Source organism: Thermobia domestica, chromosome 11, assembly GCF_964235325.1.
Source record: "Thermobia domestica chromosome 11, izTheDome1.hap1.1, whole genome shotgun sequence".
NCBI classification, from domain to species: Eukaryota; Metazoa; Arthropoda; class Insecta; order Zygentoma; family Lepismatidae; genus Thermobia; species Thermobia domestica.
In genome coordinates this window covers 37,296,530-37,584,887 of record NC_137464.1, presented here as the reverse complement: position 1 = coordinate 37,584,887, position 288,358 = coordinate 37,296,530, and the positions used below count along the sequence as shown (strand labels likewise).

The 288,358-nt window shown below is 35.4% G+C and overlaps 3 protein-coding genes across 8 annotated transcripts; 1 reads left to right on the top strand and 2 right to left on the bottom strand.

The window, feature by feature from the left end:
- The first annotated feature begins 138,753 nt into the window (after positions 1 to 138,753).
- Positions 138,754 to 176,622, top strand: LOC145664060 (cyclin-dependent kinase 20-like). Of its 2 annotated transcripts, none has more exons than XM_081730395.1 (6): positions 138,754 to 138,885; positions 146,332 to 146,548; positions 154,528 to 154,716; positions 161,382 to 161,618; positions 171,860 to 172,087; positions 174,067 to 176,622. In XM_081730395.1, the coding sequence occupies exons 2-6, from the start codon at positions 146,363 to 146,365 to the stop codon at positions 174,226 to 174,228; spliced, it is 1,002 nt and encodes a 333-aa protein (XP_081586521.1). In that variant the 5' UTR covers positions 138,754 to 138,885; positions 146,332 to 146,362; the 3' UTR covers positions 174,229 to 176,622. The 2 variants fall into 2 exon arrangements, with proteins under 2 accessions (XP_081586521.1, XP_081586522.1); XM_081730396.1 differs by lacking the exon at positions 138,754 to 138,885 and adding an exon at positions 138,892 to 139,037.
- On the bottom strand, positions 147,054 to 218,390 carry LOC145664061 (uncharacterized). Of its 3 annotated transcripts, none has more exons than XM_081730399.1 (7): positions 217,597 to 218,390; positions 206,413 to 206,436; positions 200,174 to 200,382; positions 198,831 to 198,954; positions 188,752 to 188,919; positions 166,430 to 166,452; positions 147,054 to 147,456 (listed from the first exon to the last, which is right to left on the bottom strand). In XM_081730399.1, the coding sequence occupies exons 1-7, from the start codon at positions 217,667 to 217,669 to the stop codon at positions 147,439 to 147,441; spliced, it is 639 nt and encodes a 212-aa protein (XP_081586525.1). In that variant the 5' UTR covers positions 217,670 to 218,390; the 3' UTR covers positions 147,054 to 147,438. The 3 variants fall into 3 exon arrangements, with proteins under 3 accessions (XP_081586525.1, XP_081586523.1, XP_081586524.1); XM_081730397.1 differs by lacking the exons at positions 147,054 to 147,456; positions 166,430 to 166,452 and adding exons at positions 177,937 to 178,294; positions 184,112 to 184,272 and having other exon boundaries at positions 217,597 to 218,374; XM_081730398.1 differs by lacking the exons at positions 147,054 to 147,456; positions 166,430 to 166,452; positions 206,413 to 206,436 and adding exons at positions 177,937 to 178,294; positions 184,112 to 184,272 and having other exon boundaries at positions 217,597 to 218,387.
- Positions 218,391 to 227,716: 9,326 nt separating this feature from the next.
- On the bottom strand, positions 227,717 to 288,136 carry Hph (HIF prolyl hydroxylase). Of its 3 annotated transcripts, XR_014127314.1 has the most exons (7): positions 287,128 to 288,136; positions 249,427 to 249,546; positions 246,652 to 246,791; positions 245,211 to 245,281; positions 240,163 to 240,411; positions 238,252 to 238,677; positions 227,717 to 229,172 (listed from the first exon to the last, which is right to left on the bottom strand). XR_014127314.1 is itself a non-coding variant. In XM_081730393.1 (6 exons), the coding sequence occupies exons 1-6, from the start codon at positions 288,079 to 288,081 to the stop codon at positions 238,562 to 238,564; spliced, it is 1,650 nt and encodes a 549-aa protein (XP_081586519.1). In that variant the 5' UTR covers positions 288,082 to 288,136; the 3' UTR covers positions 238,179 to 238,561. The 3 variants fall into 3 exon arrangements, 2 of the variants coding, with proteins under 2 accessions (XP_081586520.1, XP_081586519.1); XM_081730393.1 differs by lacking the exon at positions 227,717 to 229,172 and having other exon boundaries at positions 238,179 to 238,677; XM_081730394.1 differs by lacking the exons at positions 238,252 to 238,677; positions 240,163 to 240,411.
- Positions 288,137 to 288,358: the final 222 nt, after the last annotated feature.

Genomic DNA, 288,358 nt, shown 5'->3' with positions numbered 1-288,358 from the left:
TCAACACAATATTTCTATTACAATTTGTGAAAATTTTCCATACATTATTTTCCTACTAACGTTCTAAACATGCACATCCTGTTCAGTGGCATATTTACGATTTTGTTTTGTGGAGGGAATCTTTGCTAACTTTATTCCTGAAAATGTGAAAATTGTGCAGGATATTTCATTTACTTTAATATAGTAAAACAATTTCGGGGGAGGATTAAGCCCGGAAAGCTTATTTAACGCCAATGCTTCCCGTAGTTAATTAAATGTTCTCCAAACACATTTTAAAAAATAGTTCCGGCATATAGTTGGGATACTTCTCAGATATAACAAGGAATATGTTTTCTCCAGTAACGGAAGAGTATATTCTGAAAACATGTAAAAATGTTTCTATAATAGACCTATATCAGAAAATGTTGTTCACTAAAGACACAAAATATCTTCCAAAACACAATGGAAAACATTTTCTATTCATTTTTAATGTTTTCTTTTAACTGTTTTAAAGTTTTATATTCAAAATTCCATAAAATATTCTGGAAATAATACTAAAATATCATACGAAAATACTTAATTTAAGTTATAGGAGAAGATTACCAAAATACTTTTGTAAAAAATTAAGTAAACCTTTTTAAAACATTTCTGAAAAATATTTCTTATATTACGAAATAATTTATTTTTAAAATATTCTAAATGTTTTTAAAAATATATATTTAATACGTTTTCTCGTAAAAATAGAAAATATTACAAATAACGAATTAGAAAACATTTTTTAAATATGTGGAATATATTTCGTTTGATTGCTTTCCGTATCATATATGGAAAACATTTTTAGTATCATTTCGAAAATATTTCCCTTCTCAACAGTGAAAACATATTAAATTAGATCCAAAACAATATTTCTAATATATTTTGTGAATATTTTCCTGGTTTTACTTTCCGGCAAGCATTCTCAAAATGTACTCCAGGTAATTTCTAAAATGTTTTACAAACATTTTTGGGAAAATATTTTTGGGAAATATTCGGAATACATTGGGGAAACCAGCATGGAAATCTTCAGAGAAGGAAAACCTTTTGAAAACCAAGGAAAATATTTTCTTTTGATTGAGGAAATATTCCTTGCTGTGTGGGTGTAAACACATCTCCAATCAGGGGCGGATCCAGGGGGGCAATCGGGGCGATCGCCCCCCCCCCTAGAAGAGGAAACTTTCTTATTTTATATATATAAATAAAACCCATCCCAAAGTTTGGAGCCCTTAAAAGTAGCAGTATGACAACCAACCGCCCCCCCAGAAGTCGGGCCTGGATCCGCCCCTGTCTCCAATAGAGGTATGAAGACGAACACAGGTAAACAGTTGCGATTCAGCGAAGTTAAGTTGCTTACAAAATTTAGTGGCGTGCCAGAAGATATACCCGCTAGGGCATTTCTCGAAAAATTTCAGGATGAAAGTGAGCTCATGGGTGTAGATGAGTCTCAGTTTTTAAAACTATTGCCGCACATCTTGTTACCACCCTGCTTAACATGGTTTAAAGCTATTAGAGGTAGTCTTCATACATATTCAGATTTTAAGAATGCTCTTCTATCAAATTATGAAAACGATTTTATGGTAGCGAATAGAGATGCCGTATTGCGAACGAAGCATTACAATCCAAAATTACACCGGAGTATTACTGAATTTGTAGTATCTACATATAATGAGTTAAGATCACTAAATCCAAACCATCCGGAATCCCGAATTATAGCTTCTATTAGAATCTTATTGCCATTTAGACTACAACAGTTGTTAATGTCGGCGCAGTGCATTAACTTCAACCATTTAATTATGCTCATTCAGAGTTATGAGAGCCAATCGGCAATACAGAATAACAATAAAATGCAGGATAGAGGTGAGGGTAATTATGCACGTAATCAGACACAATATGCTTCTGTTCGTAATGTAAATATACAACATGAAAATGATTCTAATGTTCGTAGTTTCAATAATAGAATGAGTAGTTATAATGGTACCGGAAATCAAACGCAACCTAATTATAGAAATGGAGCTAGGAATTTTAGAAATAACAACAGGAATTTCAGTAGAAGTAATAGTTACCGCCGATCTTCACAAAATCAATTTGCAGATGACAGGAATTTTGTAAATAGAAGTCAAAATATGGTGTCATCCTATGAAAGACAAGAACGTATACAAGATTGTGCCATACAATGTTGCTTAAATGAGGCCTTCGAACGTATAACTTAAACTGTTAAAAAGGCGTCCGATGGATTTGTATTAAATTGACCTTTGCTTACGTCTATGGTTAATATGTTCTTCAGTCTATTTATTATTAAAAGGTATATTGAAAACCTATGCAATTATAAAATCAGTTAAGAAAGTGATAAAATTCATCATCATCATAGGTATTCTGCCTTTATTGGCAGGTCACTTGCCGCAGCTGAGAAGCTTCCATGCTCCACGATCCTGCGCTAACCTTTTCGTTTTCGCGTATGATCTTTCTGTTTTAATATCATCCATTAATTGTAGTCTCTTTCGCCCCCTCCCTCTCTTTCCCGCCACCATACCCTCTAGGACGTCCCTCATGATACAATCTCTTCTTAGGCAATGTCCTAACCAGTTTCTCTTCCTCTTCCTAATAATATCTAAAAGTGTTCTTTTCTCACCCACCATTTCTAACACTCTCTCATTCGTTTTCCGCTCGACCCAACTAACTCTTTCCATTCTTCTCCACACCCACATTTCGAAGGCTTCCAGTCGATTTTCGTCACCCTTACGCAATGTCCACGTTTCCGCCCCATACAGCACAACACTCCACACGAAGCATTTTATGAGTCTTTTTCTCAACTCTTTGTTCAAGGTCCCACAAAACAGACTTTTCTTTCTTTTAAAGGCTTCTTTCGCCATTCCTATCCTTGCTTTTATTTCACGTTCGCATTTCATGTCATTACTAAGAACACTACCCAGGTATCGAAAACTATTCACTTGTTCTATTTTCTCCCCTCCTACTTTTATATTTGACACAGACCCCTTCGTTCCAATCACCATGGCTTTTGTCTTTCTAACATTTATTTTCATCCCATATTCTTCAAAGCCCCTTCTCATTTTTTCTAACATTTTATTGATTTTCTTTTCAGATTCTGCAACAAGGGCCACATCGTCTGCAAATCTTATGCATCTAATCATTCTACCTCCTACCGAAATGCCATCATCATCATGTAGGCTCTTTTTTACTATCTCTTCTAGATAGACATTAAATAGTGTTGGCGAGAGGCAGCATCCTTGTCGAACGCCCCTTCCAATTGTACTCTCTTCCGTCAGTTCTTCCCCTATTCTAACACTTACTTGTTGGTTCATGTATAAGTTTGTTATGAGTCTTCTATCTTTCCATTCCAACCCTATCTTTGTTAGAACTCCCAACAACAATTTCCAATTCACGCGGTCAAAAGCCTTTTCTAGATCAATAAATACAACATACACCTCTTTCCCTTTTTCTATAAATCTTTCACCGATCACCCTTAATAATCCAATAGCATCTCTTGTGCCCTTGCCTCTTCTGAACCCGAACTGCTCTTCCTCAACATCTTTATTTGTTCTTCCATATAACCTTCTGTTCAGTATTCGGAGCAGAATTTTAGCTGCATGAGATATGAGACTAATAGTTCTATAATCCTCACATCTCTTTGGGTTCGATTTCTTAGCCATCGGTATCATGATCGTTTTCAGAAAGTCTCTTGGCCATTCTCCTGTTTCATATATTTCATTGCATAGTCGCCACAATTCTTTCTTTCCCTTGTCTCCTATATTTTTTATGAATTCAATTGGTATGTTATCTATTCCTGTTGCCTTTCCATTCCTAATCTCAGATATAGCCTTTTCAAACTCATCCCGAAGAATACTAGATCCTTTATCATCCTCGCCTACTTCATTTTCCACTTCAACATTTAGGCTACACGGTCTATCCCTACTCTCATATAAGTCTTCAACGTATTCTTTCCACCTTCCTATGACCTCATTTCTCTCGCTGACTACCTTCCCATTCTTATTTTCTACTGCCATCATGATACTCCCTTGTTTCCTCCGAAATTCCATAGATTTCACCTCCTTGTACATTTCCTCATATTTCCCAACTCTTTCTAATTCTTCTATGTCCTCGCATTTTCTTTTGTAAAACTCTTCCCTCGCTTTGTCTGTTTCTCTTCGTAATTCATTATTTAACTTTCTGTACATCTTTCTGCCCTCTTCTGTATCAACCTGTTTCCACATCTTCCTCTCCCTCATTTTCTGCAACATCTGCTCTGTAACCCATGGTTTCTTAGCAGTTTTGTGTTCGCGGTAACCTACTGCTTCTTCTGCAGCTTGCTGTAAGCAACGTTTAATATGTTCCCACCGTGCGTTACTACCTGCGCCTATCCTTTCCTCGTTTGAACATTTTTCTTCGAATTTTTCATCGAAACGATTTCTAATTTCCTCGTTTTTCAACTTTTCAGTATTCAACACTTTGTTACCTACTTTTCTTCTGCCTACATCTTTCAGTTGAATATCTACTTCGGCCAGCACAAGATTATGATCAGAGAAAATATCAGCCCCGGGAAGGGTCTTCGCGTTCTTTAAGCTATTCCGATACCTGTCCTGAATTATAACGTAGTCTATCTGATATCTTCCGCCGTCTATTGGCGATTTCCATGTATATCTTCTTCTCTTGTGCTGATTGAACCACGTGTTCCCAATTACTAGTGAATTCTGTCTACAGAAATTCACCAGTCCCTCTCCCCTTTCATTTCTTTCGCCTAAACCATATTTGTCTACGATACTACCTTCCTGTTTTTCTCCCACAACTGCATTGAAATCTCCCATTAGAATTATGCATGCACCCTTCTTCTCCCTATCTATAATTTCTTCTATTTTCTCATAATTTTCCTCTACTTCTTCATTTGCATGCGAAGTCGTCGGTGCATATGTCTGTATCACCACTAGATCCTTCGTTTTCCCTTTAAGTCTTAACATCATAACTCTATCATCAATAAATTCTACTTTCACTACCTTCTCTTTTAAGCGCTTTCCAAGAATTATTCCTACGCCATTATGACCGCCCTTTTCATTACCTGAGTAAAACATTCTATATCCTTCGCTGTTCAATACCCCATTACCTTCCCATCTAACTTCACAAACTCCTACCAAATCTAAATTATTTTGTTTCATTTCTTCTTTAAGATTTTCTAATTTTCCTCCCTGTAACATAGTACGTACGTTCCATGTCCCTATCCTAAATCTTTTGCTCTTCCTTGTCTTTCTTTCTCTGTTTGTCTTCCCCCCATTATTACTTTCTCGTCCAATAGTCCTTCCCAAGCCATCCCCCTCCCGGAGATCCGAATGGGGGGATATTTTACCTCCGGAACTACATTTTGACCTGCGAAAGACCATTGTTCATATGTTCTCTTTTCGCTGCTAGCAAACTAGGGAAAATAGAGTGGTGGTTTCCCGTTGCCTTCCACCCCGCAGTATCCCAGCCGTTAAAGTCATTCTGACCACGCCTGGGACTAATGTCCAAGTTGCCGTACCAATCACTATGATTTCCGCCAACTTGGCTACTGGAGAACTGCTGCCTTCTCCCAGAACACTCTTCGTCTGGCTACTCCATTTAGACCAATTCGGTAGGGGTGATAAAATTAATTTATGGCAATTAACTGAAAATACTATTGATTTGTTCCTTATAGTTTTGTTGCAATTTCCTTTTATAGCATTAATTTGACGAATTGTTAATTTGTGTTTCATGCTAAGAAATTATTTAAAAGCTTTATTGTAATATGAGAATATACTGAGTTTGACAATTTATGTTTTCTCCAGGAAACATATATTTAAGCTATTCCTGTTTTCGTGTTTTTATTCAATTCGAATTTCATGCGAATATTATAAATATTTAAAAATAAAAGATCATAATTTTAATGTAAACATATGAAGGTAATGACAGACATATAAAATAGATGCAATTTATTATATGGAAAGAATAAGAATAATGGATATCGAATCTCTTAATTTTTCAAAGTTTATTAATGTATTAAATGATAATCAATGTGTTTATATGTTCTAATTTTGTTGCCTTCTGGCCCTGCTAATATTTAATATTACAAAGATCTTTGTTTGTAAATAATGTTGTTTGTGTATGAAGGAATAGTTAATTTGTACCCTAGAAGGAAACTATCAGTTAGGTTTAATTTTTGAATAGCCTCATTCATGATAATTGTAATTCGTCGTTATTAGTATTGAGATATATTGACAAATATAAAAATGTGTAATGTTATAATATAGTATATATAAATGGAAAAGTAGAATATTTGTATTAAAGGTGATATTAAATATACGAGGGCTATTCAAAAAGTAGGTGTTTCATGATATTTAACCCAGGGTTCTTTCCTTCATAGTAGAACTATTATGGAAGTCCCGTCCGAGCGACATCTACAACGATAACGTTGTATATAATATTAGCAATCTGTGCCAGCTTACAAGAAAAGGGATCAGAGGCGAATTATTTGAGCAATATTATGTATAAAGAAAAGAAAGACACATAGAGATTTCGAGATACTATTTTGTAATCGTTAATTTAAAAAAAGAGAGTTGTTACTATAGCAACGTCGTAAATAAATGTACATGTACGTAGACATCTTGTCGAGAAAATAAGTGTGTGTGTATAAAGGTGTAGACATCTTGTTCTATATGCAGAAAGTTGATTATGTACGCTTCTCATGGTTAAGTATTAGAAAAAAACAGCTAAGAAAGTGTTAAAACGTTTGAATTATTTTGAAGATTACTAAATACGAACCAGGACAGACCCTTACATAGTTTTCGAGAAAATCGAGATTTTAAAATTTGATTTTGTGCAACAATCATGACACTTAATAAAAGAATACTCATACTGAAGTATACCATCATAAAATTCTGCAATATGACACTCACAAAATGACAGTACATATCATGGTTAATGATATATAGCTAAAATGATGATTGATAGCCCAAAATGATATATAGCTCAAATGCTGAGAAATAGCTCAAAATGTCATATAGCTCAAGTGATTATATATAGCCCAAAATGACATATAGCTCAATTGATGATATATATAGCCCAAAATGGCATATAGCTCAAATGATGGTATAAGCCCAAAATGATATATAGCCCAAACTGACGTATAGCTCAAATGATTATATATAGTCCAAAATGCAACATAGCTCAAATAATAATATATAGCCGTAAGCTCAAATGATGATATGTAGCCAAAAATGACATAGTTCAAATGATGATATATAGCACAAATGGCATATATTTCAATGGTGATACATAGCCTAAATCCATATACAGCCCAAAATGACATATAGCTCAAATGATGATATATAGCCCAAGTGATTATATATAGCCCAAATGATTATATAAAGCCCAAACTTAAAACTAAACATTTTATTTCTGTTTAACTATAACATCCGAAGATACACGTGCGAAGGTGGTTCAGCATACTCCAACAATGAGCCCCTTCTAGTTTTCACAGAAACTTGTAATATTAGGCATAACACCATACATCCTTTAGACTGGTGTCTATAACTTATTTTTGTCTTTGTAGGTTGTTGATCAGGAAGAAGTGCAGCCTCATTGGAAAGAAGAATGGAAAAGCAGAGCTCCGAGCAGCGTTAAAATATTTAATTAACCAACTTCTAACACAAAAAGATTCTATGCTGAGATAGTAGGACCTTTTGGGGTCTCTAGCCAATCATATGCCCTACTGAAACAAATCCAAATGTGCTCTTAATCCAAATGTTATCGACAGTCTTGTGAAGATGCGAGTGATGCTGGTGCATCTGCAACTTTCACCAACCCAGAAATTATTACATTTGTGTGCATTGTTTTTCTGGTTTTGAATATTCTGAAAATCCATTAGATTAGAATAAATATGATACAAAATATATATAAATGAGTGAGTAGGTATATTTTTTAATTTTGTTTCTTTCAGCACGTGGCATTCTCTTTTCCTTTGTTGTCAGTATTTCATGTTCTACCCTAATAAAGTGCTGAAACGAAGTGTTGACCAAACTTTCATTTGACAAACTGAACAGTAACTAGTGTGCACTCCAACTGTATACTTCGAGCTTGCATACTCAAAGTACTGTATGCACTTCTCACTTTTGGACACAGCCTATATTTCGCATTAATTTTGAACTCCCTACACCTTTAGAATAAGTTCTCTAATGATACTAATTAAGTTCCAAAATGCATTTCGAAGTTCTCTGCAGTTTTCAAGTGATGAGATCCGAAACAACAGACAATGTCGGAAAAATTTTTAGAAAATGTCCCATTTCTGTTAAAATGTAGATTTTCAAAAGATCTAAGACACGTGTTCGCATATTTTTTTAATGAGTTCTTATCCCGAGTTTCATCTTCCTAACTTCAAACATTCATGTTGTACTCTATGCTTGACAAAACATGCTTGAATCTTGAATCTCTGTTACCTGTATTAGAACACATACTTCAGAGAATTAGTTACAGATTTCCTCCTTTATTTTTTTTACTTAAGTTTACATAATCTAATTTCACATCTTCAATCTAAGTGAATCCTTACATTGGACACTTTTTCAATAAAATAAGGTAAATTTGGATATTTAGGAGCGAAGTTTTCAAAAATGCTAAGTCTCACTTTCCATCATTTTTAATTAAGACATTTCTTTTTACCGAATTTCATACTTACAAGTAGCTTGCCAACTTACCGGTTTTTTTACCGGGTGACTGATATTTTGTAAGGCTTAACTACATATTTCAAGATTTAAAATAGAATTATTCTTAATCTAATCAGGATTATGAACAGTAGTGGTAATTTTAGTTTTCAGAGTTGGCAAACCATACCTTCCAACTTAAGCAAATCCTCACACATTCGACATTTTGTGAATAAATGAAGAGGGAAGTTTATTATTATAAAACCCTTATTATTATTATAAAACCCTTTTTCAGGCCAGCCACCTTGAATGAGGTTTTCCTGAGTTCTCCTTATTCACACCAGGCAAATGCCGGGATGGTACGTCATTTATAGGTCTCAGGCCGCTTCCTTCCCTTTCCCCGGATAATGTGCTCGCCAAGGGGCGTTATCTCTCAACCGTGACGGGCTATTTGGCCATAGATGCCGAAAGCCCAGAAATCTAAATCCTAAATCTTATTTCTAGTGAAGGGTTATGTGCTGAGTTTTATTTCTGTAACTTCAGACATTCGTGAATACAGTACACTATTCTTAACTAACTAGCTCTATGGTCTATGGAAGTCGGATGTTCAATGCCGCGCTCACAAAAGCTTTCCATTGACTTCTATTCTTAGCCAACCGGATTCAGTTTCTATTTTGTATTTCTATTTATGCAATATCCATCTTAATATTGTCCTCCCATCTGCGCCTAGGCCTTCCTAATGGTCGTTTTCCGATTGATCTTCCAGTTAAGATTTTGAAAGCGTCCTTACTTACCAGGCCAGTAGCCAGCCCAAAAATGTAGGGGGGGCCCGGCTGAAGTTAGGGGGGCCCGATCCAACCATATGATAGTTCATCACCGTATTATAGTTCTTTTGCAAGCCTACTGTAAAAATTTAAGGGGGCCAGCAAAAATTTAGGGGGTCGCCCCCCCTAGACACCCCTGGATACGGGCCTGTTACTTACTTCCATTATGGTTACATGACCTGCCCACCTGAGCCTCCTACACTTGATTATCCTAACAATGTTTGGGAAACCGTATAAGTTATGTAGTTGCTCGTTATGAAGTTTCCGCTTTCCCCATTCCCGTTCCTCTTGGGTCCGTATATTCGTCTCAGGATTTTTTCTCAAATATTTTCAGTCTACGTTCTTCCCTCAAAGTAAGTGACCATGTTTCGCAACCATACAGAACAACAGGCATGATTATCATTTTATATATTTTAAGCTTCAAATTTCTTGACACAATTCGCGACGACAAAAGATTTTAAATCGAATAATAACACAATAACTCAGCAAAATAAAATGGGCATGAGATTTGGAATACAATCTTTTTTTTTTTTTTTTAATGAATTTATTACCTCTTCCCGCCTTAGGATACGTATTTCTAAAAATTCTTCCTCATTCTTCGCCTTCGTGACAATAGGAATATTCTGTTCATTTTTCATGTTTATGCCTTTATTAGTATGGCCTGAAAGATGAGGAATCACTCACTTCTACTATTTTATATAATACTATTTTGAACGTAATAGTAATTTTTGTAACTTGAAATGATAAATTAAGATCCATATTTTAAGACTCCATATATAAAAGATTTTTATAATTGTAAATTAAGACATTTATGGATTCATTTAACATGTCAGGTGGCATGTTTTGAAAATGAATTTAAATGAAATGGAGTTTAAAGGCCCTTTACGCCAAGAGAGATCGGTGGTGAGTGAAGTGAAGGATTGTGAAAGGATCAGGCACGCACATAGAAATTTTTGTTATTAGGGGTCCAAGCTTTGGGTGGAGATTGGGTCCAATACTACAAGTCACTACGGCTATGTAGTATGAACGGGTATTATTATGCACCCGAAAACACTGTAAGTAATTGTAAAATACTTCCAACTATATTTTCAGAAAAAAAAGGATAGAACTAGATTGTTTTTATAAGAGAAAGAGTACGGATGAAGTGTAAGATCAAATTTTCATGCTACATCAATCATATCTCTGTTAAACAAGTACAACAGAAAGTCTACAAATCTAGTTGAGTTAGGAGGTTTTTTCGAGGGGGTCCGGACCCAATGGACCTCCCGTAGGTGTGCCACTGGGAAGGATTATGAGAATGAGAAAGTAGGGGGAAACGGGAGAACCCCGAGATAACCTCATGGCTGACATGTTGCCCATTAAAAGCTTTGCTTAGTCTAGCATCGAACTAGGATCTCTTATAGAAAAGATGAACGCACTGCCATTCACAAACTGTGTCCCTTTAAAAGAAAACAACTATGAATGGAAATGACTATTATTCTTACAAGAGGAGCAGAAGCAAGCTTGAGCTCATAGAAGCTTGCTTTACTAAAATAAACTGTCTCAACACTGTTACTTGTACCCTTGATGCAAATGAAATGAAATCTTTAGTTTTAAGTCCCACGGTTATGCCGGCTAGGCTAAAGGAGACGGTAATGTTGAGAAATGAATAAAATGATGAAATGATGTAAGTGGGAGGAAACTGGAGAGCTCCGAGAAAACCCACGCACACGGTGTTTGTCCAACACAAAGCTCACTTAGAGCGCACTGGGATCAGCCCAAGGACCCCGTGCACCAGAGGTGAACGATCTACCATTGAGCCACCGCGGGCACTATATCCCTGTTCCGTGGACAACAGAAAATGGATGTCAAAGGATATCGACCTCGAGGTCAGGAATACCAGTATTCTGTTCACAATTCGAGTCATGGGAACAACACGGATTTACTGTCGAGTCCTGTAATCTATTTAAATAGATAGAATAAGTGCTCTATCATTGGATAACCCTATCATCCCCTTCGTCCTCTTTCCCAATTTTACTTCGTAAATTTATATATTTATATATATAACATTACAGAAATCACGTTTCTCTTAATATGAATATTAGTGAGTATGCTGATATTGTAAACATGGACATAAATTATTATTTTTTTTTTTTCGCTTCATCTCTTTCCTGAGAAGAGTAAAGTCATAATAAATTGACTTCAATAAACCAGTTGAGAAATCTAACCGAGTGTTCCATCGTTGAAATATGGAGCTAATTCTCCCAAGTATTGCTTCGCAAGGAAATCGATCACAACAATACAATTTGATGCACACAATCCCTCGTTGCTTGGTTAAATGTCAAATGCGCATGGTGCGTACAAATCATTTCCCATAAGTCTCTCCTTCCGTGTAATTGTTTCGAATGGAATCAATCCTACGCTAGCTGGACGCGTTTTAATTCTGCTATCATTTATATCACTCAACGTTTATTGATGACGGTGATCTGTAATTTCATAGTAGTCCTGGTCGCGCTTACTGTTTTCCATGGCGTTGAAACTTTAACCGCTCTGGGAAATTGGGACGGTGTGGACATCAGATTTAGTAGGCAGTGCGAATCGGTCCCCAGGAGGTGAACATTATAGCAGCAATTAAGGTGGGGGGTGGAACTAGTTAACAGTTGAATAACAAGGAAGGATGCAACTTCGTCACAAACGTAATGCTTTGGAGCTTAAACTGAAAATGTGTTAGATTAGGATGAGTGCATTGAGATATTTCTTTATACATCGTGGTTGACAAAAGCTGAGATAGGTTACGATTTTAAATGTTTAATAATAATAATAATAATAATAATAATAATAATAATAATAATAATAATAATAATAATAATAATAATAATAATAATAATAATAATAATAATAATACTTTTCTCTTGTTAAAATTCGTTTGTTAAATTTATTCAGATGCAAATCGTATCGGCTATTTTTTTTATTTATGTATTTTCTTTTATTTATTTATTTTATGGCAACTCAATCCGGCCGGAACATCATTTAAAATCCCTTAGGGTTTCTACGAGATTATACATGCCCCTTTGGAATTCGATTAGGATTTAGGATTTAGATTTCTGGGCTTTCGGCATCTATGACCATTAAACCCGTCACGTTTAAGAGATGACGTCTCTTGGCGAGTACACTATCCGGAGAAAGGATTGGGAAAGGAAGGAAGCAGGCTGGAACCTATAAGTGAGGTACCACCCCGGCATTTGCGTCGTGTGAATAAGGAAAAGCCAGGAAAACCTATGTCCTGGAAAAGCTTTTTTCACATTTTTTCGACCGTGTGAACCCACAGGGAATCGAACCCGGGACCGCTAGCACCGAAGGCGATTTTAGTGGAATTCGATTTGGTTGGTTGAAGTTAATCTTTTCACAACCGTGACTGTATGAGATGTGGACCTATGGTTTAAGGTGGGTATCTGAACCGCTATAATGCGTCCAAATTTTAAGGCTCTCCAAGAGGAAATCGAACCCGGGAGCTCGTGTGCACCAAAGGCTCATGCTGTAGTTACTAGTCCAGCGGAAAAGCCTTGGTGAAACTCAATACTAGATAGGAGATAAGAGAAGAAACGTCACGTAAGAAATATTATCTCGACTAGAATGCATCGAAAACATGAAGATTATTTTTATATATATATAATTCATTATTTTTAATTACACAGCTACACACAAAAAATAAAAGTTCTGTGCGTCGTATCCCAGGATATGGATTTCTTGTATTTTGTTACTCAGAATCCAAATTTCGAAACCACAAGACATTCGACCGTGTCATTTTTTATGGTCGAAAAACTTCAGCGAATTTTGGTACGTAAGACAGCACATACGTGTTTCGCCCATAAAACAAAATTGACACGGTCAATCGTATTGAGGTTTCGAGATTTGGATTCTGTGTGCCAAAACACATAGAATCCATATCCTGGAGTGCACTGCACAGAATTTTTATTTTATTGTGTGTGTGTGCGCCTGTGTTACCGGAACTAATCTGCCAGAGCAGAACCCCAACTCAACAACTCGAGTTCACTTTTCATCCTTTTTCTTGAGTTTACTGCTAGTCGGGGCCGTACTGCCCAGGCGGGAAACCGGGAAATTTCCCGGTGGGCCCTGGACGGTGAATTTGTAGTGGGTCCTCCGTCTTGTATCGTAAGTAGCGGTAGACCTACAGTATATGTACAAAATGGCACACATCACGCACTCTTCCCATGCGGGAGTAATGGAACGGAGGACGATGACACGTCGAGTACCGGTAATACAGTCAGCTAATCCCAGATCAGCGTTGCCAGACAATGATGTTGCGGAAACAGCCTTTCACATTTTTCGTAATTGAACCTTTGAAAGGTTCCTGATTTCCCACTCTGCTTTATAATTTTGAAGTATTCAGCTAAATTGAAATCTCAAATGTTGCCTTAACTTGAAACTAAATAATAATTTACATTTTGCAGCACCGTTATTTTCCATATGGAAAATATACAGGGCCAGATTAAGATCATTGGGGGGAACTGAAGCGGAAAAATACAAGGTGCCCATCAAAATCTCTCTCAATATGTTCGAAAGGGCCCATGAATTACACAGGAGAGATTCGTGTCATATTTTTTAAAACTTTTATGGTGAAAATGTTTTCAGTAATTTTTAAAATTTTGGGAGCTCTTTAGACCATGGAGTTGTGGAGCAAAAATTGAAAGCTCATTTATTTTCTTTTTTAAAAAAAAGAGGAAAATATTTATATCTTTAGAGGAAAATTACAGAAGCAATCAGTATGTTGCAGGTAAGTAGCTTTTCAAATAGTTTTTTTTTTTTTTTTTTAACGTGTGTTAAGGGCATCTTAAGGAGCCTTGTACTTATGTAAATTTAAGTGAGTTTTCTTTCCATTCCGCGAAAAATGCTTATGGAAAATAAATAAAATTCATTCATTCGTACCTTACTTTAAAACGATTTACCTACGTATGGTTTTCCTAAGGACTGTGGTTCAGTGTGAAATAAGCTCTTTGTGAGTCCATGGTCTTGACTTGTGCGAAATAAGTACAATACACTATACATTTGCTTTGTGTTGTGCGTACCGCCAGTAACCAATGCGTACACTCATGTCCAAAATGATTGTTGCATATCTATAACTGTCTTCTTGTAAGCATATAATTGGTTAATGATTTTGCAGGGTACTTTTAACACTGATACTATGTGTATAATCGGGAAATGTATATTTGTGGTAAATTTCATGGGAAAAGAATTATAAATACGAAAATTAGAATGAGTAAAACAAAATTTTGCTAAATGGACAAGAAAGTTTTATTTTCGTTTTATTGTTCTTATTTACTGCTCTTTTGACATGAAATTTTTCACATATATGTCTTTGCCAATTGTACAGATACTAACATTATAAGAAATACCGGGAAAATTCGTTATCAAATTATATTCCTACAACAACATATTTATAGACATGCAACATAATTTTGGACATGAGTGTACATGTTGGGGAGGGGCACTGCATACATATGCATGGGCTTCCTAGAAAGTATCATCCGGTGGGCCCTTGGGTTGCAGTACGGCCCTGCTTCTAGTGATTAATATGGTTTCTGAAATCGTCGAGTGGTCCATGCTCAAAAGAATATAAATTGCAACAAGAACCATAAATGATAAGTTCAAATGACTTCGTAATTTTAACGTCTGTCATATTCCTTATTTATGTTAGGTTGGCGTGAAATTTAACAAAGAGTCATAGTTGCTATAATTTCAAAAGGATTTAGCAATATAGTTTCCCTTCGTTTTACTAGCGTGAGTTAAGTTCGAGCCAAGGTGTTGCTTTATGTGTCACATTGAAACGAGAGGTGCTTATCCCTTAAAATAGAGTACATCGTGTTCCACACGCTAAAGCCATCTTTCGCTTAGCTTTCTGATCGCTCACCTGCACTTGTTCTTTGTCCTTCGACAAAGATTCCACCTTCTATTGATTGTTGAAGCATTGCGAGCGTAACAAATCTGTCGTGGACCAGAACTAGTAGCCCTAATAATCTGAGGCTGAGGTCCGGACTATACTCTGGGTATAGAATCAGCTTAATTTCCTCAAGTTCCCGAGCACGCCCGTAGCCAGCCCAAAAATGTAGGGGGGGGGGGCTAAAGTTAGGGGGCCGATCCAACCATATTATAGTTCATCACCATATTATAGTTCATTTGCTACCATGAAAATTTTAGGGGGGCCAGCAAAAAGTTAGAGGTGCCGGCCCTCCCTAGACCCCCTGAATACGGGCCTGTTCCCGAGTTTTTCAAGGTTATTCAAGAGATATGAGGTCTCTTGCAGAAGAGTTTAATTTCTGTTTATCAATGCAGGTTTCTGATAGTTGAGATCCCTGTTTCGATCTCAACTCGAACAAAATGAGCTTTGTGATGCACAAATACGTTGTGTGTATTTTTTCTAGGGGTTCTTCCGTCTCCTACCAGTTTTTTCATTCCACTATTTCATTCATTGTATAATCACTACGGTACCGTCTCACTTAACCTCGGTGCATAATCGTGGAACGTTAAACTAAAAGAAAAATCAAAGCAAGGTATTTATAAACATAGTACTATACATGCATTCCAACTATTCGGAACAAAGGTTGGCACTGTTGGTTCAATCGTAGGAACAAACACGTTGTGAATGATCCCTAAGAACAAAGCAGACTCATATAATCGTCTTCTGTTTGAAACACGTGTTTGGTGACAGATTCCGCCACGTGATCCTTGTTTAACCGCCTCTTCTGTTTAGGATTTTGGAATGGTATCCCCTTTCCATTTACGTTACTCTTCGCTTCGAGAAACTAAATCATGCGAGTTTTCCATAGGGACATGTTCATTGCACATATGCAGTTGCACCTAAGTTTGAGCTGGAGTCAATTCCTAAGCACAATTTGGAAATCGGGATGCTTTTGCCAAGGTTGTAAAGCAGTGGCGTATTTACGATTTTGTTTCGGGGGGGCTTTGCTAATTTTCGGGGAGGGCTTTGCCTGAAAATGTGAAAATTCTGCAAGATATTTCATATACTTTACTATCGTAAGTAAGATTTCGGGGGGGGGGCTTAAGCCCGGAAGCCCCCCCCCTAAATACGCCACTGTTGTAAAGAGAGGAACCACATTAGACTGTGAGATATTGAACTTACCTGATAACCACGGAGTACTAGTAATCCGTTTTCCTCCATAACCTGGCGCACAACATCGTGTTCTACAGTTTTAAATCCAGCTGACAAAGGATGTTTATTCAGATTCTTGCGACCTAAGTAATATGCGAGGATATTTCCAAAAGCTTTCGGCCTGATACTGAAATATCGCGCAACTGCTGAATAAGCATGGCATGGCATATAGTGACATCTAGAAATGAAATAATGTATCAGTTTCAACTGTCTAACTGACTCATTTGAGTACCTTACAGCGCGTTGAGCTCGCATAATGCATGACAATGCCCCAGATCATGCGGCTATTTTTGTTAAAGCTACAGTACTTCGAGGAAATGCAGTGCAGATTTAGCACGGCAGCCTTAGCAACAAGAGCCGCGTTAACTGGTGAATTGTCATGAAAGATACGGACTTACCGCACAGCTACTCATTACCGCCTGCAGCGAACTGACGCAGCTAGACAGTTGAAGCTAATACATCATTACTTTAATAGATGGCACTGTGTGTTGTGAACGACTTACCATCAGTGACGCGATTTTTGAGTGTCAGGCCGGATAGTTTTGGAAATACTCTCGTACTTTTTTACTTTTAGTTCATTTTATAATATCATTATTTTAAATATACAAGAAACAGTCAAAAGGTTCCCAGAATTTCGTTGTAACTATTTGTTCAACGATATAGGTACACATTCACACATTCACTATAGGTACACATTCACTATAGGCACACATTCACTATAGGTACACATTCACTATAGGTACATATTCACTATAGGTACACATTCACTATAGGTACATATTCACTATAGGCACACAATATAGGTACACATTCACTTAATAGCCTTCAAAATTGTCTCCAGAACACACACAGTTGTTTCACTGCTTCTGTCATTACTGGAAACAACACTGAAAGTCCTGTTTTGGTATGTTCCAAAGTTCAGCCATCGCATTGGTTTGGATGTCTTCCACGGTGGCAAAACAGCTCGCAGAAAGGAAACATTTCCCTCGTCTAGCAGTCTCCCTACTCACCAGATTTCTGGCTCCCCAAAATCAAAACCGTAACCGTTTTGCCACCGTAGGAGACATCCAAACCAACGCGACGGCTTAACTTCGGAACACACCAAAACAGGACTTTCAGCGTTGTTTCCAGCAATGGTAGGAGCGGTGAAACAAATGTGTGCCTTCTCAACGAGCCTATTTTGTAGGCGATTAAGTGAATGTATATCTATATTGTGGTAATAAATAGTTACAACGAAATTCCTGGAGTTTTTTTATTGTCCCTCGTATTCTTTACGATTATTATTTCAAAGATATAATTTAATTTCAGTAATAATAGTTTTTTTTATTATTACGTTAAGAAATTATCAATTTAGTGCCCTGCGCGGGATTCAGATCCATCTCCCAGAGTTGAATCTACACTGTACCGTATTATACTACTCTATACCGTAAAATCCTAGCAAAATTACCAAGAAAGACAACTAAAAATGTTTGTGAATTTTCTTCTATTTATTTAGGACAAGAAATGATTTCCTCTCCGGGAAGAAGGAAGCACATTAACTAGCGCTATCTATCCCTTTTGTCTTACGAGAAAGCCGCCATGTTTTTCCTTGGCCTCCCTAGATGTTGGTCAGTTGTATTTGCAATGTTTGCTTTTAATTTTTTTTTTCTTTTCCCATGTTCCGTCCCTTCTGAACCCCGTCATCAATTACAATGTGAAACGAGAAGCGTTGTTTGTTTGCATCATCGACTCTTCAGGGATTTCATTTTAGCCAACAACAGAAAACGGGCTGCTTCCTCCGTTGGTAACAAAACACCAATTAAACCTAGCAGATCGAAATCACCAAAGCAGACAAAATTATCCTTTTCCTCGTTAGTTTGTGTAAAAGTAGAAAATTCAGGATCTTTCCTTCTTTTTCTTCTTCTTCCTTCTTCTCGTAATTTTCCTTGAATATTGTGGAATCACAAATTACTCTTTAATTAATCCACGCTGATAAAATTCTTCGTTTTCTTCTTATCCTTGAGATGTATCTACAATGCACCGAATTTGAGCACAAAAAGAAAAGAGGAAAAGAAGAATGTTTAGTTGTGCTGCTATGTGTAATTGTTACGAGAACATTATTCTCTTAATTTTGACTCAAATTTACAATAAATTCAGTAGTAACATTCAGTGGCGGATCTAACCTGGGGCAGGGGGTCCTACCAGTTTTTTGAATGATAGAAATAATGTAATCTATTGTTTATATACTTTTGAAAGTTTGCAGTAAACTTATGATTTATCTATCTTAGTCTGTGTTCTGGCTGCACCCCAGCTTTTACCTTGTAGGGGTAGCCACTCCGCCACTAGTAGCATTTATAGAGAAGAAAGCAAACTAAATATTAGGAATTTAGAATGTACAGTACTTTAGTTTGGTGATCAAGTTGTTTTTGTGTAACTCTATTTTTATTGAAATATTCAAGTACGTAGACTATGTGATTCAAACAGAGGGCAACAATCGATCATGAGGTGCAATTTTACTAATAATCAAATCTTAATCTTGTGTCGTCTGGCAGGCCCGTATCCAAGGGGCCTAGGGGAGGCCGCCCCCTAAATTTTTCCTGCCCCCTAAAATTCTCACGGTAGGCTTGCAAATTAACTATAATATGGTGATGAACTATAATATTGTTGGATCGGGCCCCCTCCTAACTTCAGCCGGGCCCCCCTACACTTTTAGGCTGGCTACCGGCCTGTCGTTTGGTCTAACCTCATTTCACCTTACCAATTATCTCGTAGAGCCAGAGTTGCCAGATCTACACATAGATCTACATAATTTTCAAAGTAATATAAAAAAAATTGTTTGGTGTGATCTATAGGTTATATTTATTCTGTATTATTTTCTAATTTTGCATTGATGTATATAACAAACAAAGAGCTATATGAACTCTCAGATAGATAAAAACATTGATTTTTGCACATCTTACAAGTAACACTTTCCAAGTGAACACTCCGATTTTGATAAACTTTGGCAGGTAGATACTACAAATAAAATAAACGAACACGTGGTTGTTATTTTCTGCGGAGAAACGGTTTTAATGAGCAAAAGCTCCCACCCAAAATTTTGAAAGTTGACGCCCGAAAGCCAGAAATGAACGAAATTGTGTACAGATATTGCAGATGTAAAATGAGGGAATACGTGTTTCGTATTGTTTGAAAAAAAAAAAAAAAAACTGTTAGGTAGGGCACGGACCCCTCCAAACCTTTGATCATGAAATATCAAAAGTGCTAGTAACACTGTCAGAAGTGCCTAAAGGACATAAAGAATTGCAACGGAACTTTGTGTAGTGACAATAAGCAAGAAAACAAACGAATACGATTTTTTATTTTCTGCGGAAAAACGGTTTTGTACAGATAGTTCGGGATTTTCGACCTGGTAACGCTACATGATAAGATTGTGTAACATAAAAATTTTAAATGTGAAGATGGCGTGCATGTGGAATTGGAGTATTTCTTTTCTGTGATTTGTTTCTGGATTCCTTTACAAGTACTTTACACTCTACTGTAAAAAAAAAAAAAAAAAAAAATGGTGAGGCGAGTTGGGCTCATTTTAAACGTCTTAATGTACTATTGAAATATATATAATAACCTAAATACAGTGATTTAAAAAAATGCCTATTTTTGTATGGGAAGGAATCGTACTTTCCCCATAGACGATAGTGTGAATTCCAAATTCAATTTTCGCGCCTCTGTTTGTCCTTTACCAAAACTAATATGGCTTTTCGTATTAACTGATGTAGTACTTTCACATATCTAAGTTTCATTGGATTATCTGGTGGGAATACGGCCTATGGGAAATGAGCCTCATCCTTCGTCACGAAAGTAACTGAATTAAGGGGACAAATTCCTACCTCTTGGTAAACAAAAACATATATAATCACAACAACTGCATGATGTAATTTGTGTCCCATATCGCTTCTACCATGCTACTAAACTAACTGCATAATAACCACAATGCAATTTTCATGTGATGAGTTTAGACAGCCTAAAAGCACTTTTATTTAAAAAAAAAATATGGAAAAAATAGTCAAAAATATGGATAACATGGATACATAAAAACAAACGTGGAAAGAGAGAAAAGTTATTAAACATAAACACTTCCAGTGACAATCCAACAAATTCATTTAGCGCAAAATATTTCCGCATTTTTTGGAATGTTTGTGTCCCATCTTTGATCTTTATTTCATATATTCTTTTAATAAAAATATATAATTACAAGTTGTATGGCTTGCAAATATGTTGTGGTGAGATTGAGAAGTTCAGTTAAACAAAAACACAGAATAAAAATACGTTCATGACATAAAATGCTTTCGTGGAACTAACAGGTTCGCGTTAATTTGATTTTTTTTTTTTCAGTTATATACAAAGTGATGTGGTGCTCACTTTCACATCAATGATAAACCAGATTGGTTTGGCTTTGTGATGAAATGCCATTACACTGCTCTCATTTCATGCATTATCTTGCTTTGTATCAAATATAGGATGTGGTGGCAATGGACGTTAGTTTTACAAAGCGGCTTCATCAAAAAAAGAAACAAAAAGTATATCTTTTTTGCAACATAATATCCATGTAGTCTAGAAAAATATATTTCAAAATATTTGATTATACTGAACCTCAGACACTTGTAATTGGTAACGCACTATTTTTTGTAGCGCACGGAGCAACAATTTAAATCCCTTTGCCTGAGTGGAGACATGTTAACACATTTAAAATATACCAACACCACGACTTCCATGGCGTTTAATGTTTCGGCAGATGTATTTATTTTGCACTCCCTTATGATGCAATTACAGTACACTTACAAGGAACCATTCTGATTTGGTGAATTCAATTGCTGAAAATGGTTACTAGCACTGGACTCAGCACCAAAAGAAACAGAGAAAAAGACGGTGTTTATTAGCAGACCGTATACGTTGTACAAGATAAATTAGGGCAAAGTGAGAAGATAGAATCTAGAAAATGTCTAGAAATGTCATGTTAATTTTGAAACGAGTAGAGGAATTTAAGTCAAATCTTGGATATGAGGAATGAATATGGAGCTCCACTGAATAGACATAATGTGAACAGTTTTTTAACTGCAAATTGTATGTAACTGGTTTTGAGAAGAGTCACCAGTGTTTTGCACAACCGGCACGTTTTTGCTGGAGGGGTCATAATAATACCAGAACCTTGAATGGGACAGGTATCTTTGTGCAAGGTACCACGCCAACATTCACCCAGTGGAACTACTTCATTCCGTTACATGTTGCAAACATTCTTCTTGATGTTCCAGGATTCGATTCTATCTATTTCTACTCCTCGTGCATACTACGTGCTCATGGACCGTACTACAGGGTCCCTAGTTCCTCATTTACGCCACCTTTACGACAGTATTGATACATTGAACTAGCATGGAGCACCTCCTGTTAAAGAGGTCTCAAACTACATTGACCATTATTGATTTCAATAGACGGTGTGCGTCAAGAGCCATATCACACATAACTCCTTTCCCGTATATTCTTCTTTTGCAAAGTCCAACATGGCAGCTTTCCAGATGTTCCTCATGATTCGCGTTACGCTTATTCAGTGGATCTCTACATACATTTCCCATATCCAAGATTTGACCTCAATCCTTTTCCTTTTTCTAAAATTAATATATCATTTCAAGTCATTTTCTACATTCTATCTTCGCAATTTGTCCTCATTTATCTCCCACCCTGTATACGGTCTGCCACTAAACACCCTCTTTTTTCTGTTTCTTTTGGTGTTGAATCCAGTGCTTAGCAATCATTTTCAGCAATTGAATTTACCAAATTGGAATGGTTCCTCCCCCTTGTTAGGTATGCAAACTCAAAACTTTCAATAAATACTACGTAAAACATATAGTATATCCAGAACAGGGTGAACATTTAAATACTCCTTATGGCTAAGAATGAGCGTGAAAAAAAAAATATATATAGTCTCGTCGAAAACCGAAATCGAGTTCCTGCATGAAAGAACACTTAATGTTTATTCCCATTAGTACTCTCATATTTGTAACATGGTCTACTTAATGTATTATATAATACTGTACAGGATATCCGAAATGGGACTGACGGCTTTTAAAAGTGTATAGTTTTAATATGGTCAGAGATACAGAAGAAAAAAAAAAAAAACATTCATATTAAAGGAAAACTCAAAAAAGTTTTGTTCAGCAAATTTTCATACTTGAACAACTGCCGGTGACGGCGCTAGTATCGCCGATAAACAGAAATGGCGTCGGCAGTTGAAAAGGCGCAATATGTGTGGTGGTTTCCAGAGACAACAAGTGTCGTTCAAGTTCAACGAAACTTTCGACGTGTTTACCACAAGAATCCTCCATCGCGCAACAGAATCCAGGCGTGGAAGGATCAATTTTTATTAACGGGAAGTATAGTGAAACAACACAGCGGTGGTAAATCGCGTGTGTCAGAAGAAAATGAGGAAGCAATAAGAGAGTGTTTCTCACATAGCCCGAGGAAGTCAATTCGCGCAGCGAGCAGGCAAGTGGCAATTCCAAAGTCAACAGTGCACGATGTGATACACAAACGATTACGTTTACACGCGTATAAGGTGCAATTGTTGCAAGAAATTAAGCCCAACGATAAGCCACAGAGAGCGCCATTTGTTTCTGAAATTCTGGACAGGATTGATTATGACCATAATTTCCTATTGAACGTTGTTTTCTCTGATGGGGCAACTTTTCACTTGTCTGGCTGTGTTAACAGGCACAATGTTAGGATATGGGAATCTGAGAATCCGCATGCGTACATAGAACATTCTAGAGACAGTCCCAAATTGAATGTTTGGTGTGCTTTAACACATAATGCAGTTATAGACCCCTTCTTTTCATAGAGCAAACCATAACAGGAAATGTGTTATGGTTCAACACATTACTGTTCCCGAGTTACAACATTTGCAATCTCAACTGATATTCCAATTGGATGGTGCCCCGCCATATTGGAGCCTACAAGTGAGGGAGTATCTTGATACTGAATTTCCTGGCCTTTGGATGGACCGTGATGAGTCAATTAGGTGGCCTCCACGCTCTCCTGATATTTCCCCTCTGGACTTCTTTCTGTGGGGGCATGTGAAAGACCTTGTGTATTCTGATGAAAAGGTGCGTAACCTTAATGAACTGAAGAACCGTATTAGAAATGCGATTGCTTCAGTAACACCCCAGATGTTACAGAATACGTGGAGAAAGATTGAGTTCAGGCTAGATATTGTAAGAGTTACAAATGGAGCTCACGTGGAATTACACTGAGTTAGAATAACTTGTAAGTAAAACCAAACAAACTTTTTGAGTTCTCCTCTAAAATGCATTTTTTTTCTTCTGTATCTCTGACCATATTAAAACTATACACTTTTAAAAACCGTCAGTCCCATTCCGGACACCCTGTAGAACATTATTCTCTATATTAGCAAAAGCTTAGCTTCTTTATGGCAGCTTTTATATATAGGTGTTCCTTTACATCTGGGTACATAGGAGTTATTTGTGATTAAAGTGTTATTTTTTAACGGAAAATTGGGAATGATAGGTTTTTGCTACTTTCGATTTTAATAGAGGGAGATAAGGTCGGAGGTCGTCTTTGGATTCTGAATCCATATGAGAAAATCATTTTTCAGTACCTCTTACGGCTTTTGCTGTTGTATCTGACAATAAATGAATGATCAGTAGGACAAATATTGTTCTTCTATAAGACTTCAAACCCTTACATTGGGAGAAATAATAAAATGTTGATGTGCCTGAAGCAAAGACTTCTGAATAAACACATTCTATCTGTTTTGACGTATGAATCGAAGACAATTTAGATCGAAATTCGTCGTCTGTCGACTGCACAACGAAGCTTGGAGAGATGTAATACAAGGAATCTCTCTTAAAGATAAGAAAGAATTAGATGGAACTGGAAGATGGAAAAGGTAACATATTACCATAAAAAAAAATAATGGTACTGAACTAGAAGTGGGCCGAATATATTGTAAAGTAATGAAACCATTAAGGTCCATGAAAACGTCGTGCTATTTATTTCCTGGACGCCCTCTAGCCACAGGTATAGATATTGATGAACCCAAAACACATTGTAAAAACAAATTTAATAATCAGGATTTAAAAAAAAAAAAAAAACAGCACGCAATTTCTTTGTTGCCGATGCAAGCCCATTCAAACCTTTCACTTTCTCCAGTCTAATAACTCTCTTGTAACCTCTTCTGTTTAGATTTCCTGGTCAGTTTAAAATCCTGACGGAATGATGGAGACTAATGGCAAAAAAGAGGCTGAAACAAGACAAAAAGACTTAGTAAGATCCAGGGAACATCAACCTGAGGATTGACAATTAGTGCCGTTCATTCCGAAAGCTGTTTGACTCATCTAGGCTGATCCAAGTATGAAGATCTGGGAGATGAGAAGATTTTACCGTGAGTTTAACAAGTTACCATCGAAAGATCTGGTCCGGACCGTTATCCCCTTTCCCCCCCAAAAAAAAATCTGATTGAGAATCCAGACCACTGACGGCAAAAAGTCAATATGCCACCTAAGAAAATCTATTCAGTCTGCCCGATTTTCCTAGCAATCTGCCCAATCGTAGCCCACCGAGATGATCTGAAACGAAAACCAGAACTAGTTGTCTGCATGAAAACACAACCAGAGAGGAACTTCAGACTACAAAGTTACTGTACCTGAAGTTCCTGTTAGATCCCAATTTTCATTCCCTTCTTTATTTTCTTTCCACCATTAGTCTTTTTTTTTTACTTTCTTATGTCTTTTGTTTCATTTGCATACTATTTAAGAAATCCCTATATTCTTTGTTAGTTGTAAATCCTGGTATTCAGGATGTCGATTCGTTATCCCTAAAAGTCCCTTAAATAATTCACATACTTTGTTTATATATACATTTATTAATTATTCAGTTTATGAGCAGTTAGTTAAGACTAGTGATGGACAAATTCCCGGGAAGATATTTTTCGGAAATATTCCCTGGGAATTTTCGCGGGAAGATTCCCCAAAAATGGGAATTTTCCGGGAATTTATGTACAATCACAACAAAATTGCATTCTATTACTAAATTACGATTTCAAAGTCACATTTGTTTTTACTATCACAGTATATTGCTACTTTTGTCTCCAGAGGATTCTTTAAAATGTATATTCTCAACGGTGTTATTTTATTAATATTTTATTATATTTAGAGAGAACGCACAAATGTATATTTACTTACAATGTGTTCTATGCAAGTACGTAAATATGTGGAAAAAGTGGTAGTGGAAGGAAGTCCACATACTTTTACATCGCTAAACACTTTAATTTAGATGTAAGTGGATTTTCTAAACTTGACTTTACTGTTGGTATTATAATCATATTGAATTTTTAAATCTTATAAACAAATTAGGTTGGGTAACTGCCAGAAGACACATTTCTCACCATTTTATAAACATTTGGGCATACATATTTATGTTCACAATATTTGCAAGATAGTGACTTATCTGTATAATTTTGCACGTAACATTGCCACACACGACCTTTCTTCCTACGTATTTCTACAAATTTCATACGTTTATTCGACAGTATTTATTCCTACGTATTTCTCGTAATAGACGACAGACCGACGTCTATTACTAACGGTGGTTCGGGGTGTATGAATAGTAGTTCATCTCTATTTCTACATATTTTTTACATTACTTTACAGACTGGTTCCTTTTCATCATTTGTAAATTAGTACTTTGCTACTTTTAGTGTAAATAGAAATAGAACTTTAAAAAATCATATTATTAGTTAGACCTATATAAAGTATACAGTCAACGAATTTTAATCTTTTTAACCTCCAAATTATTAAAACCTAGAAGTAAATCATAATAAATGAAAATAAAGTAGTCATATGGTTCTTATAATTTGTAAGATAAAGTAAAGAAATGGAAATAAATTCCTTCCCGGGAATTTATGTCAGGGAAAAAACCGGAAATATTTCCATTTGTATTTTCCTTCCTACCGGGAATATTCCCACTGCCCATCACTAGTTAAGACGATGGTGAAGCTTGGGAAATGATTGACAAGCAAGACATTTTGGTCATATCTCTACCACTTCTGAAGAACAAATACGTGTATGACTTCTGTTGGTAACACCCCATTAGGGTTGACCTGTCCAAAATTAGGCTTAATATCCCAAATTTTAAGAAAATTTAAATGTCCCGTACTACGCCTAAGAGGGCACATTATTTGGCGGGACTCCAAATTATCGAAAATACTTATAATATATGCGACGGAAAGTCTTACTGACGCTTGAAAATTTCAACCCCACAATGTATAGCTATGACTTTCCAGATATCCACATGCTGCTATCGTTAAAATTTTTCGTATTGGCAGATATTGAAATCATCACCACTATCGAAGATATTTATATACTTCTATCATTTTTTTTTTCTTTTTGTATTGGCAGCAGTGAAATCACTACCACTATCCAGATATTGAGATGCTTCTATCGCTAAAAATTTTTGTATTGGTAGTAGTGAAATCACTACTAATGATGTAATTCTTTGTTTGTACTGGTTCAATGGTTAATAACGTCTATTGAACTAATTGGGAACAACAAGCTGAAGCTACGACTTTCTGTTCCGAATGTTTCTGATTTAAATTTTCATGCACAAAGATAAGTATTTCTTTCTTTTATTCTTAGTAAATTACTTCGTGTACAAACTTGGGTCTAAGGAACCAACGACCTACATACGTATGTTCTCTAGATTTACCAAAAGGTGGTAACCTTATGTTCCATTCGTCATCAACTTACATACTAATGTAACACATCGATCTGCATAACGGTTTCAAAAGAGATTTTAAGGTGGATCACCACCCGGAAGTCAGTAAATATTTTAGCTCATTCCCTTAACTACTGAACAATGAAATGTTACATATTATAAATATTGTACTATAAGACAAAGTTATGTTTCTGCTACAACACAAGACACTGATACATTTGGTTGTGTCTTCTGATATTGAAGAAGGTAACAAATAAAAGAAAATACGAGATGGTTCGTATTTGATTCGTTTTATAATGAGCACACAAGATGGCACTTGATGGTAGATCTTACTAGCAGAGTTCAATTTTATGAAATGTTTATTTGAATGTGTAAAGTATTTTAAAGTAATGATCTTATTACAAAATAGAAATATTGTTTCACCGTTTTTCGTGTTATGTTTCACATTTTATTTAAATATTAATTTACATTTAAGGAAATAGATTTTGATAAGAAACTTGCGCAGAACGCCATAATGCGTTGTTGCCAAATTTGTACGTTTAATTCCTGGATTCTAGCGTTGCAGTTCGAGAAGCGGAACTTAGCTGTGAATTGCGGTATGGGCCGAAAACTAATTTCTCCAGTATGTATCCAAGCAGAATTCCATGATTACTTCCTTTATTATATTTCACCAGTAACCACTCAACACTACCTGGCAACGCCGCATTATTCAAGCAGCGTTTAGCATAGCACCGAGAACACCTAGTGATCCACCTTAAATGTACTTTCAAGAGTCATAGATAACTAATATTAACATCAATCAGTCCGTGACCTAGGCTGTGTTATATAGCTACTACGTCCGTGTTAGTATCTACTACACTAGTCACTGAGCAATAAGTAGACTGTTAGGGCCTTATGCAGAAACGTTTTGACGTTTATCTAAAGCCTGTAAAGACCTGAGTACTGCAGGAAATATGTGTTAGTCGAACTCCTTGGTATGGCACTAATTACGTGTCAGAATAACTCTGTATAAGGCCCTTAATGTTCCCGTTAACCCCTTGCCTGTGTAATTTTCGGAACAAGACTTGTCCTTACTTGTGTAATTTTTTAAGAGCTCTTCCGAATTGTGTGAAGAAATGTTTCAGAATAACTCTGGAACTCCTGAAACAATTTCACTCAAACTTTGCACGCTGATGACCTAAAGCCTGTAAATGAAACCTATGTGGGTTGAACAACACATGTTCTCAGGAATGAGGGGCGGGGATGAGAAGGGCTGACATTAAAAATAATCACCGATATTAGTATTGAATCTATGGTTTTCGAGGTCGCTGAGGTGAATAGAAACACAGGAGTACTATTGCGTGTTCAAGTTGCTCCATCAGTACTATTTGGCTGTTTGTTTTCAGAAGTTACTATATCAGATTATGATACATCAGAGAATGAACAATCTGAATCAATATCGGTAGAATTCAAGGGCGCCCATGTTGTGGTTTCCAAGGGGGGCAATTATAAGCGAGGTTTCAAATATAGTTTCAAATTTTGCTATAACTAATGTAAAAATTCTATTGGGCTTTCGATATTCCCAAGTACGATTTTCTCTTAGGGGGGGCGAGCGCCCCACCTTACCCCTTCCTAGTGGGCGCCCTTGCTAGAATTCATCAGGTAAGAATCAATATATTTTAGTTTGTGTTTACTTGCCATCGTTACTTAGTTTTGTCGCCATAAAAGAATAATCGCGAAAGCGAGCAACTAATTTCTCCAGAAAAATGTACAAAAATATTTCTGCAGTGACACTTTCTCAATGATTTTTTCTTTCTTTCTTCTTCTTCTTTTAATACAACATCTACCACAGAATAACTAGTCCTGAGCATTAAAATCTTTACCTTAATTTTTTTTTTTAAAAAAATCATGCTTTTGGCAAATGGATTATTCAGACAAACACAGGCCCGAATACACATACATTTCTCAGAACGTAATATTATGTCAAACAGAATACGCAACAAGTACTCCTGACGAATTATTCCGACGAACAAAGGGAAGAGGTTCAGTTGCTGCTACCCTAGTCAGTGAAGGATAACCAAACTACTAGTGTTTAGTTAAGCAAGGTTTTTCTAATTGTCTTTTTTATAATATTAAAAAATAATTTTGTATCATACTAAATGTAACGTAAAAAATATGAAAGTGATCGGGGATAAAGAAAGATGTGGATGATTCTCATTTTCTCAATGCATGCTTATCTCAGCGTATTATGAAATCTTGCATCTAGACAGAAGAAAATAATACCATATCATCAATAAGGTATAGTGATCCATATTTAACCATTTTCTACCTCACTATTTGAGTCTATACCAACTCCCAATCCATCACCCAATAAGTATATTCATTAATAATTTTTTTTAATGAACTCTGAGTAGATTTAAAAAAAAATAATATTTAATACAGTTTTACTTGTTTACTCCTTTCAAAAACATATATTTTCTTTGCTGACTATGTGTTTGTAAACAAACAATCACATGTGTTACATAGTAGCATTTAATAAATGTGTATAACAACATTTTTTTTAAATGTAGAACATGACATCATTTGTGTTGAAGAGATGATACGCTCTCGTGATCTGCCATCATATACCCAAATGCTAATGAGGCATAGCCAAGCCGTTGATTGTCACGCGCTTGATAAATGATGAGGGGGCAGCCGGGAGATCATTTCAAAGGGCAGCGACATGTTGTACAGTCAGTCTAAATGTCAATCAACGGTAAAACGTTTTATCTAACTACAATGTCTAATGCATACAGGATGCTGGCACAAAATTCCCTATGGATCTCCAGAATTTTAGACACAAACTCTTTTTTTTTTTTTAATTTTTTCAGAATTAAGAGTCATCGTAAGTAAGGACGGAATTCTAATTAGATATAAAAAAAAACAGAATTCATTTTATTAACTAAGTTCATTTAAGTTCTCTTGTCAAAAATGAAATAAATGGGCTTCTCCAATAAAAATAAATAAATAGGTACAAACACTAATAATTAAAAAAAAAATTGAAGGAAAAATAAATCTTTGGTGCATACTTGTAAATCTCTTAAAAGCTATTGCAGGCAAAATTATTTCTGTTTTACACTTTTCAGAATAAAGTAAAAGATAATGTAAAATTTTGAAAATGCACGCAACATAGGAAGTCCTATGAAATTGAATAGTAAGAATTTGGACATGATATTTTCACCTAAAGCATTCGTCATACATCACAACATGATTACATTTTTAATAACTAGTAGAATGCCTTATCTTCCCAAAAAAAGAATACGGCTTACAGATAATATTGTAAAGCTATATATAGTCTTTTCTAGTTTCAACTATTATCTCTGACGCCTTGGATCCCTGATTCGATCCCCGACCAATTAAACTTGTGGTAAAGAACATCGTGTTCATGAGCTTTTTCGAGGTACTCCGACATTGATTGCAGGGCCGTGGAGGCTCAGTGGTAGACCGTTCACCTCTGGTACTTGGGGTCCCGGGTTTGATCCCAGCCCTGCCACGTGAACTTTGTGGTGGACAAACACCGTGTGCGTGGGTTTCCTCGGGGTTCTCCCATTTTCTTTATTCCACCATTTCATTCATTTCTCATCATCACTGTCTTCTTTAGCCTAACCGGCATAACCGTGGGACGTAAAACTCAAAGATTTCATTTCATTTCCGACATTGATTGCACCAATTCTTCCATCATCATTCACTTGCCTTAATCATCCGTCTCCCTTAGCCTAAAGGGCATAATTGTGGGACTTAAACTGAAAGACTTCATTTCATTTCATTTGTTGTTTCAACAAATTGATGCTCACCTCCGTTTTACCACCGTAGGAGTCACATTTCGTAAAACTTTATCATACCATCAGCACAGAAAACGTGTGGAACATTTCTACAAAATTTCAAGATTCCATGGCTACTTGGAGAACGGTACAAAGTTTTCAGCTCACCTTTTAGCCCCTCCAGGAGTTGCATCTCACAAAATTTCGTCTTATTTGCAGCGTACGGTACAAGGAAATCATCTCACCAAAATTTCAAAGTTCTCCAGCTAACAAATTCGGAAATCGTAGGCAGAGGACTTCAAACCCCTCCTTTTGCCTCTTAAAAATCACATTTTGCAAAACGTTTCCTGTCTTATCTACATCTTAGCGTGTAAGAACATTTCTACAAATTTTCACACTTCTATGTCTCATAGTTTCGATCTCATGATAAGTGATTAGTGAATGAATCAATAATTTGATTTTTGTACGCTGTATTTAGAGAGATTAAGGATGGAAAACATTACACTCGGTAAGCCAAAACAAAACAATTAAAATATCTAAAGTAATTTTATCAAACTGTATCAACTTCTGAAAGTGAGTGTGCATCGATGGTTTAATTTTTAGTCTTTCAAATTATGCTATGTTTAAGAATCATGTCCATCTGTCCGTTTGTCTGTCAATTGATAGATATCAGAACCAAAACGTATATATTGAGAGGCGCTTTTTACGAATCGATTTACAGTTCCTAGAACAGAATTCGTCTTACAGGTTAACCCTTTACTAAATGGAAGTGGTTGAAATTAGCCATTTTCGGTTTCAACGTTGAACGCCATAGAACGAAAACAATAACAGAAATCAGATGCTGTCAGCATCTGAAGAAAGAATATCACCTTCAACCATATCCTGCTACTAAAACCGGAAGTAGTAAAAGTTAACTACTACTTCCTGTTTCGATAAAGATCTCCTGAGAGCAAAAACGCTAAGAAATATCGACAAGCGGTTTCCTGGAGTCAATTCAGTGTAGCACGAATACACACTGTCAACTCCTTTAACTCTCTATTTAAACCGGAAGTAGTAGAAATCAACCATTTCCGGTTTTAAGGTTGATCGCCACAAAGCAAAAACAAGAACAGACAGCGAGAGACAGTTTCGTGATGGGACATATTCAGTACTACAAGAATATGTTCCACCTGCAACTTTATTCCTCGAGTGCAATAGGAAATTCAGTGGCGGGTTTAGGAGGTAAAAACTGGGGGGCACCCAGAATCTGGACTATGATAGGTACCTCATGAGTTTATGCAAATCATTATAATTTGAAATCCGTTTACGCACTTCGTTAACAGGAACTAGGAATAACATCTAGTTTAAAAACTTACAGTTATAGACATAAAGTACGAACTACCAATTAATAAGTGGTAGGCATTTACGAGTACGGTAGTTAAACAGATTAGTCACAAGGCATTGTGCTTTATATGGCAAAAAAAATGCAATTAATATTCAAGTTAGAAATTGTCGGAGAAAATAAATGTTGAATATAAATACAAAACTTACCACTATTAGTGATACCCTAGAAGTGTCTAATAAACAATAACAAAGTAACAATGAAATATTATAATGTCATCTGATTTTCGTGGGTCCATTTAGTTGTAGTGCGACATCTTTCAATTCGAATTTTAACTAGCTCTAAGGTCAGATCGGCTATCTTTATCTGTGACTGAACAAAAAATTGTTGCAGTACGAAAAATGCTTGAGACCGATAGACGGGTTACATACCATCAAATAGCATGGGCATTAATGCACCATCAGTTGTTCTCCGTGATCACCTTCAATAGGGTTATCACTCATCCGGGTTTGACCCGGACATTCCGGGAATTAAACAATTCTTTCGGAGTCCGGGAACAACTTCTACTCAGGATGCCAAAATGTCCGGGAATATGAAAATTTATAAATTTACATGTTATATAGCTAGAAGCAGTGACTAAATTAAATTAAACCGAACACATAAATGTGGAAGCACTCTACTCTGTGTTTGTTTCGGTTTTAAAAAGGTCTTGCTAATATCATCTACAGGGGAAAAGGCAGTCCATGTGAAACGAAGTGAAATCTCTTGTTTTAGAAATGTGGAAATGAAAATCTGCCAAACTTGCACAAGCTGGTTCAGTTTGTATTATGTATTCCCGTAAGTAATGTTTTTTACCGGACGTGTCTTTTCTATTATAAGAAATATTTGGTCCGATAGCTTGCAAGCGACTAGATGTTAGTGTTGTGAAAGCAGAGATACCGTGTAAAGTTATTTTTCCTCAGAACTGCTCAGAATTTTATGACTATTTAATGACACAATCCTAGCTGCTTGAAACTGCGAAAAGTAACAAAAAGTATTCATTTAAGTATAAGCAAACTTAAATGCCAGTTAACTTTATAAGTACTAATATGAGCGTTGACATCATGTTTCAAGTTACTTGGTAAGCATTTTAGTAATGTTCCATATAATGTGTATGTCTAACGTAACTGAACTATGTACACTCATGTCCAAAATTATTGTCGCATGTCTATAAATGTGTTGTTGTAGGGATATAATTTGATAACGAATTCACCCGGTATTTCTTATAATGTTAGTATGTGTATAATCGGCAAAGACATGTATGTGGCAAAAATTTCAAGTCAAAAGAGCAGCAAATAAGAACAATAAAACGAAAATAAAACTTTCTTGTTCATTTAGCAACATATTGTTTCACTCATTCTAATTTTCGTGTTTATAATTCTTTTCGTATGATATTTACCACAAATATACATTTGCCGATTATACATGTAGTATCAGTATTAAAAGTGCTCTGCAAAATCATTATCAAATTATATTCTTACAGGAAGACAGTTATAGATATGCGACAATCATTGTGTACATGTTTAATTTTGATAAACTGGAGTCACAAAGAATAATACGTAAAGACTTTTAAAGTAAATGTAGAGGATTGCTCTTTTTAAAAGTACAATTTCTCATTTATTCTCTTTTACCTTGTTATGCTAATAACAAATAAAAACACGTTTTTAATATTGAGAGTCTACCTTTGCGTGTGGGTGTGTAAAAGGGATGCATTATGACCAGTTTTGCATGACTATCTTTTAACTTGGCTTCAATTCTCGATATGTCCGGTATTTCTTCAGATGAAAGGCTGTAACCCTAACCTTCGAATTAGAAAATTTTGTACCCTTTGGGTACCACATGACGACCGACGAGCAGATGGCACACAGTGTTTCATAGTGCCGTGAAGTGTTGAAAAATTTAAAAATAGAAAATCTTCCTCTCTAAACAGTATTGTGACAGATGACGAAACTTAGCTCTATTACTATGACGTCCCAACAAAGGCTCAAAACAAAGTGTAAGTGTTCGAAGATGAGGAGACCCCCGTGGCTGTTGAAAAGTCCACATCAATGAAGAAGAGAAAGGTAGCAGTATTTTTTAGTGTGCGAGAAATTGTCGAGAGAGTTGTCTTAGAAACACAGAAGACAGTCACAGAAAGCAGTATACCAAGGAATGTCTGCCTAAAGTTCTTACAGCTCTCAAACAGTTGCGCCCAAACTCAAGTATAGGCACATAGTGTTTTCACCACGATAACGCTCCAGCGTACCGTTCAAAAGTTTGCTACAGAGTATTTGGCCAGCACTGGACTAAAACTGTTAGAGCACCCTTCATACAGTCCTGCTCTCGCTCCCTGTGACTTCGCGCTGTCCTCTCATGTGAAAACCAGACATAAAGGAATGCGTTTTACAAGCGATAACGTCCTACTAAGGGCTTGGGACGATGAATGTGCCCAGATTTCTGCCAAAAGATGGGCAGTTTCTTCGACGACTGGTTTCGAAGAATGGAAAAGTGTGTAATGTGTGGTGGAAAGTACCTTAAAAAAGTATAAGAGATAAGATCGTATTGCAAAACTTCCCTAGTGCCCTATATATATATATATATATATATATTGTAAGGATCCACACATCACGACAAAAGCACATGTCAATACAACACGTATTATTGATTGTAAACAGTATAGCAGACGAGAAGCCGACACGAAAAACACCGAGGGAAGCGGAAAGAAGACGGACTCACGAAAGGACCCGAAGAGGACAAACAAAAGCCCAACCACCGAGGGACCTGGCATTAGTCGACCAACTGATCGTAACCTATCCTAAACCCTGGAGGCTGCTATGAAGCTAAGGGGTTACCCATACGAAACATTATAAGCTGCAAACCTTGGTCATTATAGAAACACTTTGTTGTTACAGCTTTTGTAAACACAAAAGACTTAATTTTTTTAAAAAAATTGGTGAAGGGACAAAATCTTGGTCCATTATTAACTCTACCTATAACTCATTAATATATAACTGAGATTTAGTACCTATATATTGGTCACATAACCATTTCTTTCCATACTATTCTTCCACTATCAACTCCTATATCAGTCTTCGCCAATGATCGTACATTAAAATGATTAAGTTAATTATTCAAGCTCCGTGTACTTCTATAATAAATATTAATCAAAATTATCCATTTTGCGTGGCTTAAATTTGTAACTCCATGTTACATGCCTCGATATGTCTGTTAAAAGCCAGGAATCGAGTAACATGAATATACATAATAGTCTATCTTTAAAATGTTCATATACTTGGAATTATCCAGATTTCGAGCTGGAAGCATTTCACTGAAAATTTATCATTATTAAACTAATTATATAATAATTATATAAATATCAGTTTCATGTTGTCTGTCTATAACATCAAGTCAATTTCATTTCTCAGCTTGTTTGTTTATGCTGAAATTGAAGCTTAACAGTACAAATTGAAGTGATTTGCTACCTCACATTACGAATTAATCTTCTGTTACGCTGTTAAAAGGATTTACCTAAAATTATTTTTTTAATTCTTATTATCTCTTATTTTAAAACTAGAATTTTTTGTTGCTTATGTTAATTTTAAAATGAATAAATCTGGACTAAATAAGCATACTCTTATTTCGTAATAAACATATTCGTGTCAGCCATTGAGGTAACGAGGTATTGGATATTGAAAATGAAAATTCACACTTAGTAAAATACTGTATGAGCCGGTATAAGGATAATATTTTAAAAGTGAACTAAGGCAAGGATGTATTCCGGTAGAGGCGTCGTAGTGTAGTGGAGCTGTCGAAATAGTAAAAAAAAAAAAAAAAAAGGCGAGAATCCAGTAGTGTTTGTAGTTTGAGAGAAATTTCCCTAATCTAGGGAAATTTTATAGGTAAATTTAGGAAAAAAGGAAAAGTGAGAATTTTTCGATAAAACGTGAAAAATTCAGAGAAATTCTAGCGCTGAATGATTTACCAATATAAATGCTTAAATTTTACTTTGTTCTTTAGAAATAAATCAATACAATAACAATAGTTTGTGCGTGTGTGTGTCCGTACAAAGTAGCATAATTTGCACCCATTCTTGGCTGTGTGAATTTGTATGTATTTTTTTGTAAAAAAAAAAAAAAAAAAAAAAAAAAAGTGAGGAGAAAGAAAAAATAAAAGCAAAAACCAAATGAATAAAATAAATATGGTTCGCATTTATTTTTATATAGTCAAATTAATCTTATCACAGCTTCTATCGTAGGAACTGGACATTAAACAAACTAGGAAAAGTTTCATGAGAAAAAGGGAAAATTTTATGTCAGTCGAGGGAAATTTTCTTAACGAAACCTATGAACATTAGAACCTATGAACCAGTAGTTACTCCCTCATTGACACAGAGTGCCGGACTCATCGTTTTCATAATTTATTTTTGTGTAGTGTGATAATCGTCAAAAGAGAGAGAATGCGGGGGCCACCCATTGGTCCTGTTGGATCGAAAAGGTCGAGAGCAAATTATTACTGGACTTTGTCTAATGGTACTAGTGGATAATTTCTGGCTTAATCACATGTTTTGAAATCCGTGAGTTTCTTGGCAATATGGCCGCCAAGGTCAAAGGTCGCCGAAAAATTACACTATATCAGAAATCTTTAAATATATTTAAAACGGTTATTTAAAAAAAATAGCCTTCTACAAAAATTGTTCAGAATTAAATTTTCAGCAAATTCACTACTTTTACTATTTTGTCCAGTGGCGTAGCGTGATCAACAATTTAAGGGAGAACTAAACTATCTTACAGATATATTGACCATACAAATATCCATATTATAAAGGGGTAAGTATATATTTCAGGGGAGAATATTGGAGGTGTGTATCTTTCTGTTCGACCCTCCCCTTCCCCCGAAGCGATGCCCTTGCCTAAAACCTACCTTTATCCCAAAAATGTTGATATATAACGTAAACGTATACGCTACATTTTATTTTATTTACTTTTACGGTATTTAGTTAAACGTAAGTGACTAATTTTTCAGAGGTTTCATTTCATTTAGTAGCGGGAGTCATACTATATTTACTAAAGCTAGTATTAATTAGTTCTTTTTGTATATAACCTACATTGTTTTATATCTTCGTTATCTGAGTTCTGAATATAAATCTTATTTACTTACAAGAAAATAAATTATTCTGCAAAGATACTTAAAGTACATTCTCGCTTATTACCATATTGAGTTTGAAGTTATGTATATACTGATATTTGTTTATTATTTTTTAATTGTAAGAATTGTTTTCTCTCCCATCACTTCAAATACTGATTACGCTGAACGTACAAACAAAGACCTTATTTCAATTTTTCTTTACAAGATACAACACTAAGTTTGAATATAATTTCAATCGATAAACAAATAAAGTGATATTGAGGTGTTATTTAGTTTAGAATATATATATTTTTTACACGACTAGGTGCACATAAATGTGATTTATAAAAATACACGTGACTTGATAAATCAAAATTACGTGAACGGATTTTTATGTTCGCTGCTTTCACTATTGCAGAATTGACAATGAGAGATTACATTAATGCGACATTTACAAGATGTGTTTCTTGTCCGTTTTGTACAAGTGCAGAGGAATGGGAAGTCGATACGAAGAGTTCCAGGTATAATTTCTGCGATCCATTCGCCATCATTGTCTGTGTAGCCATACTGAGATGGGTCGAGTTCTGGGGCTTCATCAAGTATGTGGTACCAGTTGTAGCACTGAAAGTAAACTTTTCTGATATGATGATGTATCGAAGATGAGGTTGGCGGTAATTTGGAGGAATCCAGACATTTAAAGCGATGATATTGGTGAATTCTATAATTATCCATCAAGGAGAACTTGCTTGACATCATCTAGAAAGGTTTCCGCAGACACTATCATGGGTTTTGACAACTCTTCTATGTCGAATTCAGTCAAATATTGTGCCATGTTTATTGCAATGTTAACAGCAGAACGCTTAGTGCCAACTTTGCTTGTAGTGTCACATCCAGTTAGAGCGCGGACTGCTGGTAAGATATCAATCACGGAACTTCGCGAACATTCAGCAAGAATATGGATGAGGCTATATCGTGAAGTGATCCCACCCCTCATAATACCCATAGTTCTACTAATAAGTGACTTCTGAAGTCTTTCTGGTAACAATACAAGGCACAAATGAAGTCATCAATATCAGAGGATGCAAGAGGTGCTTAATGTTCGAGTTGGAGACTGAATGCTTAATGTGAAAAAAATATCCTGTCATCAGCTTCATCTAGCTGACATTGCAAATCAAGAACATCGTATATTTCTAATTTAATATGCGAATTCTTCTTTCCCCACAAACTTCTAACCCGACAACATACACATCCATCCCTCGTAATTCATGACTCCGTTTCATCAAATAGTCAGAGAAAAACATTTGTAGTCTGTAATTATTTTGGGAAGATGCCCAGAATGCATGCATATATTTTGGCATTGGAGTTTTTGCGCCATTGATAATAATTTCAATGGGTTGACTCTTACATCTTCTGAAACATTCGTGTGATTTTACACTATCCTCTTTATACACATCGTATGTATTATCTATTCTGCTTGATCCTTGTACTATCGATAGAATTGTACACAAGATATGATGTGCAAAATCCCCCAACGTCATCAATGACTTTCCCGCCGACTCAGCAACAACACGGCATGATGCCAAATGCAGCTGAAGCTGCTAAAGAAGACACAGAGAGAGTTGAAGTAGGAATTTCAGGCAATTCTTTTTCCAGTTCCTGTTTCATTTCAGATTTGTTTGATTTGGATTGTTGTTAGCAAAAACGAAGTTGAAGTTATTTCGTAGCACAATAAGCAATCAAGTGGGAATTCTCTCTCCATAGTTATGTCAATAATCTTCATACTATTTGAGGTTTCCCTTATAATGTCAAATTTCTCGTTTTCTTGTTGAGTCTTCGTTTCTTTTATTTGTGCCAAGGGACTGAATAACTTATTGTGTTTTTTTTAATAAATCTGTCGTCGCGAATTGAAGTTCTCCTCGGTTTACGTATAATGTTTTCCAGTTACTAGATTCTGCAAACTGCAATGATTGAAATCAAACGGGTTCAGTCTTTCACAGATAAAATTCACAATTTTTTTCACAGAATCAGCATCTGATTGCGTGATACTTAATAAGAATTCGTGGTGATGTGTGTACACATTTTCTTGGAACCCGCACATCCTACGATGGAAGTGTTTCATGCTGGTCTTTTCATGTTGAATTAGATCGCGTTGGGCAACAGCTTCCTTCAGTCTTGTGATACCAATGATTCCTTCTGGACATTTTCCGGATTTGTTCTACAGCTACTCCAGTGCCTGGTCCATTGCAACTCCACTAAAGTTTCAATCTGTTTGTTGAACAAGAAAGTGACCTCTCATGAACTCCTTACGGATATTTTTATATTTCTCTTGAAGCTTCAAGCAGTCTTCCAAATAAACTGAACTTCATCTAGAATAATTATTTTTTCAGAACGCAAAGAACAGTGGAAGGAAACGTTAGAGAACATACACAAGATGCCCCCAATTGCCCTTTCTGTCAGCTCGAATCATATCTCTTAAGACTTGAAACACAACACTGATGAATGTATTCAAATAACTGAACATTTTTTTTTACTTATTGCATCCATTTTGCACAAAGGAATTGAAATTATCGATTATGGGTTGCATAATGTTGGAAACTTCAATATGCGAACGTATTTTCAACTTCACATGCATCTTGAAGACATTTTACTGACTGAATGACATCCATATATTTTCTGGGATATGACCTCAGAAAGAATTGTTGCCACTGTAAAATTTGAATTGCTTCTGCGAATAGAAATAGACCTCGAATTCCACGAGAGTAGTGGCTACCACTAAGCACGCTCTCAGTCACTTTTGTTCCAAATATTTCTACATCTGTCAGCACTTCTTTTGCTCCACTTTCATTCAGATAGTCACCAATGTAGTTGATGATAACTTTACAAGTGTAGAACAAACCCAGACCCAAGAAAATGTTAACATTGACTTTGCTAAATACAGCAAGATTACTTCTACTTAATGGAATAAAACCTCTGAGAAATTACAATGACTTACCAGTGGCGTATTTAGGGGGGTGGCTTCCGGGCTTAAGCCCCCCCGAAATCTTACTTAGTACAGTAAAGTAAATGAAATACCTTGCAGAATTTTCACATTTCCAGGCAAAGCCCCCCCCCCCCGAAAGTTAGCAAAGTCCCTCCCGAAACAAAATCGTAAATACGCCACTGTGACTTACATTTAACTAAATACCGTAAAAGTAAATAAAATAAAATGTATCGTATACGTTTACGTTATATATTAGCATTTTTGTGATAAAGGAAGGTTTTCAGGCAAGGACATCGCTTCGGGGGAGGGGGAAGATAGAACAGGAAGGTACATACCTCAACATTCTTCCCTGAAATATCTACTTACCTCTTTATCATATGAATATTCATATGGTCTAGAGATTTGTGAGAGTTTAGTGCCTCCTTAAATTTTTGATCACGCTACGCCACTGAACAAAATGGTAAAAGTAGTGAATTTGCTGAAAATTTAATTCTGAACAACTTTTGTAGAAGGCTATTTTTCGAAAAACTAAACCGTTTTAAATATATTTAAAGATTTCTGATATAGTGTAATTTTTGGGCGACCTTTGACCTTGGCGGCCATATTGCCAAGAAACTCACAGTTTTCAGAACATGTGACCAAGCCAGAAATCATCCACCAGTACCATTAGACAAAGTCCAGTAATAATTTGCTCTCGACCTTTTCGATCCAACAGGACCTATGGGTGGCCCCTAGACTAAGAAGTAAAAAAGGTTTTCGTTTTCGTAAGAGTGCTATTATGTGATGACCAAGGAGATGCTCAAATAAAAACTTTTCGGCAGTAATTTGAATGTTGAGAGAGAGAAAGAATGAAGCCAAATTACGAACTAATTAATCGATTGATGTAAGGTGGGATTTATGAAAATGGACAGTATTGCTTGAATAGGTAGTAGTGAAAGTGTCATGATAGTTAGTTTCTGCCGCAAGTATTATTAGTTGAAGAATATGAGGTGTGATTAATGGATAGATGTTCTGTAAGGCCAGTGTTAGAAAAGTAAAAAGTTGATAAAAATTAATAGGGGAATCGAACAGTTGTAGTGTTGTGCGATTGGGCCAGAGGCCGTATTGGAACGATCAACTCAAGACGTTCCTGAGGAGATTTTGATTTTACTTTTCACTTGTATCTGTACAGTAGATGTTCTTTACAAGTAGCACATTTAGGAGGTTACTGAAGATTTGTACAAACATGTGTATTGTGGACCCCCACACAGTATCCAGACTTACTGTTATTCTTGCAGTCTGTCGCGTGATGTGAATTGTATGCCTGGTAATGTTTGCAGCGTACCGGTGTAACGGGATAGACGTACCTCCCGTAAAACATACCCCCCGGTAAAAAAGTACTAGGATAGATATACCCCCCGGTAAAACAGTCCTGGGACAAACGTACCCCGGTAAAAAAATCCTAGGACAAACGTACCTCCTCGGTAAAATAGTCCCACAGATAAACATACTCCCCGGTAAAACTGTCCTAGGACAGATATACCCCCCGGTAAATCTATCCCAGGATAGATATACCCCCCGGTAAAACTACCTAGAACAGATATACCCCCCGGTAAAACATCGACAAAAGAGACAACAATCAAATTTTTCGATGAATTTTATTCACAAAAAGAAATATTGTTCACTCACAATAGGGGGTAAATCTATCCTAGTATATTCTTACCCCCCTGTCGGTTTTCCTTAAACTCAAAGAAAATGAAGACAAATGATATAATATTAATACCATATTGAAGTGTACATCTACACCAGTGAACATATACCGGGGGGTAAATCTATCCTAGGATATTCTTACCCCCCTGTCGGTTTTCCTTAAACTCAAAGAAAATGAAGACAAAAGATATAATATTAATACCATATTTAAGTGTACATGTACATCAGTGAACATATACCGGGGGGTAAATATATCCTAGGATATTCTTACCCCCCTGTCGGTTTTCCTTAAAGTCAAAGAAAATGAAGACAAAAGGTATAATATTAATACCATATTGAAGTGTACATCTACATCAGTGAACATATACCGGGGGTAAATCTATCCTAGGATATTCTTACCCCCCTGTCGGTTTTCCTTAAACTCAAAGAAAATGAAGACAAAAGATATAATATTAATACCATATTGAAGTGTACATGTACATCAGTGAACATATACCGGGGGGTAAATCTATCCTAGGATATTCTTACCCCCCTGTCGGTTTTCCTTAAAGTCAAAGAAAATGAAGACAAAAGATATAATATTAATACCATATTGAAGTGTACATGTACATCAGTGAACATATACCGGGGGGTAAATCTATCCTAGGATATTCTTACCCCCCTGTCGGTTTTCCTTAAACTCAAAGAAAATGAAGACAAAAGATATAATATTAATACCATATTGAAGTGTACATCTACATCAGTGAACATATACCGGGGGGTAAATCTATCCTAGGATATTCTTACCCCCCTGTCGGTTTTTCTTAAACTCAATGAAAATGAAGACAAATGATATAATATTAATACCATATTGAAGTGTACATCTACATCAGTGAACATATACCGGGGGGTAAATCTATCCTAGGATATTCTTACCCCCCTGTCGGTTTTCCTTAAACTCAAAGAAAATGAAGACAAAAGATATAATATTAATACCATATTGAAGTGTACATCTACATCAGTGAACATATACCGGGGGGTAAATCTATCCTAGGATATTCTTACCCCCCTGTCGGTTTTCCTTAACTCAAAGAAAATGAAGACAAAAGATATAATATTAATACCATATTGAAGTGTACATCTACATCAGTGAACATATACCGGGGGGTAAATCTATCCTAGGATATTCTTACCCCCTGTCGGTTTTCCTTAAACTCAAAGAAAATGAAGACAAAAGATATAATATTAATACCATATTGAAGTGTACATGTACATCAGTGAACATATACCGGGGGATAAATCTATCCTAGGATATTCTTACCCCCTGTCGGTTTTTCTTAAACTCAAAGAAAATGAAGATAAAAGATATAATATTAATACCATATTGAAGTGTACATCTACATCAGTGAACATATACCGGGGGGTAAATCTATCCTAGGATATTCTTACCCCCTGTCGGTTTTCCTTAAACTCAAAGAAAATGAAGACAAAAGATATAATATTAATACCATATTGAAGTGTACATCTACATCAGTGAACATATACCGGGGGGTAAATCTATCCTAGGATATTCTTACCCCCCTGTCGGTTTTCCTTAAACTCAAAGAAAATGAAGACAAAAGATATAATATTAATACCATATTGAAGTGTACATGTACATCAGTGAACATATACTGGGGGGTAAACCTATTCTAGGATATTCTTACCCCCCCTGTCGGTTTTTCTTAAACTCAAAGAAAATGAAGACAAAAGATATAATATTAATACCATATTGAAGTGTACATCTACATCAGTGAACATATACCGGGGGGTAAATCTATCCTAGGATATTCTTACCCCCCTGTCGGTTTTTCTTAAACTCAAAGAAAATGAAGACAAAAGATATAATATTAATACCATATTGAAGTGTACATCTACATCAGTGAACATATACCAGGGGGTAAATCTATCCTAGGATATTCTTACCCCCCTGTCGGTTTTCCTTAAACTCAAAGAAAATGAAGACAAAAGATATAATATTAATACCATATTGAAGTGTACATTTACATCAGTGAACATATACCGGGGGGTAAATCTATCCTAGGATATTCTTACCCCCCTGTCGGTTTTCCTTAGACTCAAAGAAAATGAGGACAAAAGATATAATATTAATACCATATTGAAGTGTACATCTACATCAGTGAACATATACCGGGGGGTAAATCTATCCTAGGATATTCTTACCCCCCTGTCGGTTTTTCTTCAGCTCAAAGAAAATGAATACAAAACATATAATATTAATAGCATAGTAAGGTACCAGCCCAATTGGAAATATTTATTGCCATTTAATTTTGCGGCTAAACAACGTTGTTCGAATAAATAGATATTTTTTTTATAAATCGTTAAATATTGATCACTTTAATAAATTTAAATTTTAAATAATAGAGCGTGATATTTGTACTCTACGAACTCGGTGTGTTTTCCCTGCACTTTACACACACACGCACAAACACACTCACACACACATACACAGAGGGAGAGAGAGAGGAAGACGAGAGAGAGAGAGAGAGAGAAAATGAGAAACACTATGTAAATTTTTCCTTCCCAACTTGAAATTTTAGAACATGTTCCGGTTCCCGAAATCTTATTGGAGAGTTATAATTTCTTGCTAACTAACTTTACTGTACAAAAATTCAAATTTCTAGCTGAATGTGCAGTTAAATATAGTTGAAAATTTTCTACCTAACATCACTGTACAAAATGTCCAAAATTGTTCAGCTTGTGAAGACTTTTTTCAGTTGTTTGTATATCAGAATTAAAATTTTCCGATCTATGAAAATTCCTTTCACTTGTTACTTCAAAGTAATAAAACTTTTCGATTTACTTTTTGCTTCAAAATGATGACAATTTTCCGACTCATAAAAGGTTTTACAATTTTTTCATACAGGCTACCAATTTTTCTATTCATGAAAAATTGTTTCACTTGTTCCTACATAGTACTGAATATTCTCTGAGCCATGAAAATTTTCAGATTCTTTAAACGATCTTTCACTTTTTACCATTTCTACTCATGAATTCTGTCAATTTTATGATTACTGAGGAATCGTTACTTGATCACTGCTACTTTTTAGAACGGAAAATTTTCCGGAAAAATATGGAAGAAAGCTTTTCAGCTCACATTACGGCTAAACAACGATGTAGGAATAAGTGCAGTATGTTTTTTATGAATCGGAAAATTTTCATCACTGTTCATAACATTAAAACTTTAGATGTCATATTAGCACTTATTGCAGCAACATACTTCACACTCCAACCTTTTCCTCATTTCTGTTGTTCGGACATTTGTTCTCAGGCGTTTACGTTTTTGTGAATATCTCAGATTATATTTTTTCTATCGAAATGAAAATTGCGGGATAAATCTCTATTTCAAATTTCCTTTAGAAATAAGAAGCTACTGAGTCATAATGTTATAGGCATCACTTTTTTACTTTTCTAATAGAAAGAAACCCCAGACCCCCAAGCGTTACCGGACCAAATGTCCTTTGGACGAAATGTGCTTTGAACTAAACATCTCTGGACGAAATGTCCCTTGGACCAATTATCTTTTGGACGAAATATCCTTTGGAGCAAATGTTTTTGGACGAATTGGCCTTTGGAGCAATTACCAATTGTCCTTTGGACGAAATGTTCTTTGGACCAATTGCCTTTTGGGCGAAATGTCATTTGGACCAATTGCCTTTTGGAGCAAATGTCTTTGGTTGAAATGTCCTTTGGACCAATTGTCTTTGGGCGAAATGGTCTTTGGACGAATTGTTTTTTGGACGAAATGTCATTTGGACCAAATGTCTTTTGGACCAAATGTCTTTGGACGAAATGTCCTTTGAACCAATTGTCCTTTGGATAAAATTTCCTTTGGACCAATTGTCTTTTCGACGAAATGTCCTTTGGACCAATTGTCTTTTGTACGAAATATCCTTTGTACCAATTGTCTTTTGGACAACTCTAAGCGGCAAAATACTTTTTATATCTCGAATTTGTCTTTAAATCTTGATATATATATCTTCTACATCTGAATGCCCCCCAAATTTACAGAGAAATCGGCGCTTTTTTATGGGGGGCTGAGCCCCCCTAGGATATCAATACACGTGCATTGAATTATTTGCTTTCTCTGTTTATTTTTCGGAAATAAAAGTCTTAAGAGCAAAGATTTTTGATTTTCGAAGAAAATTTGTTTTTTTCATTTGCTCAACCTAATTGTTCTAATTAATTAACCGCGTTCTCGTGATATTTTTGTGGCATAATTATTAATGACGTATTTTCTCTCCATATCGTACCCATTCTTTCCTTATTCTGTGATTTTATTTTCGTATATATAGCACGAAGAGAGAAAGGAGCGCTGGGATTGGTATAAAATGTTGATATAAAAAGGTTGGGAGGTGAAGCACTATAGTAAGGACTTGGTAAACAAAATAAAAGAGCCCCGAATAAGATTCAAATCAGCCGTCATCCTCTTGACTCATTCTTCACATAGTGTCTTATTAATAATGTTATGTACAGGGAAAGTCAAAATGATGGATTTTGTTTCAGAAATTTATAATGTATTTATATATATATATATATATATATATATATATATATATATATATATATATATATATATTAGGTTCATAAATAACCATATAGCATATATTCAAAGTCCCCAACATGGCGATATTTATCGCTGAAAAAGAAAGACTAGATATACCTGTATAAAGGGCCTCATTACTTTCAACAGCTTAGGGCCCCATGAATCCTAAATCCGGCACTGAGCACACTTGAGATTAGTTTGTATTTCTAAACGGTTGAAGTGGTTTAATTTTATTGTGGACAGAGTTGGACCATTTCCACGGAAAGGGAGATAGCACAGGTATTTTGAGTGAGCCATATCAGTTGGTCAGAGGGGGTGTATTGCGCCATTCATAGACATTTGCTGCTATAGACATCTCATATTATGTCTGCAACTACTTTTGATTTTACTAGTAGTAACTATAGCATAAGAACTCTTCCATCCGTACGTAGATATAAAAGAGGACAATTGAATGACCCATTATCGTCCAGGCAAAATTACTATAAGTACAGTAGAATTTACCACTCTTTATTCAGATAATGTAAACTGTAAGGATTCGTGTGGTCCCGCGTAGCGTAGTTACTAACTCTCTCGCCTTTGGTGCGAAGGTCACGGGTTTGATGTTCATAGGGTTGGTTTATAACAGCTTTGTCGGGCCAGCCATCATGGTGGACGTTTTTCCTGGTTTTTCCTCATTTACACAAGGCAAATAGCTGGATAATACCTAACATTCAGGTCCCTGGCTGCTTCCTTCCTTCCTCAATCCTTTCTTCCTTTCCCCCGGATATTGAGCTCGCCTAGAGGCGTCCTCTCTCATACTTGACGGGCTTAAGGCCGTAGATGAGAGTAATGCTCATAAATATGTATAAATAAATAAATAATGTAAGGATTCATTTAAGTTGGAGATGTGAAATTAGGCATTTACTCTCTTACCTAAAATTATAGTTTCAACATTTTTTAAGGTGTCGCACCTAAAATTATAAAGCATATATTTTCTTGAATATTAAAATTAGCCACTATTTATTCAGAAAACATCAAACGTAAGGATTCGTGAAAATTGTGGATGAAAAAGTTCGAATTTAATCTCTTAACTGAAAATAATGAAATCCGTGTTTCAGCGTTTTAAAAAGTTTCGCTCCTAAAAGAAGGGTCAATTTCTTGAATATTAAAGTTTCTCATTATTTAATCAGAAAATACCAAATGTGAGAATTCGTTTAATTTGGAAGTATTAAATTTGGTATTTGAACTATCTAAAAATTGTGGCATACGTATTTAAGCATTTATGGAAATTTCGAGCCTATGGGAAGAAAGGGAATATTTTTTTGAATATTAAAATTACCCACTATGTATTCAAAAAATATCAAGTAATAGCATTTATTAAAGTTGGACATGTGAATGTTTGCATTTAAGCTCAGTAAAAATAACATATTACGTGTTTCAGAAAGTTACGTTCCTAAGTAGTGAAAGAGAGTATCTTCATGGATATTCAAGTTACCCTCTATCCGCTCAGAAAATAACAAATATAAGGATTTACTTAAGCTGGAGGTGTGTAATTCGTTTGAACTCTTACCAAAAAGAAAAAAATGGAATATGTGTGCAGCGTTTTCGTAATTCCACTCCTAAGGGGAAAAGGTGTACAATTCCTATCATATTAACTCTAGGAGGACCAAGGTGGGTCAAATTTGCCCGCACTTCCTATTTCTCTTTGCTCTGAACAAATCAATTTTTGAACATGTTTGATTATTTTTTGTGTTTTCTTCTGTTAGTCCTAACTTAAATTTAGTTGTACAGCGGGGGACACTTCTAAATGGTACAGCCATATGGAGATTTACGGCTAAGGTGTACCATTTAGAAGTGTCCCCCGCTGTACTAGAATGTATACTATCATGGTAATTTACGAAAAAAAATGTAGCGCGGGTGATTGGTCAATACATTTGTAAGCAACATAGAATTGATTAGAGAACTACGGTATTACTCCAGTAATATCTTTGTAATCTTGTATGTTCATTGAATTCATGATTAAGCTAATAAAATCTACTTTCAGATATTGATCAAACATAACACTGGCAGATTTAGTATTGTAATTTGTCCACAAATGATAATGTATTTAATGGCACTTCATATCTGCTAAACAAATGTCTGTAGCCTGTACTAAGATATATATTTGAAATATTTCGTATTAAAATAAAACTTCAGAAGATTCAATATAATCTTAAAACTCATACTTATTAGTAGGTCATTAAACAACTTGAAATTATATTAGTAATGGTTAAAATGGTTTTTACAACCTCGGGCAAAAAATTGACCCTCTTGGTCTTCCATGTGTCAGATTACACCTCGGTCTTTCTATGGTAACGTTCCCATTATGTATCGAGAAAAATGTAAAAATGTAAAAATTTCCTTAAAGCGTAAGTGCGAAATTTGGCAACTAAAAAGTTAGCTAAAAAAAATGTAATATGTATTTTGGCATTTTTGATACTTCGGCTCGTAAGTGGAGGAAAGTGAGCAGTATTTATAATATTAAAATTTCCCTGTATTTATTCACAGATTAACAAATATATGGATTTGCTTAAAAACTATTTTCTAAATATTGGTTAACTCATTCGAAGTATTCGGTAATTATGTTTCGAAAGGGGAAAACTGGACAATTTCTAATATATTCTCATTTTATACATACGAAATGGCTAAAGCGAGGAAGTGATTTAACCGTTTAAAATAAAGTTTTGACCAAAGTACTTGGGTCGACCTGGGATTTTTTCGGCTCTTTTTGACTGAAATGTGTATCCTAAGCGAGAAAGACAGAACAATTTTTTTCAAGGAATATTCGCTGCACCGGTTGTTACATTTGTATCATATGGGTCAATTAATAAAGTTGATTTTTTTTTACATTTCACCTTGATTCAAATACTGGGAGAAAAGTTTTCATAATACCTTCCAAATATTTTTCTGTAAACGTATTCTTCCCGTGTGAGGAACGGTATTTTACATACTTTGCATGTTTGAAATAAAGATACTTGAAAGAAAAGTGCTATTTCGTTTTGATGCTCGATTAAGAACGCACTAAAGCTTTTAATACATTTGTAACTTCAGATCAGTTAATCTTTCTCGCGCGGCATAACCGTGGGACGTAAAACTCAAAGATTTCATGGCGCGGAAGACCCGGGTTCGATTCCCGGCGGGAGCTCATGTGGTTCGGATTCCACGTTAATCAGTAGGTCCACGTCTCATATAGCCTCGCTGCTGAAAAGGGACGTTAAACTCAAAATCAACTCAACTCAAAGATTTCATTTCATTTTTTCTCGCGCCTTGAAAAGTTATTATCAACAGATTCACAAGATACGCGAATTATTTTGTTTTAGTACAGAAAAATAGTTTAAATATATCAGGAAAATTTATTCATTAGGTTTTCATTATTAAACATTTTTCGTGGGAAATGGGTACCATAAAGTGGAAAGCGAAAAGGGCATTTGCCCGGTTGCCCGGCGGACAAGTCCACCTCTGATTCAGGACATTGAAAATCATCATTCACGGAGATAAGTTTACAAGAACTGAATAAGTATCACGTAGCTACATTACACAGAAGAACATTTAAATGTATTATAATTGTAATATGCACTGCTCGTCATTACAAACGTTACATTAAGAAGAAGACAAGATAGCAGCCCAAACTTAGAAGTCAGATAAATTAAGGTATCATTAAAATATTACAGTATCCGCTTAGTATAATTAGTACAAGATAACCACAGTGAAGCAGAATTGCTAAAAGTTAATAACGTGTGAGCAAAGCATTTGCTTTCAGAAAACCTGCAACACGACGAATGCGTAGAGGAGGCAATCAAATGACAAGAAACGACAACACATCTCATAAGCAATAAATTTAGGAGTTCACTAGCGTGAGAGGAAACATAAGATAATATATTAGACTTGTTCAAACGGCGAGAGAACTGTTGAAGGAATCGTCCAAACAATCGGATACATTACTCTAGCTGGACAGTGTACGTATGACCCTGCTGGAATGACGTCCACTTGACTATGCACCTGAAATAAAGAAACCAAAATCAAGGAAAAAAAAACACCTAGTTGGATGTCAAATTTTCCAGTGTATAGGAAATACAAACGTCCAAGGATTCAAACAACACCACATGATACTGAAAGAAAAACTGAGATTTGTTTTATTTTCTTTGAGTTCATGAAAAACCGACAGGGCGGTAAGAATATCTTAGGACAGATTTCCCCCCGGTATATGTTCACTGACGTAGATGTACACTTCAATATGGTATTAATATTATATATTTTGTCCTCATTTTCTTTGAGTTTAAGGAAAACCGACAGGGGAGTAAGAATATCCTAAGATAAATTTACCCCCCGGTATATGTTCACTGATGTAAATGTACACTTCAATATGGTATTAATATTATATCTTTTGTCTTCATTTTCTTTGAGTTTAAGGAAAACCGACTGGGGGGTAAAAATATCCTAGGATAGATTTACCCCCAGGTATATGTTCACTGATGTAGATGTACACTTCAATATGGTATTAATATTATATCTTTTGTCTTCATTTTCTTTGAGTTTAAGGAAAACCGACAGGGGGGTAAGAATATCCTAGGATAGATTTACTCCCCGGTATATGTTCACTGATGTAGATGTACACTTCAATATGGTATTAATATTATATCTTTTGTCTTCATTTTCTTTGAGTTTAAGGAAAACCGACAGGGGGGTAAGAATATCCTAGGATAGATTTACCCCCCGGAATATGTTCACTGATGTACATGTACACTTCAATATGGTATTAATATTATATCTTTTGTCTTCATTTTCTTTGAGTTTAAGGAAAACCGACAGGGGGGTAAGAATATCCTAGGATAGATTTACCCCCCGGTATATGTTCACTCATGTAGATGTACACTTCAATATGGTATTAATATTATATCTTTTGTCTTCATTTTCTTTGAGTTTAAGGAAAACCAACAGGGGGGTAAGAATATCCTAGGATAGATTTACCCCCCGGTATATGTTCACTGATGTACATGTACACTTCAATATGGTATTAATATTATATCTTTTGTCTTCATTTTCTTTGAGTTTAAGGAAAACCGACAGGGGGGTAAGAATATCCTAGGATAGATATACCTCCCGGTATATGTTCACTGATGTACATGTACACTTCAATATGGTATTAATATTATATCTTTTGTCTTCATTTTCTTTGAGTTTAAGGAAAACCGACAGGGGGGTAAGAAAATCCTAGGATAGATTTACCCCCCGGAATATGTTCACTGATGTAAATGTACACTTCAATATGTTATTAATATTATATCTTTTGTCTTCATTTTCTTTGAGTTTAAGAAAAACCGACAGGGGGGTAAGAATATCCTAGGATAGATTTACCCCCCGGTATATGTTCACTGATGTAGATGTACACTTCAATATGTTATTAATATTATATCTTTTGTCTTCATTTTCTTTGAGTTTAAGAAAAACCGACAGGGGGGTAAGAATATCCTAGGATAGATTTACCCCCCGGTATATGTTCACTGATGTAGATGTACACTTCAATATGGTATTAATATTATATCTTTTGTCTTCATTTTCTTTGAGTTAAGGAAAACCGACAGGGGGGTAAGAATATCCTAGGATAGATTTACCCCCCGGTATATGTTCACTCATGTAGATGTACACTTCAATATGGTATTAATATTATATCTTTTGTCTTCATTTTCTTTGAGTTTAAGGAAAACCGACAGGGGGGTAAGAATATCCTAGGATAGATATACCTCCCGGTATATGTTCACTGATGTAGATGTACACTTCAATATGTTATTAATATTATATCTTTTGTCTTCATTTTCTTTGAGTTTAAGAAAAACCGACAGGGGGGTAAGAATATCCTAGGATAGATTTACCCCCCGGTATATGTTCACTGATGTAGATGTACACTTCAATATGTTATTAATATTATATCTTTTGTCTTCATTTTCTTTGAGTTTAAGAAAAACCGACAGGGGGGTAAGAATATCCTAGGATAGATTTACCCCCCGGTATATGTTCACTGATGTAGATGTACACTTCAATATGGTATTAATATTATATCTTTTGTCTTCATTTTCTTTGAGTTAAGGAAAACCGACAGGGGGGTAAGAATATCCTAGGATAGATTTACCCCCCGGTATATGTTCACTCATGTAGATGTACACTTCAATATGGTATTAATATTATATCTTTTGTCTTCATTTTCTTTGAGTTAAGGAAAACCGACAGGGGGGTAAGAATATCCTAGGATAGATTTACCCCCCGGTATATGTTCACTGATGTAGATGTACACTTCAATATGTTATTAATATTATATCTTTTGTCTTCATTTTCTTTGAGTTTAAGGAAAACCGACAGGGGGGTAAGAATATCCTAGGATAGATATACCTCCCGGTATATGTTCACTGATGTACATGTACACTTCAATATGGTATTAATATTATATCTTTTGTCTTCATTTTCTTTGAGTTTAAGGAAAACCGACAGGGGGGTAAGAAAATCCTAGGATAGATTTACCCCCCGGAATATGTTCACTGATGTAAATGTACACTTCAATATGTTATTAATATTATATCTTTTGTCTTCATTTTCTTTGAGTTTAAGAAAAACCGACAGGGGGGTAAGAATATCCTAGGATAGATTTACCCCCCGGTATATGTTCACTGATGTAGATGTACACTTCAATATGTTATTAATATTATATCTTTTGTCTTCATTTTCTTTGAGTTTAAGAAAAACCGACAGGGGGGTAAGAATATCCTAGGATAGATTTACCCCCCGGTATATGTTCACTGATGTAGATGTACACTTCAATATGGTATTAATATTATATCTTTTGTCTTCATTTTCTTTGAGTTAAGGAAAACCGACAGGGGGGTAAGAATATCCTAGGATAGATTTACCCCCCGGTATATGTTCACTCATGTAGATGTACACTTCAATATGGTATTAATATTATATCTTTTGTCTTCATTTTCTTTGAGTTTAAGGAAAACCGACAGGGGGGTAAGAATATCCTAGGATAGATTTACCCCCCGGTATATGTTCACTGATGTACATGTACACTTCAATATGGTATTAATATTATATTTTTTGTCTTCATTTTCTTTGAGTTTAAGGAAAACCGACAGGGGGGTAAGAATATCCTAGGATAGATTTACCCCCCGGTATATGTTCACTGATGTACATGTACACTTCAATATGGTATTAATATTATATCTTTTGTCTTCATTTTCTTTGAGTTTAAGGAAAACCGACAGGGGGGTAAGAATATCCTAGGATAGATTTACCCCCCGGTATATGTTCACTGATGTACATGTACACTTCAATATGGTATTAATATTATATCTTTTGTCTTATTTTCTTTGAGTTTAAGGAAAACCGACAGGGGGGTAAGAATATCCTAGGATAGATTTACCCCCCGGTATATGTTCACTGATGTACATGTACACTTCAATATGGTATTAATATTATATCATTTGTCTTCATTTTCTTTGAGTTTAAGGAAAACCGACAGGGGGGTAAGAATATACTAGGATAGATTTACCCCCTATTGTGAGTGAACAATTTTTCTTTTTGTGAATAAAATTCATCGAAAAATTTGATTGTTGTCTCTTTTGGCGATGTTTTGCCGGGGGGTATATCTGTCCTAGGATAGTTTTACCGGGGGGTATATCTATCCTAGGATAGATTTACCGGGGGGTATATCTGTCCTAGGACAGTTTTACCGGGGAGTATGTTTATCTGTGGGACTCTTTTACCGGGGAGGTACGTTTGTCCTAGGATTTTTTTACCGGGGGTACGTTTGTCCCAGGACTGTTTTACCGGGGGGTATATCTATCCTAGTACTTTTTTACCGGGGGTATGTTTTACGGGAGGTACGTCTATCCCGTTACACCGGCATAGCAACGGAAGACTTGAAGGCTTTACTCGATGCTTGTGGTTATAGATGGGGACTCAGGAATCTAACAGTTCATCAATCGTATCTTCAAGTAAGGTGAGGACACGTACCATATAACTAGAGACCGGTCACTGCGAACCCGTAGTACTTTGGTGATTGTGTGTCCTTCGAGGGTGAGCTCTTCTTGAATCTCCTCATCGTTATAAAATAAGTCTACTCCATGTATGGCCACAGGAAGTGGCACCGGGTGTTTCCGACTAAGCATATTCCGTTGCATAATGTGTTTGCAAAAGTGTCCTTCTGCTCTTGATAGTGCTGTAAAGTGTCGGATCCATTGACTTAAAAATAATGCCATTCTTGGTATGGATTATGTGAGTTGTGGATCCCCGTAGTACGTATTTTCGAAGTTGCACTGCAATCATATTTGGAGAGTGAATTTCGAATCGAAGTTAGTAAGAAGCATTGAGTGAGTTGCAGCTGGGTACTGGTTCTAGGTGCGAGATACGGAGTCTCCGATGTCCATTAGATCAGTACTTAATTCTGTAGGTGAATCAAGGTGATCCTTCTTCGCAAGAGTATATTGCTGCAGACGGTAGACAAACTCTTGTCTACTGTTTGTGTTGGCCTTGATGGAGGCAAGGAAGACTGTCGGTGTTTATTCAATGGATCCTACAGAATCTGTCCATTGAATTCTCTTGCCAAACCTGTAGTACAGTTTCCCCTTTGCAGGATAAGTCTGACTAAACGGTACTGTACCGAATAACTAAGAGATAAACTCGGTGATTAAGAGCAAGAAATAAAATATAAAACTTGTCATTTTCCCCTAGGTGGCATTTGAAAGCTCTGGAAAGTATGGAAAACTCGTTAGAAAATGGGATTTAATACGTTAGGTTCTCAATAGGTATTCTCAGCGTTTACTCAATAATATCACAGATATAGACTGATTTTTCATTATTTGCAGGTTACTATGAAAGGAATGAAACGGTTATTTTATTCCAACGTAATGTGTAAAACAATTTATTATATACCTAAGTTGGGATTTAAATTATTTGCATTTACTGCGGCAGTTTATACGCTGCCATTTCCGTTGCAAAATATTGTTAAAATGTGTTTACTTCTATATGATCCATTTTTCTTACATAAGTGATAATTTGGACCTCAGGGCGCATTTGAAAGAGCAAAATTCTGGGGACTGAAACGTTAATACTCCCCCTTGGCTATCATCATAATATGGATTTGGATCAGGCCCGTGCTGGCTCACTGAGACACCGGGACGTGTCCCGGTGCGCCCTCCGAAATATCACAGTATAAATAAAGGTACAAGTTTTCAGTAATAAACTCTAACAGTTTTATTGGTAAAGAACCCGTGAAAGGTGCAGTACCCCGTGCCCCTTTTACATTAGACGCCCTTGCGAAACCCCATCAAAGATAAACGATATTATTCGCTCTTACGTATACCATAGTCCTGTTCAATAAATACGTATAGTTACTGTTGGTAAAGAACCCGTGAAAGGTATAGTGCGCCCTTTACATAAGGCGCCCTACGAAACATCATATTATAGATACGTGGTTTTAGTTATTCTGTATACTAGATTTGTATAATAAATTCAAATAGTGATTGTTAATAAAGAACCTGTGAAGGATACAAGACACCCTCTACATAAGATGCCCTGCGAAATATCACATTATATATATTTTTAAATTTTATTCTTCTGTATTTCAGTTTTGTATTATAAATTCATACAGTTGCTATTGGCAGAGAACAGGTAAAGAGTATAATCACTTACAAAAATATTATAAAGTTATGTAGCTGTAAAACAAAACAATGTGATACAATAATGGTTTCTAATTTACGATTTTTACGCATCGAAACTTTCACAGTCTTATTACGCATCCATATATCCAAGCACATTGATTGTTCCTGTGTGTTTTAAAGTAGTATTCGGATAATCACTACCTATTGTATATATAAAATATAGCTATATTAATTTCTGTGAAATGTGTCTTCCTGTCACCACGACATGGCGCGTCCTCAAGTTGTGGGTCGAGGAGAACGCCTCTAGATATAGAGGTTAGCTGCGAATATACTGAATAAGCAGTCGCGAACAGACAAAGGGTGATCCTCCAGCTTGGGGATTTGATGTGGGGTTAACAACCTCATACTGTAAAAGAAGGGTTGTTCAGATATACACTGAGAAAAAAAATTGTAGGTGGCGTACTTAAAAAGATAGGTTACATGCGTAATTCCTGTAGTTTTTGGACTTAACGTACAGCAGACGTATAACTGAAAATGCATGTTTTATAATACTTTCTGTATAAGTGTCCCATCTATATGTACTTTCTGTATGAAACAATGTAGGCGGTCAGGATCTCACATACAAATGGACCTATACAACATATAGCTGACGAAGGTAACGTAAGTATATGCATGTGATATACGGAAAACTGTTAGATGTCAGACATCCTGCAACGGCATGATGTAACATCTAAAGGCAGTGCCTATGTAGCATACGGATATCGTATGTTCCGTACTGATTTCTATAGTGAGCAAGAGGATACTGTATATTTGTACAATATACCGCTGTCCGGAGAACGGATTTTTCTCTGTGTATTCGCATAATCCTCGGATTAGAACTGATAACTTGGCACGAACTCAGCAGAGTAAAATCGACATGAGATTTGGAACATGGAATATAAGAAGTCTCTTTAGGGCAGGCGCGTTAAAATTTGTAACGAATGAGTTTATAAATAGAGGATGAACCTAGTGGGATATTAGGATGTTAGATGAGATAGTTGTTTTACGGGGAGCGAATTAAAAATTACCAACTAGGAACAGGGCTTTCCGTTCACAAACGACATATCAGCAATTATATGGGTTGAATTTGTTAATGATAGATTTTCTTTTACTTCTCTTAAGGGTCGGTAGTGTAATATTATTGTTTTAAATGCACTTGCCCCAACATAAAATAAGGATGACGATTAAAAAAAGACACTTTTTATGAAATAATAGAACGCGTATTTGATCATCTCCCGCATTACCATATGAAAATTCTGTTAGGCTGTTCCAATGCAAAGGTAGAACGAGAGGGTATTTTCAAACCGATCATAGGGAATAAAGCTCTGCATAAGGAAGATTGTGACAACGGCATTAGACTCTTGAACTTTGCAACATCCAGAAACCTTATAATGAAGATTACAAAATTTCCACATCGTGACATTCATAAATATACTTGAACTTCATCAAATGAAAAACACATAATCAAACTGATCACGTTTTAGTAGACAGAAGAAGACAGTCTAGCAGAACTGATGTTCGGTTGTTCAGAGGAGCTGATTTTGATACTGATTACCACCTGCTAGCAGCGATAATAAGGGAGAGACTATCGATCAATAAAGGAAATATTCAATATCTGAAAACGGAGAGGTTTAATTTAAAGATATCAGAGGAGAGTCAGATGAGAGGGGTGCCAGATTGAAGCGTCGAATAGATTCTCGGTTTGAGAAGGTTCGGAGTGCATTAGTGTTCAGGATACTTGGTTGAAATTAGAGATAACATTAAAATTTCAGCAAAAGAAATATTGGGGCACGCAGAAATACATAGGAACAAACCATGGTTCAAGCAGGAATGCACTAAAGTAGTAGAGAAGAGAAAATAGAAGAAACAGCTTTAGCTACAAAATCCGAGCAAAATAACTAGACACTACATAAAATTTCATTGTCATCTGGCGGAAAACTTCCAAAACGTTTAGAACAAAGAAACGCGATTTTTGAACGCTAAAATTAATTAACTTAAAGATAATAGTAAAAACAAAAACATTCGGGACATTTATAAGTGCATCAACGAACTTAAGAAAGGCTATCAACCTCGTGCTTATATATTAAAGAAAACCAACGCAAGAGTACTCACTGATCAGAATAGCATCTTAAATAGATGGAAAGACTTCTTTGACGATTTGCTTAACACATAGCCAGAAACTAATGTTCGTGGAGAAAGTGAAATGCCCACAGCATAACCGTATATTCCAGAACCTAACTAGACGGAAATAGAAATCGCTATTAAAAAATTAAAGAAACACAAGTCTCAGGGTGTAGATGAAATTCCGATTGAGTTAAGTTTAGCTGGAGGCGAAAAATTGTAGAGCAAGATACACAAACTCATTCTTCTTATCTGGAACAAGGAGGAATTACCACAAAAGTGAAAATAATCAATCATTGTTCCAGTTCAGAAGAAAAGCAACAAAACTGATCGTAATAATTATTGAGACATTTCTCTTCTGTCAATATCCAATAAATCATCTTAAACATTCTATTAGCAAGATTGTCTCCATACTCAGATGAACTAATTGGAGATTAGGTAAAATCGATCAACTATCGACCAGATATTTACCATTCAACTAATACTTGAAAAGAAATGGGAATATAATATCCTGGAACATCAGTTATTGACTTTAGACTCGGATAGGGGGGAAACATTTACAACATGTTTACAGAATTTCGAATACCGAAAAAGGTAAATTAATTAAGATATGTTTAAATGAATCCCAAAGTAAGATTCGAGTAGAGAAATTCTTGTTCACGACCTTCCACGTTGAGAAGGCCTGAAACAAGGAGATGCGTTGTCGCCATTATTATTTAATTTTGTTCTGGAAAACACTGTATGGAAAATCAAAGAGCAATCAGGTCCTAGAACTGAATTTATTTACCAGGTTATGGCATATGCTGATGATGTAAATTTAATAGGGAATGAGAACAATAGAAAGGAATGCAGAAATCTTAATTAACGCTTGCAGAGATATGGGCTTAGAAGTAAATGCAGAGAAAACTAAATACATGGAAATTTGTGGGGATCGTAATACTGCATTATATGGATGCGTTAAAATACCAAATAATATTTACTTTCGACAAATTGGATACTTTCAAATATCTAGGATCATTATTAACAGACCAAAACCATAATGACTATTAAATTCGATGTCAACTGAAAGCAGGGATTTCGTATTATTATTCAGTTAAAAATCTTTTGCTGTCGCGAATTCTGTTCAGGAATTTGCAGCTTAAAATATAAAACGATAATCATATCTGTTGTGCTGTATGGTTGCGAAATATGGTCACTGCCTCTGAGGGAAAATCGCAGACTGAAAGTACTTGAAAACAAAATTCTTGGACGAATATTCGGACTCCAAAAGGAACGAGAATGGGGAATGGGGGAAACTTCATAACGAGGAAGTGCATAATTTATATGTTCACCAAAAATTGTTAGGGTTATCAAGTCTAGGAGGCTTAGGTGGGCAGGTCATATAGCTAGAATGGAAGAAATTAGAAACGCTTTCAAAGTTCTAACTGGACATCCAATTAGGAAAACGACCATTAGGAAGACCGGGCTCAGATGTGAGGACAATATAAAATGCTTCTCGCAGAGATTGGAATATAAAGGAGAAACTGGGTCCAGTTGGCTAAGGACAGAAATCAATGGCGAGCTTTTGTAAACGCGGTATTGAACCTCCTGTGTCCATAGGTCATAGAGCTATATTAAGTTGTTGATATATTTAGCTCCTTTTTATTTGACAGAAATGTTATTAAGGGACTAAAAAGTTTTCTCTAGTAAAGAGGATTTCGATTCGAGGTTTCCACAAATTAGCTATTTACGTTAATACTAAAACAAATTTGGTGGTAATTTTGATATAAAATAACACCCATACTTTCTTTCAAAGTATATATATATTGGTATATATATATATATATATATATATATATATATATATATATATATATATCCGTTTGTATGGGCGCCCTTTTAGTGGACTTGTCCACCGCCCTCATGAGTATCCCAGCACGGGCCTGATTTGGATATTATATATATATATATATATATATATATATATATATATATATATATATATCAGGCACGTAGCCAAGGGTAGTGTCCGGGCCCACCTTCGAGATCAGAAATGAAAAAAATAAGGAAGGATGGAACAAAATGAAATGAGAAAAAGAAGGATCAGCTTTAAAAATTAAAAAAAAAACTACAGGAAGCTTTTGGTTACTTTTTCTTATGAGATTTGTATTACTTGCAATAAATGGTGGCGAGGTGAGCTAGATATCCTGGAAGAGTCAGGGAATTTGAAATTTCTAGGAAAGCTATGGAATTCTCAGAATTTCTGCTATTAGTCAGGAAGATTTCAAGCTTCCGAAAGTATAGTGCCGTTGTGTAACAGCGTGGACCTTTTTCTATCATAAATTTTCGTCATCGCATCATTTCAGTATCAAATACGTTATTTTAAAAATAATTTTCTACTGTTCCTTTAACCCGTCATTTGGAATAGACAGTAGTTGACGGAATAATGAAAACAACAATTTATGCGGAAAGAAAGTTCTGTTTATATTTGATTCAACAGAGAAAGGAACGCAGATATTGTAAAATATTTTACAAGACATTATTGAGTAGCTAGGCCTATGTACTTTTTATAATACTTGAGGTTATAATAAAAGGAAAATTGGTATTTTTAAATGAACAGAGGAAGGACATAGATATTGTCAAATCTTTTTCAATACGATTTTTTATTATTTTACTCGAGGTTTCTTCATAGTTTGTTATTAAAATACTTACCAACATATTCTCATTTTATTGTCCTACCTGACAAACCAATATATGTTGATAGTAAAGTAGTTTAGATTGATCGAGCTCCTGGGCATTCAGACGAACAAAGATATGTTCCAGCAAAATAGTTTGTAATGATCCAGCCCATGCTGTGATGACAATAGTATTTCATGTCACGGACCTCCCCCCCCCCCCTCTTTCATCCTGGCTACGTGCCTGATATATAGGGCCGGATTTAGGAGGTGCAAAGGTGCACATGCAAACGGAAGGGCAGACAGTTCGTTGTAAATATACACTATCTAAAATGAGAAGACAGCAGTGAGAATAGCAACACTGTCCGAAACTCTCTGCCCTTCCGTTTGGAGTTTAAAAGAAAGCAGAGCTTTGCAAAAGCAATAGTTTAAGTCGATTTTCTGAAGGTTGAAGGAAAAGGATTCCTCAAGCAAAACAATATAACATTTGTCAGGTAGGGTAAAAAGACATGCCAGGAGGAAAGAACATTTTTTCTTGCATAACACTTGCGACTCCTCCGTTCTATGCATCAGTGTTGTCCGGGGTAAAGGATATTGTCACATGTCACTTTGAAGAGTTTCGGTGCGATTGGTTATTTTGGTAGATATTGGTGCACCCCCCTCAGACAATGCTGGATCCGGCCCTATATATATATAAGGGCGCCCATGTTATGGTTTGCAAGGGGGCAAGTATAAGCGACGTTTCAAAAATAGTTTCAAATTTTGCTGTAACTAATGTAAAAATTCTATTGGATTTTCGATATTCTGAAGTACAATTTCATCTAGGGGGCAAGCGCCCCCCCTTGCCCCCATGATGGACGCCCTTGTATATATATATATATATATATATATATATATATATTCGAATTAGTACCGTGTTTTGGTCACTCAGTAGCATCATTTGAAGTTTCAACGGTGGGTAGAGAGGGCAAGATTGTTTACCAACATAAGATTTTCAGTTTTTCATTAGTATATAATTATACCATTTATGAATTTCTCAAACTCTGGAAGTGGGGAGTAATTGCCTACCTTCTCTTCCCAAGTGATGCTTCTGTGCCCACTATTATTAGCATTCAATGGGAAAACATGTCAAGAAATGAGACAAATATTTTATATAAAGGTAACCAAGAAAGTTCTGTGTTTTTTGTGGTGGTCTTGGTCTATTTAATTGGTCTTCACACCGTGAGTTGAATGCGAATGGAGACACGGCGAAGGTCAGTTGTTGGTGTGGGTATATCCAACATACTACCTGGTTGAGGCAGTTCAGTTACACCGTGAACTTGTGTAAGGACAGAGTGAACAAGGGACCTATACAGAGCGTCATAAAGGTGTGTATGCTGTACGAGTTCAAACTGGCCGAATAGTGGCCAGACATATGAAGAACTGGGACTACAATTCAGTGTGAGGGGAGAAAGCATTCGGCAGCATCTCCATCAACTTGGAAATCACTACAAGTTGAGTCGATGGATCCCACATGATTTGACTCCGGGTCAGAAGGCAATGCGAGCATAGGGCTGTTCCGATAATCGAGTAATTGATAACAAATTGATAAAATTTCAAAACCGTTTCGTCGATAAAGAATTTTAATTTTATCGAATTATCGAACTTTCAAGACTTTCGAATTGTTCGAGACACTCGAAGTGTTCGAGACTCTCGAAACGTTTGAGACACTCGAAATGTTCCAGACATTCGAAATGTTAAAAAAAAACATTGGATGAGTTTGAGACACTCAAACTGTTCATGAGTCTCGAATTGTTTGAAAGCAGCAAATACTGAAAGATCTCAGTATGATCGCAATTTATCGAGTTAATTGAATATTTTGAAAAGTTCTGGATTATCCGATTGTTGGAAGAAATAATGCAATCGAGGTTATCATGATGTACAGCGGGGGACACTTCTAAATGGTACACCTTAGCCGTAAATCTCCATATGGCTGCACCATTTAGAAGTGTCCCCCGCTGTACATAATATCGCCCTTCTAGAGAAAAAAGGGCGTATCTCATTTTCTTAATTTTTCCAGGAGACAAGCTTAAACCTTTTCTAAATATTTATTCTTCCGCCTTCTTTTAAAATTCTGTTTAATATCCTTCGTATCAGGTTTACGTATCAACTTACGAGATCAAATTAAATTTTGACAGAATACCATAAAGTAAACTTATGATAACATCATTAAACTTGTCTCCCGGAAAAATTGCATAAATGAGGTACGTTCCTTTGTCTCGAGAGGGACTATATGTATTACGTATATGTAGGGTGTTCATTTTAAAAGTTGCTCCTTGAAACGAAGGGAAAGAAGAGTTTCTTCCCACATGTCTTCAAGACCAATTTCGAAGTACGTGTAAGGTTTAAGTAGTCTACCAGAGAAGGGAGAGAGAGAGAGAAAGGAAGAAAAAACATGCATCACTCGGACAGGATTGGAATCCAAGACACCATTAGTCTACAAACTGTCACTTTACCGATTGCGCCAACTACAAGGCAGGCACAAAAAGGAAAATTTTTCATCTGGTTTCGAGGAATTAAATCAAAATTCTGGATGGAGACAGCTTCTGGTATAGGTAGAGGTAAGAAAGTTCGAAAAAGCTGAAGACTTATGGAACTTTGGTTTTGACAATTTATTATCCGGCACTCGAAACCCTTCGACTATTTGAGATTGTCGAAATTTCTTGTAATATCATATCTAAACTTTGAGTATCATTGAAACAAACTTTGGGAATTTTGGAAGCGAAGTTCCCTGTAGATCGTTTGTCTATTTGTACGTGACATCTTACGACAACTTTCACACAGATTGTACCATTTTGACTTTAAAATGTTCCTCTTTGCTTTCATCATACACCTATTGTTTTTGATTGCCTTATGACAAGAGGAACTCCCTTGAATCCGAGTACTTGTTCCTTCTTTGAGCGTATTCGTGACGTTACGATCATTATTAACATTGTTGTTTTCTCACTATTAATATTACTACTACTTCTATTACTACTACTACTTAGAGACCTGCACGGGCCGGGCTTGGGCGGGCCGACTCTGCTATTTCTTTGGGGCGGGCCGACACTTTTATTTCTTTGGGCCGGGCCGGGCTTGGGCTGGCCGACACTGATTTCTCTTCAGGTCAGCCCGGGTTGGGGCCGATTAATTGCAATTCTTTAATAATTATTGACTTTCGTTAAACGATAATTGGAATAAAGCCAAACGTTGAAGAAGTGTCTCCGTGAAAAATGTTACAAAGAATGCAATAGCTATTTACAGTTTGTGTTGCTTAGCGGCTCCACTTTCACTATAGAGGATTGCAGGCATTATGCGGTAAATTGAGCTCTGACCTTGACGTTCACTGAACTCAAAATAGAACAAGAAGGGGTGGGAATGTTTTGCCTGTCGCTAACCAATATTGCCATCTTCACTTTATGCTAAAAATCAATTAAGTTAGATTTTTGTTACAGGGAATGGAGTTTTTGTTCTCTCGATGACAGGCAAAGTTCTAGGAGGCAATGGTACCATTCGGGAGGCAAGCGTCAGGTTGTGAACCAGAGTTTAGAAAATGTTTCTGAGGGTTAGGACAAATTTAGTACTAAATTTTGAGAAAGATTGGGGCTCGAGCTAATTTTTTAAAAAAATTTATCGGGCCGGGGTCGGGCCAAAAACTTTTAAAATTTATTGGGCCCGGGCCGGGCTTGGACCAAGAATTTTAAAAAACTTATCGGGCCGGGCCGGGCTCGGGCCGAAAATCTCCAAAACTTTTCGGGCCCGGGCTGGGCCGGGCCTAGGTAAGTTCGGGCTGGATTGGGCTCGGGCCGAAACATTCGGCCCGTGCAGGTCTCTACTACTACTATAATATTTTACTATAATTTTGCATCTGACTTTTAATATGTTTTTGTAGTATATTTCAGCCCTTTATCTTTCTTCTTTGTAGACTTATGGTATTATGTAGGTTATGTGAAGTAGTTAGATTTAGAATAGTTTAAAGTTATACAACCAAACTAAATTTTAGCTACAATAAAAAAGTGAATACTGCGATGGTAACAGAAAACTAAATTTCATTACATTACTAAAGATCTCTTTTCATCAAATACTACTTGCATGTGAGTGAAAAACAAGCTAAACTCACCGTTCCGCCAGTGTCTGCGTTTTCTTTTTACCACCATTTTGTTATCCTTCATTTCCTTCTCTGCTGCCATTATGAAATGCCTATGATTATGTACCATTTCCCCCTCCGGTAAGAACATTCGCAGAAAAACCCTTATTTTTGCCGTTTTTGAACATTCCTTTTGGCATCCGTCGGAGTCCGCACCCCTCATGAAATTATAAGCCTGTAACCTGTAGGTGACTAAGGTAAGTAATCGTGCAAAGAATCGCACGATTCGGTTCACCAGTTTAGAATATTAGCGCGATTATACTTCGTCACTTTCCCGTTGCCTCCATTTTCTTTTGGCCACCATCTTGAAATGAAATGGTGCGACTGACAACTTTTGCCGTGTCAGTTCTTTTGTCAGTGTCACTAACTTACAATGTTAGAGCGATGCGCTTTTGCACACATTCTATCTGGTGCCCTTTGCATGGCATAGATACACACAGTGGCGTATTTAGGAGGGTGGGTATCGGACTTAACCCCCCCCCCAAATTCAACGTACAACAATAATCTTTTTTACCATTTCTAAGGGAAAATATAAGTGCTTGTTCACATGTTGTGAAAATCCCCCCCGAAACCAAATCCTAAATACGCCACTGGATACACACATATACGGTGTGAGCCGTTACATTAGCCTCTCCCTTCTTATAAGGCGGGCTGAGTCAGAGTGGACAGTTGGACGGCTATAAGGTTTGAGTCTGAACCACCCAATTTTTTTGGAAAGACATGTTAACATCTAGCGTCTACTCCCTCTCCTATGAGGCGACATTGATAAATTCTAATCTTTTCAAATTATTAGTAGTGGGAGACTCGGGTTCGATTCCCGGCAGAAGCTTATGTGGTTCGGATTCCACGTTAATCAGTAGGTCCACGTCTCATATAGTCTCGCTGCTGAAATTGACATTAAACTCAAACTCAACTCAAGTTACTAGTAAAATATCAAGCATTAATAACACTTTTTTTCTTTATACCTGACATATTATTAATTTTCGCATTGTCATCAGCACTTAAAATTTCATGCTTATCTTGGTGGCAAAGGGGATTACCTTGCTGCACTCCGAAGCTAGGGGTCCATGATTCGAATCTTACTCAGGCATTTACATTTTTTGGCCCCATTAGTCTCACGCATAAGAGGTAGGCCTAAAACCACTTCAAAGAAAGACATCATGGTCGACAAAATTTGGTGATATTCGAAAACTTTTGAATCCTCGGCCAATGAAATTTCGTAATGGTTCGACAATAACCGAAATGTCAGTAATACTGAAAGTTTGGATAATACTCGAAATTTCGATAGCACCCGAAGATTCGAGGATTCCAGAAAGTCTGTTAATATTTGGAGTTCCGAATATACCCGAAATCTCTGTATTAATCATATTTTCAAAAACCTGAAATTTTGATAACACTAGAACATTCAAATACTCGAAACTTCGATAATATTCGAAATTTCGATAATACACGAAACTTCGACAATATTCGGAACTTTAATAATACTCGAAATTTCGATAATACCCGAAACTTCGATAATTTCAAGTACTCGAACGGTTTCCAGTAACCGATGACTACTCGATAAATTTTCACTCCCGAAATAGCATAGGTACTCAGCCTTATCGAACACCCCTACGCGAGCAGACACCTGTGTTTCTTTGCTATCTCGTCTGAGGAAGGAGCCATTTCTGGACAGGATGTTGACATGTGATAAAAAGTGGGTCCTGTATGAAGCTCCACGGCGCCGTCATCATTGGTTAGCATCCCATGAACCAGTTCCAAAACAGCCGATACCAGCACTGCACCCATAGGCGCCGACTTGAAGAAAATATTGGGGAGGCCACTGGCGCAAATCCCGGGAGGATGAGAGGGACATGTCCCCCCAATCTTGGACCTGGGGGGACAGTCCCCCCAATATTCCAATTTGAAAAGTGCCTTTTGCAGATAAGTGTGATGATTTGTGTCCGACTGCCTCAAAGGAAAGTGAGATAAACTGATTTCTCTTGACTTTTCCATTTTTAATGAAAATGAAGGTGTGCAACTGTGCGTGACGTAACCTGATATGAAATCTTATCTAGGCTACACACATACAGTACTCGTACAACCAGTGATTAGGGCTGTCCTCGAAACAAAGACAAAACTGTAGCAACGAGATATATGAGACGAGACATATTTCTTCGAATAGAAATACATTTTCCGAGACAAGACATTTCTTCCAATATATATAGATTCACTTTCCGGAACGAAATAAATGTTTTACAATAGGAATAAATACTGTTTCCGAGACGAGACACATTTCTTCCAATGGAAATAGATCCACTTTCCGAGACAAAACACATCTCTTCCAATAGAAGCAGATATACTTTTCGAGACGAGACACATTTCTTCCAATACAAATTGATACACTTTCCGAGACAAGATAGATTTTTCCAATAGAAATAGATACACTTTCCGAGACAAGATAAATTTCTTCCAATACAAATAGACACACTTTCCGAGACAAGATAAATTTCTTCCAATACAAATAGACACACTTTCCGAGACAAGATAAATTTCTTCCAATACACTTTCCGACATGAGAAACATTTCTTATGATAGAAATAGATACTTTCCGAAACCAGATATCAACTTTATGATACTTTTTTTTTCGAGACGAGTCAGTTTCAACTTCTTTCTCATAGGCAACTTTATTAGTGATATATATATATATATATATATATATATATATACATCACTAATAAAGTTGCCTACGAGAAAGAAGTTGAAACTGATGTGTGTGTGTGTGTGTGTGTGTGTGTGTGTGTGTGTGTGTGTGTGTGTGTGTGTGTGTAATTGTAGCGCCTAAATGTTTTAATTAAGATACACTTTCCGAGAATATTTGAATTCGACAATATCTACTCTAGAAAGAAGATTTTGAGAACATTTGATTACACCTCTGGAGTGAAAAACAAGTGATAGTAAAACCTTCAAACTATACGAATCAAATATTGGAACCGGAAGTGGTTGTTCTACTTCTGGTCTGTGAGTATCACTAATATGAAAACATTTACAAATTGCATAAGCATATAGGGGAAAATATTTAGATATTCTTATTTATTATAAAAGTAAGAGGCATCAGTCTTGTCAGTAACACTAATTTCTAATGCTTCACAGTCACACTAATAGATGTCGCTAAACGCGATGCCTCCTATTTGACATCAACAGATGTGGCTAGTGTACAGGCAATTTCCAGAATCCAAATGCCTGGGGGGGGGTAACTACTAGTTTTTACCCCCTCAAAAAAAAAAGAACTGGATATATCTTACCCTTCTTTCACTGATATCTGCCGACAGATATAATTCTTTAAGACTTCCGATAGTTATGCATAAAGCATTTTCGAACTCTAAATAATAACGATTTCTTCCTAGTTTTTACCATACGTTTTAGGGGAAAGTTTAGATATTGTATTGAGTTATGAGAGAATAATGTGTGTATATTAACTGTAATAGAGGAACAAGATTACAAGTGTTCTCAATTTTCAACTCTCTGTGTGTGTAAGATGGCCAGAATTAATTCTAATAAATTCGATTTGAAAATTCTCATCGCTGAATCCGATGAGCTTCCAAAACGAAAGAAATAAAGACAAAAAAAAAATCCTATCTTTCGCCCGTCTAATTACACTGAACGATGATCAAACTTTATTTCCATTCATCTAATTCTCCCTGAATATGGTTGCAAAATAAATTTTAAAACCAAATCACACGAAGTACCTCATAAACTTAATACTACGTACTTCCCTCCACCACTTTGATCAGGAGAACCCGGAATCTCTACTTTTATGCGTCCATAATGGATTGACTTGTTAAGCCTGAAGCCATTGGATAGAAAACGGGAGGGAGTAACTGAATGAACAATGTCCACTGCTGATTACTACCCTCTTTTGCCCCTCTCAAACCCTTCACTGGCCCCAATTTGCGTTCCCAGTATCCATCTGACTTTGATTGCTGGACGAGGTTCAGAGGAGCTAAACCAATCCATCGATCTACAGAACATTTTTATTTTTTTTTTTTTTTGTTTTAACAAAAAAGGGACAAAAACTGTGCTTTTTTGTCTAGCCATGGAGATAGCTCTGCCGTGCAGTCTGTCACAACCTCACGCAAACCAGTGATGCATTGAGTGTAATGCAATAGTAGCAGCAACATTAAACTACACAATTTTAAAAACGTCGTTAGAGTTTTTTTTCTTTTTGTCTTTCCTTTAAAAAAAAGAAAGAAAAGAAATTTCCAATGCCAATGTAGTATGTTCCAAACAAAATGTGTTCCATTTTATGGAAATCAGTTGGGAAATATCACTTTTCTTCTTTTTTGGATTCATGTGTTCCATTCCCTTTGAATATTCACATATTCAAAATGTGATTCAATTATCGGAACAAAAGATTCCTCCTCTTATGTTTTAAATTTTCTTCAAGGTATTTGTCAACATCTTGTAACATTTCCAATACTGTACTGTAGCGTTTCTCAAACTTTTCTCAAGTGAGGGTCAAGCTTCTTCGGACCACCCTAAGTTTCTTATCCCCTTGGTGTCCATTTGCACTACTCTAATCTCAATCCCAGATGTCCCTCAAATCAGGAGTTTACACGTATGTTTCCATGGTAACGTTACATTAAAACATATGAGTACGTAACATATTCTATATCAGACTACAAATATAATCCGCCTCTTTCTAATAAGATATACGATAATACTAAATACGAATACGATAGAATACGATAGATAGTATTATCGTTAGAATACGATAAAATTAAAATAACATAAATTAAAATAATTTAGAAAACTTTTCCTAAATGTATGTATTTCAATGGGTAACACATTTGATCATTAAGGGGGGCGCGGTGGCTCAGTGGTAGAGCGTTCACCTCTGGTGCTTGGGGTCCCGGGTTCGATCCCAGCCCCCGCCAAGTGAACTTTGTGGTGGACAAACACCGTGCTCGTGGGTTTTCTCGGGGTTCTCCCGTTTCCTCCCACTATCTTCATTCCACCATTTCACTCATCTCTCATTATCACCGTCTCCTTTAGCCTAACCGGCATAACCGTGGGACGTAAAACTCAAAGATTTCATTTCATTTCATTTCACATTTGATCATTAGTATCACTAAGCCCACATAATATAAGCTAGTCAAATCAAGACATGACTAATTAACTAATATCAATGAAAAATTGGAAAGATTGAATAAATATTATTAATTCACAAAATTTGCAGCAAATTATAATAATATTATAAAATTTAATACTTAGGAAAGTTAAATATGAGATTCCTATAAGAGTATTTCAAAAATCTGGACCAAGACATTAAATTTCAAAAATGGTGATTTAAGACAGAAATTACCGATACGGGTGAGGGAAATGTTATTGGTACACACAAAAACACAGCCGCTGTCTTGATAATCGCCATTTTTTTTAATCGCTTCAAACACTGCAAACGAGAACAACTCATATGTTTCATGTTTAGGCCTGGAATTTTGCAGAAAACCCATTAGTTAACTCAGTTGATCAAAATCCCTCATACATGCATCAAGTTATCGTTTATGTAGTTCTGTAATAGATTTTACAAAACTGGTTGTTTTTCTTATAAAGCATAACGCTAAAACATGCTGATTATTTGGCTTAGAGTTTAGTGTCCCTGTTAGTATCGAGGCTATACGAGACGTGGGCCTACAGCTTAACCTTGGGATCCGAACTGTATGAGCCCCCGTCGGGAATCGAATCTTCACCTTCCGCGCCGAAGACGCGTATGCTAACTATATCCTATAATATGTATCACATGACTTGCTCCCGTGAAAACAAAGTAGTGGACATGATGGCGGACAGTGTTGAATGTGTTTCCACAATCGCTCCCATTTATATCGATGATTTCTACTATTGACTACTTTTGCACTTAGTTTTCCAATTCTTCAACCCAGATCCTGGAACACCTCGTGTAGTTTCTTACTTTCAATTCTGCGATTCGTAAGCTGCAGTATTCTATATCAAAAAAAACGAGATGAATATATTCTAATCACGCTCGACTCTAGCCATAGGAGCTAAATACACAGTTCTGATTGGTTGGAGTTATCCTTTTTCCGCCATGTAGCATACATATAGCACAAATCAAATGCCAGATGCTGTCTGTCCTCGTAGCCGAGCGTGCTAGTATTGGAAATCGCGTTTAGCGTGGGTTTAAACCCGGTTCAAGGAAAGATTTTTTAATATTTTCTTTTAAATTTTCGTAACACTTTTATCATTAAAATAATATGAAAATCATAGTCATTTGTCCTTGTATGTATTGGGTTGGCAACTAAGTTCCCGCCGTTTTTAGTGTTAGGCGCACATGCTCCACACTTCTGAATTTTGCTCATCCAGTGAAGATGCTTTTCTACAGTAGTGTGGGAGCAATCCATTGTCTCTTGCAGTGACCTTGTTGTTTGACGCGGATTTTCATGCAAAAGATGGTTCAATCGTTCTTCATCGAACTCAACTGGATGGCCAGAACTAGGGGCGTTTTTGAGGTCAAAATTTCCTTTTTTTTTGAACTTTGCATACTAATCACGGGCGTTTCTTTCAGCTATAGCAAACACTCCATACACAGCACAAATGTTGCGAGTAGCATCTGCGGTCTTAGAACCTTTATTAAAGGCAAAAAGGAGGAGGTGTCAAAATTGCGCACTCTTCTCAACTTGACATTCTATGTTAATGATCTGTAAATGACAAAAAAATGTATCTTAGTAACAACGAAACATATATTTAGGTAAAACAATATATTCTCTTTCGAATGATGTACAACTTCGTGCCAACAGTATTTAATGTCATACAGATATTTCCAATTTAAAAAACTGCGGGAACTTAGTTGCCAACCCAATAATATATAACTCATAAATTGTGCTCTTTCCACCATTTACCTAGAGATTTCTGATAGCCCCTGTAGGTGGTAAACAATAACATTATAAATCACAGAAGAGTAAGAAGTGGTGGTAGTGGGGAGTTAGAGAGGGGGAGGTGCCGGAAGCATCAGGAGGGGGAAGATAGGCATATGCTTCCTTACCTTCCTTGAGATGTAGTTAACTTTACATTCCAATTGCACCATCCAGTCGTGACGTAATATCACATGATAATTAGTTCACTTTGCGTACACAGCTTTGTTGACCAAATAAAGTGATTTACTTACGTTAAGAAACATAGCTAAGCAAGCGTCAGCGAGCGAAGAGAGTTAGAAGCCCCGCAGGGCTCGTTTTATTCCACTTTTGCCCCCATGATAGTATCACGTGACATTACGTCACACTCGGGTGGTGCAACTTCGATTAATAAGTGTACTGTGGGGGAGCGGGCCAACAGGATAACTGCATCCAATCAGAAATATATATTTAATTCCTATTGCTAGGGTCGGGCGTGAAAAAATATGCATACGAGATGAGGAATCTCCTCCCAAAGTTTGTCCGTAACCTTTTACAACCCACAGTAAACTTTTAACCATGATTGTATACAACTGGAATGAACTCCATAACCATATTTATTCGTTAAACCTTGTTTGACCGCAACAAAAGGTTCACGAAAATGTTTTCTGTGTTTCAATTATTCACAACAATTGTGTCGTTGTAACTGGAACACGAGAATTGTCATCTAGCGTCAATTTAGGAAACAAGTCACCGAAAGCAAAACAGGGTTCGGGTAGCAGCGACAACAGCAGTCAGTATGTTTTACAGGTGTTTTCTCTCTCTTTTTTTTTTTCAAATGGAAATTATTGATTATTACTGTTCGATATACACTTTGAAGTAAATTAGTGTAAGCCAAATCAAGTATTCGTTTATTTTGTCAGTAAGGAAGTCAATTTTAGAGCATGAATTCGACTATTTTGAAAACAAATGCAAGGGTTGGATAAAAATAATGGCAACATTCTTATAATTCGTACCTGGCTGTATGTACAGAAGAAATTAATTTGATGAATAATTGCTTCTAGTGCTGTTTCCTTAGCAACAATATTCCTGTAAAGAGCATATGTTTGTATTCCAAAAGCATTCATTTTTCTCATGTAATTCTAAAAGTAATATCATCTGAGCTGTACCGAAGCGGGCCATTTCGAAGACACTTTTCCTTTCAGATGAAAACTTTTTGGAATCAGGTGTTTACAGTAGGCAACCCAGTCGTCTTCTCTGGACAATCTGATCGAATCGACCCCAGAAAATAAAACGTCTCTCAACTCAGTTGCTAGTCGATTAATCGCTTTCGACTAGTTACTGTTTGACATGCGGACTGGCCATAGACACGTTAGCGTAAAAGGCAGTAACTTCATTCACTTATGTTGTGGGTCCAGGTAAATGGCAACGTTGCATTTTCATTTAACATTGGGCGCATAAAGAGTGTACAGCTCGAAAGGCTGGTCCGATTTTTAAAAAAATCCTTCACTTTAGATTGAAAACATCATATTTGGAGACGGTTTCCCCTTTTACGTTTTGTTATAACTCTGATAATAGCAAAGTTACCCTGTTAGGGGACTTTTGAGACATCCTTTATATATATATATATATATATATATATATATATATATATATATTCATTTTTGGATGTGGACATGCATTCTTGATATTAAAGATAAAGTAAACGTTGAACTTAATCTTTGAAGAGTCACAATTCAATCGTTTGAAGCAAATGGAACTTTTGGAGTTTAAAATCCGACCTAGCGTAAAGGTTGGACCAGTGACTTCATCCATCATTTGCAGGGAGAAGAGCTCGGTTCAAGAAGAGTGTAAGTAAACACATGATACCGTTAGGTTGTTAAAAGTAATAGGTAAAAAGGTTTATAGGCAAGAAAAGGAGATTGTATATGGTGTTTATTGATCTACAAAAGGCTTTTGATCAGATGAACTGGGAATTGTAGATAGGAACTCTAAAGTTAGCATGGAAACTCGAAGACTCATAAGAAACATATACGTATAAACTAACAAGTAAACGTTAAAATAGGGAGAAAATAAACGAAGAGAATGGAACTGGAAGGAGTAGTTAATAGGAATATTATTTGAAATCTTTGTAAAAGATACAGTGTAGAAACATCTGTATAAGGAAGACGGTTCCTTTGATAGAAATCAGTAGAAGGATTAAGTGTATACAGTTTTTCAGATGATATGGTGCTTGCTGAGGAATCTTGGAAAGAAAATTAATAAGATTGAGAGCTTGACGAAAGATTGAAAAGAATACAGGGTGTAATATAAATGCATGGCCAAAAGTGACGAGGTGATTGCGGACATCCAAATGAGTAAAAATGTTCCTATAAACATGGATCCGATGCCGCTTTGTTTCCGAGATAGAGGATGTTCAAATGTAGACTTCCTCCAATGGCTCACTACGAGAAAGTGAATGGAAATGTTCAATATTACAGAATAATACAATTAAGTGGATTTATGCCTGTGCAAATACATTTACACTAACATAGAGAATGGAACTGATCAACATTTGAGGTTATTGGGTGGTCCGTGTTGCCAACCTAGTACAACGTGTTATCTTTTCAAGTAGCACTAGACGTTCACACATTAGCTTATGATTGCTGACCTCAAAACGTTCCTAAACATGGGGCACCGTCTTCCGAAGTTTAAGTGTGGTATAAACGAACGCTGTGACCTCCATTGAATACCTTCCTAAGTTACTTACCTTTGGAAACATGCAACCGTTGTTTACTATTGTGAGCCTTTAATTGACTGCATACTTAATGTCCTGTCTTTCGAAAAAACAAGCGGAATCTACCTCATGTTTAAGAACGTTTTTGACATCAGCAATCATATGCTAATGTGTGGACGTCTAGTGCCGTTTGAAAACATAACACTTTGTACCAGGTTGACAACACTGATAACCCAACAACCTTCGAAGAGAAGGAAGGAAAATACCTTGAACCTTGAACCTCAAATGTTGATTGGTTTCATTCTTTATGTTAGTGTAAATGTATTTGCACAGATATAATTCCACTTAATTGTATTATACCTGTAATATTGAACATTTCCATTCACTTTCCCATAGTGAGCCATTGGAGGGACTCGACATTTGAACACCCTGTATCTCGGAAACGAAGCTGCATTGGATCCATATTTATAGGAACATTTTTACTTATTTGGACGTCCACAATTACCTCATCACTTTTGAACATACATTTATGTTACACCCTGTATATAGGCCGAAAAGGAACGTTAGGAAGACAAGAACAATGCTGATTGTAACCTGTCGTCCTTTCAGAAAAATGTTCCGGGGGGCACTCTTAATATTCTGGGGGCACTTCTGGTACTATTCTATTTATTATTATATTATAGACGTATTATTTTGGTGTCCTTCGGGTTCGCACTCTCAGAACTCCGGGGGGGTACTGCCCTCCAAAAAAAAACATGTCTGGAAGACACATTGATTATAACGGGCGGTCGATATCAAGTTTGACCCCGGAGGGGAAAAAGTAGGTGGGGTGACTAGTTTGCAATACCTGGGTAGTATTATTAGTGAGAACATGGAGTGTGGACCTGAAATAAAATCAAGGTTAGGAATGGTGAAATTAACATCTCGGAAGATGAAAAGTTTATTTTGGGGGATTCTTGAATAAAGCGTTAAGGATGTTGAGCATTAAACTCTATGTGTGTGTTAAGCAAATGTAATATGAAAGACTGAAGGCTTTCGAAATGTGGGTGTGGAGAAGAATAGAGTAAATTAGCTGGGTTGAACTGAGAACGGATGTAGAATTGTTATGAATAACGGCGGAGAAAAGAAGAAATTGAGATGTAATTAAAAGAAGGAAGAGAAACTGGTTGCTTGGGTCATTCGCTAAAAACAATCCACATAATAGAAGGTACCGGTACGGTTAAAGGATAAAGAGGCTAAAATAGATGAACATAGCTACCCAGTTCTTTCATTTTTCATGTTTTATGTACGCAGGGCCGTATTCATGAGAGCCGGGATCCCCTATATTTTTACTGCCCCATCCAAAAATTTTCACGGTAGGCTTGTAAATGAACTATAATATAATCATGAACTATGAATTGATTCCACCTTAACTTCTACCGGGTCCCCCTACATATTTAGGCTGGCTACGGGCCTGAATCTACGTATATACTATGATATCGAATTTTATATTATGCCTGGTTTTGAATTCTGGTGTTGTGAAAGATTAATATAAAATATCTTAAGCGAACTAAAACTTGTTATGAGTTAGGGTTCGCATTTTAAAATTACAAAAAGGATTTTAAAAAGGGAAAAAAAGGAAAATGAAATATTGAGGGCATACCCAAGTAGATTTATTAAATATTTGTTATTTTAAAATATAAAATAATCTATCGCAAATGTTAATATTACAATATTACAATTGGTATTAAAGAAAATGTCACTACAATTGCATTACATATTTTATTCTATTGAAGCTTTCATAATTTGAATACCATAAATATATTAAAATTCAGTTTCCACGCACTCTGTACTCAATGTAATGACTATCAGTGTCAAAAACGCTGAAATATTACTGTCATTGTATTCGTTCAATTTTGAGTTTCCTGTCCGGGAGAGGAAGCTAAGCAGTTGATGCTCCTGCCATCTCTTGTCAAAAGGCTGAACTCTATACTGTTGGTGAATTCTCAACCGACTGACCATCGAAAACCTTTGCAAGAACACTAGCTCGTTTTCTTTGCAGCATTATCTATAAAATTCCTTTCGCTACCAAATTTTGTCGGAATATAGAATGTCAAAAATTGCGAACCAAGCAGTGGCGGATCTAGAAGGTAAAAACTGGGGGGCAGCCAGAATCCAGACTATGATAGGCAGGGCCGGCTTTGACCCGATTTGACTGATTGCTCCCAATTGGGCCCCGCGCTAGTGTCATTTATTCTACTCTTTAGTGACGTTTTAACAGCATATTAGGCCCCAGAGCAAACAAGTGTTGTGTGGTTCCTATGATCAAATTTTTCTCCTAATACATATAATTAATACATGCCATTCTGCTCGCGGGGCCCCCGGCCAAGTGGCTTTGATAAGTTTAAGATGGCTCTTCTGCTCTCCGTTGTCAAGTACACACAACATATTCCAATGCAGGTACATCACCTAAGGCCGGTCCTGATGATAGGTATATCATGATTTTAGTATAAACTTTCGAAACTATGTAAATAATATTTTAAATTACTTTTGTCACCCAAAAAACTGGAGAGGCCTAGGCATTCCCGAGTCCAGGAACCAAGTCTGTTTTTGAAGCCTTTATCCATAACAAAAGTGGTAGAAATCAACCATTTCCAGTTTTAAGGTTGATCCCTACGGCGCAAGAACAATAATAGAGAGAGAAGAGGCTTTTGCAATGGATTAAGCGTCCCGAGCAGGCCCGCAACCAGAGGGGAGCTAGGGGACCTGGCTCCCCCTGAACTATTCGTGCCCCCCCAGACCTCAATACAAAATGCTATTTTTAGTACAAAAAACACAATTTAGGTATTTGTAAGAGAATTTTTAATGACTTGGCCCCCCCTAAAATATTCGTGGTCTGTGGCTGGTCTGGGTCTGGTCCCGAGTATACATTTTATTTCCATCTTTAACTCTCTACTGAAACTGGAATTTGCAGAAATCTACTACAACATCCGGTTTCAAAAACAATGATCTACAGAACAAAGAAGGTAAGAAATAACGAGACATGCTTTATTAGAATCTATTTAGTATTCTAAGAATAAGTACCGTCTTTTTTTCAACACCCTATTCAAATCGGAAGTGACAAAAGTTAGCCACTTCCTGTTGTAACGTTGATCACCATAGAATAAAACCGTAGTAGATAGCGAGAAGTTGTTTACTACGATCAATTAAGCGTCCCAACAATATATGATGACCCATCTCCACTCTAACCTCTGTACTAAAATCAGAAGTACCGGTACTTTTATAAACATACTACCATTTCAGGTTTCAATATTAATTGAGAATCACACTACACAAATCAAATCCCTTTATGAAGTATATACGTGGCACGCTTTAAAAAGTGATTTCATATCTGAAGTTCTTTCAGATATATTTTGCTGAAATGTACTGAGACAGTCTCTATACATTTCCTGTTGTTTCCCTTGTTACATTAAGAAAAATAATGAATAGACGCAATTATCCATTACCAAACATATTTATTAAAAAATTAGTAATAATTGTAATGATCCCAAAATATGGTCCCAGAACATAGTTGGATTAGTATAGATGTTTCCCATAAGTGTTTCTTCCTTCGTAAATAGCTGACTTTACATAAAGTATTCGTATTTAGTTGGCTGATTCAAACTAGATCTGCGCCACGTCAACAAACTGCTGAATACAAGTTTGTTGTAAATAAGTAACATCTTTTGTTGACATAATATGTAATAACGTTATAAAATTTATTACGAAAATGTGTATTCATTTCATGTGATTTTGTCCACAAAATGGTACACAGTATTATTGATACAACTAGCTATGCACTAGTAGATTGAAGGAATTCTAGAATTCGAATTTTCTAACAACTGTGAACTACCGAAAAATTATATCACGAGACGCCATTGGTATGTGGGGGAGAGGGTGTATGGGCGCCGGGAGAAGAGGTCACATCTAATCAATATCGTGGAATGGCACACCGGTGTTACTTCTGGGATCATGGTATGGAAAGCCATCGCACATAACTTTCGGTCACCTCAGTAATTCGCAGCTCCTTGGCGGCATAGCGTTACGTGGGTGAGATTCTGCGTCCATATATTACGCCTTCTCCAAGATGATGCTGGTACAATCTTTCCACATGAAAACACTCACCTACATACAGCATAAATGTCTATGGACTGTATATGTCATGTTGAGGTTGTCATTTGGCACAAATGTCTATGGACTGTGTATGTCACCAGATTATTACCTAACATGTTTGGGGTCAGCTCGGATGCTAGTCAGTCTGCATCACTGCCAATCTGCAAGCTCTCTAGGCGCAGTTATAGTTGCTATGGACTGACTTGCCTCAGGCTATGATACGACGACTCTACGACTCACTTCTAAACCCCATCTACATATGTATCTATGTCCGAGAGGGTGCAATAACCAACTGATACTCAACACTATCACGCTCGTACAATCAAATCAGCCGTTTTCGGACTATTATGATATTGAAATCATTACAATAAAGTTGTATGGTATTGTAACCCACGAAGTTTCATTTCATACCCTCCATGCCGTTTTTTCAGTGCATTTTATTATGTTCGTTCTAGTCTTTTATTTAGAATAGTCAGTGTTTGAGCAGTCGTGTTGATCATGACAGGGACAGATACGAGATGCTGCTATCATCCCAATTCTTTCCCCCAGTCAATTTGCCAATTATCGGTGGTCCATTTCTCATGTTCTTGCTATCGTCTGCTACACGCTGAAACATTGTTGGTGGTGATCAACAGTTTGGAAATTACAATCCGATATCTGATGTCGATATTATGCTAATCGCGCCGGACTGTGATTACCACAAGAGGCTTTTTCAGATATTCATTGAGCTCCGCAGTCATTTTTATCGTGTTCGTTTTACAGTCTTTGATAACAAGTCTCTTTACTGATCGGCGATCCGTGTCACTGACGAATCTCTTCCGTTCATTACTTATTTTTGCAATTGCTCTTTTGCCATGATTCTTATAAGTTATGACAATGGCAAAGGGGCCGAAGCTATGTCATCCCCTAGACATGTAGTGTAGGCGAGGCAATATCCTATAAAACTATCTTTTTTGGTATACAAAAATATACATTTGCCCCCAAAATTTTGTCTTTTCCTTAGTTTACCCCTGTTCCCCGAAGATATTAAAGGAGTCGTCGTCATTGTCATCATCACCTTTGGCATTGTTTCTCACAGCATACCGTATTTTACATACTGACCACCTTGGATATACTTTACGTCAACTAACTGCGCACGAAACTATTATTTTCGGTATACAAAAGTATATATATCTCTATTTTTTCTCTGCCCCTTCGTTTACCCTCCAAGTAATTAAAACTGGCTTGTAGACCATACAACACACTGAACATACTCGACCCTTAAATATACTTTGCGCCAACTAACCCCATATTTTGCATTGCCTTTGTCTGCCCGCTTTAACACACACGTTCGTTCTGTATTCCTTACGTCCTACAGACGGTTGGTTATCTAAGGCACAACTAAAAACGTCCTGGTGCTGCACACACATTCTCATTATAATCTTTCATATCTTAAATGAGATTTTTATAGTTCATTATACCCTATTTCTCACATCCTAGAGATTTCTCTAGAAAATTTTGTATTATCTTTCTATGTTTTAACGTTGTTTTTCTCTGACTTCCATAAGGATACTATCACCTGTAGTTCCTTCTTTCCCCCTATTGAAAGAATGATTAATTAAAAGAGCTATCAGTTTACTAGGATATTTCAATACATAATCCATCTCTGTCCCTTTGGTCAAAATACTTTTACGTTATCCATCAGTATAGATAGAAGTGACGACCAAAAACCAAACAGCATGTTTGATAAAAGCTTACTGCATTGTTCCCGTTTTTAAAGCATTAAGTAAACATTCATAAACACGTTTGAGATCTATCAGAGCGGAAGTTGAAAGGTCCAAAGTAAAAAAATAAAATAAAATAAAAAAGAAACATCAAAACAAGAACACTGAAAGCAGAAAACTTTTATGAAAATGAAAACATTGTCTCTCTTGTATCATTACCAAATGGAAATGTACTCCAGTCAGAGCTAGAGGGGGAGAGAGTATCATTTTGTTCTTCAGGCTTTTGATGTTATTGCTTGCCACTTTTCTGCCACCTATTTGTGCTTGACTACCGAATCGAACGCAAAGGAAAATAGTATGTGTTACATACATATGCGGTAAAACAAGCTGTTCACATTTCCAGTATTAATTTGTGAATTTCGCAATAATTTATACTTGAAATTTTTCCTCGAAATGAAATACCGGGTGTCCATCATGTGACTCCAATATTTAAAATATCTCATTTCTGTTTTGCAGATATACAGCTGTGAACATGAACGAAACGAAAGCTGGGACACAAGATTGGTGTATTGTAGTTACCAGCGGACCCAGAAGGATTGTTTGAAGGGAGTGGATCACTTCTTGAATAATAAATGTAGGAAAGAAGTCAGTTTGATAAATGAGGACTTTATTATTTTCACATCAAAATGGAATAGAGTAGTGCAAAATTTTTGCATATATACAATATAAATATGCCAAACAATATCCCCCTGCCGATATTTGCATAGTACAAAATTTCAACTTTTTTGGAGGGGGCGGGGGCTTAGTTTAAGAGTTATATCAAGATAAATTGTCCATCCTGTATATAAAGAGTAATACAAATCTTCAATAATATAATAAATTATACATCAGTATATGATTAATTATATTTTAGTTGGAACCTTTTATAGAAAATATATGATATTCTATAATATTTAATTGTAATGCTATGATAAATTTTATAGCGCACAGTGTTCGAAGTGCTCCAAGAAACTACAGCAACAATTTTTAGGTCTCTCTCTCTCTCTCTCTCTCTCTCCCTCTCTCTCTAATTTATACGAATCCATGTGGATTGCCACAGCTCGATTTTAATGCAATTTTCTATAACATTGGTATTGATCTTATTTCATTATCGTGAAAATTGACACATAACTGATGCAGTAGCTAAGCGTTACCAGACTGCTAGAAGCTCAATGTTATTGGGTGCGATTTCAGCGTTCATGTAACCACAGACGTAAACAACTTTTTTTTCTGTCGTTATTATTATTATTACTCAATTTTGGGAACTCCTTCGTGGCTAAGCGGTTAGCGTACACGCCTTTGGCGCGGGAGACCCGGGTTCGATTCCCAGCGGAAGCTCATGTGATTCGGATTCCATGTTAATCAATAGGTCCCGTCTCTTATTGCGTCGCTGCTGAAAGGGACGTTAAACTCAAAATCAATTCATTATTCAATTTTGAGAAATATATCAATATTCTCTCATCTCTGAAGAGAAAAGTTCTACTTTTACTCAAATACTGTTCTAGTTCTACAGAAACATTCGTTGAGGTTGAAGAATGGGTGGTTGCACAATCTTGCAAACTATTGTAGCATCCACGCTTGATATTTACACCATACATAAGAACATATCCTCTTATATCATTTTTTACGCTCGTTAAATTTCAGCAGCAATATTTTGCGTGCATAAATGAGCGCTTGGTATGAAATATCGGTGCAACAAAACTTCGGCACAGCTTTTTAGTTATCAGTATTAAACTTACTCCGCCTTATGCAGTCATTTTGACGTATGATTAACGTCATACTAAAAGCCTGACTACTGACAGAAACATGTGTTAGTCGAACACTTCAGTATTGCACTAATAACGCGTCAGAACGACTCTGCATAAAACCCTCTTTTACTTTCGAGTCCTTAACGTTCTTCTTATTCTTATATTTTTCTCTTGCATCATTCTTTTTTCCGAACTTGAATGCAAGCATCAAGTTTGTAGTCGTTATACTGTTTAATTATGCCAAGCAGATTACTTAAGGAGGCCAGGGAGGGCAATTTCCTCAATGAGTTTCAGACATATACACATTTTAATCAATAGTATAGTAATATATTAATAAAAAACGTGAAACTACTTATGTCGTTGGGCCAGTGTTCTTTCCCATCCCCTTCCCGCCCCAACCCAAAAGCTAAACCTGAAATGACGCTACAAAATTTTATTACCTCATTTGCGTCATAAGTAAATTTGCATTAAAGATAAAATGGAGCAAAGATCCATAGGTGAATAAAAGATGCAAATACTGTCTACTGAGTATTTAATGAAAAACGTCAATTTTCGAATTTTATCAGTTAAGTACATGTAAGAAAGTAACTTGTGCTTAAGTCATATCTATAAGCAGGGGTAAAATTGCGGGGAAACGAGAGGGAACACCATCCCCCCACTTCCAGAAAATATGTACTGCGTCCCCCAGTCCCTAAAAAATACAATGGGCAAAGATAGGCAGGGGACGGCGTGACGTCATGCCGCTACCTACCATCCCCCTACCTTTTCAGACCCACTTTTGCCCCTGCCTATAAGGGAAAAGCAATACTAGTTTCTTCGAAAATAACATTGAGGTCCTCATTCCAAATCACTCTTCACAAGATTTGCAGATCACAACACAACGCAAAATTAGCGTTTAGAACATTTTGTGGCGACTGTGAGAAAAATAGTGTTGAGCTTCCGGTTACGAACAAAGATTTTTGTATCAATATAAAATGGCCAAGATGATCTCAAATATTTGAGTTACTTACGTCATTACGATATTGCAAAAGCAAATCATAAAGAAAAAGCACATTTTTGCATTGTATTAATGCATACTTCTATAAGGCTAGTTTTAGACGGGAGCATTTATCGTATCATTTCTTGTAGCAGATGTGCTGTCAAAATTCTCATATAATATTCTATGTCATCAAAAGTATATGGTTCTTTTACATGGTAACATTTTGATAAGCATCTTGTCGTGACGTAGTAAACAAATCACTGGAGAAGAGCGCAATTAAGGCTCCGAAACTAAAGCGTGAGGTAGCTAAAGCTATAGTGATTTTAACAACAGTTCTCGCAGGTTATATTAGAAAACGAAAACCACAAAGAAGTATGTGGGAAAAGAGCATCCCTACCAAGGATGTTATAAAATAGAGGATCTTGTCCATAGGTATCATTATCATATGAACTCAATGAAGCCAAAAAACAACCGAGCATCGTCTAAACCTGCACGTTTGATTGGCTGCTCTCGATTCCGCCATGATTGTTGGTTCGAAACATTGCAATCTTAGTGACGCGGAGTGGGCAAAGTAGGTGTGACGAAGCTGTGACGTATGGCTTCACGATTTTGTTGTATGGGCAGATCCTCTATTTTATAACTTCCTTGATCCCTACTCCAACTCGTTTTCCTTTACTGCAATTCAATTTCCCACACAAAACAAAGAGCATGGATATTTGGCACAAAATCTTTCGCTTCCTTTTAACACACCACGGTGCTGCAATCGGACCAGAAATGCTGAGGAAAATGCTACGAAATAGAGCAGGCTCTATCGATAAGAAATGCCATAGAATATGCCATGGCATGGGAAATGCTATAGCATTTGTTACTTTACACGGTAGGATATCGATGATCCGATTTTTGCTACGAGAAATACTACGATAAATGTTTCCTATAAAACTAGCCTAAGGTCCCGGTCTTTTAAAATATTTACCCAAAAGACGTATGTATTAATCCAGATCGACTAGTGTTATTCATTTATTATTATTATTATTATTATTATTATTATTATTATTATTATTATTATTATTATTATTAGTATTATTATTATTAGTATTAGTATTAGTATTATTATTATTATTAAATAATTTAGCATTGCAAAGAACATTTTTGAATAAATTTGTGAAGAACTCACATTGATGTAGGAATGGCAGACAACCTATATGTAGGGATTATGGACTTATTTTCTGGTTATGTCTATATTTTGAAACACGGTACCCTACTTTACGCGTTACTACTTCACTCTGCGCTACTTGGTTGATAGAAATTTAAAATCTAGTTCAACTGAGACAGAATTTACTGCTTAAAATGGAATTGTACCCGGATTTGTACCATCGGATTTGTACCCGAGAGAAAACCCACCACTGACGATCAAATTTGGAACTACGCGCATAGTCTGCGCTACTGTTCTATCGCTAGGTCCTCATATTCTACTCAGTTATAGAGAACATTCAATAAAAACTATATTATACTTATATCCAGTGCTCTTTCTCTTTACATGAGCTCCCACGTGGCTGTATGGTTACCGTACGAGCCTTTGATGCAGGAGACCCGATTTCCTACGGTAGCTCATATGGTTCTGATTCCACGTTAAGTTGTAGATCCAAGTCTCATGTACATTCGGTGCTGAAAGAGACGCTACACTAAATCAACCAATCGTGTTTCAGTCTTAAAATTAATTAAAATTGAAGTGTTCATTTCATAAATACATTTTTAAAAAATGCCAAAAAAAAACTTCAGAAAAATGTGCCGGTAGTAAATACCTTTAGAAAATGCACTGGTTATATGGACAGGAGAAAGCTAAAGTGATGCATATCTTCTTGTCTGACTAATAGCACTCTTCTGATAAACAAAACATCTGCTTCCTTTAACACTAGAAATTTCACAGTGATCTCTTGTAATCTGTCATCTTTCAGAAAAAAGCTCTGACTTCACATTTTCTGTTAACAGATTAATTTACCTATATTTGGTTTTTGTGTCTAAATCTTTTTTTAAAAAATTTATTTTGTTTTGTATTTATTTATTGGACAAAATGACTGACCAAGTCGATATCTACACAGATTTAGGGGATAATTAAATATCGTGTCTTCTCAGTTTTTGCGATCGTAGCACATCAGGCCTTTGGTGAGGGTGTCGTGACTATGCGGACAGTGCAGCGATGGTCTAACAGATTTAAGAACCGTAACGAAACACGCGAAGACGCACCACGTGCCGGAAGACCAACACATGTACAAATCTTCAGGCAGCAATTGAGGCGAACAGTGGCCAGACATGTTAGGAACTGGGACCACAATTCAGTGTGTGGAGAAATCATTCGGCAACACCTCCAACAACTTGGGAAGCACTACAAGTTAGGTCGATGGGTCCCATATGATTCTTTTCCGGGCCACAAGGCAACACGAGCAGACACCTGTGTTTCTTCACACAGAACCACAGACGCGTTAGTTGACACACAAAAAAAAAAAAAAAAAATCCATAACTTTTGTGATTTCAGCAAAACGTTTCGATGCATAGTTTTTAAGCATGCTACTAAATGCATAATGAAAACTGTTAATTGATGCACTTGTGTGCATGAAATTCATTATGCAGGTAAACGTTTTGCTGAAATCACAAAATGTTATGCATTTTTTGTCTCCTACTGAAACATATGCATGCATTAATTGAAACTGGTTTGTATCGCTGGTTGCATATTCCTTAATATATACAGGATTTCCAAGGTTGTGGAAACGATTAAATAAATTTAGAATACTACTAAAAATATGTAATCGAGGCTTTTTGATGTGATGCAGGACAGAGTGCAAATATTCCATATTACATCAGAGCCTCTACGGCCATTTTGGATGTTGCTATACTGAATTTGAGTCATTTCAGTGAAATATGGCCTTTACAATATGCTACTATTTTTGAAATAAAGTGTGATTTCCTAAAGGCATTAATAAGATTGTTTTCTATATGCTTTGCTAACGAAATTTTGACAACATAGGTCTAGAACAGCGTTTCCCAACCTTTTTCAACTTGCGGCACACTACGTGTGTAACTTGAATTCTCGCGGCACGCTCATAGATATTATTATTTGTAAATATAAAATACCGTGGTATTTTTTTCTGTGATTACTCATCTCCTTCCCTAAGAGAAGAAAGCTTGATCACTGGTTTTTCCCCGTGGTATATCATTATGCTTATCTTTCATTCTAATTTAAAAATAGAAAACAATTGCAATTAAATATTGGACTCAGGTTTTTAAAACTAAGTTTTCTTTTTCGAAAACTATCCAACCTTTCACTAAGGAGAAAGTTCACTAAATAACGAACGAACAAACAAATCTCTTTTAGTTTTAAAACACAAACGTAGGTAATTTGTATGCATGTTTGCTTTGTGGAAAGGATTGAATGATATTTTAAAATTTCAAGTTACGAAATAGTTTGCAGCAGTAAGGAAGTAATAATAGTCATAACAATGATAACAAATACTTTTATCAACATTAGAAATGTACAGAAAAGTAACACGGTATGAAACTTAAAGTTGTAGATTCATAGTAGAGGTTCACAGTAATGTGAAATACAAATATACATTTTTCCTTTGTCTTGCAATTTGATTGCTATAGAATTAATAATTTGTTTCGATTTCCTCGCGGCACACCAGCGGCCCATTCACGGCACACCAGTGTGCCGCGGCACACCGGTTGGGAAACGCTGGTCTAGAACATATACAAAAACTTGTCATTGTAAATTTATGATCATAATTTCGTTCAGGATGCAAACAAGGAGAGGAAACTACCATACTGTCGTTACGAAATCACACCCTATTTCAAAAATAGTATCGGATCGTAAAGTTCCCATTTCACTGAATTAATTAAAATCCAGTATGATACTTTCCAAAATGGTTGCAGAGGCTCTCATGTAAAGTTGAATATTTTCACTCTGTCATGCATCACACCAGTAAACCTCGATTTCATAGTTTTGGTAGTGTTCTAAGTGTATTCCATCGGTTTCACATCCTTGACAATTCTGTATAGCAGATGTGCAATATACAATTTAGGCCACTCAATTTATGAGACCCATCTAAACTACGTCCCAACAATTATGAAAAAATAGTTATAAACATAAGGTCTTCAAATAGTATATCTTACAAGTCAAAAAAGGAAAAGAACTCAATTTATTATAGTTTTTTTTCTTTTTTTTTACAGCTTGCTCTAATCATGGAACTCCTCCTTACGTAGAATGTCAGGCGCATCTTCTTGCAAACGTACAAACACTACATCTAAATGGAAAATTGGTATACCAGAGGCAGCGCTGCTGCATGTCGAATCCATCTTTTCACTTCAGTGTTCTCTTTGTACAATTCAGAAAGTCCTAACTGCTGAACCTTCCTCCATACAGATTGAAAGAAGTGCAACACCCTCTGATTTTAACCAGGAAATACTTTATTTACAGCATTGATTGCTACTTTCTCAAGATCAATAGAAACTTCTTTCAATTTGAAACTCAGTCCAAATTTCTCAGCTTCTTCCCTGATTACCTCCAGTAATCTTACATATGTGTCTTGCTTTTTACTGAGAAATATGCAGAAGAGGAGAAATATGCAGAAGAAATATACCTGGCCGAAATATTTTCCGTGCAGAGTGTACAATTGGAAGAAAAGGCGAGGTACAGTCTTAAGTGTCCCGTCCATTACAATCCTGTCGCACTGACACAGAAGCTCCAAAGTTCCAGCAGTGCCGAAAACCTGTTGAAGATAGGAAGACTAGAATAAATAACACAGACATTCTAAAGAAAATGCTTTAATATCAATATTCTTACTTCTATTACTCTCATATCAGATTTCCACGATTTAAAAAAAACGCAAGAAGAAGAAAGTAGGAAATGATAAACTATTTTCTTGACTACTAAAATATAACTTACAAGAATTCTACTAGTGTCCTTCTTCCACCTTCATCTACCAATAAAAGTTTTTGCCGTTGTGTGTTTCGCTCCACGATTCTTCCATCTTCAATTTACTCAATCTTTGCGGTAGTGGTGGCCAGTTCATGCTCGTACGTTATATAGAGAATGCTTGAAGGCACCAAAAATAGGGACAACAGATGCAGTTTCACTACAGTAATTTTCCTTAGCAACCTCCTTCCTGCAGAGAAGAAATTAAATTAATTTTGAACATCAACAGAAAAAATGCCATACTTTCCCTCGAGAAAGTAAGGACAAACGAAATATTGCTTAACTACTACCTAATTGTGTTACACTATAAGTAAAAAATGGATTATACATTTGTGTGCTAGCTAGAATGACATTAAAAAAAGTTCCACATCTAAAGTTCTAACATAACTTTTGGAGAAGTTGCAAGAATAAGTATTAGAAACATGCAGAGAAGCTTCAGTGTCAAAATTACTTATACCTTATTACAAATATTATATATACTTACCTATATGTCTTAGTAATTGTTGATGTTTGTTCTTCCGCCGCTCTCTTCTTCATATGTGAGGTACAGATACAAGGCTACATGAGCAATTTTTTAAACAGTGACGCAAATAACACAGTATTCTGAATACTTACTTTGATTATACTCTGCTGTATTCCTTCAAACGTAAATACTACTAGCCTTACAAATGTTTTGGAAAATTATACTAAATTTCCCTATCATAATCTGAAAATTTCCTTCCTTGATGTAAGAGGAAGTGGAAAGGGCAAACGGGAATTCCTGTTTCGCCTTACAATCAAATTAGCATACACTATCTTAGCATCATAACCTGAAGTAATGAAAACAGGCACAAGGCGAAACGGGGAAAGGCCAAACTGGAAGACAGTTTCATTTTAAAATCATCTGAAAGAATTGTTCACTTAGAAGTCTACATTTTTCTGTGTTTAATTATTAAAGATATTTCGCAAACAGACAAATATGTGGACGTTTAGAATTAGGTACACTCCGCATCAAAAATTGCGACAGCTAACGCCGTGCAGTTAGGCCACCCAATATACACATTCTTATCTCATAATCGTGTCAGGTAAAGATACCCCCTCTCTCTCTCCTTCTTTCTTCTCTCCAATACTAAAATTAGCTAACAACATGAGTGCAATTCTTATTTCAAACTACACATGTATTAGTTTCGATAAAATGAAATAAAACCGAAACGAAACAAGATTCATAAGTTGATGTAGGGAGAAACTGAAACACATACAATGAAAATTGAAACCAATGAATGCCTATTACACAGAGATTCAGAAATGAGGCAGAGAGAGAGAGAGAGAGAAGAAAAAGAAAAGGGAGAACAGATAAAAGTGTGGAATACAAACATAGTAAGAAACAAACTAACATTATAAAGTTCCGTTTCCAGAAATCCAACAGTAATATAGAAATAATGTTTGTTTCTACATATTTTTCAGAACTATTGGAATATATAGAGGATGCTTTAAACATTTATTATGTCACTTTCTTAATGGATAGCATATTCAATTTCAAGTAGAACTGTAGATCTCCGAGACACATCTAGGATCATGTCAAAAGTTCAACACACATGCTTTGTTTCCGCGTGGTTCGATTGCAAATTCGGTAGTATTCATTGGACGTAGTGATCAAAATACATTCTAATATACCCAGTAGATAGCGTTGGTCATATCCTCCATTTTATATAGACTACTAATACAAACAGAACAAAAAACAAAAAGAAAAGAAAAGAGAAAGAAAGAAAGATAAAATTGAAGAGTGCTATTTTACTGCTAAATTTCTATCAGATATACCCTATATTAAAAGTCCAAACTGTATCGTAATAAAAAGTTACAAATGTTGGAAAGGGAAAGTTTATGTTCCTCATAGATGTAGCATGTTTCAATTTTCAACGTGAATAAAACACATTGAATTATAGGATGGGAACACATTTTGTGTCGAACTAGTATAAATAAAATTTTGTTTTCAAATAACCAAAGAGGTTATCATTTTCTAGTCTTTTCCTCAGATTTATCTGTTCCGAACATTCAACATTGATTTCCTCTCTTCCGGATTTCCGGATATAACATAATTTGCACAGATAGAATTAACACGCTAAGAGCTGAAACGGATCATCGTGTCAGTCGGATGATGTTGGTTAGATTATAGACCACCACTGGGTCGAGGATTCAAATCCGTAGTGACCCGGTAATTCGACTGAGACTCGTAACCCAGAGGATAAAAAAGATATTTTACTTATTTAAACAGTATTTCTGTCAGAGATGACCAGAACTGGAGATATTATCCCCAGAGCACGAAAAACACGACACCGAAGTTAACAGTTAATTAGATCCTCCAGACCAGGCATTTCAAGCTTATCACTATTATTATTATTATTATTATTATTATTATTATTATTATTATTATTATTATTATTATTATTATTATTATTATTATTATTTGTGTGCTTTTGAACTTGCACGACGAAATTACTTCAAAATATGTTTTATTTCACTATTTTTCCTCGGTTGTATGTTTTTCCTTTACCAGTGGGTACTAATTTCTCTCTAGGCCGTCGAATAAATCGATTTCGTTGTGCACTTTTGTGCAAATAACGTTACAGGAATAAGCCGGTTCATTCCAAAGATCAGGACTAAAGTAAGTAATATTTGGCTTATAATTTTACATGGCATGATAATGTAGGGGTAATGCAATGGCCTTATGAATAATACAGCTATCTAACACAGGTTCAAATCCTGTTCACGTCAAAGTTATTGTTTTTTTTACAAAGTGATTGTGAAGAATCGACTTATCATACTGGACAAGCAATACGTAAGAATGTGGAAGCAAACACCTGTATCATGATAGAAACGATTTATGAATGTTGGTTGGGAAAGGGCAAGGGAATTACCAGGACATTCCAAAGACATTATTGATCTGCAGTATACACTTTTCGTGTTATCGTTCTCAGAAAAAAACACTACACTATTTGTTAAACAAAGTTTGGCTAAAACAATCGGTGGTGTAATGGTAACGTGCTAGACTTGGTTCGATTCCCCATCAGGTAGAATGATTTTTTCGAATAAAATAATGGCTGCAAACACAAATTCATCTTGTGATGGAGAACTTACAAGGCATCACTGGCGATAGTTCAAGTAAACAGTGTGTGCGTTCTACATCATATACTGCAATGATAAGTATGTTTCATATTTATATTCTTCCCGTCCCTCTCTCTCTTTCTTGATGTTTCTCTATCTTGTCTTTCACTTCTCCTCCTCTTTCCCTCTCACACACACAGGCACTCTATGTTCCAAAGTTTAAACGGAGCAAAAGCCCGATATACCTGGTCTGCAGAATCTAATTAACTGTTAATTTCGGCGTTGTGCTTTTCGTGCTCTGGGGATAACTCCAGTCCTGATCATCTCTGACAGAAATACTGTTTAAATAAGTAAAATCTCTTTTTTATCCTCTGGGTAACCGAGTCTCAGTCGGGTCACTACGGATTTGAATCCTCGACCCAGTGGTGGTCTATAATCTAACAACATCATCCGACTGACACGATGATCCGTTTCAGCTCTTAGCATGTTCATTCTATCTCTGCAAATTGTTATATCCGGAAGAGAGGAAATCAATGCCGAATGTTCGGAACAGATAAATCTGAGGAAAAGACTAGAAAATGATAACCTCTTTGGTTATTTGAAATCAAAATTTTATTTATACTAGTTCGACACAAAATGTGTTCCCATCCTATAAGTCAATGTGTTTTGTTCACGTTGAAATTTGAAACATGCTACAACTATAAGAAACATAAACTTTTCCTTTCCAACATTTGTAACTTTTCATCCCCATAGCAGAACTTACCGCGATCTGAAATGTGCTTGCAGAAAATTTGCCGCTCCTGTGCAGAAAAAATGTCAGAGAAAAATAAAATAGCCAACAGAAAAGTATAAAAACATGCCTGCTATGTGTAGATGTCTTAAATGCACGGATGACTTGCATAAATATAGTTAGAACTGTTTTTCACGTCGGGTAAACCGTATTTTTAACAATCACATGTGTTTCTTCTGCAGAAAATTTTGACTTCAAAAGCTCATCGCAGACAGACAAAGAATGTTCTTCATCGGGCTTTTTATTACGATACAGTTTGGACTTTTAACAAAGGGTATATTTGATATGAATTTAGCAGTAAAATAGCACTCTTCAATTTTATCTTTCTTTCTCTTTTCTTTCCTTTTTCCCTTTTTTTTGGGGGGGGGTTCAGTTTGCATTAGTAGTCTGAATGGAGGATATGGCCAACGCTATCTACTGAGTATATTAGAATGTATTTTGGATCACTACAAACACTAACGAATTTGCAATCGAACCACGCGGAAACAAAGTATGTGTATTAAACTTTTGAAATTATCCTAGGTGTGTCTCGGAGATCTACAGTTCTACTTGAAATTGAATATGCTATCCATTATGAAAGTGACATAATAAATGTTTAAAGCATCCTCTATATAAGCCAACTAGCAGCGTTCACCCCGCTTCGCTGCGGTCACCCTGGAACGCAATAAACTTTGTTACTTAGATAATTTTTACTTTTTCGCTTTCAAGTGATATGATAAAAACCATAGAAGAATGTTAACATTATATCGCCTGTCATTTATGTTAACCCGCCGAGTGACACGGTCATGTGGGTTGCATATAAATACGGTTAGATTTAGCTATGATGAGCTAACAAAGGATTTGTACGTTATGGACACTTGAATGGTCAATTATCTCAAGACACTGGTAATTAAAAATTAAAGTGATATGATAAAAACCATCTAGGGTCCAAATCCTAATAACCCCCCAAAAATAAAAGAAATTGGTTCAGCCGTATTAGCGTGATGAGGTAACAAAGGATTTGTGCGTTCTCTTTTATATATATAGATAGTTCTGAAAAATATGTAAAAACAAACGTTATTTCTATATTACTGTTGGATTTCTGGAAACGAAACTTTTTAATGTTAGGTTCGTTTCTTACTACGTTTGAATTCCACACTTTTATCTGTTCTCCCTTTTCTTTTCCTCTCTCTCTCTCTCTTTCTCTCTCCGCCTCATTTCTGAATCTCTGTGTAATAGGTATTCATTGGTTTCAATTTTCATTGTATGTGTTTCAGTTTCTCCCTACATCAACTTATGAATTTTGTTTCGTCTCGGTTTTGTTATTTCATTTTATCGAAACTAATACATGTGTAGTTTGAAATAAGAATTGCGCTCATGTTGTTCGCTAACTTTAGTATTGGAGAGAAGAAAGGAGGAGAGAGAGGAGGTATCTTTACCTGACACGATTATGGGATAAGAAGGTGTATATTGGGTGGCCTAACTGCACGGTGTTATCTGTCGCAATTTATTTGATGCGGAGTGTACAGAAATATGAAAACTGTTTTTGTGATGTGGTATAATTACAATGTTCTTAAAAAAAGTTATATTTCTGGGATAAAAGTACGTAGTTCTATAGTAATTCACCATGTTAAATTCAAATTTGAAATCAGAATTTCGCTATCAGGGTTACTTTCTCAGTAATATTGTAATATCTCAGTAATATCGTGTTACATAAGTACACGACGCATGTTCTAAAAAAAAAAAAACCTCTGAGAATGAAACAGTGACTAAGACGTTACTGGTTTTACCTGTAGTATGTTTTGTGGTGGGTGTGTCTCTTGTCTCTACTGATACATCATCAGTAGCCTTCTGACATGCTTTCATGGAACTCTAAATTTTAATTAAAAAGAAGTAACAGTCAGTTTAAATCTCATAATCAAATTGAATTCATTGGAAGAACATAACACTAATGGAAAATCCTGTTAACCTCCGAAAAGTTAACCTGATAGTGTTGCCAGAAATTACATTTGAAATTTCCTTTTCTTATTATACGTCGTGTTCAAACGGTGCCATTCACATTTACCTATCATGTCCCTAAGATGGCAAGTTTGAGGAAAAATAAGGCTTTTGGTGAAAAAAATCCTTTTTTTCTATTTTTGACTCTCTGGAACACCCTGTGTTAACATAGAGATCTCAAAATAAACTGAAAAATACTGAAAAATAAGTGGTGTACGAAACGTGTGTATAAAATTTCAAGCTTTTATCTTGAATATTAAGGGCGAGAGAAAATATTTACCAATGAGCTAAGAACATCCCCATAGTGGCCCAGATGACTCCAAACCATTCGGATCAGGCACGTAGCCAAGGGGGGGTCCGGACCCCCCCTTCGAGACCAGGAATGAAAAAAATTAAGGAAGGATGAAACAAAATGAAATGAGAAAAAGAAGGATCGCGTTTAAAAAAATCAGAAAGTTTTTGATTTTTCTTTTGTTTTGAGGAATTTGTACTACTTGCAATACATGGTGGCAAGGTAAGCGAGATATCCTGGAAGAGTCAGGGAATTTGAAATTTCTAGAAAAGTTACGGAATTCTCAGAATTTCTGCTATTAGATAGGGAAATTTCAAGCTCCCGAAAATATAGTACTCTATTGTAACAGCGTGGACATTTTTTATCATAATTTTTCATCACATCCTTGCAGTATCAAACACGTTATTTCAAAAACAATTTTCTACTGCTCCTTTAACATGTCATTTGGAACTGGCAGTAGTTGACGCAATAAAAAGAATATGTGGAAAGAAAGTTCTTTCATCATTTGATTCAACAGAGAAAGGAACGCAGTTATTGTAAAATACTTTACAAGACATTACTGAGTATGTACTTTTTATAATAGTGAATGAGTCCTTTTTATAATAGTTGAGATCATAATGAAAGGAAAATTGTTATATTTGAATGAACAGAGGAAGGGCATAACATTGTAAAATCTTTTTCAACACTTTTTTTTATTATTATTTTACTCGAGATTTCTTCATAGTTTATTAAAATACTTACCAATATATCCTTATTTTATTGTTCTAACAAACCCATATATGTTGAAAGTAAAATAGTTTAGATTGATCAAGCTCCTGGGCATTCAGATTTTAATGTCACGTCTTCCTCCCCCCCCCCCTCCCGTTACGAAATCCTAGCTAAACGAACCAATATATGTTCCAGTAAAATAGTTTAGAATGGTCGAACCCCTGGTGTGATGACCATAATAGTTCATGTCACGGACCCCCCCCCTTCATCAAATCCTGGCTACGTGCCTGTTCGGATGTAATATAAAAAATTTCTGAGTCATCCTATGGTCATGTTTTGTACCTCATTCTCTTCAGAATAGAACAGTCTTTCAAACGTTACCATTCATATGTCTCCATCATGTATCTGAAGCGAAAAATCGCAAAATGGGATTTTTGTTTTAAAAATATCCCTTTCCTTCTTAGCACCTTTGGACCCTCTGTTAAGACATAGATCTCAAAATCAACTGAAAAATATTAAGGGCATAGTGAATATGTCTACAAAATTTCAAGCCTCTATTTAGAAAAGTAAGGTAAAAAAGATATTAACCTATATATGCTAAGAATATACCTACAATACCCCAAATTCGCGCATAAACCGGAAAATTTTCTAAGACATCTCCATTTACTCTTGATCATGGTACGTACCTCATTCTCTTCAGAATGGAAAATACTTTCTAATGGTACCATTCACATGTCTTCATCATGTATGTGAGGCGGGAAAATCGCGAAAAAGGGATTTATTAAAAATATCCTTTTTTTACCTTTTTTACCCCTTTGAACACCCCTTGTGGCAACGCAGAGATCTGTAAAATACTAAGGAGTGCACTGAATGTATGTGCAAAACTTCAATCTTTTAGGTGCAAAAGTAAGCCCGCCAAAAAATAATATGCCCCCAGTAACATAAATTTCCGTTTAAAACAGGATCTCAAGTAAAAATTTCCTCAGATATCCTTACTTATACTAGGATCATGGTTCGTATCTCATTCTCTCCAGACTAGAACAGCCTTAGAAACGGTACCATTCGCATGTCTCCGTCGAGTATCTGAGGGGGGAAAATCGAAAGCAAGGGAATTTTCGTTAAAGTATTATTATTATTATTATTATTATTATTATTATTATTATTATTATTATTATTATTATTATTATTACATTTCTGCACCTCTGGACCAAGGGCGGAGATTTCTCTGTAATTTGAGGGGCATTCATAAAAAATACATATAACAATATAACAATACATATAACAACATAAAACACATATTCATAAGAATACAAGGGGGCCCACATGAGTTTTTTGGGGGACCCGGGCCCCCCAGGGCGGCGCCCTTGCTCTGGACTGCCCCCGTGTTAATGCAGAGATCTGAAAAATACTAACGGGTGCACTGAATGTATGCAAATTTTCAATCTTAATAGGTGCAAAAGTAAGCAAAAGTAAAAATAATAAAATTATCCTTTTGTTTTCAGTTGTAACACCATCACACCCCTATGTCTCGACACAGAAAGGCGTTAAACCGTACGTAACGTGTTCGACAATGCTTCTACGCTTGAGAAAAAAAAAAGAAGGAAAATGCTTTATTAGTACTTTTTTAATCGAATAATGAAGATACTACCCTACCGTATACAATATACAGTATGAGTTAATGCTGTGCTACTGTTGTTAACCTTCAATTTATTCCCTGCTCAATAGCAGGCTTACCTGTGTTTTGTTAATACTTATTTCAATATCATGAAATCGGGACTCTAACCAAAACATCACAAAGTGACCATGAGTGACCTTAGGTACTCTACTATTGGTATGTGCAAGACAAAGGTTTGTATATTTTGTATATTTATATAACTAAGGCTACTGATATATCAAAATCCATTTTACACACTGCATCAAGATATTGCCTTTTTATTGTAGTACGAAACAAGTTAATGATTTACACTCTAAAAATTGTACATGTAGATTTCACGAGATGGATCATTTCTTATATATTATTTATTTTTCGTTACTATGACAACTAAAACTCATAACGTCGAATCACTATTATAACAAATAACAACCAGAAAAGAAATTACATCTATTTTTCTTTTCATATTCTTCTTCCTTTCTTGAACAGCTTGTGCATAATTTAAAGGTACATTTTGCCCACAAATACAAGTAAAGATATAATAAAGATGTTAGAATACAAGTATCGTTGTATGTGGCGCCTGAACAATAGGAACTTTTTTTTTAAAAAAAAAAAGCTAAGTTCTGGACCATTAACTATTACATACTAATTACTTAAGTTTTTGAATGACCCTCGTATATGTAAAAATTACAATTCATATAATCATATATCATATTTTACTTTTATATCAATATTATTTTCATATTTTACTTTAATCCTCTTAATTAATTTCATTTCAAATATTTATATACTTCAACGTCGATAATAGAAGGTACATTCAGATAACGGCATAGAAGTTGTTTAATTTTAAGTCGTTTTGGGGCCATTGATAGGATCTACGTATTATAAGTTGAATGTTAACAAAATCTATTTTATTTTATCGGGCAAAAGACTGTGAAAAGGATATCATTATGACATTTACATAATTAGTCTTGAAAGCAAGAAAGGATCAAGTATATGATATATTCAAACAAAAATACACATTAAAATTGAAATATCCACAATATCCAGAGCAAAACAAGATAATTAATATCACAACAAAATTTAGTATTATGGTTTGAACAAAAGAAGTTCTTATCAAGATCATGAATGCAGTGTTGCCAGACCGATCAGTTGAAAAAGCAGGATTCGAATATAAAAAACAGGAGAAAGCAGTAGACACATAAAGCGGCGGTATTTGAGTGCAAATGCAGGGGACCAAAAATGGCCATTATTAAGGGGACAGCGGTCAAAATAAGAGGTCCAGAATTCATTATTACTTTAATTTCAAAATAAAACAATACATACACAACATAAATTTGAATTTTAATTACTTCAAAATAAGAGCTGTCGATTGTGGAGAAGTGATCTAAGCTACTCTTCCAACCACGGGTAAAATGGTTCTGAAATAGTAGGGTGACGCATGATAGGACGTAGGCCGTCCTCCTTGCCTATGTTTATCTATTGTAATTTTTTAGGAAGTGAGGGACACCATAGATATTTTTGGAAGTGGGGTAACGACGTCCCCCCAGCATACACCTCACTTTTACCCTGCTTCCAACCCAAGTCGCAATCTAAACAACACTTACTCGTAAATCTTACAGTAAGTCATAAAGATCGTCAACCATCATGCATATACAAAATGACATATAGTTGTATCATTGTATTCATATTATATACATCAAAACTCCATAACTATTTGCGCTACAGAACTTTGTGTATAGATACAGAGAAATTTCCTCTTTTTATGTAAGAAAAAATGAAAATTCAATATTAACAATAACATATTTCTTTAACTTCTCGAAGTAAGGAAAAAGCAGGAGATTATTCACTTTTCATTTTCATTCACAGTAGATCAGTAGAACGTAGAAAAAGCAGGAGATCTCCTGCAAAATCAGTAGCTATGGCAACACTGCATGAATGGACGAATTGTTCCATTTATTGATTCATTGAATTATCTTTATAGAATTCAAATGAAATTCAAATAACAAACGAAATCATAACGGTATTTACAGTGAAGTGCAACAAAAATCAATTGAATATATTCTTCTCGGACGCCTTAGCTTTAGCTTAAGTTATGTTACAATAGGATTGAGTTACGTTACATTGTGTAGCGCAATCTTGTGTACAGTCTTGTCTATTATGTACTTCATCGGTATTCCGATTTCTATATTGCGAATTCCTGCCACCTGTGAATCTATTAGGAAATCGATTTCGTGAAAACCTGTTACGATTACTATTTCTATTGCTATGCCTATAATTAGGTTCGGTTCGAGTACCGGTAAAATTTAATTCATTTGTTCTCCCATTAGAATGAAATCTATTATTATTTCGTACATTTGAAATACCCTCTTGTTGAACATTGATATTACGGACAGAGGCATAATTAACATGGCTACGATTAGAGTTAGCCTACGCTCTATTGTTATTTTGCATCATAGATTAGCTTTCAAAATTATGAACAATCATAATGAGATGATTGAAGTTGACGCACTGAGCCGAATTTGTTGTAGCTTAAAAGATAAGATACGTATGGATGCTATTATCCTAGATTCAGGTTGAAAAGGATTAATTGATTTCAACTCATTATAAGCTGATATTACAAAGTCAGTAATGCTCCGGTCCAGTTTAGGATGATAATGCTTATTACGAGTTAATGCATCCCCATCAGCTAACATAAAGTAATTTTCAAAGTTGGATAATAACGCATTCTTAAAATCAGAGTAACTACGCAGGTTAACTTTGATAGTCTTAAACCAAGTTGAACAGGGAGGTAATAAAATGTGGCAGAATTTTTAAGAATTTAGATTCATCCACCCCCATTGGATCACACTCATCTTCGAATTTCTCTATAAATGTACTAGTTGGTATATCATCAGATCTTCCACTAAACTTTGTAAGTGATTTGATTTCACTTGCACGTAAAAATTTACCTCTGTTCCTATCCTTCATCTATCGGGAATTCACAGGATTTCTTCCACGCTGCGAAGAACGATTGGTTCTCCGACGCTGGCCCACACTAGCCTCACTATCACTCCTTATTGATGATTCAGATGAATCACTTTCTTTCACGTTCCTTCGATGATGATACTGGGATGCCTGCATAATGTCACTGAGAACTTAATCGCCGTTCGCATGAGCATTGACATGATTCTTATTAACAGCAACAATACTTTCTTTGATAGAGTTCACTTCTTGCAACTCTCTAATCTGGTTATTATGTTCACTTATTTGGGCAGTGTGATCATTAACTATAGTTTCTATTACTTCAACGGAATTTTGCACTTCAGTAAATCTACGTATAATCTGTTCCATTTTAAGGTTACTTTGTTCAATTCGTTGATTTGTCTGATCGATTTTACTGTCGAGTTGTTTCATTTGTCCACCAAGATCTTCCTTTAATTGTCCCATCTGCGGTTTAATTAGATTGGCTATGTCAGAGTAGTTCATCTCCCTATTACCGTTTGATTCAGTTGTATTTTCAATATCAGGAAGACTCATTTTGATATTTCTGAATTTTTTTTTCTGCCACTCCTTAATAAAGTATACTCCGTTTTGATGTTTTAGCAAAATCACTATGTAGCCTTAAAATCAATCTGTAATCCTGGAGTTTATTATCTAGGAGATTGTTTACTTAACTTCACACAAATCTCCTAAAATCCTGAGGCGGTAAAACATCAATTTATAACGACCACTAAATGTGTATTACTATGAAAATCACCAGTTTGTAATGAGCTTAATGCTTGTTTTGCATATTTTATATGTCGTTATAGCCCACAGTCCATATATTTATATAATCTAGGTTACTGTTATATCAAAATCTATTTTACACACTGCATCAAGATATTACCTTTTTATTGTAGTACGAAACAAGTTAATCATTTACACTCTTTAAAAATTGTGCATATAGATTTCACGAGATGAATCTTCAATTATGCATTATTTATTTTTCGTTGCTATGACAACTAAAACTCACATCGTCAAATCACTACCATAACAAAATATAATCGCATAAAAACAGAAAAGAAATTACATCTCTATCTCTTTTCATATTTTTTTTCTTCCTTTCTTGAACAGCTTGTGCATAATTTAAAAGTACATTTTGCCCACAAATACAAATAAAGACATAATAAAGATGTTAGAATACAAGTATCGTTGTAACTTTGAGTGCCCCAGGACACTAACCCCCCCCAGGATCGGCGCCCTTGGTGCAGGACTACAAACTTATGCGAGCAAAATGAAGCTTTTTTTCTAAATAACCAACCTTCACCTATTAAGAATTATTATTATTATTATTATTATTATTATTAATAATAATAATAATAATAATAATAATAATAATAGCGCTCCGGAGTTCACGCATGCATTGGATATTTTTAATGAGAACCTAGCAGCCAGCACCATTTTTGTTTTAAAGCTGAAATTATTTTCGAAATTATACGTACTTTTATGTAAATTGGTAGCAAGAGTCACTAGCATGCACTCATCACGAATTGCTAGTGTGTTGATACGATGATTTTGGTCAAGTGATTTTTTTCATCTCTTGGAAATGAATCACAAGCAAGTGAGTTTCTTTTGAACGTATATACTGTAGTTAACCTAAATATTTGTTCACTCCTTTGTGGACTTGTGCAGGAAACGAGTTTCTTGTGAGGATCCCTTATGGCTTCATCTCTTTTCTTGTTGCTATTTTTGTTTTGATAACGGTACTTATCTTAATAACTACATACTTCCACTACCTGACACTAGCTCATCATTATAAACAGAAATTCTAAATTTCAAATCAGAATCAAAGTAGGTAGTACAGTAATATCGTATTGTAATATACTTACCTCCGTTTTTCTTGCAGTTAGCACTAAATAAACGAGCATAGACAATAACAAGTCAGAATTCGCTCCATAACAACACGAAAACCAGTCGAGCATGCGCAGCAAGTGCTGGAGACTAGCCTCAAACAAAACACGACAAGTGACTCTCTCATCAAGAAGAAATGCATTGGGAAGTTGCAGAAATCTGCATCAATCGAGTAATCTTAAAGCACAATGCATTTACATGTCTCAAATGACCCGTTTTCATTTTCGATCGTTCTCTCGGGTTGAAAATGCTGCATATCAGTGACAAAAAAGAATTTTTATATTAACGTGCCTTTTGATGCACGTAAATGTTTCAGATTTCGTATGATGCACTTGTAGTTCTGTGTGTTTGCTGTCTCCTCTGAGGAAAGAGCCATTTCTGGACAGAGTGTTAACGTATGATGAGAAGTGGGTCCTATACTAAGCTGCACGGCGTCGTCATTATTGGTTAGCATCCCATCAACCGGTTCCAAAACAGCTGAAACCAATACTGCAACCACTGACGCAAACTCCGGGAGGATGAAGGGGACATGTCCCCTCCAATTTTGAAACTGAGGGGGACTGTCCCCCCAACAATCCGATTTTAAATGTGTTTTGGGGCAGAAATTCGATTATTTTTGTCCGATTGCCACAAAGGAACGTGAGATGAAATTTATGTCTCCCAGAATAAGCCTCAAATCTGTCCGCCTCCCAACGTTGAAGACAACTCTGCTCCTCTGATCCTCTACAACATTGTTTTTCAACATCATAAATATTTTGGACATCGAAAAAAAAAATGAGATTATGAGAACGGTCTATCCTCCCCCCCCCCCCCTCATGTTGAAGACAGATTTGCGCCGCTGACTGCATCAGAAGGTCCTGCTGTGTGTTTTTTGGACTGCTCTCGGCTACCAGCTGGTCAGAGCATCAATGCAACTATGCACTGTCAACAGTTGAGCCTTTGATCTCAAGGGCCAGCACTTCTGTATCGTAAAGGGGTCCTCCTGCTACAGGACAACGCTAAGCCTCACGTGGCTAGATGACCCGCGACACCATTCTGCTCCTTGAATGGGAAACACTATTGCATCTGCCATACTCCCGTCTGGTTATCACCTGTTCCATTCCTTGGACAATCACCTTAGAGGAAGCCAGTTCATATTGCTAGTAAAAGTGCTAAATGTAGTTGATACTTTCTTCGCTTCACGGCAAACCAATTTCTATCGCGATGGAATTCATGGCCATCCAGAATGTTGGCAGAAGGCCGTCGATCTGATGGGGAGTATTTTTGATCTTCCAGGTATGTCTTACATATCGATGTTCGAAGCTGATGTATGAAAAAACTGCAGAACTTTCTTGGTTACTATATACATGTAAAAAGTAAGTTCCCGATATTTTTTGATTAGTGGTCAATCCCATTGTGAAATCAAGTAACATATTTCTTCTCTAGATTTTACAAACTTATGCTCCCATAAAATGGGATAGTACCAAAAATGTTGCCCTATTTCACCTTATTTGGATAAAATGCACCTCTTTTCTCATTAATTTCCGCTCTAGATTTGTGTATTTCCCTCCATTACTGTAGCATACGGGTCCTAGGTTAGTTAATAAGGTAGTGGGTTTGACTTCCATACTATGCTCTGCTACCTGTTTACCTAGTATTGCATCAATATACGAATTCATTTAGTCCACAACTTAACTTAGGTAATCCCTAATTAATCACTCTACAGTGATGACCTTTACTACTTTTTTTGATACTGTCATACTGACATTTCATCTGATTCTGTTTATTTCTCCGTAAATCATATTTCGGGGCCACCATCTCCGACTTCTTGCTTCCACTATGTGGGCGCAGGAAAATAATATGAATGTCATAATACTATGCTATTTAAAGTAATAAAATTTACTAATATACACACGTAGATAAGTACTATTGATCTACTTCATGTCTTCATCATAATAAATCTCCGATTCCAATATCGTAATGAGTCTGGATGTATATAAGGCCTCTCCAAGGATATTTTTTTTAATTCAATCTTTCTTAATCCTTTCCCTACCTTACCTCCTTCTTTCTATCCTGTTGTGCTTTGCTTCATACGTTCTTAAAATAAAGTCCGTGAAGTTTAATAAAGTATATCACAAAAACAGGAACTTTTGAACTGTTTCTGAATTTATCTCTGGTTCTAGCACTCAGGTGACAAAGAATTATATTTTTACTAACTGTTTTCACATACAGTGTAATTTTGAAGCTTGAGAGTCTAGTGGAATCTTTGTGTCTGTCTTTCTAGACATAAGAATAACACGTTTTTCTATTAAATATCATTAATAGCATTTGCCTATTGAGTTGAAAGGACTGAGAGTAGTAGGGGCCGACGTATATTGCGCCGAGTCAGCAAAAATTTTTGTGACGTCATAGGTCAAAGGTCAATGACCTTGGCCCGGGGTCAATGACCGAGGGGTACCTAGGACCACCCCCTCTAAATTTTGGCAGGGGTACCTTGGCCCACCCCTTAAATTTTGGCAGGGGTACATAGGACCACCCCCCTTAAATTTTGGAAATTGCCAAATTTAAAAATTGGGTATGGTAGCCTAGGACCATAGTATGTACCTCTATTAGTATTGGGGGTCTATGTCGTTCCCTTTCATGGGTAAAAAATTGCCAAAAAGTCAAATTTCGGGGTTTTTTGACCTAATTTATCCCCTTGGATGAGGTGTTATTACCTTATATAGTTATATGGGCGTATACAGGGGTTCATTACCTTTCATAAGACATGGGTACATTAATGCACCCCTTGAAAAATTTGGGAGGGGTACCTTGGCCCACCCCTTAAATTTTGGAAATTGCCCAATTTAAACATTGGGTATTTTAGTACTGGACCCTAATATGTATTAAATAAATTTGGATGGTCCACCTCGTTCCCTTCTAGGGGTACAAAATTGCCAAAATATAAACGTAAGCAATACGTAGTACCACGTGTTTGGTTTTTGGTCGATTTTATCTCCTTGGATGAGGTCCTATTACCTTATATGGTTATATGGTCATGTATAGGGGTCCATTACCTTTCATAAGATATGGGTATATTTGTGCATTCCTTTAAAAATTTGGGAGGGGTACTTTGGCCCACCCCTTAAATTTTGGAAATTGCTCATTTTATATATTTGGTATTATAGTACTGGACCCTAACATGTATTATAATAAATTTGGGTGGTCCACTTCGTTCCCTTTTAGGGGTACAAAATTGCCAAAATATAAACGTAAGCAATACGTTGTACCACGTGTTTGGTTTCGACCCAAGTTATCCCCTTGGATGAGGTCCTATTACCTTATATGGTTATATAGTCATGTATAGGGGTCCATTCCCTTTCATAACATATGGGTATATTGGTGCACCCCTTTAAAAATTTGGGAGGGGTACATTGGCCCACCCCTTAAATTTTAGAAATTGACCATTTTACATATTTGGTATAATAGTATAGGACCCTAATATATATATATATATTACTATAAATTTGGGTGGTCCACCTCGTTCCCTTTCATGGGTACGAAATTGCCAAATTGTTAGTACAACCACGTGTTTCGTTTTTGACCTAATTTATTCCCTTGGATGAGGTTCTATTACCTTATATGGTTATATGGTCATGTATAGGGGTCTATTACCTATCATAAGACATAGGTACATTTGTGCACCCCTTTAAATTTTTGGGAGGGGTACCTTGGCCCACCCCTTTAATTTTGGAAATTACCCATTTAATATATTTGGTATTATAGTATAGGACCCTAATAGAGATTACTATAAATTTGGTTGGTCCACCTCGTTCCCTTCTAGGGGTACAAAATTGCCAAAATATAAACGTAAGCAATACGTTATACCACGTGTTTGGTTTTTGGTTGATTTTATTCTCTTTGATGAGGTGTTATTACCTTATATGTTCACATGAGCGTATACAGGAGTCTATTACCTTTCATAAGACATGGGTATATTGATGCACCCCTTTAAATTTTTGGGAGGGGTACCTTGGCCCACCCTTTAATTTTGGAAATTACCCATTTAATATATTTGGTATTATAGTATAGGACCCTAATAGAGATTACTATAAATTTGGTTAATCCACCTCGTTCCCTTCTAGGGGTACAAAATTGCCTAAATATAAACGTAAGCAATACGTTATACCACGTGTTTGGTTTTTGGTTGATTTTATTCTCTTTGATGAGGTGTTATTACCTTATATGTTCACATGAGCGTATACAGGAGTCTATTACCTTTCATAAGACATGGGTATATTGATGCACCCCTTTAAATTTTTGGGAGGGGTACCTTGGCCCAACCCTTTAATTTTGGAAATTGCTTAATTTCATCATGTGGTGTCATAGTACTGGATCCTAATATGTATCATGATAAATTTGGATGGTCCACCTCGTTCCCTTTTAGGGGTACAAAATTGTCAAAATATAAACGTAAGCAATACGTTATACCACGTGTTTGATTTTTGACCTAATTTATCTCCTTGATGAGGTCCTATTACATCATATAGTTATATGGTCATGTATAGGGGTCCATTCCCTATCATAAGACATAGGTACATTTGTGCACCCCCGGGAGGGGTACAATGGCCCACCTCTTTAATTTGGAAATTGCTCAATTAAACATTTGGTATTACAGTATAGGACCCTAATATGGATCACTATAAATTTGGGTGGTCCACCTCGTTCCCTTTTAGGTGTACAAAATTGACAAAATATAAACGTAAGCATTACGTTGTACCACGTGTTTGGTTTTGACCTAATTTATTTCTTTGGATGAGGTCCTATTACCTTATATGGTTATATGGTAATGTATAGGTGTTCATTCCCTATCATAAGACATAGGTACATTGATGCACCCCGGGAGGGGATTCGGTATCATAGTACAGGCCTCAACATGTATCATGATAAATTTGGGTGGTCCATCTTGTTCCCTTTCATGGGTAAAAATTGCTAAAATATAAACATAAGCAATATGTTGTACCATGTGTTTGGTTTTTGGCCCAATTTCTTCCCTTTGATGAGGTTCTATTACCTTATATGGTTATATGGTCATGTATATAGGTTCATTTCCTATCATAAGATATGGGTACGTTGATGCATCCTTTAAAAATTTGGGAGGGGTATCTTGACACATCCACTCGGTTTTAGAAATTGTTTAATATAAGCATTTGGTATCATAGTACAGGTCTTCAATATGTACCACTATAAATTTGGATGGTCCACATCGTTCCCTTTTCATAGGTAAAGAACTACCAAAAATCAAATTTCGGAGGTTATTGACCCCTATTTAGCACGTTATATGGTTTATTACCTTTATATGTTTATGTTCCCTTTTAAATTTGGGAATTATCGAATAACAAAATTCGGTAAACGTTTTCTAGGACCCGTTGGTATTCCTCTTATGGCCAAATATTCAAAATTTAAAGGTTATTGACCGGCTTTATTATTGAATAAGTACAGGATTTATTACTTTTTTCATAAGACACAGGTGTATTTGTGTACCAATCTTAAATTTTGGGAGGGGGTACATTTCTTATTGTCATATCAATAATTGGTAAATGTTCTTTGGGTAAATCATTGTGATCATGTGATCAGTTATTGACCTATGATGGGATTAGGAGTTCAGGACATTGGTACATTGAAACTTTGTAGGATAATTTGAGAATGCGTCATTGGTATTGATTATTACAGCCAAATATAAACGTAAGCAAGACGTTGTACCACGTGATTGACCTTGATGAGGTAGTGTACAGGGATACATAGCTAACCTTATTGAAACTTATGACTCATAGTCTTAAGGGAATACATGCTACAACACTGGCAAAGTTATTGTTGATGCAATTTGATTGGCTGATCACTATCTTTCGTGCAATCTGATTGGTTGATCACTATCTTTCGTGCAATCTGATTGGTTGATGAGTTTTAAATCTTTGCTGTATTCAGTTTTTAAGTTTTGTTTTACATTTAAAAATCTTGTTTTTGTTCAACATTTTGCACTCAATGATAAATATGATCAAAACCGTTTATTTGTTAATCGAATAGTTAAAAACCGGATAAAGTTTGACGGTTAACCGTGAAACGTAAAAATTTTTTAGTTTGAAATTTTTTTTGCTTGAAACATTTTGTTTGAAAATTCTTGCTTTCAAATTTTTTGTTTGAATTTTTTGTTTGAGAATTTTGTTTGAAATTTTTTTTGACAACTTTTGTTTCAAAATTTTTTGTTTAAAATTTTTTTGTTTGAATTTTTTTCGTTTCAAAATTTTGTTTAAAATTTTTGTTTGAAATTTTTTCGTTTCCAAATTTTTTGTTTGAAAAAATTTTTGTTTGAATTTTTTTTTGTTTCAAAATTTTGTTTCAAAATTTTGTTTGAATTTTTTCGTTTGAAATTTTTTGTTTAAAAATTTTTCGTTTGAAATTTTTTCGTTTCAAAATTTTGTTTAAAATTTTTTTCGTTTCAAAATTTTGTTTGGAAAATTTTGTTTGAATTTTTTCGTTTGAATTTTTTTTTTCGTTTCAAAATTTTGTTTCAAAGATTTTTGTTTGAAATTTTTGTTTCAAAGTTTGAGTTGACATTTTTAAAAGTTTGTGCACCTATTAGTAAAGAACCGGAACTGTTTAGAACAAAAACCTTTGACAACATTGTGGTGCAATAGTACACGTCAGAACCTGGGGTTGTACTTGAAATGAAAAAACACAATTCATTGAAATGGATCATTTTATTACACTCCACATACATCCATACCAGATAGTGGTTCTGGATATTGTCGATACAATGTATTTTGAACTTCTTGCACTAGTTTGTCTTTAGCATATAATTTTAATTCCAGTTGAAGTCTTTTAAGGTCTAATGCAATATCAATTGGTGGAAACTCAATGTCCATTTGATCACAAATAAACTGTTTATCAATACAGGTATGCACCCAAGAACGATGTTGACAACCATCACAATATCTAGATACATGTTGTACAATATGCATAACACATTTTTCAAAATAGTACTTTTTCAGGAATATACTTGTTTTGTTGCACATTTCCACTGCATGTTTAACACACTGAAATACGCTGATAAATTTGTTCCATTCAGTTTGTGTTAGATACACCATGTTACGAGGGACATGGAATGTACTCTTTTTACGTAACAGCACCATCTTCTCTTCGAGGACTGTACGCAGCACCACTTCATGATTTGAGCCTAATGATTTGACTATGGTCACATTTAGCTCATCATGAAAATAATCGTTCATTTGGTCGATTCGTGAACATAATATTTGCCATTCTTCACAGGTCAGTTGTACACCAAATTGTTCTGCTTTGCCCAATCGAATTACTGGTTCAAATGTTCTAGCACTGATACCAATCATCACATGTTTTGTTTGAAATATATTTATTGGATAATAGCTTGCGAAGATGAACTCTTTATCGTTAGAAGTACACATCTTTCCTCCTGAAAAGCACTTGCTCAAATGATTTCGTGGGATGACACTGTATTTGCTGGTTTATAGTTATTGCTGACGTCATTGGTAAGGAATGTGCTGATTCATGATTTCATCACAGTTGCTGACGTCATGCCGACCAACCACATTCATACAACTACAGCTGACGTCATTGGAAAGAAATGTGCTGATTCATGATTTCATCACAATGGCTGACGAATCTGGCTGTGTACTAAATTCAAGTTGATGACTTCGACCCAAGAATCCTTTGTAACATAAAGATACAGATCCAGTATTTAAGAAACGCAGCAGTTCTTCTTGTTTTGATGCCTCCATGGGTAAATATCTTGCTGGTAAAATTATATTCTTATCATTTTCAAGCTTCACTACGATTCTTAATCCAAACTTTGTTGGGATCATTTGTCTAGCTAAGATTCTATAAGGTACATTCTGTTGTAAATTAGTAATCTTGGTAAATGATTTCATCACATCACGTGTGTTTAGAAACTGCAGACAAGTAGCCATGATGACGTTATCATGAATACTAACTCGAACGATGATGCAAAACTGATGACGTTGCATTATCATGTTCTGACGTGCACCACAACGTTGCCAGATGTTTTTGTTCTAAACAGTTCCGGCTAGTGCATACCTGTATTGATAAACAGTTTATTTGTGATCAAATGGACATTGAGTTTCCACCAATTGATATTGCATTAGACCTTAAAAGACTTCAACTGGAATTAAAATTATATGCTAAAGACAAACTAGTGCAAGAAGTTCAAAATACATTGTATCGACAATATCCAGAACCACTATCTGGTATGGATGTATGTGGAGTGTAATAAAATGATCCATTTCAATGAATTGTGTTTTTTCATTTCAAGTACAACCCCAGGTTCTGACGTGTACTATTGCACCACAATGTTGTCAAAGGTTTTTGTTCTAAACAGTTCCGGTTCTTTACTAATAGGTGCACAAACTTTTAAAAATGTCAACTCAAACTTTGAAACAAAAATTTCAAACAAAAATCTTTGAAACAAAATTTTGAAACGAAAAAAAAAATTCAAACGAAAAAATTCAAACAAAATTTTCCAAACAAAATTTTGAAACGAAAAAAATTTTAAACAAAATTTTGAAACGAAAAAATTTCAAACGAAAAATTTTTAAACAAAAAAAGATTTCAAACGAAAAAATTCAAACAAAATTTTGAAACAAAATTTTGAAACAAAAAAAAATTCAAACAAAAATTTTTTCAAACAAAAAATTTGGAAACGAAAAAATTTCAAACAAAAATTTTAAACAAAATTTTGAAACGAAAAAAATTCAAACAAAAAAATTTTAAACAAAAAATTTTGAAACAAAAGTTGTCAAAAAAAATTTCAAACAAAATTCTCAAACAAAAAATTCAAACAAAAAATTTGAAAGCAAGAATTTTCAAACAAAATGTTTCAAGCAAAAAAAATTTCAAACTAAAAAATTTTTACGTTTCACGGTTAACCGTCAAACTTTATCCGGTTTTTAACTATTCGATTAACAAATAAACGGTTTTGATCATATTTATCATTGAGTGCAAAATGTTGAACAAAAACAAGATTTTTAAATGTAAAACAAAACTTAAAAACTGAATACAGCAAAGATTTAAAACTCATCAACCAATCAGATTGCACGAAAGATAGTGATCAACCAATCAGATTGCACGAAAGATAGTGATCAGCCAATCAAATTGCATCAACAATAACTTTGCCAGTGTTGTAGCATGTATTCCCTTAAGACTATGAGTCATAAGTTTCAATAAGGTTAGCTATGTATCCCTGTACACTACCTCATCAAGGTCAATCACGTGGTACAACGTCTTGCTTACGTTTATATTTGGCTGTAATAATCAATACCAATGACGCATTCTCAAATTATCCTACAAAGTTTCAATGTACCAATGTCCTGGACTCCTAATCCCATCATAGGTCAATAACTGATCACATGATCACAATGATTTACCCAAAGAACATTTACCAATTATTGATATGACAATAAGAAATGTACCCCCTCCCAAAATTTAAGATTGGTACACAAATACACCTGTGTCTTATGAAAAAAGTAATAAATCCTGTACTTATTCAATAATAAAGCCGGTCAATAACCTTTAAATTTTGAATATTTGGCCATAAGAGGAATACCAACGGGTCCTAGAAAACGTTTACCGAATTTTGTTATTCGATAATTCCCAAATTTAAAAGGGAACATAAACATATAAAGGTAATAAACCATATAACGTGCTAAATAGGGGTCAATAACCTCCGAAATTTGATTTTTGGTAGTTCTTTACCTATGAAAAGGGAACGATGTGGACCATCCAAATTTATAGTGGTACATATTGAAGACCTGTACTATGATACCAAATGCTTATATTAAACAATTTCTAAAACCGAGTGGATGTGTCAAGATACCCCTCCCAAATTTTTAAAGGATGCATCAACGTACCCATATCTTATGATAGGAAATGAACCTATATACATGACCATATAACCATATAAGGTAATAGAACCTCATCAAAGGGAAGAAATTGGGCCAAAAACCAAACACATGGTACAACATATTGCTTATGTTTATATTTTAGCAATTTTTACCCATGAAAGGGAACAAGATGGACCACCCAAATTTATCATGATACATGTTGAGGCCTGTACTATGATACCGAATCCCCTCCCGGGGTGCATCAATGTACCTATGTCTTATGATAGGGAATGAACACCTATACATTACCATATAACCATATAAGGTAATAGGACCTCATCCAAAGAAATAAATTAGGTCAAAACCAAACACGTGGTACAACGTAATGCTTACGTTTATATTTTGTCAATTTTGTACACCTAAAAGGGAACGAGGTGGACCACCCAAATTTATAGTGATCCATATTAGGGTCCTATACTGTAATACCAAATGTTTAATTGAGCAATTTCCAAATTAAAGAGGTGGGCCATTGTACCCCTCCCGGGGGTGCACAAATGTACCTATGTCTTATGATAGGGAATGGACCCCTATACATGACCATATAACTATATGATGTAATAGGACCTCATCAAGGAGATAAATTAGGTCAAAAATCAAACACGTGGTATAACGTATTGCTTACGTTTATATTTTGACAATTTTGTACCCCTAAAAGGGAACGAGGTGGACCATCCAAATTTATCATGATACATATTAGGATCCAGTACTATGACACCACATGATGAAATTAAGCAATTTCCAAAATTAAAGGGTTGGGCCAAGGTACCCCTCCCAAAAATTTAAAGGGGTGCATCAATATACCCATGTCTTATGAAAGGTAATAGACTCCTGTATACGCTCATGTGAACATATAAGGTAATAACACCTCATCAAAGAGAATAAAATCAACCAAAAACCAAACACGTGGTATAACGTATTGCTTACGTTTATATTTAGGCAATTTTGTACCCCTAGAAGGGAACGAGGTGGACCAACCAAATTTATAGTAATCTCTATTAGGGTCCTATACTATAATACCAAATATATTAAATGGGTAATTTCCAAAATTAAAGGGTGGGCCAAGGTACCCCTCCCAAAAATTTAAAGGGGTGCATCAATATACCCATGTCTTATGAAAGGTAATAGACTCCTGTATACGCTCATGTGAACATATAAGGTAATAACACCTCATCAAAGAGAATAAAATCAACCAAAAACCAAACACGTGGTATAACGTATTGCTTACGTTTATATTTTGGCAATTTTGTACCCCTAGAAGGGAACGAGGTGGACCAACCAAATTTATAGTAATCTCTATTAGGGTCCTATACTATAATACCAAATATATTAAATGGGTAATTTCCAAAATTAAAGGGGTGGGCCAAGGTACCCCTCCCAAAAATTTAAAGGGGTGCACAAATGTACCTATGTCTTATGATAGGTAATAGACCCCTATACATGACCATATAACCATATAAGGTAATAGAACCTCATCCAAGGGAATAAATTAGGTCAAAAACGAAACACGTGGTTGTACTAACAATTTGGCAATTTCGTACCCATGAAAGGGAACGAGGTGGACCACCCAAATTTATAGTAATATATATATATATTAGGGTCCTATACTATTATACCAAATATGTAAAATGGTCAATTTCTAAAATTTAAGGGGTGGGCCAATGTACCCCTCCCAAATTTTTAAAGGGGTGCACCAATATACCCATATGTTATGAAAGGGAATGGACCCCTATACATGACCATATAACCATATAAGGTAATAGGACCTCATCCAAGGGGATAACTTGGGTCGAAACCAAACACGTGGTACAACGTATTGCTTACGTTTATATTTTGGCAATTTTGTACCCCTAAAAGGGAACGAAGTGGACCACCCAAATTTATTATAATACATGTTAGGGTCCAGTACTATAATACCAAATATATAAAATGAGCAATTTCCAAAATTTAAGGGGTGGGCCAAAGTACCCCTCCCAAATTTTTAAAGGAATGCACAAATATACCCATATCTTATGAAAGGTAATGGACCCCTATACATGACCATATAACCATATAAGGTAATAGGACCTCATCCAAGGAGATAAAATCGACCAAAAACCAAACACGTGGTACTACGTATTGCTTACGTTTATATTTTGGCAATTTTGTACCCCTAGAAGGGAACGAGGTGGACCATCCAAATTTATTTAATACATATTAGGGTCCAGTACTAAAATACCCAATGTTTAAATTGGGCAATTTCCAAAATTTAAGGGGTGGGCCAAGGTACCCCTCCCAAATTTTTCAAGGGGTGCATTAATGTACCCATGTCTTATGAAAGGTAATGAACCCCTGTATACGCCCATATAACTATATAAGGTAATAACACCTCATCCAAGGGGATAAATTAGGTCAAAAAACCCCGAAATTTGACTTTTTGGCAATTTTTTACCCATGAAAGGGAACGACATAGACCCCCAATACTAATAGAGGTACATACTATGGTCCTAGGCTACCATACCCAATTTTTAAATTTGGCAATTTCCAAAATTTAAGGGGGGTGGTCCTATGTACCCCTGCCAAAATTTAAGGGGTGGGCCAAGGTACCCCTGCCAAAATTTAGAGGGGGTGGTCCTAGGTACCCCTCGGTCATTGACCCCGGGCCAAGGTCATTGACCTTTGACCTATGACGTCACAAAAATTTTTGCTGACTCGGCGCAATATACGTCGGCCCCTACTACTCTGAGTTTAGCTTGGAGCACAAGTTACCTAGAGCTTAAACGTATCAGATGCAAGATCTTGTTTAAGAAAACCTGCGTCCCCTCTAGCTCTCTCTGAAAAGTCTTATATCGTTATCCAAAGATGGAATTTAATCAAAGGAAAATCGTCCAGGTATGATCTTTATTTGAAGTCAAACTGCTAAAAATTATCTATGTACGGAAGCAAGAAATGAGTGGCTCCTTTTTGTTTTGTTGATATTATTTATTTTTTAAATTTCACAATCTTGAACTTCACCCATCTTCCTCATAAGATTCGACCGTGTAATTTGCGAGCAATTGTTTTATTACTGTTATCTTCAGCCATTGAAATAAACACACCCTACACCAGATCTCATCAAGGACATCGACAAGTAGAATCGACCATTTTAGTTCACCTTTCTTTGCAATAGAATTTCTCCCAATCTCCAGGTACTCATGGTCAATAAAAGATAATGAGACCTTGTATTCATCTATATGATTACGTGTTACAGTTTACCTTAGTGAACACTAAAAGAACATTCAAAATTGGTGTCTCATGCTAATTCAATTTTTCTGTTAAAATTTGAAATTCCCGTCAAGTATCAATTGTTACTTTTGACAATATATTATTGAAATTTTACACCCATAAAAGAGGATAAGCAGGACCAACCAAATTTAGAGAAATATATATATATCTAAGTCCTAGAGAACATTTAGGAATAATTTTTGACAATTCGCAAATTCAAGAGGTGTGCCAATGTTCTCTCCCAAATTTTAAAAGAAGAGCATCAATTTATCCATATCCTATGGAAGAAAATTGGCCCATCTAAACAAGCACATAATATACTTAAACTTCATCAAAGAGGATATAAAAGATCAAAAATCTCCAAATTTTGAATTTTTGACATTTTATTTACTCAAAAAGGGAACATCCAGTATTAATCAAATTTACAGAAATATATATTTGGATCCCAGAGAACATTTATCAAATTTAGTTTTTGACAATTCCTAAATTTAAGAGTGGTACAATGAACCCCTTCCCAAACTTAAGAGGAGTGCATCAGTGGAAGAGAATTGACCCCTATACTCAACCATACAACCATATGCTGTACTAATGCCTCATCTAAATCGATCGTATGATAAGAACTTGGTAATATCAATATTTTGGTATTTTTTACCCATAGAAAGGTAAAAACAGGAACACTCAAATTTAGTTATCTATTCGAGTTCTAGAGAACATTTGCCAAATGTATTTTTGGCAAACTATTGGGGAACACGTCGCAATACTACTGTTTGGCAATTTTCCCATATCAGCTCATATATCACGAGTTACCCCCCTCGGAATATAATGATCTTGGTATCATGTAATCTACAGATATATACATTCATATCTATATTATCGTGTTGTTGAAGCGGCTTTCAGTTTATCACTAATTAATTAATAAATTAAAACGAAAAGTCAAAATTTTACATATTTTCCCATATCAGCTCATATATCACAAGTTACCCCCCTCGGAATATAATGATCTTGGTATCATGTAATCTACTGATATATACCTTCATATCTATATTATCGTCTTGTTGAAGCGGCTTTCAGTTTAGCACTAATTAATTAATAAATTAAAACGAAAAGTCAAAATTTTACATATTTTCCCATATCAGCTCATATATCACAAGTTACCCCCCTCGGAATATAATGATCTTGGTATCATGTAATCTACAGATATATACCTTCATATCTATATTATCGTCTTGTTGAAGCGGCTTTCAGTTTAGCACTAATTAATTAATTAATTAAAACGAAAAGTCAATATTTTACATATTTCCCATATCAGCTCATATATCACGAGTTACCCCCCTCGGAACATAATGATCTTGGTATCATTATATCTACAGACATATATCTTCATATCTATATTATTGTCTTGTTGAAGCGGCTTTCACTTTATCACTAATTAATTAGTGAATTAAAGCAAACAGTTAAATTTTACTTACTTTCCCATATTTGGTCATATATCACGAGTAACCCCCTTGAGAACATAGTCATCTTGGTATCATTCAATCTGCATATATGTATTTTTATATCTATATTATAGTTTTGTTGAAGTGACTTTCTGTTTCTGACTTATTAATTAATTAATTATGGTGAAATGTCAAAATTTTTTATATTGTCGATTATTCAATCATATATCACGAGTTACGCCCCTCCAATCTCAATCATCTTATTATGATTGAATCTCGAGATTTATACTTCACATCTATATGATAGTCGTGTAAAAGTGGCTTTCACTTTGTGACTTATTATTTAATCACATAAAACGAAGGGTCAAATTTTTCCATATTTTGTTATATTTAATCGTATTTTACAAGTTATCCCCCTCGAATGTCAATCATTTTTTCATCGTTTATTCTCATGATGTATAGCTTCATATCTGTAGTATAGCTATGTTGAAACGGATTTCATGTTATAGATATTTAATTAATCAATTAAAACTAAAATTCAAATTTTGCATGTTTTCGAATTTTGATAGCTTGTGTTTCCCCTATGTAATCATAAGGATCTTGATATAATTTTATTTCTTGTAATGCAGTTTTGTGTTTTTAATTGTTGCTGAATGAGGAATTAATTGTGTAGATATTAATTAATGAAATTTTATGTGTAACTTTTTTTGAATTTCTGATGCTGTTTCTTGAGTCTTTTTTGCATTTACTCTGTATCTGTTGTAGGTTGTTTGCATTGTCAACTTTTTTAATTTCAGTTATTCATTACATTTAAATTTTTCTAATGATTTTTTATCAGTTACTCAATTAATTATGTTGTTGAGATAAAGTATGCTTCTCGATTAGTTACATATCGCTCTTTTTGATGAAAGAAACTACTTTTTATTGAACAAGTAGTTGTGTCACACAATTCAGGAAGTGAAGTAGTTTTCTCCAAATGTTACAATCTATTCTCTCCATTAATGCGCATAAGTAAGGTTGATTACGTATTATTGAAATGTGTTTTCAAATTCCAGGAAGGCGCGCTGGCTCAGTGGTAAAGCACGCACTTCTGGTGAGCGTGCGCAAAGTCTCTGGTTTGATCCCTGCCACGTATGTTTGTGGTAGATAACACCATACCACTGGATCTTCTGAAGGTACCCCCATTTTGTCCCACTTTCTGACTCCAACATCATCATTCGCTTGCTTTGATTATTGTCTCCCTTATATTAAAGGGCATAACGTTGGACGTTAAACTGAAGGATTTCATTTTTCTTTTTTTTTTAATTTATTGCTATAGGTATAAAAGTTTCTTTTGCAGATATCTTGATATGAATTGTATATATAAGCTCCCTTTAGAAACCCAATTTCTAACTCTTAGTCGTCTATATCATGGCCAAACTTAGTGTGTTCCATCCATTACTTTATAGATTTTGTCCCCTGTAAAGAGTGACACATTGACTAAAATATTTAATATATACAGGAACTTTTGGTAAATCAAACTTTACAGGGCATAATAGGGAATGACAAAGAGACATAATAGAATACGTTCAGAGTAATATTTCGTTTAGTTATAAATAATTATATAATTGAAATTCTAATTTGCAACAAAGCTTTGTTATTGGAGCAATAAAAATAAATAAGTTAATTAATAAATAAAGTACAGTGTAATGTAGGTTTTTTTAATTAACGTTATATTACATTTCATACATACTCTTCTACTTAATTGTACGTAATGACTAATGTTGATAAGCTATAAGTTGAGAGAGTGCAGGGAATACACTTGTACAATTACTGAAGTATTATCAAATAATATATACCTAAGTTTAATCATTCGCTTTTAGGATATGATCCATTGATTGGGCTATTGTAAAAGTTCACTTTTAGTATTGGAGAGTAATGCAATAACCCGAACAATAGAATTTGTATTGGCTTGAGAAGGACAAGGTCTCCTGTGTTAGCTGTGAAGGAACTTTCATCCATTTTACTACCTTTTCCCATCAACCACACATCGTCACCGGAAACCTAGAAGTCGGGTTCTTTATGTTAACGTACAGAAGGACTAAATGACAAATTTTTATTGCCTCCACTACTATGGAACTAACTTTTTTTCATAAAAAATAAAACAGCAATAAAACAGATGTACAAGGACAAATTTTGTTTTCAAATATTGAAAACAGAAAACATTATCGAGCTCTAAAATGCATCTCATGTCATTCGAGTTTCATTTATATATTGAGGGGGTTTCGTATAAAACCTTACTTGTTTCTATTTGCGTACTATAACTGATTTATTTTGCTATTTTTAGACACTACTTTTTCGTTTTCTTTGCCGCCGCCTTTATTATCCTTTCCGTGTCTCTGTGTTTCATCTCCGAACATGAATTAAGTTATACATTATTATTATTATTATTATTATTATTATTATTATTATTATTATTATTATTATTATTATTATTATTATTATTATTATTATTATTATTATTATTATTAATAGTTTTTTGTTTGATGCATTAGCGGATACTACATGATTTTACTTTATCTTAGTTAATATTAGTTTTTATTTATGATGCGTCATTTTTATTCAAGTATGTAATCTAAGTTTATTTTGTGTTGATTTCTATGAGTTTGGTTGAATATGTCATGTACCTGCTGCCAGGCTGCACCTGTGGCTGTGTATGCTGTTTGCTGCCTAATAAATCAAATCAATATTATCATAAAGTATTAAAGGTAATAATTTATTAATAATGTCCTGAAATTTATTTTAAATCGGCTAATCAAATTTAGTCATGATACAGGTTCAGTTTAAAAACTTTCAAGAGGTCCAAGTACGTCTTCATTCATTGTCCAAACATACTTTATGAAATACACGTATGCGGTATATACAGTAAGATAGCAGTATATACTATATATCGAGATAGCAAATCTACAAACATTACATACTAGGTAAAAATCTGATAATATAGAATTGTTTAAATGTTTCACTTTCGCTGTAACACGATTGACATTATACTGTGTCGTTTCAACTGTACATTGTTTCACTTACGTTACTGGATTGCATTTAATTTTGTTATTAATTATTTACATTAATTAAAATAAGAATTTTTACAATCATGTTTTCTTTTTTTTTTTTTTTTAAAAAAAATAAGAAACAAGTTACAACAAATCGTGCTAAAAAGGAAGGAGATGAACTAAATCACATTCAAAAAATCTACTTATGCATGTATAGGTATGAAAATCATGAGGAGACTGTCATATGCAATCGCTTGACTTTTTTTTTTCTTTTAGAAATCCAACGTAAAATTTAATATAATTTTTTTTGTCATTTATACAGGGTGCGGCAGCGTTCATAGTAGGATATTAAAAACACACCATCAAGCAGTAACTGTAATTTATTTATTACCTCTTATGTCAATTAAAAGTTAAAGTTACTAATGTGTAAGTCATTATCCATTGAGTGAATTACTTTTTTAATATGACTCCTGTCAAATGAGGCCCCCTCTGCACAACACATTCATCTAGGCGGCGTTGGAAACTTTCCATAACTCGGCGTAACGTATTCCCTGTGACATTGTCGACGGCAGTTTTGATGCGATCCTTCAAATCAGGAATGGTGGCACAACGTGTTCGGAACACTTCTTGCTTCAGGTAGCCCCAAAGGAAAAAGTCTGCACATGAAAGATCAGGTGAGCGAGGCGGCCAGGAAATGTCACCGAAACGGGAAACCTGGAATTGTCTGTCGCAAGAAACCAATGCCAATTCTGGCTGTATGCGAGGTAGCTCCGTCTTGTTGAAACCATAATTGTTCCACATTCACATCGACCATACCTAATTGGGTAAGAACGAAATCTTGCAGCATCTTTAGGTAGCGTTCACTAGTGACAGTTACAGCCAGACCGCTGTCAGCCTCAAAGAAGTAAGGGCCAATAATCCCAAAGGAAGCAACTCCACACCACACTGTGACACGAGAACTGTGCAAGGGCTTGATGTACAGTTCATGCAGGTTTACATCACTCCAATAACGCATATTCTGCTTTTTCACTGAACCACATAACTCGAAATGCGCTTCATCTGGCATCAGGATGGTGTGCAACATTTGTGGATTTTGGCGAAGGAGATCACGCATGGTCAAGCAGAATGTTTCTCGTGAAACCCAATCGCGAGGCCTAATTTCCTGAACAATCTGCAGCTTATATGGGTGAAAATGGAGATCTTCGTGCAATATTCTCCTGAATGACCGATCGGACATATGCACAGTTTGCGAATGACGACGAGCAGATCTTTTTCGGCTATGCAATATTGCAGCACAAACATTTTCCACGGCTTCTGGTGTCCGCAGAGTTCTTTCACTTCTTCCCGGTTTGCCACTACAAACAGAACCTGCTGTTTGAAATGAACGTACCCACTTCACAATGGTTCGTCCATCTGGAACTTTCCCATGATTTTCCAAGTTGAAATATTGCCGAAATAGACGCTGGGTAGCAATAACAGAGTCGTTATTCTTGAAGTAAATTTCAACAGCAAAGGCACAATGCTGTGCACTTCACCGCTCCATATCACTGTCACACTCGAAATGGAAGCTCGTTAGTACACGAATGCGGCACGAGCTGGCGCTCATTCATGCAGTACGTCATTGTACTATGCAAGTCAAATTACGCTATGAACGCTGCCGCACCCTGTATATATGCACATATAATGTTATATGAAAATTGAAGAAATCATAAAATAATGCTAGAGGCGGGTAAAAAATTTTCCGATGATATAAAATACAAGTTGCAAGACTTACATCCCTAGTAGCAAAATCAGTTGGCTCAACGTTGGGAAAATGTTGGCGATGCGACATACCAATGGTGGCCCAGAGTCAGGTCTGGCCGCTTTGGCAACCATTTCAGACCCATTTCTCAACCTAACGAAGGTTGGGTCTTCGTTTATCCAACCAATCCCCAACCATCTCTCAACGCTGGGCCAACCAAATCCCAATGACATTAAGATCGCCTTAAACGACCAGAGAATTGTGTACAAAGTTGAATGTCGGCTATAATGCCTTGTTTGTCAAAGCTGTAAGGAAGTAGTTAGCCTCAGCTGGTTCCAATTTTTACAAGCGCGGCATGCAGGCTCTGGTTCATCGTTGGCAAAAGTGCATAAAGAATGGTGGGAACTATGTGGAAAAATGACAGTCTGTAGCTGAAATATTGCTCTGTTTAGCTGTGCTGTTGTTATTAATGTATCTCCATTAGTTTCCATGAAAGAAAATATGATGAATTACTTTCGAAACGACCTTCGTATAATGCTTGTAATAGACCTACATGGATAAATAAAATTGTGTTCACCTTAGAATATAATTAAATTTACTTCACTCACATTCAGGAAAATACTCAGGAAATTCAGGAAACTCGTATCAAACTACTAGTCACACGTACCTTGTTCAATATTTCCCTTCCAGCGGTTTAGATAAAATTTTCGCAAACATCACACACAGTGATGTTATAGACCAAGATCCTGCGAATTGGCCTCGTAGTATAAATTATTTTATTAGAACCACCCTAATCAAAAGAGGTCCTCCAGAGCAATTAACTGATCTTGACAACTGTCCCAGAGACAATTTCAACCGTAGGATCACAGGTAACTAACTGTAACATACATTATGTAATGGCAAAACTGTGTTCAGAAAGTAGTTAGTTTATTCAGAAAGTAAGAATGCTGTTTTCTGTTTTTGTTGGAAATTGTTTTCCACAAGTAAAATATATATTTCGCAGTTGATGGCTATAATTGGCACCTCTTTTCTGAGAGCTTTGGTTAGTCTTGAGTCGCAAACAAGGTGGATGAAGCTTTCGATAAGACTGAAGAGTGGTCTTACAATAGACGCAGAACACCAGAAAATGTTCAATGCCGAAGCACATTGGAAAAACGTAATAGAACGACTAGTTGCAATAATACAGTTTTTAAGTGAACAATGTCTACCGTTACGCAGAACATCAGATAAACTTTACACAAGTAATAACGGTAATTTTCTGAAACTGGTAGAACTCTTTGCAAAGTTTGACTGCGTCATGGCCGAACACATTAAAAGATCAATGGGAGGGCAAAATAAATACGACTACTACTTAGGAAAAGATGTCTAAAATGAAACTATTCAAATTCTTAGTGAACAAATTAAAAGTAAAATATTGTCTTTGTTGATAGCTGCAAAATATTATAGTATAATACTAAACTGTGCGCCAGATATTTCTAGTACGGAGCAAATGACAATAATCGTTCGTTTTGTACAAATTACATACAGTACTGGAGAATGCCTTGTAAAAATTTGCAAACATTTTCTTGATTGATTTCATACCGGTAACAGACACCACTGGTCGAGGACTGACAGAAGTAATAATTAAACAGCTAAAGGAAATGAACATTCCTATCGAAGACATGAGGGGCTAAGGATAAGACAATAGTTCCAATATGGAAGTCAAACTTTCAGGTATTCAAAAAAGAATTTTAGAAATAAACTTCTGAGCGTTCTATATTCCTTCCAATAGTCATTCACTAAATCTTGTCGTTAACGATGCAGCTACAATATTTCAGTACGCCATTTTTTGTATAGTTAAAAAAGTTTGACTTTATTTCTGCGTTAGTTCAACATTGGGCCATAACTAAAGGAACATATTGGCAGTCTTGCTTTAAAACTATTAAGCACGCAAGGTGGGAGATCCAAATTGATGCTCTGACTTCACTTAGATATCAAATAGGGGAGATTATGATGTCTTACTTCAAATAAATAACAACAATAAAACAGATAGAATGGTCGCCCACGATGATTTGTGTATAGCAAAGGAGAGTAACTTTACTTTACTCATTCGTTATCTGCTATGACTTTTTACTCCAAGTAAACACAGTAAGCAAAAATCTCTACAGCATTGATTATCATGTGTTGTATGCTGTTAGGTTACTTGAAAATATATGTGAGTAGTTTGAGAGGAACAGAAATGATAAAAAGTTTCAATCTTACTTAGTTGATGCGATGGAGTTGGCATGAGCATTAGATATGGATGATCCACTGATAGGTAAGACGGTGCAAGCTCGAAGTCGAAAGAAGAAGAGACAGTTTCAGAACGAAGCAGAGGATGAAGCTATTGAAGATCCACAAAAAGATACAAGATCGATTTCTATTACAAAGTTCTAGACGTGATTGTGTTAGCTTTAAGAAAAAGGTTTGAGCAACTTAAAGATTACAGCAAGTATTTCGATTTTCTTTACGTTATAAGTAATCTTGAAGATATGCAACCTGAACTTTTGTCTGAAAAGTGGACTAAACTTGCCAGCATCTTAACACACGAAGAATCGAAAAATATTAACACCAGTGATTTCAAAGGCGAACTGAAAGTGTTAACTGCTATAATTAAGCCTCAAGGTACACCAAAAGAAACTAAAATTGAGGAACATGACTTTGCTCCCGACGTCAGTATTGCACTTAGGATTTTGTTAACCTTATCGGTAACAGTGACAAGTGGAGAAAGACGTTTTTCGAAACTTAAGCTTATTAAAAACTAATTTACGTTCTTCCATATCTGAAACACGCTTGAGTGGTCCAGCGATGATATCAATAAAACTTGAATTGGTTGAAACATTGGACTACGTGAACGTGAGAAAGGAATTTGCTTATATCAAAGCAAGAAGCAAAGCAGTTAGTGTCTGATGAAGACAACGTTACGTTGTTGAAACTATTATACTGGAATTTAGTTTTTAATAAACAAGTGTATATACTTTGGTCAGAAGTGTTTATTATTTCCAAACCAAGAAAAGTTTCTTTCAATTAAGATATGTTAAATTTATGTATCTCTATTGTGTTTTAGTACATTATAAGATTTAAGCTAATCACTTAATTTTGTCGTAATATTGGAAACACACCTTGATATAAACTTAAAATTAAAATTCTTAGTCGGGACTAAAGCATTTTTTATTATTATTATTTTCTGTACGCGCTGCTGTGTATCATAGATATACAGCGAAATCGAGAATTCTAAACATTGTGTCACGTATGGAGTAAACATTCGAGAGGGGTAGTTCAATTTTTTGTTTACTTTTCCATTTCATACAAGTTTTTAAATGGGACATCTTTTTCATGACACTTGAACGTCTTCCGTTAAAATAAGGGTTCCAGATTACAGGTTCGGCATGGGAAAGTACCGCCCAGGGCGGCGAAACTGTTAGCGCCGGCCCTGCCATTAGCCAACGATAAAAGAAAATGGTCGAGTGGTGGGAAAAGTGCTTTTCTTAAAGCGGTTCCCCAGCATTTAGCCAACGCTACAGTAACGTATTACTTAGTTGGGAAAACAGTCAATTCTAGTCTCGTTGCGTGAAGATCGGGAGATTAGTTAGTTAGCCAACCTTATATTTAACCAACGTTGGGCCAACGTAAGTTTTTCCGCTATAGGCTCTCACCGAACATCACCCACCCTTTTTACCAAATCCCACTCAATTCCCAACGGTGAGCCAATCAACCTTGTTACTTGGGATTATTGTTAGGAAAGTACTCTTTTTAAAGGTCCTATACGCTGTTTAGTTATATCTTTTCACAAATATACGTATTATATATAGGAAACTGTAACTAAGCACAATCGATGAATATTTTTATACGACTAACAGAGGTAAGGTCATAATCCTAACAGATATTGCCCAGATATATTTATGGTAAAAATAGGTAGTTTTTTGATTCATTATTTCATTTCAAACACGAACGTAGCAAAGGGAGGGCCCTGGGGGTCCGTACTTCCACCGGAAATTTCTGATGTTAGTAGAAAGTTTTGTTTTTGTATGTTTCTCTCTCTACATTAAAATCTAGCTCATTTAAGTATTTCACTTAACCTGTTTAAAACAATTAGACCATATGATGATCGAGATTATTAATGACGTACCTAATTTATTATAAGCACTATTTTCGACAATCGTTTTACTAGTAAAATTACGTACTACCGTTTACTTATAAATACACAATACCACCCTCAAATTAGCTACAAAAATATTTTATTTGCTTCCAAATGCTTTATTATTATTATTATTATTATTATTATTATTATTATTATTATTATTATTATTATTATTATTATTATTATTATTATTATTATAAATAAACAGTCCGGGTCCAGAAGCGGGCAAAGCTAGCGATTCCCTGGAAGGAATATATAACTCTTCTTCGATCATTTCAACGAGAAGAGACGATAAAAGTGTTTTGAGTCAATATATTAGACCATTAATCTGCTCTCAATCTATTGTTAGTACAAACTAGCTAGTTTCACCAAGTGCTTCAGAGGGTTAAAAAAAAGAAAGAAAAAACCTCGATATATCATACCATTTTTACTTTATAGAGATCAATATTGAAACCGGAAGTAATAATATATTTTTAAACACTCTCGGCTTTGGTAGTATGTTACGGGTGGTTATGATTTTCTTAACTGGGATCCTGAATAGATTGCAAAATGTCGGTTATTACTATCTGTTACCGTTTTTGTTCTATGGCGATAAGCACTGAAACCTGCAATGGTTGATTTGAACCACTTGTGATTTCAATAGAGGGTGAAAGGGAGAGAGAGTTCCTAATTTTGGTACCCTGAATCTATTGCAAAATACAGCTTCTCGATATGTCTTATGAGCTCCTTCGTGGTTAAGCGGTTAGCATACGCACCTTTGGCATGGGAGACTCGGGTTCGATTCCTGGCTTATGTTTAGTGCATCGGATTCCACGTTAACCATTAGGTCAACGTCTCATATACCCTCGCTGCAGAAAGGGACATACTTTTCTATCTCGTTTGTTCTAAATAAAACCTCAGTTCTTGTTAACCAATACCTATTTTGTATTTATACGTTATTTAACGGCTCGTTGTTACAATATTCGTAATACTTATTCATAATTACATAAGTAACTTATTTATGTCAGTAACGTGATCCCCCTTTGCTCGCTTTGCACGACCTGCCGCTATGTTGGGAACCACTGGTTTAAACTGCGACAGAATTGTTGTTGTTGATTTATGAATATTGGTCTATTAAAAAACTGACCTTGTAACAGCACGGGAGCAGAAAGATTGAGTGTAGGTAAATTTGGTGTAGGAAATCTTGGTGTAAGAAAATTCGTTGCACGGAAAATTTGGTGTACAGAAAACTCGATGTAGCGAATGCTACGTGTAAGGAAATATTCGTTTAGTAGACTGTACGATGAATTATAAACATTGAAAATAAAGGAACGTATTAGTTTTAAGTTCAAACTTTGTATCTACTGCCTACTATAAGGAATTGAAAGAAATGTGATCGTGAAATAATGTGAATTCAAGATTTCGACAGATTTTAACATTTCATGACTCTCACATGACGAAAACTTAGTTTTCCGATGTCCGTCCGTGTGATTTAGCGAAGCGACCACCACCACCTATCGACATTTAATTTGAAACTTAAGTTGTTTTAGAGGGCGTCTTCTAGAATTGTCTACTTCCAAAAATAAATGTAGGTTACTGGAGGAATAAAGTTGAAAAGTGCACATTTTTCGAAAACGGTTACATGCGGGAAGCTTCCATAATAGTAATAAGAAATACAAATGCTCCACTTTACACAGTAGCTTGCAACCACTTTGGACAATAGGAATATTGTTCAATATTTAAGAGGAATGATCTATAATTTGTCATTTAGGCAAATAATTCTGAATCTCGCATTTGTTATGTATATATTATGCATAGGGTGTACTTTAGGTGTTTTTAGGACATAGTAAATATTATACTGAACTTCTTAATAATATTATTATTGCCTTTGTTCCTATTATTATCTCAATACTATCTCTACAACTATTATCTGATAAAACCATTCAAAACCATTCCACTTTATATTTTAATCCAACTAAGAATTTTTTATCCATATATTTTTTGCTTCTTACATATGTATCCTATATGGTCTATGGTGTACTATACGGAATGTGTTTTAAGTTGTTTCTATACATTCTGTTTCTATAACTATTCTCTGAACATATAGTTGTGATTGTTTTATTCCTGACAAAAACTATCAGGTTGATTGTATGATGAAAACAAACTACAGTAATCACCCAGAAAAGACATATAAGAGATATCGGACCCAATACAAAAAATAAATTTTCTTTTCTTGAAATACGTAATAACATTTTATTCGGTGCATTTTATGCCGTTTTCTTTTTCACAATTTGAAAAATGAAATGAAATGAAATCTTTGAGTTTTACGTCCCACGGTTATGCCGGTTAGGCTAAAGGAGACGGTGATGATGAGTAATGAATGAAATGGTGGAGTGAAGAAAGTGGGAGGAAACGGGAGAACCACGAGAAAACCCACGCACACGGTGTTTGTCCACCACAGAGTTCACTTGGCGGGGGCTGGGATCGAACCCGGTACCCCTAGCACCAGAGGTGAACGCTCTACCACTGAGCCACCGCGGCCCGCTTTTACAATTTCAGTTTTATAAGTTATCGTAAGCGGCAATACGCAATATCAGAGATGCAAATAAACACTCGCCCACTCGCCCGGGGCGAGTGGTTCATCGGTGCGGGTGAGAAGCAGAGAAGGGAACTTGGTTTTTTGGATTATCTTTGTAAATATTGTTGTGCTGAGAGTTCTTCCTGTTATTTGAGGAGTATATTTAGCTAACAATTCTGATTACCGTCTCTCTGCTCAACTAAATGACAAACTGCCGCACAAAAATAATATTATTCTTTCCCACTTTATATTGCCTACAATAAAAAAAGGAAAGAGACAAAAAGTATTCGGTAGAGAAAGTTTGAACCTTTGCAGTGAGAGGCAGAGGAAGGGATAGGGACCCTCGGATCTGATTACAGATTCCGTTTGGTGGTAAGTTATTTGCAAGGCGGTCCAAACAATAAACTACATGTGTTGAATTGAAGAACGTTTGCCTACAATGAAGAAGATAAAAGAGGATTTCCAGCCATAGAAATATTTTTATTTCTCCAAGTGGCAAACCATCCATCAATATCTTTCCCCAGGTCAGCATTTTATTATATGAGAGGAACGAGCGAGAATAATGGCAAATGTCACTTCCGGAGAAACTAAGGTGAAATGGGTTCGCATAGAACTTTGAATAGTGTGTGTCTTTACATGTTTGCTAAAAAATTAGAAAATAACGATTACATTTCCTTAAACTGATCATATAGAAGAAATAATAAATTGTAACACAGGATGAAAACATTGTAACCATTTCAGTGTTAGTAATGAAAACAGTGATGTTCTCAGCCAGTTTCAGAACAAAGTAAATAATAATAATAATAATAATAATAATAATAATAATAATAATAATAATAATAATAATAATAATAATAATAATAATAATAATATAGTAATAATAAGAGCAGCCATAAAGCATAAATGCAGTAAAAGCATAATGGAATTTTTCACCTATTGTTGGTACCATATCTGAGATTTTGACCACTTTACATGTCCAAATTTGCTTACCTTATAAACATAATAAAGCATAATTTACAAAAATAAAGCATCAAGCATAATGCTTAATGTTTTTGATTCCAGAACCCTGAGTATCTTTACAACAAAGAAAAATATGTTAATATATTTTGTGTCGAAGATAACAATTGTCAACAAAGACTGTCATCAATGCCGCAATCAATGTAAATCAACTGTCAATTGCCTTTATGCGTAACAATGGAAAGTTTGAATTCTTCCTCTCTCTGCACCTTCCGCTCAGAGTGAATTTTTGCTTCCTCACAATGTTTCAAAAGGCAGGCAAGACTCATTGTGCTTATTCTAAAATGTCAAAATCAAAAGTATATGCATCTCAGAGAGTAAGAGAATTCCCAACTGACCCTTTCAGAGTAGAAGGTGGTAATCTATTTTCTGCTCTTTGTTCTGAATTCATCAAATGTGAGAAGTCTACTCTGCAGGTACATGTTTCATCTTCGAAACACTGCTTAAGGAAAACTTCACAAAATGATTTGGTATGTTGTATTGATGTAATTTTGAGTGAGAAAAATGAATGGTTTCATATATACTTTCACTGCTTGTGTTATAAATGCGAGTAAAATAAACCAAATATGAGATTCAAATGGGTAAAAATGAAATACAATTCAAGGATCAGAACATTAAGGACTGAATTAGGAAAAAGCATAATAAAGCATAACGTAAGGAAATATAAAGCATAACCTAAAGATGCATAAAGCATAAAGTTCGTTGCAATAATAATAATAATAATAATAATAATAATAATAATAATAATAATAATAATAATAATAATAATAATAATAATAATAATAATAATAATAATAATAATAATAATAATAATATGGTAGCCTTCCACTAAACAGAAAAAAACATGATAATTATTTTTCTCACAACAAATTCCAAACTGATAAATTTAAAAATATTATAAAAAAGTTACAAGCTTAAAACACCAAGGGAATAAAACAGAAGATATAACGATGAACACTACAAGTCAAGCATGATTCCTCTAAACATTAGTCCTCTCTAAACTGACTAATAGTAACAAATCCAACAACAACAAAAAAGTAATCAATAAAATAAAATATTGACTTTTTAGCTTTGGGGTTAATTACTCACACAGCTATTATCATCTTCACAGAAGAATAACTCGCAATATAAGATAAAGGTGAGAAAATATGTAAAATTTTGATTTTTCGTTTTAATTGATTAATTAATTAGTGATAAACTGAAAGCCGCTTCAACAAGACGATAATATAGATATGAAGGTATATATCTGTAGATTACATGATACCAAGATCATTATATTCCGAGGGGGGGAACTCGTGATATATGAGCTGATATAGGAAAATATGTAAAATTTTGACTTTTCGTTTTAATTGATTAATTAATTAGTGATAAACTGAAAGCCGCTTCAACAAGACGATAATATAGATATGAAGGTATATATCTGTAGATTACATGATACCAAGATCACTATATTCCGAGGGGGGTAACTCGTGATATATGAGCTGATATAGGAAAATATGTAAAATATTGACTTTTCGTTTTAATTGATTAATTAATTAGTGATAAACTGAAAGCCGCTTCAACAAGCCGATAATATAGATATGAAGGTATATATCTGTAGATTACATGATACCAAGATCATTATATTCCGAGAGGGGTAACTCGTGATATATGAGCTGATATAGGAAAATATGTAAAATTTTGACTTTTCGTTTTAATTGATTAATTAATTAGTGATAAACTGAAAGCCGCTTCAACAAGATGATAATATAGATATGAAGGTATATATCTGTAGATTACATGATACCAAGATCATTATATTCCGAGTGGCGTAACTCGTGATATATGAACTGATATAGAAGAATATGTAAAATTTTGACTTTTCGTTTTAATTGATTAATTAATTAGTGATAAACTGAAAGCTGCTTCAACAAGACGATAATATAGATATGAAGGTATTTATCTGTAGATTACATGATACCAAGATCATTATATTCCGAGGGGGGTAACTCGTGATATATGAGCTGATATGGGAAAATATGTAAAATTTTGACTTTTCGTTTTAATTGATTAATTAATTGGTGATAAACTGAAAGCCGCTTCAACAAGATGATAATATAGATATGAAGGTATATATCTGTAGATTACATGATACCAAGATCATTATATTCCGAGGGGAGTAACTCGTGATATATGAGCTGATATAGGAAAATATGTAAAATTTTGACTTTTCGTTTTAATTGATTAATTAATTAGTGATAAACTGAAAGCTGCTTCAACAAGACGATAATATAGATATGAAGGTATATATCTGTAGATTACATGATACCAAGATCATTATATTCCGAGGGGGGTAACTCGTGATATATGAGCTGATATGGGAAAATATGTAAAATTTTGACTTTTTGTTTTAATTGATTAATTAATTAGTGATAAACTGAAAGCCGCTTCAACAAGACGATAATATAGATATGAAGGGATATATCTGTAGATTACATGATACCAAGATCATTATATTCCGAGGGGGGTAATTCGTGATATATGAGCTGATATGGGAAAATATGTAAAATTTTGACTTTTCGTTTTAATTGATTAATTAATTAGTGATAAACTGAAAGCCGCTTCAACAAGACGATAATATAGATATGAAGGTATTTATCTGTAGATTACATGATACCAAGATCATTATATTCCGAGGGGGGTAACTCGTGATATATGAGCTGATATGGGAAAATATGTAAAATTTTGACTTTTCGTTTTAATTGATTAATTAATTGGTGATAAACTGAAAGCCGCTTCAACAAGGCGATAATATAGATATGAAGGTATATATCTGTAGATTACATGATACCAAGATCATTATATTCCGAGTGGGGTAACTTGTGATATATGAGCTGATATGGGAAAATATGTAAAATTTTGACTTTTCGTTTTAATTGATTAATTAATTGGTGATAAACTGAAAGCCGCTTCAACAAGATGATAATACAGATATGAAGGTATATATCTGTAGATTACATGATACCAAGATCATTATATTCCGAGTGGGGTAACTCGTGATATATGAGCTGATATAGGAAAATATGTAAAATTTTGACTTTTCGTTTTAATTGATTAATTAATTAGTGATAAGCTGATAGCCGCTTCAACAACACGATAATATAGATATGAAGGTATATATCTGTAGATTTCATGATACCAAGATCATTATATTCCGAGGGGGGTAACTCGTGATATATGAGCTGATATGGGAAAATATGTAAAATTTTGACTTTTCGTTTTAATTGATTAATTAATTAGTGATAAACTGAAAGCCGCTTCAACAAGCCGATAATATAGATATGAAGGTATATATCTGTAGATTACATGATACCAAGATCATTTTATTCCGAGGGGGGTAACTCGTGATATATGAGCTGATATGGGAAAATATGTGAAATTTTGAGTTTTCGTTTTAATTGATTAATTAATTAGTGATAAACTAAAAGCCGCTTCAACAAGCCGATAATATAGATATGAAGGTATATATCTGTAGATTACATGATACCAAGATCATTATATTCCAAGTGGGGTAACTCGTGATATATGAGCTGATATGGGAAAATATGTAAAATTTTGACTTTTCGTTTTAATTGATTAATTAATTAGTGATAAGCTGATAGCCGCTTCAACAACACGATAATATAGATATGAAGGTATATATCTGTAGATTTCATGATACCAAGATCATTATATTCCGAGGGGGGTAACTCGTGATATATGAGCTGATATGGGAAAATATGTAAAATTTTGACTTTTCGTTTTAATTGATTAATTAATTAGTGATAAACTGAAAGCCGCTTCAACAAGCCGATAATATAGATATGAAGGTATATACCTGTAGATTACATGATACCAAGATCATTATATTCCGAGGGGGGTAACTCGTGATATATGAGCTGATATGGGAAAATATGTGAAATTTTGACTTTTCGTTTCAATTGATTAATTAATTAGTGATAAACTAAAAGCCGCTTCAACAAGACGATAGTATAGATATGAAGGTATGTATCTGTAGATTACATGATACCAAGATCATTATATTCCAAGTGGGGTAACTCGTGATATATGAGCTGATATGGGAAAATATGTGAAATTTTGACTTTTCGTTTTAATTGATTAATTAATTAGTGATAAACTAAAAGCCGCTTCAACAAGACGATAATACAGATATGAAGGTATATATCTGTAGATTACATGATACCAAGATCATTATATTCCGAGGGGGGTAACTCGTGATATATGAGCTGATATGGGAAAATATGTAAAATTTTGACTTTTCGTTTTAATTGATTAATTAATTAGTGATAAACTGAAAGCCGCTTCAACAAGCCGATAATATAGATATGAAGGTATATACCTGTAGATTACATGATACCAAGATCATTATATTCCGAGGGGGGTAACTCGTGATATATGAGCTGATATGGGAAAATATGTAAAATTTTGACTTTTCGTTTTAATTTATTAATTAATTAGTGATAAACTGAAAGCCGCTTCAGCAACACGATAATATAGATATGAAGGTATATATCTGTAGATTACATGATACCAAGATCATTTTATTCCGAGGGGGGTAACTCGTGATATATGAGCTGATATGGGAAAATATGTAAAATTTTGACTTTTCGTTTTAATTGATTAATTAATTAGTGATAAACTGAAAGCCGCTTCAACAAGCCGATAATATAGATATGAAGGTATATATCTGTAGATTACATGATACCAAGATCATTATATTCCGAGGGGGGTAACTCGTGATATATGAGCTGATATGGGAAAATATGTAAAATTTTGACTTTTCGTTTTAATTGATTAATTAATTAGTGATAAACTGAAAGCTGCTTCAACAAGACGATAATATAGATATGAAGGTATATATCTGTAGATTACATGATACCAAGATCATTATATTCCGAGGGGGGTAACTCGTGATATATGAGCTGATATGGGAAAATATGTGAAATTTTGACTTTTCGTTTTAATTGATTAATTAATTAGTGATAAACTAAAAGCCGCTTCAACAAGACGATAGTATAGATATGAAGGTATGTATCTGTAGATTACATGATACCAAGATCATTATATTCCAAGTGGGGTAACTCGTGATATATGAGCTGATATGGGAAAATATGTGAAATTTTGACTTTTCGTTTTAATTGATTAATTAATTAGTGATAAACTAAAAGCCGCTTCAACAACACGATAATATAGATATGAAGGTATATATCTGTAGATTACATGATACCAAGATCATATTATTCCGAGGGGGGTAACTCGTGATATATGAGCTGATATGGGAAAATATGTAAAATATTGACTTTTCGTCTTAATTAATTAATTAATTAGTGATAAACTAAAAGCCGCTTCAACAAGACGATAATATAGATATGAAGGTATATATCTGTAGATTACATGATACCAAGATCATTATATTCCGAGGGGGGTAACTCGTGATATATGAGCTGATATGGGAAAATATGTAAAATTTTGACTTTTCGTTTTAATTGATTAATTAATTAGTGATAAACTGAAAGCCGCTTCAACAAGCCGATAATATAGATATGAAGGTATATATCTGTAGATTACATGATACCAAGATCATTTTATTCCGAGGGGGGTAACTCGTGATATATGAGCTGATATGGGAAAATATGTAAAATATTGACTTTTCGTTTTAATTAATTAATTAATTAGTGATAAACTGAAAGCCGCTTCAACAAGACGATAATATAGATATGAAGGTATATATCTGTAGATTACATGATACCAAGATCATTATATTCCGAGGGGGGTAACTCGTGATATATGAGCTGATATGGGAAAATATGTAAAATTTTGACTTTTCGTTTTAATTGATTAATTAATTATTGATAACGTGGAGGCCGCTTCAGCACAATTATAATATAAATATGGTGGTGTATATCAGAGTATAAATAACTACTGCGTTCTATATGATTTGAGAGAGTTACAGGGGGTTGTTTATTTGTCTTTGTATACACTGGCAACCCTGAAATTTTTCTGTTACGGAGGTAGCAGATATCTGCTAGGATCACCGCGGTATAATAAGACCAATGTTTAAATAATCTAAATATGTTGTATTCTTACCTGTGAGATGCGTATTTACGCAGAAATAAATTAATGAAAAGTCTAACTTGTTAAGCACGGATTTACCCATAAATTAGTCATACACAGCATACAAAATGAATTGAACTACCAGAAGTTTGTGTGCTAATACATAGTACGTGACTATAAAAGTATCCGAGAGTTAAGGGATCCATCTGTTTGTGAAATTTACGTAAGTAATGTGTTATATTGTTTTGGAAACAATGAAAATATATCAGGATATTACCTATAACGTCCTTAGTAATTTGCAAATACTACATAATCCAACACTCAAGTAAGTACTTTTATACCAGATAGAGTATTTTGTGCCGTCCTTGTTTATGTGTATACTCACCATCGCTCACCGTACTCATCTTTGTGTATGGGTACGTGTGTAAATACAAATGGTCCCTTAAAGATTTTAGCGACTCTCTCACTCACTCCCCACTCCCTAATGAATAATCCTAACTTAGTTACTAATCCCTAAGCTTGGACAACATGTATTTCATAATGAAAGAACTACATACATAATGAAGAAATATGGTAAACTGGATAGAGCCGTATCTATGTACTATCGTATCACCATCGTATGACAACCTAAAAGCTTTTATTATTTTCAAATTATTATTATTATTATTATTTTCAAATTATTATTATTATTATTATTTTCAAATTATTATTATTATTATTATTATTATTATTATTATTATTATTAATAATAATAATAATAATAATAATAATAATTTTTATCCATTTTCTATATATATGAGGAAACCTCCTGCCTATGCATGTGTGTATTTTATATACATCCAAAACTACACAAATGCTGGTAAGTTGCAAGAGCAAACCGAGATAGGTAGGTTAAAAAAGAAGAAACAAATTTGGATTCGACAGTAAACGCTATGGCGAGTGCATCGTGTGTTGGGGTGCTTTGTGAGGAAGAGAGTGGAGTAGGATTTCTATACACTACACTTTTGTTTACATTTACACATAAATACATCCCCTTCTTTTTTATTCATTCTACACTTCCCAACCCCGTCCAACCGGACCTTCAGCACTCTTTCACTGTTTGAACTTTCCCGATTTTGACCTTTTCCTGGTTTTGCCCTTTTTCCCGATTGTGTCCAGCATTGGTAGAACACATGACTCTATAGCTGGTGCATCTATCTATTTGACCATAATGGTATAGAAGATAACACAACAAAATAAATAATAACATTTTGTTTAGATCCTTTCCTCCCAATTTATTCATTCTGTATTTTATTCAATTTTGTTCCTGAGTCACAAATCCTCCGTGTGAGGTACACATAATACAATTTTGCATTTGTAGCACACATGACTTTAATGCTGTAGCACCGACCTATTTGACCGATAATGGTCTCAAGACAAGACAACATTTTGTTTACACATTTGTTTTCTGTTTGTATTTGATATGAAGAGTTTGTTTGGATCAGTGCTGGTAGGTAGTGCTAACACCTCCTGGTGTATTGTAAAGAAGAGGAAGTGGTTAAAGTGAAAAGTGTACATCCTACGCATAATTCACACATCCAAATCTAATCCCAAACACACTCATCCACAATTATATTATCCATCTAGAATTCATTTATTTTCACTTTCTTTTTAAAATTTTTACACCCTGATCAACTGGGTAGCTGGCCCTCTTCGTCCCGTTGAACCTCCTTCCTGAATCTGACTTTAATACTTTTCTACTGTATCAAGTTTACCCTTTTCCTGCTTTTGACATATTCTTTACTTCTTTCATGAGTATACTGATCTTAATTTTTAACTTTTATCAATTTCTCAACAATATATTACAGGTACTTCGACTTTCAAGTCGGCCAAACGACGTCCGCCATTTGTAAATTTTTAATGCAATCCTATACAATTAATTCATTTTTACACAAGTAATTCCATATTTCCGCACTTGTAGCACACAGGCACTTAGTTGTTGGTCCACCGAATATTTTAGACACCATTAAAGGTGTTGAAAACAAGACAAGAGTTTGTTTCTCGCTATACCAACGAAGCTCTAAAGGTATAAATCGCTATGTTATCAAAATTGAAGTTAGATAGTGGCCGTTACGGAGAGTGCCTCGTGTGTGGTAATGCTCTGTGAGGAAGAGAAATGAGTGGACTCTCCTATATACCTACGCTACACTTACACTTTTTTTTTTACATTTACATGTCCATACATCCCTTCCTTTTTCTACTCTTTGTTCTTTCTTCATTTTACACTTCCTACTTTCCTCTAACTTTTTGCCATGTTCAACTTGGCTTTCAACCCTCTTTCACTGTCTGAACTTCTTTCCCGATTTTGACCTTTTCCTGGTTTTGTTCTTTCTTCCCAATTGTGTCCTGTATTTTATTCAATTTCGTTTCTGAATCATAACTCCTTCGTGTGAGGTACACATTTGACAATTTTGGATTCGTAGCACAAAAAACTAGCGAGCTGGTGCACCCACCTATCTGACCGGTAACGGTCTACGACAAGACAAATGGAAAAAATTTAAAATTTACCAAGGATGTTATAAAATAGAGGATCGGCCCATACAACAAAATCGTGAAGCCCTACGTCACAGCTTCGCCACACCTCCTCTGCCCACTCCGCGCCACTAAGATCGCAACATTTCGAGCCAACAATCATGGCGGAAACGAGGAAGCCAATCAGACGTGCCGGCTCATACGGTGATCGATTGTTTTTCGGCTTCACTGAGTTCATATGATGAAGATACATATGGGCAGATCCTCTATTTTATAACATCCTTGAAATTTACCGACTTCAACGAAATGCGGAAGAAAAGATTAAACAATTTTATTTAAAACAGGCAAATTCGGCCATGTTGGCTCGTGCCATTGTAGTACATTTACTTATTTCAAACAATTTATAATTAAAACAGATATAGTGACGTAGTCCATGAGGCTTTAAGGCTGGGACTTCCTTTATAACTGAAAGAGAGAAAGGGAGTTCGACAGCGGCTGTGCTAGTGCGTGCCTCGTAGTTGGTGGTGCTCCAAGAGGAAGGAGATTAAGCGGGCCCAGTGATACACTTACACTTTCTGTTCCATTTGCACGTACATACATTCTCTACTTTTTTCTACTCTTCTCTTTTCTATTTTCATTTTATATTTCCCACTTTCATCTACTTTTTTGCCCTGTTCACCTTGGCTTTTCGCCCTCTTTCCCTGTCTGAACGACTTTGGCTTTCTCCTGATTTTGACTTTTTTCCCGACTTGTGTCAATTCTTCCCGATTGTGTCCTGTATATTATTCTATTTTGTTTTTCAATCATAAATCCTCTGTTTGAGGTACACATTTGACCAATTAGCATTAGTAGCACATATGACTAGTAAGCTGGTGCACCTACCTATTTGACTGATAATAGTCTTATGAAGAGAAGAGAAGAAAGAAAGAAATGCAGGGAAATGGGTGCAGGTTAAGTTTAAAGAGTGCCTTTACATTTTACGGAACAACAGATCTTTAAAATTTGCGGATGAAATAATCTAATGTTACTTGAGTTAAGTGCCGCAGAGTAAGTCTAAGAATATTGAACATAACCTAAACCGTAAAGTAATATAACGTAACGTATCCTCAGTCTGGACAATGTTTAGCAGACGGGGTCCAACTAATTTTCTAATTTCAGTAGTTGCTGTTTACAATTTCGGTAGTTGCTGTTTACATTAGGTTAGTATCGGCTATGTTTAGTTAGTTTATGTTTGATTATATTACTATAAGGGTACAGCATAACTTCCGAAATAACTTTCGCGTATTTCTGTTACAATTAGGTTAGTTGAAGTTAGTTTAAGTTTGGTTAGGTTATGTTTAGGTCTAAGTTCTTACACTTTCCATTTCTCCCGTAAATTTTGTATTTATTACGTACTTTTTAATCCATTCTGCTAAACATTTTCCCTTAATCTTACCGGTGCGGTTGCAGTTTTGGCGACTTTATTTTGGAAGATTTACAAGTACCATGAAGGCAAGTCTTTATTTTAGGCAAGGCAGTGACAGGAACCGATTCATCTGAACCTGTTCCCAAGAACGAAAGACAGAAAACAACGTGGTCTGCGGGGCTCTAACCTGCCTTCACTCGCTTACCCTAGCTCGGAAATGCTATGTGAATCAGGAACAGCAAGAACATCTGCTGATAAGGTATAAAAGTACATTTATGTAAATTAGGAACAGTAAGGAACCAGTGACAGACTTTGCATAATACTAACAGTAACAGGATATCACCGCCTTGCCCAAAGTAAAGAGTGGGGGCCGCGGTGGCTCAGTGGTAGAGCGTTCACCTCTGGTGCTTGGGGTCCCGGGTTCTATCCCAGCCCCCGCCAAGTGAACTTTGTGGTGGACAAACACCCTGCGTTGTTGTGGACAAACACCGTGCGCGTGGGTTTTCTCGGGGTTCTCCCGTTTCCTCTCACTTTCTTCATTTCATTCTTTAATCATCATCACCATCTCCTTTAGCCTAACCGGCATAAGCGTGGGACGTAAAACTGAAAGATTTCACAAAGTAAAGAGTTACCAAAATTCAATACTTTGCATGAAAAGACATGTTTATAAACAACATTTTTTTCAGGCGACGGAATTAAATACAAAGTAATATAGCTGTATTTTATGTTGACAAGTGTAGGGTCCATAGTGTAAAATCTTTACAAGTGCTTTAAGGTGAATAAAATAAGTCAGTGCATTTGAAAAATGGCTTTATTAGATGCTGTTTTCAGCATTACTCAAGCAGACGGTTCTACTAAATTTTGACATCTTACATTTTCAGGTTATATTGGAGTTTTAAATATGGTATAAATAGAGTGTGGACTTAGGGCATAAAACACAAACCAACCTTTACTAGGTGGCCACTAAAAAGCACAAATGCTATGTAACGGGAAGGTTCTCGAACACAGCCACCCTCCCCCCTATATACGTTAGTAGTTGGTTCCTTTCAGTACCAAAGTTGAATATTTAATTCACATAGTATTGTCGAGCGAGCGTTAGTGAGTGAAGGAGAGTTAGAACCACGCGGGGCACGTTGTTTTTCTGTCTTTATTACAGCTAAATAAGATGGGGAACCTGTGTTCTAAAACCTTGCCCTATGTAATGGAGTCAGGGCAGGAGGGCAGCAGAGAAGCCCGAGCCGTAGCAAGGTGTTGCGTCTGTAAGGAGCAGGTCCGTCAGCTATACGTATAAACAAAGATAGTGGAAACAGATAGTATTCCTTCAAGGAAAATATTTCACATTGTATTTTATTTATGAATTTTCTATTCGATGGAACCGTTTGCTCGAGTGAACCCCTACTTTCCACCGGTGGTATATTTCGACAAAGTGTACAGAGACAATATTTTATGTTTACAAGTAGGCCTATAGCGTTATAGTATGAAACAATGATACGGTAAGTGCTTTTGAAACTCGACCAGGCATGTACGGTATCATTCCCAAAACCCACTTCTTTTCACTGCCCTCGCTTACGCACATAACCACAATCGTTGACGCGCCTGCTCCCTTTCACACATTCCTACATGGGTCCACCAGCTTCTCCCTACTTTGACTCGGTTAGATATGTTCGTGTTTTAGTAGCTACTTGGAACAGGTTGGTTTGTGTTTTTGCACTAATTGCTTGTATGCCACATGTCCAGAAGCTGTATTTATACGCAAATCCTAAAAGAATCCAAGAGTTCTTTTCATGTCGCCCAACGGAAGCCTTTTAGAGGACACAATAAGAAGATAACTAGTGGAAGAATTATAATTTTTGAAAAATTCTTTCTAGTTATGCGCCAAAAGTAAACCAGTACTTGCTTACCATGCTGGAGCTATTCTGCAGCGCAGGTCGTTATTTTGAAAGGGTTATGTATAAGTAATTTTCGTGCAGGTCAAATTTAGGCACACCACCTGAAATAATTGTTGAGAACTTAATTCCTTCATGATTTTTTTTTTTTTTTCGTTTAAATACAGCGTCCAGTTGTATAATTGCCTGCAATAATACCAACTTCCATGTCCAGGTCAAAGGCACAAGATTTATTCCCTGAACACTAATAAAAACCAAAGGGATTTACAGAAATCCTGACCCATATTGTGGCCAACCAATTGATGAGAACACAGTTGAAAAAGCTTTGAAGTATTATCCTTGTGACGAATTTGACTGCTCCCGTCAAAGCCCAAACAAACGCGATGTTTTCACTCTGGTAGAAGATGGTATTAAGACAAAAAGAGAGAGAAAAAAAAGCGTTAGTAAACGTGGTCAATTAAGGAAAGTCTTTAGAGGACAATGCAAAATTGAAAATTAGCCACTCAAAATTTTATAGCTTGCGGCAGAAATGAGTTATACACAACCCTTAAGAGACTTTTGCGTTTGTATCTCCTGTTCGAACTTTGAACCTGCCATTATTGCTTTAAACAATCTGAGAGCCAAAAGAACTAGTAAAGAAGAAGTGTTCCAGAGGTTCTTTTCACTTGTGATATGATCAATTGACAGTCAAAGTTGCAATCTATAAGAATGTGCTGATTGTCCTGGTATAGGAGTGCACACAGTTTCTCTGGAATTGGAAGAATACCTAACAGAAGATGTTTGTTATGCAGTTTGAGAAAACACTGCTCGTATAACGAAAATCGTTCCTTTGCAAAGTTTCGTCGCGTACATTGCTGCAGTCATAGTTGTGCACAGAGAAGTAAAGGAAATTCAAAGCAAAGCAGTAGCTACTGAAAAAACTTAAGGTGCGTGGCGGTAGTAGTTATTTAGTAATACACGTTAATTTTGCAGAAGATTGGTGTGTAATACTGCCTGGGAAAATCCAAAGTTACCGCTGCCAATTCAGTCAAATCTCAACTTTCATCTCAGTTACATACAGCGACAATGAAACCCGATCGTACGCTGTTAGTGACTATAACGTATATGACACTGCTCATGCTACAGAGCGTTCAAAAGGTCTCTATACACCTGAATCGTGGCAAGTCAAAGTCGCATTTAAAGTCACATGAAATAAAATTTTATGCGAAGGTTTGCAACACTGCTATATTATCGCCTTGCGTGAAGTTCCTTTCTTAGATTCCAGTCGGCAAAGTGACGTTGAAGTGATAGTTGCATTTAGTTAGCGGTCTCTGAAACAATGGTGTTAATTTTGGAACAACGAATATTTGTTATGGACAAGTCTGACGATTTTTTACTGATGAGGTTTGGTTCCATTTATCAGGTTACGTCAATGCCCAGAACTCACGTTTGTGGTGTGCAGAAAACCCACATGTCATACATGAAGTTCCTCTGCATGACCAGAAGGTAGGGGTGTGGATTGCAATATCCAGAAAAAGAATAGTCGACCCCATATTTTTCAGACAAACAATAGATTTAACTCGTTATTGTGAAATTATTCACCAGTTCATGGGAGAACTAACGGAAGACGAAATTCGTAATGCTCGGATACAACAAGATGGCGCTACAGCACATACAGCTCGCCAATCCATGAGATTACTGCAAGAGGTTTTTGGAGATCGAATAATTTCAAAGGGATTGTGGCCAACTCGGTCTCCTGATTTATCTCCTCCGGATTTTTACTTCTGGGGTTATGCAAAGAATTCTGTTTATAAGAGGAACCCCCACACGCTACAAGAACTCGAAACAGCTATTCGAGATTTTGCTCATAGCATTCCACATGAACAACTTGTGAGAGTATTTGAGAACAAGAAGAAATATGTGCAAGCATGTTTGGAGGCTCATGGGGGGCATTTTCAACATTTGCTGTGAAAATGTGTTGTATATGCTACGCCCTTTACATAGTGCTTTTATGCCATAAAATAAAATAAATTTTTAGTAAAATAATTTTCTCGTTGCTTTGAATATGTGAAATTCAGGTGTATAGAGACTTTTTGAACGCTCTGTATATACGCTATGAAAAAGATTGAGGAGAACGTTAAATTGGCAAGCCACGCAGAAATAATGAAGTTGACAGTTGTGTCCGATGGAGCAGCTAGTCATTTCAAGAATAGATTTCAGTTTCAGGAACTGAAAAATCACTCGTATAAATTTAAACAATGGCTTTTCACGGAAAGTGGATATGGAGAAAGACCGTGCGATGACATTGGGGGACTTGTAAAACATTTTGCTACATACCACAATCTCAGCAAAAGTACGATTGAAGTGATTAAGAATGCACAAGTTATTGCATTAACTGTACAAGATTATGTGCCTTTAATTAAAATTATATTCTTACTAAGTTCGGGTTTCCGAAAAGAGAAAGTGTCCGTGTGACAAAAAGGTCGTCCTGTTATAGGTATTCAGAAATGTCACCGTTTGCTTCCCCAGGACGACAAAATGTATTATCTTGCACAATCATGATCTCCACCAACTAGAGAACATTGGGACAAAGTATGTTGAGAATGGCATTGTGCAATTAAATGATATTAAGTCTGCTTTTGTTGCTTGTCTTTATGACAATGAATGGTGGGTGGCAGAAGTTTTAACGGTAAACTATGAATTTTGTGATGTAGCTGTCATGTTTATGTTACCGCATGTGGAGGTTACAACTTTTTCCCTGAGCACGTGAAGGAAGAAAATACATGTTCTATCCCACTTTAAAAAAAAATAAATAAAATAAAATAAAAGTCATTAATACACCTGTACCGGTAGGCGCACAGGAAGGTCACACAAAATAAGTGTTCTTGGTACTGAGGAAACCACCCGTCGCTTTTCATGGAGGACACACTGGTGGTAACTATTTATATTCATATATGAGCATTTGTGTTTTTAAGGGTGCTAGCGTATTATCCCATTATACACAAATTGTTCCACTGCGGTATTAGTGCATGGGTAACAGAGATTTTGACTCCAGCAGTGTTCACAGTCGATCTCATATTGCAAATCAGTGTTGTCCTTTTCTGGTTTTTGATCAATATAAGTTGACGACGGTAACTAATGTATCAGCACATGTTCTGCGAACTTCGCAAAGGTGACGAATTAATTATCAGCGACCGAAGCATCATATTCCATCAAATTTCAATTTCCGCGACTTGCCTCGTGAACACAAATTTTCGGAAGAAGCTTTTAACAATAAAATCTAAACACTGCGTGGTCGAACATAAGACTTAATGAGCTTTCAAAACACATACATAGCTAATTTATACTGAATTTTTTTTTATTGTTATTTTTGAAAATACGTTTTCTAAGAAAATGGCGGACTTTGCGAAAACGACCAATTTTGCGTTAAAGATCCTAGCCATGCCTACACAAAGTTGTAAACAACAACTATATATTTTGTTACGGAAAAGGGGGAAAATTCCGAAATCGTGTAATTTTCGAAATTTTCTCAAAGTTGCCACAATCTTTGGACACCCTGTATACAAGACATGGGAGTAATCTTCTGACATCACAGACTACACACGGTTATCTATTAGGCAATAAAAAAATACTTCTCTATGTTAATTTGTTGCTGACATATGCTTCGTAAAAAGTGGTACAGTACTTTTTGGTCTTCAGTAATTACCAACAATGAACTTGAGGAAGCAATATCTCAGTAGAATTTTTTTTTTCGGGAAATAAAAAAAAATACAGGTTTCTTAATTTTCCATAAAGAACACATAGAAAAATAATTACGAAGATCCATGACTTCACCGGTACGTTTTTTCTTGAATTTGTTGAATTGATATGGAACGCGTCATACGCCGTAAGAATTACAGTGCAATAAACGCAAATCAACTTGTATTAAGTGGGCACTAGAAAGCACAAATGCTACCTAGCCAAGTCAGAGCAGGGCAAAGGCAGTGGGCCCGTGCGGGGATACGCCTAAAGAAAGCAGGCACGTCAGCGACGGGTGGTATGTTCAAGCAAAGAAAGCGAAAATACGTGGTTTATCGCAGTAATACCGAGTTCCTATACCACTTGTAATGATGTAACAATAGTAACGTTACACCTGTAAACATAAAATACAGCTTTTGTACACTGTCTAGAATTACTCCGCTGGCGGGAAATAGTCTCTAAAACACTCATCTTTCATTTGAACTCACTCATTTTAACCATGCTATTTATTTCTAGCGTCTGTAGAAATTTGTTTCTTATAAGCATGTTTTTCCGTGCAGAATATTGAATTTTATCTATAAATTTTGCAAAATGTGATGTGCTTAAAGTTGACCAGCAACCAAAAGGTTTGAGGATGTCACCTGTCTCATCCATAATAATGTTAAGGAAGGTAATCCGAAGTGTATGCTTTTCACCACGTAATAATCCATAAAGAAGCCATGTTCAACTAAGTCCCTCTGTGAATGCAGTGTGCTAACGTGCTAAGTCATGATCCGTAACAATACAAGTCTACAAAGTATGTACCACAGTTATGGCATAGGAATGCAGTGCTGCAGTCTTCTTGTACGCACGCACATACTGACCTTCCCAGACACGTCTCCTCCCTTTGAACGCACCTCGCGCTACTGGATGAGTTCGCCAGCTTCACCCTGCCCTTACCTGGTTTAACTAGTTCTTGCTTTTAGTGGCTGCCTATCACAGATTGGTTGTTGTTTTCTGCAAGTCGTTCTTACTGTATATATTGTAAGTGTATCCGCACGCTGTAGGTTAAACCATAACAGCTAAGCCCTCTAAAGTGGATCTGCACCTCCTCCGATTAGAATTAAGTAATAAGGTAATAGGAGTGTATTCCGTGATGAATGAACTATGTAACTACATATATGGTTTCGTAAAATAGGACAACACAGTTTAGAAACCCCATAGTTTAGAAGATATAGAGTAAAATTTGAATATTTGCTATGAAAAAACTGAATCAAATTTCTGATGGAGTCAGAAGAAAAAATAAATAAATAAATAGTAAGATTGAGAATCCGGATGCTACCAGATAGTAAAGATGCATATCTAATTCCTAAGTAATGAAGTTTACCTGTAAATTTTCAATATTGTATTATCACCATCTTCTCCTACACATCTATTTGTATTTATTGTCATATTCTATATTTGAATGGTATAATTGTGAATTTTGACAATGGAGCTCTATTCCAGGTTGCACTCATTCGTGCTTTCAGTGTAAAAGATGGATCAGTATACTGTAGTAGGTAGAATAGGCGAAGGGGCTCATGGGTTAGTTTTAAGAGCACGACACATTCGAACTGGACAAGAGGTGGCACTTAAGAAGGTCCCAATTAAGAAGCTTGAGGATGGCATACCAAATATGGTAGTGAGGGAGATCAAAGCTCTTCAAGAAGTGGATTGTGAATATGTAAGTATTAAGGAAGACATTCTTTAACTTGGTGCGTTGGTCCTTAAGAGGCCCCATCACGGTGAAATTAAAATACCTCTAATTTTCTTCAAATAGATAAAAGGTAATCGGAAAGTGGAACAAGAGCTCCCTAGACAATATTATTTTACATCAGATACAGTTATCAGAACTCACTTATCTGTTTTCGATTTCCAGCCATTTAGAAAATCGGCATTTATTTTCGCGTTTTTAAATGGCTGCAAACGAAAAGCTACTAGGTGACTCATGATAACGTTACCTCATGCAAAATAATATTGTCGAGAGCGATCTTGTGCCACATTTCAATTATCTGTTATCTATTTGAAGATATCACATAATTACTATAAAATTAGCGGTATTTTAATTTTGCAGTGATTAGGCCTCTTAATGTGATTACCTAAAGATAACTGGAGTTCTATTGCAGAGTGGCATTTAGAAAATAAAACATTAGTCAATCTTACTTTGAAAAGTCTTTATTTTGTCCAGTGAAGCCTACGGAAGCACTTTTCAACAATTATGATTTTGTAAGGATTTACCACTTTGTTCCGTAGTAGGTCATTATCGGAGCAACGTCTGCTACTGTACAGGAAAGCCATTACAAATACTTTTTTTTTTTTTTAAAGTTACATAAAGTATATTTGACTACACTGTAACAAATGATACTGTGCATTTTTAAAGCGATCAATCCTTCTCGTTCCCTTTCACTGAGTTCAACGCCAAAATTTAGAAATAAGTCTCTAATTTTCAACAAAATACGCTCTATGCCCTATAAAGATCTGAGTGTTTTTGATAAATTGCAGTTGAGAATATGCTATTTGAAATCTGGGAAATTCCACTCTTTCAATTTTTTGGTCTATTTCAACTCCAAACAATTAAAACGATTGGATATCCTGAAAAAAAAAAAAAATGTCACATTCAACAAAATGGATTTTATTTACGAAAGTTATCTAGAACAGTTCTTTTAAGTGATGAGGGGGGGGGGGGTTGAATCCTCACATTTGACTGACTTCAACTCCAAGCAGTGGTGGAAATTATGTGAATACCTCAATAAATACATATACCATATTGTGTCAGAAATCTGATACTTTTCACTTGTCGGAAATCATATTAAATCCGAGGGGGGGGGGAGATGATGTCACTGTCTCTTTCTTGATTGATTTTAAATTCCGTAGTAGGAATGATTGTAATGCCTCAAAAAAATTGCACCATATTCCTTGAAAATTTAATATTTTTACGAAATATATCGTGCACCATATTTTTTTTTAGTCGGGGAGAGGGAGTAATCCGTCCCTTATTAGGGGTAGGATAAATTTACCCCTCATTCCTGATTCATTTTAATCCGAAGCACTGTAAATTATGGGGAAAAAGTCAAAGGAAATATGCACAGTAACATTGTATCAAAAGCGAATGAGTTTTACGTAAACTATTAAATATAATGGAACTTAAAGAGAAAAAAGTGAGAGGGTAAATCCATTACTATATTTTTTACTAATTTTAGGTGCATGCAGAGGGAATGATGGGATATCTCAGAGGAAATGTACCACATATTACACCAAAGTCGAACATTTCCTTAACGAAAATTTTCTCGGAACATATTTTTAAATGAGGTAGGGGTAAATTCACCCTTTCAGTTTTGGCAGATTTTAACCCGAAGCTCACAATACTGTAAAGAAACTACACACTATGCCTTGTCATAATAGAAGAATTTTTACGGGTTTATATTGGAAAATTGTCTTATACCTAGACACATATTGAAACTTACAGCGTTGGGTTAGATTTTACCCCCTTATGTTTTGTGAATTGTAACTCCAAACAATAGAATTATTTCTGGAAGTTGGAGAAAGATATATACTAGGGATAGCCAAAAGTTTTCGGATCCGGATATCCCGGACCTGGGTCCGAATCCCGGATCTGGATCCGAAATTCGGATCTCAGATCTTGATTCGTATCCAAACCTACATCTGAAATTGTGATGATAAAATTGAATATCTAAAATTCGTCAAAACTTTTTTTCGGATTCACTAATATAGTAGATTGCAAATCTTTCCATAACACGTTTGTGCTACCTTTGTTCTTTGTTTTATTTTAACCTTGCAATATTTACATTTTGCACTTTCTGTCGAAGTCTCTTTAGTAAAATGTTTCCAAGTTTGACTTCTTCCCATTTCAGAGTATAGTGAACTGTCTGAAAACTGATGTAAATGGTAACAAATTCTTCTCTTTATCTCCTCTTCAAAACTAATGTTAGCTTTACATTGAAAATAATTATTTTATTCTCATTGTTAGAAAATAAACTTTACTATTTCCTCATGTACAAATGAAATATCTTTTAGATAACGCCCTTCTAATTGCAGGAATACTAGACAAAAACAAACTCTATTAATTTAATCGTTGAGTTCGAAAGCCGGTCATCTCCATCGAAGCTAATTTGAGAGGAGCGACAAAGAAACCTAAATTTATCTGATATATAGGGTTATTTCCATTTTTGGAAACTAGAAAAATGTCAGTTCTATGGTCCGAAAATGAAAACAGCCCTATGTACCAGATGCATATTGACTGACTTAGTTTTGTTCGTCATTCCTCTCAAATTAGCTTCGATGGAGATGACAGGTTTTCGAACTCAACGATTCAATTGTAGTTTCTGACTCAGTAGAGTCCAGGTGCCGCGGTGGCTCACTGGTAGAGCGTTCACCTCTAGTGCTTGAGGTCCCGGAGTCGATCCCAACCCCCGCCAAGTGAACTTTGTGGTGGACAAACACCGTGTGCGTGGGTTTCCTCGGGGTTCTCCCGTTTCCTCCCACTTTCTTTGTTCCATCATTTCATTCATTTCTCATTATCACCGTCTCGTTTAGCCTAGCCGGCATAACCTTGGTACGTAAAACTCCCATTTCATTTCATTTCATTTCATGAAGATTTCATTTCATTTTTCACTAGAGTCCAACCATCAACAAATGTAATAAAACTATAGACTGGTTGGCATAAAACAACAGTAGATTTTTAAACATACACACGAGAATTTCAGGAGAGCGATATGGTTGTGTAGTATTATTAGTATTAATAAAAGTGTTCGTTGGGACTAATGGCTTGCCCTTCTGAGGTCGGGGATTTGTTGAAGGAGTAAATAAAAAAGAGATTTCTGTTATTTTTCCTTCATCTTCCAGGTTTCTTTAATCATACATTGCAGGACGTAACCAAAACATATTCATGCATCGTATCATTGAAGCGTTTTGTGTTTTGTATATTAAAGTGTTCAAAGATATTTAACATTCGCATTTGTTCATGTGATCTGAGGTTTAATTCTCGGTGGGTACATACATTTGACAATTGAAAGCTAAAGCAATACGAAAATAGTATTTAAAAGTCAGGAAATTGATATTAAAACTTAAGCTATCTGTTGGGATTGTAAGGCTGTAGCTAAATTAACCTACACGTTTAATGAAGAGATATTATGTCATTATTGTTTATTTACTATAAGCTACCAGATACATCCTCAGAGTAATCAGCAGATGCAAACAACATTGGAAAAGGAATGGAAGGAAGGTCTCCAGATCCTTAGATTAAGGTACTAACCTAGCATTTGCCCAGTATAATTGAGGAACAACCCAGGAAAATCCTCAGTCAGGATGGCTGGTCTTCGAATTCGAACCTGGTATTACCCAATTGAGAAGCAAGTATCTTAACAACTAACATAAGCTCGCTCCGTATTATTATTATTATTTAGCTAATAATTAACGTAATGTTCTAAAACTAGTGCAGATTAAACCGTACTTTCTTTATTGCTGATGTTATAATTAAGAAGCCTACATGGGACATCAGTCCGCCCCCCCCCCCCTCCCATTAAATGCACCTTGCTCAAGAAAGAATACTAGAACTGGAATTCAGGAAACAGGGGTGAAGCGATTAATGAGCATTAGGAAACTATGTACGATGCAAAAACTGAGTAATTATGACTTCATTACATATATATTCACTTATACACTTAATATTTCTCTGATACAGGGCACTTTTACTTTCTATAGTGGCAGGAAAAGGCCCACTTTTGTAAACGAACACGCTAAGCATGTGCCTATAGGCGCAATGTCTGTGCAAAGAAACAGGTAAAACTAGAAAAAAAAAAACGGGAAAATAATAAAACGCCCTTCAACTTTAAATAAGCTAAAAATAACTAAACTTAGAGCTACGGAAACGCGAGACAAATTTTATTGAAAATATTGTTTTTCCTTACAAGGGACATCACCCAATTGTCCGGCTCCGATTTTTTTTTTTTTTTTTTTTTTTTTTTTTTTTCTGATAGAGGACATGTATTCGTTATTTCTGATGACAGAAATTTTTTCCATGGTGCATGGTTTCTATTTTTCTATAATTTTTAAGAGTTGTGATGTGGTTATTAGAAATTACTGCAGAAGTCCCTTACTATCCTCTGTAAACGGAGTGTTAATGAAAGAACAACCATGTAGATACATTTAAGGCCTAGGGGGAAATCGTATGGTAGGTGTGACCTTGACGGCAGCCATTTTGAATTAAGGTCAGGTTTTTTAAATAGGAATAGGGTAATATGATACATAATTTCGGGCTTGAATTTAATCAGGAAGACAATGGTGAAGTTAGTTTTAAGATACGTCCATTTGGGGAAAAGTTACAGGCATATTAATTGTTTTTACTTAATACATGCGTAAGTCCCTTACCTCCGCTTCTAACCCGCGTATTAATGGTAATAAGTGGATAAAAGCTTCGGTAACACATATTATGCCTAGAGGGAAGTGATACGGTAAGAATATCCTTGACGGCAGCTATCTTGAAATCCGCCATTTTGAATTAAAGTGAAGTTTGAAAAATAAAAACCATAGCATGTGACACCTCATTTTAATAGTAAATTTTCCCAAAAAGTCAATGATATGCTTATTTTTGTTCTATAGCTAACCAGTATGAATTTATGACTGCTTCTAATGTGCACCAAACGTCCATTATTTGATCTTTCAAATTGGCAACATCCTAATTTTCACCGCATGTTTTAAGATTCCAACTGGCACTTTGCAATTGTTGCCATGGCTCATGTTTTCTAAATTGATTACATTTTTTAAGAATTGCGATTTGTCAGTTCGTGAGTAATGTTGAGATAAGCATGAAGGAGACAATGAATGAGAGTAGAATGAAGGAGACAAATAGACTTGTCAATATTCGTGTTAATTTTCTGTTTTCTTCTTCACTGTAAGAACTCCGTGAAATTACTTTCGGCGAATTTTAGATATTCAAGGTTATCACAATTTGGGTGGGATGTGGGTTTGGATAAGAATCAAGATCCGAGATTCGAGATCCGGACCCAATCAGATCCGCATCCGACCATCTCTAATATAACCAAGTTTCATTAAAATTGAATAAGTTTTATGAGAGTTATTATGGAACAGATGGACAGCCACATAAATGCCAATCGACATGAATATTGGAAGCTTCGCTGTGCTCGCTTCAACTATGAAAATTCAAGGAGTGAAAAATGCTTAATTGAACCGAGAATCGAACGCGATTCTCTGATTTACTAGGCTTGTGCGTTATGTATTACACCATCCAGTCCTGTGAATATTCTCAGATCTTCTACTCTGGGGAGGATCTTTTACTCTTCTTTATATTTTTATGCCTTTTTCGGAGCTCGTGAACTTGGACAGTCCAGTATGTTATATTGATAAACATATATGATGGTGAACTGAACTACATATTACATGACAAAATGGAGGAATTAATCGACTTTTCTTACAATTTCCCTGTAAGTGCAAATTCAACAAAAAATTAGAGTTAAAAGTACAGTATTTGAGCCGGAAATTGAAGTAGTATTTCCAGCCTATTGTACCGTTGCACTAACTACTCTACCTAGTCCGCTTTCTGAATAGCCACACATTCTTCACTCTTGAGCTAAGTGTTCATACTTAAAGATTACACAAAAAGGATTCCTGAACGGATGTAACTGTTCAGGGAAAAGACTGGGTAGCGGGCCAGACAATGTGCTACTAGCCCTAAACGATACAATACCTAAACATCATAAGACCTAAAAATCAACTAGCTACACAAGCCCTAAACGGCATAAGCCCTAATATCTCTTTAACGCTACCAACGCTTCCATGCCAAGAATACTGTAGAAGTAGTACTAATAGGTAGCGAACACCGCCATGTTTTATAGAATATTTAAGTTTGTACTTTGTATCAGGGGTACTCACAAAGATGACTGGGTTATAACTAGCAATGTAACATTGAAATATTAAAGGATCTTCCAAAAGTAACTTAATTGAAATTAAAATAACTTAGAAATATATTTAAAATAAGTGTAATTAATACACGTTTAATCAAGGCAGCACCGAGGTTTGGGGAAGAGGGTATATTGAAGTACGAGCCATTAAATCAGTTTAGAATCAATAATTGAGTTTTTTTTTTCTTTCTTTCTTTCTTTCTTTCTTCATTCTTATGCAACATCGTCGTCCTTAAGCAACGAAGGAGAGAACCTACTATTAACTTGGGCCTCTGAACCACGACCGGGCCCTAAATACTTTGGAATTGGGAATGTACAGACCATTTGTAAGATGAACCCATACAGTACAGCTCGTTCCCCATCCCATCATCTCACCTCCAAGAGAGTTGGATAATGGAACCATCCCCCAACCTTAGCATCTTTTGAGTGAAACATATGAGGTAAATTTAGGAGTGCGATATGAACCAAAGTTGATGGGTATCTCTGGTTTGTAGCATAGCAAAGTGAACCAGAATCGAAAATGAAGATTACATTTTTTTTAAAGCATGATGTCCCTCACGCCTTCTGGGAATCCCTTGCAGAACCGTCATGCATATCGGTTCCTTTCAGCTATGGATAATTCATTGTTATATTCGTTTGACAACCGATTCTCTTTTGCCACTATTCGTCTCAAAAATTCCAAATATATTAAAGCTGATTCCGTAAGACGTTGATTATTATTGATTATAGATAAAGCACTCATTGTCGTTTTTGTTACATAGACATTTGTCTGTTTTCTTCTGCAAAACCACTTCCCAAACACAGGGGCGGATCCAAGACCGACTTCTGGGGGAGCGGTGGGTTGTCATACTGCTAATTTTAAGGGCTCCAAACTCTTGGATGGGTTTTATTTATATATATAAAATAAGAAAATTTCCTCTTCTGGGGGGGGGGCAGTTTCCCCCCCTGGATCTGCCCCTGCCCAAACATAATAACCAGATACCGGCTGTTAGGCAAAATGCCTATTCTTTAATATTAAAGATATGATCAAAAGTAACATTTGAAATTTTATATGGGGGTTATAGTTTCAATTTAAACCAATTTTATTTTGCCTATTTCGCCCGTTCCTGCCTAAATAATTGCTTCAGTAATGTTGCCTATTGTATGCATTTTCTTCAAACTAAGACTTTATTGGGGAAAAATACATAATTTCGTATTTCAAGAAAGGATTCTGCATCTTCCGAATAAGTGTTGTATGTAGTGATAAGATGCAGTAAAATTTTGTATGTAGTAATAAAATGTACTAAAACTTTGGACTAATAGTGTACTGATAAAGTGCTGTAAAACTTTGGACTGCTGTGTGTACTGATAAGTGTATAAAATTTGGACGGTTATGTGTAGTGTTAAAGTGCTGTAGAGAATTAATTTTCTAAATATACATGAAATACATGTCAAGCTTCGTTTTTAAGAACATATTAACAAATAGGTATGTCTGTATATTCTTTGAGCATTATCTTTGACTTGAATTTATTTTTTAATTGTATTGAGTCTTTATTATTTCGAGTTACATTTTAGTGCCTATTTTCCAGGTTTTTAATGTCTAAACATCCGGTCTCTAGTAATAATGAACTTCAGAACAAGAATGAATGTTTGTGTGTTTAAACCAAATATGTATATTTTGATTTTGTTGTTTTTGATTATTATTATGGATGTAAAGATTTATTTTTTTTCTTTTTATATGTTTCAGGTTGTACAGCTACTGGATGTGTTTCCTCAAGGACTCGGCTTTGTATTAGTATTTGAATTTATGCCCTCAGGATTATGGGAAATGTTGCGGGACGCTGATAATCCATTAACAGAACCTCAAATAAAATCCTATATGCAAATGCTGTTGAAAGGTGTAGCGTATTTACATGAACATGGAATTATGCATAGGGTAAGTAGTGTGTCGAACAGATTTTTTTCATCTTGTCCCAAATCGTCCGTGAAGTTCACTGTTCTTCAATAGTTTAAATTGATCTAAATTAATAAATAGAGCATAAATTGCAAAAAGATTTTGAATTCATGTGTGTGCTTTCTTTCTTCTGTAGTTTCAAATATTTCAATCATATTGCTAGTCATGTGAAAAGTTGAATAATTTAACGATGTTGAATACCGCACCATCTTGGTTTTCAGTCCATTGATTTCCGTGAGAAATTATTTTTCTGTTGTATATGGTTTAACACCATAGTTCTTTTTAGCCCATTGATTTCCATAGAAAATTATTTTCCTGTTTTATATGGTTCAACACTATCGTTGTTTTTAGCCCATTGATTTCCGTGGAAAATTATTTTTTCTGTTTTAAATGATTTAACACCATCGTTGTTTTTAGCCCATTGATTTCCGTGGAAAATTATTTTTTCTGTTTTAAATGATTTAACACCATCGTTGTTTTTAGCCCATTGATTTCCGTGGAAAATTATTTTTTCTGTTTTAAATGATTAACACCATCGTTTTAAATGATTTAGCCCATTGATTTCCATAGAAAATTATTTTCCTGGTTTATTTGGTTTAAGGGCATCTTTGTTTTTAGCCCATTGATTTCCATGGAAAATTATTTTTCTGTTTTACATGGTTTAAGGCACCTTTGTTTTTAGCCCATTGATTTCCATGGAAAATTATTTTTGTTTTATGTAGTTTAACGCCGCCTTTGTTTTTTTTTTTTTTTTTCATTCATTTGAATTGGGAATTTATTTTTCTATTTTCTTTGAAATGATTGGGAATTTTAATGGTTTGTTTTGACTGATTTCATCTCATATCTATTTAAATGTCCCCTACTTCCTGAAAATTAAATTTTCTCAAATGTAATGTTGAAATTTAATAATCAACTTTAATTAAATAATATTAAATTTATAAACAATACAAGTTTAAATTTGAAAAAAAAACAAAGGACTTAAAGAAGAATTCCTGTTCATTTCGAAGAAATTAAATGGAGCTCAGTGGTAGAGCGCTTACCTCTGATGCGTAGTGTCCCTGGTTCGACTCCCGGCCAAATTTAAGTTTGTAGTGGACAGCATCGTGTCCGTGAGTTTTCTTGGGGTTTCTCCCGTTTCCTCCCACATTTATATTCCACCAGTTCTTCCATAATCATTAATTTGCCTTAATGATCCGTCTCCCTTAGCCTAACGGGCATGTTAAACTGAAAGATTTCATTTTCAGAGAACATAGAAAAATAATTCCCAATATAAATCAATGGAGTAAAAAACAAGAAAAATAATTCCCCATATAAATCAATGGGCCAAAAACTGTTTACTGTTTTACGTCTATAAAATAATATCAAAGACAAATGATCAGTGTCTGTTTCCCAGTACATATACAGCGGACTCGTTTTTAATTCGAATTAGGTCTCACAAGTTCGTATCATTTCAGGTGTTTGTATATCTATCTATTAAAATGCTACAATACCAATTAAAAGCGCCTGAGCTCCAACCTATAACTTTAGCTTTCAAATCTTTTATTTACGGTTATGTGTGATTTCACGTTTAACAGAGACAAACATTTTAAGTATTTGTACTTTAAATAGTCTAAATTAATTAACTATATCTTTTTCATAAAGTTTATAATATAAAATTATTGTTCAAAGCCTTTGCATTTTAATAAGCCTTCTCTAAAATCAATGCATGTGAGTTGTGCTTCCATCTTCCGAGTTCTTTTAAACTATGTTTATATGTTTGTGGCCAATCATTTCGACAATGAGATCTCGGAAACTAGAGGCTCTAGAAAGATGACGTTTTCACTGATCGATTGGAAATTTTGCGTAGATTGTCCAGTTTTAATTGAATTTAAAAAAAACATGGCCATTATTTCTTTATTACATTTTTTTAGGATACGCTGGAAGCGTTGAAATTAAAAAAAACTAAAACATCATATCCTATGCGTTATACATTCCAACACCATAATGTTGTATATTGGGGTTGTATATGTCTCAGGCGTTTGTTCCATGGCCAAATAATAGTGAAAAAGGAAGGATAACCATTTCTCGAGTCTTAAGATAAATCTTTATTTTTTGAGTGTTTTGCCCAATATAACCAATAACACCATATATAACTGATATTATAATTAATTGTATATGTAATGTATTTGCTTATTACATACTGCATGCAAGAAGAAAGAAAACACTGGTCATACATGAATTAGAAACTCCAACCGGAAGTAGCCTCAAATCTTGCAAACGGTGCGAGATATTGAGAAAAAATAATCGAAAAAATCTCCCCTTTATGGCACCCCTTGCCGATTTTTTAAAAATCAAGACGTCTTTCACTTGTGTCTGTAAAGGAACATGTACATATGTTGTGAGGAATGAGAAGGAGATTTATGCTCATATGCGAATGATGCGCTGTGTAGAGAGCGCAGGTTCAACTAGTATATATAATATTGTAAATGTTTATTTTTGCACTCTATCTTGCTCAAAGCGGAAATCCCCTTGCGTACCTCACTGGTTGAAACAAAAATTTATTCCCCTTGAAAACTGTCTTGGTAAACAAGGTAAATTCTTGGATAAATCGAAAGCTTGAACCTCTTGTTTGGATAATTCGAAATAATTACAGTAGAATATTTTTGTGTGTTGTACAGATGGTAAACAGGAGGGTGCAACTGGTTTTCAGTTATCCAGAGGCAGCCACACGGAGGAGAAAGTTTTGGTTTTCTAGCGTGCAGCCCTCTCCCCTTTCTCAGCAACATGAAATTGTGCACACTTTCCTCGATCTTGAATTCTATTCTCTAGTAGTAAATGACTTGTAAGAACGGGAAATTTGTGAAAGTTATCTTAACTAAGCTGATGGTAGTGACAGAGGGTCAGGAGATCGGCGTGGATTGTCCACAATGTCGAAATGCAGCGCGTATACTACCTTAACGTTAGAAAAAAATGTAGGAAATAGAAAGTGATATAATGGAGAATACTTTATTATCAACTTCTATTAAAATAAATAAAAAGTTCTGAAGAAGTGGAGGAAACAGGAAACGCATATAAGAGCCAGTGAATTTCCTGATGTCGATGAGTGTGTGTGTGTAAGTGGTTGAAACAATCGATGAAGTACAACACACAGATAATTGGTGCACTAATTCGAAGAATTTGCTGAAAAAGTGAAAATTAAGAACTTCAGAACAAGTTCGGGTTGGTTTGCTGGATTTAAAGAAAGCTGCGTACAACTAGCAGGAGGATAATGTTGTTTCTTGATAACTGCACGACCACTGTAAAACCCCTAAACTTAAGTGCATCATGATAATATGTTTTCCTTCCAGCATGACATCACAGTGAGGCAACCTATGGATCAAAGGACAATACAGATTTTAAAACATTTATACCCGATGGCAGGTATTATGAAAAACTTAAACAACGTTATGGAGAAAACGAACATTGATTTGTTGGATGCCGAGCAAAACTTGGAGGCGGGTCAGCCAAGATACAGTTAGAAATTATTTCCGTAAAACTGTTTTTCACACTGAAGAAACCAGTGATGAAGTCCTACCATAAGAACCTGACGGTCTGGTACTTAAGCGGTGGCGAGAAGTAGCATCTGGTACCACGCATATATAGATCATTGTGCGTAGAGAACTGATAAAAGAAATGATCTTCCAACAAGTGACAGAAAAATGATCCATCTGATGATAAAGAAGATAAAGACGTGATCAACGATGAAGTAAAGAAAGAGCGTGTGCCAATTTCATTTGAAGCTCCTGAAATGGTTGAAAACTTATTAAATGTTAACCAAATGTTGCTAATGACGTATTTAACATACGTATAAATTAAATTGAAGTTTTGGGCAACTGTGTAAAAAAAGCAAACCAAAACAAAGGAAGATCACGCGTTTAAGTGAGAACAGATTATTAAATTTGTTACTTGGGTATGTGATTTTGTGTATTAATTCATTTTACGTAATGCTGTGTTTAAATGTTTTCCATGGTAGGTATAGATTAATTTATGTATGTATCTTTTGTTTGTTTGCGGTATTGGATCACGCAAATAGTATGCTGCCTTCAAGGTAGAGACAGTTGCATGTTATTTTTTTATTTTTTATGTATTTATTTATATTTGCAGTGGTTTTCTTACCTTGATTTTATTTTAAACTGTATGTTCTTGGATAATTCGATTTTTTTTTTTTTTTTTTTTTTTTTTTTTTGTTTTGTTTTGTTTTGTTTCCTTGAACTTTAAATTAAAATGAGATCACTGTATTTAATTTAGTATAAACAATATAAATTTATTTCAATGACTAAATAGAAAAATTGTTAAATGTAATAGAGTAAGCTTGACATTTGATCCATTATAGTACAGTGTCGGTTAAGAGAGTCCTGATCTGTAATGAGTCTTCCTCTGCCAGTAATATTTCAACAGATTTGCTAATTAGATATTCAGTAATTTAAAGAAACTTGTAACGGGGTTGGGTTCATTCATTCGGAAGTTACTAAGAAAGAAAATTTTCTAAGGAATATAACTATTAACGTAATAGCATATGCACAAGAGGTGCAAAATTGTATTATTTCCTTTTGGAAGAACCTTTAAATATCGTTGGTCATAAAGCAAAAGAAAATATTAAAACTTACGGTAACATTAAAGCTTAAACAAAAGTAGGACTGCAATAATTGCTCATTGAACTAAAAGCTGAAAATCGATCTTAAGCCAACCTGTGTAAAACATAAATGAGTTATTTAAGTTCATTAAAAATCTTAACGTAACAAACTTCCGGTAAAATTTTGTGTTGTCTCCAAATGAAAGTGATTTATTCTCTGGCAACGATAATCTTTCAATATGAATTTTCAGTTTTCCGCTTAAAGTTCCACGGTTATCAGTTTTATGTGAGTTGCTTAATTTTTTTTATCTTTAGCGTCTATCGTCGAATTTCTGCGTTACTAAGATTTCTAGATATGAAAATCAACTTTACTATCTCTTTCTTACATAACACAAAAATTATAATCTGTAGTACATTGGGTACTTCAATTTTTTTATCACCTCTGATACCAGGGACCCCTGGGTAGACTCCAGGCTATGTGAGTTTGTGATGAACAACGTCGTACCTGTATATTTTCTCGGGATCCGCCCATTTCCTTCCACTTTTTCATCAGTTCCACTCCCACTTCCCATCAGTTCTTTCATAAGCATTCACTTCCATTAATCATCCGTCTCCTGTAGCCTAAAGGACATAACCATGGTACGTTAAGAATAAGATACCATTTTCATTTTTTTCTATATTAAATTAAAGATATCTTTTTGGTCTCTTAAATCCTTTACAGTGTATCTTCCTGGTCTGTTTTACCCGCAATAATGTATTCATAACATTGCAAAGTATTTGCTCTCAGCCTATACCGTGGTGTGTGTACTAGTAGCCTGGTTTCTTAGCTCTCTTTAGCTACTTATACTCATAGAAATGATTATACATTATCTTAACAACCAGTCATGCACACATCATATCTGGAGACTTTCTGTTCTAAATATCTGCTTTCAGTGATTTCCGAAAGTATTGTTTTAATTGAAATTACAAATGACAATACATCATTCATTACTTGCTCTAATAAGAGATGGGAAACGAACTGTCAGCACCGAGGCTATGTGCCAAATCTCGTCAACGTTCATGATATGACGTTAAAGTGATAACAAATAAATTTTCTTCTACGTTAGAACTTCCAAAAGAGACAAAATTAGCGAACAATTTCGAGGCTCTCCTTACCCTTCACCAGCATATTTAAAGGAAACTTCTTAAAAAAAAAAGTAAATAAATAAATAAAATGTCCCCTTGAGTAAAAATGATTAAATAAATTTGTATTTTGATAGAAAGATTTCATTCTCTTCCTAATTATGGGGAGTGAGAAGTGAAAAGTTCTTGGTGTGTGCACAAATAACAAACACTTAATTGACGATCTTGAACTAACATTCAGTTAACGGTCTTGAACTGCGAAACACTCAGTAAACTGATGGTGATTTAATACACGTCGATATATATATATATATATATATATATATATATATATATATATATATATATATATATATATATATATATATATATATATATATTAACCTTGAGACATTTCAAACACACACACTCAAGAAATACTTGCTCTGCAATAAGATTTGTGAATGAGAACTGTGATCGAACTTGTTACTGTCGGTACAGTTGAACTTTTTCATGTTCTTTGTTCCGGAATTAAGTATTTAAAAAAGATGAACAATTAACAATCTTTCCTTCCAGATTGTAACCCATCGTGTCAAATAGTAATCACTACGTAGAATTCTTTAAACAATTTAAGAACTATATTATCGCTTACCATAAATAATCTTTCAATCGTAGGCAAAAATTCAACTTTAAAACATATTTAGACTATTCTTTATATACGCGTCTGAAAAATAATATTCAAGTAATATCCACTATCCAAAAATGAATAAAACTTACGTAGCGGTGTGTAGTGCATGCTGTTTGTTGAATAGAGACCTAAGTCTATTATGTAAAATGGCCCTCAAGAAGTTACCTCATTATAGTTTTCTTTCTAATTAGTTGTGTTTATAATCTCCACATCAACTACAGCACATGAAATCCTAACACAGCTTGACTTTTATATTATTATTTACAGGATTTGAAACCAGCGAATCTCCTTATAAGCAAAGATGGAATTCTAAAAATTGGTGACTTAGGTTTAGGACGAGTATTTTGGCCTGAGCATGACAGGCCATATTCTCATCAGGTAGCAACCCGGTGGTATCGAGCTCCAGAATTGTTATATGGTGCACGCTATTACACAGAAGGTGTTGATCTGTGGGCTGTTGGCTGTATATTTTCAGAAATTCTTAACAATTCTCCTTTGTTTCCAGTAAGTACATTAAAGTGTTAGGTAGAAATAGAAATAATATTAGATTCAGTTTTATTTTATTTACAGAACAAAACAAAAAACTAAGAAGTCATCATCCTATTTTCTAGTGATCGAAGTAAAAACTTCTCTTGTTTTCTTAACAAATTGAGAAAGTACAATATATATGGTGCACGTGAGAATTAAAACTTGTGTCCTTCCATGCAGAATTCCTATAGTTTTCGTATTTTTATTTTTCCTTCATAATTATGCGTATATACCTAGTATTACCATACATACTGTCACAAAGTAGTCAATAAACTGACACAATGTAGTGAGAGGAGATATTGTAGTATCTTAATACTACGTCACAGAGCAATACATTGTAAACAGGAAACATCAATCATTGTTCAAAATTACTACTATTTGCATGCACACGAGCATCTTTGTCGTCATGCATCAATTCATTACGCATTGTTCCCAAACGGAAATCCTAAGTTTCTGAGAAGTTTGAAAATCATCCTTACCTTATGTAGTGCTAATAGAGAAACACGGTTTTCGTGTTCACCCTACTCCATGATGCCTGTGTATACAAACCAACTTCTGCACCTGAACTAGCAATAACTCATGTCTTCCTGTAATCCGCAAGGAGGCATTGTTCTTACCCACATAGACCATAACCTGCCCCAAAAGTTGTGACAATATATATGGTACTACTAGGTATAAAGCAAAATCAAGGTGTCTATCGGTCATGAAAGTCATGAAAGTCGTGAAAAAGTCACAAAAGCAAAAAAGGGTCGTGAAAGTCACGAAATTTAGCTTTTAGTTTATATATATATATATCTGTACAAATATAAGTAGAGACTGGAAAATTTTGTTCTATAAAACGTCAAAATTCCCCACCAAAAAATGTTCATGGTCGGCTTCAGACGCTAGCAAATCACAAGCAAAGCACGCTTCTATCCCATGCATGGAAATTCGGCCTAATTCGTACCGAAATTGAAACAAGTGATCGAGATGAAGAACCATGTCTTCAAAACCTCCGAACACATAAAATGTCCACGTTCTACAGAAGGTTTTAGCGGACGACCTGCTACCAGCTACAACTTCCATTCCTGCAATCAGTAGCATTACAATTAGTACACTATCTGACAGATTTTCAATCGGCCAAGCCTCTTGTACCATTCATGTTTGATGAACTGTATTCTGTGTAATGTCTTCCGTTAAAACAGCCAAGCAAGTGGTATCTGTGGATGTGACAAAAATAGATAACCAGGAATGTTCTTGTTTCTTTGTTTACATCATTAATTAATGAGAAATCACGATTGTGCAAGGTTATGGTGAGAGGATCATCATGCATTTCTCCGTATGTGATGACAAATAGTTCTTTTAGAGAATCTGTATTACTAGTGCTTTACAAGAACTGACCTCAAAAAGCCATGTAGCTTACGTCGAAGCAAATGAAATTAAGAAAAGTTATTTATCGCTGTGGAAAAAGAAAAATATATTAAAGAAGTATGTAAGTCGTTGAATTGGAAGGAAGACAAGTTAGATGTATTTCTTATGAAAATTTTCAATCATGATGAAAAATTTCTAGAATTTTCTAAACGTATACTTAGAATGTTCCATAAAAATAGTGCTGTAGAAATAGGTTTTTTTGTTAACAAAGAGTGTTTCGTGGAGAACCTCTCTGAACGTTCTTTAATTTCCCAACGTTCCGTATATTGTGCCATACTATCCATTGGAGGCGTACATCGGTAACGAAGTCTATGATCATGGCTGTGAGAAATGCCTCGTTGAAACGAATGGAAGCTTTGAAAATAAAACGAGGTGAGGAATACGAAAGACGAAACAAAATCAAGATGGAAGCAGAATACCTTAAAGAGTTGAAGGAGAAGAAAAGGAGATTGTTACAACAGACCGAAGAGGAAGTTGAAGCATTTCAGGAGGAAATCGAAAATCTCAAAAAAATGTAAAACAATATTAGCCAACTTAAATTAGAGATGGAATCCATCAATACAAATGTTTACAATCAGTGTGACATTTTTAAAGAGTTGCTAAGGATTTGTCAATATATGTACTTCATGTGTGTTTAGATGTGTCATTTTAAGATTAGTGGATTTGTGAGTGCTGTTGGTTAGTTATCAAACAAAACAGACTATATGCAATGAATATACTGAAGTGATGTAAGAAGACACCGAGTTTTTATTGCTCAAGGAAGCAACCTTCGAAAGTAGAGATAAAGGTAAGTGCTAAAGAATATAGGTATTGTTATTAGTTGTTGAATGTTATGAAATTTTATAGTTTGGTAAAGAAAAGATCACGAAAAAGTCATGAAATTCCATTTTGGAATTTTAGTAGACACCCTGAAAATTAAAATTTATAGAATAGCATCCTATAGCGTAGAAAATATTATGAAATACGATGATGAGATTTTTGCACATCATGTTTACTTCTGGGAAATATGTCATGACATTATGACGTTATAGCATTATGATAAATATATATATAAAATTTGTATTAATGTTATATTTATAATAAGGTTATATGTAGGATTTATATTAAGGTTATATATATATAAAGGTTATATTTATAATAAATGATAACACTTATATTAAAAATTTAATATGTAAAAATTCTCTTAATTAAGTAAGAAATTAGATTGAAACTATCCATAAGCTAAAACGATTGATTTGTTTCACTTTATATTATGTAGGTTATTGGTCAGTACTACCTGAATTCTACAGCTGAACGGTCTTCCTTTACATAATAGATAGTTTGATATTTACATTAACATTAATATTTTAATTTAACACAATAAACATTTATGAATAAATTTAAAATGAAATAATGTAATGTATTAATACAGTTAATCGGAAATTGTTTTGTTATATCAATGATGTTTGTATCTGTATACTGTCTAATTGATGTTTGTATCTGGACTAAATACAAGTATTGTGTCCGAATTAATCTTTATTTGCCTGTGTTCTTTATATTTATCAAAAAGTAGCAAATTTGGAAAACGTTTATACCTGAAATAATTTATATTCTGCATATATTGTTATGTTGTATTATGTTATTTTCATTATTATTATTATTATGCTATACGCATTTTCTTTTTTTTTTTTTTTTTTTTTTTTTTTTTTTTTTTTTTTTTTTTAATCATCAGTAAGTTAGACATCGGATTTTTATGCAAATGCATATTTTGTTTGCTTATATGCATCTCTGTTCAAAGGTTGGAGTATATATTGGTGCTTAAGAGCATATTTAGCGTATTCTATAAGTTTAATTCCAGACGTATGGAATAGTCCAATATTATGGAATAAATCCAATTTTAGTTTGTATTTTCAATACATTTACATATCTATGCAGCACAACGGAAGGATGGAAGAATAGCTCGTTTATGGAAGACCAATAATGTTAGCAACTGATCAGCAGCGCAAAGACGCTTACAATTGCTAAGACGTTAAGAGAAATCTGATAATGATAGAGACGACGTTATAATATCATGCCGACATTTATTCAGAAACAAGAGACACGACAAATGTTCCTCAGTGAATGCATAGCTCTGGTTGATGAAGTTTGACACCAGCTTCAGTCAGTTCCTGGTAAATTTGGGCGACCTGTGGAAAAGAAATTGACGGATGTCATTGCCAGAAACTCTGATGCCCGGTTGCACCAACCGAGGATTATTCCGTGGATAGTGATTAAACTAAAGTTAATCATCGAAGTGAGGATAATGTGTTGCACCAACACTGATCTGAAGATTATATTGCCAAATCGTCGAATTAAGATTAGCCATCGAAAACGGGAGTTTAATCCTTGATAACGTCGTGATCAGTTGTGAGTAGAGTGAATATACTTGCAAAAGATTTGTATATTTTAGATGAATCTGAAGTGCTCGAACAGATAGAATATGCTATCCGATCTAGAAGAATAATGAGACAGGGAAAATCCTTTTGAGTACTTCAACGATGATGCATTTTGTAATCGTTTTCTCCTGTCGAAGTAATCTGTTTTGTTGCAGGATTGCTTGCAGAAGATTATATCAATAATTTGGCTGTTTATGTGGTTATTTATGTGGTTATGTGGATATAAATGGTGTTACTGTGCTTATTTCAGTTGTTCCTAAAGCAAGAAAGTGATACTTGTATCAATAAATATCTGTCATTACTACAATGGACCGATTAAAGTAGCATACTTGCACTAATTCATTATATTCATTGACTTATTTATTATAGTTTGTGAATTGAAAAAGTGTAGTCTTTAGTGGCTACCTAGTAGAGTTGGACATAGTAGGTTAAATTTACCTCACATTTAAGGTACTTATATTTATAAGATTCGACCTTGCTGCAAGACACTCTCTTGGGGTCAATTATATTTTATGGTATACACTACAACATTCGTTCATTTAACAGGTCTATTGGCATTTTAAATCTTTACAATTTTGGTTTATTTGGGTTGAATATGCCCTTGTATATTAAATACTGCAGAAATAAGTGTGAAAAGAAAAGTAATAAACCGAGGCAGAAAATTGGAACATTAACTTTGTATGTCATAAACTAGAATTGCTCCCATCCTTACATTAAATCTGTTAGCATGTTCTGCAAAGTTTACAATAAAAACTATTGATTGCTGCCATCGTGCTTCTACAAATAATCGTGCCCCTATACTTGATGTGTATATATTTTTAAAAAATGCAAGCAAATTTTCATTAGAATTTCCGGTGCACATTTACTGCACAGATCCATAGATTTGTAAAATTTACAGAACAAATTTGTAATAATATTTTAACAGACTAATGTGTTATTAATCGAAATATGTTTTCTTCTTACCTGAAGACATCCCGAATACATAGCTACGTAAAAATATATTAATGAAAATCATTATTAAATTATTAATGAAATATATTAATAAAATATATTATTAAAATATATTAATAAGTTATTCGCGGACAAGGTTCTAGATTACTGGTCCCCCTCCCCATTGATCAGTAATAAAGACAGAAATCAACGTGCCGTGTGGAGCTCTAACCCGCCTTCACTCGCTCACGCTCGCTCGGCAGTACTGTGTAAATTAAATGTATAAACTTTAGTACAGAAAGAAATCAACCCAGCTACTAACCTACATAGGGGACCAGTAATCTAGAACCTTCCCCATGGACTTTCCTATAAGGCAGCTATTAATCATAGTATATGATAATGTGCTAATTCATGCTGCGCAACGACAAATGTCTGAGCTTAAGAGGTTCACATAATTGTGAAATTTACGTTAGTAATGTGTTATGTTAATTTAAGCATTTGTGCTGTATCGCCGGACTACACGAAAATCGAAACAAAAAAATACATTTCGTTAGATTAAATTAAATAACATTATATTAGGTTAGTGTTAAGTTTAGAGTTACCCCTCGGTTTTTATATATAAAAATTAGGAAAATTTACAGGAGAAATGCGGTAAGAAATGATGATTCGGAGTTTTTATGCGTTGGCAGTAAAGTTATGTTAAATACGAGAAAAGATATGTGGAAATGGGTACTATTTGCAAGACGCGGAAGGGTCGATGATTCAGCAGCGTGCCCATTTTATGTCAAGAACAGAACCCTTCTAACCCGTTCCTACTCATACTCTTACTACTACTACTGCTTATACTATGGATCCGGATAGTAAAACTGCACGCTTTGCTGTTTTTACTGCTTTTTTGTAGGTATGAAACTGGAGCAACTCTAAACTTAAGCCTTAGGTTAGGTTAGGTTGAGTTACAAGTCAATTATCTTGAAAACAGGTACGTATAAACTTTTACAACTTGGAATAAAAAATCAATATATTCGTATAAATATGGAGTCCGGATATAGGTATGGCATGAAAACTACGGTGCAAAAAACATAAAACAACTTGTGCTAGGTGGCTACTATAAAGCACAAATGCTACCTACCCAGTCGGGGCAGGGCGAAGCTAGTGGACCCACACCATAGCGCAGAAGTGTATCCGAAAGGAGCGGGTGCGGAGCGGCGTGTACACGCGCAAGCGTGGGTAGTGAAAACATGTGAATTTTGGTAATGATACGAGTTTCAATAGCACTTGTCATGGGTTCTTACTAATAACTATCTGCACTGTTTGCAGAAACACATTGTCGTAGTGGCCACCTAGCAGGCTAAGTTGTTTACATTTAGTTAGGATATAATTCGATAAAACTCAAATATGAGTGTCTGAACTTTGACACATACGCGCCATTTCCACACTGCCATATCTGCCACTAAATCATAGCAAGTGTACCTATCCGCCAAAGAGTCCCTTCCGCTTACATATGTAATGGCGCTTACATCGAAAACAACCAACAACAGACACTTCCTTAACTTCAACTTTTCCCATCACATGACTTTCAATAATTCTTCATCAGAAATCAAAATAAATTAACCAATTTACCCGGTAAATTTCCTAAAACTGGTTCGGCGATACAGCACTTAACCCTTAATTTGGAACACAAATATACAAGCAATAAAAAAATCGAGATATTACCTATAACGTTTTTAGTAACGAACAAATACATTATTCAACATGTAAGGTAATTTGATGCCATATATAGTGTTTGCACTAGCCTCGTTTATATATCTCTATCCACCTTCGCTAACGCACATCCTCGCTACCGATCGGGTCACTCCTTTGCGCTCCTACCGTAACTTGCTTAGATAGCATTTATGCTTTTAGTGACCATCTAGTAAGAGTTGGTTAGTGTCTTTTGCGCAATAGTTCTTATCGTATACATACACTGAAGTTCCCCTGAAATGAATCTGTACGAGGGAATGCAAGTCCTCACCCAAGAATGATTATTTAACATACAAAAAGTCGATTTAATGAAAAAGAAGTATATATATGCAAGAAATTTGTGCTGCATCCATACGTAAATGTGCACCGCATCGCCAATTGGTAACATTATGCAAACCCGACAGTCAACTACTAAAATAAACTTTACTTTATAAAGATAACCATATTTACGTACACCTGTGCTACTTTCTGGAATGAAGTATAACCAACTGGCGACGCAAATGTAAACTTAAACTTTTTTTTTTTTTTTTTTTTTTTTTTTGGAACTGGCGAGCCGATGTAGATGTAAATCTATATTAAAATTAGGATTTTAAAAAGGTGGTCCGAACAGAGTCGTGGGGGGCGAGAAGGGGACATATAACCTCATTGTTGATGTCCCCATTATTCCCCCACTCGTACTCATATAACTGTTAATACAGTGTGATGGTGAGACACGGCAATATGATGAGTTAAACTAACCTAACCTTTCCTACTCTGCCCTACACTTCAAAATAATGGCCTATATATTGATTGTAAGGTAACGTAACCTAACTTACTCTACCCCACATTTGGAGCGCTTACATCTGGTGCGTGGGGTCCCTTGTTCGATTGCAGGCCAAGTAAATTTGTTTTGGACAAGATCGTGTCCGTGGGTTTTCTCAGGGTACTCCTGCTTCCTCCAATTCTCATTCCACCAATTTTTCTATCATTCAGTTGTCTTAGCCTAAATGGCATACACGTGGGACGTTAAACTTAAAGATTTCATTTCATTTTTCTGCCCTACATTTTAAAATAGTGGTTAAACATTGAGCTAACGTAACCTAACCTACTCTACCCTACCCTACATTTGAAAAATTTGGCAAAGCATTGAACTAACGTAATCTAACTTACCCTACGCTACCGTATTCTACCCTATTATTATCTACTTCTCCCTATCCTATCCTATACTTCAGTGCAAATACCGAACGTTGGATTTTAAACAAAACGGTATTTGTGTGAAGCTTAGCGTAGTTTGTAGTCAAAAATTATTTAAGAAAAATGGACTACCCATCCTTACTTAAAAATGTCTCTTAACAGCCGGATAAAGGAGTTTGATCTGCTAGAACAAAGCTATTTTTGTTTCAATTTAATATTTGGACCCTAGATATCTATATTTGATTTGGTTTGGAGTTTAGCATCCCTTTCAGCAGCGAGGCTACATAAGATGCGGTCCTACAGCTTAATGTAAGATCCGAACTACATGAGCTCTCGCCGGCTGATCTTTCACGCCATTCCGCTTATCAAAAAAAAAGCGCCCGTATACATATATATATATATATATATATATATATATATATATATATATATATATATATATATATATATTAGAAACAGCTTCTTTTTAGTATTTGATATGACTTTATTATTATTATTATTATTTGTTAAAGGATATGTTTGTCCAAAAGCATTAAAACATATTTGCCTTCCCGAGCTGTCAACTTCACACGCTTTCTTCCCATATCTAGTACAAAAGTTACCACATGCTACGCGAATCAGTTTTCAGTTGTTACTGCACTGTTTTAGGCAATTAAATGCATGATATCGCATGACGTCATGTCATAAACGTCATAGTTTTATACAGCCTCCGATTACTCGTAGATAAGTTAATCCTTTCTCACAAACTGTTGGTGCAACGATGTATGATTCTTATCCAAAGATAAAAATAATCAATGGATTATCTTATCTGATCTTAATCTTCGGTTGGTGCAACCGGGCATGACTACAAAACAATTGAGGCCATGGAAATACTTTCAAAGGTTAAATTGACAGATAATATAGATATTAAACTTGATCCTATCTATAATTATTGTCCAGTAACATCTCTTGATGTTAACAGGTCATTTTCTGTCACAAACTGACACAAAAAGATGAAGAGAAGCATCTTGTGATATACTGCAAGGCTAATTGCGAGAAGGAATAAATTCTTAAAAGCGAAAACTATATTTATTTATTTATTTGTACAGTGGAAAAGTGTATAAAAGTGAAGCTTGTATTATTTCTTTTAAAGTAAATGCACTCTAAAGTACAAATCTGAAGAAAAACTAGAGATCGTGTTCTCACATCACTGGGTTCATTTTAATCTCATAATTTGTGTCTGTTTTAAGAAGTCAGGAATATATAAACTGTAAGTGCCATAAAAATAAAATGAAGGCCCTGAAAGGTAAAGTACATTTTCGATGTTGTATTTTAGTTACAAAACTTCACAACTTTGATGCATGTTTGAAAATGCTGTCGTTTATTATACTGTATTGTTTGCGCATATTTTAACACATTTAACAGCATAGTTGCATGTGTATTTCTTAATTTTAAGTACATAAAAATCCGATGTCTAGTCATCAGATGACTTCTAAATAGAAACAAAATAAGATAGAATCTTACCGTAAGTGCTATCAATAAAACAAGTAAAACCACCAGTCACTATTGTTTTGCACACAACTCTATCCAACATTAGAAAAAAGGCAAAAATGTTTTCTTAAAAACTTGCAGGTACAGGGTGATATTAAGGTGTTGAAATAGGAACAGGTAGAAATAATATTAAACTAAATATAATTGCTAAAGAATACTAAAAATAACTGTAACCTAACATGTCTTGACTGTCATGACTGGAGTGTCAAATCAGTATCTAATTTGCAAACAACGATTTTTTTGTTAAATTTTTATTTTACATATAAATCTTATTTTAAATTAATTATTTTTTAAAATGCTAAATTATGTGTCAATGTTATCTAACAAAAACTCGTACTCACGACTCTGTCCAAATTCTAAGGCGTCAACTCCAACGGAGTCGTGAACGAACATATATAAAAGGAAATAAATGCTAATTTAAAGTCAAAACCACAGGGTTTGAAGAAAGTGTTCAGTACGAGCTTTTCATGTTTGTTTGTTTGTTTGTTGTTAGTTAATTATATATCGATCAGTGTATGTATATATCGATGAATTGAATAGAAAAATTTTAGATTATTAATGTTCTTAAAAATTAATAATGGAATACAGAATCTGAGATATTAATTTTAGTAGCAATTTCTATCCCATTATAATATTGGAACCCATTCTTAATAACCTCGTTATTGCATAAAAATCGAAAAAACAACAATAGCGCCAACAATTAGAAATTATTAACTATAATTCATTCAACTTGCTTTTTTAATTTCACACACAAATATTTCACACTTCAGTGTACTTATTAAGTCGTCAGCGAAAACTGAGAAGGAATCATGCCATACTATTTTATAAACATAGTAACATATGCTTGTATGCCTGTAAAATAGCTTCATGTTAGAAATACGAGCATGCTAACAGAGCAGCTTAAGTTGTAATTGTTAGTTTAAGGTTTATGTGTGTTTTGTTAACGTACCACTTTCCTGTGAGGTTCGTTACTTCCAGCTAATATAAATTAAATACTATTTTTTGTCTGTTTATATTTAGGGAGAAAATGACATTGACCAATTGTGCGTTGTTCTAAGAATTCTTGGTACTCCAACGTCAGAAACTTGGCCTGGTATGACTTCACTTCCTGATTACAACAAAATAACTTTTCCTGAAACTAAAGGCATTCCATTGGAGAACGTAATTCCAGACGTCTCTCCCGAAGCACTGGACCTTGCTAAAAGATTTCTAGTGTACAACTCGGAGAAGCGGATATCGGCCAAAGAGGTACTTAAGTCTATTTTCATTGAATATTTCATACAGCAAACTCTCATTTATGTGTGAGTGTGTTATCTGCTTTGTAAACAATGGCGTCGGCTTCCGAAAATGTGAACATGAGTGAAATTATTTGGTGGTATGTTAAGGTGGTTAATTCTTTGAAAGAAAGTTTAGTGAAGGCATGCAACGAAGGAGCAAATGGAAATGAGAAAGAGTGCGGGGTGAAAGCAAAGCGTGTTTGAGATATTGCGTATCAGTTGTTTCACCATTTGGATTAATGGTGTTTCATTCTTCTTAGTTTACTGGTTTAAAGCAGTTTGATACATACAAATAGGCATATCAGCAATTCACGGAAATTCTCAGAAACGGAAATACGTCAATTTTAGTGATACTACATCCCATGTAAAACTTGAATAATAATAATAATAATAATAATAATAATAATATCAGTTTAGCACATTAAAAGTCCAAAAATTAAATAAGCGCGTTAGTATTATTGCTAAGTATTCTGCTCATCGGCAGATCGTGGGATTAATGAGTTTCTTCTTTCTTGTTTCTTAGGTTTGGGTCCGGAAATATTCTCTTTACATTTCTCGATTTTTTCTTTTAATATTTTATTCTATTTTTCAAATCATAGATAAATTATGTTCTTCTTTCTACTCTTCGCATTTTTTATTTCATGTGTTCATTTATGGCATTACGAAGAAGACAAAATTTTCGCAAGATGTATACGATCCAGTTGGCCTTGTTACAAAGGATGCTGGCTAAAAGCGTCCTCTTCTCTCTTACTCGTTCTAAAACATCTCTGTGTCCATTTTATCTTCTTCATCTTCCACCAACACCGCGTTTCGAAACTCTTTAAGTGTTTTTTCTCTAACTTCCGTAATATCCAGGTCTCTGAACCATACAGTCTAATTCTCCGTGTATAGCACTTAACCATCTTCTTCCTAGTTCAATGTTAAGCCTGCTAATTAGAAGTGATCTTTTCTTGTTGAATGCCTCTTTGGTTAGGATAAGTCTTGATCTCTTTGGTGAAGTAAGCATCTCTCGTCAAAAGACTTGCCAGATATTTGAACTGATCGACCTCTTCAAGCTCTTTTTGCTCTACTCTGATCCGTAATGTGTGTTTTCACGGGATGTTCTCATGGCTTTAGACTTACCAGTGTTGATTTCCATTCCATATTGTTTCCCATTGTCAACTATTTTATCCATCATCTCCTGTAGTCCTTCTTCGATTCTAACTATAATAAACGTATCATCCGTATACTTCACCTTGTTAATGATCTGACCTTTAATCTTGAAATTTCCAACTTCCACTAATGTTTTCTTCATTAAGCCTTCACTGTAAACGTTGAATAGTTGGAACATACTATACCCTTGTCCGTCTCTTCTCGCATCTCCACACCATTAGTTTTTCCTTAATTCATATAGATTCAAGCGCAACTTCACTGTCTGTCCTGTGCACAAGTTGTTGATGTGTAGAAGATCCCTCCAGTTGACCCCGATTTTTGAAAAATATTTTTAAAGGTTTGCTGTATTTGACCTAGTTGAAAGCTTTTTATCAGTTGATACAGCATAAACACAACTCTTCCCTCACGTAAAGACTCTAATACTCATCAACTCTGTAGCATCTCTGGTCCCTTTCCGGAATCCATATTGAACTTCCTCCAACCTCTTCTATCTTTTTTTCCAGCCGCCTATTCAGTATGTATGTAGTTATATAAACTTACCTCATTCTGAGCTCCTGCTATCGTACTTAATACTTTTTTTTAATAATATGTGTAAGCTAACATCTCTGGTGAACCATTGAAACGAGCATAATGCCCAAGATTTACCTTTATGTAGTAGAAAGTATTAGCACTAAAATAAACTTAAGAGAATAAATAAATGTATTGTATACCATGCATTTGTACGTAAAGTATAAATTTATGACTTACAGACATCGTAGAAATTTATCTGACTCATTATTTATTATTGTTTTCTGATAGGCTCTGCTGCATCCATATTTTTTCACAAAGCCTTTGCCGTGCCCACTTTCGGAAATTCCAAAGCCGTTGGATTGTCATAGGCAGCAATTCAAAACCAGGGAGTATGACGTGGATAGGCCAATTAACGAATTGTTTTCTGATTTGAAGAAGCTTGCATTCTAGTCGTTGTTATGAAGAAAGAACATTTTTATATATTATATATATGGAAGAAGAATGTGTTTTGATTCAAAAGACTCTTATCAATGTTTCTAGTCATGTAAGAATCTGTTATTTTTTACATTGTAAGATATTGATTACCACAATTTATCACTTTTATTGTCTCCCCACTACCTATATAAAGCTTAATTTATTTCGTTTAAGAAATGACACACTGTGCGGCAATTAGGAAACGAGACTGATTTTTTTTTTCTTCGAAGTTAAGTTTGGCACGGAAGTTTTCCATGTAAATCTTGCATGTGACCTTGGGAACACGTGCAGAAATTTTCCAGTTCTGCCGGTTGGCAGTGTAGCAGAGAAGTTAGTGTTGTGATACCTTGTCATCGTTTCAGCAGTGGCTTAAAGAGTAAATGTTAATTTCTATGCGTGTGCCGTGGTTTTAAATGGCATAAGGAGTTTAGTGCTGGAGAGGAGTATGTAAAAGATGGCGAGTGATCAGATCCAAGCAGCTGTTAGGATTTAGATTTCTGGACTTTCGGCAGCTATGACCATGATAGTCCGTCACGTTTTGGGGTATGACGTCCCTCGGCAGGCACACTATCCGGGGAAAGGGAAGGAAGGAAGCAGCCTGGGATCTATATGTTAGGTATCACGCCGGCATTTGCCTGGTGGGAAGTCCAACTGAAATTATCGACAAAGTTGGAGATATTATTTTGAATGACCGAATTGCAAGTCTCAGAGTAATATCAAGACCTCATGAGAGTGAATAAACACTTTTCACCAAATAATAACGAACGATTTAAAGAAACAGAAGCCGTGTACACGTTTCGTGTATCATTACATTTCCTACCCCCACTCCCCCCCCCAAAAAAAAATGATTGTGTGTTGCTGCATCCCTCATATTTGTCATATCTACTCTCCTATAATTATTTTTTTGTCCCCAAATTAGAAGTTCCACTGAAAGCTTACTTTTTTTTTTTTTTTACGACGTTGCCACCACGTAAAAAATAGTAACGATGACTTTGAATACCATTACAGTTCAGGATTTCCAGATATCACTTCATGACTTACTGGATCATGCAAAGCTGTCTATGGACAGAGGTTCCTGTTTCGAATAAGCCGAGATAAGTTCATTCCATTGTTATTCATTAATTTTTCACAGACTCAGTCTCATTTTCCTATTTCCGTACTGTATAGTGAAAAAAATTGTTTCGAAAGTAAGCTTAGTAAGGTTGAAGTATTGGAGCGAGAAGTAATCTTGTTTTGGATTTGTCTTATTTATTTACATATTTGTTTATGAACCTGTGAATCTTCATTTATTGTGGTGATTCCAAATTTCATGTGAACAGTATTAAAAGTGAAAAATGTCAGTTTGCCTATATGATCGAGACTCGGTAGCTGATAATTAGAACATCAAACCCAGACCGTGCTCGTTGAAAAATTTAATACTCAAATCTATTCATAAAGTTGTATGCGTTCTTGGAAATTCTATGGTAACTCTTGATGCAACTAATCAAAATGTTACATTTGAGAAATGAAGGACATAACTGACTTTGTTTGTTTACAATTTTCTGTAGATGTGAATTTATTGATACACAGTAATGTAGACACTGGTTTCTCTAAGCACAACAGGAGTTATCATGTAGTTCAAGTGGTCAGAGTGGTTGAGCACCAACCCAAAGAGTAATATTGCTCTTCAAGGAGCGGACTTGGTAGCGTTGTGGTTAAATGCTTCAGCACGGTAAACATAACACTAAGTTTAATTTCTGGTCCACTCTGTATGTAATCAAAGTGTTTTTTATTTTATTTTTTTAATTTGTCATTTACAATCAAAAATTTGTTAGGAATTACAATATAATTATTATAAAGACTTTTAAACCTATCTGTACACTCCATTATTCTTAAGAAGTCTGATTTACCAAAACTCCTTTATATATATATATATCCTGTTTGTCCGTCCGTCTGGGAGACAAGAAATCTCAAGAAGTATTCGATGGTTCATCATCAATTTTGGCCAGGATATAAAGGGACAAAAAGTGGACATACAGTTCGTTGATGAAGGCGATATTCAAACCGGAAATGGAAGAAATCAACTATTTCCGGTTTTAAGGTTGACCACTATACAGCAAAAACAAATAGCTAGCGAGAAGCAGTTAGTTGCAGTGGATTAAGCGTCCCAAGAATGCATTCCATCTCCATCCTTAACTCTATACCGAAACCGGAAGTGATGGAAATCCACTACAACTTCCGGTTTCAATATTCACCTACATGATAAAAAAGATAACGAGAAGTATTTTCTTGAATGGTTTTGGCGTTCTAATAATAGATACCATCTTCTCTCCTAATTCTTTATTCAAAACAGAAGTGACAGAAATCAACCACTTCCGGTTTTAACGTTGATCACTATAGAGTGAAAGCAGTAATAGACATCGAGAAGCTGTTTTGTGCAATCAATGAAGCGTCCCAGGAATAATATATCACATCTCCACTTTAATCTCTCTACTAAAACTGGAAGTAGTAGAAATCTAAGATCAGTTCCGGTTTCAATAGTAATTTCAGAAAATATCACGCCGTACAAACCAAACTCCTTCACGTGGCGTTCACGCGATACTGCTCCTTGTTAAAAAGAGGTTGCGTTCTTGCGTGATCGGAAATTTTGTCCTAAGATTCTACGTAAAATGAATCTTTCTGTCATCCGAACAAATTGACCAAGTGGAGTTTCTTTTAATTATTGTATCTAGAATTATGTTCTCTTTACGCCAAAGATAATTAAACTAAACAGAGTCGTTGTTTTCGTAAGCAGTGACGTAATTAGGAGGAGCAAACGGGGCTTGTGCTGGATTGGGGGTCGCAAAACTGGGCAAATATTTATATTCACTATAAGGCAAGGAAAGTAGTCTTAGCAAACTAAAGTCCATAAATAATTACCCCAGAAACTTAACAGGACAACAGCAACTCACCAACCCTAGGATTATATCGATAGAGCGTAAATTAGCTTCAAAGCTATCTTTTGAGAATATTGTAAAAACCTGTGGAGTCTAAAGAGCTCGCAAAGTTAAATTTTAATTCCAGCTTTTTGTGTTTTCATTTAACTTTCATCGATTCAAGAGATTTGTAAAATGTCCGAGTATAATATTCTAGACAGCAACTTGACTTTTTATCATAATTAAATTTTCTATTCTAAAGCAACAGTGTGTTGATTCGTTCTACACATACACATCCCAACATAATTTCAAAAATATTGTGATTTGCAGTTATTATAAGACTATAAGAATATGTTAAGTATGCTACTCTCAGATTATCTGGCAATCAAATACTAATTAATTTGTTTTTTTAATCTTGTATTAAAAGTTAAATTCTGTACTGCAATTTTGAAATCAAGCTTTAACACTTACAGAAAAAATGAAAAGAAGTATTGTGTGATGCCAATATCAAGTGTAGTCGGGGAGCGTTTTGGTTTGATTGGTCAGGGAGGGGGGGGGGATGCTAAGGAAAGTTCTTGTTCCGGGCGACAACTAGCCTAGTTGAGTCGCTGTTCGTAAGTTAAGAAAGTTAACATATAAGAAATATCTACATATTTTTGCTGGTGACTGTACAATCTTGTGATTAATTTTTCTTTCTCTGTTTCTTCGAGTTTTCATTCAGAATGGATTTTAAAAACTTAAAAAATGGTACACAAAGACTGTTGTAAGACACAAAAATAAAAATTCAATATTCTTTTTTAAATCAATTTTATTTATTTTGTATCTACCAATCTAAAACGGTAGTAGTTCTTCACGTAAAAGTAAATTGTCCCATTCATTTAGTTAATAGGCACCCAATAACAATAGAATTAATGTTTTTTGTTTAAAAAAAAAACTATGTACAAACAAATATACAATATGCTTTATACAATGAAAAACTTCAGGTATCATACTGAGTATATATATTATATGTACAAAAATATTATTGTTGAACAACAGTTTTAACATTTGATACAGACAGGTTCATCAATAAAATACACATGAAGAGTTGATAATCCGACTTTACTCTCCAAATTTCTCATGCATTCAGGTATATCATCCATCATAGTCTGAAAAAAATAAATATAATAAATTTTATACTGTTACTATTTATATTTCATTGTTGTACCAGTATTATAGCTAAAGGTCGAACGTTAGAGAACTGTTCCCACAATAGATAAAATTTGGGATTTTTCTTGTAATATAGTGTCCAGTACTATTTTATTTTATTTGATGTTGATTACGGTCGATGAAGATCACCTACTACTACAACTACTGTTGCCAGAACCTTTATATTTCAAGTGTGCCCTCAGAAAATATGTGAAACATACTTCAGCCCCACCCCCCGCTGCCCTCTTACGGAGGAAACCCTCCCTTTGCTTTGGGAAAGAGGTGAATGACCTCAGCTGTGTTTGCCAATTTTGTCATTCAGTCGTTTGGTCTTGACAAGTGAAGATCGTAGCTACTTAGAATGGCTAACAAGACGATGCACAACGAAGTCCGTGAAATAATTCATTCTGGCAACGCTGTCGGCATCCGACTATTGAAGGATCTCATCCACAGGAACTAGTCCCTCCTCTTTCAAGGGAGATACGGGGAAACACACATCGACAGCAGCGCCAGCAAGGGCACACTTGAAATAGGAAGGATTTAGCACTACGTATAATAATAATAATACTAAGAAGAAGAAGAAGAAAAGGAAACCTCGGAAATTTGGATGATACTCTTAGTACCAAATTACGTCCTGTTAAATATTCTCATTGTGTTTCGCCATGTTCTGTCTAGAACTCCATTGTGGCTATATGGTTAGCGGGAGACCCGTTTTCGATTTCCAGTAGGAGCTCATGTGGTTCAGATTCCACGTTAAGCTGTAGATGTACGTCCTCGATGCTGAACAGGATGCTAAACTCCAAATATACCAACTAACCACGCTTTATCTAATACTGTCATTTATCCAGCGTGGGCCATAAGTCAGTAGATACGAAAAGTTTAGTCGGTTCTCAATTCACTACAGTAGCTGATTGACGTAAACAATGTTATGGTTTGGGTTGTGATAATAATATATGGCTCGTGAATAATACGTTGTAAAAAGTGATTTTATAAAGGATTTAAACTTTGTTACATTTGTAATTAAATTAATTCACAGTGAATAGAAAGTTGTCAAAAGATGTACGTGTGTTCGTACATCAAAAGTAGTAGTTACTTGACCACAAATACCAAGATGGGTTGAGTTATTTGTGCAGCGTTTTCCGAACATTATGCCTCCCTCTCGACAAGCAATCTGTAACTTGAATAAAAAGTTGAACAGACTGGGTCTTAACAGCGGTTCTTTCTAACGTTTGGATGATAAATTGTCACCCAACAACATTAGTGATTTAATATGTTCTTCTGTGTTTGAAAGATGTAATTTGTGCATTGAAAATGATGGAGGACATTATGAAAGATTAATTTAGGTGATCTACCGTAATGTGATGTCACAACTTGTAATAATCTCATAGTTTCGTATTTGATAATGAATTCATTTCAAATACACTTTCATCAGGTAAATTATGGCTTACCCTGCATTGTATACCGATTGTTCATAGAAAGCTGAAGGAAAGATGTCCATGCCTTTTATTACCTCGTCTAGAGCTGAAGATATATATTACATAATTCTCTTTGCTTGAATGAAACTACAGGCAACTTTAAAAGTAATTGAAAATATTGAGGAATTAAACTCTGCGTGCTCTTAATGTGAAGAAGCAAGCGCTAAGCGTTTTTATTTAACTAATTCAATACCCGAATTGATACTTTGCATATTAGCATACCGCCTTGGCGGTGCGGAGCAACAATAGGCCACTCGCTCAAGTGGTCACATGTGCATTTGGTAGAGATTCGGTAAGGTAATGTTTAGAAAATACATTGTTTTGAAATATTGGATACTTAGGAAGGATTTGTTTATTATAAGGATGAAGAGTACTGGCAAATAGAACAAAAAGATTAGTTGACTGATGGAAAAATATGTCTTGTAACGAACATTATAGTACGATTTAAAAAAAAAAAAAATGTTTCCGAAATCATTTTATTTTACAAGAACACTATACAAGAACTCATACTATATTTTTCTTCAGCAGCTACCACACTTTATGCAATGCTTATAAAGTTGTTCAGAGTGTGCTTTAATCACATTTTTCGCATTTTCCATCTGCAGCTGCTTCATCAGTTATTGATTACAATACGATTTCCACGAGCCTGTGTAGCTGATACATGGCGTAGCTGCATAAGAAAGAGAGGGAAAATGCCTTTTTGTATGTTTTTATTTATTTAGTCTTTCAAGAGGGAGAGAAATGAATAAATTTCAATATGAAAAACAACTGTCTCAGTCACCATTGTTCCGAATTTAATGCAATATAGCTATATAAATATTAAAAATTAATAGTACTCTACCGTATGCGTATTGGGATTTTTATTATATGCCAATCTTTTCGATGTCTTATTTATCTGCTGAGTGCTGACATCTTCCAAGGATCACAGTACTTTATATTCTAAAATTTCTGAGAAATCGTTAAAATATAGGAAAACTGTTTTGAAATTAGAAAGTACTGCATATAAAGGGAACAATGACCAGTTTTACACCAAATATTTCTTGAGTATTTCCTTTATATATATATATATATATATATATATATATATATATATATATATATATATATATATAGAGAGAGAGAGAGAGAGAGAGAGAGAGAGATAGATAGATAGATAGATAGATAGATATAATATATATAATATATGGACCATTGCATACGAAAGTGAGTCTGAACCCAAATTTTCAAAAGCTGTCGAAACCAATATATATGAACTAAATAGAACCAAATTTACTTTCTCACAAAGGAAAACTTATTAATACTTATAATTCATGTAAAATTTTAAGTCTAAATTGTGAATTTGTTCAGTTGGATTTTTTTTTTTTTTTTTTTTTTTTTTTTTTTTTTTTTTTTTTTTTTTTTAAATCAGCAACATTTTACGGTACATTGTGCATGTTTGGCTTTAGTAACTTCGAACTGTTTAAGATATTTTTTTTTTTTTTCTACAAGCTGGAGTTGAAAAAGTGTTTACACGATAAATATTGTTTGTAATTTATTTAAAGATATAGATGTCAACTTGAAATTTTCTGCCCGTGACAGAAAACACTCAAAAGTTATATTGAATTACTAAATTTGAGAATGCGGTTCGTACGTAATAGAAGTATCAATTTGCACGTGCATTTCACATCTACAAAATTTTGGGACTAATGCTAATAATATATTTCGATTTATTTCAACTTGAAAACTTGTCCTGCCTGTGACAGTGGGCATGCTACTGGTAGGAAAAATTGTGTACATTGGTTTTTTGTGATACAAAATGATTCCCCGTGTACTAAAATAACATTTCCTAAGCATGAATATTGCTTACTTAAATAGAGGATAATCTGTTACTGTCAGTGTGATGTTTTACCTTAAAATAAATGTCATATAAATATTATCCTTTGCGTTACCTTTTTGTTGGTTCAGGGGAGCAGTGGATGGGATTGGAGTACGTACAAAAAGGTCAGAATGGAACTTTGTGAAAGAAAAGAAAATAGTTGTAGTATGTGCTGCTGATTTCGTAGCAGCTTCAAGCTCTTCATTTCAAAAATGTATGTTTTACTAGTATCATCAACAGAAATAATAATAATAATAATAATAATAAAAAGCTTTGATTAAAATATGGAAAAGTGCTCTATTAATTGAATATCTCCAATCAAAACACTTTTTTTCTGGGATTTGGCAGCGAAAATTTAATCGTTGGTCGAACTTTTAAATCAAAGCTTCATCCGTGTAATGTGTTCAAATTCCTAACAGACGTTTATGTAGATTCTGAAAATAATGATTCCGAAAACTATGAAGCTACCCTGAGAGGTGAGTTAGGTTTGGAAGGTAACAAGACTTGTGATAGGCCAGCTCAAGTAAAGTAAGTTAGAATTATTTGTGTACAATGCTACAATAGCAGAAATTGTCTTATTGTTTTTTTTTTTTTTTTTTTTTTTTTTTTAATTTCTTTTTAGAAATCATTCTTATTGAGATTTTGTGTGTTGATTCACACGGTGTCCTGCCCGTGACACAGTAAAATTTAGTTCCTTATTTTTTTAAAAATTAATTGGCAAATTTTTCTTATGTGAAATTTGTTGGAAAATTTCATTTTATACATTTCCGTTTAAATAAAAACATTTTGAGCTAAGAATTCACAAAGGTTTGGAACGTATCCGCCCGTGACAGACGCTTAGATTTTCAACTCTAAACAGGAACAAACAAAAATACTGAAAACATCAGCTACATATACTCCTAAGTCTGTACTGCTCATACATCATACATTTGCATAATTTATCTTGTACTTTTAGACATATACAACTTTAAAGCATCAAAAATAGTGTAAATGTCCTGCCCGTGACGATGGAATGGTCCATATATAATATGTATTTCAAACGGTGTAATATACAGTGAGTTCAATTTAAAACCGTTCTCGGCATCTCACATATGTGTGAACCGTTTTTAAATTGAATGCACTATATAAATATTTTATCAAATGAATATTTGGCCTCATCATATGTTTTACACAGAAAGGAGCAATAAACCCATGTGGAAAGTTACCTGCATATTTTCAAACAGCAAAACCGTAGCAGGAAAACAGTCGAAGTAGGGGGAATTTGTCCTTAAAATAGAAGAAAAAAGTTTTGGAAATTACATAAAATCCATATCATCCAATGGAAACACGAAAATTTGGAGACGTCTAAACCCTGTATTTTGCTCCCTCTTTCGTACGACTTGGACACGTCTCCAAAAGACTAGCTCGTGTCAATAAAGCTGCCAATTTTTAAATGTAAAGCAATAAGTCGTTTTATTTCAGTAGCAGCAAAATTTTCTGTAATTTTACATCATGTTTCATTTTCTTGTGCAAGGAGGTCTGAATATACAGAATAGTACAATGCGGCATGTTATATCAGACTATTTACTTGTGTACAGCTTCGAATCTATAACATTTATGTCCACATATGAACTTTTTTGAGGTAATATCAATACAAATCTTCCAGCGTTCATAATTTTATTTATTATTTTTTTATCTCCACTCAATGATTTTGTGTGCTTGGCTGAATTTTCTTCAATAGAGGCTTTCTTTGGTGAAGATTGCAGAGAAGCAAGCGAAATTTTGAAGTTGAAATGTCCTTTACACTCAATTTCTAATTGTTGTTGCACACTTTGGATACATTTAAGATTCAGATATATATTGTAGAAATATACCTGTATACAAGGAATGTTTTTATGAAAAAACTTGTCAGTGTTTTTTTTTTTTTTTTTTTATACACTGTTTGAATATAAAGTACTTTTTTTTTCAAATTTTAAAACAAGTTCTCCTTTATTTCCACACATTACTCTAAGAGTCCCCGAATACTGCTAATGAGCCTTTAGGAAGTCTATAATATAACTATATATTGATAAATTCGGAACAATGTATCGAAGACAACGCTTTTTCTGCAACAAAACATAATCTGTTATTTGTGTACTGTTCAGCGAAGAACATAATACTCGCATGTCACAAAAAGTGCCGTCGTTACTGTTAAAGAAGATATAAGAAAGTAATGCTCGACTTGTAGGATGGAAATTTATTGAAATCGCGCCCACCGCCGCCATTATTATTATTATTATTACTTCAAACTATTAGGAATGGAGTTCGCAAACATTTTGAAGCTACTTCGTATATTCAGTGCTCAGGAGAAATGTCTTTTGTACAGCAGCACATACAAAAAATAAGTAAATACAAAATAAAGTGCAATTGTTCTTAAGACAGCCTGAGTAAGTTAATCTTTAGAAATACATATTAATAGTTATAACTACCTCCAGTGCAAAATGTTCAAACCAGTGCCTATATGGATCCGTTACTCGTCCGAAAACATGAACACCAAATCCAATCATTCTGCCTTGGTTGAAAAGCGTGAAGACAGGGAAAATATCATTACAGTTGGTAGGATCTTGAAGTTTTTGGTAGTAGTAGCTTCCTACAAACAAGAAACAGTAATAAGTAACATCATTAAGATCTTGTTCTCTTATTTGCATTTCTGGCTACTGTCTGAATTGCAGCATTCAATTTAAAAATATTTTATCCTGTGTAATGCGTAGCTTATACTAATACCAAACTTGTTTGAAAATAAGCGGTCATTTTCCGTACCCCATGCTACTACTGGGTTTTCCAATGGACAAAACATACCCGTTTCATTCAAAATATTAATCTTCTGCAGCGATAGATCTCAGCCAAAGATATAAAAAGGTCTCAGTCCTGTTTGAGAGAAAACAGGGCCATCTGTAGATTTCATGGGCCCCAAACACATTTTCTCTAACGGTCGTCAGCACTTCTGTCAACACCGTTTTGTATAAAAACGGCCATGTAATAAGTCGCTAAATTACTGTATTGTCAATAGACTAAACTTCATTGGTTTCAACAAAGGGTATTTACAAAAACACTAAATCAATTTTTTAATTCTCTCTAATTTAGTCTGTAAAAAAATTACGATTATTTTGTCAATGTCCGGAATTTCAAACTCAAAAAACAAAATCACATTTGAATGAAGATAACTTGAAAGATGATCATTGTCTTTATGGTATCCCCGACATTTGTCGGAATTGCCATCTCTTGTGGCATCCCTGTTTGTGAGGCAATGAATTTTCAAAAGTTAGTTCTGACAACAGTCCTGTACTTCTTTCGTGTCTTTCAGAAAGAGATTTAAATGTTTGTACTGTCTACGTTAGGAAAATACTTTGTACGTTAGGTAAGAATTCACTCGAGTTTTGTTTCATATATATATATATATATATATATTCACTAATAAGATAGAAATTGTAATGGACAACACTCAGTACTGTCCTTCACGAGAACAACCAAATTGGTGTTCGTAACACCACTGAGATAAGTCAGGACATTGAAGACAGGCGAGCAAATCGACGGTTATTATTCCGAATATAACATCCTGTTTTCGATAACTTTTTCTTCTCAAAGCACAATAGAAGCTTCCAAACTAGCTTCCAAACACAACTTAAACAGATAATAACATTGAAAATATCCAAATAAATCGAATGCGATGATTTCATTTTTGAAGTTCCTTTTTTTCTCTCGAGATACAATAAAATTTTCCAAAATATACTTGGCTATCAGGGGAGAAGCCACTCATGGGCCTCACCAAGTCCAGAGCTCTCCATCCATCCCACCTCCCAAAAAAGAAAACTTCGAAACAACATACATTTGTATATTTTCTTAATAAAACTAGTTTAGCAGGAGAATGTTTTGTGTAGCCTATTGATATCACACTTCATTTGTACTCTTTCTTATATAAATAATTTAGTTTTGTAATTTTCTCATGGAATATAGGTGGCAGTGCTTAACAATTACTCAATGTCTTTTTGAGTGCAGAATAGCACCGGTTCAATACTACACAGATGTAATATCTTGTAGTATTCAACTCGACCCCTACACTGTAGTTTCCTCTCAACAAAAATGTTGCTTACATTAATAAGATATAGATAGCCACCGTTAAAGTAGCCGTTATCTGTTAATAAATTGATTTGATTTCATTAACAAACTTGGTCGAGGCAATTGTTCTACTTACCTGTTGAGAAAAAAATCATTAACATATTGAAATGATTTTAAAGGTAGAAACTAAATAACGGACCGGGCGAGATTTTATCCCTTCACCAATTTTATTACAAAATTAAGTCTTTTGTGTTTACAAAAGTTCTAATAACAAAGTGTCTCTATAATGACCAAGGTCTGCAGGTTATAATGTTTTGTACGGGTAACCCCTTAGCTTCATAGCAGCCTCCAGGGTTCTAGGAGACCTCAGCTCATAGCAGCCTTCACGAGGTATGGTATTGTTTAAAATGATCCCCTTAGCTTCATGGCAGCCTCCAGGGATTAGTTGTGGTTAGGATGACCCCTTCGCTTCATAGCAGCCTCCAGGGTTTAGGATAGGTTATGATCAGTTGATCGACTGAAGCCAGGTCCCTCGGTGGTTGCGTTTTTATTTGTCCTCTTCGGGTCTTGAGGTCCGTCTTCTTTCGGATTCCCTCGGTGTCTTCCGTGTTGACTTCTTGTCTGCTTCACTGTTTATAATCAATAACACGTGTTATATTCACATTTGCTTTTGTCGTGATATGGGGCCCCTTACAATATAAACATGTAGCCGTTAACTATTAGTATGTTAACGGATTGGCTCCTGAAATAAACTCGGCTGAGATAATCGTTCTAACTATTTATTGCAAAAAAAAAAAAAAATAAAAAATGTGCTTACATTTATGGAATATGAGCTATAGATAGCCACCGTTCAAGTCCCCTTATCCGATAATATGTTAACGGGTTGACTTCTTTAATGTACTTGCCCGAGATAGTCATTCTAGCTATTACAAAAATAATTCAATACTTCGCTTACATTTATTCCATATGGGTTACAGATAGCCAGCGTTCAAGTCCCCTTATCCGATAATATGTTAACGGATTGACTTCATTAATGTATTTGCCCGAGATAATCATTCTAGCTATTACAAAAAAGAATTCAATACTTCACTTACATTTATTCCATATGGGTTACAGATAGCCACCGTTCAAGTCCACTTATGCGTTAATATGTTAACGGATTGACTTCATTAATGTACCGTACTTGCCCGAGATAATCATTCTAGCTATTACAAAAAATAATTCAATACTTCGCTTACATTTATTCGATATGGGTTACAGATAGCCACCGTTCAAGTCCCCTTATCCGTTAATACGTTAAAAGATTGACTTCATTAATGTACTTGCCCGAGATAATCATTCTAGCTATTACAAAAAAGAATTCAATACTTCGCTCACATTTATTCGATATCGGTTACAGATAGCAACCGTTCAAGTCCCCTTATCCGTTAATACGTTAACGGATTGACTTTATTAATGTACTTGCCCGAGATAATCATTCTAGCTATTACAAAAAATAAGACTTCGCTTACATTTATTCAATATGGGTTATAGATAGCCACTGTTAAAGTCGCCGTTACTTGTTAATTTGCTAACTGGTCGACTTTGTTGACGAACTCGGCCGAAATAATCGTTCTATCTAAAAATAAAATAAAATAAAAATCAACATCCATTCAAGAGTGCACGGAAAGATGGAAGTGCGTACTAACAACACAATATTATAAGACTCACTGGGTTGTCCTAATAAAAAAGGAAATAATGTAAATTTAGTAGCGAGTACGCTGAAGAGGCCCAGATGGGGAACAGAAACGCTGGATTTCTTTGTTCTAAACTACATTGCAAGTTACAAAGTACGAATTGTCGCTTTAATAATGTTCATATTTGTACCTAATACATTTATGGCATCCTTTGATTTATTATTTCTCAAACAAGTTTATTATTTTTAACCCAATTGTTAACAGTATCGGCGGGGGGGGGGGAGAATTCAAAATGCTAATTCTGTGAATATAACCCAAAAGTCTCGAAAATATATTCAAAGATAATATCTATTATGATAGCCATACTTTTGAATGACATTTGTCCAATGAAACTGTAGTATTATGAGTTCCATTATTTTATTTATATATTGTATATTAACACTTTTTGTTGTCCCGCGTCCGGGTTCGATTCTCGGTGGGGACAAATTTATCAAACCAATTTCATTAACTTATTACTTACTTTTCAATAAAAAGGAACTTTTTTTTTTTTAATAATAATTTATTTCACACCTTGGGGCAATCCTGAACACTCCGGGGTAATGGCAAACATTCTGTCTGGCATTTCTCTAAGAGATATAATTTTATTGTTAAAGTTGAAACTAATTGTTGACTGCATACAGGGTAGTAAAATTACAAAGAACTAATGCTCGAATATAGGGGAATATATAGCCTTATCTGTAACAATATAGATAAGAGCCGCCTTACCTTGCTCAGATTGTTGAATCAACGTTCTAAGTGAATCGATAGAACAAAACGTTTTCTTTCCAGCAATCCACTAAACTGATTGTCACCAAATTTATGCTACACTTTTCCAGGTCTCTCCGCTATCGTGCAGCAAAATCATCTGTCTTCTAACAAGCTTCCTTGGGCGTAAACTTGGGTGTTCGACATTACCTCAGTGTTCGCGAATACTCCGGTTTCCCCTGAAGCTTTTTCAAGCTAGCCATCCTAAGTGAGGTTTTCCTGAGTTTTCTTCAATCACACCAGGCAAATGCCGGGATGGTACCTAATATGTAGGTCTCACACCGCTCTCTTCCTTCTCTTTCCTCGGATAATGTGCTCGCCGAGGGACGTGACGGTCTAACATGGCATAGATGTCGTAAGCCCAGAAAAATAATTCGTAATTCCCTCTAAATTAACGCGTTTTATACAACTGTCATAATGTTTCAGCTTTAATAACTTAGAATCAGAACTGGAATTATTTTATCAGAACTTCTTTTTTAAAATAAATAATTCTGAATCCAAGAACATAATAGACAACTACAGAAAATACATACCAGCCATTGCAATACACTTTCCCTTTGTGAATAAAGTGGTATTTATTTCGTTTTCATTTTTGGACACGTATATTATATCGTATCGAGTTCCATTCTGTATGAAAAGGCCTGTTCCAGTGCCTTCTGTTAAGAAGTCAGTTCTGGTTCGTCCACCGGTTGCAATTACATCTGTATAACACAAGAATGATCACTTATAAAGTTTAACATAAATTAATTTGTATTCTAGGAAAGAAATAATGATTATGCCCTAACTATACACACCGAACTCTTAATGTAATTTAATAGTAGTAAAATCTCATTTCATCATTGCAAAATAAAAAAAAAAGCATTTCAACATTATTATTATTATTATTATTATTATTATTATTATTATTATTATTATTATTATTATTATTATTATTATTATTATTGGGTATTCTGCCTTTCAGCAGGTCCTGGGACTAATGATGATTTTTTTTTTTTCAATTTTAGATTTGGGCCTGTAAATGTTTCTTCCACTTTTGTCGATCTTCAGCTTCCTCTTTTAATCCCATTATTTTCTCCTATCTTTCAAGTAATCGATCAGCTGTGTTCTTCTTCTTCCTATTCCTCGCTTCTCTTCCATCTTGCCTTCTGTGGCGGTGTGAAGAAGACAATTTCTTCGCAAGATGTGTCCAATCCAATTGGCCTTTCTACGAAGGATGGTGGCTAGAAGTGTCCTCTTCTCTCCTATCCATTTTAAAACATCTTCGTTTGTTGCTCTCTCTGTCCATTTTATCTTTTCCATCTTCCTCCAATACCACATTTCGAAGCTCTCCAAATATTTCTTCTCTAACTTCCGTAATGTCCAAATCTCTGAACTATACAGTCCAATGCTCCATATATAGCACTTGACCAACTTCTTAAGTCCAATATTGTGCCTGCTAGTTAAGAGTGATCTTTTCTTGTTGAATGCTTCTTTACCTATGGCAATTCTTGACCTGATCTCTTTGGTGCAGTAAGCGTCTCTCGGCAAAATACTTCCCAGATACTTGAAATTATCGACCTCTTCAAGTTCTCTTTGTTCTACTCTGATCCGTAAGGGCGTGTTTCCACGGGATATTCTCATAACTTTCGACTTTTTGATGTTAATTTCCATTCCATACAGTTTTCCAGTGTCAACTATTTTGTTAATCATCTCCTGTAGTCCTTTTTCGGTTTTAGCTATTATAACCATATCATCTGCATACGTGATCTTGTTAATGATCTGTCCTCCAATCTTGAAGTCTCCAGTTCCCATTAATGCTTCCTTCATTACACATTCACTGTAAATGTTGAATAATTGGGGCGACAAACTACATCATTGTCTGACTCCTCTTCCATCTGGGGGCGCAGTGACTCAGTGGTAGAGCATCCACCTCCGGTGCTTGGGGTTCCTGGTTCGATCCCAGTTCGCGCCGTGTGGACTTTGTGGTGGGCAAACACTGTGCTCGTGGGTTTTCTCGGGTACTCCCGTTTCCTCCCACTTTCTTCATTCCACCATTTTGACTCATTTTTCATCATCACCGTCTCCTTTAGCCTAACCGGCATAACGTGAGACGTAAAACTTAAAGATTTCATTTCATTTTTTTTTTTTCCTCTTCCAATCTCCACACTATTGGTTTCTCCTTCATTTCAGCGCAACTTCATTCGTTGTCCTATATACAGGTTTTGAATGAGTCGTCGATCTCTCCAGTTGACTCCGATTTCTTTAAGTATTTTCAGAAGTTTCATCCAATTGACTCGGTCGAAAGCTTTTCGCCAGTCGATGAAGCACAAACACAACTCTTCCTTTACATCAAGAATTCTTTCTGATATAATTCTCATCAATCTAATAGCATCTCTGGTGCCTTTTCCTTTCCGGAATCCAAATTGATCTTCTTCTAACCTTTCATCTATCTTACTTTCCAGCCGCCTGTTCAGTATCTGTGCAATGATCTTTCCAGGGTGGGAAATCAAGCTAATAGTTCTGTGATCGCTGCACTTCTTTGCTTGCTTTTCATTGGGCAAAGCAATCATTGTAACATCAAGAAAATCCTTTGGCCATTCTCCACTCAGGTAGATCTTGTTAATAAGTGAAGTCAATGCTTTCATTACATACGTCTCCTAAGTCAATACGTCTCCTAATTCCTTGAGCAAAACTACTCTAATGTCGTCGTCTCCAGTGGCCTTTCTCCTTCGCATCTTTGATTGCTTGTATTACTTCAGTTTTCAATACACTGGGTCCTTTTTCATCATCATCCACCTCTTCCTCTGCTTCGATCGCAATATCCTTGGGGTGGTTCTTGTGATCATACAGATCTTTTATGTATTCCTCCCAAATTCTAAGGATTCTTTGATGGTCAGTGGTTACATTACCTTGTTGATCTTCGATGCAGAACGTTCTTATACTTTTGCTAGCTCTCCTTCCTAATTCTTGTGCTTTCTGGTACATCAGATCATATCTACCGCGCCGTTGAAGCTCCATTATTTCTTCACAAATCTGCTCCATGTACATTTCTTTGGTTTTGTTCGTTTCTCTTCTCAATTCATTATTCAGCCTTCTGTATTCATTGATGTCCATGTTTTTTGCCCTTCTGCGTTCCTCCATCTTCTTAAGTATTGCTTCAGTTATCCATGTTTTTCTCGGTGCTCTTCCCATCCTACCAATGTTATTGTGGAGTGTGTCAAGCAGAATCTGTTTAACTTTTTGCCATCTATTCTCTATATTTTCAACCACATCGCCCATTGCAGAGATTTTTTTCTTCAATTTCTTCTTTCACATCATCGTCGATATTTCTTAGTCGCTCTAAGTTCCATTTTCGATTTCTCCTCCCATTTTTCTTGATTGACTTTAAGCAGGTTTGCACTTCCGCCAACAGTAGATCGTGATCCAAATCAATGTCTGCTCCTGGCAATGTCTTTACGTCTCGTACACTATTCCTGAAACGTTGCTTCACAAGAATGTAATCGATTTGATAGCGTTTCTTATCTCCTGAACTCTTCCACGTGTACAGCTTGTTTTTTTCTTTTCTTAAACCACGTGTTCATCACCACCAGATCATGTTACCTACAGAAATCGATAAGCATTTGACCTCGTTCGTTTCTTCTACCTAATCCAAATGGCCCCACTACCTTATTCGCAGCCCCTTCTCCCACTAAGCTGTTGAAGTCTCCTATTACTATGGCGTTGACCTTACCTCTTCCTTCCTGATGCAATATGTCACTGATCTGATCATACATTACTTCTACTTCATTATCATCATGGTCGGTTGTTGGGATATACACTTGTATTATCACAATATCCACCAGTTTTGCATGTAGTTTTACAAATATCAAGCGGTCACTGCAGTATTCCACTTTGGTTACACTATGGGAGGTAATATAAAGATCCCGTTGCAAAATGCTTATCTCCAATACGAAACTCTCAGGCAACTGTATTTATTGCATTCAGTGTTCGAAATACATCGTATAGAACATGTCACAAAACATTACCTAACTAGTGAGTATTATGTTTGCAACTAGTTAATTGATTATAATATATGAACGACTGCTCTATTTCCGTGAATAACATTAACTGGACAAAGTAATGATCATAATAGCTATCTTAGAACTATTGTTTGTGTTCTTCATTAAGAAACTCATTCACACAATAAAATGCACCATTTAATAGGATTTTTCTTACTGATGTCTTGAATCTATGCACGTCTTCGATTCATGCTTTGTGGTAAGTGATTTAACAATTTTATGGATGTCCAGAAGAAAAATCTGACAAGTTTCCAGTCTACGTGAGAGAACAGTATATTTTCGTTAGCTTGTGTATTCTGATTATATAGGTTTACACTTTTGTGTATTTCTTGGTTCACGTACATTAGACAGTCCAATATGTAAAGCTATGGTAGAATTCGTACATTTAATTTTCTAAATAATGGTTCGTAGAGTAGTGAATTCTGTAGTTATTTCGTGTGATATTGTAATAATTTTATTTTGCAATTTGAATACTTCGCGTGATCTTGTAATATTATCCCATAGTCACAACATAATTATGTATCTTATATGACACTTCACATTCGCACAACATAATACTTTAATTGCATGCATTGTCTTTTCGTCAAATGTCAGTGAATTGGAACACACGCAATGTACGTAATATTGTAAGATGTCATGATTAACATTAATTATATTTAAGATTCAAAGGTGAAAGATCAGTTGGGTCTAATAGTATGAAAGTCATTGTAAATTTTTCCATTAGAACAAGAACTAAATCGGAAAATGAAATGAAATCAGTTTTGCATCTCTCGGTTATGCCGGATAGGCTAAAGGAGACGGTAATTATGAGAAATGAGTGAAATGGTGGAATGAAGAAAGTGGAGGAAACAGGAGAACCCAAGAAAACCCACATACACGGTGTTTGTCAACCACAAAGTTCATGGCGTGAGCGGGGATCGACCCAGGGACCCTACGCACCAAAGGTGAACGCTCTACCACTGAGCCCCATGGCCCCAATAGCTAAATCGGAGTTGGCTATTTATCAAATAATGACATATATCAAGGATACGAGCATAAATTTAACCTCTAAAAGAATTTTTGTAAAATTTTCTGATCATGATGCATAATTGTTAAAGATCGATTACCTAAACAAAGTTACTCATTATTAGATCAAGTACGCACTTCAAGGCGCTATTTATCAATAGAAAACCTACATTCGACGATAAGTTTTAAAAAAATGAAAACTGGTCTGAAATATACAACCATGATTTATTGGAAGATGAATTCAACAATCCTAGTCCTATACTCCTTAGAATGTTTCTCCGGAAGACTAAAATTACATACCAGTGAAAACAAAGTATGGATAATACACGGTATAAAAAATTATATCAGAAATAGAAGAACTACACAGAAAAAGTAAATACAGCTTAAGAAAATCCTGTTTAAACTATTACTAGAAGTACAAAAAGGTACTATTAGGCCTATACCGTTCAACTATGCGTACAGTAAAAACGGATCTAATACGAAAATAGAACTAGTTAAGCAGTAATAGAAATAAAGAAGTGTGGAATATTGTATAGAGTAACAAAAAAAGTCAAAGGAAATGCATATAAATTAATTGAAACTAGTTAACTTAAAACTTATCATTCAAAAATACACTCTCCAACAGTAGTTGATATTTTCATATATTATTCAAAGAATGGACGGTGTTAGGTATCAATTGACCAAGCGCCATTTTCCGATTTCCGAGATTTTTATATCAGTGCGTAGGAGACAATGTAAATAATGTTTTAAAAATGTTTGAGAAACCTACTATTTGCTTAAACGTGCAGGAAAAGCTATTCGACCATGCAGCAAGAACTGGCTCGTAATGGCAACATGTTTGTGTTTCCTTCAATATCTCAGAACCATTGATGCTTAACACCGTCCAATAAAAGGTACATTTTGAACATATAAATAACCATCTTTACAAAGCGCAGAATTCAATAAGTATAGTTTGTGTCTTGTACTATTGAAAGAAATGAAATACGATTTATTATTCAAAACCTTAAGAATAAACAATCCTGTGCCCCAGATTGCATCATTCAAAACTGTGTTGATGAACAAGCACTCTACTTATCTGGTTAATCATTCGCTAGGTACTGACATCTTTTAAATTAGAAAGATAATGTATTGTTTTTAATTATAAACCAATATCATTATTATAATCTGTTCGCATATTTAAAATAGTTAGCCTAAGAAGGTAATAAATTTATGTAAAAAAATTGAATAAACCCTACACGTTTTTTAATGAATAAAAACATATCTACTGCAGTACGAGATTATGTTCAATATATATATACAGGGTGGGCCATTTTAATTAATCCACGGAAATATCTGAAAAATGATAAAACATAGAAGAAATTTTTGAAGTACACGTTATATATTGCTAAGGGGGAAAACCAATTCCGCCAAAAGTACCCCTCCCCCCCCCCTAAATGGGGTAACGGGGGGTAACTTTGAAATGTCAAATGGGAACATGGGTCGAGTAATACCTCGTTCGAAAGGTCTTGGAAAACTAAGTAACGCTGTACCAAAATATGTTTCATATTGTGCACCAGTTTCAAAATGGCCGCCATGATATGGTTCGGAAACTCCAGTACCCGTAGTATGAAAACCATGGAAGGTAAATGAATGGAACAAAATTGAAATACGTAAATATCATAGGGCATATCGAATGATGTAATCCCTGTGATTCCAGTGGCCTCCCTAAAGGGGTCTTGTGGGCTAACTTCAAAATTTCAATGTCCGACCGGACAACGGTTCGGGCGTACGCTTGACCTACCCAATGCTGTTTGGAAGGCAGACTTCATGCATAGAGAATTGGTGCACTAAGTTAACGCGGATGGCCACAGTTACATTTTGATTAACTATTAGCATTCATGTCATATTGTGAGCTTGAGGGACGAAACGGTGTGTACGTATATCCCTGAAATGCTTTCTGAATAACCAGCACGCATTGCATAAAAGTTTCTCTTTTTTTAGTCACTACAGCGTCATCCTTACAAACAAATGTTTCAACCACATCATACCTATTTGTAAGGTTAGCCTTAATTTACGAATTAAAGTAGAGTTCTCGTTTGAACTTCCACTTTACTTTCCACCCCACCCACATACAGAGCGCAGGGAGAGATTATTTTGCAGGACTTGGATTTCTCTCTATACATTATGGCAATTTTACTCTAATATTTTTATCTCTGTTGTATTATTCTCGAGCCTTGGAACGCCTCCGTGGTTTTCCTATTTAATTTTCGTTATTTTCATTTATGTCTAACCGTATTCATACTATGGGCACTAGACGTTTTCTTAGACACAGTCACCATGTCTTTGCGATCATTTTGAAAACGGTGTCTCATGTCGAAAATTTTCTTACAGAAGCTGTTTGATATTAATTTGTCTATGTAACGTGATGTTACTCGCTTCAAGCTGCTATTTGAAATTTTCAAGTTGGCCCCGGATACCTTTCAGTTGGCCCTTGGAGTCACCCCGACAACACCTCTCGATGTGCCTTACGTCAGTTAGCTACTCCAGTTTTTCTTTTGTTGATTTATCTCCAATCGCTTTCATACTACGGGTACTAAACCTTTTCTCTGACACGGATACTATGTTTCGGCGGCCTTTTGAGACCACTGCCATTTCACATCAATCGTTTTCTCCTGCAATATGCTAGATTTTGCAAGATTTATCGAACGAGGTACCACTCGACTCATGTTACTATTTGAAATTTTGAAGTTAGCCCACAAGACCCCTTTAGGGAGGCCACTGGGATCACAGGGACCACACCGTTCGATATGCTCTATGACATTTACGTATTTCAATTTTGTTCCATTTATTTACCTTCCATGGTTTTCACATTACGGGTACTGGAGTTTCCGAACCATATTATGGCGGCCATTTTGAAACCGGTGCACAATATGGAACATCTTTTGGTACAGCGTTACTTAGTTTTCCAAGGCCTTTCGAACGAGGTATTACTCGACCCATGTTCCCATTTGACATTTCAAAGTTACCCCCCGTTACCCCATTTAGGGGGGGCGGGGCGGGGTACTTTTGGCGGAATTGGTTTTCCCCCTTAGCAATATATAACGTGTACTTAAAACATTTCTTCTATGTTTTATCATTTTTCAGATATTTCCGTGGATTAATTAAAATGGCCCACCCTGTATATATACATATATATATATATACTGCAACACTTAATTCACTGGGGCACATATTTTAATATGTGGTGACATTTGTCGCATAGATTACAAGGTTCTATATCTAATTAATCATTGATTGATTGATTGATTTTTGAGTTTTACGTCCCGGTCAGCAGCGAGGCTATATGAGACGTGGACCTACTGATTAACGTGGAATTCGAACCACATGAGCTCCCTCCGGGAATTGAACCCGGGTCTCCCATCTAATTAATCATGTACAAAATTCAAGGCGAAAGATAAATTGGGTTTAACCTTGAGCACTGGTTTCAAATCTTTGAAAATAAAAATTATACGTTAATTTTGTCACTAAAATAGAGAGTTTAAGACTGTTGATTGTAATATATTCCCACAAAAGTTATTAGAGAAGTTGCACTTAAATGATTTGAATCACCCTTGATCGAAGAACAACAAATTATGCACATTTCGTTTGTGATAAACTAAGTAATGTAACTGATTATAATTCAGATATAAAGGGTATAAAATTAGGAGTGCCACAAGAGAGTGTGTTAAGACCATTACTTTTCTTACTGTGTGTAAATTGTCTTCCCGATTTCGTAGAGAACATCCTTTTCACTTTTTACAGATAATACGTCCCTTTTAATAACACAAAAATATGAACATATTACACAAAATGTTGGTAAAACCTAGCTAAGTTTTAGGCTAGATTTAGACGAAGCATTTCTCATAGCAAAAATCGTATCATCGATATCCTACCGTGTAAAGTAGCAAATACTATAGCATTTCACATGCCATGGCATATCCTGTGGCATTTCTTGTCGATAGAACCTGCTCTATTTCGTAGCATTTTCCACAGCATTTCTGGTCCGATTGCAGTGCCGTGGTGTGTTAAAAGGAAAGCTAAAGATTTTGTGTCAAATATCCATGTTCTTGTTTTGTGTGGGAAATTGAATTGTATTAAAGAAAAATGAGTTGGAGTAGGGATACTATTATTATGCTGATTGAAAAATATGAGGAGCTTTCTTGTTTGTACAAAGAACTTTTCGAAGGCTTCATTATCCATACGCAGGGATTTCTTGAACGCAATAGGATCCTCAGGCTTCAGTTCTTTCTCTACCATAGAAAGAACTGAAATATTATCATCCATCCGCAACAACCAATTCTTTGCCCATCTACTTCTTTTCGTTTTTAATGTAACCAGCGAGAACTGTTGTTACAAACACTATAGCTTTAGTTACTTCACGCTTTAGTTTCGGAGCCATAATTGCGCTCTTGTCCAGTGATTTGTTTGCTACGTCACGACAAGATGCTTATCAAAATGCTACCCTGTAAAAGCACCATATACTTTTGATGCTATAGAAGATTATACGAGATTTTTGACAGCACATCTGCTACGAGAAATGCTACGATAAATGCTTCCGTTTAAAACTAGCCTTAAGGTGAATGCTAGACTAGCATCTCAAATTTAATGAACACACAAATCCCTCTTCATGAATCCGCCACTGGTAGTGATAATTCACTACTTCATAGCTAGTGTTTATATACATACAATATTTATATGGTCTCTTAATTTATTTTAAACCTTTAATACACAAAATTAAAGATGGTTGATTTTGGAGTATTTTTTATTCCTTGACATTTTAACATGATTTCAGTGGTCATTCCATAATTTATTTTCACCCGCCACAGCTTGAATAGAAGAATAATTTCTACATTTACACTCTTGATGAAGAATAACATTCTTAATTTGTAATTACATAGTAGATAATTAATTTAACGTCCCGCAGACAGGCCATTTCGGCTACAGAAGATGGATGACTAATGAAAATGAATTATTATGAAAGAATTCTAGAATGAAAATGGAGAAGGAAGCAAGAAAATCCAGGGTCACGAGGTTCTCGACTACAAACTTAGAGGCCTGTGACCGAACCAGGGACCTCTCACATTAGAGATGAGCAATCTGCCACTGAGTCTCCATGTCCTTCAGCGTTTTCTAGGTTTCCAATCAGTGTTGCCAGCCAATTGCAGAGGTTCTTTTTAATGTTCTGAGTGACTTCTTAAAGTTTCTATCCGTCTTCCATCCTTAATGCTTGGGGTGTAAAATGGTCTTAACTCTATGTAGAACTATGTTAATAAATAAAATATACCCGGGGATACCAAACCAAGGATTTCATTTCATATCTAATTAGTTACGCCTAATATAAATTTTAATATTGAGTTCTCAAATAATGAAATGGTCAACAGCCTTGAATTTTGTGTGTTTTGTCTTCGGTTCGATACCTGGCGAGTGCCCTCTTCATTAGGCTATATGGCACAGCTATTAAGACAACTAAAAACAAGCAGGAATTTTGGTGTTCATCATACAGTTTATGCAATACAGGAAATAATTAAAGACTAGAATTATTTTTAACTTACATGGATCCACGAAGTAGAATGTTAATAAATAAATTTCTCGTTTGTATCGATTAACTTTTTGAAAAATTTTGTTTTCTAAGAATGGATAAGTGTTGCCTTCTACTTCTACGTCCGCAGTAGGAATCTGTAAAAACAAATTAAAATTATTATATGCACAGAAAAATCAAAACTGGTTCACGTTGTTTCTTGTGTTATATCGACAATACAAGGGTTGCCATATTACCGATTTTCAGATCCTATAGCCGTCCCCTGCTTAATCATCTCTTAATCACGAAAAACCACCTGCTTTTTTGGATTGGAGAAAAATCTAAGACGACTTTGTTGATAAAGTGTTGTTATATTTAACGTAACCCGCTACATCTCTGTATCAATCTCAATAGCGATTGAGTTAAATTTGGAGTAGCGCTCAGTCTCAGGCTGTGAGCTATTTGCTCAGTGCGCGTGACAGATATAGTGAAACCGTGGTAATTTTGTATTTAGTACGATTTCAAGTAGTAATCTTTAAAAATGATTAGAATTCTATAAGAATTGGACCAAGACGCCTGAATATGTCTTACATTTCTTATGAAAAAAAAATAGAAATTATTTTGTGTTTCTTAGAGAGAAAACCGTATGAACAATATCTGCCATATCTTTTTTTTTTTTTTTTTTTTTTTTTACTTGTCTTATAGATATCCTTACAATTACATTTATCTTGCTGTACTTAATACTTACTTTACAATTCGGGACCCATTTGTTGAACTTAATAAAACATTAAAGGGAAAAACTAAATTTGTTTTACCTTAGTTTCGTTAGAAAAGTACATTGGAAGAGTCACTCAACAAAAATATCCTCCAGAAAAAAAAAAAAAGTCCGAAGGATCCCAGGTCAGTATTTGTAATACACAAGTTCACATCAGTACTTACGGTTTACAATCCCCCGCTTTTCTAATTTTAAAATATGGCAACCCTAACAATAGTGGAACGTGTGACTTGGCTCAAGCGGAATGGGTGTTATAAGAAAGAAAAGCACGACTTTAACTGATATTGTAGCACAGAGGCATGTACTGAGTAAAAGATAAAAAAACAATATAATTTATTGCTACATAAAAATTGAATTTGTCATAAAAAATAAAAAAAAATATGGGAGGAGACTTCAGTATTATACAAATTCCTCCTTTAGGAGCAGAAATTTTGAGAACGATATAACGATGGTTTCATGTCACAGAACACTACCGTATAACACTGTTCTGTGACGTGAAGTTGTGTACTTGCTTCGAATTCCCATATATAATATTTTGCTATTTTGGAGAGAAAAATATTGAAAAATGCTACGAAGAACATCTTTTAGCACAGTATACTTACACCAACTTGAATTCCAGCAATGAATCCGTGGTCATCATACAGAGCGGCGAATCTACTGTCATCGAGAAGAGTCGCTGGTGTTCCGTAATAATCTCCATCGTCTATTTGTCCAGCGCTAGCCTCCCACACTCCTTTGCTTGTTGCATTCTTTAAAGTTCTAGGAATACTGTAAAAACTGTTAATCACTTTGCGTTGGCTGTCATATCTCACTGTCAACAGGAAATAAACGAACAATGAAAGACTGTTTAACATAATTCAGAAAAGTTTTTAACGAATAAATATTGCAGGTCGTGATTTTTATAAATGTCATTTTAATTTCTACGATGCTTTCCTTAATTTTCGTTATTTCATTCTGTGTTGAATTTAATTATTTTGTCTCTATAATCAACAGCTTTTCCCCCAAAGCCTTTAGCTCACCTGCAAATGGGCATTTCCTTTATTATTATTATTATTATTATTATTATTATTATTATTATTATTATTATTATTATTATCCTCTGAAACGGATGTCGTTCAGGCAATTGGTCCCCTGCGTTTGAGAAACACATGCCTTTAATAAATTGTACATTAATATACTAATAAAAGCGTGAAACTAATATGTCAGTGGATAATCTTGCCCTCTCACCCTGACAAAATCTAAAATGATGCTATTGCTATAAAATCAGTGTGCGAATTAGGTTATTGATATTCGGAGGGATGAAAATGACACCTAACAGGATACAGAGATCTAAAGGTGGTGTAATAATTCAAAATATGTAAAACTAAAAAATGTAATGAGTATGGTCTCTCTGTAGGTCAGGGATGCCCAACGTTGTTTGAATCCATCGAGCTACTTGTCCAGTTGGGTATCACGTTGCGGGCCACAATTTAAAAAAAAAAAATGAAAGCACTGTCCTTCCAAACATCACTTTTTAAGAAACGTTTTTGTAAAAGTTAAATACCAAAAACTGAGGTTTTGTAGTTGTAAATATACTTTTTTTTTTTTTTGAAAAGTTGTTTATATGAATTTAAGACTACTCCATTTACATTTATATGGAAAACTGGCAAATTTGAAAATATCCTTGTTCTAATATTTATTTTTCCCATATTGGACATTATTAATACAAATGATATTTATTTCAAAACTAGTTTAGCTTTCCTTGGGCTGTAAAAGCCAATACCCCATGCCATAAACGTCGTCAACACCTAGTGGCCCACTTGCCGGTAAATGTCGATAATCGATATAGCGATAGTTCGAAGGATTTGCGCTAGTGTTCCAGTGACGGCATGGTTTCGTCGAGTTGCAACAGATATTAGAGTCGAGATGCTGAAGTTACTACATTATTAGAGAAATTCCTGATCTAAAGAATCAAATTAATTATATCATGCAAATTATAAGCTACCGATACAAAGCGGCCTTGGCTCAGTTGGTAAAACGTTGACTTCGATTTCGGCAAGTCGTGGGTTTAGTTCTCGAGACCGGACACAGAGCTTTTCCAGGGCGTTTCATCATTCACACCACAGATGCCTAAAGGCAGTAAAAATATTTTTTTTTTCGAATGTACTGGTGCACCCCCGTCATAGAATCCTGAATCCAGCCATATTATATATATATGGGTTGGGATGTTTACGACTGACATTCAAAGGGTTTAAAGTACGCAATAAACAATATTATTTTGAAGCAATAAAACATAGTATACACTAAATGTGGTATACACCCTAAAAATCGTAAATGTCCTAAATATAGTATACACTATAGTACCTATGCAATTTCACAATTGATGCAATTACAAACAAATAATATAACTACATACAATGTAAGAGAAGTAATTAACTCACATGTGACTTCATTGCTAGTACACACGGATAAAAATCTAAATTCTTTGATTTCCCTTGAACTTGTGAGTTTAATATTCGGTTTAACGTACCGGGCTTGATAAGAATAACGACACAGGAGAGAACTTAAAACAATAAACTAACTTATAACATCGTTTGATAACTACATTTAGTATTCAAATAGTTTGATTGATATTGAAATAATTGAGATAACTTCCCAGAAGCTTTCAATTTTAATTATTTTTGCTCCTTCCAAGTATGTAACACACGAGAATTGAAAAGTCCAATTCAAGTGCAAAATTACAGGGCTCCAAGTACGAATCTTACAGAGTAAGGATTCGGGGGCCCTACTTTAGAATTCTATCTCATGAGTTCCTAGTATGCAGAATGAGGTTTAAAGGACCTTCTTGCCAAATGTGCGATACTCTAGTAAATCCGACAGTTTTTAGGGGATTAAACCCCCGACCACACGCTCTGTTCCTTGTAACCCCGCGGATGTGTGACACCTCTAGACCCCTTTCATTGCCTCCCCTTCAATTTTCTGAAATTACGTTCCTGTCAAGAGGGCTCAAAATCTTTTGCTGGGGGCCCACAATCTGAACAGCCGCCACTGATGAAAGACAAATAATACCATTAATCGATTATCATCTCAAGGGACTTCTATCTTAGGAAATTTGGGAACGACACCGGCTATTCTCAGGTTCTCGTAATCAGGTGTTGAGTACCTTCATCCAACTGTATTCAATATATGTAATAAATATCACATTATGGCAGTTCCTGCTCTTTGGGATTCATTCTTAAAAAAAAAAAAAAAAAAAAAAAAAAAAAGGCCATTAAACTTCGCCTGTAAAATGAAGTCCTATTGTTATTGGTTCACGTCTTTTTAGAAGAGCGTAGCCAGACATTCGATAAAACAAAATATAAGGGTCCATGTGGCCGTGGCCATACCCAAGGTGACCCCATCATAAATATATATCTGTTCGCATGTAATTAGTTCTATTTCAGAGGTAGTATGTAAAAATTATTATTATTATTGACTCAAGGAGCCCAGGCGAGAATCCCCGCATTCCCGACCGGGCTAGTCCGCCCCTGACAGCGAGAACTTCATTTTGGCCGCACTCCTTCGATTCGTCGCGAAGAATCCCGAAGAGACCAACACGAACTATCGCCAGTCATATGCATGCGATTATTATTATATATTACCTTTTCGAGATGAATTGTTTCTAAAGTGAGCTACGGGGGTTAAGAGTAACCCCTTCCTCTACATCATGAAGTGAAAAATATTGAGGTGAGTGCGTATAATTGTATGAATTTCGATGGCAACTGCCGCCGATCATTAGAAAGTGAATATGGAAGAACTATGAAATAAAGTAAATAGATGCGCGTAATTTTATTATAAAATTACATAGCGAACGCATTGTATCTGATCACAAACGATTATCATCGAATATACACAATTAAAGGAGCACTCTGAATGGCCAAATTTAAAAAGACCTCAACGATTTATCCTTCTAAATGCGACGTCTCCTTCATCGCCTCCGTGGCGAAGTCGGAAGAATCGCGCTTAGCAATCACAAGGTTGGCAGTCCACGTCCACTCCGGTCTACTTTTTTGTATTTTTGGACTCACTTTAATGAAAACAAATCACGTATATAGGCGATTTAACATATTTTGGGGAGTAATTTTGTGGTTCATTGGCGTTTCGTCGCGTTTCTGCCGCTGGTGGTAATTTTCAAAACGGAAGTGGGGCCACATTGGATCGTGCCTGTGAGACATCCATTTTTTGCCGAGACGTCGCTAGTTGCCCATCGCTAGTCCATCGAGCTTTCGGCATGAGATGGCTTGAGTTTCATGTTTTTTACATTATAACTTTTATTTTTCTATATTTCACAAAAACAAAACTTCCATAGAAAATAACCTGATAAACAGAAAATATGTATAAAAAGTACGTTTGAGTGTTCGGGCCACACATCACGTCTTTACGAACCAACGGTGGGATATTTTTATTTCCCCAATATCAAATAAACTGGATAAAATTTTAAACTCGACAATCTGCAATGTATATTAATGGCTCGTGAAAGAATATAATTACTATAAAGAAATACCCGAAGAGATATATTTAAACTGAGATATATATATTCATATAACATTAGCCTCGATGCTCATCAGGGCGTTAAACTTCCTCATATCTAAATGCTTAAACAACATCCACTAATACTACTTTTATTACTCATTTTCAACAATTTACTTTGACAATTTAGATTTGAATTCTATTGGCTATTGTTTCCACATAACACTTTCTATTTTATTATGAACGAAACAAGAATTTTACAATATTGAAACCGTAAAAGTGTGCAATTTGCTTAAGACATTACACACCAAGACTGTCTCCCCTCAATTAACAGCGATGTGTTAAGAGTAGTGGGTTAAGCGTTGGTTTTACATCTTAGTGGTCCTGGTTTCGATTCCGTTTGGGTAATTAAAGGATTTGTTTTATTGTTTGTAAATGTTGATACTTCCAATGTAAGATAACATGGAAAATATTTAATTTCTCTCAGTTTTTCTGTCAAGACGATTTTCTTCAGTGCACTCGCAATAGAACAGTGACCTACGAAACACGTCTACAAAAATACGTCAGTCGTATCAACCTTGATTCGTACTGTCCGGGAACGTAACATGTTTAGAGAATAACTGATGATTATGTAAGACATATCGTTAGTATGGGTCAAAAATACGATTGATCAAAAACAAAGATTATTGTTTCCCAGCAATTGTTTATGTTTCTACTACTTCTACTACTACTACTGTTGCTAGAAATATTAATGTTTAAGCAATTCGCCATTTCAGATACATTCCATATCACTAAAAAACTTGAAATTAAATAATCAAAAACTCCATATAAAATATGTAGCCAAGTCTCGGCTTTCCAATAATAATAATAATAATAATAATAATAATAATAATAATAATAATAATAATAATAATAATAATAATAATAAAGGAATAACAAATTGTCAATACATCCGAATAAAGAAAAAATAATTGCCAGGATGGGATTCGAACCCGGGTGTCTGCCATACGAGTTGTTTATCTTTCTTTAATTCAACCAAACCGTGGTATTGTTGGCCAGTGGCACCTCACGTCCTTTCGACCTATTCCATATACGACAGGGACACGAACACGGAAATATCGAGGATACTTAAAATTCCGACTTTGGTCTTCACAGTGATTCGAACCCCCAATACGCTTCACCTCAAATTGTCAGTAATCTGCCATAAATTCCTCATACAAAGATAAGAAAATAAACTAACATTTACAGAAGATAAAAATACAACTTTCTATTTCTACACGTGTTGATACAATTCAAAGAATGCGAAAATAATGTCTACAGTCTTTTCTTCTCTAAAAATTAGAAGTTAAGGTGAGAAAGAATAGTAGTAATGTAAATCGGGACCATCGTTAAAAACGATGAGGTAGCCTCAACTTGAAGAATGTTTTGTGATGTTTTCTTCATTGATGAAGGTTTATGTAGCTTGTTTTTGAGTCAAAGAAGGGACATCGAGTAAGTCATTGTAACACTCACATAAGGAACGTCTCCTTATACGATCATTAGTATCTTATGTATGATCTTACATGTAAAGATTTTAACTAGCTAATAGTTTGAGTGGTAAGCTGAAGTGACGCGGTAGGTAAGTGGTTAGCACATTGAACTTCTATTCGGCGAACCCGGATTCAAATCCGGGCCTGGTTCAAACTTTTTCAAATGTTTCAATATCAAATTCAATATATACTCAGTGTGACAAAATAAATGTTGGAATGAGGAGAATTGGAAAAGGTCTGTCAATGGTGACAATCATTTACAAACTTATTTCCAGCAGCAGTTGTTCTAGATTTGATATTTTCATCTACTTTCAAGCATTTTCTGATTCATGTGTGGTCAGTATTTTTATTTCTTTGAACATACAGTATATAATGAAATAATACATTACATACACAACAATATTGTGATTAATATATGGTGTTCATTGGAAAACACGCTCTGAGCCATAGAGATTCATCTCAGACTGGAGAAAGGTTTTGTGCGTCAACTACTTACAATTTTACTTGCATAAAGACCTGACTCAGTGCTACCAACTGCTATCTGTGCCGAGAAAAGTTACATGTAAGTTGGGTTGCATCTACCCAGGCGTTTTACACACTGCAAATTATCTGGACCCAAAGTAATGGAATTAGAGCACTTAGGGGGGGGGGAAGATAGTTTTCCTGGTGGCTGTACAATTGTAATTTAAAATATTTTTAGGAAAGGATTTTTTATTTTATCATAATTTTTACTATGGTCTAAGTTTGCAATATTGTAATGCTTTAATATTAAACAGATTAATTTTGAAACAGTTAAATAGAAATAATTATATGAATTATATTACCTCTCAAAGCATTCCACAGTGGATCTAGAATAAAGAAAAACTAATTAAACAACGTAAAATTGTTTAGCTATTAAACACTATAAAATACGAGGAGTGTTCTACAATTATTCTCCCTAATATACGAGGAGTTAAACGTAAATACTACACCTTTAGAAGTATGTGCACCAAAATAGAGGACAATGTCATTGATACTAGTTTTGATCCATGTTTTGCAGGTAGCAAGTGCGTCCGGATTATGAAAATGGAGAAAACTGAAGTGCGTGCTGTGATCAAATACTTGCAGATGAAAGATCTAACAGCAACAGAGATGCTCGCTGAAGTCAATGTGTTGTGTGATTGTGACTTCTCTTGCCAAGTGATAACAAAGTCCGTTATTCCTAACAAAGCTATAAATATGCAAATGGTGCTAATTCTCCTACACAGATTGTACGCAAGAAAACGTTAAAATTGTGCATGATCTAGTAATGAATGACAACAGAATAAGTGTGCAAAATAAGTGAGACCACCGGTGTATCCACTGATTCAATAGAAAGAATATTGCTTGAAACTTAAGAATTTTTAAAAATACCTGTCAAATAGGTCTGAAAAATGTCAACTGTAAATCAAAAGAGAGGAAGAATGCGTGCTCCAATTTAGTGATGATCAAACGGAATCGTGATATCTGTTGGTAGATACGTAACCGCTGACGAGACATGAGCACACTATCTTGAACTTGAAGGTAAACAGCAAAGCATGAGTGGTATCTCAAAGGATCTCCTCCTCCCCGCAAATTCAAACCTCAACCATCCGTTGGTAAAGTTATGACCATAATGTTTTGGAGTGCAACGGGGATTCTTTTCATTCCTTATCTTAAACACGAACAAATTATCATACCTATTATGCAGAGGTAATTCCCAAATTACGGGTAGCCATCAAGAAAAAAAGGTGAGGAATGTTACGCAGACAAGTTATCTTGCATCAGAATAATATCCCCATCCACAGCACTTACCACACAATGGCAGCAATTGAGGCTACAGGGCACATCATCTCTACTACTCAGTTCTCGCTCCGAGCAACTTCTATTTGTTCCCAAGTTAAAACAATACATTCGGAGGAAGAAACTTGAAAATGATACGCTTGCTACACATGCTGTGTAACAATGGCATGCTAACCAACCGCAGTTTTTAAGTGTAACAACTCTAGAACATTATAAGCGACTTTGTGGGGAAATAAAGTTCTTTCTATATCAGGGACAATAATTATTGAAGACTCCTCATATATTTAAGTACAGTTTTATACAAAAAAAAATATTTGAGCACATATCTTCTAGAAGCATATACTCTCATCTGCAGAGAAAAATTTTGTATTGAGCAAAGTCATTAAGTGATCTTGCGAAGCTTTTGTAACATTACTTTGCTTTTCGTTCGTCATTTAAATTCCAGAATAGGAAGATATATTCCATTATTATTATTATTTGCACTGGAGATTAATAACAGGGTTTAGATCTATCAATAGACCTGCTGATTAAGTGTGTCCTCAAGAAACAGTGATACTAAAACTTCGTTTACTTAATATAATTTGCATTCAAGCAAGTGAAGGCTCAACAGGGAGCATATACCAAGTGGCCAAAAATGTCCGTGTCATTTTGAAAACGTCGCTACTTCTTCCCCTCGAGCAATCGGAGATGACTCGGGAAGAAGTTGAAAACGCAGTTGCGCACTTTTTTGAGTTACATGATAGAAATTTCTGTAAAAATGGCATTTATGGCATCTACTTGTTCGTAGAAGAAAAGACGTTGTAGAAGCGAATGGAGGCTATTTTCCTGAACAAGTATTGTGTAAACGCCTTGCATGCGCGCAACTCTGGGAAAGATTTTTCGCTCCCAAAGTCATAACTACCTATGAAGAAGAGAAACCAAGAATATACACACCCATAGGCTTCTATATTTATTGCAGGATTATCAGAAAATAAAAGCATGTGATTGACCAATATATCTATTGTGTGCTACAGATCATTAAATAAAAAAAAAAAAAAAAAAAAAAACACTATAGCCTCACAAATGGTTCACATTCAACTAGCTGATACGCGGCCAGTGCAATCGGTTCCCAGGTGCCATTATTTCTGACTTTCTACATTGGAGATCGTTATCTATTATCTCAGGTAGCTCCCGAATTGCCCCATCATGCTGAATCAATAACGAAAAATTTTAGTACTCTACTCCCACCGAGAATAAAACCAGGAACAATGCACACCGAGGTCGCGAATACCAACAAATCGGTTAAACTAAATAATAATAATAATTTAACATTCATTTTCTAATGTTCTATTCGCACCTGCAAATGGTAAATTTTGGTGCTCAGTCATATAGTAACGATTTCTTTTAAGGAAGAAAAAAATAGTTTAGACTAATCTACTGAAATCTTGTGTAGGGTTAAAGGTAGAGCTTATGAAAAAAAAAAAAAAAACCGTTTCGGTTGCAATATAATACTAATAAGTGAGTTTCAGTGTGAAACTACGATCGACTTCCAAGCTATGTGAATTCAATACTCTAACTCGAAGTACTACATCTATAACTATTGATTACAATAGACGAATAAGATCAAAGATAGCTTCTTTCCCGGACGTTGAATCCGTATCAAAAAGCCATTACTCACCCTCTGCTGCCGTTTTTGCTCGAAAGCAGTGGTTCTCAACCTAATTCCTATCACGACCCCAATTTTATCACATTCTCTTGCCAGCAACACCTCCCCTATAATTTCTGGTTTGTAATAAGCTTGTGTAGGATTTTTAATATACGCAGCTCTCACAATATCCATTAATTTTTATAACAGTAGAATCCATTTCTTGTATATACTGGATACAAGCTATCCACTGCTACTATCAGAAATGAGTTAGGTACCAGCTTTACAGCGGATGCTGGGAGTGTCCGCTGTTTTGATTCAAACACTGGTTCACATGTTTCACCAGGTTGGCAGCAACTTTACGAAGATTACAAGTAGAAGTGTTAATGCTTTCAATTGCACTGCGAATGTTCGTTTCCAGGTCTTGAATAGTTCGAGAATTGTTCTTGTATACCTCTTGCTTTAAATAGCCCCATAGAAATGAATAGCAGTGTTGCCGGGTGCATATAAGTCAAAATTTTATCATGATAATTTCAATGTTTGTTTTTCATGGTTTTCAGGAATTGCATAATGTAGATAGATCCTTAACATACCTTTTGATGCACTGAAACATCAGCAGGGTTGCCAATTCAGTGTTAATTTATGAAAACTTCGATTTCCCTAGTTTCCCCTTACAGATGCCTCATCCGATTAGTTATCGGTGGAAATGAAAAATCTTTTTTCTGCTCCATAGTTTCCAAGCTACTCCAACTAAACAAACTGAAAATTAACGACAGAACATCCATATGTATGAGTTATGAGTCAATTAATATGTTTTGCAAGAAAATTGATTTACACCTTCGGTTACATCTGGCAACACTGTATGGTTTCTAGTGTACTTCAATCGTTGCTTACTAGTTTAAAAACATACCTAGTCTAGCCATAAATATTGTCACAAACTTTTGGCTTTGGCTGTAGAACCTGTTGTGCAGGTGGCAAGGTACAATTTAGCTCAAGGTCAGTTCTGGCCAGTGTGTGTCGAACAGGGAAAGTGAACGGGTGGATCTGCTTCGCTTAAGCATGGAATGGAGTGAGAACAAAAATAGAGTTGCAGTGTTTGCCTTGCATAAGGGTGGAAATTCACCAAGTGAGACTTCTGAAAATCAGCAAAGATTTGTTTACCGCATAATCCAGCGGGTTACTGAGACCGGCAGTGTACGTGGCCGGCGAGGGGATGGTCGTCCTCGCAGTGTGAGAACAGTGGCAGCTGTTAAAGCAGTGGCTGCTCGTGTTCGGCGAAATCCACTCCGGAAGCAGAAGATCATGGCACGGGAGCCCAACATGGCCCCAAGATCAATATCTAGGTTACTTTCTGAAGACCTGAAGGTCAGAGCTTATCCGCGGAACACGGAGCATTTCTTGACACCACAGCTGAAGCAGCAGAGGAAACTGAAGCAAGACAGCTCCTACAGCGGTACGCCAACAATGGACATCGGCAAATCCTCTTTGCCGACGAGAAAATCTTTACCACTGAAGAGAGCTTTAACCGCCAAAATGATAGGATATATGCAGCAAGCTCTCGAGAAGCTCGTGGGAGAGTTCCTAAGGTTCAGAGAGGTCATCACCCCTTCTCAGTCATGGTTTGGTGGGGGGTGAGCTATGAAGGCCACACCAGACTTCACTTTTGTGAGCAAGATGTAAAAACAAGTGCCAAGGTATATTTGGAAAAGTGTTCTGGAGCCTATTGTGAAGGACTTGAGTGACACCATGTTTAACAGTGATCACTGGACCTTCCAGCAGGATTCTGCGCCAGTTCATAAGGCAAGGATGACACAACAGTGGTTGGAGGCCAATGTATCAGATTTCATCTCCAGTACTGAGTGGCCTTCTGGTAGCCCCGATTTAAACCCTCTGGACTACAAACTGTGGGCAGTGTTAGAAGACATGGTCTGCAAGAAAAGACCCTTCACTTAAAAGTTTGAAGCGTTCCTTGGTGGCAGCAGTGGCGGATTTTCCGATTGATACTCTCCGTATTGCAATAGATGACTGGCCCAAGAGACTCAAAGCCTGTGTGCGTGCCAATGGTGGACATTTTGAAGTTTGATATGTGCCAATTGTAAAGAATATATGTGGTTATAACATATTAAAAGCAGATTGAAAAATCTCAAACCGTATTTCATATATTCACAAAAAAGTGTGTGACAGAATTTATGGCTAGACTAGGTATGCATGAACAAGGCTTTATTTTGGTATAACCATTATTTGTGTATCTCTTTAGGTTCAAAAGTTCTACTATCCCAAACTCCCGGTTGCATTGTATATTGGGCACCCTGTACTAGTAAATTCCAACTAGTTCCGGTAGCATATTACAGATGGTAATAGTATTTCCTGTTGTAACGCTGAATCGATTGTTTAAATCCGCTTGTCGCTTATTTATTAGTTTTTTGCTCTATGGCGATCAACGTTAAAAACGGAAATGGTTGATTTCTAACACTTCCAATTTGAAAATGAAATGAAATCTCTGTTTTACGTCCCACGATTATGCTGGTTAGGCTAAAGGAGACGGTGATGATGAGTAATGAATGAAATGGTGGAATGAAGAAAGTGGGAGGAAACGGGAGAACCCCGAGAAAACCCACGCACACGGTGTTTGTCCACCACAAAGTTCACTTGGCGGGGGTTCGGACACTTCCAATTTGAATAAAGGGTTAACGGAAGATTTGGGGACGCTAAATCGATTGCAAAAGAACTACTTTTCGGTTTCTTTTGCAGTCTTTGCTCTACGGAAATCAATATTGGAACCGGAAGTACTAGCGATGAGGAAATGCAAGACCAAGACCCGGTCTTGGTCTTGCTTGTAAGAGTCTTGCAAGTCTTGCTTTTAAGAAATCTTATGCTCTTCATAGGTAAATTTTACTATGGATATAAGGGATAATAAATTCTACAATGCGCCAATAGTAACGGAAATATAATGTATATTTCTAAATGGAATATAGCATACCTTCATGTAAGTAAGATGATAGTATGTACACTCACGTCCAAAATTATTGTCGCATGTCTATAAATATGTTGTTGTAGGAATATAATTTGATAAAGAATTCATCCGGTATTTATTATAATGTTAGTACGTGTATAATCGGCAAAGACATGTATGTGGGAAATTTCATGTCAAAAGAGCAGTAAATAAGAACAATAAAACGAAAATAAAACTTTCTTGTCCATTTAGCAACATTTTGTTTTACTCATTCTAATTTTCGTAGTTATAATTCTTTTCGTATGAAATTCACCACAAATATACATTTCTCGATAATACACATAGTATCAGTATTAAAAGTACACTGCAAAATCATTATCAAATTATATTCTTACAAGAAGACAGTTATAGATATGCGACAATCATTTTGGACATGAGTGTACATAGGCGGACAAGTTTTTTTTTTTTTTTTTTTTTTTTTTTTAATGGGTGCCCACGCTTCACTACTTACAAGATAAACACATAGGCGCTGACATTTTTTTTTAATGGATGCCCACGCTTCACTACTTATAACATAAACACAACATTTCGTAAACTTGTTAATATATTTTTTAACAGATCCAATACTCCACTGGTTCCCAAACTAGGGAGGCTACCCCAGAGACGCATGAAAGAAATCAAGACGGCACAATTAGTGAAATGCCGTGAATTGCAAAATTATTATTTTTACACTCTAAAGGCGTCAGATTTTTTTCTTTTGAACTACGATTAGCTCATCTTTGAACTGAACAAAATTATATAAATATTTTGTTTTACTGATTCCAACATGTACTCTATCGGACAGAAACAGTGGCGTATTTAGGGGATGACTATCTGGCTCAAGCCTCCCCCCCGAAATAATTTCATTATTATTATTATTATTATTATTATTATTAGCATTATACGTACAACAAAAATGTTTCTTACTGGTTCTCTAGTCTCCCCGAAACAAGATCCTAAATACGCCACTGGGCAGAAACATACACATTATACAAAAGCGCTAAAAAAAAATGGATGCTTTCGAAACGTGGGAATGGAGAAAAAAGGAGAAAATTAGCTGGTTGAACGAAAAATGAATGAGAAGGTGTTAGAAATAGTAGCAGTAGGGAAGAAAAGAATTTTAGATGTAATTAAGAGGAGGAAGAGGAACTGGTTGGAACATAGGTTGAGGAGGAATTGTATTATGAGGGATGTGGTATAGGGTATAGTGGAAGAAAAGAGAGGGAGGGGCGAAAAACTGTAGTTGAAGGAAGGTATTAAAACAGAAAATTGCTGCGTCAAGACAAAGAGCTAAGGACCACCGTACATCGAAGCTTCTCAGTTGCAGCAAGTGAACTGCCATTAATGGCAGAATAGTTACCATGATGATATGTTTAGCAATATTGACTAAAAAAAGAGAGAAAAACTAAAATAATGATGATTATAATTAAATCTCTTAATATTTTAGAATAATTTGAGTGAAAACTGGAAACAACTCAACTGTCTGTCTGTCTGTCTATGTCTTTTGTGTAAACTCAATTTATGTAAGTTAATTTATATATTTTGACCTATATTAGAAATACAAAATAACGTCATCAAACTCCGTTATTTCAAATAACTGTATAAAATCACTTTCACTTGTGAATACGGATTATTTATTGTTGTATAATGTTATATCGCTCAATTCTCGATATGCCGTATACCTGAGGAGGCAAAAAGTTATATTGATAAACAATTATTCAACGTATAAGCATCCACCCATGAAATCAAACTTGCGGTCACATGCATTAAGTTTTTGTCAATGTCATGAAATGTTCTTTTGATATTAATTTTATGAGTAGGTATTAAAAATTTCCAATGGATGCTTGAGCTTCGAAGCCAAGGCCATACCCATGTAGTCGGCACATATGGTGTATGGAATTACCGATGCTCAATACTATATTTACCTTTAGTTTTGAAAAAAGAACACCACTAATAGCTATGTTTTGAAATGAAATTAAATATCTAGTTTAACGTCCCACGATTATGCACTGAGTCTAAGGGAGACGTGATGATGGGAAATGCATGAAATGGTGGAATGAAGAAAGTAGGAGGAAATTGAAAATCCCGAGCAAACCCACGAACACGATGTTTGTCCACCAAAAGAAGCTCACATGGTGCAAGCTGGGATCGAACCAGGGACCCCATGCATCAGAGATGAACGCTCTACCACTGAGCCACTGCGGCCATAAGATATTCTAGTTTACTTTTCGCTTCTTATGGACACAACTGTTCTTCGTATGATTTCCCAAACACCAGACACCTGAGTAGCTTGGAAACGAGTAAGAACTACAGACACCTGAGTAGCTTGGAAACGAGTAAGAACTACAGAAAACGCGAACAACCGATTCAGAAAACGGCACACTGTAGCTATATGCTACAGAAGCAGATCGACTCACGTGGTTTGCATAAACTGCTGGGAATACATTCACTCCAGCGGCATTTTTACAGAAGGTAAGAAATTCAAGTGAAAGGTAATGATTTTTACCCTTTTTATATTCTATAAAAAAAAAATCATGTAGTACCGCTACTTGTGCAAGACTCTTGGTGTTGCAGGTATGGTCTTGGCTTTGCACCGGGCTTCCTGGTCTTAGTCCTGCATGCAAGACTCTTGCGCTCATCACTAGGAAGTGCTAATAAATTTCAACCAACCTCATTTTTTTTTAGAGTATCGGTGGTGATGGTATGTTCTTCTGAGATGCTGAACCAATTGAAAAAATAACGCTTGTCGTTATTACCGTTTTTGTTCAATAACGATGAAAGCTGAAACCGGAAATGGTTGATTTGTACCACTTCTGGCTTGAATAGAGTACCATCGGAAGAGATGGAATCTATTCCTGGGACGCTGCATCGATTGCAAGAAACCACTTCCCGATATTATTTACAGTTTTTTACTCTACGGAAATCGGTATTAAATCCGGGGTAATCGTAAATTTCAATCACTTCCGGTTTTGACAATGCGCTGCAGGTGGTGACGATATGTTTCCTTGCTGAACGCCGAATCGTTTGCAAAACACTGCTTATCACTATTACCATCCTTGTTCTATGGCTATAAACATTGAAACTGGAAATGGTTGATTTCTACTATTCTGATTTGGATAGAGAGTAAATCTAGGTTGTGAAATCTATTCTTGAGATACTGAATCGATTGCAAATGGAAATTAGTACTGAAACCGGTAGCAGTAAATTTCAACCACTTCCGGTTTTGACGACGATGTTTCCTTGTCACGTTAAATCGATTACAAAAAACTGCTTGTCGCTATTACCGTTTTTGTTCTTTGGCGAAAAAGGTTGAAACAGAAAATGGTTAATTTCAACTACTTCTGGTTTGAATAATAGATTAACAGGAGAGATTACTGAACCTATTCTTGGGACGCTAAATAGATTGCAGAATACCGCTTCTTGATCCGTCTTATCGTGTCTGCTCCTCTAATAACTGTCAACAGACAGAGACGGATATAGCCATTCTATACTTATGAATAGCATAGTATTGTATTGTATTGTATTTATTTCGTCCTTTTTTTCATACACTTAGCACTGTATTACAATGCATATGAAGTGGGCACGTCACATAGTTTGGAAGTCTAGTAATAATGTATGTAGATAGACTACGCATGGTAGTTATTAATGCTTTCACAATCCTGAAACAAGCATTTTGGTTCGCGTTTAGTGTGCAGGAGTCCAGCTTCCCTGAAAACCATGCTCCCACCCAAGAAAAACTTGCTGGGTACACTCCTGTGGGAATTATATTGCCTCGAAAATAAACACAAGATATGGTTCGGATACCCACGAGTAGATCCTATCTTTGAAGGTAAAAAGTGTTAAACTTGAATCAATACAATAATAGAGAGATATTTCTTCTTTTCAGTTTATTAATATCTTGCAGCATTTCTATAAATCAAAATTACTATATTTCTTTATCTTTCTTTCACGAACAAAAGAAGAAGAAAAGAGGAATTCAACAGGTATTTATCATGAAACGGGTGATTTTCCTAACACTACCCATGTCTCATACTATCATACAAACAATACAATTACAGAGAAAAATAGTTCAAAGGTATTTACAAAATTAACATGATTTTTTTTTTTTTTTTTTTTTTTTTTTTTTTTTTTTTTACTGAAGGCATTTAAATGACCATAAAATTCACTACAAACAGTAGAATAACCCTACAGGAGATAACGACGTTAATTTTATTGGATAAAACTTTGAAAATGAATAGGTACTTAAAACCTTTTCTGTTGAGGTGGGGTAATCTGCAATAATAAGAGTGAAGAGTTTTGTTCTCTTTTCAGTAAATATAATAATATTTAAGACTACCTGAAATACCCATTAATTGCACGGGGAATAGAGTTTATGGAAAATGTTTGAATGTTTTCTCACCCCTCCCCTCCTATGATACGCATATCAATAAAAGTGTAATAAAAACTCCAAGATATTTTATTTTTCGCATAAATTTTGAACTCTTATCCCACTTAAGATACGCCTTACTGTAAAATTCCGGCTTGAGAGAGGTATTATGTTTAAAAATTTATTTGAAACTGCTCAACCAGTCTCCGTGAGGCAATCACAACAAGCAACATCGATTTCAATGTGAAGAAAGAAATTGAAGAAAATACTCCCTCCCCCCTTTAAAACGGAAATTTTCAAAAACAGAAAGAGACGTGTCGCCTTATTTTTAATAATTTTATATACCGAGTTAAACTTCCTAACTTGATGGGATCATGGCTTATCGCATTTTGGCTGAAATCTTGAACTCCCCTTCCCCCATTAGGATGTCCCCTTCAATCAATGTAATATGATAGAAACCCAGCTCAAAGTAGCTCCAAAATTTATTTGAAACCAATCAACAGTTTTCCCGTGATGCAATCACAAACCTCAGGTAAAATCGATTTTAATGTACAGAAAAAAATTATAGAAATTGCCCCTTCTCTAATCTTAAAACGAAAGTTTTTCAAAAACGTTGGGGCAAATGTCCCCTTACTCCCAACGAGGTGTTTATACCGAAATTAATCTTCCTACATTCACAGTCTCCTGACATACTATTTTTTACATCAATTTTGAATCCTTCTACCCCCGCCCCCCTTAGGATGCGCTCTATAATTACCGTAACACGATAAAAAAAAAAAACTACCTCAAGGTAGGTATTAACTACGTGCCAAAATTCAGTTCAAATTATTCAGCAGTTTTATCGTAATGCAATCACAAGCAATAGGCAATCTGGCTTTCAATGTGAAAAAAGAAATTATAGAAAATGCTCTTAAAACGATAATTTTCAAATACCTTGGGACACAGGTCCACTTACTTTTAGTCCCGAGTTTATGTACCAAGTTTCGTCTTCCCAGCTTGAAAAGGATAGTGAGATACTAAATTTTAGCGTATATTTTGATCCCCTGCTTCCTTCCTTAGGATAAGTATTTGTATCAAAGCAACATAATGAAAAGCCTTCGACGAATCTGATAACTGTATCTTAAAATAATAATAATTTCAAACGATTTAGCCGTTTACCCGTCATGCGATCACAAACAAGATTCTTTTCATTCTTTTATATATATAGCTTAATATATTTTACTCACCTGAAACAGTCACATGCAAACACACACACTGCAACACCCAACTAACTAAATGTGTGTTTATCCAGTTTTTCATGTTTCAATATATTTATTTCAATGTAACGAACATTATAAATTTTTAATGAATAATAAAATCGTTGAAACAATGTTAAGGAATGATTTGTTGTACTTCGAACTACCATGATTAAGTCTTCATTGATATTCAATTTGAACGTTAAGTCTCGTGTGTATGCATTTCTCCTTCGTTGTGTATGAAATGGAATTGATTCGCTTGCTTCTCCTTTATATAATGTTCAACATTATTGTTAGTAATTGAATACAAAGAATGTTTACAAAACACAGACGCAGCAGTATACGTGGATTTATTTTTGTATATGAATATTCTGAAGTTCTTATGAGAATTGAAAGGCTATAAAAAAATCATTCCGAAGTAATTAATTATACTTCTTGTATGCTGTAAAATTTGCAAACTGTATATTTTTAAAACCATGAGATGAAAGTAAATGCAACTGCATACATTATATACAGGGTTTATTAGCTAAAAGAGCAAATCGTGTATTACCATTTATTCTTGTATCCTATGAACAGTTCACTGTTCGACATCATTTTATTTTCTGGTACCTGGAAATGTGTGTCTAATGTAATTTGGTGTGCTAAATCCGGATATGACATCAGAAATTGGGTATCAGGGACAGTAGTCGGATTATGACAATAAATGTCGAACTCAATAAGGTGTCTGGGATGACCGATTACATCTGTTCGTTTGTCTCCCACGCTACAGGATGCACCTGTCAGACTTTTAACTTAAAATTTTGGGGGTAGTCTCGCTAGACACGAAATTTGCTATGTAGCTTTTCGCGGTAATGACGGAAAATCGCAAAATGGCGTCCAGTTGATGTTTAAAAGATTTGTATGGTCCGTGATTATTACCCGATTGAAACCAAACTTAGATATTACATAGATATTAGAATTCGCATAGGCACCTAGACTGTAGCCCCACTAGGATTATAATAAATGTTAGATAAATAATGCATCATATAATTGTATTATTCAGTTTTTGTAACCTTTCTTTTATAACGTTCTTACATTTTCAGATTATGCTACATATGGGCGTCTAATGGAGATAACATACCTGGATTAATGGATGATCCTCTGAAGTGCAGTGCATGTGGATATCGGCGATACCTTCATAAATAGTGTTTATTACTGCATTAGGAATACACCAGTGTTTCTGTTAGTTTTGTAATATCATGTACTAAAGTGTGTGGTACGAACAGAGTTCTGAACAATATGACACCTCGTCGGGGATGTCGGAATAATCCCAACAACTTTTGTTATATAGGTGGACCTTCCACTTTCCAAAGAGACAAAGAAAATGAGTGACAATCAGAAAAGCATATAGATGTTATTTTGGTATGGCCATTGGTCACCAAGATAAAGAATGGGCACCACAGTACTGCTGTGTTACTTGCTATGTGAACTTGATTAAGTGATGGAAAGGTGAAAGGAACTCTATACCTTTTGCCACACCTATGGATATGGCGAGAACCACAGGACCATATAACAGAATGCTATTTCTGACTTGCAAAGGTTACGGGGTTCACAAACCGTAAATCGTAATCCTAACCTAACGTCAGCAACAAAACTAGTGCCACACTCCGCAACCCTACCACTGCCTATAAGACCTGCAAATGATAATAACCCGAACACTGATATTAGTGTTCCATCATGTGATAAACATGACCCTACGTATTGTCCTCCAGGTACTAGTTTTCCAATCATTTACAATCACGCTCATTTTAATGACTTAGTCCGTGACCTGGGTTTATCTAAATATAAAAAATAATTTCCAGCATCAAGACTGCAGGAACGCAATCTACTGCAACCAGATACAAATACAATTAGCTTGAGACACAGAGAACGAACATTTCAATTTTTCACCTCCGGTGAACAACTGTCCAACAACAAACGGTTTAATATCAGCTGTAACCATACACTACAACCCAAAGCACGGACGACTCTTCATCAACGCATGCAAGACTAGTTTGAAAGGAGTGCTTCTCCATAGTGGGAATGCTCTTGCTCCAATACCAGTTAATATGCTTCGATGGGGAAAGAATCATATGTGTACGATCTTCTATACAGTATGTTAGTTTCCATCGAATATAATACTCATGAAGATTTATTGTGACTTGAAGATTGTTGCAATTAATTCGGGAACCCAGCAAGGGAACATCAAATATACTTGCTTTCTTTGTGAATGGGAGTCATCAACGAGATGCCCAAGAAAGGAATGGCCTGAAAGGGAAAGGACAGTTGGAGAAAAAATGCGCAGCGCCAAAATCTAGTTGCTCACGACGATATCCTCATTCCTTCACTTCATATAAAATTAGGACTGTTTAAGCAACTGAATGAAGGCAATGGATGAAAGTGGCAAGAGTTTTGAATATGTTCTCCAAATTTCCCATTTCCAGCGAAGATAAAGGAAAGCGTGTTTGTGGGTCCACAAATTCAAGAATACGTGACCCTGTGTTCGAAGCCAGATTAATGGACAAAGAAAAACGTGCCTGATTGGTTTCAAGAATGCTACATGCAACATTCTGGGCAAGAAACGGGCACATAATTACAGACTTAGCAACAGAAATGCTCAACGTGTGTCAATCCTTGGGGTGCAACATGCCCGTGAAAGTACACTTTATTCACTCTTATCTGAATTACTTCCCATCTAATTGCAGTGACTTTTCAAATGAACATGGTGAGAGATTTTACTAGGACATACAAACATTAGAAAAACGTTATGAACGAAAGTGAATGCTTTCACTTCTGACTATTGCTGGACGATTGCCAGGGACTGCAAACATGGGCTATCATAAGTCATTTTCTGTGTTACAGTTACAGTTATTTCACTTTGAAATCAGCAAATAACACGTCTGCATTGTTCCCAGTGATTATGTGTGTTTATAGTTCTTTGTGTATTAATTTCATATGCAATAAATCAATTATATTTTGTACTACCAGACGTAATATAACTCCTACTATAGTACAGATAGTAAAACATACATCACAAAATATTTCCAGAACTATCCCTGCCAGTGCAAAACAAATTGCAGATTCACATTTCGGCGGTTCGTTGACATAATCAACTATTGCAACCCCAGGGAAAAAAAAAAAGTTTGTCCAACGTGTTACTCTCGGCAATCCTGAAACATGAAGCCAACAGTTTGTTTTACACCATTTGACAGCACTGTGAACCATCACATGTGGCACTGAAAAGCTTTCGTTGTAACAATAGGTGGATACAATACCTTGGATCAAGAATAGTAGCAAAGAATTCTTCGAAAGAATTAAGAAAAGCACTTTTCACAAACTTATGTATTTTGGAGTTTAACATCCTTTTCACCACTAAGGTTATATGAGATGTGAAATTACACTTTGTATGGAGTTTGAACCATACGTAGACTTACACACAACCGGAAATCGAAACCGCACGATCAATGAAATATACCATCTTTAAATGGATGAAATACAATTATTTTTAAAGAAATACCCGTGAAACTTACTTTTTCACGAATTCCAAACAACGATGGAACAGAAAGTAGTTTCCATAATTAACTGAGGATACAGGACCATACTTAGTAAATATATTCTGAATATAAGGTTAGGTGCTAGAAATCTTAAGATATTCTGTGATAAGAGTAGGCCCTACTGATATTACAGTACAAACTACCACCACACCATTTGCATTGTTTTACATTGAACACAGCATTTCCCATCCAGACCTGATTGCCGTTAGCTTTATAATAAATTATTGCCTATATATACTAATGTATTAACACTAATGAACAAGATGCTAGATGCTCCTACCGAGAACTTATTGAATATGGTGACATCTTAGGTCTCTTATATCGATGTGAGTGACAGACTTCCACCTGATAAGTGCTGCGCCACTAGTACTTCTCATCCAGTGGATCACATCAACACTGAGACCTACCAACGTCATGTCAATCATGTGTTACCGCCTCATGAAACCTTTTACTGTAGTCAGTATCACTTCCATTAGTCAGCACAAATGGAACAGATTTTGATATCATCACATTCACATTTTTCCTTTTTCTTGTGTTGCAACGTGAGATACATTCACGTGACTAATTTTTATAAAGAGGTTTAGAGAGACGGAGTCATTGTAAGTTCGATTGTAAGGATACATTAATTACTTGAACATAATGAAGATAACATCAAACATCTTGCGCGTAATACAAACCTGATTACTGGTTCGAATCCCACTTCAAGCAGTAGATCCATCTATGCTCAGTCTCCAATCAACAATTCAACAACGTAAAACGGAAGCCTGAAGAAAATGTTTAATTTTACGAATAATTGGTGGTAATAGAAAGAACTCTTCTCACCACTGCATACTGGATAAAACTGTTATCCATGATCTTTCAAATATCTTACAATTTGGCTTATTTAGTTGGGAACTGAGTATTGCGAAACAAGCTTAATCCTAACTTGAAATAGAAACAAGCCAACAAATACCCTAAAATTATCTGGATCCTACAGAGGAAGAACGTTAAACTGGGAACGGTCTGAAGTTCAGCCTGTGTGCCAACAGAGACTAACAAGATAAGTCACTTCCAGAATCCAGCTGTACTGGCATAAAGTAAATTTCCTTGTAGTCAGAAACAGTTGAATAAGCAAGTTGGTTCCAACAACGCTAAGAAAAGTAACAAGAGAAGAGGAAAAGAAAAAGATATCAAAATTAGCTAGTCAGGAAGAAGTGCAAGGATAGTGCAGTTAAGTAGTATTGGTAGGAAGTATTACTAAATAGTGCACATGTCCATGCAGACTGTGGTTGATAGCATATAGTCCAAGGATGTTATAAACAGAGAATCTGCCCATATGTATCTTCATCCTATTAAATCGATGAAGCCAAAAAGCAACCGAGCATCGGCACGTCTGATTGGCCACTTTCGTTTCCGTCATGATTGTTGGCTCAAAACATTGCGATCCTATTGAGCGAAGTGGGCAGAGTAGGGGTGGCAAAACTGTGACGTATGACTTCAAGATTTTGTTGTAAGGGCAGATCCTCTATTTTATAAGATCCTTGATATAGTCTGTGGGAATACAGAATAAACATTATGAGCCTTATGCAGAGTCGTTTTGAAGCGTGCTTAGTGCCATACTAAAGAGTTCGACTAGCATACGTTTCCGGCAGAAGTCAGGCTTTTAGCATGACACTAATCATAAGTCAAATGACTACATAAGGCGGAATATACTATATCAACGACGCAAGAGCAGCATTCACTAACTTCATAGCCCTTTTTGTCAATACTCAATTCCCAACAATCAGAGTGGTAGCTTTTCAGATAATCGAGATAATGGTACTACATTTTCGAAGGTAGAGGAGACCCAAGCCAAGTTTCACTGACAGTTTCATTTTCGTTAACAAATGGAAAGGTACGTTAAGACTTTTGCCTTGTCTTGCATATACATAATTGATAACGCGTTTGGAGTATTACATGCTTCCACTTAATTCCTTCAACAACGTTAACCTTTACTATTTTATTTGTATAGCATTAGTGTGATTAAATTGTCCGGTTTTACGTCTGGTGAAAAACCATCCTCTGTAAAACATCCAACCTAAACAATGGAGGGTCGAAGTCATGTGTATGATGTCACAAACTCCGTGCAAGTTCAGTTAACAGGCTGGGGCGACCAGTCAGGAGTAAGTGTTGAACAGGGTTGTGTGAAAGTGCATCATGAATAATGTCCGGATTTGTATGTAATTACATATTTTTTCCTTCATATGTAGGTTCGTCAAATCCTTAAATGTTTGTGATTCACACCTGTAGGCTGCTTCAACTCAAGTTTCATACTACATATTTTTACATATTTTGACCAATATTACATATTTCTATGGTTTCTATATATTTTTTTTTTACATAAAACACACTTAAAATTTTGCGTTTACTGAAATTTTAATTTAAAATTTAAAAAAAAAAAAAAAAAAAAAAAAACCTCTCCGACTGTTCAAGGCTTGCATCTAGATTCAATTTTATCATGTCTATCTTTACTTTCTTTACTGAAAGAGAAATATCTTTCATTTTTTTTTTTTTTTTTATTTGTCAAACCATGTTTCGCAGAATTTTCGCCGATAACAAAAGAAATATAAGAGGAAATAAGTAATGATGTCACAAACTCCGGGGTACATTAGCAGCGCCCTTTATTCTCAACTCTGGAGGAAGACAGATCACGTGCCTGACAGGCGACTGGCTAGGAAATTCCTAAAACGAAGTCTATTTGATTGTTATCGGAGGTCGGACGGGAAAAAAAATGAAAACAAATCCAGCAATTCAAGTTAAAACTGTATGTTAGTGTGCTTCCAGGAATTTACTGCAGGAGTTCAAGAAGCTGGCGACAATGGCAATATCATAGCAGGTAACCTAAGCAAAGCTTTGCTTGTTCAACTGAGTGACAGGACGACTCTAGTATTGCAGTTGCAAAACTCACGTGTTCTGTATTGACTGTCGAAGTTAGAAATGGCTCCGGTTGCCTCAACTTTATCCGCGAAATTGCGGTCGTGGGTAACTATGCAAGCCTTGCACAGTCGGAGTTTTTTTTTATTTTAAATTAAAATTTCAGTAAACGCAAAATTTTAAGTGTGTTTTATGTAAAAAATATATAGAAACCATGCGTTTACTACGGATGGTAAAGTGGTGTTCTACCAAGTGTGTGATTATATATATATATATATATATATATATATATATATATATATATATATATATATATATATATATATATATATATATATATATATATATATATATATATATATATATAAATGGATGTTCGATGAAATCTCAGAACAACATGTACGAAGTGCACTCCATGCAAGAAACAAAAATTTGCGAACTGCAAGAAAACAAGTACTCTTGACACAAATGCATCAAGATACTTCAGGGAGTAAGTTTTTCAAAGACTCGTACCAAGCAATGATAGCAGCGAACATTCCTTGGAACAAAGTTCAAGCGCCAAAATACCGTGCTTTTCTGGAGAAGTACTGCGGGCGTCTAATTCCTGACGAATCCACTCTTCGAAAGTGTTATATCGAAGTGCTATAGGGAAGCTATAGATACCATTAAGGCAGAAATAGGTACTTCATATATTTGGATTTCTGTGGACGAAACAACAGACGTTTTGGGGCGTTATGTAGCAAATTTAGTGATTGGAAAGTTAAGTGAAAATGCTCCTGCTAAATCCTATCTTATTGCGAGTAAATTGCTGGAACGCACGATCATTCCACGATTGCTCGCTTTGTAAACGATGGTCTTAAAGTGTTGTGGCCGGGACGAGTTCAAGAAGAAAAAGTCCTTGTTCTCTATACAGACAGTGCAGTGTACATGTTAAAAGCGGTTAGAGCACTTAGTTTTTTACCCTCACTTAATTCATTTCACCTGTATGGCCCATGCTCTTCAGCGTGTTGGGGCACTTGGATCCAGGCAGTACATTTTTACAATGAACATTTTCAAAAAATTAAGACTGTTGTTCATTCATTTCCATCGGAGTCTGCTGTGTCAGTTGGCATTGCTCAGAAACTGTTTAATGACTCAAAAGTAGCGTGTGTTATCGCATACATAGACAGCAATTTTGGTTGGCTACCTACAAGCATTAAAAAGCTAGAGACTGTTGGGCGGCCTCTTCCGGAATCCATGGAAATCAGAGGATGCAAAGAGACTACTGCAAGGTGTGTGTGTGTGTGGATATACAGGAGAAAAAGTTCGAAAGAAACTAAATGCAGTGCTGGGAAGAAACCCGGGTTACGAATGCCTATTGGCAGTGTGTGAGATTCTCAGTGGTGAAACAAGAGCCCCCCCTGAAGATATTTCCCCCAACTACACCTCCCTGTTGAAATACGCTCCTGTTACCTCATGTGATGTGGAGAGATCATTCTCTGCATATAAGAATATTTTATCCGATCGCCGACAAAATTTTACTTCTGATCATTTGGAAATGTACCTTGTAACCCATTGTGCAACAACACATAGTTGAACTGCAGGCACATCTTTTGTAAGTACTTTATTTCAAATTTTATATATAAAACAATACATTTCGTCTTAAGTTGCTTTTAGTATTTAAATTTGTATATTGCGAAAAAAATTCATTTCAAGATTGGGCCGTGGTGACGGATGCGCATTTAGTGTAAAAGGTTCTAGATTTGAAACGGGATCACACCACATGAGATTTCTGACGTACAAATGCCGTATGCATTGCTTTCCTCGGGGCTTTCCCGTTTCTCTCTAGCCGATTCACATCTTCCTTCATTCGCGTCTGATTTTTATTATCCTTCAATCAGTCACGTCAGTGACGTATGGCTGTCTCAGCTGTTCAAGCATTTCACTACACTGGGGGACTTGCATTAAGCAGGATAAAGTGTAGTAGATTTTCCTATTTATTTTCATAATTCGTTTAAATATTGCATATTCATACGCGTGTTAATATTACGTTTTCATAAATATGTAACATAGGTAATATTACATATTCTTATATATTACATATTTCTTGTATTTTTAAGCTATTTTTGTTACATATTTAAGTACATATTTAGGGGGTTGATATTACAAAAAAATCCGGACTCTAATCATGAAGAACACACAACTGAGCTATTTTCCTTTTCGAGTTTAAATTGGGACATTCCACACATCTCGTTGCCAAAAACATTGACAGTGTATTTAGGCCAGAAATGGTGAATGGACGCACCTACACCATTGAGTAGTGATATTTCATGCAAATAACATTAAAAAACGAGTCCCGCGGCCACTGACCAACAGCATGTTCTGATGACACCGTGGAAGCAGATCTTCAAAAGTCTTCATGCAATTGCAGACGAGTTGGGCATACGTTATACCCAATGGTGCTAATATTTTATATATATATATATAAAATAGGTGTTCTAGCAGAAAAGGCCAGATTTTGAGGAATGATAGTATGGGTTATGGCAAGCAATCGATTGAGATATCAATGAAAGCACTTCGTACACACTGCTTCGAAGGAACTAATGAAAATATCGGAGTTACCGAAAAACAAGTCGATAACACACGTAACTGGCATTGGATAGGTATCACATTCGTTACACTCACAGATCCCACTATCCCGGAATTCATATTCAAATTCTATCTGCCCATTCAAATTTCTGTCTACGCATTGAGTTGAAACAAATCAAAGTAGTTTGTTTTCACAACAACGCAAGCGAGCGGAAATAGTACAGAGGTGTTTTCAAAGTTTGTTTGGCTTCTTTCTTTCACTCTTGGCTAGATCATACGTATGTATGTATGTATGTGTGTGTGTGGATGTGTTTATGTCTGAGTATAACAAACTGTTCTGCGAACTCGAAATATTTTAACAACCGGTTCTACGGAACCGGTGCGAACTGGCTGAATAGCACCACTGGACTTCGGATGATCGGTAAATTTAAAAAAACTATGTTGCGACCAAATAAATGGTCAAGACGGTTGCTGGATCATGATCCACGTTTGGGATGGCTTGCAAAACCACTCCTCCACCTGCTTGCTGGTGTTATTTCCGGTATCATGGGAGTGATCCATCATATCCTCCGTCGAGACAAATCTATCACTGCGGATCGTTACTGTGTTGAACTCCGTGAAATGCACCGCAAACTAGTTCGCAAGCATCTACCAATTGCCAATAGATATGAAACGCTTATATTACACGACGTCACCAAAGGACTATGGAAACTCTCTATGAGTTGTGGTATGAAACCTGTTTTTTCATGACATTTCTCTCACCGACTACCACTTCTGAGGTGATCGACCTCATGACATGAAACAATTTCCCTGATCACCGAGTAGTGCGATTTCTGGTTGAAGGTCTTCGTATCGCAAATTTCAAACTTCTTTCGTCATAGAATGGAGTGGAGTGATTGGCTGAGCTATGAAAGAATGAAATGAAAGAAGTGTGGACTGCAGCTGGATATTACTTTGACTAACCAGTTTTTTTTTTTTTTTTTTTCGCCTTGAAAGTAAAATACGTCAGTCGAACATTTCCATTGCACAAAGCCAATAGTTTTCAACATATCGAACAGTAATGAATAAGAATAAAACAGTTTCAGACTGAAAAAATTATATATATATACTTTTTCTTACACTAATACTTCATCCATTCTGATAATATAACCAAGAAGTTAACAAGATTCATAAATACACACATACAAAACTATCAGTCTTCCAATCATTAAACATCCAGTCTTAAACTCACGATCTCTTGGCAAGTTCTAAACTTAATTATATGAACATTTTTCTTCATGATTTTCACAGTTAGTTACTTTAAACAAATGTGAAAGTTATGATTGTTTCTTACAATTCTGAACAAGATTATGTTGTAGCTCTATACATGGTTATAAATTATTATTAGTACTGGTTTCGTATTTTCGATCAAGAATCAGAGCTTTTAATATTTCGGAATAATAAATCCTTACACGATATGCAAATATATATTATTATGTAACGTATATGTACACTATACACCATTATACACACAACCATTTACATACGCAAATCCGTTCAAGTCTTGTAAATAGCAAGACAATGACGCGAAATGAATTTCACTGGTGTATCATGCATTTTCAATTATTAACTTGTTTCATCCGTTAACTAGAATATGTATGGTATCTTTTCTGCTCTGTCTCTTAAAATTTAATACTATACATGTATATATCCATTGCAGTGGCGGAACTTCCAATTTCAAGCTGCGCTCGCAAGATTTCTTCTCAGGACTTTAACCGCCTTAATTTCTCTTTTCGTATTTCCACAGATCCCAAAAGTTCACAAGCTAATCATACATCAATGGATATGAATAATTTCACATTCACATAAATTTGTGAGCAAACGAAAATGAATAATTTCCATTAATTTCTATCTAGACCCTAAGGTGAACATTAGGAGGTCAGACAGCGACAAAGGTATATTTACTTTACATATGAAATGTGGTTCTTTTACAAGTTGTACATAACGTAGTCATTTTACATGAGAGATATGGCAGCAGAGTGGTTTCACAGCTTACTAGACACTTCCAAAAATAGTTCAGACTCTGAATCAATTAGTAATTCGTGATTATGCATTAAATTCTGTGTGTAAATTTCACTAAAACAGCAATTAAATTCTTACCAGTAGATAGACAAATGCCAAGAAAGAAAACAAAAACAATTTGAAGACTTATAATTAAACAAGTTTATCGTAGGTTATGATTAGCTAAACTCTGATTCGCTCTTTTCCCCTTTTAGCAATTTTATCTGGCTTTGGACCAGATATCTTTTGAGAAACCGTAAATGCCCAATATTTAATTTACGCCAACTTATTTGATAACAGTCAGCAGTTGTCCCAGCTTTTATGAGAAGTGCGAGGGCAGTCGTTCCGCCACTGATTTATTATGCACTGGTTTTAACAAATAAACAAACGAACAAAAAAAAAAAAAAAAAAAAAAAAAACGTAAGATCAATAATAGTTTCCATCACGCATTTTACACATAGTCCAATCATTTTCCAACAACGCTATCTTGATTACCTGAAAGAAAACAAATAATAATTAGTAACACTGCAACAGATTAGTACTTAATATCCTACCACAATTCGCTATATACAAACTAATGTGCTTGTTAACACTACCCGAAGAACGTGACAAGCCATACATTACCAGAATTGGAATATTAAGGAAATACTCTAAAATTCTCAGTACGTAAACTTCGTTAGTTATGTACACAATGGAACCATAGAGGTATTTTTTGCTATTTTTACTGCGTTAGAGTTAGTTATTTATAGAAGTTAAATATTTTCGTTAAACCAACATGCTTCAAATATTAAACGATTTACAATCTTTACAACCTAAATGAAAGAATTTAACACACAATTATTTTTTCCTATATTATGTTACGCAAAAAATAAAGAAAGAAAGAAATAAAGACATTATAAAAAGACGTATTTTGTGTTCTGTAACGTTGTTTCACTGTCTACAATTCTTATGGCTATTTCTTCTGTCTTCATCAAAACACTTCGGATGTATGAACAATTTCGGTATTGTAGAAGGCAAATTCATATAAAGAAAAAAAAAAAGCTATACAGTAAACTGAGTTAGAGCCCCATTGTGGTTAAGTGATTGGCGTACGCGTCTTTGACGTAGGAGGTCCGGGTTCGAGACTCCGCGGAAGCCCATGTGGTTCGGATTCCACGTTCAATTGTAGGTCCACGTCTCATATAGCCTCGCTACTGAACGGGACGCTACAACTCAAGTAAATTGAATTAGTCTTGTGTTTGGAAAATTCTTCATTTCAGAATCTCGTTATTCTGAATGATACAGAAGAGTAACGAAGTTAGCGATGTAAAACTATTTTTCACATAAATTTGACCACATTTAATATTTGAAGTTCCTGATACATTATTTTTAACTACCCTGAACGAAAATGACAGGAATAAGTCACCAAAATTATACGAAAGGAAACAGCGATATAGAACACAATATAGGTGTTTTGTTGCTTACAATTTCGTTGGCTATTCTTCGGTCTTCATCAGAGCGTATCAGATGAATCAAGGAATTTTAGTTATTGCAGAAAACTAACTACCTGCTAACCTGAAGTAGTCCTATGTTTGGAAAAATTCTTTATTCCACAATATAGGTGAGTTCACAGTGTATTTCTACTAGTTTACAAGGTAGACTTTAGTGAAATTTGTAGGATTATCTCATCGATGTGAAACACGCTGAGAAGCAAAAATCTCCGCAAAGTGAAATGAGGACGAAACAACAGAATACACAATTATATGCACTTTCACAATTACCAACAAATTCAGCTGTGTCATGGAAACAATTCAAAAGGTTTTTCTGCCTGAATTTAATAACTTTCTTTCGTTTCATAGGTTAAATATAGTTACTATCTCGTTAGACATAAGAGATGACGGTTGCTTTCACCAACGATTCACACTGTTAAATCGATTTAACGTCCCATTAAGAAAACTACATAAACGTCTGTTAACACTAATCACATTGGAATAACTAGTTTAACTTAATTCTATAGAACTTAACTATGTTATCGCTAGTTTATTTAACTGGAGTGTTTTATGCAATTTAGTAAGTTTTCGTCGAGTTTCATCTTTTGTACGTTAAACCTGGCGGCAAGTAGCTATTTTGACGTACACTCATGTCCAAAATGATTGTCGCATATCTATAACTGTCTTGTATGAATATAATTTGATAATGATTTTGCAGGGTACTTTTAATATTGATACTATGTGTATAATCGGAAAATGTATGTGTGTGGTAAATTTCATAGGAAAAGAATTATAAATACGAAAATTAGAACGAGTAAAACAAAATGTTACTAAATGGACAAGAAAGTTTTATTTTCGTTTTATTGTTCTTATTTACTGCTCTTTTGACATGGAATTTGCTACATACATGTCTTTGCCGATTATACACATACTAACATTATAAGAAATACCGGGCGATTTCGTTATCAAATTATATTACTACAACATATTTATAGACATGTGACAATAATTTTGGACATGAGTGTACAATGCAACGAATAATACTATAATAATCGCAGAAAACATTTTATGTAAAGTGTCTTGTGGTTTTACAACCTAAAACCAAACGAAAAAAAGATTTAACAAATTCTTTCAGCACCACAGCAGACAACTGTTTTGAGCGGGTTTCAAACTACCATTCAGGTTCTTATCTGAGACTATATGCCATAAACTGAATCGAACAAGGGAACTCAGGAAGAGAACAAGGGAAAAGACAGGAATAAAACAGCACATAGTTGTTATAATGCAGAAAAAAAAAAAATATTAAGGACAGAACTGTCATTTAAGTTGACAAGACAATTTCGTTGCCGAACATAATGAAATATACTATAAATGAAGTGAATGGGTCGAGCGACCACTCACTGTAATCTTCAGCTCTCATTCTTAAACATTTGTCTTAAACGATTAGCAGCAAAATTCAATGCCGCTTTTTATCTCATAGTCCATACGGAATGCATTAAAAACCAAACAGTCTGTAAAGATGTCCGTAGTAAGACATAAAATACATCTCATACATGTAATTCACATTACCTTAATAATTAAAGCTTTAAAAAAAAAAAAAAAAAAAAAAAACTTTAGCTCTTATTTTTCTTTAAAAATGTTCTCTGATTATGCTTTTTACGTACAAGGAAACATTAATAATGGTTCAAACTAAGTTTATTTCCTTAGGCAAAACGCCAACAACTTTCGAATTTCCTCGGATATTTGCAATATTACCTTTTCAAAAGAATGCTACAAAATAGAGGCCAGAGTTTCAGCAATAGGTCTTGGTAACTAAGCAGGAAATAAGATGCCCGAAAACTTCCAGCTTAATCCCTAAATTTTAATATTATTAAGAAACTATAATCCCAGTGCCCATGCATTGATTTTTCTCCGTATATTTACCTCATAGATAGACTCCTCCTTTCTCTACATCATAATAATAATCGATTGCAAAGCGGGAAGCTCTAAAAGAATGAATGTTCAAGAAGCCTGTCATACCTATTACATTGCGATTTTTTTGCAACCAAGTACGGATATTCACCGCATCCTTGAGTCAGTTCTCTAATCCTGCACGGTGTTACGCATCTTTCCAAGACTTTCTTGCAAAAAGGTTTCGCCATCCAATAAAACACGAAAAATACACAATATATACCTGACTTGCCTACTATAGTGAAACCTTGGTTACTTTATAGAAGCCAACTTATATGAATAATACCCAATAATAATGCCATATGCTCCCATCTTATTGTTCTGCCATTATAAGGCCAAATTAGAGGCTGAAAATCTTACTTTACTACAAACAACGAAGGTTCGAACAAAGTACTATTACCTGATTTATTATTTGCTATAGGAGTGGTGGCGCAATCATATACGAAACTTTTGAAACAGTTACCATAGTTTAACATATCAAAAGCAGCGTATGAATCGTTTATATGGGAACAACAGAAGTTGGGAACAGCTGTTTCTCTATAGCCTTGCTCCTCTTCCATCCCTAGTAGGTATTCTTCTTTTGACATACTCACGCTATGACTGTCACATTTTCTTCCACCATATCAATCTTGCATATCATTGAACATGCCCAACAGCGACATGTACTGTATTTCCTCAATTGTAAGCAACTTTTTTTTTTTTTCAATTGTACAAAAAATTTTTCTGTTTAGAATTAGTACCGTTAACATGGTCGGGAAATTAGTATTCTCTTTATTGACGCAATATGAAACAGTTCCGAAAACTTGCCAGATGCCACCAAAAGTAAGTTTTCGCCATATTGCAGACTTGGTGTTGACAAGTCGAGGACTTTTCTTCTAATTTCTATGCTTTTTATCGTGCAAGAAATACATATTTTATGTTGCTCATACTTTGATTTAGCAGTTATTCATAGAAAGAAAATACAGTTCCTTTTATTTTATATAATAAAATAAAACATTAATTTAGCAACCATGCATGAGTTTATATTGGCAACATTGGTAAGGATTACATTGTATTCTCTGCAAATTTGGTATTCCTTGAATATGATAGATTGGTAAAATATTGAGTTTCGTTGCGAGCTTTAGCGGTTTTATTATGTAGTGCTGTCTTTATACTGCCGATTTTAAAAGGGAACTGATTTATTTTGCTGAGGAAATCAAATCTTGCTGCGCAGCGGTGATACGAAATTGGGGAAAGTACCATCAAACGGTGGAGAAGGCAAAGAAAGAAATTATTGCGTGTTTCGGTAAGTGAAAATACATTTGGCGAGTCAAAACGTGGTCCCCACCATGTAGTGGAAGTAGTGTTAAACGATTTTGTGAAAGAGAAGCGCCAGAAATGCCCATCAGTGAATGCCGAAATTATTCGAATTAAGGCTCATGAAATGGCTCAAGAGGAAAAAGTTAATTTTAAACCAAATCGCTATCGGTTTCAACTTCTCACGAAGTGCTAATCTTCATGTTTTGGAATTCTTGAGGAGGCCATAAACCAGAGGCGGCAAAGAGACAGTTAAAGAAAAGCAAAACTGACTTCAATGTCAGTCCAGGCACGATTACTTCCATCCCTTGACTGCATCAACAAACTGTTCAAGGACAAACTGAAAGGGATATACACGGTTTCACCGCAGCGAATAAAATGCCAACGTCTACGAGAAATACGGAGCAGGTTAGTCTATCGCGAATGTGGACAAAGATAAGCGTACGAGAGAATCTCGAGAGAAATCCGTCAGTTGTGCATTTAATGTATTTATCTCCTATGCGAGCACGAAAGACTATGCTTTGTACGAAGATACTGATGAAGTGATTGACTATGAATCTGAATTATCTGATGTGATCATCGTATTCTAGTGAATACGAGGGTGCACTTGCCTCAGTACTAAGCAGAGGAAATTGCGCTAATAGGCGTTATCAGATACAATCGCAAGAATCATTAGGGCAAAAAGAAACAAATATTTTGATAAGAGAAAGTGTATATAAACAAAATCTTTCGTTAATAACTTTACAAATTACTGGGAGCTGAGGGCTCCGACTACCGGTTAAATAATAAAGGAAAGGTTACGCTATACGTGTATCCAAAATCCTCGTGATCTTCGTGGTTTCTGTGTGGTTTGAATCCTCTGCCTGATGCCGGTTGCTGTCAATCCACTGTTCTGAAACACTGCTGCCACACTAGTGAGAGAAAGCTCTTGCTATGTGGAAAGACTGCACTGGTCATTCGCGCAGCCGCCTAGTGGCCGCTTCGTCAACTGTCCCAATTGACGATCGACACGCGAAAAGCGCACAACCGTCCACACTGATGGAGGGGTGATGATAGACCAAATTAAACGGCAGAAAGTTTATTCTGTATCCCTTTGTATCATTTACGTTTTTTTTTTTATTATTATTATTATTATTTCAGCTTTTCCATTTCCAGGAGGATGACATAATTGAATAAATACAGTAACCATACTTTGTCTCTATTGTTCATTTTCTTAACTCTAATGACAGGGGATGTAGTTGTGAAAATCAATGTCGCGTATTTCGAGTTTTTTCTCATAATTACTATGTAAATACTTTTTTATTTTTCTTATGTTCGGTATTCCCTTGTTCTCATTAAAATGTATTGTTGGAAGAAAGAAAAAAAGAGGCAACGAAATAGTCCATCAGACGTCATATTGAAGTGCAAGTCACGCAGTGTTGGCAGGTTAAAAATCTGCGAGTTTAGTTGAGAAAGATACAACGAATGGGAATGGGTTGGTCGATGAGAATATAAGATGAAGACGGAATATTAAAAGAAAGAAATTTATATCAAAGCTATTTAAATGGAGCTAGTTATTTCATGGTAACGTTTGCCTTCGTAACAAAATGAAAGAATTGAAAATTACTTTCTTCCCTCTTTGCCTTATTTTTAGATACTTGTAGTTTCTTTAATGCAATGAACAAAACTCATACATAGTTAACATTGGTGAAGGAAGATAGATATGCTTTATTAATGTACTATACATATTCCAATTACTACGCTACAAAGCTTCAATGTTTGCTTTTTCTACTATTTAAGTGATAAGTTAGAGATATCCCTTACAACAAAATCATTCCAGGTATGTAATAATAGTGAAAGCACAGCTATATAGTGTTCTCATTAAGTTAATCGCTTATGGAATGTTTAACCTTCAGCTTTATACAACAATATTTATTGTAGCTGTGTCTCAGAACATCGCGCCTGCAACGTAAATTGATTTATTTTTTTCTCTCTTACCTTAGGTAAAATAGCTGTCGTGATTCAGACCACCATCGCACATTCATCTCAGAACGCGTTCGTACGTTCGTATTAAGATGAATAATTTATGTAACCAACAGTTAAGACGTCGTAAAATTAATGTTCAAACTTAACTGGTGCCTAAGGAAGTATTTAACTGATTACTAAGCTGATAAAACTATTCAAACAAGCAAATTTCTATCCTTTGACGCACTTTAACTCGATAATTCAAGGAAGTATGTCAACATGTCTACGATCATTCTAAATGCAGCTTGCTTACATTTGAATTACTGTGGCACCGTGTAGTGTAGTCGCTAACGCTCTCGCCTTTGATGTAAGAGGCCCCGAGTTCGATTTCCAGTGGGGCCACTGTCAACAAACTGCAGAAGCTTTTTTTTTAGACCAGCCATCTTGAGTAAGGCTTTCTTGGGTTTTCCTTGTTTACATTAGGGAAATGCGAAATGGTACCTAACATTAATGGTCCCAGACCACTTCCTTCCTTCCCCTCTCTTCCCATTCTTCCTCTCAAATTCCCCGGGTAGTGTGATCGTCGAGGGAAATCATCCCTCATATGTAATGTGCTAACATGGCCATAGCTGCCGAAAGTCCAGAAATTTACTCCTAATACTTTGAATTAAGTATCTTGTAACTTATTACAGGAGCATTAGTACTTACTACTCCACTCAATTTATTTTTAACTGGATTAGTTTCGTTATCATCTTGATGACTATCAAATCAAAAATAGACACAGAAGTTGTACACATATTGGAATCAGCTGGCTTTGAAAGGATTCCACATAGAAATTGCAAGTAGATTGGAAGTTAGTTACAGAACCACTCTATATTTAAGACTATGTACGAGGAGACAAAACCTTTTATTTTGCATGTATTTTTGATTTGATAAAGGTATCAAAGTAATACGGAAACTGTAATTCAGTTAAAAGTACACAGTGCCCATTCATAAGTACTAATTTATTATTATTGTAACCACGTCCCGGTTCCATATATACACACCTTTGTCCCCAACATACAAGACAACTTAGGGAAAATTCGTTATAATACATTTTTTCTTTTGTGCTCGGAAGTAAACAAACCTCTTTCTGTACCTTGATCCCTTTAGCTCGTCGTAGTCACCAACAAAACAAAGTATCCTTTCATTGAAAGTATTTTTTATTGCACCAGCTGTAGCCAAAACGTACAGGCACCAGTCAATAATATTGCTAATCGAAATTTATTTGAATATTTTACTTGAAGCATGGTTTACATATGCTTTATATGCAAAACTGCATTTGCTCCCTTGAGTGTTTCAATCAACTACTGTCAACCCTTCGACTTTCCTGGTTGGAAGAGCAACGCATCAGCCACTCTAAGAAATTACTCTCTTGGCTTTCAGTGTGCGTATATACATCAAATAAGAAACCTCGACTGATTGCTCTTTCCTGTAGAACATTATTACGTGCAAGCCGAAAACACTAACTGCACCCCCCCCCCCTTCCCCTTAACGCTTGGACGATAGTGTGGAAAAGTGAGATGGTGGATCGTAAGTTAATCACAATAAAAAAAGGCATTTCACAGAATGTTTTTTTCATTATTTTGATGTTTGTGATGTATATGTTTTATGGAAAATTTTGTGTCGTGTTTTCACTTCTTTAACGGGAATTGCCAATAAATCTTCGTTGCCCAGGTAATGCATTTTTCTTTGTATGACTGGAGATGTTCCGTGATCGTATTATATCGCATGTGTAAATTATCAGCATTCCAAACCACGGCCAAAAAAACAACGTATATTTAGCTACAATTACATAGGTCGTCCTTCAGAGGCTCAAACCGAAAATCAGAAGCAAATTTATAAGCCAATTGATTAGATCGTCTATATGACAGGTTCTCAGCAAACAAAATTGACTATTAAGTATTCTCCAAGTTCACATAACCAAGCTCTAATAAGAATGAAATGTTCCCAAGTTATGTCCCTGTAACTTCTGTTAACTTACTTGGTTTTACCTGTTACTGCCCATTTACTGCATTATAAGACTATCAGACGGGAATATTGCTTCTAAATAATCTGAAGCGTAAACAGTTTTTGAGAGTAGGACACTACTTATTTTTTGCCAACTTGTACCAAGGCACGTGGTTGATCAGTTAGATGTGCAGATCTTCAGTTGAACTGTACACAGTAATGTCAAACATTAAGCATGAACTTACCTTCCAAACTAATTCCTTTATTATACCGTAACATAATTTTACACTTTGTCGCTTGTTATTTTTCTACACTTAGAACCATTAAGGGAAAATTTAGTATTATTTAGAGAACCTGATAGATGTCGCTAGCGTGTAGACGATTTGCTGATTTAAAACTATTGTGACAATTTAATTATAATTTAAAAACTAGACTGATTCAATTTAATTATGTCAAGTAGGACAAAGACTAACCGTTATTAGATCTAAGCATTAACATTCGTTGGATGGTAGGTAATTTAAAATAAATAAATGTAAACAATTACAGCTAATTACGTACAATTTTAACCATTAGGCCGAAAACTCGAGCGTAACAACAACTAATAATAATAATAATAATAATAATAAAACAAATACATATAATACATATATACACAGATGTGAAGGGTACTTAAGAAATATTACTATCACATAATTATGTCTTTATTTACAACAGAGATTACAAACAATACAATATAGGTATCATGCGATGACGTATTTCTAACGAATATCATTACTACATACAATTTTATCTATACCAAGTATAAAATTATTTCACTCTTAAATATAGAGGATTTTTATTTTTACGAAAAAACAATCTTGAATAGTATTACGACGTATTTAAATTTATTAATACGTAGCATGGTTTTCTCGCTTTCTTTGACTCACCTACTATGTAGTTTATAGTGAAGTTTGTTACATGTGAAACCAATCTGGGCACACAGGTTTTCATGGAATATGTTATATGATTATAATTCCATAGCAACACCTAGGTGCATAGTTTTGCATTTCTAGTTCACTAAATTCAACTTGAAGAAATTACAATTTCAAAGATGTATTTGCTGGCACAGTGAACACCTAAGTTGCTTAGAAAGATTATTATCAATAGTTACTTCAAACACAACGAACATTCATAAGCATTTTCAGTCATCCAGCTTTGATGTTTCAACCAGTTTCAAACGGTTGTCTTCAAATGATATCACACACGGACAATACTCTCGCAATCAACATCTTTGGATTTTGTCTTAAATTTATCACATTTGGCTTGCACGAGAACATACTCATTCTGTAGGGTACCACCCTCGGTCTGCAAATCTGAAAATTAACAAAACATGAAACTATACAGGCTAACATCCTCAACGAACATATTAGAACTGTACCAAACACAGTTTCATTACTAACAATATTTGAAAACTCTTCAGCCGTGACAAAACGAAACCGAAAATAAAAAGATGTCATTCAACGCACAGTTGATCCAACTTATTTTCAAAGTTGCTGTTTCTTCTCTCCAAAAATTAGAACATTTAATTTAACTATTGCAAAATGCAGGAAACTTATTTTTAATCACTAATGTTATAAGAAAATAACGAAACGTTTATAACAGTCTGTAACCGTATGGACTTCAGAACGATTCAAGATAAATTATGATTTCATACTCAGGTAGCCCACCGGACTCCAAATATATCCACAGTGGTGCTCTCTAAGCCTACCAAATATTTAAAAAACTTGGTAAGACAAGTAACTCCAAGTAACAAACAAATTAATTCCAGACTCAAGTAGCCCGAGATTTTTATATTATATATACACTCTCTCATAAAATCAACAACTACAGAACTGAGATAACCAAGTTCTTATTTTATAATCTAATAACGCATTAACCCAGGAAAATTAAAATATTTTTGCAGTGGCACCACCTAGGACCTCACTGAAATCTCACTTGTCAACGCAAACAATTTCGCAAACAAAATGTTTACATCAGTAACTCTTTCCCTGTCTTTTTTATTTATTTATTTATTTTTTTTTAAGTCATGTGATGAAAAATTCAATACGAAATTATAATAAGTGTAGGTTAAAAGGTATAGCTATTTCACACGACGACAAACCTCGTAATGTCTTTAAATTATCACGCCAATCCAAATACTGTTAGAACAATCCTAGACAAATTACTTGCACGATCTACGGAGGTCACTCCACAATTAATGCCTCCATCGACTAGTATACTGTCTTCCCAAACAAAATGCTGAATATGATGCTTGCAAATGTCTTCCGGTTTCTATTAGTTTCTTACATTCATTTTTTTTTTTTTTTTCCCTTTAGTCACAGAAAAATGCCAAGTTAGTATGGTCCTACCCGAAAACAATACTAGAATATACAGAAAAGATGAGCATAGACTTGCAAGAAAAAGGAAAAAGCTCACTCATAGCCGAAAGAAGTCAGACACTTGTCTATAGTTACTGTACCCTATGGCACCCGAGTAGGGGAGAAAAGGTGGGCAATGGTCTTCCACGCTAATTTGATATAGGCAGAAAAGAACATCAATATACAAATATTGCAAAGAACACATTAACCAAGGTTTAGTCAGCAGAAAAAAAAAAAAAAAAAAAAAAAAAAAAAAAAAACTGATGAATGTATTCTCAAAGCTTCGAAACTTTGATCTGGTGTGCCTTTATCCGAGTAGGCTAATTAATCATTAATCACCTGACGATTTATTATGACTTATTTTAATCTCTCAAATCGATGGAAATCTACTGAATAGCGTCCAACACGTTTCAAATTCTTCAGATTGAAATTTCTAATTACCTTTGCTAGGGACGACACCTCTAGAAAACCCGCTCAATACTCTGCCTTCCATATGTAACAAGGCTTCATTTCCAAATGAAACTTTTCGCCTTTTTAGTGCTGAAGCATTATTGTTCTGGATATCGCTGTCCAGTTCTCTTTTAATACCATTATTAACCACATTATTTTTCACTGGGACTTCTCTCAAGTAAGTATTTCCAACATTTTGAGAATTGTAAGTTTGTTGAGGTATTACGTGTGATGGCTTACCTAGAACAGAGTTTGAAAGAACATTTTAAAATATAACAAATCACAAAGTATGCAACGCTTTCTTAAGGAGTTAAGAAAGTGAATACTACATGGTACGCATAAAGTCCTATTCCTCTAGGTATCTTATGCTTAGTACATACATCACAACATTCACGTATACAACATATTACATAAGTCGTACATAAGAAATAAATTCTTTCTATCTTTCTCCTGCATTGATTGTTGATTCCTTGAATTACTCCTGGTATTTCATTCGCCTATCTTGCTTTTTTTTTTTTTTTTTTTTTTTTTTTTTTTTTTTTTTTTTTTAAAGATAAGCGTGTCTTCTACATTTCTTTTTATTTTGAGCCTAAAATTTGTACTACAGATTTGTAATAAAAGCACCGAATATTGTGCCTGCCATTTTGTGTGTTATATCCACTGCTGACAGATACCTTATTCTCATTATGTATAGACAATATTACTTTAGACACGCCGTTGAACTTCGATTACGATGTAATTCTTATTAACCATTACTGTGGATACAGAACTGTACTATTACATTTTATTCCTGTCCACTGTTTAGGTTCAAAATATAAAAAGATGTAGAAGACACACTTACTTCCTGAATTAAACTGAACCTCTGAAGATGTGTGCAGGAAAATAGGCGGATGAAATTATCAGGATCAATTAACAGAATCCACGCAAAATATAGGTAAAATTATGTTATGTACAATCATGTCCAAAATTATGAAATAAATCGTGTATTCATATGGAAACGTAGTCGCCGCTTTATGTGTAGTACCAGACAAGAGTTCACACGTCTGCCCATCTGTAATTCATGAAGTGCCAATAGACGTTTACAACTATGTATTTTCACATGGTTGATTCTGGGATTTCCAATCCTGTTGCAGTTTGTGCGTAGAATTTACCGAGGTATTGGAGATTCTAATCAAATTTTTCATATCTTGTATATGGCCTTCCATTTCTGGTGCGCCGTTACAAGGTGCAGCTGTCTATTCAAACTAGCAATCCAGTCGTCCATAACCTTTTTCATTAAATTTGTTATTAATTCATGTTCATGGACCCACAACAAGGCCCCCTAAACGCACTTCGCTTCATTATTACGTATGTTAATCATTCCGAGACTTCCATCTACCGCGAATCTTTCACACACTGCACGTTGAACAGGTAACGTGTCAATAGCGAGTAGATATTACCAGTGGAAGAATACGTACCACGGTCGTATACGGTCATGTGACCGTCATCGGAACGAAAAAGGCACCAATATTCACATAGCTATAGAAGTATGTGCACTTTGTGCGCATCCTGTAGATTAGTACCAACAACAAAATAGGTTAACTGCTAATAAATAACAGCTTCTAGTCTTATATTGTATGCCTACCATAGTGCTTGTCAAATCAATATAAAAATCTGAATTTTCAACCTACGAAAGTGTTCATTCAAATCTTCTAGGCTAACTGTTGAGGTGATCAGTCACCTGAAATTGAATATTATCTCTCTCACAAAAGAGGTGTTAACTAATAGTAATACAACCTCTATCCAGAAAGTTCGGTGAATGAGTGTGCCACACAGGTCAAGACATGAAGTTTCCGAGCGGTGGTGCTGTAAGTGCTTATCGTGTGTTAACAGCACGTTGTGCATGCGGTCGAAGCACAAAATGGATACCAATATGAAGCAATGAACGAGATGCTGTTCTGTTTCAAACTTTAAAAAAATCAGCGAAAGAGACTCATGAAATGCTAACAACAGTTATGAAGAATGTGCTGTCACCTTAAGTGTGTTTATGGATAGTTTAAACAATTCCGAGAAGGGAGGGACACCTTGGAAGACCCTTCCCGAACTGGTTGTCCTGCATCTGCACGCACATCGGATAATGTACAGATTCTAATCTAAAATATGCAACTTCGACTTGACGCCTGTGGATACCTCATCGACATGGCGAATCGAGACTTAAATTTTCTGAGAACCATCGTCACGAGCGACGAGAGCTGCTGCCTGAGGTACGACCCCAAAGGCAAGCGTCAAAGTATGGAGTGGAAGGATCCAGTATTGCCGAAAAGTAACAAGGTATGAAGTTAGAGATCCCGCATCAATACAATGCTCGTGGTGCTCTTAGACTCTGAAGGTCTCATCCATAAAGAATTCCTCCTTGAAGGCTCCATGTTAAATGCCGCTACGCATGTGGAAATACTGAAATGTTTGCTGCAACGGATCAAGCAGGTATGCCACGCAAGTCGACTGAACCCTGCTCCATGACAATGCTCGGCCACATACTGCCTTTCTAGTGCAGCTGTTCCTGACCAACAGTGGAGTTGTCACCCTACTCCCAAGACTGGTCTTCCCGGATTTTTTTCTTAATCTCCAAACTGAAATCAGCCATGAAGGGCTATTTCGGACATCCAACGTAATGTTACGACCCAGTTGAAGGCCATTCCTGGCCAGGAGTTTCCAGTCTTTTACAGCCGTTTCCAGGAGTGCATTACTATCAATGGGAATTACTTCGAAGAGCAGAAACTGTGTTTGAGGTAAAACAATAATCCATTCGAAATATAGACACATTCACCGAATTTCCTAAACAGAGGTTGTACTTTGTTAACCTTTTTCAACAACGACCGATGTATGTTACGAGACAGATAAAATACGTACGAGTCACACAAATGAAAATACGAACAGTCGCAGTGAAATATTTTATTGAACTGTGGAGTATTGATAGAATAAGCTTATAAATAAATAATCAAAACATTGAGAAAAATAGAAATTTACCTCAAAATATTCGAAACCAAATCTGTAAGAGTACTGAAATACACAGTAAAGGAATACACGAGAGAAAGAACTAACGTCCATGTCACTAGTAAAGGTGTCTACGCTTAAATTTCTAATTGCGCTTTTTATATTAATTTGAGGACGCTGACTACTTCAAAGAAACTATTTCCAAACATATCTGTCCATAGTGTCCGATGAAAAGGACTTCAAAGTTGGGATGTTTGAAATACCGCTTATGCCAATGGTAAAGTGCCCACGCTCGGATACACTTCTTATACTAATTTGATAGTGCACTTTTTATACTAATTTGAGGATGGTGAATCCAATGAAACCATTTTCAAACATATTCGTCATGGATTCACGACAAAAATACTTCGGTTAGAATATTTATTTATATCTCAAATTTGAGACATTTTTTCTCGGTATCCTATGGATGTGTTCAACCATTTACACTAGACGTATCGACAAGGGACCAGCAATACATGTGAGAACATCAAAAAATTAGATTACCGTATGTTGTGAACAATATTTTTCAACTTGTCGCAATTACTAAACAAACTACTATAGACACGCAACACCCAAACATACATATACTGCTGTACAATAAATATCGAATTATATTCGGTTTAAAAGTTTCGGCTCTAATTTCTTCGAATTAAACTCCGGTTGGAGGATCTTAGGCTAGCGCGATAGGCAAATTTTGAAGTTTGTAAATAACATTGTGACTGACAATTCACAAATCTCCAGCAAGCTAGATGATGAAAAAGAACGACTTCTATTAAACAGGTACAGATTCCGACCGGTGAAAATAGTTAATATAACAAATAGAACCAGACTAGAAAGTTTCAATTCATTCCAAAGGTCCCAGAAAAACTAAGCAACACTTTCAAGGTACACTGTCTTATCTTCAGCTTACTTACATTTGAAAATAAGTTATAAAGGTAAAAAGGATAAAAAAAACAAAGTAAATACACACCTCACATTAAAAACTAAACTATGACACCTGAACCATCATACCATACTACGAAACTAGTCACTGTGCACTTGTTATTTTTTGCTGTGTAGAAAATTAGTATACAGTGCCCCACACATTTTTACCTTTATAAAACCTTTTTTTCAAGCATAAGTACGCTGAGGATGAGGACTATGAACCTCGAACGTGCTACTTAGTTTTCTTAGGATCTTTGCGTTGAATATGAAGCTTTCTAATTTATCTTTACTAGCTATAATAAATTTCATTGTTTAGAACAGTATAACTCAAAAGAAATCTACATGATATGATTAGAAAAACCCACTATGGCGAGCAAATAGTGCATCAATATTATCTCAAAATCAACAATAAAAATAAATAAATAAATAAATAAAGGGCATTTTAATTGTTCAAAAAAATTATCTTACCTGTTCAAAAAACTTCATCACTGTCGGCTCTTCTTTCTTGAATGCAAAATTTTCTCGAAGCTTCGTTTTCTTAGTTTTATTAAAATGCCTAAATATACTGAATATTTAAAATAAATAAGTAATAGCTATCTTAACACTACAATAATCTCAAGTATCTCAAAATGTATGGCTTGTCACACGAACTTATAAAAGTAACAAATCTAATGTGTCTCGGGTAAAACTTAAAACTAAATCTACATATACTGTAACTTAATTCTCGTCTTCACGTGTATGATGTAACAGTAGTGGCGTGTTCATTCTGATATGCTGTACCAGCCATGTTGGTTTCATAGCAGGTTTCTCGAAGCACTTCTCTTTTTCCCCCTTTAAGCACTCCACATTATATGAAATGTATTTACAGCTCTCTTCGAGCCTTCATGACATTAATGCAGAACGATAATCCACAAAATGAATTTCGTTTCAATAATATATTTTGTTCACCGTATTGTACAATCGTTCATTTATATGTCAATGCAATTTTCCAACAATAGCGCTTGAAAATTTGCCGTTGAAGCTAATGAGTACTTTCAAAGCTTCCTATTTTCTCTAAATCATGCTCTTTACAATAAAAATAATAATATAATGTTAACACTTACATTCTCGCCGGTACCGCTTGCGTGCTTCTTCTCTCTCTTTGGCATCGAAGTACCATAACGTTATAGCATATCTGAAAGAAATATATGACATTAAATATACAGTATATACGAACATGTATTACCGTTTAGCTGTTAAACTTCATTTACTACATTCTTTAGTGATACAACTGGATGCATATTGAATAGTTAAAAACACTCACCTTAAGAATCCAATGAATGAAATAACTGCATATATTTTCAATATCCATCTGCTACTTTTTGTAAGTCATGTAACAGCAAAATTATTTTATATTTGTGCCAATGAAGATGGCAAATAACTATTAAATTAAGTAGATCCTTAAAGTGAAATTATATACATTGTTACATTCCCCACACCTTAAATCTCGGTAGTGTGTACCACATTCAGAAAGTTTTCTGGGATGTTGTTAAATTAAGGAGACCAGTGGCCGCCACGTTGGCCGCTCTGCGGTACCAGTTGTTCAAGGAATGAGACAAATTGGACTTGAAGGTCATCCTATTCCACACTGACATCATTACAGATTAGGATTTAGATTTCTAAGCTTTCGGCATCTATGGCCATTTAGCTCGTCACGTATGAGGAATGATGTCCCTCGGCAAGCACACTCCTTCCGGGAGAGAGAAGGAAGGAGGTGGCCTGGGACTACCCTGGTATTTGCCTGGTGTGAATGAGAAAAACCCAGGAAAACCTCATTCAGGATGGCTGGCCTGAAAAAGCTTTTTATACTCTTTCACCTAGTGCCCCTACCGGGAATCAATACTTACAGCATGTCATAAAATCAACGCTGTAATCCGCGCCCGGATGATAAAACGGCTTATTGAGCAATAAAGTTTTTTTTTTTTTTTTTTTTTTTTTTTTTCGGGATGCTTATATAAAAATGTTATCACGCCTGCTGTGCTGTACGGTTGCGAAACATGATCGCTTATTCTGGCGGAAGAACGAAGACGAAGTATTTGAGAATAAAATGCTGAGACAAATATTCGAACCCAATGAGAACGGGAATGGGGAATGGCGGAAACTTCATAACGAAGAACTTCATATTTTATACAGTTTACTAAACACTGTTAGGGTCATCAAGTCTAGCAGGCTCAGGTGAGCATGTCATAGCCAGAATGGAAGAAAATAGGAACGCTTTCAATTTTAATGGGAAATCCAATCAGAAAGCGACTATTAGAAAGACTAGGCGCAGATGGGAGGATAATATTAAGATGGTTCTCGCAGAAGCAAGAATACAAAGTAAAAACTGGATCCAGATGGCTAAGGACAGAAGTCAATGGAGAGCTTTGATGATGAAGACATTGAACCTCCGGGTTTCACAGGCCATAGAGTTAATTATTAGTTATTAACGTTATTGCATTTTTTTTTCGAGAACTTCTAATTATTACAAAAATTCATATTTAAAAATAATCTAGAATGAAATACCTTGTCCTAAAAGCTGGCTGAACCTCGTGAGGATTTCGTCGGTCTGACCAGAAAAATAGGATTCTGTCGAACAATGGTTCTATATCTGCCACTTGATCTCTCCAGCCTTCGGGAAATATCCTTAATAAGCCTCCATTTTCCTGTAATGTAACAAAATATCAAGAACTACTTCCATTACATAGTGAATACGTGTCTTCATACATCTAAAAGTATACAAAAGACTTGTATGTAGAGCTCTTAACAAACAATGCTTAACAGAAATACAGAAACTGCAATATCGATATTATCTAATCTTTGAGTGCTGTATGTACTGAACAACGAAGTGTGACCTATACAAATATTGTTAAGATATGGATCACGAATGATCGATTAGATTCTTAACTATTCTATAAAATTAAAAAATTTGGGACTTGTGTGCAATCCAAAAAGAAATTACACTGACGTGACATCCAACTTCACGGATGCAAGATCTAATGTTTTTATAACTTGGACGAAATATTGGTTTCACTTTATAATAAACAGCCTAGTATTTTTGAAATAACAAAAATACAACACACAAGGGAGAAAAAATAATTCGAAATTATTATTACTTATATATATATCTATGAGACTTATTAAACTTACGAACATGTATTTATTGATTAAGTAAATGTCAGCCAGGACTAAAATTCATTGGATTAACAAACAAATCTCGAAGTCCTTAGTATAATACAATCGAAAAATGCAGAGCATGTCATAATCTAAATCCAAAAATTGTGTCTAAATATCTAAAGTACTTTAAAGAATATACTATGGTACATAAAGAATTAAGATGGTAAGAACTCGCATCTATTATACTCTATATTAATATTTTGTTATATTTCAGAGATTTTATTGATACTGCCACCTCTATCAGCCTACTCTTACTTTCTCATATTTACGTTAGGCAAATTTGGCCAATTATGAACAATAGCCATAAAACTGAACTGCCTTACGTAATTGTGATAGGCTGATCAAGACGGCAACAATGTAACTAAATTCACAGAAATTATGTAAGAAAATGAAACTCAGAAAATGCAAGTTAATAAAGAATATTTTCCTAAAAAGTTTATTGAATTGATATAATAAGGTAATAAATTTGTGTGCTACTGCGATCTAATTATGAAATTTCTAGCATATGTTTCTTCTGAACAATGAACACTTGGTACTGCGGTTACTCTACAATGCTAATAACTAATCTAAAGTCATAAAGACCTAACAATTCTTACTTTCTTTTCGTAACATGTATTTTATAAATATCTTTAGTAATAAGATAGTATCGGTCTAATTACCTTACAGTGGATGGGTTGTGCCTGACAAACACGCAACAAGAACAGTGATTTTTTTTTTTTTTTTTTTAATGGATAACAGATAACTGTCAGCCAGTGTACATTTCACTGTGATGGGCGGGAGTCAATTGTTCATAATCGTGTAGTCACTCCATTAGTTGTAAGTGATTTGAAAGGTCTTGATTTTGTTATGTGCCTGTCAGGCACAACCCGTCTGCTCGGGCAACATTTAAAGTCCTGGTTGAAAACTGGGTTGGAACATATGTTAATCACGTTTTTGAATAAAATGACTCTGGAAGAGACCAGAAATTTGATCGAAGACAGTAATCTGTCGGAATTCGATTTTTCAGATGATAATTCGAGTGCTGATTCCACTGTCAAGTTACCAATTTTCAGTGTGGAAACTGGATTTAGTAGTCTTTCTGTCCATGGAATGGAACTAACATCACTTCGTGCACAATCAGCACGCATCTATGAGAGCAAATGTCACCAAATGGTAAGGTGAATATGTCCTGCGGTAGATAGGATGTGTGAGACTATAATGTAAGTGACCACTCTATTTTAAGAACTGATGAACATTGCTGGGATAAATGCTTCAATCAAACACTAAAGAAGTGAACTGTATACCAAGACGGCAGTCCCTTATGAATCTAGGACTAACCATTGTTAGCGAACAAATGAGGCAAACGGCTCAGCTACGTTATCAGTAGTAACATATCAGGGAATCTGCTGCAAGACTGTTAGGCTTTATGTGTCAAAACGAAAGGAAGACACTTGCAAGCGTGAAAACAATGGAAAAGGTACTTTTGTAAGTTGTGCAAAATAGTTACTGTGTCTCACACTCAGATGTGCAACTAATTCTTTGAGGACGGCTAACAGATAAAAAATGGCACGTTTGTCACCTGTCTCCTAGTAATACGCCCAATACATCCTAGTCTGTCTTTCTTCGTAAACCTACATTATTCTTAATATTTCTTGTGCATAGTCATGTATTATTCCTTAAAAGCCAGAATTTTATAATGCAAATTATGATGATATGCAACTCATTAGATAAAACCTGCATAAATATAAGAAAGAACTTTAAAACCAAAACTTGAATGTTCTTATAATTATGAATCAATTAGAAATACACCAAATAACTATATTATTTTAAAATAGTTTTGTGTTTTTAATTTAATATAAATTGTTTGATGCCGGACAGCCACAACCAGTGAAATTATTTAACAAGGTCACCTGTGTATTATAAGGTTATTAGTTAAACATACTGAAACAAGAAACTGGCTGCTACAAAACTAGTGTTTATATATATATATATATATATATATATATATATATATATATATATATATTCTACGACTAGCTCTATTTTGCAAGAACAGAAGAATTGTAGATTATTATTACAGATTACTTAGAGAGGATTTTTCATAAATGACGAAGTAAAAGAAAATATTAAAATATAAACACTGACCTTTATATTCCAGTCTTTATTCAAATAATATATCGCTGTAATGCAACGCCCATCTCTATTTGGATTATCAACATGTTTCACGTAGTGTGAACCATGACCAGGGTAACATGCTACCATTGCCTATAAAGAGAAACAAAAATAGGTTTAAAAATAAGTCAAACAAGATATTTTTTTAAAAAATGTATATAACAGGGACAAATTTTAAAATGCTTACATTTCACTATTCTTGTACAACATTACACATAACTAGTGTTCATCGCACTTTGCATTACTTGTTTCAGAAAGTTAAACGTAAGTCTAATATACAGACATCCTGCTCGTACATACTTTTTTCCCCTTCGGAAAAAATATAATTCTAGAAACTATTAAAATTATTGTTCTGAATATTACACTTTCTAAACCAAACTTCCAAAAATCTCATCTCGGTAACGTAACTTACATATGTGCTAAACAATGTATGATTCTTAGTGACCAAGTAGCTAATGTGTGTGCTTTCTGTACGAACTGTTTGTGTTCTGGGTTCGATCCTCACTGGAGGTACTTGAACCGGACATGCGGACTAGCAGTTCGGATCACACTTAAAAACAGCGGACTTCGTCTCATATAGTCTTGGTACTGCAGAGGAACGTTACACTTCAATCAAAAAAAAAAAAAAAAGTTGTTTAGTATAGGCTAATTGTTTAAAAAGAAAGCTATTAATTTCCGTCTCCTTTCAAACTTTTACTACAAATTAACGAAGTTTACAGGTAAGTTTAGAGGGTGTCTCAACATTTTCTTACGTACCGTATACTAGGATAGGATAGGATTTTAGATTTCTGGGCTTTTGGCATCTAAGACCATTTGGCCCTTCACGTTTTTGAGGGATGACGTCCCTCGGCGAGCACACAATCCGGGGAAAGGGAAGGAAACGGCCTGAGACCTATAAGTTAGGTACCACCCCGGCATTTGCCTGGTGTGAATGAGGAAAACCCAGGAAAAACCTCATTCAGGGTGGCTGGCCTGAAAAAGTGTTTAACACTTTTTCGACCGAGTGGCCCCACCGGGAATCGAAACCGGGAGTACCGTATACTAAATTACTTCTGAAGTAAAAAGGCGAAGTGGAACTGCCTCGAGATCAACGAACGTGAGGTAAGTATAGGGTTATCGCTTCTGGGATGTGAAGCAGTGAAAGTTTATATGCAAAACATGCCACACACATTTTTACCATCAACCAAAGTGGAAGCATAAATTCCACTAAAGATTACTGATTATTGGAGACTATAGTATTTTATACACAGAGTACGTATTTATTAAATATGAAACTTTGCTATGAAATTCAACATATAACTTTATAAATAAGGAAGTACGCTAACAAGTCTAATATTCCAATATGGATACTGTCTGAAATTCTTTGATAAATTGCTTAATTAAGTTTTAAAAGTACTTTCATTTTATTAATCTTGACAGATGCAGATAAGGATGGCAACAGTAATTGCGCGAGAAAAGGAATTACTCTTATCTTAGTTCTCACAAACTAAATTGAACGTTTAAATTTTGCCCTTGTTGCGTTCTTTGCTGCGCTATTTCTGGAGCTGAGCGGTTTATGGGTACAGAAAGAATTACAATCTAGTTTGCGGTTGAAATACATTATAAGACGTGTCAAAAGAGTTGGTTTCGCAATGTTTGACTTTGACTGTGTGTACGTGCCGTTTGTCAACTAATGTTCCGATGTGACATTACGCGTTCTCCATAGTGCAATGCCTTATGTATATGTCGCTCTCTATTATGTAGAGATAGAACACTCTTGGGCGAAGGACAAATTATATTATCACGTGACCAATGTTCGCAAACAAAAACAGATAAAAATATAAATAAATATTCACAGAATATCATGTGAGTAGGTAGAAATGGGAGAAATGAGTGTGGTTTCCTGCTATAGATCATATATTATACACATATATACGTTTCTCAAGATAACGAGAAAAGAAATTGAGAACTGCTGACTTCTAATGACATATTGAAGACCTGGCGACTTACACGGTGGTGAAGACAAACTAAGCATGTGTACAAGGTTTTCCAAAATTTCGGCTTGGGTCTATCATTTAAATATAAATGAGGGGTTAACATACTTTACAGAATCGGATGTATGAGTGATGGGAAATGTGACGGTCCGTAAACATTATCGCATGAACCCTTACTCCAGTTTCAAAAATTAGAATTGATTCCAAAATGGCAGGAAATCAAGATGGCAAACAATGCATCTCAAAATTGATCCGTAACCAGTGGCAGCACTTGTGGGAAGTCACATCGGTAAACATTTAAAGTTTACTGCTATAAGCGAAAAAAAAAAATTCATACGTATAAGAAAAAGTACATTACGTAAACTTTATTTCCTTAGCTCGTAGCGATAAAATTTAAACTCTTACTGACGTGACTTCCCTCAAGAGTTGCCATTGTTCGGTAATCTTTTTGAAATAGCCTGTGATTGTAAACTCTCCACTCTTTCCTTTATTAAAAAAAAAAAAAAAAATCGTGATATGGGATCAAAATTTGTTCTCCCATATCTTGCGAAGCTCATAATTCAGAAGTAAACCGAGTCGTTGGGTAAAGCAGAACCGCTCGCCAGATGCTGGCAGAAATCTCTTTCTATCAGTTAGTATGATGTTTGTGTGTAGATTAAGGAAACCGGTGATATATCAGTTTGATAGAGGACACATTCTGATGGCCACATGGTTGGAAACTAGCATCTCGGAAAAGATCCGTAAAGGATGGTACAACCAACACCAAACCACAAAACGTGAGGCGGCCGCACCTCATTACGAATGTCGGACATCGCAGTCCACGAGCGAGTCTGAGCCCACAGTTCACCATGCACTGCTCGATCCGGCTCAGCAGCCGACGTCCCATACGTGTAGCAATCGGTAATGAGTGAAATGAGGCACGTGGCCATCGTCATTGGACCACAGAGCAATGTCACAACGTTGTAGTCCGATCAATCATGAGACTGCCTCCATCACATTAATAACCGGGTCAGAATCCGTCGTCTTCCAGGCCAACACCCAGAGAAGACGTCATTATATATATAATGCCAGAAATGCTAGTAATGGTTTTATATGACTTGCCTTCAATGTGTGGGCTCGAACGAAGCCAATGGGGGCGCCCTCCTCCTTGCACCCCTCTAGTGTAGTCACTGGCAACTAGGGTGGCCTTTTTCGAAAAAATGTGGCCATCCCTACTGGAAACACCTGCTGAAGACGTAGGCAGTACGATGACAGGCCGATCACAGCTCCATTAATATTTGGGTAAACTTCATGTGGTTATCCATGGGCCCGGTAATGCATGTGGAGGGCATCATAACGGCTCAGATATTGGTAGGTCACTGCTCCATGTCCAATGCCAATGTTTACTGCAGTGGTCCCCCCCTCTCCGACTCACCCGATCTTAATCCAATTGAACATCTTTGGGATGTTACAGAACTTAAGATCCGAGCTCATCGACTCCCTCCGCGAAATCTGCAAGAATGAAGTGACTTGTGTATGCAGATGAAGTACGCCATACCTCCATTCACTTACCAAGGTCTTATTGCTTCTATACCAAACCACTTTGCTGCTGCTCTGTGAGCCAAAGTTAGATATACTACATATTTGGTAAATGGTCATAATGTTCTAACTGGTCAGTATATATAATCATTGGCATTACAGTCGATTAAGGGTTATGGTGGCCTGTCAGCATTTAATAGGATGATGAATAGCATTCACAACCCTTACTGCACAAACACCAAAAAGTTTGTGTCCACTGTGCATTACAGACACCGAAGTTCACCATTAGTGCGTATACCTACGACAGGTGAATACCGCCTACCTCAAGCCTGTTTCTATCCCATTTACTACCGAAGACAGAGGGATAATCTACAAAAGAAGAGAGGGGGGGAAATCTCTTCCTTGTGATTTAAAAGCGTATCGAAAACGTAAGAAGAGAGCTGAAGTGGTAAATCCAGGATTAGAACTAGAGATACCCAGCAATTACCAGCGTAATTGTGCTTACATTTACTCACAAGGTCCTATGGTATTTTACACTCAAGGAATATATCTTTATGAAAACTTTTCTTTTTCCTTAAAATGAGCGGGGTTTTAAGTTTATTTTACTGTTTTTTTCTTCTTCAATGCTATGTAAATGTCACTTCCTACATGATAAACGTACACTCTTCGGAGAGGGAGACCCGGATTTAATCCCAGGTAGGAGCTGATGTGGTTCGAATTACATATTAAGCTCTACATCCATGTCTCTTATAGCCTCCGTGTTCAAACTTCAATCTAACCAACCGTTCACTTAAAAAAAAAAAAAAAAAAAAAAAAACCTTCTCAAACAAATCAAAAGTGAGGAGGGATGTCACGGTGACTCAGTGGCGGCGAACACCTCCAATGTGAGGGATCCTGGTTCGATTATGGACCATATGAGTTTGTGGTGGAACATAGTGTCCTGACTTCCTCAAGGACTAACGATTCCTACGGAATTCTCATTCCATTAATTCTTTTACGACCTTAGTCATTGTTGTGGGACAAAGAACTACAGATGTAATTTCGATTCTGTTCAATTCAGACTGTCTTATACTTTTACGGGCAGAGAAGGGAATCTTCTTCAAAAGAATTTAACAGAACTTCTAATTCATTCATGAAACGTCTTCAGTAATTTCTGGAAGCTATTTACCTTCTCCCCCTCCTTTGATGATGGTTCAATCCAATTCATAATCCATTCTATAAAATTATCAATAAAATTTATTTTGATTTTTTTTTTTTTTTTAAGAATCAAGAAAGTTCCGCTTTTATTATCTTTTAAATTATGTGATCATTTAGATCAGTGTCTAATTTTAGAGAATGGTCAACTCCAATCAGATTAGGATCACTTCCTGACACTATAATCCAAATTTTGGAAATTACGTACAGTTCACTATCCTAGAAATATACTTTTACGTTACCGGAAATTACATTAATAAATTGTCATGTTCACGTTACTTTTAAAACAACTGTAGTCATGTATGGGGAATTATTTTTACGCACAGAAGCACACTCAGCATTTCTTTCAAGTTATTTACAATATATGCAACTGAAAAAAATTCTACATAGACTAAGTTATTTCATTTTCTTTATATTAAAGTTCGTAGTACTCTTTCATTATTATGTATATCAGGTATCTTTCTCAATGACAAATGTAACAACTTCACGAGAATGTGTGTACCATTTGTTACATACTATGTTAAAAGAAGAGAAAAGAAAAAAGAAAGAAATCAGCACAAAACTAGCATTTGGTAGTCAAGGCGGAGTTAGCATTGCGCACGCGCTGCGATGCACAGCGTACGTGACCAACGACACTCGTCCACGACAGAACATTTCCTTCGCTAGCACCCTATGCCAATATTCTCCAACAAGCTACAAGGAAAACTCTTGAATTTTCTACACGAATAGTTTTAATATATAAATCATCCAGTCACCCACAATGCACCTGTGTAAACAAAGAGCTGTCTTTCTAATATGGTAATGAGACATGTGAAGATGAATGATACAAGCTATTGTAAACGCTTCATAGAGGAATATTACATGATCTTAAAAACTGTCCTTGCAAAATCATATCAACGGAAGGTTAACTGGGTATAAGAAAGCTTTCATAAATGTGATGTGACAAAACAAAAATGTTTGTGGCAGAGGCATATTAAGGGCAAAAACGAAATTCACATAATGAACCTATCTGGAGATAAATTTCTGTGGTCTTTCTTTTAATAATCGTATGAAGATATTCGTTCACTTAATAGAAACGGAAAACAGTAGCTTGTCGAATAATTCCATCGTACAGTACTTCGTCCCTTATGTATGGCATATGTTCAATTAGGTTATACGTGGTCAGCGTATCAGTTTGCAGCATCATACTTCCCTGGTTTTTAGTTTGAACTTTTCTTTAGCTCAAGCAGCTCCTCAAATTTCTTCACAATACTCGATTAACACCAAAGATTTTATGTTCCAACTAGAAACTGAATCGAGATCTATCGATAAATACAATTTTTATAACACAAACACATACTAACCAATAATCAGAATCACTCAGAGCAATAATAAAATCCACAGTTATTTTACATATCAAGAGAACTAGAATAATTCCCAGAGAACGATATCGATTTTTCCCCACCGTGTCTCGTCAATATATTCTCCAGGGATTCGCTCCTACCAGATACCTTCTACATTTCCGCGATCTTGCCACCCTCTCACCAAGGACTCTAGCTTTTTCGTTGTTTTGGAAGTTAACGTTCGTCAACAGTCAACACCGACTCTATATGCCACATGACCTACAGCTTAACGTGGTATCAGATTCTTGTGTACTCTCACTGAGAATCAAACCTGAGTCTCCTACTCCAAGAAAGGCGGAAATGCTTACCAGTGACGGTTTCAGGGGGGTAGACTTTTTTGAGGTGGGTTGTTCCCTAGCGCCGTATCTCCATTTATAGTCAATGTGGGTTAACAACACTTTTGCAGTACTATTCACCCCCTATGTATTGAAAGTCCACCCACAAGAAGTCTTTTGATTTTGAATTCACTACTGCTTGGCAGTACACGTTTAATACTGAAGAGCTAAGGCCGTTACAGCTATCCTACAACTCTAAACAGTTTATTTCAGGACATTTCTACCAAAGTAACAAGAGTCACGAATTTCATTACGTAATATAAACAAATTTGATACATACAAGGAGAAAATTTCTACTTCCGGAAATTATCAATGGGCTTCATTATGGACTTTCTTTGACAAATTGAAGCCTCGCTGTAGAAAACAATGTAAGTGCCCAAAACAAAAGTTACTGTAACAGTAGAGACAAAAGATAGTAACTTGTGCCCAAGCATCACAAAATAGAAAATATTGCTTACAAACATAACCTAGCATATAACGAAGTATGAAAATCTAAGGCATAAACTTATTTAAAAAAATAAATAAGATAGATGAACCAATTGCAAAGTGGCATTGTTTTCTACAGCGAGTCTTCAATCATGGATTTGAATATTCATATAATGAAATTTAAACAAATATAACACAATCCGCACATGTATTGGTACACAGGCTTGGGAAGAGCTGGCCCAAGCCAGTGTGCGCCCCTTTGGTACACGGGGTCCCGGTTTCGATTCTCAGTGCGAGAGTTCTTACGTTTGGGTGCATCACATGGTTCGGGTTTCCCCGTCTCATTCAAGCCATGCTGAAGAGGGATACTATCTTCAACTAGAAACCCAACGAAAGGATAATAAATATAATGACTATAGTGGTGTGTGTACTTTAAATACATTATTATAAGATGTACTCTCTCTAAAAAAAAAAAAAAAAAAAATCAACTAAGTACTTTGTTTGTCTTGAATTTCCCATCCATCGACTAGTGCTGAAGACAGTGAATGAAGTACCCCACGGCAATAAACAGATGGAGAGTGTAAAACGAGAGTACAACCAGGCCCGTATCCACGGGGGGCTAGGGGGGACCGGGCCCCCCTAAACTTTGGCTGGCCCCCTTAAAGTTTCACGGTAGGCTTGCAAATGAACTATAATATGGTGATGAAGTATAATATGATTGGGTCGGCCCCCCTAACTTCTACCGCCCCCCTAAATTTCTGAACTGGCTACGGGCCTGACTACAAATATATAAAAATGTATTTTAAAAGCTAAAATTACGCGTATAATGCAAGAAGAAATTACGACTGATGGATAAAAGCAATTCTTACGGTAGTTGAACACAAAGAAAGAAAGACCTTAGATGTGTGAAAAAAAATCAAGAAGCACTGCATAATAATTTGGAAAAAAGAACTGACACAAATTACAAAGAAGAGTTGGAGAGGCCTTCAACCAGCAGCTATCAGCAAAATTACAAGTTAATACTTATATTTACAACTTATTTTTACTATTATATTAGTAGCCTATAGTAGTTTAATAATGAAAGTGATTTGCGATAATCTGATAAATTAGATATCTTCACAAAATGGGCTATTGATGATTCTGCAATTCAACAAAAACAGTCTATAGGGCTGTAAATCTACGCAGCATTCGAATATCTTCGAAGACTCTGTCTTTTCGCTGTTCAACTTTTCATTTGATCTATTGAAAACAAATGTTGTACACAATCGTAAAGATAGCGACCCTCATTAAATATGTATCTGCGTAAATGCAACACAAAATTTGATCATTTTGCTGACAACTGGTACGAGAATTTCTAATCATATTACTTTGCGTAATGTGCATAAACAATTATTTAATTAGGTCTTTGTTTTCTTTCTAATAGACAACTAATAATACTGTTATTTTATATTTGAAAAAATTAACGATTCTTTCCTTTCCTTATGTGCATTCCACATAAACATAGAGATCTGACTCATTTCAGTTCTTCAAGTTCACGAGGCTAAATGAACGATCCACTAATTTCTCTTTCCACATCACTTCAAGCTGCGCGAGACACTGTTCCACACATTGTATCGATTGCATAACTCCCAAAATCAGTGATCTCAAGCGCACATCGCAATGCACATACAATAAAACAAACCACTACCAGAAAAAAAATATGCTTAAATATCTATTATTTTCACAATATTCGTAGAACAAATTATATATTTTCAAATTACAACTTCACTGGCAGCCACATTTTACCTTGTCTATTCATCCTATTTCCGTTAATTACTTAACCACATAATGACAATCCCACGTTGTCCAACATTTACAGCTTTGTTCCTTGTGAATGCAAAAATTCCGCTCTTCTATCAATAACACTTTATCTGCAACTAAATAATTGCAAGGCCTTCCCAACAGAAAAGATGAAGGGCCTACGTGCGACACAGCATGTCCGACCTGAACCAGCTGGTTTCTCAGTTGCTTCACTACTTCTCCCCCACCATTTTCCCATCTGTTATTAGTCAGAAATAGTATCGGAACACCTTTTCTTCCCTCTAGCATGACTTGAAGACCTACACAGAAAAGCCAGGTGTTACTCGTATAGTATGAAGGACCAGTACTTAATTTTTAGGAGAGATTTCCTCCAAAACTCCGTTGATTTCAATCTCTTCGTCCTCCCATTTTAAATGGTTGAAGGAAAAGAGGTTACACTACAGCCCGTTTAACACGACAGCATAAAGTTATAAAACTAAGTCCTTTAGGGGGAAAATCTCAATTAACTGTTGCTCGATATTTGTTTTACTATTATTATTATTATTATTATTATTATTATTATTATTATTATTATTATTATTATTATTATTTAAGCCTCTATTTTTTCCAATATATAAAATTGTTACTCCTTTCTCACGAAATTCTCTTACGCGTTGAAATTATGTAACTCAGTTCTAAATATCGGTTTGGGTGGTTGGATTGCACTTTAATGGTTCCTCCAGCCACAGGATATATAAGACATGAACACACACCACAGCTTAACGTGGGACCCAAACTAATTTCACCGGGAATCGAATTGGGGTCTTTACAGTAGCTTTCACCGGAAGTCAAATTTGGGTCTGCGTCAGCTTCCACCAGGCATCGAATTTGGATCTGTGCGTCAGCTTCCGCCGGGAATCGAATTTGGGCATCTGCGCCAAAGACACATGTGCGAACCAGATAGCCACGACGAAAATCAAACGTTCCTATATGTTAAAAATTTATGAAAGAACGACTGTCAGATTGTCTTCTATAGAAGCACATCATTTATCATGCCTTTCTCCGTAACACTTCATTTCATCTCCCATATAAAGTAATTAATAACGCTCCAGTTCTATCGCTTGAAAAACAAATCTAAATGATAAGTGATAAGTTCTATCGCTTGTCATTTAGAAGATAATTCTAAATGATGCATTACATACAACATTTCTTTGTACAAAGGCGAAAGCCAACATTTAGGATTCAAATTTTACGACCCAGGGTTCTCTGCTTTAGGCTAAAGAAGACTAAGAAATAGAGATAATAATAAAGTGAACTGTAAAAGACAATACAAAACTAGTGAGATTTGAACCCGCGACAGACAAGACTGATTACTGGCCGGATGTCACACATCACTTCACAACGCTAGTCACTATTCAAAGTTCAAATTCATACCGCTGGTCTAATGCATGGTTCTCAACGTTGGCGTTCTCGTTTACAGGGAGGGAGAGACTATTTAGGAGACATTTGATAGAAAGGTGGGCCGATGTAAAACAAATTATAGAAAAAAAAGAAAGCTTTCCTTTGGATGATTTAAGAACTAAAGCCTTTTTCTGGTTCTCAGACTGTTTCCTTCAAGCCTTATATTCAGCTTGTAAATGGGTAGATTGGGTTATAAGAGGGATACTCAGAACAATCATATTCACTTAAGGTGCATTAAGTTCCAAAAGGTTGAGGATCACTAGTTTACTGGATTTTATTATAGCTAATAGTTATTCTTATTATAATAGTTATTCTTTTATTATAATAGTTATTCTTCATTTTGCGCATAAAACGCGTCGAAATCAGAGTATAATGCAATCTTACTTCAGTGTATAATAACTTCTTGCTCTCAACAACACAGTTGTTATTAACCATAATAATTACGTTTTGGGTACAGTTAATCCCAAAAGGCACTACTATCACCATATGCAAACAGGATATTGGAGATTCTTAAAATTTTTCGTGTTTCTCCGACAAAAATTCAAATTTTTGTGCAAACAATGAATTTGCAGTAACTTTGTATCTGAGTTTCCATATAACGATTCAAATTACCCCTTTTCACTTGCTTGGAAAATTCGACATTTCGGATAGTTAATCTATGCCAAACGTTGATAGCCTAAAAGAAAGGAGAAAACTTTCTTCACGTGTGTGTCCGTAATATGACATGCGCCTTTAATTCAGATCGTATACATTGAGATATAAGTGTTAAATTCATTTCAAAAAGAAAATCCTGGGGTTTTCTTTCCTACAAATTAGTGAAGTATGTCTAGAAACCATGCTAGGTGTTAGTCAGAAAGTAAATGAACATGCATCGCTAAAACTTTTTTTTTAGTTTAACGTCCCACAATTATGCACCAAGGCTAAGGGAGCTATAAGATGGATGATGGTGGAGCGAGGGAAGTGGGAGAACTCCGAAAAAGAACACGCACGCAGCATTTGTCTAGCAGGTCCGATTGACGGAAGCTGGAATTAATCCAGGGACTACGACGACCAGAGGTGAGCGCTCTACCAGTCAAAAAGAAATCTCTAATAAAACGTCCAGTGTTATCTTACATATTTGAACGAGTCGTTGTGCAGAAGTGGCCAATCCCTTTTAATACTTTACCCCTCTACTGAGGTAAAAGAGTGATGTTTGTGGCAACGAATTTGAAAGTTTTCACGTTATAACGGTGTTTATTCAGCTGAAATCGAATTCCCTCACCAAAAGCCCAATTTCGGAATTATTTATACCAATTCGGGAAAGATTAATAACTTTCGTTTATTTTATTCTGAAAATTTGCAAGATACAATGTCACAAGAAACGTCAAAATAAAATGTTTATTATAACAGTACCCAATCCGTGGCTCTAAAAAAAACAAAAAAAAAAAAACATTCAGTTTTCTATATATGGCTTTTTTTAGCGGCTTCTTTGCCCTGATCATATTAAGAAACAAAGAATTTAGTTTGGAAACTATTTTTGAGTTTCCTTCTTGAAATAAAATTACATTTTTAATCTAACATACCACAGTTATGCCCTTTAGGATAAAACAAATGAAGTGAAATTAATTTTTACGTCCCCTGGTTATGCCAGTAAGACTAAAGGAGACTGAGATGATGAGAAATGCAGAAAATGGCGGAATGAAGAAAGTGGGAGGAAACGGGAGAACCCTGAGAAAACGCGCACACGGTGTTTGACCACCACACCAAGCTCACTTGGCGCGACCTGGAATTGAACCAAGGATCTCATGCACCAGAGGTGAACGCTCTACCACTCAGCTACTGCGGCCCCCTTTAAGATAAAGAAGGTGAATGATAATGTGGAACGAAAAGGGAGGACCCGAGAAAACCCACTTTCAGGATGTTGTCCACTGCAAACTCACTTAGCCTGGGATCGAAAAAGTGACCCCTAACCCAAAGGCGAACCGATCTACCACTCAGCCACGACACTTTCTAGGCTTCCTACTTATTTATTAACTTCTCATGACAAGCGGTTTTACAGTACAACATTTCAATCTACTTAGGCTAGAGATAAATGAAATGGCGTTATCAAATAACATGATGTTCATCAAGGAAATAAAACTTTAAGAAAAAAAAAACACTTCTAGAAAGAAAAATATTCATTCGAGATAAGATGCTAAGCAGATGAAGAGCGCTAGTTTACGATCTGGCTTTGTTTACATTCCTCACCGCTTGTGATCTAGGGAAGCGAAGTGGCGAGTCGGTTTTGCGTGGGAGCTCAGAGGAAAAGTTTGTTTTTTCCGTACGTGCCGATTCACACGTCCTTCATGGAGCAGGTAAGTCGCAGAAAATCAAGAAATGCCTACGTGATCAACCGAGTGTAGGTAACGAGTTCTCAGGTCACTGTCTTTTTAACATAACGAGATTCTCTCTTTTCACTACTCTTGTCAGCCTATTTGGGTCCCAAGCAGGCAGCGTACTTTCAACGATTCAATGTCGAACAAACAAATAAATCAATGAGTACAGCCAAACGAGTACACAAACGGCTACCTATTAACTCATCTGTACCTGATACTTAAACATTGTCACTGTCACGCATAAACTGAAAGAGGATAGCAATGTTGAAAGAAATCATTTCGTAGAATTATTACAGAAAACGGCCAAATTTATTTTTGAAAAATGCACGCCAACAACTTATCTGACTATATAGTTATTATGTGCACCTTCTGTTCGGGAAACCAGTTTCAATTCCTGGTGCGAATTCATTCGAATACCACGTTACGCTGTAGATCAGCGGTTCCCGAACTTTTCGATAGCGCGGACCCCTGTTCATTCGGAAAGTGATCTGGGGGACCCCCTTGCAATGCTATCTGAAAAATTTTACATGGTATTAAAAATATACTAATTAAAGTAAAATTTAATAATTCTTGAACCAAACGACCAATTTTAATCAAATTTTCAATGTAGATGAGGTTCGGGACTGGAATAATTTTTATCACTTCACTTTGACCGAGCAACATGTAGGGGAGGGGGAGATATACAAAAATCAATAAATATAAAAGTACTACGTGAATTAATTACTTTTGAACCACCCGATCGATTTCAATCAAATTTTCAACATGTATGAAGTTCAAACCTGGGAAGTTTTTTTTTATCATTTCATTTTGACAGTAGATCTTAGGAGAGAGGAAATATAAAAATGAATAAAACTTAACTCTTGAATCACCCAATTGATCTCGATCAAACTTTCAACATAGATAAGATTCGGGCCTGGGATGTTTCCTTCATTTCACATTTACAGTGCAAAGAAGGGGAGGGCGGATATATGTCAAAAATGTAAAAATGACTGATTTCATCACGTTTAAACCACCTAACCGATCTTTAACCAAATTTTCAACATAAACTAGGTTCAGATATGAGGTGGTTTTTATCATATCGTTTTAATGGTAGAACTTAGAGGAGGGGGAAGGTGGACAGAAATTATAAAAATAAATGGAACTTAACTCTTGAACACCGGACCAATCTCGATCAAATTTTCAACCTAGATGAAGTTCGAGCATGAGATTATTTTTGTCATATCGAAAATGATCGAAAATGACCAATATCAGTGTCGAATTCATACTTTTCGGGGTTGCTGAGATGAACAATGACACTTCCGATGCCGTGGCCCGCAATATGGAGGAAAGGGGATATAAAAATCGTCGAAAATGACCAATATCAAGGAGCGCTTTAGTAATAGTAAAAAGTGACTGACCAACGAAACATATTACTATTTTTTCTTAATTTAACCCAGCGAAGCGGGTTATTGATGCTAGTAACTGATAAATTCACGAGGATTTCTTTTCGCTTTCTCCTTACATTTTAAACGATTGGATGGAATATTTGTACTCTACCAACTCGATTTATGTTCCCTGCACTTTACACACACATACATACACACAAACAAAGAACGAAAGAGAGAAACACTAAGCTTTTACTTGCCAACTTGAAATATTAAAAAAAAAAAAAAAAAAAAAAAAAAAAATCCTGTTCCCGAAAGCTAAATGGAAAATTATAATTTGTTGCTGTCTAACTTGTCTCTACAGGAATTCAATTTTATAGCTCAACGTGCAGATAAATATAGTGGAAAATTTTTTCCACCTATCACTATACATAATAGGCCTAAACAAAATTGTCCCACTTTTTCCTACACCATAATTAAAAACTTCCGATCCATGAAAATTTTCAGATTCTTTAAACGATCTTATACTTTTTAACATTTCTATACGTGAAGTCAGTTTTATGGTTAATGAGGTATCGTTACTTGATCACTGATATTTGTTTAGAATGGAAAATTTTCCGGAAACATATAGGGGAAAATTTTCTGAAATGGAAAATTTTCCACCTCACATCACTAGTTGGAAGTGTATATGAATAATTTGCTCACGACGATATCAGTTTCAATTTCTTTTTTAACTATAGATTAAAAATAATAGATGAATATTCAGCTGATGTGAATGAAATGTCCCTTTGAGTGTGTTAAGAAAACTCACCCCAGCAACACTACACAGGGATAGAGTAGTCACGTGTCTAACGTTACAAACTCCACACACATCTAGCAAACAGGTTGGGAAACCCAGACTGTTACGAGTAGTGCGTTATTGAACAGGGTAGTATGGACGTGCACAATGGAGAACACAATTGAGTAATTTTTCTTTATGTATCATACTGGGACATTCTGTACAGCACACCACGAACAACATTGACAGTGCATTTGGACTAGGAATGGCGAATGAACGCACCATTCGCTGTTGGTTTGTAAACTTAGATCCGGAAACAAAGCATTGCAAAATGAGTCCCGTGGACATCAACCAACATTATGTTCGGATAAGCTCCTCAGGAACATCGTGGAAGCAGACTCTCGGAAAAGCGTTCGTCCCATTGTAGGTAACATTTATGCATACCCTAAACCACTGTCGTCTGGCGGCTTCGTGCGATCGATAAGGTGAAAAGGCTGGACTGATGGGTGCCACGGCCAACAAAGAATCACCGTCTGGAAGTATGCAGTTTCCTAAGTGTAAGAAACAACTGAGGAAGCTTCCTGCATTGGTTTGTCACTTCAGATGGAAAAAATGATCTAATTGGCAATTGTAAAACGATCAGGACAATGGTTGGTCCGTGATCAACGTCCAGGAAGATTTCATAAACCAACTCTCCATTCATAGAACGTGCTGCTGGTATGGTAGTTTATGATAGGAATGACTTCAGGAGACGTAAAATCAATGCAGATAATTATAATACTTAACTAGTATGAAATGCACTGCAAATTTGTCTGCAAGAATCCGCAGCAACGAGTGTCCTTATGTTGCAGGACACTGCTTACCCACACGTTGCTCAAAGGACGGTGCAGTATGTAACCCTTCCTCAGTCAGTTATTGGGAAGAAAGCTTCCCTGATAATCGGACAGTAGACCTCTTTCGTCATGAAAACCAATCGCTGCTTGACAGATGACAAAACTGAGGTTGAAGACTGTGGCTGTTTTGATTAAACATTATTTTTTTTCTTTAGAAGCAACACGCATGGGATGAACATATCATTCGCACCAACCTAATAATTTGATAAAATATATGAGCCCTCAAGTCGACTGACAATAAGTTTAACCGTATAAAATAATTTAACTGTAAAATCCACGGTATCTCCTTCAGAGTATTCAATAATTATTTTATTCATTTTATAACGAAATTATTCTTTACTTCTATTTAAAGAATCCAGGAAAAGAACTTGTAAATTATAACATACAAATTACCGACAACACTTATTACGACGTAATGGTAGCTATGTATCAAAAATTCCAGTGTATTAATTACTTTTAAAAAAACACGAAAATCAAAATGAAGGTAGTAGGTTCTTCCCTACGAATTTTAATTTATTAACACAGTTCCTTACCAATTATCAGCACAACCTTGAGCACCTAGTAATCCCGTTACGTAGCTACTACGTTAGTCGATTAAAATAAGCAAATTGTCAATGTCAAATGATTTCTAGGCAAACTGGTTTTGCAAGTGAGAAGTTCCCCCCGACAAACAAGCACAAGATAATTATGCACTATAAAAGCCATACGCTCTGGGATCGAAATTACAAGCCTACCTATTGGAAGTAACGACCCTACTAATAAAATCGCAGACAATAAAACTCAGTGCTTCTTTTCCTTTCTTAGCCTCAATTGGGGTTTTATACCCTTTTTCAGGTACAGACTTGGTTTGGGTCATCTGTGTATCACTGAGTTTTGATAATTGTTTTGTAATATAGTAATTTTAATGTAAAAACTGGTTAAAGTGATGGATTATGATTAAAGATAGCGGATGAATAGTTCTTTCAACTCACTGTTTTCCAAAACAGACTCATTTTAATATTTCGAACAGGGCTTATCGGAAGGGAAACTGAAGCTTCCCCCTCCAAGATCTACATATTAAACGCTAAACTGAATCTCTAGCTCCACGTTTTTCTCCTATTTAACAATCCCGAAGTAAGAAGGTGAAAGCATGTGGATTGTGGATATGAGCTGCATACCGAAGATAGTGTGCTTAAAACATCAACAGAAACAAATCTCAAAACAATCAACTGTAAGGGCACCAGCCAACATTCGTGGATCACGAACTGTACAATTTGTACACCGCCTTCGGCAACTCTCACTGCAGTAATTATGATGTTGCATATGTTTAACATTTCCTTCTAGTTATGATTCGTGGAAATAGATTCTATAATGTTATCATAATTCAATGTGTTTTTTTTTTTTTCGTACTTGATCTAACATATTAAAAATTATGGAAATTACTGCAAAGTAACGATATGAATGAATCTGATTCTTCCGTTGAAACTACATAACTAAGGAAGCTTTAAGAGAAGCATCTTCTTTTGAGAAATAAGTCCTGTAACAGTTCTTTATGCGGCAAGGAAGAGTTTCGAAAGGACAAATATGTATCCACCGGAAAAAAGTTCTAAAAGGAGATGCGAACCGACGAGAGAGTGACTACTACGCTTCTTAACTAACTTCTTTATTTTTTTAATTTACTTCGGGAATATTATGACAACAATGCTCCTAAAACTAATAAATATGTTCAAGGATACATCAAGAGGGGATACATTTTCTTCGGACTGTAACAAAGATGTCCAATATTAAAAAAAAAAAAAAAAAAAAATGTGACACTAATGATCACGAGTACATGTTCTGTAGGAATATTAATCCTTTCCTTACACTTTCTTTATAAAGATGATTGTAACGCAAAATATCAAGTCTTTACTTACTACAATGATATCTATGAATGCTTTTTGAAACTAATTTAGGTGGATGCATTTGAATAAACCGCGTAATTGCACTCCATCTGTTCAATTCACATTTTGATTATCATGGACAACAATTGACATTAAGAGATCCACATTTAGTATACAACTTTTTTTTTTTTTTTTTTTTTTTAGCAATTTAAACTATGCACATTATATAATAGGAAAATGATCGAATTTGCAAGTTCAACAAAAAAATACGAGTTTACCGACTGTAAGCTGATCTAGTTAGCGAAAACAACGTGTATATTAAGTCAAAATCATTATACCCTGCCATTAAATATACACATATATTCATATAAAACAAGATCGTAATGAAACGGGACCTGATATATATGCAAAGCAACGAACTTCTTCGTAAACAGAAAACCAAGTACTATCTTCATGCTATAAAAACACTGAGATCTTTAACAACTCAATCGCCTTTTACAGCTTTCTAATACCAGTTAGCTCTTAGTGCTAATGTAACCATAAAACGTTAAGTGGTCTGTCTTACGGCTACTGAAGGCTTGCAAGTGCTCTCGAATTTCAAAGGTGAATGCGCGAGTCTCAATCATAGACAAATTACTTTCTGACCTACAGAAAAGCCACTTATAATAATTAAATGTCATGTGAAAAAGTTTCTACGAGTCATTTTCGGGTATTTACTCATCTGCTATACAGCAAAAGTAAACGTACGAAAAAAACTAACACGTACGCAGATTCATGCATACTACACTTGCATCTGAACTGCTATAAGAATTTAAAGCATCTCCTCGTGCGCTGAGTTCTTAAGTTTTATACGAACATTTTGTTTCCTTTCTGATTTGAAATACTGATTCACTTCGGGAAAGAACTTAATTTAGTATTGGAAAATACTATAAATTCACGTTCCTAACAGGCGCTTCAAACATTCCTTCTGCGAATTTACTGAAAACTTCCAGTTCTTTTCCGAAACGTCTGGTACACCCTCACTCACTTCATACTAATTTAGTTATCTGCTCAGACTCACGTCACATTAGATAGCTTCGCCCAATCCTCTTCAGTTGTAATATTAAATACGTTTGTATAGTCCATTTTCCAGTATATTCTTTTGACGTATATCCCTTCCCAAACAAACAAAAAATGTAATGACTTATAAGCTGCGGACGTAATATTTCTCTTTATGTAGTTAAGTTAAACTTCAGATATAAAATTAAGTTTTGTATCCCCAACATTTGATATTTCTACATAAACCAATTTCCACAATCTTTTTATTTATTTATTTATTTTTCGATCTCCACATTATACGTGCATAAGTACCAGAAGTCTTAGAGAACTGACATCTGTTGACAGATATCAGGACAAAAACGGTAAGATATATTGAGATTTTTCTTTCTCCGGTTTCAGGAATATCGGTTCAGCATTTCACAGAATTTTTCAACTGCGTACTTCTACTAAAACCGAAGTGGTATTAATTTAGTACTACTTAGGTTTCAATCGCTTTTAGATATGGAGTGAGCGTTCCAAGAGTAACATTCATTTCGATCTTCCCCCCTCTAATCAAACCGCAATTGGTACATTGATCGCCTAAGAGGAACACGGTAATACGGTAGATAGCGGGAAGCACTTCATTGAAATGAATTCGGCACCACAAAACAGGCTTTATTTCAGACTTCATTGCCACCAAAACTGGTAGAAAATAGGGATGGCCAGAACCGGTTCCATTAGGAACCGGTTTTCGGGTCTGAACGGATCCGGTTCTAGAAGATCCGGTTCTTCGGATCCAGGTCTGGAACCGGTTCTTCGGATCCAGGTCTGAAACCGGTTCTTCGGATCCAGGTCTGGAACCGGTTCTTCGGATCCAGGTCTGGAACCGGTTCTTCGGATCCAGGTCTGGAACCGGTTCTTCGGATCCAGGTCTGGAACCGGTTCTTCGGATCCAGGTCTGGAACCGGTTCTGAAACAGAACCGGTTCCTCGCGGAACCGGTTCCGCTGGAATCGAAACTTTGTGACCGTCCCTACGCTAAACCCGAGCTGCTGGCAAGCTGTGAACAGTATGCTAGATGAAATGGTGGAAGCGAAAGGCAGGCGCCCAGGCGGCGGCAGCTTGTCTCATTTGGCTAAATAAACTGGGTAATTGGCAAACTCATTGGTTAAACAGGCATACTGGCCAACTCATTTGGCTAAACACCCACTGCTGGACCAAATTTTTTTTTCTGGGGGCACAAGCGTGTCTGGGCGAGGAAGGCACAAGCGCATGGTCCTCTTTGCATTATTTTTGAAGGTGATCTTTATGCCTCATTTACGGGTCTTTGGGGGCTTTCGGATCCAGGTCTGGAACCGGTTCCTAAGATCCGGTTCTGGAACCGGGTTTTCAGATCCAGATCTGGAACCGGGTTTTCAGATCCAGATCTGGAACCGGGTTTTCGGATCCAGGTATGGAACCGGTTCCTAAGATCCGGTTCTGGAACCGGGTTTTCGGATCAAGGTCCGGAACCGGTTCTGAAAACCGGATCTCCAAGAACCGGTTCCTCGCGGAACCGGAACTTTGTGGCCATCCCTAGTAGAAAACCACCACTTCTGGTTCTAATAGATTTAACTGGAGCGAAAGCGATAACAGGTGACAAACGGATTTTGATATAAATTCTGAATCGCACGAAAAAATTTCTTCTCAGCCTTATTCTTTTACTAGAAGTAGTACAAACTAGTACAACTTCCGTTTTCAATACTGATTCCTATATAATAATAACTGTACGAAAAGAAACTGTTTTTTGACGTGGTTTATGCGTCTGATGAACAGGTTGCCTCTTTTACATCACTCTACTGCAGCCGCAAGTTATACGAGGTGTTTTCAAAAAGTATCGAACCTTATTTTTTTCCCCGCGTAAACCAATGAAGCGTGGTGCGGATGTGTAGATGTAAAGGGGACACTGCGCAGTCTTAATTTTTTTCTCGTCCGCAGAAAGCGTCAATTGCTGGCTGGCTGTTTACCAGCGAGTGAAGCCGTGTAGTGAGCGGTCGTCAGATTTCGATTTTTCTTTGTAAAATGACAGAAAAACTTTAGCAAGGATATTGGATGAAATTTTGCAAAAAGCTTGGTAATACCCAAGCGGAAACCACTCAATCTGATCAGTACATTCAATTTCAACACAATTTAAGCATGAGGAGAATGTCCGCGAAAACTGATTCTGACTTTCATCGCCAAACACAACATCCCTGTGTCGTCAGGCTCCCTACTCGAGACATGGCTCCGTGTGCCTTTTGGTTTATTTCACAAGCTGAAAATGTCACTAAAAGGGATCCGATTTGAGTCAAGACATCATGCGGAATGCGACGACACGGTTGCTCACCATTCCAAAAACTGCGTTCCAGAAGTGTTTCCAACAATGGCGGAAGCGCTAGGAAAAGTGTGTCCATTACCAAGGAGATTACTTTGAAGGAGAGCAGTGTTTCGGATTTCCAAATCAAATTTATTTTTGCCAATCAAAGGTTCGATACTTTTTGAACACTCGTAATCTGCTTCTAGTTTCTAGCATACTTTTACAATTGTGAAACTAAATTCTCTGGCTTCCATGTTATGATTATTAAACATTGCTAGTTTCGTTACACTTTCAAAGGGAAAATACTCGGAATACATTACGAAACGGTCCATAGCTTTTCAATTCAATGTTCCAAAGAGGAAGAATGTAGTTAAGAAACAGAGAGAGAGAGAAAACAATTTGTATTTTTTGTCTTTCATGAAAAAAAAAAATAATAATAATAATAATAATAAGTACGCATTGTTTCTTGTTCCCACATAACTTCTGTTCTATAAATGAAAAAATGCAAAAAGAACCAAATTATTCAGCTGTATGCTACACTTTTTTGTTGAAACAGAGGCGCATTAGAAATCTTGGTAACTGAAGAAAAGTGCATATTTAATTGTTATGCTTTTATTTATTATTTTTAAAACACATGTCAGGTCTCTTTGGAAAGGTCTATGTTCACTCGCTCTGAAGCCAGGTATGACAAAGTAAATAATCATAGAAAAAAAGTCTCGGACCACTCTTAAAATTTTCTGCAAAAAGTTCGACTTTCGATCTCGGAGGGTTTATATCACTTCATGCTTGTGCAAACTAATGAAAGGATCGGAGAGGACACAAAATGTTACTAGCTGTAACACTTGAAGTAATTTTAAACTGAGAGCAGATTACCGGTAGATTGTTCTTAGCTCGTCTCGGCTCCTCAAGGAAAACAACTCTTCGACTTCACCGATGGACCTACTAAATACAAAATTCTCTTAAATATTGTCTTAAGTTTGATTTAAATGATTCAACTACTTTTTTTTTTCCACGTCCAAAAAATTCAATGGCGCACTTCGTCCCCCATGAATACCAATATTCTATATTTTCTGTTCCTGACATTCAATAACAGCTTAAAAAAAGAAGCTAAAGAAACTAGTATGATGGGTTACTCTAACCCCAAGAAGAATTACGAACTCTCTCAAGGAGTAGAACGTCATTTACAGTGCCTTAGTTGTAAGCTTTTGTAGTATGCAGTGTTAGCTTGCTAATGCGCACGTGTTAACAGTAATCTATCTATTTCAAACGGATTAAGATTTGACTTCACCACGCCACACCAGTTAAAGGTTTACTAATATTTAAAATATCTGATAATCAATTTTCTAGTGTGACATAAGTCTTGTTTTCGTGCAAGTACCTCGGATTAGTACGGTAACATTATTTTTACGTCCCACAATTGAACCAAGTACGCTAAGAAAATTGATTCTCTACTAATATCAAATTCAAAAGCAAATGTACTAAAAAGAATTCAGCTTATTGTTATCCCAAAGTCTTGTAAGTAAATGTGAATCCCTAATGTCATATCTTATTATATTCAGGGAATTAAAGCCAAACCACTTTCCCAAATACTTTATTTGTCATACAACACAAATACAAGAATAGCATTTTCAATCTATCATTTTGTAAGAGTACAGCACAACACACTCAAACCTATTCTTAGCATAAAATAATTTCCATGAATTTAAAGGAAATTATAATTTTTTTGATGGGTTAATTGCGTTCCTAGTTCCTATTCAGGACGAGAAAGTAAGCAACTAAATTACCTGCAGTACATGTTTGATAGTTCAGTGCTGTTTCAAGTTATTCGAATGATTTTTGTTATGGGCGATTCTCTGGCAAGAGGTCCATTGTTAGTAAATGTTCAAAATTAATTTGAAACTATGTTGTTTATGTTTTTCTATTAAGAACTAGTGTAACTATATACTGAGACATTTAAAATCTTTTTGAAAAATATATTTACTAGGTTTTGACCACAAATTTTCTGTTCTACACCATGCTCAATGCTGTTTACATATCCCAATTTTCAAATAACTTTCAAACTAATTTCTAAATCTGTAATTATATGAACAATAGCAAAAAATATGACGTAGACCTGTGGCAAAAATTTGACAATTTTTTAATTGTTTTATTCTGCTAGGCAAAAATGTTTTGTGTCCCGTGCATAACGGAAAACGTGTATTTTTCGTCTTTCCTTTGTAATTGTAGAAGTGCTCTACGTCGACTAGCAGGGATGCATGAGTAGTCATCTGGATCCGAAAATTCGAAGTGTTTTAGAAAAGCTACATATTATATATATATATATATATATAGTGGCGGATCCAGGATATGATCAAGGAAGGCCCGGGCTTATGCCTGATGCAATGCAGAAAGTGCGTTCCTTGATGCTGTGTGAGAAACCATAGCCTCAAGTACAATAGCAGTAACAGTACAACCTTACCCGTTACCCTAAATCGCACAATTGCGCAAGATTTACACCTAAAAACGAAGCGTGAGGGAAAGACGATAGTATAAAGTTGTACGAATGCCTTCTTGCAGCTGTTCGTAGTGACCCGGGACGAGGCAAGTGTATCTGTAGAATGATACTGAAAAGATAGTCTTCTAGTATCTCCCGACTCTAAGGGTAATTTTGACTGGATATGCGGAAAATTTTATACGCTGCTTATGGCTGTTCGTGGTTAATGATATAATGGCAAACTTACACTACACAGAGTGGACAAAAAGGCTCAATTCAATGCAGCTGATAACCAGACCGCCATATTTTACCAGGACAAGACATCCAGTGATGGGTGGAAACAACGATAACGTGCATAGAGTGGATGGCACGTGAAACAGAAATTAATGCATTCATTTTTACAGATATTCTTGTGTAAAATCTTCTGATGCATCCCCCAATGGTTTATGTAGCATATCTGTTGTTAAAACGAGCAGTGGCGTAACTCAGGGGCCCGCAGAGTGGGGGCTCACCACGAAGCAAATGCCAAGAACTATAAACTACAAAAAGTGAGCTGAATACGGAATATCCATTTCCCTGAACATTATTTACTTCAGAAAAGAAAAATATGCTCTGGGTGAAAATTCATTCATTCTAGCAACATCAGTTTAAAAAATCATCTTAGTACTCGAACGTTAAGGGAATTATTTTTTCCCTTTTCAGTAAGTATTAATTTTAATTGTAATTTTATTATATTCCATGGATTTATTAACCATTTTCTTCTACAGAGAATATAGTGGGAAATTAATGGGCATGGGAAGCAGGACACAAAAATAATCCTGCGGGGGGAGGGGGCGACATTTTTGCGTTACGCTACTGAAAACTAGTGTCGAGTCGTCGACAGCCGCGTACACTCGATGGTCTTTGAAAAGTTTGTCAAGAGAAACGAAAAAGACTTGATCAAATTGTGCTTCATCGCAGCTTCATTCAGTGAAAACAGATGTAGGACGATAGCTAAGAGACAAGACTTGCACAACTAATACAATACTGATAGCATCGTGAGCTTCCTTAAAAAAGCTAGTAAGGGTGCCAAATTCTTTATGGTAAACTTGAAACAACCACCTACAGTTTTCGCGAGCCAACTCGAGTATTAAACCGATCATTTTATCATGATTCATTTGTCCTTTCTAGCCAACAGGATGTGACTAAGGTTAGTTCTCTGTCTTCCTCTTTAACCCGGCGGCACTGGCGCCAAGTCTCACAGACCTATGCCACCTGTTTTTGTAGCATGTTACTAGTAGCTGCCGTTGGTTTTGTTTGGGGTTCAAATTGAAAGTTTTATTTTTCAATGGACACTTCTGAACATGACTTGTTACCTTGTGACGCAAAAAACTATTAACAAAAAAATGTAAACAAAAGTTATTAGATAAAGATTTAAAATTTAACAAATGGGTCTGAGACTAGCCGCCACTGCTGCCGGTTAACCAATCTTTCTCTCATCATTGCATAAAGAGGTGGAAAAGTAAGTTTGACCAGTAATTATTTAAGAACTATGAAACTGGATTACTCTACAAAAGTAAGATGCGTCATCCTGCAATATCACAGCATTTAACCATGCACTACCAGTCTGTGAGAATAACTGAATACCATGTTGACACGTAGTAATAAATTCTTGGAAATCAAAGTCTTGAATGTTTAGCTTACTAATAAAAGAGAACAAACAGCATTTTTTTAAAAAAAAGCCATTCAACACTTTACAGAAATTGTGATTTCTTACAATGTAAAAATATTGGAAGTTTTCCTTTTGATATGAAAGCGGACATGTATGACTGTTACAATCAGATTTTTTTAAGGACGGCAGATTAGCAACGCAGCCCATTGTACGACAAATAACTTGCTGCACGTGATGTAACGACTAAATATACATATTTATGAAGAGACAGGCATGTGGATTCCTGTCATTCAATTTGTACAAATATGCAAAATTGAATCCAAAGAGTTTTGAAGATTTCAACTTAACAGGTTCCCAAAGATGATCTGGACGTAATCCAAGTCTAATATTAGATTCGTTGTTCTCTAATACTTCGGGAATTTCCCTGTTGCATTACTCAAGAGCCGGAAGGAGTCTCAACGTAATTTTTTTTTCATTCAACAGTAATAGCATGTTTTACTTCTTCACTCATCCTTCCTTTGGTAATTTTTATAAAGTCTTAACAGAAACTCTGCAAAACTCCGGGATACAAAAATTCACTAGATCTCTGCCAATATGTTTAAATTTCCATATATTTGATTACTCGCGTTTATTTTATATTTTTTTATTATTTATTTAACGTCCTTATACAACACCGAAGTTAACAACAACAGTACTTATTACATAAATGCTACTTGTCTGATTTAAATCACGATTTAGATTAAGATTTAAATCACTTAATTTTTTAAATAAAAATCGTTGATTTAAATCAAATTTCGAAATTTTAAAGTGAAAGTAAAATCCCGTTTCTGTTCTGTTATTTCGATCATGGAAGATAATCATAATACAAAGAGACGCAAATGCACATACAGCACAGTATGAAAACTATTGTTTCATGCAGACGATTAGGGAAAATCCGGTTTTGAACGGGTAAGGGGAATCCTGCTTTCTTCTCTTCGTAACATAGGGTTTTTAAATCGTTAACTATTCCAACGGGGAAATTACCATCGATACTTAGGACAAAAATTCTTGTGTGTGCATCTGTGTTTCTTCCCAGATAATAGGAGTGTACTTAGAGGGGTCCGATCCTATCTCCGAAACTTAGATTTTATAACTTCAGGAGAAATTTATTTTATATGTATTTCATACCGCAATCTAGTTTGGAATTTTTTTTTCTAATGTGCCTCTGCCAAATATCAGTAACTTTTTGTGACAAAGAGTGACATGTTGATAAACATTGCTGTACTTTTTTTCATTAATGCTCAAAAAGCATTGTTTGGGATTGAAATTGAAATAGGTTAACAATTGTTGACTTATTCAAACTTCAATCCCAATACTTTCACTTAAAAGGCATATTTTTTTTTAGCATTTATTACTAATTCCTAATGTTTTTTTTTTTTATTTATTTATTTATTTATTCAGTTTGCGACTTGTATTATACGAGAAGAAAGATTTGATTTAAATCAATAAAATAGTTTTAAATCAAAACAAAAATATTCTTTAAAAAATCAATTATTTTCCACCCTCAAATGTGGGCTCCTAGACACAGAGCATAAATCCAATGTAGTTCGCGGGTTCACACTTATTAAAGATCTCGCAGATAGAATTTAGTTCTCCACAACAGAGCTGGATTACTTTAACAAATCACAGATTTCAGGTCTTTCTATATATTATGTATTTGTCTTATAAATAAGAACAATGGAAAGACATTATACCCTACGGAAAGTACTGGGGAGTAACTCCTCCCAGACCCCAAGCTCAGGCGTCACTATCTACAACACTCAAAACGTTTAAGCATCAGCTCTCGGGCTTCGTTCACGTATGGCCACAGAACAGAATAGCCCATGCACAAACCGGAAATTAAGAACCTCGTATACATCACTGCACTAGTTCAATACTAGTATATCTTTAAAAATGTTTGCTTCGGAAAAAAAAAAAAAAAAAATCTTATCACTCCTTCAATTCAAAATTTTTACTTAAAGAAATTGAAGTTTGGTTAGCACTTCACTTGATTCAATTGATATTCGGGTAAATATATCATTACGAATGGAAATATCTTAAAAAATTTTCTAAGCTTGTCCTATCATTGAATACCAGGCTACTGATACATTCTGTCATCAATAATTTCAGAGCAACTATACCACTCTGGGTACATTCGTTTGCTATACGACAGTGGTATCCAACCAGCCACGTGAAAAGATATTAGGGACTACTTGGGGCTAAAGCTGAGTTGGAATACTGTCTTAAGAGAGAGTTGGGACAAGATGAGTACTATATATTAATGAATAGCATTAATTCTGCATTCTAAGTGATCAGAAACCATACTTAAAAAAAAAAAGCCACTTTGTTCTAATACAATAATAGTAGTATTGCTATGAACCACCAAGGTAAATACGCACTTTTGGTGTCAAAAAGTATGTACTATATACGAGCGTCACACATTTCGTATAGTAAACGTTTTATGCGACATGATTGTCAATATTCGTTTGATAAGGAAACTGGTGGTACTCCGGAACATTCTTTACCGCGATACTAGCATATTATTAGCTCAATACAGATTTTTGGCTAGTCTTTTAAGTAAATCAATTCTATGCATTTGGGATATATCCTGCAGTCTGTTACTTGACCCATATGGTCCAGCCCATATTGTAACACATCTAATTATCATTTATTTAATCTCAATTATATGTTAAATACGAAGGAACTGTATCATGAGGGACGTGCTAGAGGGTACGGTGGAAGGAAAAAGAGGAAGAGGACGAAACTACAATTAATGGACCATACCGAAACAGGAGCCATACGCGAAAACTAAGAAGTTAGCGGAAAACCGTGGAGCATGGAAGCTTCTCAGTTGCTGCAAGTGACCTGCCAATACTGGCAGTATCTATGATGGTGGTGGTGCTGGTGGTATGTTAAATAAGGTGTTTTTCAAGGATGATTAATACTCTATTTTGCAATCAGATGTTTCGCTCTATTTGGCAAATACGTACGGCATTTAATTCTTGGATAATAATCAGCACGTTGAATGAATTAATCACTGAAATATCAATCCATTTTTGCATCACACTGGAACGTTTTATGAAATAACAAATGCAAATATTTTGATCTAAATCAAGGAAAGTTACCAAATATATCTCTACTACGTCGCATTTTTTCGCTATAATGTACTTACACACATACATCATAAAACCAAGCAAGTAACACGTCACATTTTCCTAGCGTGTTGACATCAGCTACAAACGTGGAACAGTGAACATAGGAGACCCTAATCTGCAACGCTTCCTGCAACGCAAATCGATGACTTTCCCAAAACTAAAATAGACCGTCGTTGCGCGCTGCACGACGAAATGGCGATCTGCCGATTTCCCTTCATGAAAATCTAAGAAAGTCTACAAAACAGTTCTAAACATAAAAGTAGTGTAGTTATATAAATTTTTAACTTCGAGGATAGGAAATCTCTCCATTTCCAAGGAGCAACACATATAGGCTACTACACTCAAAGGTTATTGGGTACAACTGAGAATGCCACGTCATTCCATATCAAGGAAATTGTACTGCGACAATAAACTAGTGCACACAGTAATATGAATCTATATGTATACTCAAAAGTTCGGTACGAAGTTTGCAAATAACCACTAAAAATGCAAATATGCGCTACGTGATGTGCAAGGTATCACGTTCCACATTCTCTTTACTCTTTCGTCCCTAATTTTCAAAAGGACTGACCAATAGATTAGAATATCGTATAGAGAAATAGATTCTGATAATGTGACAGGAAATTAACAGAAATTGGTCATCTCGGTTCGAAGGTACAGACCATGTACAGTATTCGCATATACAGGGTTAGCATTAGTCCAACTTTTGTCGAACAAGTACTGCTTTTTTCAATCATTTTTCATTACGTCCGACATTTAATCATATTTACATTTGTTTTGCATATTGTTCTTTAAAAAATGATAGAAATTCTTTAAAAAATGAGTTATATGAGTAAATAAGCATATAATATAAGATTATCACTAGACTCATACTGTAGTCCTAGTTTGGTATGCGTATCTGGTGACTTAAAATTTGTCAGTTTTGCAGAAGGTTGTCAACGATAAAATAATAGATTTTTACTAGTGGTCTTGAACAACGTACTTTTAAAAGGCTGTTACGTCCTTTAAATAAATAAATAAAAAAAAAAAAATACTGACTACAATGGGGCCTGTACTTGATAACTTTATCAATTAAGCGTTAACTGGGAAACGAATGAGGTAAAAGTGACAGCTTTCTGGGAAGGGTTCATATGTGGACTTCCCGCCGCTCATTATAACCACTTAGCCAGGGATGGCAAAAAACATGTTTTTTTTCTGGTTTAAACCTGGTTTTTTGGTTTAAATAATTTGCTCTATGTATTTATATCACATATGGACAGAAACAAGTTTCTTTCGTCTTTGTGTTATTATGCAACAACCGGGTTATGCTGGAAGGGGTCACATAAGCTTAAAGCGGAATCCAAGCCACTTCTCGGCTTACATCCGAGAGAAATTTTCCTGCATTTGAACTCCAAACCGGGACTAATTGACCATAAATGTGATACGTCTGCTGACTCACGAAGGACTCCTGATAAAAATGCACTGTATTAGTCTTTACATACTTCTTAATATAAATGTCAAGTGTCATCGTAGAAGGACAAAAAGATAACTATTGCACAAGTGAAACCATTATATAGAATTGCATATGGACAACTCAAAATACTACAGAATACAGAACTAATTTAGTCTAAGTTAGTTTACTACGACTTTTATTGTTAGAAGTTAAAGAAATACGTCGACTTAATTTGCATATCAGTAAGAAACAGGGTTGGCTGGTTTAAACCAAGGTTTAAACCAGCTGGTTTTTTCAAAAAAACCAACTGATTTAAACCAAAAAAAAAAAAAATGTTCGTAAAAGTGTAAGTGTTTGTAAAATCTTAATGAACACACATTTGTGGGTTATCACGTTTCACTCCCGTATTTTATTCGTATTATATTCAGACCTAAATTCCCCATTCATTACTCAAAAAGATTATACTACAAAAGCAACTTTTTTTTATAAGTTTATAAACGTTTATTTTGTGATTTTTTTGTAGTTATTATTGTTATGTAATTGCAATCGAAGAAAAATTCTAAATATTGTTTCGTTTCAATGTTTACTATTGATAAAATACATCGAAAATGCCGTACTTTTAGTGTGTGTGTGGGGGGGGGGGGTCATACAGACCTCACAAGAGGCATTTAGTGAAATAAGTATCTTTGGTATCTATTTATGTATAAATGAGTCTGAGCCAAAGTGGACTCAAATAATTCGTATCTTTATTCACTTTTCTTATTGATATGCAGATTAAGTCGGTGTATTTCTTTAATTTGGACCAATAAAAGTCGTTATTAACTAACTTGAACTAAATTAGTTCTTCTGTACTCCGTAGTACTTTGAAATTGTTCATATGTAATTCTGTGTAATGGTTTCAGTTGTGCAACTGTTTATCTTTCTGTCCTTCTGAAATGACTCTTGACAGAGATCAGTGCAATTTTTTTTTTTTTTTTTTTATATATATATATATATATATATATATATATATATCAGGATTCCTTCGTGAGTGAATCGGCAGACGTATCGCATTTGTGGCCAATTAGTCCTGGTTCCGAGTTCAAATGGAGGACAATTTCTCTCGGATGTAACTCGAGAAGCGGTTTTTATTCCGCTTTAAGCTTATGTGACCCCTTCCAGCATAACTCGGTTGTCGCATAATAACATCAAGGCGAAACAAACTTATTTCTGTCCATATATGATATGAATATATAGAGCAAATTATTTAAACCATAAAAACCTGGTTTAAACCAAAAACGGTTTATTTGGTTATTTTAATAAAAACCATGGTTTTTGCCAACCCTGGTAAGAAACGTGAATAAAGTTACGAATTATGTGAGTCCACTTTGGCTCTGACCCATTTATACATAACTAGATACACAAGATACTGCTGATTTCAATAAATGCCTCTCGTGGAGTTTGTATGACCCCCTCCCAAAAAAAAAGTACGGTATTTCGATATATTTTATCAATAGTAAACATTATTAAAATGAAACAATATTTAGAATTTCTTTGATTGCAATTGCATAAAAATAATAATAAACTATTTAAAAAAATCACAAAAGAAACATTCATATATATACACATATACATAAGTTGCTTTTGTGGTATATCTTTGAGTAATGAATGGGGAATTTCGGTCTGAATATAATACGAATAAATACGGGAGTGAAACGTGATAACCCAAAATGTGTGTTCATCAAGATTTCACGAACACTTACACCTTTACGAACATTTTTCGTTTCTGGTTTAAAGCAGTTGGTTTAAACCAGCCAACCCTGCACTCAGCAATAGTGAAATATTGCAAAGAGAGTTTAATAGACAGCAAGTTGTCGTGCGTTTCATCATCCAATAATGTACCCATGCGGTATGTCGCCGGCCAAAAATTGTGAGAGAACACTGTCTCAGCCCGCTCGAAGGCCCCAACGGAGAGAAGTTAGTCCTTACGATTAGGGCTGTGCGATATTACGATATTTTCCCCGTAATAGAAATGGAAGTGATACTTTTATAGGATCGCTTCATACGAAACAGGCTAAACCATTTGATTGTTGGTTGGATAAGGGTTTAGCGTCCCTTTCAGTATTGGAGCTATATGCGACGTGGATCTACAGGTTAACGTGGATTCGAAGAAAAACATGAGTTCCCGCTGGGAATCTGAAAACTTTAAAATATATTTATTACCTACGTTGAACCGTGCTTTTATCATGTTACTTTGATTACATCCTCAAAAGAATACAAGGGGTTCAAAAGTTTGAGAAAACAGAGTCTCACGAGACTCCTACGTTAGGACGATGAAATTTAATATACACACCCCTTAAAAATAAGCGGACACGTTCTCGAAAATTCCAGTTTTAATGGCGGAGGGAGGAGGCATGTTCTATATTTTTGCGCCACACTGAAAGCAACGTTGCTTGTTGTTTGCAACTACATCACGGTAAAAAAAAAAAAAAATAATAATAAATAAATAAAATAAAATAAAATAAAGTGAATCTTGGAACATGGCGGGCCTACCTTTTTTTTTTTTTATCGTCTCACTTTGATTAAAGAGCGTATCCTAAGAGTTTTTATCATACTTTCAATGAAGTGCGTATCATAAGGGGAAGAGGAAGTTCGAATATTTTTCATTTACCCAATTCTCCCCATGCGAAGAACGGATATTTCTATAAAGTTATACTATAAAGCTTACAGTTGTTTGACGATATCATCAAGTAGGTTCAATCCGATTTAGAGTACTCGCTGAACAAAACAATACGTTTATTGTAAAATATATATATATATATATATATATATATATATATATATATATATATATATATATATATATAATTTTCCAAGATATATTAACGTATAACAGTTTCGCCAACTATACACTCGGCGTCGTCAGATACTAGTGTGTCTGATGAAGCTAAGTGGGTAGTTGACGAAACATATGTTATTTTTTTCTTTTTTTACATAAACTTATTGTTTTGCTCAGCGAGTAGTATTAACCGGATTAAAGTCTACTAAAGCAAAGCTTGTAAAGCAGGCCAATGGTAAAGTTTCTCTTGCAGAAGCACCATATGCAGTTCAGCAAGTAACTGTGGTGGAAGGTTATGGTTGCAGTCCATCGCCAGAGAGCATCCCATGCATGTTCAATGGGATTGAGGTCCGATGATCGCTCTGGTCACTCGAGATGTCTGGTATCTTCATGCTACAGGTAATCCTTCACCAATGGTGCCCTATGCTATCATCCATAAAATGAAATTTAGAATCGAACCACGAAAACATCCGACATACTGTTGAAGGTTGATGTTCCTGTAGTATCAGTTTAATGTTTACTGCTGGAACACGAAGTAGTGCAACATGATGACACCCTATACTAAAACACAGAGACCTTCCCGGTGCCATCTAAAGAGACGCTGATAATCATTATCCAAACTGAATTGTGATTCAATACTGAATAGTACACTGTTCCGGGTCCATTCACTGAGTTTTACACCGCTGTAGGCGTGTCTGGCGCTGCACTTGGGTGAGGGGAATGCACATGGCGCGTCGGCGTGCATACAGTGCGCATTCGTATATAACCAAATAGTTTGATCTTACATGGGGCCCAGAGGCAACTAAGATATTTAGTTAGTGTATCTGCTGTGCTCGTTGGCCCTCGTGTATTTAAGACCAGATAACGATTCTCACGTGGTTGTGTTGCACTCGACGACCTCCGCAATACTGCATTTCAAAGTTTTCACTCGCCAGGAAACTATTCCACAGTCGAGGCACAACACTGCGAGGAACATTCTAGATTTGGGGTGGTATTTGGAGTGGTGTCGTATGACCATTCTTTTTTGACAGAACTGTTACCAGTAATGTATGTCAGATGTAGGAAGATTTAACTGCAGAACTTGAAAATAACCCTCGGTACGAATACATTCAGTTCACGTGCCAACACGATGAAGTACTGTCTTACTTTGGTGCTGAGAGATTTCTTGGATGAACATTTCGATGAATGGATTGGTCGTCGTGGTAAGACCGATTGACCACCCAGTTCATGTGATCTCACACCATGCGACTTCTCCATGTGAGGTATTGTCAAAGTCTAGGTATTTTGAAACAGCCAATCGAACAATCATTCGAGAGATTGGATGCCAATTTCGGTTGTGCCATAATATTTGCAAATCAATGCTGAAGAGATGTACTTTGTGCATTAACATTGTGGGAGTCAGTTCGAACAGTATTTATAAGTACAAAAAAGGCTGCCAAGTCACTTTTTTTCATTTTATTTCCTCACCGAAGCGATGTTGTGCCTACCCTGTATATCGTACCTTTGAATACGACAGCCCTAGGAATGAAAACATGCTGCCTCTACTTGTAAGCACAAAAAAATAAAGTTGGATGTTCATTTCATTACGCAATACTGAATAGTCGAAGAAAAAAAAAAAAAAAGTACATCGAATGATGAATCATCGTAACTGAAGCAACAATACGCAGTATATTGTAAAAATTAATTTAATAAAAATAGAACAACAGATATATGTTTTAAGTATATTACGTGATATAAGACAACAATTATACTGATGGTGACAGCAGCCAAGTTACAAAACTTAGCTGGAACACGAAAGCTTAGGGAACCTGTCTTTTCAGTCGTATGACCATGACCATATCCACATTCTTAGCTGAAATCCACGTTAATGCAATCAGGAAACAAATAGCACAATTCCAGAATTCTAAGAAGAGCATCTTTAGACAACACGAAATAGTATTTTTCAAAATTAAATGTATACTAGCTAAACAAAATACTTCTCTGTAATGCATTCACTAAAAAAAAAAATTAAGGAGCACTTAAAACACTTTTTAAGAACGGTGAAATACAAAAATAATTTATGCGAAACTACTGCCGAAAAACACTTCTCGGAATTCCCGAACTCATAAGTCAATATGAAAACTGCACAACACAAAACTAGAAGTTCTCATAATATTCGAAAAAAAGCAAGAAAACAAGATACAATGCAAATAACAAATAGCAATAACAACGTACTAGCTACTGAAAACAGGATGATGTTAAGACGATATTATCATTTTCAGAAATCTCGTAAAGTAAATTTACGTTAGTCAACAAATAAAATATGAATCAAAGGCTATATTATGTAGGTAACAGAAAAGTACGCGCATACCACTCGCGAAAGGCAAAGGAAGATACTGCTCCAGAAATTTCAAATGTAAATGCACAACAGTATGCATACATTAAATGTGTCTCGGGCACCACACTCAGAACTTCTAAATTTATCAGATCTTTTAAATTTATCAACTTAAGAATAGTAACATCGATCGTCATTGTCACATAATTCACGTTCCACAGTATCCTCATTCGAGTGAAATTATGATAAACCCTCTTTTAATATCTTTATCAACTTACAGTAATATGTTTATAAGAACAAACGTTAGTAGTACATTCCTTTATTAAAATCCGAATAGTACAATCTCAGAAATCCTAATATTGAAAATTGTAGCTAAGGAAAATTCTTCTTTAAATTTATTGACATTTATCTTTGGTATGTGGTGATAAATGACATTTATATTTACTGCATGTTAGAATTTCATATTGTTTTATGTAATCAATATCTGTAATTGAGACTTCAAATATTTTAGATAACGACATGGAAAAGTCTAGAAGCAATAACTCAACTAGAACATTTAGCTCAGGTGTTAGTATTAACCATGTACGAAAAACAATAAGTACAATGCACAAGGTGATGTTATTAGAAAGAAAGAAAAAACTAAAATTCAGTAGTAGGAAATGTTAACAGTGAAGTGGTTACAAATCACATAAAAGTATGAGTGATAAGCAAAAATTTGTGATAAAATATTTGCAGATAACGCAATAGTAGGGTGATTCCTTTGTTCAGGGAAACTTTCGTCCTTCGAAGGAGGTTTCTAGCTTGTCACAGACCAAATAACTTATTTGTACACTAACTGAAAATGGAAATTTTCACTTTTAAAATGAGTTATGAAGATACTGGTCGGACCTGAACCAAATTTGGCGGGCTAACAGCATTTGGTCTAAAAAATAAAAATCGCTGTATTTGATGGTCGAACGGGCTCGGCTTCACTGTACGTGGTACTTTATTTCTCGGTAACTATTGGCTAGATCTGAACGAAATTTGGTAGACAAATAGTCCATCATCGAGAAAATAAAGTTCGCTATATTGATACACAAATAGGCCAGGGACAGGTCCGGATCGACAACAGAGGCTGTGTCCACAGTTTTACATACCGGGAGATTCAAGTTCGGTGCACCTCAGCTTGTAATAAATTTACGGACAATTTTCACGTATTACAGTTGGACTAGTGTAATTTGTTACATCTCTATACTAAACTTAGAAGCAATTTTCATTCATTACGGCTCAACTAAGGCATTTCAGGCTGAGAGAGAAACTTAAGCAGAAGAAAATGATAAAGAAAATAGTGTTTGCTGCAATGTTTTTTGAATAATCCAGTCCTAAGATACACAAGTTTATGTTAACGACTGCAAAATCACTAAATCCAAAGCGCTGCTCAACAGAAATAGCAACCACTCAGAAACGGGTTGGGTAAAAACCTTCATATGGACTGATCCTATATGATGAATTCTCCTTTGTAGGAGTGTTATTTGAGGAGTACCCGAAAGATCACACTATTCCTATACTAACCAAAACATGTTACACAACTTTTACTACAATTAATTACGAAGATGGATATTCACATACACGAACTTCTGCCCTCTTTCTTTTACACGAGATACTTATCTTATTTTCTACCATGTAGGACGACAATTTCATTCCCTCTCGCTTTTATGAAGCACCCTAATCTGACCACATGAATGAGGAAAAAAAATATTACAAAAAAATAAAAACCCGCAACTGACAATAAAGGCTTGAGGGACCAATGCGACAATCGAGAGAACATGCTAGAACCCAGGCCACAAAGAATATGAAATGTAGGAAAATATACGTGACAATGACTCCAGCATACAATACAGACCCCGAAGACAAAACACACAGTGGTCCTCATGGCAAAAAATAAATAAATAAAACATTGAAATGCTCTAAAACACTGGCGTTCATCCCAACTCCAACGATTTAAAAGAAATAGGGTTAATGTCTGCTTTAAAATATATCTTTGGACAGATTTTTAATTGTGCATTTTGTACTCACTTGAGAGCAATGAAATCAATTCTGAACATATTCATCCATGGTGTCACGAGGAAAATAACTGAAGTTATTTTATGTCCAGAACAAACTGGCTTGACAGCAACTCAATACATGACGATATGATATCGATGTACTGAAGTAAAAACTATCCTGCGCAAAATTTATTAAATTTACCGCGACGAAACGCACCTTAAAACCTAGTATTAAAGGAAACTTTTTCCCCTTATAAATGATGCAAATCTACTATCAATCCTAACCAAATTTCTAGTTAGGATAATGAAGCACTATAAAAATCTATGGCCTATGATTAGTTGGATCAGCATCTTTCTCGAAAAGATGTCACAATTTCGCTAATTTCTGTTAATATTAGGTTAGGTTTGGTTAGAGGCAATTACCTGCATCATTATATTCATATTCCGTACGCTTTTGTTAAGTACGGAAGGGTAAGGGGAAAAGACAAGGAATGTCCATGTATGTGCTTTTCGGGTGCTTTGTCCTATCTGTTGGTGACTCATGGTACTATTTGACTGTATATACCATGCATACGTAGATGTAAAAATGTCAATGTAAAAAGGGGCAAAAGATGTAACTAACCCTATTCTTCTTACGCGGTTTTCAATATTAAATCTCAGTTTTCTCGAAAATGCAGTTTTGTGACATTCCTTCTTTTTTCCCCTTACCCTTCATATAGTCTCTATTGCATTTTGCATTTCCACAACACGTACTTCTATTCCATTCTTAAATGAGACACAAATCAATTATGTTTTCCTTGCGTCAGTTCATTTCTACTGAAATCTATTTTGCACCTACTTTGGGCCCCTTTATCTAAACATAACCAAAATCTACAATTAATAACTAGTCTTAAAACACATACCGAAAGACTTTGGCAAGCTCCGAAAACGTTCATCCCAGAGACCCCTCTAATAATTTGTATACTAATTTTTATGATTAACCCTTGCACTTACACTCGCGGTTGTCAGGACAGAGTAAGGGGAATTATGCGTTGATCTAATTGATATAATTATTTTATCTGAATTATTGGATAATCGCTTTTCAGGATGTTCTCTAGCTAATATCAAAATAACCAGACTTACCTTAGTCCTGCCGTTGATAATGTAATCCCCCATCTTGCCATTGTTCTGCATCTTGTTAGCTGTCATTATAATGGCATCTACCCTACTAATTAACATCCCGATATTCTTGCAGGAACTTTCTTTGCCGTCTATCCACGTTATTTGATCACCTCGTATTGTTTTCAAGTCATTTTTCACTTTATTACTAACTAGTTGTCCATCTTTGAATACGCCCGAATTATACATCGCTATAACTTCATCTAGAACTGCATGTCCTTGTTCTGGACCAAGGAAATTATCAACAACACACACTCCGTATACATCCATATCTTTGATAACACTTCTACACATTTCTTCAATTATCCACTGTTGATCACACTTTTTTCTATGCAGAAATGGAGGAAGAGAATTATCATTAACTAAACTATTTGTATTGTCAATCATGTCCTTCATTCCATTTGTACTGTTTGGAGGCATTATTAGTCCACGAACTGACGTTTCATGTGTTGGCATATCCTTGTACGCTGCAATATCCTGAGAATTCGAATGTGCTTGTTTTATTTCCGAAGAAGCACCTTCCCTAGTGTCCCGAAAATCCAGAGTAGGGCTCAAAATTTCAGCTCTAGCACTAAGAATTTCTGTTTCAGAACTTCCTTCAGAAGTTATTGGACTAGTATTCCAATTGGAAACCCTAGAAGTCTTTTCGACATGTTTCAAATTTGACTTATCACTTGATGGAACATTATTTGACCTTGTTTCACTATTAGCGACAGCAGCCCCAAGTTTTGCTCTCTCAGTTTCTTCCACAGAAGCTTTTAACGAATTGTCACTTTTATCTTTTCCACATGAAACCTTATGTTTTTTCCAATGCTGCTTTTGATGCTCTTTAGAGCAGTAATAGGCACTCCTACACCTCGAACACCGGAGCAGATTTTCAAAGGCACCGCACAGCTCACAACAAAAGGACGAATTCATTGTGCACCAAACGTTACATACACTGACACCATCTTCCCTCCCGTCTTCTGTACTACTGAAGGGTCCAAAAAAAGAACTCTTAGCTTTTATGCAAGCTATTACTAAATATTTAGAGAATTAATATAAAAGTGAGATTTTACGTAATTATTACAAAGATTTATATTTTTATTATACAAAAGATAATAAGTAATTTCAAAATATTCAGAATAAAACATTTATTTTGATATATCTGTTGCAATGTTGCCAGCTCTTCTATATTGAGGGAAATTTGATAGCT

Coding starts and splice junctions, on each gene's coding strand:
- LOC145664060 (XM_081730395.1), top strand. CDS start 146,363: ATGGATCAGTATACTGTAGTAGGTAGAATAGGCGAAGGGGCTCATGGG. Junction 146,549..154,527: donor AAGAAGTGGATTGTGAATAT/GTAAGTATTAAG, acceptor TATATGTTTCAG/GTTGTACAGCTACTGGATGT. Junction 161,619..171,859: donor ACAATTCTCCTTTGTTTCCA/GTAAGTACATTA, acceptor GTTTATATTTAG/GGAGAAAATGACATTGACCA.
- LOC145664061 (XM_081730397.1), bottom strand. CDS start 217,669: ATGAAAAACTGGATAAACACACATTTAGTTAGTTGGGTGTTGCAGTGT. Junction 198,955..200,173: donor TTGCTGGAATTCAAGTTGGT/GTAAGTATACTG, acceptor TTGTTTTTACAG/ATTCCTACTGCGGACGTAGA. Junction 178,295..184,111: donor TTGAACATTTTGCACTGGAG/GTAGTTATAACT, acceptor TATTTTTTTCAG/ACTATGATGGATGATATACC.
- Hph (XM_081730393.1), bottom strand. CDS start 288,081: ATGAATTCGTCCTTTTGTTGTGAGCTGTGCGGTGCCTTTGAAAATCTG. Junction 246,792..249,426: donor ATAAAGACTGGAATATAAAG/GTCAGTGTTTAT, acceptor GTTACATTACAG/GAAAATGGAGGCTTATTAAG. Junction 240,412..245,210: donor CAAGCGGTACCGGCGAGAAT/GTAAGTGTTAAC, acceptor ACTCTGTTCTAG/GTAAGCCATCACACGTAATA.